The sequence below is a fragment of the Nesoenas mayeri genome, assembly GCF_963082525.1.
Source record: "Nesoenas mayeri genome assembly, chromosome: 5".
NCBI classification, from domain to species: Eukaryota; Metazoa; Chordata; class Aves; order Columbiformes; family Columbidae; genus Nesoenas; species Nesoenas mayeri.
Window position 1 is genome coordinate 34,183,671 of NC_137548.1, and position 261,564 is coordinate 34,445,234.

The window sequence follows — 261,564 nt, forward strand, 5'->3', positions numbered from 1 at the left end:
TTAAGCTTAAAAACCTTTTTATGCAAGAAATTAAGTCTTCATCAAGAAAATAACTGTTGAAATCTTAAAATCTTTCAATGACAGCCACATTTGAAGAGCAATTTTAGAGCATAATGATCCTTGTTGCATAATTTGGATAGGCTTTTGTTCTCATTTTAATTTCCTATACACAGCTTGCTTTACCATCTCTCCTTCCTGCACCAAATGAAAGGAAAAGATCAAAAGTCAAGAGAGAAAACATTGAGATTTGGGTCTGGAGTTAAACTTATAAAGATTTGAGAACAACTTCAAACATGCTGTGGCATAACTGACTAAAGCCTTGGGTGCCTCATGTGAGACTTGGGCAGCTGCATTCCACTCGAGATCCTGCTGTAAGCACAAGTCTGAAATCACAACTTTAAAACCTTCACTCAGCTTCCACCCAGGACTAGAAGTATCTAAACTTCCTGCTCTTTGATTTTTATATTCTCAAGGCATCTAAAATATGAACCTGCCCAGAAGATGTGCCAGAAGAGGCTTTTTATTTGCCTTCTACTTTACCTCAAATCAAAGGTTGTCTGAATCTAGAAATTAATTCCTTAGGCTAAACCTCTCTCCAGTAATGATGTGACAGGCTTCCTCAAAATAGTCCTATAGGACTGAGGAGACTATAAAATGGAGTTTCAGATTCTTGCTTTATTATCAGGGTAGCTGGAGGAGAGATTTATATCCACCTTTTATACAATTTCATAACAGTCATAGCATTTGCCAAGGAATGGAATTTTCATTTTTTTTGTGCCCAAGAGAGTCAAACACACCATTCTCCCACTGGAAAAAACGTCTAACCATCAGTTATTACCCTTGGTACATAAATTGCTGTATGGTGATATATAAGAGGTCAGACTAGACAATCTAAGCATCATTTCTGGCTTTAAACTCTATGATAATCTATGAAAATTAATGTGTTGCCACAAATAAATAAGGCATTTTGCTTCTGAGTCACTACTTTTATAACATGATAACAATTTGGATCGCAACAATGACAAACTAAAATTTTGTTCTTCTGGCATATTTCTGACAAGTTCTGTGACATAAGGCATGATGCTTCATGTCCCATGTAAGTTTTGCCTTGGCGTTTGCCCAAGTCAATGCCTTTATACTTTCAACTGACCGAGAATTTCAGCAGGTGAGCGGAGTCCTACGTATAATTTGTGAAGCACTTCTGATCTCAAGTATTCTATAAAAGTGTAGTAATATAAGAGCGATATGAATTTCCTTTCTGTGTACAGAATTATATCATTCTGAAGCTCTTATTTTCTCCAAAGGAAGTTTTATTAACCCTTAAATTCTAGAAACATGGGTCTTCAGAATGAATGCATAGTCTCAGAATTGCATTCTCAGCATTATTATTTCAGTGGATAAAAACCGTATCTCTTCAGAGAAGAAACCTGTTTGTGTGGCAAGGTTATCATAGTGGGGGGACTACACAGGCGGCTTCTGTAAGAAGATGCCAGAGGCTTCCTCTATATCCAACAGAGCAAATGCCAGTCAGCTCCAAGACAGTCCTACCACTGGCCAAGCCTGGCCCATCAGTGATGGTGGTAAAGCCTCTGGGATAACATAGATAAGAAGGGAAAATATTGATGCAGAAAAACAGCCAGAAGAGAGGAATGAGAATATGTGAGGGAAACAACCCTGCAGGCACCAAGGTCACTGAAGTAGGAGGGCAGGAGGTGCTCTAGGTGCCAGAGCAGAATTTCCCCTGCAGCCTGTGGTGTAAAACACGGTGAGGCTGGCTGTCCCCTGCAGCCCATGGATGTCCACAGTGAAGCAGAGGTCCACAGCGGAGCAGAGGTCCACTTGTAGCCCGTGGAGGACCCTACACTGGAGCAAGTGGATACCTGAAGGAGGCTATGTCCTCCTGGAGAGCCTGCACTGGAGCAGCCTCCTGTCAGGACCTGTGTTCCCATGGAGAGAGAAGCCCACACTGGAGCAGGTTGGCTGGCAGGACTTATGACCCCATGGGGGACCCAGGGTGGAGCAGTCTGTTTCCAAAGGACTACACCCTGTGGAAGGGACCCATATTGGAGCAGTTCATGAAGAACTGCAGCCTGTGGGAAGGACTCACATCGGAGAAGTTGATGGAAGACTGTATCCTGTGGGTGAGAGGTATGAGGAGGAAAGAGCAGCAGAGACAATGTGTGATGAAAAGACCACAACCTCCATTCCCTGTCCCCCTGCACTGCTTGGGGAGAGGAGACAGAGAAATTAGGAGTGAAGTTGAGCCTGGGACAAAGTTGAGTCTGTTTTGCCTATAAGAATAACTGCTGAGTGATCACAGAATCACAGAATGTTAGGGATTGGAAGGGACCTCAAAAGATCATCTAGTCCAATCCCTCTGCCGGAGCAGGAACACTTAGATGAGGCTACACAGGAATGTGTCCAGGTGGGTTTTGAATGTCTCCAGAGAAGGAGACTCCACAACTCCCCTGGGCAGCCTGCTCCAGTGTTACATTACCCTTACTGAGAAGAAGTTTCTTCTCAAATTTAAGTGGAACCTCTTGTGTCCCAGTTTGAACCCATTACCCTTGTCCTACTGTTGGTTGTCACCAAGAAGAGCCTGGCTCCATCCTCGTGATACTCACCCTTTACAAATTTGTAAACGTTAATAAGGTCACCCCTCAGTGTCCTCTTCTCCAAGCTAGAGAGACCCAGCTCCCTCAGCCTTTCCTCATAAGGAAGATGCTCCACTCCCTTAATCATCTTTGTGGCTCTGCACTGGACTCTCTCCAGCAGTTCCCTGTCCTTCTGGAACGGAGGGGTCCAGAACTGGACACAATATTCCAGATGTGGTCTCACCAGGGCAGAGTAGAGGGGAAGGAGAACCTCTCTCGACCTGCTAACCACCCCGCTTCTAATACACCCCAGGATGCCATTGGCCTTCTTGGCCACAAGGGCACAGTGCTGGCTCATGGTCATCCTGTTGTCCACCAGGACCCCCAGGTCCCTTTCCCCTACACTGCTCTCTAATAGGTCATTCCCCAACTTATACTGGAACCTGGGGTTGTTCCTGCCCAGATGCAATACTCTACACTTGTCCTTGTTATATTTCATTATATTTTTCCCCATCCAAATCTCCAGCCTGTCCAGGTGCCACTGGATGGCAGCACAGCCTTCTGGCATGTCAGCTGCTCCTCCCAGCTTGGTGTCATCAGCAAACTTGCTGATAGTATGCTTTATTACCTCATCCAAATCATTGATGAATATATTGAATAATACTGGCTCCAATACTGACCCTTGAGGGACTCCACTAGCTACAGGCCTGCAACTGGACTCCACCTCATTGACCACGACTCTTGCTTCTTCTCTTCAGCCAGTTCACAGTCCACCTCACTACCCGATCATCCAGACCGCACTCCCTCAGTTTAGCTGTGAGGATGCTGTGGGAGACTGTGTCAAATGCTTTACTGAAGTCAAGGTAGACCACATCCAGTGCTCTGCCATCATCTATCTACCTCGTTATGTCCTCATAAAAGGTAATGAGGTTGGTCGAGCACGACTTCCCCTTGGTGAAGCCATGCTGACTGCTCCTAATGACCTTCTTATCCTTCATATGCTTTGAGGTGACACCAAGGATAAGTTGTTCCATCACTTTCCCAGGGATGGAGGTGAGGCTGATGGGTCTATAGTTATCCAGGTCCTCCTTCTTGCCATTTTTGAAGACTGGAGTGACATTTGCTTTCCTCCAGTCCTCAGGCACCTCTCTCCTTTCTCACAACTTAGCAAAGATGATGGAGAGTGGTCTGGCAAGGATCCCAGCCAGCTCCCTCAGCACTTGTGGGTGCATCCCATCTGGACCCATTGATTTATGGATGTCCAGATTGCCTAATTGCTCCCTAACCCAATCCTCATCAACTGAGGCAAACTTCTCCATTGTCCTGACTTCCTCTGGGGCCTCAGGGGTACAGGGCTCCTCAGGACAGCCTCTGACAGAGTAGACAGAGACAAAGAAGGCATTCAGTAACTCTGCCTTCTCTGTATCTTCTGTCACCAGGGCACCCACCTTGTTCATTAGTGGGCCTACATTGCCTCTAGTGTTAGTTTTATCTGCCATGTATTTGAGGAAGCTCTTTCTGTTGTCCTTGACCCCTCTTGCCAGGTTTAATTCTAAGGAGACCTTAGCTTTCCTAGTTGCCTCCCTACACCCTCTGACAACAGCCTTATATTCTTCCCAAGTGGCCAGCTCCTCCTTCCATGATCTATAAACTCTCCTTTTCCACTTGAGCTTGCCCAGCAGTTCTCTGTTTAACCACACAGGTCTTCTGGCTCCCTTCCTTGACTTCTTGTCAAGGAAGTGTTGGGATGCTCTGATCTTGAGCCTGGTAGAAGCAGTTCCTGAACACTAACCAACTATATAGGGCCCCTTTACCTTCAAGCAGCCTTGCCCATGGGATTTCCCCTAGCAATTGTTTGAAAAGGCCAAAGTTTGCCCTGCTGAAGTCCAGGGTTGCAATTCTGCTTGCTGTTCTGTTCCTGCCACACAAGATCCTGAACTCCACCATTTCATGGCTGCTGCAACCAGGGCAGCCCTCAACCTTTACCATTTCAACCAGACCCTCCTTTTTAGTGAGGATGAGGTCCAGCAAATATTCTGCATTAAGAAACAGCAAGCTCAGGTGTAGAGTTAACACTTTTTATAACTGATACTAATGTTTTAAGATTGTAATATCTAATTTTCTGCAATAGTCTCTTCAAAACCCTGAAGTGACAAGATGATAAATTGAGACCAAATTTGTATTCCAAATGAAACGTGGGTTACACAGAATTATTCTATCCTCAAACCATGATTCAGAGTAAATTCATGTTGAATGTCAGTTTGGAAGACACACTTTCCAACCTTCTTTTCTTACTTCAAATACACTTTAAATCTTCTTCCTTACTGTTTTCTTCATTGGGAATTAATTTTCATTAAGCTAATCACAGAAGTAGGGGATATAGCTAACCTTAAATGTCAAAGGTATTCAGAGTATCCAGAATGTTTTGCTTCTGACATAATTCTGAATGGTTGCAAGTAGGGACACCATTGCATGAAACTGATACCTCCCAACACTTTCAGTCCCGGGTTGTTTACTGAAGACAACACAAAGCAGCGGAGGGAGTAGGAGGTGGAAAAGGGACATAACTAATGTAAATGCTGGCGGAACAGCACAAAGAGATGACAACGGGGAATTGGAGTAAATAATTCCTCATTAAGAGGGAAAGCCAGGAAGATACAAGAAAGAGATACAAGAACGTTTGGAATAAACTGTACTAGCAGTCAGACTCTGAGGACATAAATGCATAAATGTCCCTCATGCAGCTACTTTTCAGAGTTTCTCCTGGATGGCATGTTCTGGCTTTCTGCCCTCTTTCTTTTTTCGTGATCTGCCCTTATTATCTTTCTGTCCTCAGCATGTTTGGTTGAAGAAGTGAGGCAAAATTTTCCCTTGTGTTGCCAGAATGAGGGATACTTAAGCTCTTTCCCACCAGGTTCTGAGCTTGCTCAGGGAAGGGAACTTTGAAGTAAGGTCTGTTTTCCCTGCTCCTCATGATGTTACTCTGCTTGTTGAAGTGGTTTGTTCTGCTTCCTCTGGCTGAGTTTCTGGTTGGTTTGACCACTGACTGTTCTGAGTGGTTGCTGAAATGAGACTACAAGTAAACATTTGACTTCTTTTTTAAAGATCTGATTTCTGAAGTAACTTCCAAATTTCACAAAATGCCACACTAAATGTAGGTACTCATGGCCTTTTTTTCTCCCAAAATGTAAACATATAGTTATTTATGGATAGTGCAAAAGTGTATCTGTACAAATACCTTTATGTATTACATACTGCATATGAAAAGGCCTGTCCCTCCTGATGACAAAAGAGAATTATGCCATTTACTTAATTTAGGACAAGATTTCACCCATAGCTTCCGAAAATTAGAATTCTTTAAAATGCTAGAAGTGTGGCAGATTAATACTGAAACAATTTGGAGGGGGAGTGGGTGAGGGTGAAGGGAGGGAGGGAGCAAATGCCAGGGAAGTAGCCAAATAGCTGTTTACATTTTTCCTAACTCGAAACAGTGTTATAGATTTGAGTTGGGGTGCTACAACTGGCTCCAAAATTAGATGTCTAGTTCTTATTTGCAAAGTAATTTTTCTCCTCTGGTGTCTACCTGTAAATAAAGCAGAAATGTGTTAAAATATTCACCTAAAAGAAATTAAAATATTTGACAAAAGTTTTTTTTACGAAGTTACTAAATAATTGTGGCTTTAAATATCTTCTGCAAAATATAAAAATATTACCCCATCACTTTTTTGGGGGGAAAAAATATACAGCCTATACTACCATCATGTGTTCTTTGTTATGTGGATACTGATTGGGCAATACTTGACATGAGAAGATTTGAGATATTTATCAGATCACAGCTCCCCCTTGTGTAATTCATCATTACTACAGAAAACAGATTGCTTAAACTAAATTCTATAATACCTATTTATTTTATTCCTTTATTTTTACTTTTCTCATCAGTGACATTTTAGATTTTGAAATTTTGTACTTTCATGTACTTTCAATGTGAGGACAGATAATAATACTAACAGTAAAGTTGCACTAAACTACATTTAGAGGAATATTACTGTTGCTCAATGACATGATTTTGATGTCCACAATCAAAATCCTGGCATTTGACTTAAGAGAACCCATGTCTGATCTGCTATTTATTATTGCTGCTGGGACTTTTTTCTACATAACTTTCTAGGTTGTTTTGCCTTTTTTATTGTCGTTGTTGTTGTTGTTGTGTTTTTTGATTGTTTGTGTGTGTGTGTTGGTTTGGTTTGTTGGTTTGTTTTGTTTTTGTTGCTGTTTGTTCAGGTTTTGGTTGGTGGTTTGGTTTGGTTTGGCTTGTTTGTTCCCTGCTTATAGTTAGATAACTTTTGGAAAAACTCTAGCTATTCTTTAGTTTTTTTCTCAGGTTTTAGTGTCCATATACATTCAAAGCACCTTACTGTGGTTATTATTATTTTGCACCTATGCTTTGTGGTATTTTCTTTCTCTCAGTGAAGACTCCCTTTAGAAATAGTACCAGAATACTGGTACTGGAAAGCTTATTTTTTGCTACAGCACTTTATTTCTGACTCTACATTTCATTAATTTGACTGTTATAAACACTTGAAGAGTTAACTTTGGAATAAAAACTTATAAACAAAACAGAACAAAAACCAACTTCCTGTAATAACACAGTACAAAATGACCCTGTATAGATAGTAGTATAGGCTGTATATTTTGTATGACCCAAATGACCCTCCTGGAGAAAGTGTATGAGAAGATAGCATGGACTAGGTAAGCAAAGCCACATTTATAAAGTACAAACCCACCCGGTGTTAATGGTTTAACAGCCACTGAAATTGTATTGTGGTTTTGTCCACAAAGAATGATTAATCGTCTTATATGGATCTGCACCCACCAAAGCTAATGCAGTAGAAAGTAACACCACTGACTGAAGATCCTTCATCTTTATCCTACCTCAACCTACACCATCAAGGTTGCCATTAGGTATTTGTTCTGAAAAAATCAGTTTATTCACAAAACTGCGGTGATTTACTATTTTAATTGAAATTTATTTTCAAAGAAACATGCAAATATTTATTTTCAAGTAAACGACCAACTAAACCAGGGATGCCTTTAAAGGACCTTTGTAGGCAACCGCGAGGTTGACATGGCCCCCGGTGAAAATGCGTTTGACACCCCTGAAATAAACGAACCCCAAGCTTGGTAACGTTGGCCTGCAACTTGCTGGGGCTGCGGGAACGGACAAGTGGTGGGTTTGGTATTTGAGGAACCTCCCGCTGGCTGTGCCCGTTCCATCGTGGCTGCCGGCTCGATCCGTCTCCCCCTGCCCAGAGACCGGGCAGAGACCGGGCAGTCCCCCGGAGCTCCCGGCAGCTGCTGCCGCCGCTCCCTACCCCACGGCCACAGCCCCTCCACAACACCCGCCGGCGGCCCGTGAGGAGGACCTTTAGGTAGCCGTCGCAATCGCCTAAAGACAAGGCGCGGAGCTCTCAGAGGTAAGGGCGGATGAGAGGCGGCGCAGAAATCAGGCGCTGGAGGGGCAGCCTCGGGTGGCCGTTGGGCGACTGGGGCCTGATTTCGAATGGCAAGCGGCCCAATCAGAGGGTCAGGCGGGGCAGGGCGCTGTATTTGAGCTGGGCGGTAACCGGTGGTGCGGGAGGGGTTGATGGTGCTGAGCGGGGTCTGAGGGGTGGCAGTTGGGGGCGAGAGGTCGAGGGGGCGGCGGGCGCTGAGATGGCGGAGCAGAGGCGGAAGCTAGTACGGCTGGCGGTGCTGGAGGAGCTCCGGGCCTCATATGGGATTAAGGTGAAGAGCGGGAGCTGCCTGGAGGTGGCCAAGCAGCCGGGAGCGCTGGCTACAGAGGTGAGAGCGGCGGCGACGGGGCAGCGCTCTTGGGGGGACACGCGCTCCTTGGGCCGGGTAGCGGCGGCGCTACGGTGCGGCGGGGGAGCGGGACGGTTGCCGCTGTCAGAGAAAAGCGCACGCAGGTTCGGGAGCTCCTCCGTCCCCACGAGGCCGGGCGCCCGCCGGTTCTGGTATCGGTGAGTTTACCGTAACCCTGCTGGTCCGTGACAGCGCACCACCTCCGCTCGTGGGGGCACGTTTTAATCTCTGCGAGGGGGAAGTCGTTCTTTCCTCCTTTTCCTCAGCGTCCGCCAAGAGAGCCGTGTTGTGGGTGACTGAGACAATGGTTTAGTTATACCGAATTCCCCCGCCTCCCGCACGTTTAGGACCTGAATGTTGCAAGGCAGAACAGATGGTGGCCGAGATGTGTTCCTCGTTTTGTTAATGTGGTTGATACTCTCTCAAACACACGTGCATGTCTCTGATCTGTGCAAAAGCTTCTTATGCTTTACTGTACTCGATGTCACTCATTGTGGCGTTTAAATTTTAGTCATGGTATTATTTATTGGAATACAGGGCTGTTGTGTAGTTTTTAAACCTTTATGTCTTTTATTTTACTTCATTCCTTAGATCTTTGATTTGAAGGGCTTTCTTTCCATGGCTTCTTAGTGGAAGATGTGGGTATTTTGATACAGGCAGGTCTGGCCTTGATTTAGCTGTACTCTGAGGAATGAAACCTGGCCCATTATCTTAAATACCGACTTTGAATTCGTTGAAGGAAAAATTGTGTTTTCTGTCTCAGGACTCTTATTTAAAACTAAAGTATTGTAATGGATGCCAGTTTGTAAGTCACTGAAGTCCATTTCATCATGCTGGTCTTCTGGTAGACTTTAATTTATGAAGTATTGGCTGCTATTGAGTTCTAAACAAGACCCATGTACAACTGATATTGCACAGAACTGAGTATTCTCAGAATGATCTTTCTGTAAGGCTGAGAAGATATTACAAAATGCTGCAGTAACCCTTGGTCAATATAAGCCAAAGAGTTGCGAAAACACGTGCTTGAATTTCGTTGTTTGGAAAAGGAGAGAGCAAGAGTAAAGTTAGAATTAGTTTCTTCCCCTTTGTCAGTCTCAAGCACATGGTTCTAGGCTTTTTTTTTTTTTTTTCCCATTTGAAGGGAAGGTAATAAGAACTGTGAGTAATATGCATATATCATCATAAAAGATGTCTGTATAGTAGTCTGTAGTGCTTAAATTTTATACAAGAAATGTGTACTTAAATAAAAACTGAGCAAGGTAGGAAAAGGTAGAATATAGTGGTATATTTTGAATATTTGTTTTGCCAGGGGTATTCTGTTTCTATTGTAACGAAGCAGACATAACTTTAAGAACTTAAATCACAGCTTCTGATATTTCAAAGAAAGCCTAGTGAAGTGAGGATATTGGTTATGAATTTGGAATGTTGAGTTACAAGCCACTGTAATTCGCTGTTGCGTAGTCTTGTAAATACAGAAAATCATTATATCTTGGTGTTAATTTTCTTTTTGTATTTTTTGTAGTGACCTGGAATACAGTGACAAACATGTTGCTTCTCTGTCCTTACCCTGCTAGATGTGGTGTGTTTCTGTAGGACAGATAGGCCTAAGGTGGCTTAATGGGCTGGTTATTGATTAACTATTTTTCCCAACATAGTCAGCACTTTGCATTTCAGGTATAAAAGAGCAAGAATTTGCTTTATCTCTGATAACAAATCAGGCATGGTCCCAGTCCTCATCTGGTTGGAGGAGGGGTTGTCTTATGTATTTTGTAAATATAAGTAGAAAAGGGGTGTGTCAAAGAAATAAAAGTACAAGTTGTTACTTTGAAGTGTGGGCTTTCATAACTGAAACAATTGTGCAGTAACCTCAGATAAACATTTTTTTTAAAGTGCTGTAGGTGAGTATCAGTAGTAATGAACAATAAACTGCTTTTTTTCTAATATCTAGCAGATAGTCTGATGTCTTGCTTTAAGGCAATAGGGTTATAACAGTTTAAGTACAGATGTTGAATATGGGAGTTCAGAACAGTTTTCTAGACTGTTTGATTTTTCTAGACTAGATCAAGTTTAACCCTCCCGGAAATAACAATTTTGAGTAACTCAGATGAAGAAAAAATTACAAAAAAAAAGGTTTGTAATGTATTGTATTGATTTTTAAGAAAATTAGGATTAATTGATTTGAAAAAGGTGAGATTTCATTTAATTACCTTTACTGATTTGGGAGGCCTTGTAGGAAAACTGATTCCTTGTAAAATAAAAAGTGCAAGACATACTGCAGAAGACTTTTTTATTCTTTCACAATAATCTAGGGTGTTACTAGTAACTAGAATCAGCACAGGCTTAGATATCTAGAGACAATAGTACTTTTCCTGACAATACCTATTATGTCTTATCTAAAAGACTTTGTTTTTTGTCTTAACTGCACTCATGTTTGTACTTTGTGGAATACGTGCCTTTCTGTAGTATGTAGTTGGTAATCCTATTAACTTTTGAATAACCTTTAATTAAATTGTGTATTTTAGGGTAAGATCTTTGGAATACCTTTTCATGAGCTACCACAATCACTTGTGCCAGAATATGGTTATATTCCGAGGTAAGTTAACACTGTATATTTAGATTTGCATCTACGTTGCTCTCTTTATAGTGTTGAACTCTTGTCAGAAAGGGGAATGTAGTATTTATTCTAAGCCTACTAAAGCTTATGGGGAAATTGAGAATAGTTTCAATTGAGGAAGGAGAGATGTGAAAGTTAGATGGAGGATTCAGAGCTACAGTTATCATTCAGTTGTATTTCTTTGTGGTTTGTGTTACTGGGGAAAGCTATACTATACAGTAAGTTTTATCTTTTTATCATGGAATAATTTTTTTGGAGAAAAATCAATAAGCAAGCTTTATTCTGAGTGTCAGAAGGATGTTACTGTTCTTTCCTCAGCTTTCTTGTTGATACATGTGAATATTTGGAAGAACATATTCATACTGAGGGACTCTTCAGGAAGTCTGGATCTCTTGTTCGTTTAAAAGCTCTAAAGGTATCCTGTAAATCCTCTCTTTTAATAAGCTGCATTTCACTTGATTGTCTGCATGTTGTAGTTTTTGGACTCTTTTCAGTCCTATTTGACTTTTAATATTGGAAGTAGACTGGTAACATTGCCTGCTTTAGAAATGAAAAGAGATGTAGTCCAGAAGCGGTCAAAGTTCACCTTTTTTTTTTTTTTTTTCCCCTGGGGAATTTTCCAGCTTTACAGATAGTGAGAATATATTTGTGACTGAACAAACTTGCTAGCAGTCTTGCACACTAGATACTGTGAGAATGTTTGATCAATGTTATCACAGAAGGATGCATTCATAGGAAACTTGTAAATTAACACATGTGGTCTGACAACAATGTCTGTGTCTTTTTGTAGATACTGTAGTTAGGTAAATGACAAGGCTGAAACTAAAAATGGGGAAGATGTCTGTCTTTTATGATACAGGCTAGAGGACTGATGCCTAAATTTAGAAATCTGACAGTATGTTGAAGACTTCAAATCATGTTTCTTATGAACAATTTCAGAGTAAACTGGATCAAGGTGAAAACTGCCTCTCAGCTGCACTGCCATGTGATGTTGCAGGGCTCCTTAAACAGTTCTTCAGAGAGCTACCAGAACCCATTCTCCCACCTCACCTGCAGGAAGGCCTTTTCAAAGCACAGGAGCTAGGAAATGAGAAGAAAACTGCAACAGTGTTACTGTGCTGTTTGATGGCTGATGGAACAATTGAAGCGTTGAGATACTTTTTCAACTTTCTGAGAAGTGTGTCTCTAAGGTCAGTGTAGAGGACAGGGCTTATAAACAGCTCTCAATTCCTTTAATGACTTCTCTTTCCAGGCAACTGCTGTAGCTTTCTTATCTGTAGTCATTAGCTAGAATTCAGCCATGGTCTTTTCTTTCATAAATCAAAAGTGTTTTCTTTATGAAGCCTTATTTTGCTGGAGACTTGACTGTATTCCGTTCTGTCATATTAATAGCTGTGTTTCTCTTTCTTCTTTGGAAAGAGAAAGGAATGACTGATAAAATGAACATAATCTAATACCTTGCATTCTCCAAAACTGGGATCTATAACCTCTTGATTTCAATAAAATAGTCATGCAGTTACCAAGCCTGGGGGGTGTGTAAGTCTACACAATAATCTCAATATGTGAGCACTTGTGAATGACTATGTACTCTTTTTTTTCCAACTACATTTGTCTTATTTTGTCTTTTCTCTTTCCACTGCTTTGGAAAACTTTTCTTGTTAAGGTCCAATGAAAACAGAATGGATAGCAGTAATCTGGCAGTGATTTTTGCTCCCAACCTCTTGCACTTGAATGAAAATGAAAAGATGTCAGCCAGTACAGAGAAAAAAATTCGCTTGCAAGCTGCTGTTGTGCAAACACTTATTGACCATGCAGCAGAAATTGGTAAGATGAAAAATATTTATCAAAATGTGTATGTTGCACATACTTGTACACAGATTTTCTTTTCAAATTTTTAATTAACTTAAAAATCACAACTATTTCAGGACAAGTACCAGAATTTATCTTGGAAAAGCTTCCTGCAATGTTAGGTGTTGATGCCTTTCAATCTACTCCCTCACTGTGGGGGCATGAAGACAGTGAAACTGAATCTCCCAGTGAATGTAAGAAGAGAAGGCACCGAAGTGTTGGGGGTAGGTATGTTGTGTGAAAGCTTCAGCAACTAAAACAGAATTATTTTCAGATTTCAGATATACTGATCCTAAGCACTTGCCTATTCCATAAGCAGAATAGATGCCTGTGAGGTTTATTGGGTTTAATTTGCAAAATCTGCACTAGACTTCAGTAATCACATCACTTTATTATATATTTACTCTAAGTTTATTCTAATGTGTGTATTGTCTACCAGTTAAGCTATTTTGACTTTGTTCAGATTTATGAAGCCAGAATTATGTTGCGGCTTTTTGTTGAGTCAACTTCAGATCCAGTTGCAGAACACTGATAAAGATTTTTTTTTTTGCTAGCTTTGAAATTATACTTGAGGACTTGAAGGTCTTGTGTACTTTAAGTCAGGTCATGAGAAGGCAAGGATATAAATGGCATGTGTGTTTTGAATTAGAGCAACTAGTTTGTGTTTTGAAGTGTAACTCTGAATTGGGTTTTATTGGATACTTTATGCTCGGATATTGTGGATTTTTTGCAGTTTAGCTCTTCAGTGGGTGTGGGGGTTGCTACATATGGACAATCAAATGTTCTCTGTTCTTCTGCATTCTCTTTGAGGAAATACAATGAAATATGTATGCTTGGCTTGATTCAACTATCCGTTATAACACTGATCTTGTATGTATTGCTATAAAAATATGAATATGTATTCAGTTTATATCCCTGGAATATTAAGCCTGACAGCAACTTCAAATAAGGCTTTATTGTTGTGTATGTTTAGCCAAGGCTTTTTGGTTTCTTTGTGTAATATACTCTTCCACTCTGAAGAAGGGAGATCATTCTGGAGTTGCAAAGTGATAAATGTTTGTGAATGTTTAAAATTTTGAGGAGAAACAGTTAGAATTTAATTCTGTGAAATAGGTTCTGGTACTAGGCAGCTTCTATTTTCTCCAGATGTGGTAAAACATAATATTACTTACTACACTTTATCCATTTTCAAATGAGTTTTTTTAAAAAACTACCAGATATCTACTAGACACCACAAAAGATGTACTGCAGGCTTGTGGTTTGCTAAGCTTTGCTATGAACATGTGAAAATACCACTGTAGTTTGCAATAGCACTTAATAAAAATACTTTGTTACACTTTTAAAGCAGGAAAAACATTAAAACTTTATGCATTTACTCTGCTGGGTTTAATTCTGCCTTTAAAAAAATAAAAGAACCAAAACAACACACCCCAAAACAAAACCACATATTTTACAAAAACAGTTTTGTTACTTCTTTGCAAGACCAAAACGTCATACTTCTGTTTGGGCCTAATTTCAGAGCTGTAAGAGCTTTTAGTCTTCAAGACAACTGTCCAGTAAAGTCAGAAAGTCTGTGAGAGACTTCAACAGATACCTTCTAGGTTTGCCTACAAGAAAGCAGAAGAAATATAATTTTATAATGATCAGTAGGATTTTCTACAAGAAACTTCTGTTGTCTATGCATGATTTTTTTAAGTAGGTTTTTTCAGCTATTGTTTTCAGCTATAGTTTTCTTTACATAAAACAACTATTTAAACTGATTTGCTTTATTTCTCTCTGAAAGAATGCGAGTTAAACTTCAGTTGAAAACAGAGCAAGACAAACTTCATATTTAAATTTGATTGCTCAATGTGTCTTGCATTTCAGATATTGTTAGTGGAGCATTGAATAAATTTAAATCTAACAGAACACCCTCCACTACACCTCAACAAGACAGAAGCGGTAGGTATTGGTGTATTTGTACTAAATAAAGCCCATGCAGTGTCTTCAGGATTTGTGAGCTATATTCCACAAATATTTTTAACTGAAGAACTAGAACCTAGGATACTGCATTTACTGTAGTTCTTAGAGCAGCTACCATCACTGTGGCAGTGGGCTGTGCAGTTCTAGGATTACGCAACTGGACTTGTGCTTTTTATCTAATGCACACTAAGCTTTCAGTGCATCAGTGAAGCTTTTTATCATATTGGGAATGAAATTGCCAGGACTGTAATTCTTTGACTTCTACTCTTTTAAACTTAGATAATGTTACTATCTTTTTTTCCTCCTAATATGTATATTATTGTATTAATTTGTGGGTTTGGATATTCCTTTCCAGTACTCTAACTTGCAAAAATACCCCAACAAAATAGAAAAACTCTAAGCTATACTGGTTGCTTTGCCTGCTCAAAATGCATGTACTTTGGCTAAGCTTTTTCTTTCAGAGTTTTAAAAACAAAACATCTGTTTATATTTTACTATATTCTCAACCTTTCAAGCTGTTATTGCAAATTTTATTTTCTTAATTTCAGTCCTTTCATCAGTGACTCCAGTGGTTCTTACTCCAAGTACCAAACGTAAACTTCCACCTGATTGCTCTCAGGGCTTGTCCAGCAAGAAGAGACGATCTTTCAAGCACAGTTTTGCTTTTGAGTTGCTACCAAGTAGCATTTTTAACAGCAGCTCAACACCAGCATCAGGTACAGTGCCTTCATTTTTCCTTGCTGCTTGAAGTTGTCATTTATGGCTTTTAATTTAAATGTAGAGTTTTTTCTTGTTAAGTAGTCATTAGAATCTTCACTTAAGTGTTCCTTGTCCTGCTTTCCTGTCTTAATAAGTCTGTTCATGTTCATCAATGAATGTCATATTACATGTACTAAGCAAAAGCAAAATTGTTTTTCTGTTGCAATAATCTCTCAAATTTCCAATCTTTATCTTTTTCAGTCCCTCTGTATCACCTAGTTCAGATTCATGTTTCTGTTTTAGCATATAAATCCATGAAGACTGCCTGTGCTTCCAACTCTTTGAAAGCTGTAGCCTTCTTCTGTCTCCTAAGTACTTACATAGCTGGCCTTAGCTCTATGTGAAATTGCTATGATAAAGCTTCAAGAATCTAATCACCTCTTGTTTTCTCTAGATGCTAAATAATCTGAAAATTCTATAGAAAAGGTTTTAGTATTGCTTGACAATGCTTTATTATCACTTCATTCTACTAGAGTGCTTCTGTCAGGCTCTTTTGCCAGTCCTGTTTTATTCTTCAATGTGCTGCCAACTGAAGTTAGTCAGTCTAGAAGTTCCTTTTTATTCTGTTTGTTTTGCCTGAAGATTTTTTCCCTCAACTGAGAGATATAAACTTCTTGCCTCTGTTTATTAAATAATTTCATGCTACCATGAAGGCCTTGTTTCATGGATTAGCAAACAAAAACAATGATGTTTTCTGAAGACAGTGATAATGCATCATGAAATAGTAGGATAGCAACTCACATTTGTTGTTGTAACTGTTCTGGCTGGGTATGAAAAAAGCATGCTACAAATAATATTAAGAATGAATCTTATTTTTAGTATAAAGCTTTTAAATTTGAGGAACTGATCTGATGATAGCAGTGTGAAAACTTAATTGAGGTAGTGATATCAGTAGCATGCAATTAATTGCAATCCAGCCTCTTCTATGGATGCTACAAGCACCAGCTTCATTTAATATTAAATAAAAGCTGAAGTCAAAGTAATTTCAACCAGCACTCTACAAAATAAGCAAACAAATCTGTGCTGTTTAAAAACATGTTCTTTGTTGCATTAACTGAGAAATCTTTATCTGAAAAAATGTGCCTATTTTAAAGTCATGTAAATATTATTTTGTTTCTGTAGTTCAGTTTGAAGCAAGCCCTTCTGTGTCTCTTGAGTCATCACAAACCTCACTTTCTCCTTCAACTGCTGGTGAAAATCATCTGCCTAGTACAGGGAACAGAAGAAGTAAAAGACATGCAAGCAAAAAATTATACAGGTAATTTGCCTTAACTCTCAGAAACTAAAGATAATTTGGAAATATTGGTCTAGATTCCTTAACTAATGACATGTAAAATCTGAATCTGTCTTTAAAATTATCTTCTTTGGTGTTCAAAACATACAAAAGTTTTACAGTAATCTTAAAATCACAAGATCTTCCAATGTGGCACAATGGAGCTCAAAACAAAGATAGATCTGATATCTGATATAGCCTCCTGTGCCTATTAAAAAAAGCTTAGCAAGAAGGCACTAGAAGAAATAAAATTAGAGGGCATGACCATAAATAAGTGTCAGGATGTTTTCACTGCCATCCTAAAGAATTTCTTACTTGTTATGTCTTCCCCTCCATCCTCTCAGGGCTGAATCAGGAAAGACAGGTTGTTTTTCTCCAAAGATTAGCCGAAAAGAAATGGTTCGTAGGTCGTTACGCTTGAAGTTTGGCTTGGGGAAAAGCAACAGAGAAATGGTAAGGATTCTGCTTCTAACTCAGTCGTCTTGTTACTGTGTGAATTTTAATCTGAAATTTTGGGCACTGTTTTTCAGTAGCAGGAAGGACTTATTTGGTAATGGAGGGATCCTAGCGTAACTGGACCTGCTATCAAGTACAAGAAGCTCTAGGTTTGCTTTCATAGCAGTAATGGATCAGCTTGTACTGGGTTTGGCTGGGATGGGGCGAGAGGCTGGAGGAGGGGACAGCTGACCTGAATTGACCAAGGGATTATTCTATGCCATAGAATTACATGCTTGCCAATAAAACTGGGATGCAGGGAGTTTTTGGTAAAGTAACCATTCCTCAGGGGCTGGCTGGGCACTGGTCAACGTGTCCTGAGTGATGCTTTTGCATCACTTGTGGGTTTGGGGTATTTTTTGTGCTCTACTCCTTTTGCCTTTCCAATTCTTTCTCTTCCCCTGGGGTATGAGTAAGGGGCTGGATGGGAGCTTACCTGTTAGCTGGGGTCAACCCACCATGCTTGTGGTCAGTACATCTTACAGTTCCTAAAAAACTGACATTACAGAGCTTATGCACAGAATTGCTATGTTCAAAGTGGGCTGAGCGCACCTTACTGCGGGTGGGTTGTTACCTGTGTAGGTCTACAGAGAATCAACAGATGAAGTATGGCCAAGAAAAGGCTGCAATGGCTCATCTGCATAGCCTTTTCCTGGAGGTTCCTTTGTAAATGAGATTCTAAATTACAAGTTTACATAAAAGTAATCAACACCTTTTGTTTGTTCAAGAATATTGTATCAGGCTGTGCAGTTGGTAATAGATTGGAAAATATTGGACGACGTCTTGCAAGTCAACAAGGTTTGGAAAGCAGAATTGAATGTGGAAAAAGAGGTGTCCTCTTCAGCCCATGCATCAATGAAAAATTCCCTAAGAAAGGTAAGTATCTAACAGAATATATTAGATGGTGGGGAAACGTTTTGCTTTTGTAAAGCAAAAGTAACTTTATTGATAAAGGTATAAAAGGAGTTTGATTATAAGTGTTCCTGGCTCGTAGGATGAAAGTTACTTGAATATTAGTGTCTCCAAGGGAAGAATAATTGGTTTAGGACAGGCTTGTGTTTCTATTGTATTTTAATAGTTCTCTTTTGTTAAACAAGATGAGATGTGATTTCAATTCTTAATATTATAACCAGTTTTCATATCTATGATACTCAAGGAGTTATGGCATCTTTAAATCCAGTGTTGCTTTGATAATTAGTTTATCAAGAATTTTGCCTATAAATTGTTAGTCACAAGATATTATTCTTAAACACTGATGTTTATTTTAAGGTCCAAAGAATATGAGCAAGTCAGAAGAAAACTTGTTAACTCCAAAGTGTAGTGATAAAGCAGTTCACCGAATGTCATGGAATAGTGCTACTGTTACACATCCTCAAGCGATCAACAAGAATGAGGGAGTTCTACCAGGACACCCTGAAACAAGAGCTGTTTTTTCAGAATCTGTTTTGATGTTTGGAAAGCCAGCAGTTTTTCCAGATGAATTCAAATCCACAACTGTAAGCAAACAAGACAACAGCTTGGAACTTTTGCTTTGTGAAGCTGAAAGTGATTCAACTGCAGAAACATTACTGAAAGTTAAGCAAGCCTTCTCTGTGTCTGGAAGTAATTGTCATAATTTGACAGGTGATACAAAATCTTCCTTCTTGGATGTAGCAGGTGAAACTCTGTGTCTCACAGGACTCAGCCCAGAAAAAGAATTGTTAGCTGAAGAAATTTCTGAAAATCTAGCAAGTACAAAATCTGGAGAACTGCCGTACCAATTTAATCAATCTTATGCTATTGATAAACAGCAATCAAAAAAAGATGAAATGAAAGTTTTGGAGAAAAGAAACTTCAAAACTTCTATTGAAATTGAACTTCAGGTCCCAAAACCAGATATAAAAAATGTAACAGAACTTCCTGTGCTTCAAGTACTGGCCAGGGAAGACAAGCTGACTATTCAGAGCAGTTCATCAAAAGATGACTTAAACAAATTGGATTCCTCTGGAAGGAAAGAGGAAGCAGAATTAACATACTCACAAGCAGCTGAAAACTGTATGGTAGAGTGCTATAATTCAGCAGAGGACACTGCTAAACTTTGTGTGTCAGGACAGCTTCCTACTTCACAGTTACCTAGATCACAAAATGAAGTAGGCAACCAATATGTGCAGGCTGAAAATTCTGGTAAAACTTTAACTAAAACATCATCTGTTTCTGACCATGGAAAGGTTTCTGACCACATACAATGGTTCAACAAGCTTTCACTGAATGATCCAAGTTCTGCAAGCAAAACTAAACCACCTCTTAAGTTTCAACGTACTCCTGTTCGACAGTCTGTAAGAAGAATTAATTCCTTATTGGAGGCTAACAGACGATCTGTAAGCTCCCAGCAGTTTAAAACAGGTGATGTTGGTTCACCGCTTGTTAAATCTTCAAGCTATGATTCTGCGCTATCCTCCTGCACAGAAAAGCCCTCAAAGAATTCCATGGCTTGGCTGCTCAGGAGCGAAAGTATGTATGACCAAGTTTCCGTAGCTCATAAGCAGCTAGACTTAACATCCAGATCGTGTTGCAGGCCCTTAAATCCATCAGACAAGCCTGATGTTTCTGTCAGAACTACTGGAATCCATGAACAGAAAGCAACTGTTCATCCATCGAAGTCTGTTCTAGAAGACCTAACTAATCATGAAACAGTGAAATCCAGTTTAAAAGTTAATGCAAATGTAAGTATTCCAGGTGCTGCCCCAGAAAAATCTACAATCACAAGAAGTGCTTCAGGAAAAGAGAGAGTTCGCTATAGAGGCTCACCAAAGAATCCAATATCTCGTGTGAAACTGCTACCAACTGCAAAACCAGTGGACTTATAAGATCAAATATAATGACTAAATGGGCTTAATGTAACTTGGTTAACCTTTGGAAAAACTAAATTTGTATGTTTTGGGGATTTTTTTTTAGCTCTATTTTTGATTTTGATTTATTTTTTAATTGGATGAGTCATGGCCTTGTACAGATACCAATTTGTATTATGTTGAGGTTTTCTTCATTTACTGAAACTTTTGTAAATGCTAGTCAGTTCATCCAAATTAATTTGACTTCAAAAACAAACTTGTTTTTACAGATGTTTGTTAGATCTACTGGATTACCTTAGCTTTTAAAAACAGGCTACATCTCCTAAAACATTTTTGCAGTATTTAGAGTAAGTACCACCTTAAAAAAAAAAAAAATCTCAGACATTTAAAGCAAAACTAACAGACATGTGAAAGAAAATGTCTTGATGCCAAGCATTGGTAGCTATAGTTGCTACTTAGTTTCAAGTGTATCCTAGCACTACTTTGATATTTAAGTTGGACCTTACATGAGTGCTGCTTCTCAGACAATGGTTTCTATTGGAGTAAATTGGGAGCATTTTTTCATTTTGAGTAGGTAAATCAATTATATGTACACTGGAGAGTTATTAGAACATGTGGAAAGTAAATGTGCAGTTTTATCAAGAAGTGAAAAGTCTTAAAACTTCATCCAGCAACGTGTTCTGCAATAGGTACCAAGTATTTTCAGTTGTGATCAGTAAAGTGTTTTATTTTAATATGAAAGGATCATTTTAACTTATTTTTAAAGCAATAGAATAGTGTTAACTAGACAGTGCGAATGCATGTTTAGATGCTGGTAATGTTGCAAGAGACGAATGTGAGAAGCCATAGTGTGTTTTAAGTTGATTTGCACAAGCAAATGTTTACATCATTTGGAATTAAAACTTTGTCATCAGTTGTGAAATTATTTAAAATATTTGAAACTGTTCATTAGTTTTCTGTATGAAAATTGCTTCTAGGCAAAATGTAAGAGCTGAAAGCACTGGATACTTTTGGTTTTATTAAAACCATTGGTTTTGTCCCTTTTCTCAGACTGTTCTTCTGTAATGACTTAAAAATTAGGTTGTCATATGCAGACTGGATGTCAAAAATGAGTTAAGTGTGAAAATACTGAAGTCAAAAGTTATTCTTACTCCTTTTTGTTCATCTTAGATTCATGTTGGTGATTCTCAGAGCTAGCAAAAAGGCATGGTGTAATGTCATTTAGCGGGAGGAGACTTCTCAGCTTCTTAAATGAGATGTTAATGAAAGGACTAGTACTGCTTGCTTTATGCCTGTTCCATACCTGCTTCCCCACATATGCACTGATTTACTAACTGAACTGGGTAATCTACTCCCATCAGCCCAGCTGAGCTGCCTCATGCTCTTGCTATGTTGTTAAGATTTAACACCTGGGAAACAGCCAGGAGAGGAGCTTAACAGGATTTCTTGGTGGTATGGTGAAATACAGGAAGCTTTGGTTCTATGAAATAAGGGAGCCAATGTAGCGCTTCAGGATGCTACTTCTCCCCCCTTTCAGCTGTGTGCTCCTGCCCTCTGCCTCCACTGGTGTTGGCAGATCCCTCAGGGGACTGAACATGGAAACCAGAGCACCATGTTTTGCGCCATTTCACTGATGTAAATAAGGCTCAGCAGGGCCACTGCCAGCTGTCATAGCTGATGCAAGGAGGTAGGAGATGGAAATAGGACAGAAGATAAAGACGATGTAATGAGGAAGAAAATGAGATCTGGTTCCTTCTGTAATAGTGAGCTGTCACATCAATTTGTGTTCGAAAGAGCAAGACTTGATTTTTCCTGTTACTATTCCAAATATTTGGTACATATTAATGTAGCATTGAAAATGTGTTGTGGATGGAGCACTAAACTATTTTTGATCATCAATGTGAGCTGGTTGTGAACAGGTAGACTTAAATGCCAGAAAGGGAGATTTTGGTAGAGGCATGACAGAATGACAGACAAACCTGTGAACACCAGGAAAGATAGTAAAAGGAAGTAGCCTCTACTTTCAGAGGTTTTGCAGAACAGTTTAGGCATGCATCTATTTACATCGAGTTGATCGTGATTTGGAGATTAGAAACATCAGATGCCCAGTGAAGGTCCCTGCTGCTTAATCCTGTGAATTACAGATGTGCAACATATTAGAAAGCAGCAAAATGTGGGAGTAATCTCCATTTGAAAGTGTCTTTGTGGATCTGTTGCAGCTCATGGACTATAATCTCAGAATTGTTCTGTAGATTATTAACCTGAAGTGGAACATGTCACATTCACCTCAGTAGTAGTGGAGATGTATTACTGAAAGTAGCCTTTAGAAATTACCATTTTTGCCAAGTGCTATTAAACTAGGATCTTGCTAAATTAAGTTCATTTTCCAGTTGCTTTTGTTAACCTCTGCTGTGGATGGTGTGTATAGATTTGCTTAACCTGGAGACCTTTACCTGCAAGTGCTTAGAGATGGTTGCCATGTTGTTACCTTGTACACCTGCAGCAAGGTAATACTATCATTCTGTAAGCAAGCCTCTGATTGTGTTATTCCAGGGAGATAAATCACAGCAGGAAGATGGATGTGATCCTAGGAATACATAATACCTTATTTCTGTAACTATTAATCCATCCAAAACCTTCCGTTGATTTTTAGACTTGTTTAGCTGAAAAGGGAGATCTTGACTATTCATTCCCTCCAAGATTCGTGTCATGTTCTCAATTGCACAAATCCTTGCGGCAAGCACACGGGTGCTGCAGGTACCTACGAGCAGCTGGTGGATCCCGGCTGCGGGAGGAAGGGGGGCGAGGGGCCGCGGCTGCGCACGGAGGATGCGCGGCCGCGGAGCTGCCGCACTGTCAGAGCAGCTGCGGGAGTGGGAGGTGAGTGCGGCGAGGCCCAGTCTGGTGCAGGGGGCTCCGAGCCGCTGCCCCGGGCGCCGAGAGAAGGGCGGGGGGTCGCGGTCCATCTCTCCATGGGGCAACACGGAGGTGCGGGGCGGTGGCGGCAGCAGCAGCCGAGCGGCAGCGCTGCGTGTGTGCGCGTTAGCGGGGAATATTGTGCACAAAGCAGGTTTTTCCTCTCAGAAGAAGAAAGGCGCTCGCCGTATGTGCGGCTCTCTCCTGCAGAGGCGGGTGCAGCGATGGTGGATGTTGCGGGGGGCAGTGGAGCCGCGCACTGGCGTAGCAGGAAATATGTTCATCATGTGTTTTTTCAGCCATTTTTGCCTCCAAGACGTTTTCAGGTGCCTTATGTGGGGCGGTTGGAGCAGTGGAACATATTTAAACGTCTGGCGTGGAGAAAGCAGACAGCTGGGTGTGTTTTAAGGAAAGCAAGGAGGACCTGAGGTTTTTGTTGTTGTTTATTCAAGGGATTGGAAGTGTTGCATTTGAATTATTATTTGAGAGGGCCAAAAGAGCTTTAAGAAACAAGCCTTCTGATTAAAATTCAGCCTCTCGAAGAGGAAAGTAAGTGGTGTGCTTTTTTTTCTTTTCCTTTATATTTTTTCCTTTCTTTTCCCCCTCCCCTAATTCCTACACTGAGTAGCCATTTAGTGAAATGGATTCAGTGAAACAAATGAAGCCTATTTACTTCAGGTTGGGAAGATGATGCATATGAAGTAGGAAGCCTCTTGTCTTAAGGTAGTACTATAATATAATCCAGGTTGTTCAGTAGTTTCTGGTAACTCATTTTTCAGGCAGTGCAAGAATAGAGCTTAGAAAACACAGTTCCTGGCTGAAGAATTTTTTGCTTTTAGCCTAGAGCTTTATAAAACAACATAATAAACATAGAGGGGGTGGGGAAATGTTTTCTCATTAAATGGAATAGTGAGTCCATTTTGTTTGCAGTGACTGTTAATGAATGTTATGAGCAAATGCAATTCAGAAAATTGATTTCTGCAGTTTGCTACTTAACAATTTTTTTCAGAAGAGGAGAACATATCCACTACATTCCTTTTTCAACCCCTCAACCCAGTTTTCAACTGGCTAGATTTTAAGCTGCTCCTAGAAGCTGTAGTACTGAACTGTAGTGTGCAGTAGTAAGATCAGAAGTTATTTCTAGCATGCCCAATGGACTTTTTTCCCACTGTCATTTATAATCAAATTCCTTTCTTTTTCACAGGATAAAACTGACTACCAGAATGACAACTTCCTTGCTTTATAACATGATCTTTCTGCTGGCATTTGGATTGGCTTCAGCTTTCAGCCACAGCCCTAGGACCCCTGACAGGGTTTCCGAAGCAGATATTCAAAGGCTCCTCCATGGGGTTATGGAGCAATTGGGCATTGCTAGACCCCGGGTAGAATATCCAGCGCACCAGGCTATGAATCTGGTTGGTCCACAGAGCATTGAAGGTAGCTAATTTTGACTTTGAGCTATGATGAATTTATTAGTATCCTTTCAAAGTAATTAATGCTTTGCATATAGATGCAGAATATACTGAGCTTAAAATCACGGATTTCTTCACCAGGTTGTTGCCTGATCTTTGTTTTAAAATCATAATCCACCTTTTACTTAATGTAATGATTTTGGCAGAAGTAGTACTGGGGTTCTTTAATGTACAGGCTTTGTAGTAAAAGATCGTGTCTTAGATGTGTCTGGTCTCTAGTACCTCAAAACAACAGGTTTACTGAATTCTTTCCCAGTAGTGCATGTATCACATATACATTTCACATGAAACAGATGTGACCTATAGAACCCAAATCTCATGGATTTTTAAAAACAGTTGCAGACCAGAAGAGATCAAATGTTTGTGGTGTGAGAGGTAAACGGAAAAATCTTACATGAGGGGTTCTCCCTATGTGCTGCAGAACCCCATGGGACAGGGTCGATGCTGTGGCATGCAGGTAGGGAGGTGCCATGTCTCCAGCTGCAGGACTGGAAAGGATGGGGTGCCCCCCTCCCTGTCCCCCAAGTACCCCCTCAACACTAGTGCCGTGGTGAATACTCTTGACTCAGGTCCATTTTTTTGGCCGGTATGAGTAAATTTTCCTTGGAATCAGTCTTTTATAACTATGCAAACCATCTGAAATATCTGGCTCAAATGTTAGGGTGGTAGGATAATGTTGCAATTTATTGCTGTTTAAATTGTAATAAACTAGCTTTTATTTTGGGATTACAGCAAAATGTTGACAGTATGCAACTCCAAATATTGTAGTTCGTGTGTGAGCCCCAAACCAGAGAAGAAACACTCAAGCCTTCTTTGGGAATTAAACCAAATTGATGCAGTGTAGCAAGTCTTCACAGTTCCTAAGTCTGTGCTGTTCATTTGTCCCTATTCAGATCTCCAGCCTATGACAGGCACAGAGATACAGTTGCCATAATGGTGGCTGACGAGAGGATTAAAGCTGAAGAAGCATTTCTACCAGATAATTGAAGACCTAAATTTATATATTTTCTAAAGAATCTTTGATTGACATATGTTTTTCTGCAAACTTAAATGATTGAGATTAGACTAAAGGATCAAAATTTGGCCTGTGCCCTTTTTTCCTCTTCTGTGAGTGTTTGTATGTGTATCAATTGGGACAGACTGGTAGAAGAGAGTAATTTGATTCTTCACCTCCCTTTTGCCCAGACTTTTTCCTTCTTTTTAATCTTAGAAAAAATAAGCAAGTCTGGATCTCTGACAATAATTTCATCTCAGCTCTTTGCCGTTACTTTGTAATTACAAGGTTTGCAAAACTAGATTAATAATCTCTTCTTTTAAGTATTGAAACTTTTCTGGTGCTTGTGAGACTTGAGTGACACTAGTTTTCCAGTGATCTATACAGTCTTCTGCAAAAGCAGGTTGGTCTTTTTTTTTTTCTCTTTTTTTTTTTTTTCCCTAGTTTTAAATAAAATTACCTTTTATGTATATAACAGAGTAAAACCGAAAGGCGATAAATCCAGTTTATTTATAATATTTAACATTTCCATCTTGATCAGATGAGCCTGACTCATTTTTCAAGTCTAGCATGGATATTTAACAGCCTACTGAGAAATTTCTGCAAAAGCAAAAAAGCCTTGTGAGGTGAACAATATCAATCAGTGTAGAAAGAGACATGCAAACCAGACCTTCATATCAAATGTTGCTTTTCATAGTGTGTTTTGTGGTATGTTTTTCAGATAGTAATCACTCTTTTGCTTTCTTGTGGTAATATGTGTCTATAGATAGATATTTCTTTTAAGTGTCTGATTAGAAACTTAAGAAAGTGTTCTGAAAGCATTGGTTCCAGTTACAAGATTAACATGTTTTTTGTCATTCTACACAATATTTTCTCATACTGCCTTTTTTTTTTTTTTAAAGTACATATAATTCAGTAATTTTTCACAATGAGTTTATCTTTAAATACAGAACATGAATTACAGGATAACTAATCCAACAAAACTTGCATTTCATTCTGTACCAGTGACTTTTAACTATTATCTTGTAAAAGACTTCAGAATTTAATATACCAGTTACTAATCAGTTAACAGTGCTCTGTTTCATCCTCTTTGAATGTTTATTTTTCTGTAATTTGAGATAAAACCTGTGCAATGCATGTGACTTTCTGTTAGGTGCCTACTTCAGAAACAGAACTGCTAAAATGGCCTGATAGGGTATTTATTCAAAGCAGTCTAGTTCTGTGAGAGATTCCCATATATAATGCTTCCACATGCAGTATCTGCCTGAAAAACTGCAGTTTTAGCATTTTACCCACAGTCTGCCCACTACTGGGTTATTGCCAGGGGACTGACATTCCTGACATCCCAGTGGCTCCAGTCAGCCAATGTTTTCTGAACAAAACAGAACAGGAACTAGATTCAGGCAAGGACCTTGTCCTCTGTCAGGGAGTGAGGACAGGAAGCATTTGAACAAGGGCTCCATCAGGCATTGACCTGCTGTGGGCAGATGAAGTGTAATACTCAATATAGTAAAAAGATTGTGACCTTTCTGAACTGGGTTTTCTTCGGTTTGGTTGTGGGGCAGGCTGGATGTTACACATATATTTTGTGAAACTCCATCACATGATGTAGAAACAATTTCCTCAGAGGAGGAAGCTCCAGTTTCTGATCTGCTAAACAGACCTGCAGGACTTTTTCTGGAAAAAAATGTTTCTGATGTTGGTCATCTCTTACAGCTTGCTTGTGTCTCAGGTACTTCTTGACCAATGTGCAAGGAGGTAAACTGAGCAGTGCAAGGAACAGTGTCATGGGTTGTAATGCTTAAGCAAAGCCCCTGTGCCTGTAGTACAGGTGTCAGCTGATGAGCATAGAGGAGGATGGAGAGAGGACTTGTGACTGATGTTCCCAGTGGTATCTGTATAAACAATAAGTAATTTATGGTTGAGCTACAGAAAAAATAACTGCATGTGGTTTTAGAGTGTGTCAGTACGAGGTTTCAGATTTTGAAGGATTCACCTTTGAGTTTTCCGCAACATAGTTACTCTGTAGTCCCTGGCTAATAATTCTGTATGGAAATGCTTAAAAAAGCTACAATATAATAGAAGGGAAAACGAAGGAGGAAGGGAAGAAGGAGGTTTAACAATAGTTGGAATGTGTCACAACAAAATAGGGTTTTCATCCTAAATGCCATAATGGCAAAGTGGTAATTCACTAACTACTCTCTTTAGGTGCTGTCTTCAATGGGTAATTTTTGCCTTAAAGTAATGTAAGGTAGAATTAGGTATGAAACTCTTATTATTTATGAGAAATTCTGAGCTGCCAGGAGCATTGAGTTCCAGCCATTTTTCAGACTGTAGGTTGCAGTGACCAACATAAACATTTTAAAACCTGGTTCATCCCATCCCAGCATCCTCATCATCAACCTGCTGCTCTGGAGTGCATCTGTCTCTCATTTTGACCAGGTATTGCATCTCAGCATAAAAAACTTTTATCAATTGGAGCTTAATAAATTTAGTGTGTTCCTACATAAAATTGTTTTAGTTACCAGATATTTTTGTCAGAAATTACCCCAGCAGTGCAGACCTGCAGCAGTGTTGGCAGCTGAGGATGCTGTCAGCTTCAGTCGAACTGGGATTCCAGAAGTACCGCTAATTTTCAGAAGGCCAGGATTTTACGCTTTATATGTGTGCACTTGCAGACAAGGTGCTATCAGTAAAAATTAATTTCTGTGGCTTTGGAATTTGGAAACAAATTTAGGCTGTCATAATACCGATTGCTTTATACTAGCAACCTGATTGTTATGAAATGTTTGCAAATTTGAGTGATTAATAAAATAACCTTTTCCAGCTGAATAAGATCTTAGTAATTTTATATGTAACAAAAATACTATTACTGTTAGCTCATAAGCAGTTTTCCTAATTATGCCCACTTTCCATCTCAACTATCTACATTTTTTCCAGTATTAATCATCATATTTTGACTTTAAAATGCTAAAAAACCAGAGGGTGGATGTGTTGCAAGGAATTATACATGGTCTTCCCCCCAATCTAAAAAAAGCTTAGGACCACCTTGGCTGTAGTTAAGTCACAAACTTGCTTTGTACCAAAGATGACTAAAAGATGGGCACTTTCCAGAAAATACATTTAGCAGCATGTGTTTTCTTTCCTAAGTGACCAGATAGTTTTCTTGTTGATGGATAGGGGAAAAAAAAAAAAAAAAAAAAAAAGTACAGCTTGTTAATTGGAAGAAATTGCTGCCTTATGTTGAAATCCATAAATGCATGGGTTTAGTTGTTTGTTTTCTTCTCCTTCCCTTTGCATTTGCCAATTTACCTGTTCAATCAGGCCAAACTGCTAAAATAGGAGTAGAGTCTAGAAAATGCCTGACAAAGTTTCACCTACTAAGAAATAACTGTGCAGTTCAAGCTGTGTGTAAGCCAAGGAGAGCTTGGAGGTCCAGAGGCCAGTGATGCGGTGGTGCTTCTCTCTGGGACAGCATGAGCCAGCTGGGGAGGGTGGCTTCTCCCCACCAAGCCTCCAGGGAGGTGGGGAAGCAGCGTTAACTCCCCTCCTTTCCTAGTTAGCTCAGTGGAAGCAGTTCATAGGATAAATACGTCACAAAAATGGGAGTTTACTGGCTGATGCCCTGTGCTTGTGTACTGCAGATGGTGCATGTCGTGTCAGTGCGGCAGAAGCCAAGCAGGTCCCACGTGACGAGTATCAAGCAAAGATGTTTTTGACATCTGAGGTGGTATCTTAGAAGCAGCTGTTTTTTGGTGAGCAGATTTTCTTTCTGCTCCCACCCCTATTTCTAAGAGTAATAAAGCCATATTAGCTACTTTAATTTCTCTAATAATATTTGGTCTTCTTGCTAATTCATCTTCTCAGAAAGCTACCTTAGAGTCATTTAGCAGTCTATATAAAAAGAGAAAACACATAGAAAAGCAAAATAGGAATTTTTAATGAGTAGCTGTGTTTCTCTAGTTGCTGTTTATCACTAAAATACTGTACAATACCACTGGACTATATTCAGTTTTTCTATAGACAAGAAGGGGGCTGTATCTATGTTACTAAAGGATAAAGAATCAAATAAAGAAATGCCTTCAACATTTCAAAAACACAGAAGTAATTTTTTTCTGCCTGGAAGGGAGTTCATGAAGTAAGAGACCACATATGTTGGTTTTGTTTTTGTTTTCCTTGCATGCTTATAAGTTTGTGACAATATTTAAGGGTTTTTTTGAGGGAGGGGAAGGGAATATGTGTATAATGCAAATTTTAGGACTAATATACCATGCATAGGAGAACAGTAAAATCAGTTAAACACATGGGGGCACCAGTAGCTCAGCTCGGGCGGTTTATAGCACTTAACTTCTTAATGGGAAATGCAAAGTCCTATTTTCACTTGCATTTTCATTGCTTCCTGTACAATTCAATAGAACAGACAGCCTCATGGGTGGTTTGTTTGTGTTCGATTTGATTGGGGTTTTTTTATTTCTCAAAAACACTTAAAATGAGAAAAGGTGCTGGCACGACAGCCCAGAGATTCTGAAGTTTTCAATCAGTCTGCAAAAGAGGCATAATTCTGTCAGCCTCAGTGATAACATTAAATGATATCTCTTAAATCCTGACTGCTTGTAGGAATAAGAAAATATGATGCCTCTTTGAGAAGCTTTTTACTCTCCTGCAGAGACTGCTTGTAGCTACTGAGAAAAGGCTGGGGTTTATTTGATTAGTTTGAAAGAAAATAAATACCTGTTTCTTGTTTTAGATAGTAGTTACTGTTTGCCTGATTGAGATGATAAAACTCAAAAGAGTCTGGAACATTATGCCAATATTTCTACCAACAACTGGTAGTTAATGACTTGTCAGCACAGACTCTGTACAAATAGCACTTTGTATGAAATCTACTGTCTGCAAGATTATGCAGATTACTCATGCATGCTAGCAATATCTATTTTGTTTACATTTTCCTAATAAGAAAACTATGACAAACAGTGCTGGATTACATTGCTTTCTGGCCTGTAAAATACCTGCAAGACTGCTACTTGTTTCTGACAAATGTAGTAAAATCATCATATTATAAAGTTGGAAAAGTTGTTTTGCGTGTGAATGCACTCGGTGAAACCAACGCGGGAATCACCTTTGCGCTTGTGGGCTTTTGGGCTAGTGTGCTTATATCCAAATATATTTGGACTTTCTTGGGTGACTAGAAGCAATAACCATTGACACATGGGTGTGTGATGTCTGGGGGTCAGCAACCATGGCGATGTGTTGGCTTCATCCTCTTTGCTCTGGTTTGCGGCCTCTGTGCCAGCAGCCAGGGTCACTGTGCTGGAGGCCCTGGGCTGGCAGCAGGGCTGGGACAGAGCTCTGTAGTGTCAGTTCAGTGCAATGAGGCCACACAATCATTTGGGATGTGGATTATTTTATTTGTTCTATAGAGAAAGTCCTGCTGCAGTTAAGACAAAGTTACGCTCACATTGGGACTGCTTTTGCAGAAGCACACGTGAATTTAGTCGAATGCTTCATTATAGGCCTGACATTTAAAAAACAAAATCAAACCCCAGCATTACTCTACTAGTCTCTGCTTTCAGGTGTGGTTTTTTTTTTTTTTTTAAAATTTTGGTTTGGGTTTTGTTGTTTGTTGTGGTGTTTTTTTGTTTTGGTTTGGTTTTTTTTTGCAAGTTACTGAAATAACTCAGGAAATGTTATTTCAAAATTTAATATGGGCATCTCAAATTTGTAACATAAAATGAAAATGGTAAAACTACAATTTTTTATACATGAAGATAGTAAATATCTGGATTTGTATAGATCTGACTAAAAATACCTATTGTTTTCTTTGTACTTTCTCCGAATTGTGATGTCAAATGTAACCAGAATTTGAGTATCAGGCAGTGGTGCATGTCATAAGAGAGGCAATTTAGAATGCCAGTTCCTGAATTTAAATGCTAATGACAGTGCCAAATGACAGCTGTGGCTTACAATGGATTTTCTTTATCTGAGTAAATGATATGGTACAACTCTTTGAAGAAATTGCGTGTAGAATGATTACACCTGTAACTCCACAAACAGGAAAATAATGAGGTGATATGACTTTGTTTTTTATTAAAGACAAGTGTTTGAAAACTTGTCCCATAATATCCTTGCTTCCATATGAATTTATAAGCCATGACAAACAGTGAATAATAGGAAAGCAAAATTGGTGTTTGTATTGCTCTGTGGAGGTGGCATCTTGTTAGCTCAATGTGACAAGTTTCCTTCTTGATGGGCAAGGGAAGGCTGGGGCTGTTACCACTGTGGAATCTGCCACTTCTGAATTTGGGGAACTGCCCTTCCCAGATGCCCACCGGCTGCAGGAGGTGCAATGGCCCTTCTCTTGTCTCCCTGGTATGTCTGGGGAGAGGCAGGGAAAATTCTCAAAACTATGGTGCTCCTCAGAGAAGTCAGTCAATGGGGAACACAGGAAGAAAATTGTATTAATTGCTGCTTTTCTCCAGATCTTTTTCTGCGTGTGTGTCTGACTAAGGGACCTATTTATATTTTGAGGCTTTGAACCTTTTCTTGAAACAAAGTGTGCGCAGCTGTCCTCTTCCCATGGCTGCAGAGGGAAGTGCAGGTTTCACATCCCTCTTCTGAGGAACCCTAACCACTGTTACGTGGTATAGGCTACTGCTGCTCTTCATAAAGTCATCTTTAAAAGGTGCCGCTGAAGGAGAAAGCAGTTTTCTTCTGGGAAGAAAGGTGGTGGGTCTGTAGGGGTTTAGAATAAAGTAGATTCTCATGTACCTAAAGGTAATTAATCAATTAGAATGGGATTTGTAGCCACTTTTTTTTTTTACATGTTACTAGATTTCCTCTCCAATAAGAGAGGAAATAAACTTGAGGAGAAGGAATGTGATCACTTCTGTATTGTCTGATGCGTTATATTACTTCTGTTTTCTAGTGTTGGTAGATGGTATTTAGAAATTTAATATGAAACTGTGAAATTTTATCCAGCAATGGAAGTATTTAAAAATCTGCCAGTGAAGATTGGCCAAAGCTCTTGTTTTCAAATAATTTTTTCCATGCTTGTCTTTCACATGCATGAAATGAATCCTTAGTCACATCAGTTAGGATTTATACCTTTTTGTAGTTGTTCTCAAAATCATGCGTTTCCCTTGCTCCCATCTGAATTTTAAATTAACTTGCAGTAAGAAAAGCTTTTAAAATTTATTTGGTTCTGAACATAATGAAAAGGTGTTTTAGAAGTCTAGAAGAAGCAGCGATTCTTGCTTTTCTTCATGGTGGTGTCATGTGCAGGAGATAGATAGGATCTCTGGCACTCTCTGGAGGTTTCCAGAGTTTTCCTCTGTACTTCATGTCATGTGTGCTTTCAGCAGTGCTCTCACAGCTGCTGCAGGCATGAACGAAGAAGATGAACTTTCTCAGCCACTGAAAAGGAGAGGAAAATGCTGGTTTCTCCCTTTGGATGTACAACAGGTTAGCTGGCCCGAGTCCCTCTTGTAGCACCAAAGAGCAGCACTGGGCCAGATCTTACCTGGTAAGACTCTTCATCTCACTGCTCTCTTGCTCTTCATCATGTGCCAATACTTTTATTCAAGTGCAAAAGAAACCTCCTCTTGACTCAGGCCATGTTGGCAGAAGTTTTGAATAGAAATGAGTCTGCTTTTGGAGCTGTCAGGTTGTACCAGCTCACCAAACCAGAGACTTGGGAGCTCTGTAACCCCACACTGGTGTTCACTGTGAGGTTATTTGGGGGAGTTAGAAAACCTACCCTGGTGGCAGCTGTCACACAGGCATGTGAAGCTTTTAAACATTTCTGTTGAAGAACCAGCTGGGACCTTGAGCCATCTACATGAAAAATGAAATTGAATTAATATGGATGGGAAAATGAACGGGAAAACTGAAGTTCAGTGGAGCAGTAGACAAAAAACATGGTCCCATTCTGGGCAATTCTGGTGCCTCCATGCTTCACATTACAGGAGCAAAGGAAGTATCTTTCTATCAGTGTTGACACTGATGGAGCATCTGGGCTTCTTGTGCAACAGATGTAAATGCCAGTGAAAAAAAGTGCTCCGATCTTTCATTGGCACATTTACATTTATAGGATTGAAATAGCATCCTGTCCCTCATGGGATTAAGTAGGGCACCAGCTTCCTTTTGTTGCCCGATTTCACAGAGCCATGTGCTGTGCACATGGCTGTCAGCAAGGTGGTGGCATGGCAGGTACAGGTGCTGTTTGCTGGACTCACTGTCCCCTCGCTCTGCTGATCTGCGGTAGCTGGGAGCCAGCATGGCAGGGGGACTGTTGCTGCGTGCTGCAGGTTGCACCGTGTTTATACAAAGGGTGAGCTCATCCACACCATACAGCGCAAAAGCTTTCTGTTCAGACCAAAGGGCAAATTAATATAGTCCATTAGAGGACTGTTCAACCAAAGGAAGCATCAGAGATTGCTTTTGCACTCTGTCAGCAAGTCAGCTACTGGATTTTTTGTGTGTGTGTCCAATTTGAATAATGAATAATAACAGCATATAAGCTACTGTTATAAATTTATTGTGAGACGGGCATGAGGATTACTGTGGCCCTAACCATTTCACAATAAAAACATTTCATATCTTAAATGTTTATACTGTTTGTAATTAAAATACGAGCTAAAATGGAATTATTTCTTGAAGGCAGGGTCAGTAATTGTGTGATACGTGTACTCAGGCCTTTAGAAAACATATTGAAAGTAATCTGTCCCTCTGCAAAGAAAAATAAAATTAATCTTTATAGTTTTAAGAAACTTTGTGTCATTAAGGAGAAGACAAGCTGACTCTGGAATCTGGGATGCTTGAATATATGTAGTTGTAGTTTTCTTGGGTTTCCTGAGACAATGCTCTTCAATGGTTGAGGAATTCAGCTAGGTTTGCATTTTTCTGTTCTTGGTTTCTCCTTCTCTGTTCTTTTATTTAGCAGCTTCTGTGGAATAGAGAGAATGTGATAATTTATTTTTTATAATTTTTTTTCACTGCCTCTCATTTCCTGATCTCAATAAATCTCATCAACTAGATAAGACTCTCTAGGATGAAGCTAGCTGAAGGCACACAGAGGAAATGGCTTTGGGACTGTAAAGCTTTTAGTGATGTTAGAAACCGTAAGGAAAATGAAAATGCATTTTTTGCATTCAGAATTATTTTGAGCAGTTTGAATTAATCAGGTTACATCATGGGTAGTCTCGCAGATAATAAAGGGAAGGAAAAAGGAAGCTAGCAGATGGTGTCCAGGTTTAAGATACAAGAGCACCAGAAAGCATTCTCCCAAACTTGCCTTTGATTAGAGATGAGACATCGCTTTTGAATGTGGCAGTGACACAGCAAAGGTAGATACGGCAAGATGACTGGGGAGGGAAGTGCAGGGTAGTATGGAAAACCGTCACAGTGAAAGGAAAAAGAGCTACTTCTGTATCAGAGAGGACACACTGGAAAAAATTTTGAAGATATTTACTAGTGATAAGAACTAAAAGTCTAGATTAAGAGAAGCTTTTGCAATGTAGGAAAGATGTTACTGCATCTCTGATTAATATCTATTTACTCCTTCAGGAATCTTACACAAATGGGATAAGGTATACTGGGCTTCCCTTGCAGCTCATATTTGCTTGGAGGCTGTACAGGTCAAGATGGTAAGAGGTGCAGTTCTTACTCAGGGGGAGGAATCCTCTATGCATCTGGGAAGGGCTTGGATGTTTTAAGAATCTGCTTCATGATGTTTAAGAGCAAAATAATGAAACTAAGGCATCTAGCATGATTCTTTAAGTAGAGGGCTCTAGTTTGGGATCTGGGATTTATTTACAACAAATACTCATGATCCATCCTAATTTGTATCTCCTTGCTAAGATGGGCCAAACCACCTCTTCTCTGAATTTGGAACTGTGGTAACCCCATCTACACTGTGACACGGGAAACTGTTCCAATCAGACTGAAAGGCAGATTTGTCCCTTTATTTGCCTTTAAATGTTCTGCAATAATTTTGCACTTCTGAAAATGCATTCTCACTGATTTTCCTAAAATTTCTCTTCTGAGGGGCAGCACTGCCTGTTTGTATTTGATGTGGAGAATTTCTTCTGAGAGTAGATTGGTTTCAGTTGTGCTTTGCACTAGCAACAGATGGGTAGCAGTATCTAGAACTTGGGTGGACTAACAGCATTTCCATTGGATGTGTTTGATCAGGGGGAATATTGAGTACTCTCAGGAAACTACTTGTTCTTTGTATTTTCTTTTCCATTGTTGTTGTGTTATCCTCCCAACCATAGAGACAGTATTTGCTTACAAAGAAAACAACTAAAATGTGTGCTCTTGAAATTTTTAGTAATTCCAAGTATCTCTAATTTAGATTATACCAGCAGTTGGTGACATGATTAAAAGCTTTTCCAGAATTATAGGATAGGGGAGAGACACATTATTCCATTTTTGTTTTCTAACCTGCAACAGTCCAGGACCAGTACCAGAAGATGCATATCTTCATACATATATGCATATATTTTAAATGAAATCCAAAGCTTACTTATGACAATACTGGCCTCAATCCAAAAGACCTGAATTTCTAGTTTATCCTGTATGGATGTAAAATAACTACATGCTAACAGAGAAATCCTGCACATCAGAGGGAGACGATTATTTTGGTGTGATTTTTGCTAGTGTGTGGCACACAGAAGCCTGTTCATGCAAGAAGTAAGGAGAGATGGGAAAACCAGACTTATCTAGCCCATCTTTTCTCAGTACAAGGATGTTCTCTGTACTCTTCTGGATCTTTGCTAGCCCAGGTTCAAATAATTTAACAATGGTATCTCTCTTATGCTTCCCTTGGATAAGAAATTAAAAGTTCCTTCATATTGAGTAGTCTTTTCTTTCAGTCTCTGCCTCAAGATTCAAGAGATGCATCTTGCGCTATTTTTATAGTTGACTGTATATAGTTGTATCACAGTGTTTTGCCTTAGTAGCTGTAGTGTATTTAATTCTAATGTTTCTTCAAATCAGTAACATTAAAATACAAAAACTAATGCAGCTTGTGAATTACTCTACATAATACCTCCATTTGGTATATTCATAGCATTTCATCTTTATTATTGCAGTCTTTACTGAGTGCACTATTTGTCAGAATTTATAAGGAATGACCTTTGCTAATGCTATTAAATCACTCAAGTGTGCTAAATTATGGCACCAGAGCAGGTGCTATTGTCTCCAGCTCTTTTGGAAAGAAAGGAAAAACCTTTAAACGATCCTGGACACTTATACTTAAAGGAAACAATCCTTTACATTAATATAAAAAGATTGTTTTCTACTCAGTCAAGGGAATTCTTGGCAGTCGGTTTAAACTTACGTGTATATATAGCACACTGGAGCCTGCTAAGTACCTCTGTTTTCTTTATGGATGGAGCTTTGGTGCCAAGAGGTCTGCACCATATGCAAGCGTAGATGTGCTTCCATCTGATGGATTGTCCCATAGTGAACCAGTGTATACAGGATGTTCAAACACTTATTGATTATGTGGTTCTGTAGTTTACAGCAGAATCATAACCTGATGCTTTTAAGTACATATATGCAATCAATCTTCATGTGAAGGAGTTCAGTACAAAATATCTTATTATATACCTCAGACATTAGATTAAATGACATTAGATTAAATGTGTTACACATTTTTTAACCTCATTGCCATTGCATTATCATGAATCTATACAGATCTTAGAAGCCTCAGCTTTGTGTTGACTATGGACTGTAAATATATAATAAAGTTCATTGTGTGATAATGCTATTCTGGTTTTGGTACTGGGTCTCATGGTCAGCTACAAGGGAAAACCCTGTATAACAGAGATGAAGATTTTTAATAGAGCTACTTTTATGTTCGTTACATATCTATAAAACTTTCCTTCAACATTGCATTACAGATTAAGAAGCTTGTACTTGATGGGGTAAATTAGCATTTTGATTAGATTTTTAGTCCATCATGCAAATAAAATTGAAATATACGATTCTAGACTAATTTGCTTCTGGTGCTATAATACCAGCTTCCAACTACTTCTTGGCAAAATATAGAAAATTTGACTTGACTGCCACTTCTAAATGTAGAAATGAATACAAAATTTGTCAAGTCTGCCTTATGTTAGCAATTTTTGAAGTGTTGATATTAGCTTACGATGTCTAGCTGTATAAAAGATTATTTAGGCTGGTAGTATTTATTTGTAAGTTGGGACAGGAGTACTTGATTGATTCTTCTGGAGCAGCTTTCATGTTCAGAAGCTTTATTCCAATCTTTTGGATCTACGAAAATTATAGAAATTGAAAATAAGACCATTTGGTCATAATATGGGGATCACGTTATTTACCCAAAAAGTTGTGCCTGCATTCACTCTTTAACTCATATTTGCAATCATTCAAATTCCTTTTGCTCTCGTTCATTGTTAATGGAATTTATATGTTGACTGTATGTCGTTATCCCTCATTATATAGGGTTTTAAAAAATGTTGCTCTGCTGTCACACAACCATCCCAGTACTTAATAACAATATTTGCTATTGCTGCAGTGTGTGTGGTGGCTGTCTTATGGCAGCGAAAAAGAACATGCTTGAAACTAAATTTTTATTTGTGTGAAATTCATAAGAACACTGTACCATGGTATTTAGAAAACTCCGCAAGCGATTGGGCTTTAGCCCGTAGATGCATTTGGCCGGTAATGTGTGCAGAAAAGATCTGGAGCAGATAAATATTTGGAAAGAGGCAAATGGAGAGAATGGCCTGAGCTTGGTTCCCAAACCTTTAGTGGAAGACCCTACTTGGCAAAGGCAAGGCGCCCAAGCCAAGATGTGTGGAAGAAGGCTGTAGTGCATCATTTCTGGGTGTGTTTGCCCGCGAACAAGGAGCCTATCATAATTATAGAAGCTACTGCACCCTGCTGTTGTAACTCTGCAGTGATGCTGTTCTGAGTCCTGCAGGGCAATATGAAAGCCTGCATCTAGAACTGATCCATTAAATAAAGGTGCCAAAGTCACGGAATGTAATGTTTCATACCATATTGATGACTGTATAGGTGTACATGCACAAGAATTCCCATCAACAATATGGACTCTTAATCACTTTTCACCATTACTGCAGGAAACTCACATTTGCATTGAAGAAATGGTTTGATTTAAAAATAATTTTGCTAGCTGTATAGAAACAAGCTTGCTATAACATCTTGGGTCCCCTCATTTGACTTAATTTATTAACATATTTCTAGGCTGTGCAAATAGTCTTATTTCTTTCTACAGTGTTATCAACTTTGTCTTCTTGCCATGATGCTATCTTGCCATATCTTCAATTACTATTTGCCACAATGAACAGTATCAGTGACTGAAGATGATTGGGCAGTAAATGTATTAAGTTCTATTGCTGCCTTATGTTTCTTTTTACTTTCTTACCTTTAACCTACATAGTTAAGGAAAAAGCAACACTAAGATTAATAATAAGTGGCTGATTTTGTTTCCTAGTTTCATTTTTCATTACCTAAGTTATCCGATTTAGGACACAGGTTTATGTTTCTAAAAAAGATGTTTGAAATCTAAACTTGGATCTGTCTTCATAACAATTATATATGTATTTTAAATCTAAGTCTGCATTACTTGAGGCAACTAAAGAACTTACAGTTTTAATTGTGTGAAAAGACAGTATGTGTAAATCATCTTTGCTAGGTGGTGCGCATGAGGGTCTCCAGCACTTGGGTCCTTATGGCAATATCCCAAACATTGTGGCTGAGCTGACAGGAGATAACGTACCAAAGGATTTCAGTGAAGATCAAGGATATCCTGACCCTCCAAATCCCTGCCCTATTGGAAAAACAGGTAATGCTGCTGTAGCCTTCGCACCGCTGTCTTCACTGTACGTCTTTCAGGCAATATGACACATGATCAGCAGTGGCTGTTTTCTTTTGTTATCTACTGCAGGAGCAGAACTGTTGAGCGATCAGGTGTTTTACATGAGTTTGATTTATTTATTTATTTATTTATTTATTTTTTTTTTAATGTGAGTGCCTTCTGTATTGCTATGTGACTGCTAGAGAAGGTCAGGAGGAAGAAATCATCTTGACCTTGGAGTAGAAGATACTGAGATTTATGGTAGCGTCTTGTTCCTGAGGGAGTTCATTTTTAGGCTGGCCCCTGAAAAAAAGTTATCGTTCTGTACAGATGAGATTTACCCTTCTTTTAGAGACTTTCATTGTGCCAAGAAGAATGAAACTGTCTGCCCTGATCTCCAACTCAGACCATGAGTCAATATTTAAGATACCTTGGCTCCAGTCCATGTGGCTTTATAGCTCACTGAGGGTGCATCTGTGCCAAGAAATGGAGAAGTACATGGACATACCCCAACACGCTGCATGCAGGCTTGCTCTGCCAGAGGAGCCATGCAGCCTCGGGGTGCCAGAGCCGTAGGGTGCCTGAGACCCCCAGTACCCCCTTCAGCTTGTTGGCTGCACGTATACCAAACCATGCGGGTGGCTGGTGCTGGAGGATGGGTAAAGCAGTTCTGCGTGTGCATGATATAGACGTACTCTAAGGGAATCGATCTTTTCCCTCTTACTTGAGCCAAGGAATGACTTCCAGTATGGAAAGTAGTAGTAAAACACCCACTGGCTACCTTGAGAGCTGGAACTGGGAATGAGCACTCTATTTTTCTCTCATTTTTTATTTGTGAGCTAAGAGATTCTTTTAAAATCTTTTCTGTTTAGTCTTCTTTTATGTTATTTGGGTAATGCAAACCAGTTGTCTCTATTTCTTAATGAAATGGTCTATCTTAGAATTGATCAAAAAATAAATATTTGTCATGAAAATTTTGCAAAGTGTTTTTACATTTCATTCAAAAATATGACAACATTTTGAATAGTCCTCCCTTACTGTTTTCCATTTTAGCCTGCAGCTTTTCTGAAGTAATACCTAATCTTACGTTTTGTTCGATATAGCTGTTGCCTGACAGGTTGCAAATGATGGGTTTAAGGTTTTCTCACGCACAAAAGCACACACACAGACTGTCTATCTTCTATGCTTGCCTATTAGACTTCTGTTAGTGATTAGATAGATAAATGAATTAAAAACCTGGCATCCAGAGAAATGCCTTTGAGAAATCCCTTTAATTTTTCTTTCTTAGGCGAAATAAAATTTGTTAGCTAAGCTAATACAGTCAGATCTGAACACAGGGAGAAATTTTAGGGAAGTGTTGCCTGCTCAGACAAATGGCCCTGTCATAGGTACGCTGTTAGTGAAGATAGTATCTACTAGGATTAGAGTAAAATGTTTTTCAGAGCCTTAAATGGAAATTCAAGTGGTGACTGTATTATGCATACAAATTACTGGAGGCCTTCCTCAATCAGGTCTGTGGATTTACTTAATGGAAAACAATTTTTCCAGTCACTGTCTACATATGCACATTCCACAGAAGGAATACATAAGCCTGAAGTACTTGAGCTTGAAGACTTTTGGAATAGCAGTTGCAGAGGGCACACACATGTCCAGCTGCCCTTTGTGTTTTCTACCAAAAGACACAGGTGCTGCGAGAAGGTCTACCACATTTCTGTTGTCACCTGCTTCTCTCTTGAGATGAGTCTGTTCCTTGTGAGACTGAAGTAATTTTTAAGTGCTTGTAGTTAACTTCAATGCTTTCTGAGTTACTTAGCCAGTATGGTTAGTTTCCTTTGTTTCCTATTGGCCACTTCATTTTCTTTCCCCCATTCTAAGGAGGAAAGAGAGAAAGCATGATCTGTTGGACTAAGAATAACCTCCCCAGGTCATTGAATCAACTAATTTGTATGTCAAGTCTTTACTGTTTCTGACATCTAAGGGAAAAAGACAAATCTTTTTACCTGATGGTTGCACAAGGACAGAAGGCAAAGTCCACAGGTGTGTCCTCTGTGGTTCCTGTGTTCTTGCAGATGTAGCTGCTTGGATGCCCAGCATCGTGCCCTGGGTGATAGGATCTGCTTGGGTATGTCTGAGAAGAGCCTGGACTGCAAGCTTCCCCTGCTCTGACAAAGCAGAGGGAGCTCCAGGAGCAGATTATCCAAAGAGCTGCTCTGGCCTTAAGTTGCGGAGTCTTTGTTTAATCTAAAGATGATTTCTTTTGGTAAAAACTCCATGAGCTGTTTTTTAAAAGGGTATTATCCTTGATGTGACACTGTCTTCAAAACCATACATCGTGATTAAAGGAGGTTTCTGGGCCTATCAGATTAGTTACAAAGCTGCAGAAATGTCTTCAGCATCAGACTTCTACCACATTGCATTTTTATGAGATCTTATGATGCATAAATGATTTTCAGCCATTTTGAACAAAGTAGCAAACCAGAAATGGAGTTCTATGGGAAGCTGCTCAGTGAAGGAAATTCTGTCCTTCCTCACATCATCATTTTAATATAAGTCTCAAAAGTATTGCCGAAACAATTTCTACAACTTCCTTTGGGCATTTAAAAATGGAAAGAGGATCCCTTCTGAATCAGAATAACACACAGTTCTATGTAAAATCAAACTCAATCACTAAATGAAAAAACAAAAAAACCCACCGGATATTTTTCCAGCCACAATGTTCTTTAAATGTTTATTGTTGTTTTTTGATTGGATTTGAGAAGTTTGCCAGTTAACGTGGTACATATTGTGTGTTTCAAAGCTACTAAGCACTCAGTGCTTTCTAACATGCTTTTGCAGTTGATGATGGGTGTCTAGAAAACACCCCAGACACAGCAGAGTTCAGCAAGGAATACCAGCTGCACCAACACCTGTTTGATCCAGAGCATGACTATCCCAACATGGGCAAGTGGGTGAGTACATGCTTCTCACTTATTTTTGTTGCATGTGAAGCTGGGTATTGTCTGTTGTGAGGGATACTATGAAACCACAAGGAGAATAATATCCTTATTCACCTTAAGTGAAACTACTCAAGAAGGTGAACTTGCTCTTAAAAAATATTGAAATAATACCTGTGATTGATGAAAAGCTCATAAAAACAGAAAGTAGAAGTCCTCATCTTATTACCTGTCCCAAAGCATGACAGCTATGTATGTGCTTGATAAGTGCAACAAACCACATTTCAAAGTACAGTGAACATGTAACCAGAATTAGTGTAGATTTTAGCACAAGATTTCAAAAGAATAACAGGGCCCTAATTTGAAAGATTTCCCAGGTTCAGTGACTATTCAGTTTGGCTGCTTATATGTTAAAATATATGTATATATATAGAGAGAGAGAGAGTGCAGCAGTGCTGCAGTAGTGCCTTAACACCTTAAAAAAATAAATAATAATAATAAAAAAATCTAAGTCCAGACAACTTGCTCTAAGGAATCCTCTCTGGCTTAAGGATTTTAGAGGACTTGATGCTCCTTCTTCTATTCAGATTGTGCACTATATTATACTGGAAGCCTCTTTTACACATTGTATGTGATAAATACAGTGAGCTACACTAAGGACTATGTTGCTCTGAGCATACAAGGACTTTAATAACTCCAGCTAGACTATTTCTGCTGGCTAGAGTCTCCAAAGAGAGCTCTGCTTCTTAATCTTAGATTACATCAGTTAAATGTCCAATCCCAAATCCATCTTCAGGCGCCAGGAAAACAAAAACAATGATTGTAATTTATGCATCTAGAGCAAATAATGAAATCTCATTTTATATTGTTATGACACTTAACTTAAGATCACCCTAAACCAATGCTCTGTAAGCATGTATCGATAAATAGACATGTTTGGCAGCCTCTTCTCCTGCTGTAATTCTGAGACAATGATTCATCGTTCATAATCAGACCAGTGTAAGATTTATAGTCTTAATTACTTATGTGAGTGCTAAATTTCTAGAGAGAATCATGCCAAAAATCAAAATTTTGGAAACTCTTGTTGCATTCTAAGTAATTACCATCAAAGGTTTTTATTTTAAAAACACCAGATGGTGAACTTTCTTATTTATGCCAGATAATGCTGTTAGTTTTCTTATTATTCATAAGTAATTTACTTTCATAATACCATTTTGAAGACTACAAAAGCACTTCTGTAAATCTTTGGCCTCTAGCAATAACTCAGAATCAAGCATACATACTGAGCTGTCATCAGCAACATATATATTTAACAAATGGTAGGTAATCATTAGTGAATACGCTCCTTTTTTCATTTCTCCATCCATCACTACTAATTCAGGGGAAAAAACTGCTCATGCAGGATTAAACCAGACTGTTAGGTACTAAACAGGAATCATATCTAGCTGCAGCGTAGCCAACTCCAGATCGTTTTAATTAGAGATGAAACAGCTGGTAATGTGCATGAGCAAATGTTCTGTTGAGATCCAGAATTACCCCGATTGCCTCCTCATTGTATATTACCACACATTAAAAAGATAAATAACAGCAGTATCTGGTTTTATAGCTGGTTTTGTTATTTTTATCTCTCTGGAAAAATAAGAGCAGAAAGCACTCTAAAAATTAGCAGTTTGAGACTTCATGAAGGAGAGAGATAAAGTAGATGAGGTCTTCTAGGTCACTTACTGTCATCTGGATTAGGTCATAAATGACTGACAGAGCCGTCTGTGGGCTGCCCACCGGTTGTGTGTGTGTCCTCATCCTCCCGCTGCCCCCAGCCACCCGAATCCCCTCTGCCCGCCTGCAGCCCCTTCTTCCTCCTCCTGTGGAAGAGCCCAGGATCAAATGCCCCAAGGGCTGCAGCCGCTGTGTATTTACAGACTGCGTTTCCACCAGCTCCTGCGTGCTGGGAAGGCGCTGGGCTGTCACCACTGTCTGAAGCCCTCGGAGCCAGCATGTCTCCTGGAGCCAGGCGAGCTGGCCTGTGCTGGCGGCTCTCGGAGGAGCTTCTCCCTGGCCTCCTCCTGCCACGGAGGCAGCGTCACAGTTCCCACTGACTTGTCCTTTCAAGGAGCCAGCATGCATTCCTTAGTGTAACCACAGTAAAACCCAAATTGCATTAGCAGGTCAGGAAAAAAAAAAAAATGACCTGCTTGTTCATGAATAATGAGAAAGAAACAGGTTGGATGGTTTGTTTTGGTGACAGAGAGGCTCATGCTTGCAAAGCTATAGGGCCTCTGCAGCACCATGTGAATAGCACTTTTATATGGGGAAAACAAGCCTAGAAGCTATCTGCTACAACATAGTGTACGATTCCATGTAAGTGCTAAACATTATTTGTAAATACTGCTAATAAATATGAAGATACAAATATATAAATCATGATGAATGTATGCTGGGTTAGGAGAGGGAAAAAAGAGGAAGCATTTTCCTGTCTTTGGGACAACTCTCCATATATCACTATGCCAACCTGTGGGAAGTCTCAGGAACAAACTCTCTTTATAGGGTAAGATACACAGATTGTACTCTCTTCCCCAGCACTGGAGACTCTGTTTTTCTCCTCATGTGGAAAATGTAGAAGGAACAGTTGGAACAGGGACATAAGGTACTATTGGAGGTTTCCACCCTAATGTACAACTGCAGTTTCTAAGATTGCTGTGATTTCTGGTTGGTTTGTTTGTTTTCCCCCCTCGTTTCAGACTCTTCCTTGCAGGAGACAGGTACTTTCCATTTGAGCCTGCTTTTTCTGCATCTTGCAACTTGACTCTTCAGATGGTCTGAAGAAGTACTCTTGGCATCCAGAAATACTTGCACAAAGATAGTTTACAGTACACAATTTACAATACAAATCTAAAACCCACTTATATATAAGCTGTTATTTATTGAAACCCAAAGTGTTAACCACTATCACATGTAGGGATTAAAAAGAGAAGGGAAGTTCAGCTGTGTTTCCTGACACCAGTGTCAGTACAAATAGAAAATGAAAAGCAACTCTGTTTGTCAGCAGCAGCTCTTTTTACTGAAGCAATGAATAACATTTCACTTTAAGGGTAAAAATACTGCCAGTTTTGCTTATCAACTATAGTGTAGAGATCCAAGATAGTAGGAAAAAAGGAAAATGGGAAGCAAGAATAAAAATATTCAACAAACTTGAACTCCTTGTTAAAGAAGTTACCATCTCTGGCTTCTTAATTTTAATGGAAACTTGAAACTAGTCACTCAGATTTTATTTTATTCCAACTCCAATTATAGTGAGCAACTTTAAGTGCTTCTTTCTTTACCAACTGATGTTATTACATTAAATATCTGGGTGAAAATGGTGATTATTAGGATGAGTTATGGTAGGTCCGGTCTCTCTCTTCAATTTCAGATAGTACAGATAGTTTGATTTGGTGTAGTATGCTTGGTGTAATAGAAATTGTCATGCTCAGTATTCCTGGTAAGACTGTAAATTGACTGGAAAAAGAAGCCCTCCTGAAAGGATGCAACCTGGCTAATGAAATTTCCTTTTCAGTTTTGCTTAATAATTGTGCCAGTCCAGATTACAGAGCTGCTGATTATTACTGGCTTAAAGCAGTTTCAGTGAAGCCTGAAATATTTAAGGGTGAATCTCTCTGGCATTAGTTAGTTGATTGTAAGCATTTTAACTTCTAAGGTTTTCCTACCCAAATACCAACCTGTAGTAGACTAATCCAAGAAGCCAGGAGGGTGCGAAGGAAGCTCCAGGAGTAAGGGGAAAGTAACAATTCATGTGCAGCATGTCTCCATATGATGGCTATCTTTAACTAGAGAAACTCTGTGACTTCATTCCTAACAGCTCCTAGGTGAGGAATGAGAATGGTGAGTGCTTCACAGGCAAATCTAGGTGGCTGATGAGCTCAGGACCTTATGCAGCGGAACATATTTTCAGGATGGCTGTTACCATACAAGCACACTCTCAGCTCATGCTCTGTAACTTCACTGGCTTTGTACTCCACATAATGCTTTAGTAGTTATGGTCCTAAAACTTTCCCAAATAGACTAAACAAAAGGCAATCTTCCTGGGCAGGAACATTTCAATTGTATGGAATTCTCCTGAGTGACAAAAATGTTAGCCCCAGTAAATAAAATATTTATTATATTTTTTTATATTTTATATTAATAAAAATTCTTTGTATTTCAGAAACACTATTTTTCCTCTCATGAGAAGTATAAGGTCAAATAGTTTACAGAGAGAGATTTCAGCGGTGGTTTGTTTCCTAAAGAGAATAGTTTACACATCCGTGGGTTTCTTTAAAATGTGAAATTTAAGTTTTCCTGAAGTGAGTTTGCATAAATGACTAGCCAAGAATGTCTCCCTTGGCCAACTTCATCTCTGTTCCCTTTTGGCACAGCTCAGACAAAATAACTGAGGTTGGGCAAGAGATAGGCCTTGTGAATTTGGGGTTTAATGAACATGAGAAGTACAAAACAGACAATTTTGGCAGATTTCATTGTAACACTTGAAAATGTTTGTTTTTTCTCATATCAAGGCTGCAGAGAGGGTAGAAGTGTTTGGTGAATTTGTCTTGCACTAGAATTACACTTTCTATTTATATAATCAATGTTAGGTCAGTTGTTTATAGCAGAATTAATGGCCTTGTTTATACAGCGTTCTGCTTTTATACATGTGATTCTTCTCTCCTTCCATTTTCAGGTTAGGATTTGGTTTTGTTTTTCTTCATAATACACAATTGAAACAAAATGTGTTGAGCATGTGTGTGTTATTCCAGACTTTATTAGAATCCACTACTTGTATGAAATACAACAATATGTGGATGCACTTATGTAAACTATGGTTTTGTGTTGTGTTTTGGGTTTGCGCTTTTTCTTTTTCCCCCTTTTTTTTTCTTTATTTTTTCCTCATCATAACTTTCTCTTCTGCCAAGATGTTTTTGGCAGTTTTTAAAAGGTTCACCATTAAAAATGTTATAGACCAAATGGTTTTTAGAAACTTTATTGAGGACACTACTTAAACAAAGGAAGAGTTGGCGCTGAATTGCTTTCAGCAGAACTTTGCACTGGGAAGTGTTGATATCTGGAAGGGAATGAGCAAAGACAACAAAACAGTAGGAATGACGCCGATTGCAGTTTTAAAAAGGAATTAGAAAATGCCTTGTAAAGCAAATATTTTTTTTTTTTTTTTGCTCCTGTTCTTATGTCACCTAAAAATGTATAGAAAGATGTACCAGAGGCAGGATTCCTGCTTCATCTCCCTCCCACTCTTATTTTTCTTTCTTTTTTTATTTTTTATTTTTTTTTTTGGAATATATATGTACTTATATGATTTAACACATGAAGGGGAACATCCAGTTTATATCATTATACAAGCATGTACTTGAAGCACTTATTGCCTAAACATGGATGATAATATAATGCAACACAGTGGAAAATGACAGGCTTTTTAATTGTTGATAAGAATGCGACTGCTGCTGAAGAACAGTAAAATGTTAGCAGGAATATCCAAGTATTCATTTGTGGTTTATCTTTCCCATAAAACCACACACCCCTCTAAACTTGCTAATTTTTAACAGCAAAAGTAGTGTTTCAAAAGAAGAGTGTAATGAATTTGATGGCTGCATTTTTTTTCCCTCTTCCAGAGCAAGAATTTACTCTTTGAGAAGATTAATGGTGGTCCAAAAAGAAGAAAGAGGGTAACTATCAGAATACTTTATAGCATCTGTAAAACCTAGAGAGCTAATAAGAATCAAAATCATACTGGTGAAATGAAGAGTTAACCTAATGTATCAGTATTATACCTTAGAGAATGTGTAAAGTCAGGGAATCTCTGTGATAAACTACTACAGCAGGCTCCAGGGCTGTCCACTGAGTACAAGATGTATTTCTCTAAACAGACTGTTGCTTTCAGAAGATGCACTTCAATGCAGAGCATTAATTTAAAAACTTTGTATTATCTGTGTTTTAAAATATATTCTATTCGCATAAAAACATTTAGAAAAATTTATATGTCTTTAAAACTGAATTTAGAACTTTAGAACTGCTAAAAATATTGGTAAAATGAATTACCGCTATCGATGCACATTGATATGTTTTAGGGTGAAAATGACAGTAGATCTGGTTCTATAGCTGATGTAAATTGATCCACTTACCTGCTTAGATTTACCTCAGATTAAACTCCTGTCTCTGTGTCCGACTTGCTTGAAAGACAAAGATGAATGCCTTCTCATCTTTCTACCCTTGAAACAAGGAAGGCAATCCACATATCACAGAGAACCTCTGCGCAGTCCACCTCACTATCGTCTTTTTTTTTTTTTGTAGTGTCAGCCTTTCTTTTATCAAAAAAATCACTTGCAGACAGAGTCGAAGTCTTTAGCTGTGCTGCTAGGGTATATTTTTAAAAGAAGAAAAACTCTAGGTCTCTGCCAGAAAGTAGCTTTTCAAAATATGACAGCACAGTTTATATTGTAAATGAAGTAAATTGGGTTTAAAATAACTGAAGCGTAAGTGAAGATGACTTATTTATTTATTTGGGTCTCAAACCTAACATTTTTCCTACAAAGGGAGAAGATGAGTTGATTTCTTACCAATTCACACATCACTGGTAATATACACTGTTCAACAATAAGTTAATGATCTGTCTTGAGCTTAGTATCTGCCTCCCACCTACATTTGATTTTTGAGTTTGCTAGTGGAAAAGGATAAAGGTTAGACACCCAATTTTAACTCTAACGTAAGCAGAATGTACTCTGGAAATAGTTATGTGGAATATTTATTAAAAGCTAGAACATCATGTTAAAGTAGAATTAGTGCAATGTATACATGAGGAAAACCAAAACATTTTCTGCCTGTTTGCTGACATAATCAGATACAAAAGGAATAATGGCTGGAAAGACACAACAGCCACGTGGCCACGGGTAGCCCAGAATTTTGGAGGTGAAGATTCAGTTTCTTGCTTTGCAGTAGATTTATTTTCTTAGCACAGGCATCTCACTTAATGGTAAATTCATTATCATTTCAAATATTTTATTGTTTTGATAGTAATATTTGAATGAGTACTAACGAACAATTCAGGATTTTTATCAGCAGAAGGGTAACCTAGAGCTGTCAGCAACAGAGGTTATTTTCTCAGAAACCAAAAAGCCCACTGGGTTCCCGTCCTGCTTTCTGTGGTCCCTGCTGCTCCTCCATGCCCTTCTGCACAGACCGAGAGTTTGGGGAGAACACCTTCTGGAAACAGATTGGTCTTTTGGGTCAGAATGTCCCTATTTTAGGTTAAGGCAAGTCCTGTATAACTGTGCACATAGTAGCTGTGTTGTGTCTATATGATGCCATAGTGTACGTCACAGAGGCACTACTGGAGTCTATAAAGCTATGTATTCTATGTGCATGTATTCATATATTTGTAGGTATGCTTATAAACACACATACAAGCACACTACACATAATCAGTATATATAGCAAAAGTATATATTTACCATCTTCTACTGTGTTATTTTTCTGCAGCCTTTGCAGTGCAAGACAAAGAATTCTCCAGTGACCTCCAATTTAACTAGTGGTTCTCCCTTTTTCTAATTTCTATGCATGAGCATAGCCCAGTCCAGAATCGAATATCCCCAATGTGACAGGAGTGCTTCTGTAACCACCGAGTCACGTTGCCTTGGGCTCAGGGCTGTGCACAAAGGTACCCGGGAACCACATTACTTTGAATTCAGCACAGCTGTATAGGATTAAACATTTTCTAGTCAAATTGGCCCAACATTTTTGCATTATACTTTGTGTTTTCTTTTGTCAGTTGAGAAGGATTCAATATTTTATGTATTCTCATTCTCTTCTACTTTATTTCAAAAAGTAGCAAGCAAATACCATTCCAAAAAAAAGACCAATCCATCTTCCTAAGAATCTTCAAATAATTCCTAGAAGTTTATGTAACAGCCGAATTTCACTAAATTAACATTAAACAGAACTTCTTTAAACAAACACGAACAAATCATTTACATGTGTCTTATTTTTAACAATTTAAAGCATTAAATTAGTGTTAGTTTTATTTTCAAAGATTTTTCTACACTCATTTCTGGTTCTTAATATTTTTATGTTTTCACTTGTGGCAGACAAAGCACTTAAAGAAAAAAATAGAAGAAAGCAAAAGGGCTGCTCTTCATTATGATTAAGTATTAATGATAGCGTCTACAAATCTGGAGAAACCCAAGGTCTTACACTTGAAGACAGACAAACCCCGAATCTTTTCCGGAGATTTGACAAATATTTGGGATATTTGAAAACAGATATTTCATGCCCTATTTAAAAGTTTGTTTGGTTGGTTTTGGTTTTTGATAGTTTTGAATTTCTACATTTTGGTGAAAAAAGCGCAGAAATATCTCACAAAAGTAATTTATATGATACAGTCAGGCTGACAAGAACCAGAAGATACTGGAAAATTTGCATGCCTCCGAAGTTTGTCCTTAGGCAAACAATTTTTATTGGCATCAAAAAACAGCACACTAGAATTTTTGTCTATATCTGTGAAGGAAAAAGTATATACTTGAATTTTGTTTATGCTGACACTGTAACAGGGGGTGCAAGTGGGTGTTAACAATATTTAAGTGAATTCTGAAGCTCTTCTATACTGCTTGATAATTGCAAATACAGTAAATACATTTCATTCCATGGGTATAGATAAAAATCAAGCATAGGCTGCCTACATTACTGTGATCTCCAAACAGTTTTGAGATGGGATCTGTTCATCTTCAGTCTCACGTTGTGCTGCTTACATGGTGCAAAGTGAAGTTAAAGCATCTCTGGGGATCTTCTTTCCAGCATTCCCTTGTTCTGGCAGTGGTAGGAGAGCCCTTGCCTACGCCAAAACTTGCTTGGCTCTGCTGCTGTGCCAGCAGTTTTTTATCTTAGCATCACGAGAGGAAAAGAGGAGGGGTTTTCTGGAGAGGAGATGGGCTTGAAGAAGACTCTTTGGTCAAAACTGGTATTGCAGTACCGAACTTGTCTCCCAGCACAAGATCCATCAGAGGCTAGTGATTTAAGCTAAAGCTTACCTGTACTTCTCAAAAAAGTTCTGTCCTTCCTCCAAAATTAGGGAGTTAGATGTGCTGCTGCTTCTCTGCTGAGCTGAGGAAAGGAGGAGTGGAGCAAAAAGGCAGTGTTTAATTCAGCCTGTCCTATATTCTCAATAGTCTTCCTTCACCTTTTTTTTTTTTTTGAGTCTGCAAGTATTTGACAAATAGGAAATATATAAATATATACACTCATCCTAAATCCTACTTACCTTTTATGTTTCCCTCTTTCTAATAAGCATGAATAATTTTAAACTTTAATTTCAGAGTGTGAACCCGTATCTGCAAGGACAGCGACTGGATAATGTTGTAGCAAAGAAGTCTGTTCCACATTTTTCAGATGAAGAGAAGAGTCCTGAATAAGTACAATAAAAATGAATGATGAAAACTCATGCCATCCTCTGCTAGATCGTAATATTGCTTATATATAATCATCTATTAAAATCCTTGTGAATGGCAAAGTGAAATCCTACTTACCTTTTATGTTTCCCTCTTTCTAATAAGCATGAATAATTTTAAACTTTAATTTCAGAGTGTGAACCCGTATCTGCAAGGACAGCGACTGGATAATGTTGTAGCAAAGAAGTCTGTTCCACATTTTTCAGATGAAGAGAAGAGTCCTGAATAAGTACAATAAAAATGAATGATGAAAACTCATGCCATCCTCTGCTAGATCGTAATATTGCTTATATATAATCATCTATTAAAATCCTTGTGAATGGCAGCATGTTTATTATTTATGTAATTGTAGATGAAAAGCAGCTGTATTTGTAACAGTATGTTCTCCTAGATAACAAAAATATGGTTCTGCTTTTTGTTAAGTTATGGTAAAAGGACATTTCTGTTGTTTTTATTTTAGCCATGGAGCAAACTCTAAAAATGTTAGTCATTTTAATAGCTAACGTGAGGTAAATGGTCTTAATGAGCAGCTTGTAAATAGGAAGATGTAAAAAAATGCCCGGTCTGACTCCAACATTTAATCTTAAATGTTACTATGTTTGACACATGAAAATTATAGTTTTATGTTTTGTTCACAAATATTGTTACTTAGCAAAGACAAAGTATTTATTTTACCCAGAGAATTTTGGCTTTTGGTCCATTTTAATAAACATTTAAGCAATCTACAAGGTTTGCAAAGTGACATTTTCCAAAATATTTCAGAGGCTCGTTTGTCTCAGTTATAGCTGTGCAAATTTAAAAATTAAAGAACTGCTTTTTGACTCTATCCACTGGAATATTTTTCTGTTAGTTTTAATCATTCCATGTCCACAGCTTTTCTGATCACTTGCAGATCGTTCTTCCTTATCTATGGTATTGTTGTGTGGAAATTCATCTCCTCCGCTGTTCTTTCTCTTAGTAACAGCAGCATTGGTGTATTATAATGTCCTTAAATTATGTATCTCTGTGATATTATAAGTGAAGATGGAGACATTTCTCTGTGTTAATAATGTTGTGTCAACATCCTCTGAATCTAAATCCAGGATATAAAGGTCATTACAGTTTAAGATCTTCAGAACAAATATTATGCTGTCATAACACTGGTAGCTATCACTGCTTTTGAAGTTGCTCCGGGAAGCTTAAATTGCCTTTTTGCCTCTAGGAGATTGAAGAACTTTATATTGCAGCAAACTGAGCTGTCCCTTTCTGAAAGATGAGAATACAAAATTACCGAAAAATTTCAAGCCATGTGCATTGCCATCGGAATTATGGAAAACAGCATTAGCTTACACTTTTGAACTTCACATTTATGGAGAGGGGGAAAAAAAAAAAAAGGTAATTTCCTAATTTCCTTCCCTGTCCTACAGAAAGACAGTAAAATAATGACAACCCCTTAGAGGGGGGGAAATAAATAAATAAATAAGAAACTAACAGAAACTACAGGTCCTAACTACGTAGGATTAAAGTTAACAGGATGGCACAAATATGACTCTGTATGGTATTTGCTTTTTCCATCCCAGTACTTAGTAATCTGTAATAAATCGTGTGTGCAGAGTCAGTCCTCTCACGTCATTTATGGGTAGATTGCAAAACTCTCTAGTGTTCTAGGCCAAACTATCACATCTTTCATCATATTTCCTCTTTTAAAAAAAATCCCGGAAAAGCAAACTAAGTAGTGTAATGGCAGTGAAGTTTATACTCACATGTGTCACGAAATTGAAGAGTTTCTATGAATCACAGAGCTCCTTCAACTTCTAGTGCCTTGAATGGGATGGGAGTAACCCAGCTGCTCACGGGAGAACTTGTGTTCTCTGCTTCTTAAGATTAATCTTTTATTCTGCACTCCTGCTTAGTCTTCACACAGGTATTGGGAGTCTCAGAGTTCCAAAGGTTGTCTCCAAAACCAGAAAAAAACCTTATATATAGTGACTTGAATTTGAAATCAGAGCCCACTGATGCCCAGTGGCCCAGAGGATGTGAAATGATGATTCCTTCCACCACACCACCAGCCACAAGGTTTACAGTTGGTCAGAGGTTTGATTTCCCTGCGTAAGAAACTTCTGTTTCTTCAGATAGCCAGCTATCTTATAAATACTTCTGAAGTAATCTGAACTGCATTCTGTCCTCATTAGCTCAAATAAAATCCATTTTAATCACAAAACAAAGCAACCACGAAGGCTTTTTTTTTTTCATTTTTTAAGCTATTAGTAAGGACCAGCACCCAATAAAAGGCTGTGTGTGCAGTAAATGGGGGGCTTTAGAAGGGAGAAGCAAAGTATTGCTTGCTTAACACTATCAGGAGTCCCAGGTCTAATTTCTTGAAGCACTTTAGCTCACTGCACCCCCTGCATGGGTATGTGATAATCCAGCACCTCCAGTTGACCAGAGCTGACAGCCCTGGTGGCTGCCTGGGGCCTGCTGGGGCCTGAGGTGCTGCCCTTCTGCCTATGATTGATCTCCACAGAGCAGGCGAAGGAAAAATTACACTATTTAGAGATGTTTTTGTCTTTAAAGGCAAGCAAAAAAAACCCCAACTTTTACACTGCACAATGCAATGATGCATCTTACAGGAACTGTCTGCTGGTGGTGAGCAGCCATCTGCTGAGCCCATCAGCCAGCTTGAGTGTTTCACCGGGAAGACTCAACAGCACTATTGTGAAATTCTAATAAAATATAGCTATTACACTGTGATAATGAGATTACTTACTCTAATTTCAGTTTCATAGTAGAGCTGCATTTCTGTACTGGGATTGGTAATCCCATAATAATTAAAAAAAAAAAAAAAAGTTGTCTTTCCTACTACTCCAACAACAGTCCAAACGTATATACATAGTTTTTTAATAAAGAATCATCACTATTTTAACCTTTTAGAATCAATTAATAAAATTACTAAGTATCCTCCTCATTAGGAGCTCACTCCACCAAACCAGTATTTACGAGAATGTAAATAGCTGCTCAGCTCTTATAGGTGTAATCACCCTTTTACATTTATGACGCATGTAAATTAAGGAGCATGGATACTGCTATTGTTTAGAATTTTCATTAAATTAAAACCTTTTTAGATTATTTTAAAATCTGTGAGTGTTTTAATTACCTCTAACATATTTGAAACACAACGCGCTTGAAAGAAGCTATACAAAATAAAGTGTATTGCCATGCAACATTGCTTTTTTCTGGTAAAGAAATATTTATGACCTTAGCTTAAAAAAAGCATAGTGTAACTGAGTAAATTATAGTATTTGATCTGTGACACAAAACTTACTCTGGGGGTGCATATATATATATAGACACATATTCACACTATTTAAAAGATAATATAGTCATAATAAACTCAGTAGTAAAGAATATAAAACTATCAACTCAGAGAAGAAAGGAATATAAAAAGGCTTAGTGAATTATTTAGGAGGGGATATAGTGTTAGGCTTCTTTTTATTGGCACATTTGCATTCACCTAACAAAACCATGCCACTAAGCTGCTCAGCAACACATGAACAAATCAAAGAAACTTGGAAGGAATTCCTGGGAATATGGTATCAGAGTCTTGAGAATCAGTTACAGGTTTGTAATTAAAGCTGATCTGAAGCTTATTTTATAAAAAATATGATGAAGCATATCTTCATCAGTTGAACTAAGAACACAGGCAGAAAGATGACTACCAAGTTGATTAAGTTTTTGGCTTCGTTGCCTACAAAGTAAAATTCAAGATCTTTTGTTTCCAAGTGTCAGGAGTTGCGGAATAAGGAAAGGTGTTTTTTTTACAATGAAGAGGAGACTTGAGTCCATGCCCTCAAATCAGGCCTCTAACCAATAGCTGGGTGAAACTGTTGAAAAGACTTTGTTTTAATTTTCATGCTGTAAAAAACCTAGTTTTTGAAACATTTAAATTTATTGTGAGTAAGCCCATAAAAAACACCAAACCAAAACAAACTTGTAATCTTCCGGCCTTTTTGCTGGTGAATTCACCAAACCAACTCTTACCTCAATTGTAATGCTGCAACACTTGTCCTGTGAATTAATTTTTATGCAAGTACCACAGGCAAGTCTGGAATGTCTGCATCACTAAGACAAGGAGTTCAAAGATATAACTTTTCAGTTGAAGTCAAAGAGTCGGATTTATGGAAGGAGAAAGGGAAGGTAGGCAGATTCAGAAGATGCTACCATGACCACACAAAAAAATTAAAATGTACAAGGAAAGTACTGTTTCACATGACCCATAAGGCAGGTGAGTGTGTTCACCATTTTAATAGCTAAAGGCACTTTAAGGTACCTTTCCATCCAAGCCTGAAGCTATCAAGGCTGTGAGGAAATCCAAGAATAATACCTCCCAATTTTGAGACATCTGAATCGAAGGTTTCAAGCTAGTGGAGCTGACAATTAGATTGATTTATATTCCCACTAGTCCTGATACAAAAAGGATGGAAATCTCGTATGCCTTAAAGAAAAGATAACAGCAACAAAAAACAAACAGAACATATCGAATCCATTGCCACATGTATACATACGCACACAGTTAAAAATTCAGTTTTGTTTGAAGTCATGCAATTACCTTCAATGCTCATAAATAAGTATCATGTTCAGGAATTATCTCAGATAATATGTCTTTAAAATACAGAATTGCTATGTGCTTGAGGAATACTTGAGGAAAGATGACAAACTCAAAGTGCTCAGCCCCTGCTTACAAGGAATGGAGAAGACGAGGGTGCAATTAACATCATGAAGGGCACCATGAATCACAAATATGGCTGATTGGCACAGGACTGGGTCCAAAGCCAAGATTTCCAAATATGAGACAATTAAAAGGTTAAATGAATTATTTTGCAGGTACATACATGGTCCAGGTCTACCATACTGAAGCTTTTTACTCTTAGGTGAAGAATGGTGTCAAATTCCAGTTCATCATCCTAATTCACCATGAGAAGGAAATATGTAGTATCAGTTCATGTTTGCTTTATTTATGATGCTAACTGCTTTGCTGTGATTACATGGATCCTGATGGCTGGAAGAGCTGCTAGCCATGTGTTCAACACATGGGAGCATAACAAACTTTAAATGATGTGAGTGTCATGGCAGCAGCATTACTGATTGGAACTAAAAGAGCTTAAAAAAATCCTGTTTTACTAACAAGGTCTATTTTTATACATGGGGCAGAGGTGGGGAAGGAATCAGAGATAACAGGAATTGAGAATGGCTTCAGTCTTTAAAGTTTAGGTAGACCTGAGTCACCTCTTTTTATTTTTTCCTATAGTTCACGTTACCAAACACATGGAACCCAGCTCCTGTTGCACTGCATGGGTGTCTTTTACACTTAATTGCCATGTTTCTTCATCCTGCTCTGGTCTCCAAGAAAAACAGTGGTGGGAGTCAGTGGCTAAATTTCATTGTAAACTGAGTGAGACAAAGGAGAAAGCACAAAGAAAAATAATGTGTTATTTGCTACTATCCTCAAACTCTCCTATGTTCCCTAGCCAGTGTCATTCATTTACAGACCATTAAGCTCTGATTTTAAATGTATAAACACTGACTACTTTTCTTCCTGGTCTTTGTTCTGAACCTAACCACCATATGACAGTGTTACTTTCTGGGGAATCACCGAAGATCTCTGTTAGAGATGATACTGTTTTTATGTTTGGACATCTCCATATTTGTTATATTGCAGAAGGGGCATATGGCTTTGATGCTGAATTCAGTCTTAGCCTCTTTCAATTAATTCTTTACTCTGAGAAACAAACAAACAAAAAAATCCTTACAGTTCTTCAGCTCATTATCTATGTTCTAATGCCTCAAAGTCTTCTAAAAGTAGCTGAAATTAAAGTGGGATAGCCCTTGTGGGGAAATGTGGTCCTGGTTCCTCATCCTCACAGAACACCTTTCTATACTGGGAAATAAAATATCACATTGTGGCATTTTATATTTCCAAATGGACAAAACAGACTTATGAAAGAACAAGTCAGGTCATTCAGAGAATCACTCATAATTTGCCATTTGTTAAATTTTTCCCTTTTTTATTTTTTTTTAAACAATGCTGCAACCAGTGACTAAGTCAATTGCAAAACTTTAAGTGACTCCAATGAGTAGTGCAATGGCTATAAGATTTATGGGCTTTAAAGCTGTGTTACTGCAATTGAAGTAAGAAACCTACTTTTACTGCTTCATAAACCATTTATCAATTTAAAAAAAAATAGTCATAGCTGATTTAAGTAATTTCTTTAAGTCTTTCTTAAAGTAAGTTCTTTGAAAGTCATTGTCATAACATAAGCATTGCTATCCTAATTCGTGCATAGACCCTGGCTAGCCCTTAAATTCTTATACAACACTACAACTCACTTCCCAGGGTGGTTTGTACATTTGCAGGTATGCACACAGGTAAAAAAAAAACGCAAAACAAAACAGAAAAGTTCAGCCTGTTTCCTTATAGCTGCTTCTTGCTATCCCCACAGTGTCTCCAGTTTTGCTGCAGACTTTCTGTTTGTTATGGGTCTGACATTAGGCTGTCTTGGGAGACTTGTTTTCAGGGGATCTCATGAGTGCAAGTTATCCAGCATGCAAGCATGTGTGTCAGAATAACATGCATTTCTTTCAGTTTAAAATACATTAATCATTTTCTGCTTTAGTAGTCAAGGTTATCTTCTAATTTCTAACTATGCTGGCTATTTCCTACCGTGTTTTTAAGTTCTCAGCACCAACCTATAAGCCCTTAAAAGGACAAGAATTATCTGCAAACTTGAAGGTAAGACCTTCATAGACTGCCCCTAAAATATTGGTTGCTTGTTAAAAACACTTTGTGTCTATTTTTTTGTGTATCTGGAGGTTTACAAAACTGGAAATTATTGCCAATTAACAGATGGATGAACACTTGTAAAGAGGTTGAGAGCTGGCTCCACTAAAGGCTTAAGTGCCCACAGCTGGACTTGTGTGCAATACAAATACCAAAGTCTAAGCACATGATCCTCAAGCCCTGTCTCCCCTGCCTGATTCCTTAGACAGCTAAAGTCTATAGATAACTATGAGGGGGTTTTTTTAACCATGAAGTACCTCAGGCAGCTAAACTTCTGCTTCTGTGTATGCCTAGGACTATTTGAAACGGTGAAGTGTCTGGAAGAGATATGGCTGAAGAATCAAAGCTCTAGTGGTGGCAGAGAAGGGAATACTAGGAATGAACATAAATCTGTCATCTCTACTCATTCGTAGGGCAGGGTGAACATGAGGAAGGACAAGGTATCACCTGGGCTCTAGCTAATCCTCAAGGTGTGTTTGGGTAACCAGCCAGACGCTGGATAAAAATACGGAAGTAGTCTTAGAGCAGTCTTAAAACTACATTCGGCCCTTTGAACACAATCGCGAGGCTGATGTGGCCCTTGGTGAAAATGAGTTTGACAGCCCTGTCTTAGAGCACGGAGAAAACGAGCCAACCCCCTCTTCCCGGCCCTCCCCACTAGATGGCTTATTTTGGCTTCCTGTCTTTATTTAATTGTTTCCTGAATTGTCGAATGACCTCAGCGAGGGAGGTACAGATCCTCCTGTCTGAACAGGCTCTTGCCTCACAGCTACAAGGCTACACCTCTGAGGTGTAGAAGGTGCAGGTCTGAACCCTTCCTGTGAGGAGATAGAGGCCACAATCTTTTCTGATTTCTGAAACAATACTGCCCTTCTTTTCCTCATTTTTTTATGTACTATTTTTGCAGGAAATATAGATGTATTTAGCTGCTACTCAAATAATTGGAAGAATGTTAGATTTAGCAAGACAAATTAGCAAGTGTTCGTTTACCTGACTGTTCTAGTAACTTAAAAAATATCTTTAGATCACTTTGCATCTGTTGAAAATAAAGCGTTTTAAGCCCCACTTTCTTACTTTCAGCTAGAATTCTAGTGACAAATTTGATTTTGCAATCATTGTCATCCATCAGGTTTGTTGACCACGGGATCCAGTGACCCTAAGGGACCCTGTTAGTGTTTGTAACACGACATATCATCACAGCAAGACATGTCTTGTTATAAGCATTTTCATTGTTGAAGATAAGTCACAATCTTCTCCATACCAGCAGAAATCCCTTTCAAGGTGATTTCAGGTGGAATTTTCCTGTTAAAATATGCAGAGCCACGTACTGAAGGGGTTTTCAAAGCTTTTCCAGAAGCTGGTGGTATTACACTGAAACCAAGAGGGATCTGGATCCCAGATAAAGCAAACAATTTGATATGAAATACGAAAACATAAAAGTATTTGGTCTTTCAAAGCACTTCTCTAAATTAGAAATGAAAAAGTCCCATTTGGTTATGGTATTTTTTCTATGTTTAGGAAACTATTTTTGTTATGCTTGATTACAGTAGTTACCTCCCCACTAATGCGCAGGGGCTTTCTAAACAAATTGTCCCATCTTTGTTGGATAGAAAAGTGCTTTCTGCCTCCAGATAGCTTGTGTCCTCACCTGGATTTATCTCAACTAATTACATCAAGCTAAAAACAACTGTACCGTGCCTCTGGTACATTTTTACATGATGATAGCTGTCTCCGTGCAAAAACTTCAGCCTACAGAAAAGGCATAGCCAAAAGAAGCAATTAACTCTGAATCCAAGAATTTGCTTTATTAAAAAGGAGGATTTCTTCTCTGCCTCACAACACAGGAAAAAAAAAATATCCTGTTAATTTCTGTTTTCTCTTTGGTCAGATCAGAGGAACAAGGTTGGGGTTTTTTTTGGTGCATGTCTGACAGCTTTTGATGACGCCATCTCCCAAAGATTCTTTCCTCTAAATGTTCTATTACATTTTTCAAAAGGAAAAATACGTAACTTTTACTGTGAATTCATATGTTCATTTTGAAACCTTGACAGGAAATAATACCTCCTTCACAAGGACGCTAGTTCCATCTGGTTGAGAACCAAAGAGCCCAGCCACAGTCTGATCTCAGATGTAACTGATTTGGTCACTCATGATTTAACTTCTTTGCTTACGTCTTTACTGCATTAAAACTTCCTGGAGAGGGGAAAGAAAACTGTTTACATTTTTAAACTTTTAAAAAGTGCATCCAAAATCTCCAAGTGTTTGGTGCCTGATTAATTACAAATACCTAGAAGATTGCTTCCGAGCCTATTTTCAGAATCTCTCCTAACATCAAGCATTTTTACACAAGCAATTTTACACTTTTCCAGGCATTTTGAATTGCACCTTATTTATAGGGGAAAAAAAAAAAAAGAAAAAAAAAAGATTATTTAATTGAGCTGCAAAAGCAAACAACCAATGCAGAATAGCTGGGCACTGTGGTTAGTCCCAAACATAAGATGACAGCTCTTCTGTGGCTCTGAAGAGCTCCACAAACCAGGGAAGAATGATGTCTGTTGTAGCTATATTTGGAGAACAAAGTAAAATGACTTGAAAAACGTTAATTAGAATTCAAGATACTGTAAGAAAGGGAAAGATCAATGAATAAATATCCAACTACCCTTAGCCAAACATGCTAAACAGGATACTTTTGACAAGGAAACAGAAGAAGCAAAACAGAGCAGCTGGCAATATCAAGACAAGAGATTTGGCCCTAGGCTCGCCTGTGTAGTTTCCCAGAAGTGATTTTTTTTGGCAATTTTTGAAAGAGTAAATTTTTGGTAACCATACAGATAAAAAATAGATTATTTTTGTATGTTATTATTATTGATTGTACTTTTAATTCTTAAGTTCATAAAGTTCAGCATTCTAATATGCACATAAAATAGAATGCCCTTTAACAGAGGCAAGATGTATATATACATTATTTTTGGGTCTTTTAGAAAGGCCCATGTGACTCAAGCCTCTTGGATTGTTGTGTGCGCTTCATTTTATGTTTCAAATAGCCCCACTGAAAACAAAGTCAAACATCTGGCAAGTCCCTGAAGGATTCAGTTCCAAATCTAAGTTTAGTAAAAAAATGAAGTACGTGGACAAGTCCACCTTTCTTACCAAAGCACTTAACTGTTTGCATTTATGGATATAGTTAAAATCCTATCCAAATCAACAAAGACTGCTAAATTGGAGCCTTATCTTCAGGAGTTCTTTTAGATAACCACAACTGGTTAAACACTTCTTTGTCTGCCTTTAGATTTTTTTGTCCACCACAGTGAAAACTTGGCTTTTTCACTGGAAATATGTTTGGTTTTGTTTTGGTTTTGGTTTTTTTGTTTTGTTTTGGTTTGGTTTTTTTTTTAATCATGAAGAATTACAGAAGTTAAAAGGCCTTCTTCCCCGTTAAAAGCTTTTAGAAATTTCAAAATGGATGCATTTGAGCATGTAGACATAAAATAGGTGAAAGTTAAAAAAACTATGATTTATCTTGCCAGATTAAGTCAAACTCTCAACTCCTCTTATTAACTATTTATTTAACGGGAAGTTTGGTTCCAAACCAGCTTTAAGGATTTAGGCCAAAATTACTCTGGCTCCTTTGAAAACTCTGCTCCCTATTGCAGTTTTGTAGGTGGGGAAATGGTGTCAAGAGAAAATCAGAGTGTATGAAACAGTATAACGGATGAAGGGGGGCGCTGAGGTACACTTGTGCCTCTTACACCTCTTCTTCTTGACATAGACGCCATCTGTAATAAATAAAAAATGTCAGTGAGGAAGAGTTCTGTTTCTTCCCACCTGAGAAGTGGATGAACCCATCCTGGAGCAGTACAACTGTTCAACAGAGTTCTTTTCTTCCCATAACACAGCAGCCATTTGTGTGACACTGGATTTCAAACACAAAATGCAAAACTTCTACAAAATCTAAAGAAGTTGTTGTCTCAGCCAAAAAAGGGCTTCAGCTCTTTCTTTCCTGCAAAGCTACTTTTTTATCTAGTACTCCACTTTTACCCGGATATTGCCAGGAAAAACAAAAAGAACAGGTAAGATTTCAAATTTGAAAAGAGGGGGGGAAAGAAAGTGCCTTACAAATCTTCTTACGTAATAAGATAGGTTACCTTGCTCTCCTACTCTTTTTCTATTTCATTGCAGGCAGTAAGTGGCAAAGTCAGGAAAAAAGCCTAAACTTCTGAACTTCCAGCTGTCTACCTTACATACTAGGCTGACATCAGATGCTCTATAGGTGTTGCACAGAAGCCCCCACACTGCAAGGAGGAGAAAGCTCTCCTCTTCCAGGCTATATCCCGAGTTACAGGCAGTTACAAAACAACAAACTGTCTTTCATCATAACAAGAAAGGAGTAAAACTGACTGTTTTGCCAGAACTATGTATGAGATATCTATACCTGCCTTAAAAGTGTATGTAATCTGTCTAAGATGTCAGGACACAGTAAGGTGTGGGAAGGGAGTCTTTCAGTTTTGCAGCATCACTGGAAACTACATTTAATAGCTGTTGTATCCTTGGAGTGAAATATGTAAGCAAATAACACATCGAGCTCCTTAGATGCCTCATTTCCTAATTCCCGGTTACAGCTTCAGACTATAAGGGTTTCTTATGCTCACACAGACTTAGTTTGCTTAGCTGATTTGCTTCTTGTATCACATTGCTCCAGAGCTGCCCCGAAAGCGAAGCATGTCAGCAAACACCTCCTACAGCTTCATGAGACAGAAGAAAAAGAAAAGCAAATGCATGAGGGCAGAGGAATTTTTCATGGGTATTTTATGGCTTTCATTTTCTTGGCAAATTCCTCTATAGCCATCAAATATATAAGATGCATCAAAAAAAAAAATTGTGAAAAGAGTTATAAAAAGGTTAGCTTGACAAATGATATTTCCTCATTTGGCATGAAAGTTTATATTTGTCCAGCAGTCAAACGTCATCCTAATAAAATAAGCTTTTCTAAATCACTTTTGAAAACTAGTCACATATGGATTGTATTATATATGTAGGTGTTTTGAGGCCAGAAAACATATTTTTTGTTCTATGTCTGCAACACATAGCAGAGTGGAATGCTGGTGGGTGACCATGGCTCATAGGTGCAGAGATCATTACAAGCCCACAGCCTGACTCTGTATGTAATATATGCTAAAAAAGAAAGCTTTTCAGACATACCACGACACCATACTTTTCAGAGTGGGATTCCAGACTTTTAAAGTATTTAGATGCTTAAAGTTTTTGTTTTGAATCCACTTATTCTTTTGATTTCCTGTGTCCTCTTTCTGAACATTAGCAAATTATTGCTAGATGAAGTAATATTTAGAAATTAAAAAAAATAAAAATATTTCACTAAAGAAAAATCCAATCCCAAAATAAACCTATTCCCTTACTTAATTTTCTCTCGTTCAGCTGATGGAAACCTATACATTAAAATGTTTATGTTCTGTCCACTTAAATACTGCTTTTTCAATGAATACAACATTATCCAAATCTTTCTTGTCAGTCTGTGGGGTGGAAATTCTGCCACATGGACATTAATTCTCAAACTCAAATAAGAGAAAGATTAAAATTCTTTAATTAAACAGAATTTTACTGAAGTGAAACACAGTCTTAAGATTGATTTTTCTAGTTTATGAGAAAATTTAAAAGTTTATGAGAAATTTAACTCAGTTAAGACTAACTTCAGCCTTTTCTGGCTTGATGTGAAGTACAATGCTTTTTAAATGAGAGACTTTTCATACAATAATGTGCGATAGAATAAATAGTGGACAAGAACCATAGGACTGGTGTGTTAACAGAGTATCCTGAAACTTAAGCTCAAAACATCTCCTTCTCTCATCTTATGCCATTTATTACTGTCCACCTAGTTAGGTTTGAAATAAGTGAAAACTCATTTTCCTTCTTGGTTTATCATAAGGCTTTTTGTCCATTACTTTTGGATGTACCTAAACCCCACAGAGAACTGGATTCTTTGATTATCACTTCTTCTGTATGACAAAATATGTTTGGTTTTTTAGTGGTGGTGGTTTTTGTTTGTTTGTTTTCCTATGTAAAGAAAAGAAGATCTCACACCTGGGCAAGAATGTAACAGTGGACCATTTCCATCCACAGCCCATCCAACACACACTACCTATGACCTTGCTTATGCACCAAGTCATTAATTACTTCTGAGACACTGCTCGTCTTGCCCATCAAATCAGGAAGACCAGCAGCGTACACCAGTAGAAGCTCAAGAATCACCGTAACATGGAGATACCTCTGATATCTGAGAGCATGTCCTGCAAAATTTGCATCAGATAACAACTGTGCCAACCTTCATCACCTCATGCCTTTGCTGGTCAGCTTCAAATCCCCCCCCAGGATGGCAGCAGACCGCAGTGGAAGTCAGCGCTTGCTTATGGCCTTGTTACAAGTCCCATAAGTAAAGTTACAGTTGTGTCAGTGATACAGATTCTTCCTTAACACTTCACTCCCTTATTTTCACAAGTTTTTCATGAGCGCCATTGGAATTCTAAAGGGCAAAAAGCACAACAAAGCATCACAACATCTGTATTAACAAGGGGTTGAGACATGCTGGTAGTTAAGTATGTAGTTGCATAGGTTTGTCTTTTCTTCTTTAAAATACATTGAGTGGTTTGGCTTTACTCTTCTTGAATGTTACCAACAGAAAGTAAACATCTCATCGCTGCCATACAAAAAGCACTGAAAACATGAGAGATTTTGTCATCAGTCACTGGATTCTGTGTATCCTTTTAGTTCTTCCTCTGCAAATTAGTGCCAGATTCAGAGCCCTGTAAACCAAGCTCTTTTCTCTCCATAGCAGAACAGTTCAAAATATCAAGTAAAGCAGTTCAGATGTGCTGTGTCTTTCCCGAACGTCTTACCTTACTTCTGACCTGGAGGAACATGTCTAGGGGTGAGAGACATTGGATTTCTAGGTATATTAGGGCCAGATTCTCAGCTGGCATAAATCAGTTACATCTCCCTGAAGTTATTATAAGCTATTCTGATTTACTCAAGAGGAGGATCTGGCCCTTGTCAGTCTTTGGCTTCTCTGCAAAAGCTTTTAATAAGGCGCCAACTGTCCTGGCAACGAGGATATATTGAGTAGTGCTGTAAGTTAGCAGTAGCAGACAGGAGCTCAGTCCAGTAACGTTTTTCTCTGCAAGAATTAAGTACAGCACTTCTTTTAAGCTTAAAACAATTCTTACTGTTCCACTAAAACAAAGGACCACTCACACAGTGAATACCAGCAAGAAATGGGAGAGGAAATTTGAAATTAAAAAATAAAAAAAGATTAAAAAAAAATAGTCCAACAAAACAACAGCGAGTGGATAGTTGAATCCAGCCAGGTTCACAGTAAATGCTCTTACCACCCTGCAACATTGAAGCTCTTCGTCTCAAACGTACACCACAAAAATATACATATTCCTGTAGGCTTCTTTAATACTAAAGAATTATATAAAATTTCCCCAGCAGTATTCCAGCTTCAATTAGCAGCACTGGTGAGTACCAACATAATTTCAAGTGTGAATAAGGTGGGAGGAAGGGGAGATATTTTCTGTTAAGCAGTGGGGGCTTTTAAAGCCAGAACATACCAGAATGTCATCTTTGGTTGGGATCTGACCAGCACAGCTGAACCTCTGGAGTAAACTCAGGGAGTATTTTGTTAAAGAATCCAGCAATTAAAATAACACAAACTTCCACACTGGAAATTACCTGGATACCTGATGTTAAAAAAACAATGAGGAGAAAGACATCTTCCCCCCACCTCCCTCAACCACAAAGAAATAGACACAAATGTTTCTTGCTTTTTGACAAAACTTTTTTTTTTTTAAATATTGCTATTCTCCTTTAGTCCAAGGAAGCAGATACAGGTTTTGTTTGGTTGTGTTTTTGTTTTTGTATTTGTTTTGGTGTGTGTGTGTTGTTTGGGTTTGGTTTTTTTTTTTTTTTTTTTTCTGAATAAGCAGGCAAACTCTTGCATGAAAATTCTACTTTGCAATGATCAGAGAAGTCTGACAAATTGTCTTGCTGGATCTAGGACGGTAGTGCCTACTTGAAACTCTGTGGGTTAAACTGAGTGAAAGAAAACAGATGGGAAAATATGATGCAGAACATTCAGCCGCAAAAAATACAGAGAAGTCTTGAGGAGGGAACACACCTCCCAAACCTGGAGATGCACCCTAAAGGGTTTCTTAGCTTGCTTTAAGTCAGACTGAGGTCTACTCCAGATTAGTCACTCTGGCTAGGTGATCGAGTGCAGTGAGGTACTGAACGGAGATGACTGCTCTGCAAACCAGATGCCCAGAAGTACCTTATCTAGAAAGGCCAATGTCAGAGGGGCATCTAAACTAATCCCAGAAAAATACAGCAGAGAAGTAGCTTGCCTGCAGGCTTGCAGCAATGCCTGGAAGTGCAAGCACTGCCAGCGCCATTGCAGGGCACCAACAGGAGCTCAAAGCAACCACAGGAACACTTCCTCCAGCACCAAATGCCTGGACGGTGGCCCTGGGAAAGGGGCAGACTCCCAGCCCATCAACCTGGCTCCAGGGCAGGTAATCAGAGTGAGAGACAGACCACAGAAGGGAGGTCAACAGATCCCATCCCTACACATCAGTACAACTACTTAGCAGAAGAAAAAGGAGCATAAATTCTGTCAGCATTCTGCGAGGTGGGAATTGTGACTTTTTCTCCAGATCCACAAAGGAAGGACCCCAGTTAATTAAAAACATCTATTAATTTTAACCGCAGTTTTTTGAGTAAAATAACAAAAAATCCTAAAAATTCCCTAGGCCTCTCCTTCCATCCATCTAGATGTCATCTGCTGTGATTCTTTGCCAATAATCCTTCCCCCATTCATTGTATTTGAATTTCAGTGACCCCTGCACACCAACACATTTTCTCTCTCATGCTGCCACCTACTACTGCACTATGGTTGCTTGCCCTGTTGCTTCTGCAACATTTCTGCATGCTGTTGGTCAAGTAATTAAAGTGATTCATTTTCAACAAGTTATTACTAAATGTACGTGTAAGTTACAGCAACAAGCCTAATTCGCTACCTTGCTGAGCACTCACCCATGTAACTGGCCCTAAGTGGAGCCATGCTTTGGCCTTAGTGAAGAGCAAGCTGCTGCTAATTACAGTGAAAAATCAGAAACCTGGCATCACTAATGTAGCAGATCCTTTCATTTAAATGCAATTCATCTTCCCCACCTGCAAAACCAGGGACAACGAAAATCTCTATTTGTCAGGTGAGATACAGGCGTCTCTGAGGCTCCAGGTGAGTGCTGACTACCAGGGCTGGGTCACTAGAGGTGTAGGGCTGATTTGCTTTGCAGTCAGTAATTCGTGTCTGGCAGTCAGAACAAACCAGACGGTGTGTGCAGCACCGTCTGCACTGCCCAGGTCCGTTGCAGGGCACTTCTCTTTGCTTTGCCTTCTGCTGGGTGATGCCCACCACTGGAAGCGGCAGCTGACAAACATCTCAGTTTATTTATCAAACCCAAACCCCGTGTTTCAGAGGCTGCTCCTGCTCGTACTAACACCGTCGCTCGGTAGCGTTGCAAGCCTTCGTGCTAAAAAGTCCATACGACGCGAGCGCGAGTGCTGGAGCGCCTGGAGACCGGGTGGCACCGGGCGAGGTGCGGGCTGCCGCTGCGGGGCTGGCAGGCGCCCTCGCCCCCCAGGGCTCTGCCCCCCGGAGCTCCCAACTGGCTGCAGAGTCGGAGTAAGGTCTGGGCAGCCGCGGAGCGGCAACCATTGGTTACAGCTGCGAAGGGCTCAGATCACGAAGGCGCTCAGTCCCCGGCTCGTTTTTGCCCAACTCCGAGCGACTTCTGTGATTCCATGGGGGCTGGTCTGGGCATCGCGGCCGCCTTGCCTACGGAGTCCGGAGCAGCAACCTGCGAGCGGCCGGCGAGAGGCTCGGTAACTCCCCCGCGGCCGCCTCGACGGGCAGGCGGCTCCGGCCGCCTCCGCGCTTAGCCCAGGCGGGACGAACCGCTCCTTCCCCCTCTCTGCCCTTCGCGGGATGCCTGGGAAGCCCGCAGCCCTCTGGAAAACGCAGTGACGGGAGGGGGAAAAGCCACCCGAGGTGTCCCGCCTCTCGTTGGACAAAACCAAAACCAAATCAACAAAAAAACTCTCACTGATAAAGAGCTATGAGCGCGGCTGCGAATCGGGAGCCACGGTATAACACCCCCCCGGCACACACATACACACAGGGCTTTTTTGCCAAAGCTGCGTAATTCGCAGCATATTTGCAGAAGGCAAACCTCATCAATGTCCAATTTTAACAGGGAGGGCCGGAAAGGTGGCTGCCTCCCTCCAGGCCATGGTAAGGGGCTCCCCGCGGCGGCTCCGCTGTGGGACAGCTCGCCCGGGTGGCTTTTGGGCAGGGAAGTGCCCCAGCGGCCCAGCTCGCGGCCCTGGGCAGCGTGAACGGAAGGGCAGCGGCGGCGGGGGGCGGAGAGGAGGGATTTAACTCTTCTTAAATGTCATACTTTAATGGGGATGGTAAATGTGAATTTTCTGTGCATTCCAGGAACAATTCCTTGGGGTGGTGACCTTTAGCACCGATTCTCTTAAGAGAGGAAAGTAGTCGAATGTTTATCTGGATGACTGAAAGCTTTCCCTGGTGGAAGTTTATGGAAGTGTTAAAGGGGGCGGATAACACGGGCTTTGGAGGCGCTTGTCCAATGATCTGGAGGGGCTTGGAGAGCAGATCTCAGCTGGCAGACATTTAAATGGGAGACAGCTCGGCGCTGCTGCAATTTGTAGGCAGGCTCCGAGACTCGCTCTCTATGGACTCCCGGGCAACTCCGGGCTCCCACGCCACCCGCTCCGCAGAGTGACCCGCCGGGCAGAGCCCCGCAGAGCCCCAGCCTCGCCAGGAGCCACCGCCGCCGAGCCGGACCCCGCCGAGGAATAGCCGCCGCCGCGCAGGTGAGCCGGGACGCGGTGCGCGCACTCACAGCGGGGTCGCAAACGGGTCCGGCAACTGCGAAGTTCGGGCAGTCCCTGTGGGAGGCAAAATTTTAATCTCTCTATCTTACCTTCGGGAAGGGGGGAGGGGAGGAGCTAGCAAAACTCCAGGGCGCCTCGGTTTTGCAGAGGGTGACATCCGTCCCTCCCGTCAGCGTGAGTGAGGCGCACAGCGACATTTCCTCTGCAGTGTCGGGGATTAGGGCGCCGTTACATCTCTGTCCCCTGACAAGTACAGGGATTGCAAAAGCCCCGTTAGCTCTGCCTCTCATCTCCGCCTACAGCATCACTCCCGACAAATTGGATTCGGCGCCCACCCGACACACGGCAAAATCCCGGCCTGGCCTCTCCGCGGAGCGGGGCGGGGGCAGGTCCCCAGGTGCCGGCCCTGTCCCCTCCCGCCGAGCTGCCCTCTACGATACCGCTCAGCACCCGGCTCTGCCCCGGCCCACCTTTGCAAACCTCTGCTCCTCCGCGGACCGTGCGCCGGGGCTTCCAGGACTTCCCCAGGCTGGGGGTCGTACAGCCGGGGGGAGTCAGTTGGTGCCGGTGGGGTCAGGCGCCGCGGAGCGCACGGTCTGTACCGGTTGCGCGCCCGCGGGCAGCGCCGTGTGTCCTGCAACCGTGTGTCCTTGGGCGCCGTCGGGTGGGACGGACGGCGGCTCCGCCGCTGCGCTCGGCGCCCCTCCGCCTTCCCCTCCGCCGCCTCCCCGCCCAACCCTCCCACCTGACTCGGGGCCAAGGGCGTTTTGACGCCCCGGCGGCTCCGTGCATCCGTCGGATATCGCTCCTCTTCCCCGCGCTAACAGGCCCCAGGCTTGGCTCGGTCTGGCCGGAGCCCGGTCCGCAGCGCGCCAGCCCGGTGCGGCCCCGCGGCCTGGCCCAGCTCCTCTCGCCCCTGGCCCGCGGCGCGATCTAACGCTGGGTTTTTCACTCCGGGAGGACGCTTGTTTACTCGTCCTGATCGTTTTAATGAGATCTCCCGGGGATTCCGGAGTCACTTCTAGGGAGCTCGTCCTCCGTTGGGTAAGCCTAGAAGGCGGCTACTCCCCAGGGAGGAGACCCGGGCGATGTCGCCAGCCGCCGCGAAAACTATCCGCACCCACAGGGATCCGGGTGAGCCGCCCCCGGCCGAGCCGAGCCAAGCTAAGCTGGTCGCGTCTCCGCCCCGACGGCCGCCGGCGATCGCGGACCGCACCCAAGCTGCACTCAGGGACAGTCCCGTTTTACCTCGGCGGGTTGGGCGGTGCGGCGGAGCCACCTCGTCCCGGGCGAGGCCGCTCTGTCCGGTGCAGGGCCGGCGGGGCGGCGGTCTGGGAAGTTGCGTGACTCCCCCGCATCCCGGCAGGCTGGGGAGGTTCGCGGCCCCAGCATCCTGGCGGGTGCGCTGCCCGGCCCGCTCCTCTGAACCCTGACATCCCTCTCGCCTGCGGCCTCGCTCCTGGTTTCCCGCTCGTGTCTCCTCTCGATGAACATATCGCGAGTGAAGCCCGTTTCGCTCATCAGCGCTGAGATCCTGTGCCGGGGAAACATGCATGGAAAAGGGCTCTGAAATACCACCAGACGTTTGGCTCGAAACGACGCGGGGTTTAGTTGCCCATTTTGTGAGATGCGCACAGATCTTTTGGTCCAGTGCTAGTGACCCCCAAGGCACAGCTGCCTCTGCGCAATGCCCGGGGGTTCGTGAGCTGGCGAACCGCTGCTCTCCTGCCTCCGCTCCTCACTGCCCCGAAAAAGCCTGTGAGTAACCAACTAGCTTGCAGTGGAAACTGTGTATGGGTGATAAAAGACGCCAATCTTTCTGCTCCTCTTTAAGATTCAGTCCCAAGCTGTGCTAAGACGTTTCTTTTTCTCTCGGCGAGGTCACTGGGAAACGCGTAACTACTTCTGAAGCCTTTCTCCTTTTCAGTACGCATCGCTATGCGCAGGAGGAAAGCTATTTGGTGGTTTTAGGGCTCAGTGAGCAAATCTGTCTGAAGGGAGCTTCGCTCAGGGGAGCAGAGCTATCAGGCTACGTGGACGTCTTCAGGGCGAGTTTAACTGAGGTTTGGTACCAGCCATGCCCACCATGATGTTCAACTTCATGTAGTCCCGTAGAATGTTCTACAGAGCTATGCTTTCTAAAGGGGGGATTCTCAAAGCTTTTTTGTTTGTTTGTTTGTTTGTTGTTTTTTGTTTGTTTGCCACCTACATTCATTATGTCTCAAAAAAAAAAGGCCATCTTCATGACTCAAAAGAAGAAATTACCTGAAATGTAAATGTACCCTAATTGTACCGAACAGAGATGTTAGTTTTGCTATCTTGATCTCAGAAACAAAAAATACGGTTCTCTGGGAACTGCCATTGCTATGACTTTTTGTATATTTAAAAATACAGATCTATGAACTATGAAACCATTATGTAGGACTATTTCTGTAACTCATATATAATAAGCCAGGCATAAAATTATTCTGATCCTTTGGGACATAAACCACTTCCATTTTCTCAGTAGTCAAAGGGTTGTGTTTTGCCTCTTTTGCCCATCAAATACCATTAAATATTTTTTTAGGTCATTGTCAGATTACTTTTCATGTTTTCTGTGAAGCACATGAATCCATGGCTCATCATAATACTTTCCTAGTAAATATGGTTCACAGATGAAATTATGGGCCTGCTGAGGTCTGTGAGAATTTTGCTGTGTATTTCAACAGAACCAGGATTCCATCCGGTTGTTTTAAACAAGTTGCTTTGTGCTAAAAAAATTCAGTAATAACTTTCTAATTCTGCTTGGGAACTCACAGGGAAGTGCTGTTTATGAACTGACATGTGGAGATCCTTAATCTAGAGCAGAAAATGTATACATGAAAAAATTATGGCTTAATTGTATGAGGTAATAAACCTGAAAGCATTTACACTTCTGTACGAATGGTTGCTAGTATTAATCCACAAAATTCCTAATCTGTTTTAGATGATGAGATCCCAGGCTCTAGATGAACCACATATGAGATGATATGAATGTTAGGGCCCAATTCGGCTCCTGTTTGAAGTCAGCAATAAAACTTCTTTTGGCTTTAGGACTAAGAGCTCACAGATGATGAAAAGTAGAGCTCAGTTTAGCAGTGAAATATGGAAGGAATAGATTTCTGAAGGATTTTGTTACTTTTAAGAAATAAATATCAATGCTATCTGATCTCTCTGGATCTGAACGAAATAAATGGGAACTGACCATTTTGGTTATAGTCATCTGTTTGTTCAAAGGCTTCTCAAATGTATTCTCCAAATAATTTCTGGTTATGCCAGCATAACAGCCAACATCAAGTACTGAAAATTTTGCAGAAATTTGGAATATAAGATTTTACAGCCTGATTCCTCACAGATCCTACCCAACCTGCAGAGTTATGTCTGTGACAGGGAAATAAAAAAAAATACTTCAGGAGAGTATTGGTGTTTTTTTTTTTTTTTGTAAAACTTTGGGTATGATAACACTTGTACTCTTCCATGTTCTATTTTTTTTCAGTAGTTAAAAAATAAAAATATGTGAAGGAAACATTCACAAACTAACTCATAGATGGATGAACCACTCTAGTTCCTAACATAAGCAAATAAAGGTGTCGTTTTCTCTCATACGCAAATGCACTACCTTGGGACCAGAGGTGGTGCAGAATGCTGACGCCGTATTTTGGTTGCTTTTCTCATTTTCCTTTGTATTTTTCATTTTTAAAAAATCTTATTTGTTAATAAATATTTAACACATTTGTATTAAAAGAAGGTTCTGCTTGAGCTGCTGTGTGGGTCATGAAGTTCAGATAGTTTCTTCAGTGGGCCTATGTTTAAACTGAATTTAGCCCTATATATTTGGATTACTTTTGCTTTTAGACGTGTGTTTTGGAAGTGCCCATAACAAATATTTTTGCCAAGTTACTAATTTTCATTTGCATCACAATTTATCTTATGAGCATGTAATATAGCTTCTGCCTTTAAGGCTGTAAACCAACTAAGTGAAAAATATTACCTTTCTTCACCCAGTTTAGGACTATATTGAAACACATGCTTGTTTTTCCTTTGGTTAATAAAAATGCATGAATCTGGGACAGCCGCCTCACAATAGTGAACATTACCATTAAATTTTCCCCAGATTCTCATCCCAACGTACACCTCATTTTCACATGACTAGATCTTACTGTGTCATCAGTTGCACATTGATGAAAAAAAGAAAAAAGTGAAGCAATGTGCAAGTCGTCAGGTTTAGAAATAAAAGTAGTCCAGGAATATGCATGTTGATGGAACTTCAGCTCAGTTATTAGACACTAAACAAACACCTGAAGTTTCCTGGCACTGCTTATAAACTAGCAATTTATTTTCAATTGCATGCAATTATTTATGTATTTTTTTTCCCTTTTAAGGCTCTGGCACCATATTGAGTAAATAAACTGCATATTAAAATACTGTCTAAATACAGCATGGGCATACAGTTGCAGGAGAAATAGGAATAGTTTTGGAAGGAGTCATTCTGGTCTCTTGAGGAAATAATCAGTGGTTTGTAACTCTTTTAAGAAATATTTTAAAGAAAAATGTAAATTAAAGAAGAAACATGTTTAAATAACATTCAGATTGTAATAGAAATGGGAAAAAAAGGAAAATGTGAAGTCCAAGCCGACACTTGAAATTATGGTGTATTAGTATTCAGTAAGAATTCTCAGCTTTTTGGAGGGTTCTGTCAGAGCCTTAAGGTTATTAAAATTGCATGTTCTGTACTATACTTTGTTTAGATATTAAAAGCAGCCCTTCCAAGTTGTCTGCTGGAGTCAGCAATAATGTCATTCTTACATGCCTCACGTGAAGTCTGAAGCTTCCTCCAAACATAGAGCATATTGGTACATAAACATAAATGAATAAAACAAGTGTATATATCTATCATACATCTTATAAACTCTAGGTCATCTAACAATCTTTAGACAAACACTTAAAATATTAAATCCACAAACAAATCCCTGAATACAATGGAATCCCCCTTTGATACTTTTCCACTCCAGTAATTCCTTTCTCAGTCCATTTGGTGAGAAACACTCATTGAACAGTGTAATATAACATTTACTTTCTCCATGTGACTGGGAAGACCTAGTAACTGAGAAATTAACAGTCATCTTTTATAGCAAATGGCACTTACCCTGAGCCTCTACTGAGTCTCTAGGTGGCCCTCACAGCATTGGCATTTGGCTGCTTTCCTGCCTAGTTGTGTGGTCTCAGGCAGAGCGGATAAAGCTGTCCAGGACGGTGCCCTTGTTTTCCCACGTGTTTCTTGGGTAGTAATACCAGCAGGACTTTTCAGTTCAAGCACTAATTTGTACCTTGCTGATAAAACAGATCAAAGAAGGGATAAAGCTGCACCACTCCAAGCAGGTAGAAGACACCAACATCCTCAGGTTTTCTTCACAATTCTTCCCCCCCCCGCCTCCTTTTTTTTTTTAAATGGATGTACTACTTTGCAGTTCTCTCAGTTTATGGGGTTTTTTTTGCAAGCATTCTCTCCTTTCTGGTGGTTTCTTCCAAGCTCCCCACATAGAGGATCCTCAAAGACCCTCATTCTCTGATCTGCCTGTCTTGCTGCCACATCCCTTGTTTTCCAGGACAACATGGAGACCATGGTACTTCTGGAAGGGGGAAAAATGTGACAGCTGATGAGTTTCTTCCCAGCTGGTTGGTGTCTTGAGCTGACTGGACAGCCAAAAGATTTCAGAGCTTTGGGAAGCAGCAGAAATAGTGGAAGAAGGGAGGCAAGAAAGGCTGTTCTTATGCTATTACTTAGGTTTGCAGCAAGGGTGCAATTTTGAAGAACCTGATAGTCTCCACTTACTGCACTTCTTGAAGTATTTTGTGTGTGCACAAACTACATGATATTTAAAGTTGAATACGAAACCCTGCTGTCCTCATATGTCCTTTCAATGTCATGTTGAATATATAATGACTATATAATATATCTACTGAATACAATTCAGAGATCTGAAATTTTTTAACACTGTGACTGCATCTGTATATCTTCTGTGAAGGATTCAGAATAATGTGCGAGAAGGTGTAATTTGAAATTAGAGAAGCATCTCTTTTAACCTATCCCTAAATATTCTTTTATGTTAGTTGCCTGTCCTGTTGTACATCTCTTACTTTAAGCATCATTACACTCAGATACATTAGACCAATTCAGAGGGGCAATGTGACAGAGCTTGGGATGCTGTAATTCAGATAACAGGTGGATATAGTATGCACATTATATTCTGTATGTATATAGTGCAAGAAGCTCTACAAAGCTTCTGTGTCTGACTAAGGAACACATAGCTAGACTGCATCTCCTGAGTCAAAGAGTTTAGCCTCTGGTATTGTAGACAGCTATGCCATGTAAACCTTGTGTAGCATAAAATGTTCTTCCACTAGTGTAAATCAGGAGCAACCTTCCTAATATCAGTGAGCTACAAGAACAGAATGAGAACTCTTAACTGGGGTAATATTCATGGAGAAAAGGGCTGGGAAAAGATGCATGCCACACAAAATGAAATTCTGGTTATATTTAGCCTCTGACTTGTAATCACCGTACATTAAAGCTTTTATTACTTGGTAAAGGCTTGTAGCTGATAAAGTCTAAATGCTTATCTTTTATAAGTGCACACGCACACACACATTTATTTAATGGAACTGGATATTTACTGCATACCTGATCTGCTGATATCTGAAATCCACAACTGTGCTTTATTCCCTCAACTTCTTCCATATAGGATGGTCCGCACACTGTATGCCATTGGCGCTGTGTTTCTTCTGACGGGATTTCTGCTACTGGCAGCAGAAGGGAGAAAGAGGAATCGTGGATCTCAAGGTGCTATCCCTCCTCCTGACAAAGATCAGCCTAATGATTCAGAGCAAATGCAGACACAGCAGCAGTCGGGCTCTAGGCATCGAGAACGAGGAAAAGGCACCTCCATGCCTGCTGAAGAGGTGCTGGAGTCTAGTCAGGAGGCATTGCACATCACTGAGCGCAAATACCTAAAGCGGGATTGGTGTAAAACTCAACCTCTCAAACAAACTATCCATGAAGAAGGCTGCAACAGTCGTACCATTATCAACAGATTCTGCTATGGCCAGTGCAATTCCTTCTACATCCCCAGGCATGTCCGTAAAGAGGAAGGCTCTTTCCAATCTTGTTCCTTCTGCAAGCCCAAGAAATTCACCACCATGACTGTTACACTCAATTGCCCTGAGCTTCAGCCCCCAAGGAAGAAGAAAAGAATCACCCGAGTTAAGGAATGCCGGTGTATATCTATTGACTTGGACTAAACTGAGAAAAATGTTGTACCGATTGCACTCTGACTGTACGCAATCATTGCCAGCATGAGAGTGAGTGGCATGAAATAGCATACCTTTGGGGCTGGACAATATTGTGAATTACCTAAGACAAGCAAAACAAACAAATAACAACAAAACAAAACAAAAGTTTTAAGGGAAGGGCATGCATGTGTTCGTGTGTAAGAGAGAAAATGGATGTATACAAGAAAATATTTGAGTGTTCACTATGACAAAAAAATTTAACGGGAGTGTGAATTATTAAAAAAATCTATTTACCTGCAGTCATGAATTAGGTTTCCTAGTGTAGATTCACATTTTTGCCGCTTGCTGGGAAAGTGGAGCTGTGGCATTTGCTGATGTTCACCTGCCATGCTATTTCCTTTTACTGTATTAAGAGAAACATCAAAGTGAGAGGACAATATATTTGAAAGCATGAATCTATTCTGAAATACGAAGTAGGCAAAAAGCAGTTTAAAGTGTAGCAAAACCATCACTGAAAAATAGCAGCTCTATCAAGACTTTGTAACATGCTTCTTAAAAAAAATTACTGTAATCCAAAAGCCATGTCTGGAGAACAATGCGGTATGTGAGAGTGTTGAAAAGTCACTATAGGTGGATGGAAAACAGAGCTACAGCAAGTTCAAAAGCAAAAGGTCAAAGTAAGTAGACAAGGGGAGTACAAAAGGGAGTAGAAAAAGGAAAGATACATAAATAGGAAGACACAGAGAAAGAGATACTGTCTTCTGTTTATGTTTTGCTTTAATTTATATACTTAGTCATATATTACGTAAATTAAAAAGAAACTATATACAAGGCTATAAATATACTTCTGAATTCTAATGGCTCTCTAAATCAATCAAAACTCATTTTTTTGCCACAAGATCCATTTGATGTCTTTTATTTCTGATATCAGTTATTCTTCATATCTACATATATATGTATATGCAGTACCTTTTAGCCATGGGTATCTATACGTACATACAACGAGTATGCATACTCCATTGTGTGTATCCAAACTCTCTCCTTCTCTTTTTCACACACATACATAAAAACATACATAACCACAGCACAAAAATCTTGCTAACCAAGATCAAGTACAGTATGGCAGTAATTTAGTACATGAAGAGCAAAGCAAAAATTAAAACAAGCATCATGTGACTGCAAATGCAATAACCACACAAGAGACAAAAGACACGACATTCATGACTAGTAAACATTGCATTGTTATTGTTATTTTAGCTTTGCCACAGGCATGCAGTTTGTTGAAAAAGAGATGCAGAACTTTGCCAGCAATAATCCTCTTTTTACATCTTTTACCGCAGACTTGAATTTAAACTGGATTTGGATGAAGTAAAGAGAATTTCCTGAAAATTAAGGGCTAACTGCCCCTCTCATATGGGGAGGAACAAACATAAAAGGGGACACACTACTTCCAACAGCTCGATGAATCTCACCTGTTGAGGTTATCCTGCCTTTTCTTTCCTTCAGGATTAGGAGCTTAAACTTGACCAGGGCTGTGGGATTTGGCAAGAGCACATAAGGTCCTGGAAAAGATGTTTTAGCTAGGTGGATGTTGGGCCATTAGACCCAGGAGAGCCCCTTCCTTGCACATTGCCCTTGCTTTCCTGGGGGTCTGATGGGAAGCCTGGGGGTTGTCTCACTGGCTGCATCTCATACCACGTGGCATGCCAGTGAGCCACATTGTCCTGGGTGCTGCCTTTGCAGGGACACCTTCCAGCTGGGTCCTGACAGCTGGTCCTGTCTGGTGGGGGACCAAAGAAAAGGCGTATTCCTATGCCAGAGTTAGTACTAGTCCTGAAAGCAATCTGGACATCAGTGAGGCCAGTGACATGAGTTAGGTCCACGTGAATTGTGTGATGGGGCTTGGGTAGTCCAGGACTCAGCTTCCCTCTTCAGCAGCAATACTCTCTCGTATCCACTCTCAGGGTAACTGCTCTTTCTCACACCTCTCTCAGCTGCAAGGTGATTACGTTGATGACATTTCTGTCTATTGAGCACTGAGGAAGACAGTTCTGCTCTTACTAAACATGTCCAAATGGAAAAATATACAGTGAGTGGCATGCCACAGAGGCATCCAATGTGCCCCCATTATATTAGATGCCCCAGCTGTTACACAATACATCACGCAGTTATTGGCGATATCCTGCATCTCTGCAATTAATGTATTTTTACGGTAAAATCCACTGCTGTGAGGTCTGCATTTGTAAGATTAAGAGACTGCAACTCATTGATTGATGTTATTAAAATGCATTTCATCTGGAGTACTCTCACTCAGCAGGTTTGACACGTTTCTTCATGGATTTTAAAATCCGTTTTTAAAATCTGGAATTACAGAAGTTAGATTTCCACTGTGTGGAATGTGAATAGTTAAACAGAAAGATATGGATATTTAATGTTATTATTAATACAAATCCTCTTTCACTGAAAATAGGCAGGAGTTGTTTTCATTTAAAATACTTTTTGAGTTGGTTTGCAGGTAAAAGGGCCAATTTCATTCATTGCTGAAAGTTCTGTACTAGCTAGGGTTTCTGTTCAAGAAATGGGCACACCTTAAGAATGATTTTTTTCTTCATGTGAAGTTGACAGCAAAATTCCTATTGTCTTTTACAGTGACTGCTATGTCCCTAAACCCTTAGCCATTAAGCAAAACATCAGACATTACTGACTCTTTTATTTAAGATTCTGAAGGAAAATCGAGTAAAGTTTTACAAATCTTCATGTTCCAAAACAGCTTGTGCATAGATCATGACGGAGCTCCCCTTGAAACAGATTTCCCGCCTACCCCCCCACCCCCCCCAATATGTAAATTTTATACAAAGGACTTTTATGAATTGCTAGTTATTGCCTGAGAGTAAGAAAGTTCTGCTAACTTACAATTATATGAGATATTTAATATCAACCACAATATGTATTTAAATGTCTGCTTTATTCTAAAAACAATGGACTATATAACCTAAGGCTGCAGTGTTTTCAAGCTCGGTCTCACAAAGCAAAACTTGGTTTAAAATGAAGTTTTAATTATTTTGTAACTGAATAGAATTGGAGTTTTTTCTTCCCAGCATTTTGTACGTCATTTTAACTACTAGTAATAAATAAATAAAATATCTTCTCCAGCCCATGTCTATTGTGTTTTTTTTTTTATTCTTTTTTTTTTTTTTTTTTTTTCCCCCTGCTTTTTCTTTTATTTCTTCCTCAAGTTTCCAGCTCTTTCTGGATATGTTGTACTTTACTCTGACTTCTGTGGTTTCTTCTAATTATAAAAGAGCTTACATTATGACAATGAGACACAGAGACAAGCAATGGCACCATCATTCAACACGGCTACTTCAATAAGATTTTTAAATGAGATCTGTCACTTCCCCCTCACCCTTCCACAATTTATAGAAGGAAAATCTCAATCTTTCCTCACACTTTTCCCCTTATAAACCATGTAGTGACAGTTCAAAATATAAATCAGCCTTGAATTGTTGTAGAGTTGGAGTTGGCATGCCTGCCTTACACCTTATCTCAGTTTTATTTCTAGCTAGCAATTTACTCCCACTTTTAGAAAAAAAGAGTGAGAAACCACCTTTACAATAGAGCTCATTACAAGCTGTAAATAGAGACAGAGGAGATGAAAAATAATTATAAAAGAGAACAGAAATATCTCATTTCCTTTTACTTCCTCTGTCCCTGCTGGCGGTACTTGAGCAAGATCAGTGTTGAGGAGGGACCTGCAGCCACAGAGAAGAGGTTTAGTTGAACTTTCCACCCTGCCTGTGGGAGATGGGCAGTAGCGGTAGACATTTTACCTTTCCAACCTGCCACCCTGTCAGATGTGTGAGGGACCCGGCTGGTCATTGTAGACCCCTGAGCAACCCTGCTGTGTGCAGTAGCTGTGGCATTGCCTGCTCTCATGCAGAGAGCAGCTCTGACTGGCACCACCATCTCGCTGAACCAGACCAAGAACCGCCTTTGATTTCACATAACCCTCTGAGCAGTAACACAGACCTGTTTCAGACATACACCTTTCAATTCAAAGAACTGACATTGACAAATACATAGTCAGATATACAATCTTATGAAACAACAACAGGTAGTGTTTTCCTGTGGCATAACCAGAGAATAGGGTCAGATGCCCCATTTCAAGCTCTGAAAAGCTGGTAGGATCTGGTGTCTTCTTCTTTCATGCAATAATGGAGCTGAGCAGGTTGGAGTTTTTTAAAGGCTTTTTGGTTTAGTCTTCCTTCTCTTCTAGATTTTTGTGATTCTAATACTTACTGAAAGGCTAACAACATTAAAATTATTATTTTTAGAAGGCAGTTTACTTTTTCTGGTCTGAGATATGGGCACAATTCGACAGAATAAGTTTCCTTAAAAAGATGTGCATATGTATCTTTATTTGAGTATTAAAAAAAAATAGAGAAAAACCTCCTGGACTGACCTTTTTAATAGCTGGTAGCACCATAGCCTTAGTATTTATATGCTAACAAGCTCAGATATTCATTATAATTTGTATTTGGCCTACATACCAGCTTTGAATTGCAGATACCTCCACTGTGAAATCCTGTGTGCTTTATAGATAGTTCCTGATCAAAAGAATATAAGAATATAAGCAAAAGATATGAGAGAATTCACATACTTTAATCATCTTTCAGGGACACAGATAGAAATAAGACAATTTTTTTGTTTCTCCCCAGTGAGGTAGGCTAGATTTCTGTTTGGGATTTCTGTGTGTGCTCTGTTGTCCATGTGCTGCACAGTTGATTTGCACACACATTGTAGGACTGAGGCATCAAGAGCATGTCAGTTTTACCAAGCATGTGCAAGACATCTGAGTAACACATGTGCACAGTAGGTATGGTGTGTCCTGGACGGGTCAGTGGAAGAGAGAGTGTCGTGGCTCCATGCCAGCCGCCTGTCAGTGACAGTGCCTGGCTCGGAAGAGGGACATTGTGTTTGCAAAAGTGATGCAGTAATTTACCTTCTCTTCAGTGGGAAAAACAAAACCAAAACAAAAAACATATACAGAAAACCCAAACAAACAAACAAAAACCAAACCCAAACAACAACAACAGAAATCAAACAAACAAACAAAGAAGCACTGGAGAACCAGGGACTGACATTTCTTTGTGCTGTCCAGTGTGCAGGAATGACCCCAGAGTTCTCAGTTTCAAAAGGTTTCCTGAAGAAGCAGCATCAAGTACCTGGTAGAAGACCAAGATGAGAATACTGGTTTGCTTAATGCAATGATCCCCTTACACACTCTTCCTTCACTTTTAAAAAAAATGTTCATCTCATTCGTTCCATGTAACACAAACCTGCTTTATAAACCACTTCATTAATTACTGAAATACAGCAGTTAACATAGACAGAAGAAGGTCTAAACTTTTTTCTTAGTCTTTCTGGTTACCTAGATGACTGGACTAACTGAAGGCTTCTGAAGGGGAGAGATGCATCATTTAAAATTACAGGGAGTGAAAAAATTAATGTGCATTTGGATTTATTCAAAACACTGGAGGTATCATTGAAAGATGTTTTTAAATAACTATCAGATCTTGGCCTTAAGATATAAAAAAAAATAACCATAATAAGATTCAGACACCTTGCTTTATCTTTTTTTATCAGCTGAGACTGAAAACAGGCATACCCAGCAACACACAGGTATCACCGTGAATCCCAGCGTAGATTTTTGATGATGCCTTGTAATGTGGATTCATAAAAACATCAGAAGCCTGTCTGCACTGCCTGACTGGGAATGTAGGTGATGACTTTAAGGTGCCCTTTGACAATGTGTGGCTTCTGGCTGCCTGAATTCCTCCCCTTGCTTTTGTGGGTCTGGGGGGAAGAGCACGGAAATTTTAACTGTCACTTACTCCCTTTCCTATATTGTCTAAAAGTATTGCTAATAAAATTCATAATCTGCCATTTTTGAGTGATCAAGGAGCAAAATATGAGGACCAAATTATATCTGACATAAAAGAAGAATGTCCAGGATCGCATTAAGAAAATAAACTTTTGAGTTGCAATAAGCAATAACTCCTCCTTGCTCTGATACAGATGTAAATCACATAGCTTGGGGATGAATCAAATGGAGAAGTTATATTGACTCCAAATAAAAGTTCTGCAAATAAAATTTGAAATGGCCATTTTTGTATTTCTTTTTTAAAAGAAGGCCTTATGGAAACAACTGTATTCCAATTCATATTAAAAGAGATCAAAAGAACGAATGTTAAAATAATAACTCCATCTTGCTCTAGAATAATTGAGAAATATATGTTATCCTTCTGCCTAGTAATATCAATATGAATTCCAGCAAAAAAACAATTGGAAAGAATTAATGTATCAGCTACAGCTCATCTGGGACAGCAACACTCAAATTAATTAATCATAATTTCATAGTTACTGCATGGCATCACAACAGAGAACTGTTAATTTTGCTTGATTAATGACTAATTTGCAGACCTTAATATTGTTTTTCCTTTAAATTATAGTTTACTGAATTTCTATGTTTTATAATTAGTTTGTTGAAGTATAAAGGCACAGTCTTTTTTGTATTTAAGAGACATTCCCAATCTTAGCTTTGTATCAATGTATTCTTCTATTCAGATAATTAAAAAACTGTGCTATATAGATGTAACATACATATATTTATCTCTCTAAACAAAGGCATAAAAAGCCCAGAAATGCATTAGATATATTTACAAGTCTGAAAAATGGTCATTTGATAAATTTATAGATAAAAGTATGGGCCAGTGTGCCAAGCTTCTTAATGACATACTTTATGAGGGATTAGTATAAGTCAACAATGACAATAATTACAACAGTAGGCATGAAGAAATTTTTTTTTCAAGGAGGGGGACAGGGTTGTATGTACTCAGTAGAGTTTCTTTCTAGACAATTACACTTAATGGCAAAGATGAAGGCTAGCTGAACCTCTGTCCTTGGGATCTGAAGGACTTTGAATGTTCCTTAGGAAACAGATGTTCATGAGGAACATGTATTTCCATTTTTGTTGTTAATTTTCTTCCACTCCAAATGAATGAAGAGTCCAAAATGTGGGTGTTAAGCTACATCTAACAAATAAAAAGGAGAAAGAAAACTGTCTGTTCAATGGCATTAACTTACTGAATGGATCTAAATCCTATGGTAGGTAATTTGATCTAATTTTTGCAGAAAGGCAAATGCCAGATGTTTGCTCCACTTTGATCTTAATAACACTTTAGGCTGCAGACAATAAGATTGGTTTAAAATTTATTATCTCTTTGATTTCTCCATTCTAATGCTTTTTAAATTCTTTACACAAGACAGATCTATATATAGGCAACTGGGGTGGCATCAGAAGCATTGTATACTTAAGACATTCTTGAAAACCTCAGTGTGGAACAGTGTTTGCTGTTTTATGCATCAAAACAAAGCCAGATTTTATACAAGCAACATTCAATTTTCTTTTCATTATAATGTATCCTTTTATTTTGCATATGAAGCTCTGACTGTCGCATCTGTGGCACAGCTCCTTACATGCTTTTATCTTTCAATAACCTTATTAAAAGTCAAGACATATTAAATCAACATTAAGCAACAGGAGTTGAAAGAAAAATTAATCCATTCCATTGCATTGGGAGTGTAATCTATGTAGATCTTTAATTTCACTGTTAAGTTGGTTTTAGGATTCCTTTAGTACAGAATATCCTTTAAATGGAGAGCTGCCACTGAATAGACACCAGTGAAAGCCTCTGAGAAACCATGACATCCAAGAGGCATCCAACTTGCTGTCAGCTTGGACCCTCACATTCAAGGAGACTACTGTTCTGTGAACATGAATTGAACTCAGCTTATAGATGCTTATTAAGTTGCCTCGGGTTTCTAGCAGAGTATCTCGTATATTCACTGTTACTGAGAAGCAATGAAAAGTGAGACTGAGAACAAATGGTAGAGCAAGAACAATGATTAAAAAGAAACAAATAGAAATAACATCCTGGTTTTCGGCCTGAAAGTCTTATCATAATTCTCTGGCATAGTTCAGAGCCATCTGTCCCTTAGATCCATGCATGATGTCTCTAAACAACTGTTTTCACCCTGCTCAGCCCAGTAGTCTGAAAGTTCAAAAAGTCAGAGTCAGTTTTCCTCTGAAGGAAATTCTGAACTTTGTCTAATGGTGACAGTGCCATCGCTCAGCCAGCTGAGCGAACAGCTACCCTAGCAGGTCTTTTCAAACTGGCAGTGTCGAAGCAGTAGCAGAAATCAGCAGCCTCCCTACTTCCCTACCACCAAGTTTAGTTCTTGCAAAAAAACTTCTGTGTAAACCAAAAGAAAAATTCCTTTCTTCGGAAACGAGTGTATTTTAGTTTATTACCAAGAATGAAACATTGCACACAGAGACACGGTAATAAATATTCTTCTCTTCCTATCACAATAGCGATGACAAGTGTGTAGGTTTCCCCTTACCTCGCCCTAAGGGAGAAGCTGAGTAAAGCCAAAAACTCTTCCAATGAGAATTGCCTCAGGTTTCTTCCTTATTTTTGCTACATCTCAAAAGCTAAAAGATCTTCAATGTAATCTACTATCTTTATTTGTCACAATTACATTTAAATACTGTTTGCACTGTTCCAAGGCATGTTTTGTTGGTCCTCTCCTTGACATAATATACCACCTGTACCATTAGAGAAGAGGCTATTTGAAAAGACTGGACAACTACGTCAAAAAATATAGGGAATTTTAAACGGCATTTGATTTCAATTAAAAGGAGTGAAGAAGCACTGGTTTCCTAAAAAGGCATGATGTTATGAGACTCCAAAAATCTTTTGTGACACTAGCCTTTGTGCATTATAGTTAAAAGGTGTGTAAAATGGTACCCAATGAAATTTAATGGAAGCCACACAGGGAAAGATTGTAGCTTCAATATTTATCTTTACCAACACATAAAACCACCTTGTTTTGTTTTACTGTTGGTGAAAAAAGAAGGGAGTGTCTATTTCACAGGAGAGGGTAGGAAGTAACAGTCAGTGTGATGGATGGTGGAAAGAAACAGAGGGCAAGAGGGAAGAAATGTGGGCATCAGGTACTGATCGCAAAGATGAGGTCTAGTCTGCTGTCAGAATGTATATAAATAGCTTATTAATAACAGGAGAGATGCATTGACATTAGTGTGAAAGGAGGAGTGTACTCAGTTTTTATTGTGTTGTCAGAAATAGCCATTTGGGGAGAGTACAGTTTATATTTGTCAGATATGAACAGACTATGCAAGTACAAATCAAGGACAGATCAATTCCTGTGAAAATACTCACTCACCCAAAGGCATTTATTCAGTAGATGACACTGCAGTACCCTCTATCTCTATCAAATCTGTCACATTCACTCTACTGGGGGCATAGCTGCACTCTAGTGTACCATAGAAATCCCAAATAATTTTTAACCTTACAAACATGGCTACCAGCAACAATTTATTTACAAAAGACTGAGGTTTATTCTTTACTTAGCATCTTTCAATGGGTGAGGCAAACTCTGCTTTCTGTTCCAGCACACAGAAAAACAAGGCTTATCAGGGAAATTTTCCTTTGATCTTCTATAGCAATTACATAATGTTATTGCTGAGCACACCAATATTTAGGAATGATGTTCCATCCTCTCCCTCGTTCTCTTCCCACTTAACCTGGCTGTCGCAACAGCAGCTTGGCTGGCTTCTGTCTGGGGCTGACACATTGGGAAAAGGAAGACCAAAATCATTTGGTGAGGTGACACCGAGGAGAAGATTTTTATGCTGAGGGGTTTGGTGCTACTTCATCTTGTTCTTGTTGGCAATATCAGAAATATATCTGCAGGGCATCCTTGACGCAAGTCCAACAGCTTGCTGCTGGAATTTCTCTCTGACAGTGCCAGTACAGCCAACATCTCCTGAGAAGAAATCTTGTTTATTGCTCCATGCCCAGATTTCTTGTGATATTTAGGATATACTTAATTCAGTGTTGCAGGTCTTGCTTGATTTAGGCATCTAAGTTTCATCTCATCTTTGATCTATTATTTCCAGATAAAATTGTTATTGGACAACATGTTTTGGTTCTGGATTTTTCAGATTTCTGAGGCTTAATTAATTCAAGTTGCTGTTGAACAAGATACTGCCTGATAGCTATGGAAAGAGGTTCTCCAATCTGTGGATTGTGTCTGTTAGAATAAATTAAGCACAGTCTGTTCAAATGAAATGTTACAGGGGAACTACAGACTGTAGCCTTTTCTCAGGGCTCACTATTGGTACAACAATGTGAAACACACACACTCATATATATCATCTATATCTATATCTATATCTATATCTATATCTATATCTATATCTATATCTATATCTATATCATCTATATCTATATCTATATCATCTATATCTATATCTATATCTATATCTATACCTATACCTATACCTATATCTATATCTATCTATCTATCTATCTATATATACAGTTTTTCATCCAGGTCGAAACAGTCTAGAAGCTGTAATGGCAGCTCTAATTTTTCCAGCTTCAACCTTAGTCTGTTTGGCTTTAGATAAAAACCTAACCTTATAGAACAACATTGGCCAGGATTTCTTTTATGTGTACAGCGCAAGCTGCCAAAGCTTCTAGGTAGGGCTGTGTTTGGGGCAGGACTTCCATAACGTAAGGCCTGGAGTGCTGATTACCCTCTGAGCTGAAATCGGATGTCACTCCCTGAGGCACAGGTCAGCATGTCTGTCACGCATAGATGAGACCGTCTGCTCCTCTCGGTTGGAGAGGGATGTTATTTTCTTAAGGAGCAGGATGTTATTCCTAGAGGTCTGCCCCTTGGTAGGGTCAAGAGTAATATTTTATGGTTAATGTTTATGATTAATTTTGGCTGTGGCCTTTCCTTTCAGAATTTGTATGGTTTCAGTTCAAGTTGGTAAGGGGGAAGCTTGACAAGGTTAAGGCGTGAACCATATACTCACTTTTCCTTCCAAAGTAAATACTACAACAACAATGCACATGGGAACCGAGCAGCACATTCCTAAATCAAACCAGAAGATTCACACAGGGAACTAAAGCAGTAGGGTCCAAGAGGGTGGATTTTGCCATACTTTTTTTTTTTTTCCTTAGTATAAAGGATACATTTTCAGAAGGATGCCTTGGGAATTAGCTCAACACAATCCCAGGAGCAAAAAGGGCAGTTTGGCATCAGATTTCTTGTGCTGACATTACTTAAAAATTAATATCGCCTTTGCCCCTTTTCTTTCAAAATATATCTGCTAAAGTAAGGTGAATGATTCTCAGCTGTTCAATGCTGCTTAAAGGAAAGGACACGCTAGTATCAGAGTATAATGCAAGTATATGTTGAATCTTACCTTTGGAAAATACCCAGATTTTCTGCCTGGCTTGGAATAGGATTTTTAGTTTCATATGCAACTTGTTCTCTTTTTAATAAGCTTAACTCTTCTCAGCTTCTGGAAACTCTGATTTCCTTTCACATTTTTTATTAATGAAATAGCTTCACAGTAGGCTTGCAGATGGATTTGGTTTGATATTTTAGAAGACACTTAAGAACATAAGAGATGGGAAACTTCTTTTAAAATCTCAGTGTTCTTTTTGTTGTCAGGGCATGGTGTATGGTGCCATAACTTGCTTTCTGTGGCAGTATCACCAAACAGAGAGCAATGAGTAGGAAGAAGACGTATTCTTGTGATAGTGTGAAAACTTAAAAAAAATACTATTGTATGTAAGCAATAAAGATGACAACTCCAGAAGTGTGTGCTTGAAGCCTTCTCAGAAACCGATCTTGGATTTGCATCATCATTTTCAAGTTTTGGAATGCATTGACAAAGTGTGGTGTAGGGAGATCATTATATGAGAGTTTCTGATGTTGACTTTAAATCAGGAAAAAGGAGAGGGCAAAATTTAGGTGGTAAAAGTCTTCTTTCTCTCTCTCTCTCTCTTCCTTCCTTCCTTCCTTCCTCTCTCTCTCTCTCTTGTCTCTTCTTCTTCCTCTAGGAACTAATTTCTGTAGTCAGAGAAAACATGTCACATCATACTTTACTTTAAAATTCTGAGCTCTTTAAAAATCTTGCAAATCTTTAAGGTCACTGAACTTCAGACCCTAAAAGGAGCAATGTTTTGGGAATGCATACACCTCAAACATCTGAAAGCCTTTTGTGATCCAGAATTAAAAGCCTATTATGCCACATCATGAATGCACAGCTTCCTCAGAACATTTGCATGATACCATTGCATCTCTCAAAGACAGGGTTGTTACGGCTGTTTCAAATCACATATAAAACTAGCACTGCCAGTCTTCATCAATACTTCAACGGAAATCAAAGACACTCAGGGAAAACACAATGAGGCATGTCGCATTTCTGTTTGAGTCATAACAAATCAACAGTGCAAAATACTGCTATAGATGCTGCAAGTGAGACTGGCAAAGAAAACTTTCAAGCATCATCATACTGCTATTTTTTGAGGCTAATAAGAGAAGCAAAAGATAAAAAATATAGACATCAAAATTTAAAAATGTGTCCCTTAACTCACACACATGGTCCTTTGGAACTCATTTTATGTGGCCATTTCTGGGTCAAGCCTTTCATAACAAATTAATTTCAAATTTCAGTGCTCAGCTAATTACATAATTGTAAATTCTCAGTGGTCAATTGGCACTACTTGGATTAGTTATGAATTGTGTGGTAGGTTTTTGTGCCTGACTCTGTGACTAATAGAGTCTAAAATAAAAATTTGTAAGTATTAGTACAAATACGTAAAGTATGACCAGTAATCTGGCTGAGAAATTTGGAGATGAATTAATGGACCCATTTCAAATAGCTTAATCATTGCAGTCCTGGAATTCACAGTTTGAATAAATTTCATTATTAGCAATGAACAAATGTTGGAGCTGGATAAATGCACATGAAACTAGCAATGGTTTCTTAAACAGGGTGGAAGAATGAGGAAGATAGAAGAAATTACAAAGAGGAAACAATGCAAAAGAAAAAAAAAGAAAAGAAAGGAGAAGCCTTATAACATACTGTGATTGAAAAAAATAATTCCTCACTCACCCCTTACCTCCTTTTTAAGAAGCTGCAGAGGGTTTTCATGAAGGCCCAGCATGCCTAAACAAGTTTCACTTGGAAAGAATAAGTTGTAAAAGTTAAATCACCACTTATTTCTTTCGAGCCTGTCTTCAGCTGTGATCTGTGGAGCTTTAGTTTCTCTTGTATATAACACAGTAGTATGAGACCAAGCTTGAAAAACCTAACTCTTCTTAAGTGTGTGCGAATTAACTTTGTAAGAACAGTATTTCTTCAGCAGTAGCCAGTACAGTCGATAGCCTGTATGGAAACCAGAAACTTCTGAAGCTCATATACCTGTTCATCCACCATCTTACAGAAAAGATACAGCACATTTATGAATGTCACAGATAATATGCAAGATGCAAAAAACCTAGAGCAAATAGATGGAATGAAATGCAACGGTTATGCAGAAAGTAAAACTAAGACTTGCAAACTCGCAATGTTTTTTCATCCTTCCCAAAAACACAGCAGGGAGGGAAAGGCAGATATCCCGTTTGTCTGGCTTTGTGGTTTGTACTTTTTTTGCATCTGGAATCCCTTGGTTTGTTGACTCAGGTAGTGGCACTCCCAAGGCCAAGGACTGCTAGTGTATTTGACCTAGTGTATTCATCAATATTTGCATTGTTAATTTCATTATTTTGCAAAGCACCTTGGGATGTGTCTCATGAAAGAGGTTATACATAGAAATCTCCAGTCTGCTTTAATTAAAGTTTTCTGATAAACGCGTCTCAAACACTACTGTCATCAGCACATTTGCGTTTAAATTATTTCAATAACTAGAGTATTCCAGCTTTTAATATTGACTTTTGCTAACTATCCTTTCCTGAACTAATGGATGTATGAAAATTTCATCACGTATTTGTGAAATATAGATATTAAACCTATGACAGAATAAATTTATTTTGTCATATAAATAGCTTAGCTTCTATTAGAGATGTGTGTGTATATATACATAATAATATACACATGCATATATATATATGTATCTGCATATTTATAAACAAAATGACTTAGGAGTAATTGACTGGTTTTATCTCCAACTTTAACCCACGGATAAATAGTTGTAGTATTTACAGACATGTAACACTGCAGCTCTGAATTTATTTAATCATATTAATCTCATCTGCCTGTTAACTAGAAGCAGACATTTCGTCTTAAAGTACTTAACAGCAGTCTATCATAAATTCATTCTGTATTTATTAAATAGTACCTTTCAATAACTCTAGAACTGAAATACACTAACAATTATATAATGAAGATATCTACAGCATAAAAAATCAGGTTTATGTGTGATGAGAGCTTTGTATGTTCAGAAGAGTAGCATTTATTTTAGGATTGGTCTCACTATTTTGCATTTTGTTCAGTTTTGGTGTTAGTATGTAGGTTTATTCCTGGAAATAAATTCACTTGATCTGACGTATTTTCTTCCCTGCATGTGGTATTTATCCCTCAGAATAACTAACATAGCACTATGGCAAATACTGCTCTTTGGCTACGTCGTGTGAGTTGCTGAAAAAATCTTGCATTTCAAGAAGGCAAAAGACAGTTCAAGAACTTCAGGACTCCAACACTTCTCTTGGACCTGAGGGTCAAATTTAGGTTCCTAATGAACACTAAACCAGTTGTTCATGTTGAGAAAGAAAAACAAGCTGTCATCTGACACCTTGGCATATCCGTAAGATTCCAAGCAAAAAACCTTAAAACATCTGTCTTTTCAGCCAACAGCACACTATTTTACTGTCTTAAAGGATGAAGAAACTAGACAATAAATAATAAGAGAAGGAAAAGAGAGCAACTGTGTCTATGTTGGATTGCTTTGGCTTAGCTAATTTTAATTAGGATCATCTAACTCATTACATACGTGCTTAACTGTTTGGCATCTATCTCAATATTTCTACCACGCACATCATCGTGGTATTTAAGCACCTAGCATGTCTTCCCAAGATCTACATGTCTCCTTCTTCTCTACAGAAAACTGATTGCAAACAGTTCTTCACATTTGGTTAATGTCTACATCTTGATGATTATTTCAATCTGGCATCTTCAATTCATTGCATGGCTAAAATTCTTGCTCAGATCCTTGTCTTCTCCAGTCTCAATGCAGTAGTATTTTCTGTGATGAGAAATGAAACTTTTCAAATAAAAAACCATTGGTTTGATCATGTTGCTGTAGATTTGTTGAGTATTTACACTGACTCTTTTAACCTGAGTAGTTATGATTTTCAAGGTGCTTCACAGAATATCTTTGCTCTTATTCTCTGTTGACATGAGCACTCCAGCCTCTGATTTGCTACAGATAATGATTTCCAAACAAACACACTAACACCATTCTCAGAAACATCTAAAACCAAAGAACATTCCTTCTATTTTAGCTTTATGTGATGTGTGATGATTAAACCCCCTCAAAACTAGCTAAAATACACCAGTCTTTAGAGAGTGGTTGACCATTCTGGTGAAGATGCTTCCAGTTTCTGTACTCTCCTAATGGTCAGTTGCTGGATGAATTTACTCTGTAATTTTATACTTAAATGGTAATTGCTTTGTATGCTGACTGTAGAGAAGCTGAAAAACAAAATCTCTAATGATCTACAGTGTGGTTTCCTAGGCTATCAGTCTAGAGTAATAAAAGTAGCCGTAAAATATTGATAAAATTACAATGTAACATAGAATTTTTTTTTCCTCTTAGATAGTGAAACCTAGGTATTAGTGTCTGGAGACATGAATGATACTTACCTTTGAGATACTATTTTAGTATAATTTTGTGGGCAGTATGCTCTGAGTTACTGAAAAGCGTTGAAGAGCTTTTCAATATTATGTACTTGGAAATGTGACAAGTTGCCAGAAGTGGCATGAGAACTAAAAGAACATCCAGATCCCCAGACGTGTGTACAAATTGTTTCAGATGCAAACCCCTCCCAACATTTATTAAAATATCTTCATGAAATTTAAATCAGTAAACTACATATTTGAGTTCATTGCAGATCCCCAAAATATTGTGTATCTTTTTAACAAGCACACTGAACCTGGAATATTAACTGGATCAGTAAAGCAGTGTAAATATAAAACATTATTTAGACAGAATTATTTAAACAGAGAAACCCACAGTATCTCAAAGTAGATTTTGCATACAAAAATACAACTGATAAGATGAACAAAAATACTGAGGAGGAAAATATAGTCTTTTATTTACAGTCAATGGTTCCTTAAGAATTTAGTTTAAAAATAAATACTCCATACCACTACTGTAACTTTTACAAAGTTAATCATGTGCACATACTGTTTTTGAGAAAAGTAAACTTTCAGATGCATAGTAGAAACACACACACACACACACACACACACACACACACACACACACACATATAATTACAATGAGAAGGAGGGAAAAAAAACACCTGAATCTATTTAGCTTATTCTTTTTGGACAATTATAGCATATTTAGTCAAGAATTACCCAAAGGAGTTTGACTCCTGAAAACCAAAAAACCTAAACTATACTAATATTCCATTATTTTTGCCGTACATTCTGTGGCATGAAAAATGCAAAGTTGAGATTAATTCAAATGACAACAAATATATAGCTGCTGAGTACATGTGTGAACATTCAAGCAAAACAGATTTTTATTAAAGCAAATCCCATATGGACATGAGAGACTTAAACCCTGTTATGTCTGTGAAACTTGCTAGGTACATAGAGAATATAAATAGCAATGTGAGAGAATTTGCTGTTTTGCTACATCTTCAAAGAGAAGTTAACCAGCCAAAGAGGCCTGTATTTTGAGAGCTTTGGGTAATAGCGAGAGAGGGAAGAGAACCAACAACAATAATGTTCAACAGTGCAACTATTCAACTCAAAATTACTGGAAAGGAAAACAAAGAAAAAATTCAAAATAACTAAATGAAAGTTGAAAATCATACTATAATCCTACTTTCCAGAGGCCAACTCTGATTCCTCTCAAAATATTTTTCCATTTTTGCTTCCTATAACTTCTGAACATGGTGAAGCTTTAAGATTTGTCCTTCAGAGACTAAAGGGTCAGTACAATGAGAGGGGCAGCTTTTCTTCTTGAGGCTGATATACCCCCAAAAAATAAAGTGTCATTATAATAAATATAGATTTAAAAAAACCTATAAAACTAATTCTTTTGCTCCTGGGCAACAAAACCCAACACTTCAACAGGAACTTATGTGAGGATGCACATCTTCAAATGAAAATTGGCTAGAAACAAATAGTGAGATTTATATGGCTCCTATATATATATAAAAATATTTTTTTTTTTTAACCATCATTTTCGTTTTGGATACGTTACAGAGTGTCTGTACTCAGTCCCTGCATAATTGGTGGAAAATATGTATAAATGTAATGGCAAAATACTCAGATATGTGTATCACACATACTTCTGGTCTGGAATAGCACAGAGGCCGATCGTCCAACTAAATGCATAAGTTCTGCCCCCTACCCAGAGACAGGCTTTCCTGATGTAAAATGGTAAGTAACAGAAATCCATGAAAATGCTGTATCAATTGCCTAACCCCTTGAAACTGAGTTGTGTTCAACTTAGGTGAATTAAGAGGGTTGAACTCGTGCTCAGTAAAGCTGCGTAAGTCTTTATTATGGTTTGGAAGTTAATTGACTTCTCCTCACCCAATAGTTGAGTTGTTCTTGGATCTTTAGCAACCAGCTTGGCAAGGATGTGACTTTACTTTTAATAAAAGGAGGAGAGTGGGGAATTCTATGAATTGCTGAAGAAAAATGGTGATGAGGAGCAGTTTCCCCTGCCGGTTAGCTGAATTTGAACATTGCAGAGAATCCTGAAGGAATGAGATTCACAGCTGAACCTTCTAATTTCTTTACAGCCCTTCACCAGACTGTATCACAAAATGAATAACCATATGAAAAGGAATCAGAAAAAAAAGTGGTTTTTTATGTGGAATGAAAACAGTTTTGTTCCTTCACCTTCCTGTCAGATTTAAAGAAGTATAGAACAGAACTATGACTTTTTTTCTATTTTGATTCATTACAAAATGGTACCTTCCCCCTAAAATCTCAAAGATATATAACCACAACACAAAACTTCATTATAGTAAGAGAAAAAAAAAAAAAAGAACTATAAGAAGAACATGGCTTTTCTCCAGTTTATAGTGATTAATTGCTAATGGCAATACATTCCTTAAACTACTTTACAACTAAGAAATACACATCAGGTGTTATACAATATATAAGTTCATTTGCTGACTATTGATGCTCCAACAGTAGGGAATAGTGCTATATTATTTGACATCCACACAGTTTTCTGTAACATATTATCTGTGGATAGTTGCCCAGGATGAGCATTTGTCCAACTACAGTGGAATGCATTTAGAGCATGCCAAATGAGAAAGTAAAAATATGGAACTACAAGCTTGGTTTCTCTGGGGAAAGTCAGAGAAAATGTACCATTTCAATTTTTCTAATATGTAATTCAGATTGACAAATACAATCTTGTTCAGATTAAAAAAAAGATTAAAGAAATGCTATTGACCAGTGAACAGGCTTTACAGCTCCTCTTGAGGAGGAGCTTAAGCCACTTAAGTCACTTGAGCTTAACCTATAAGGATGCTGTGTGTCAGAGTCAACACAGTACATGAATCTCAGATAGTGCTCTTTAGGACTTTGAGCTTATCCTCCATCCTTCAAAAGCTCTCAGAGCTCTAAAACTTTTTGAAGCAGATCCTACCACAGAAAATAAATCCTTGTCTCATATTGGGATAGTTCAGGATAATTTTCATAACAGGATTCTAAAAGAGAATTTGGTTCCATAATGTCTTCTATGGATATTATTTACTCTGTGGGCCACAGGAAAACTTATATAAATAAAACTACTTGCATATATAAGCACTTACACTATCAACCTCTATAGAAAGGCTTCATGTTACCTCAATATTAGATTCTTGAAGATGACATTAAGGTGACAAAGTATGAAATGAAATTTAACAGAAATATATATATATATATATAATCGTTGCCTTTAATTTACTCTAAGATGACATCTGGCAGAAACCAGCCACAGGAAATACAATGCTGTTCTACACTATGGGAAACCTTGTGCTACTTGATAATGTCGTCCCAGGAAGGTGGTACAGTTATCAGCTATCTGTTTGACATTTTTATTTCATTGCTTCTTAAAACAAATGTTCTCTTATACTCAGTGCTTACATTTTACAAAGAGGCCCTAATGTAAAAGTCTGAATTCTATGAGGTATCAAATAAAAACTCTTCAAAGCCAGTTGAAGCTTGCCACATTTACTGAAAATATTACAGAGTTTAGGTGTATCGTATTTTAAACAAGTTGGAAAAAACCTATCATCCATCTTAACAGTAATGTTTCTAAGAGATTATTTAATTGAAAAAAAAATGAAAAAAACCAAAAAAACAAAAAACAAGAAGAAAAGTTCTTGCAGGCATTTTGATAAAAACTTGGAAAACCAAGTACTTTTGAAGAGTTCTACCAGTTTTGCTTGCACAACTTTTAAAATTTAGATCTCCAAAACAATTGCATAAAATTGGTATGGTTCAAACCCTATTGAGCAGTGGAAATGTTTGCTAATGATATTAACAGGTCAAATGTGATAATTCACTAAAAGGAGTAACCGTTACTTAAATTTTGCATCATGTTAGCTGCACACAAGGTAAACTCCCTTGCATATCCTCAAACCTTTGACAAATACTAAGGAACTAGTGCTTCCGTAATTCTGGGATTTCACATTGCACAATCCAAAATGCTGGTTTTCTCAGACCTAGCTTGGGAATCTCTAAAACAGTGTTGAATTCCTGAGGATATAAATTTGCTACTTTGTAAATACTACAAAATGCATCAGACAGATATTAATAAATTAACATTTGAAATATGAATGTTCGTAATTTGACAATGTTTTTCCTGCATTGTGTTGTTCTACACCACCCTATCTGTCATATTTTAAATATAAAATCACAACAAAGAACTCTTCTGGCTTGAATAAGAACTTTTCATTACAGCTGAGACAAAAATACTTTATTAGGTCTTTTGACATACTTATTCTTACATTTTTCTGTCTAAAGAAACTATTTGAACTGTTGAATCAATGGATATGGGATGCCACTTAAGTACATTTGAACTGAGTCCAATAAGTTGTATTAGACTACATAAACCTGTCAGAAAGATGTTCCATCCTGTTTTGAAAGCATCAGAAAATGGAGGAACCACAACTATCTTTACTAACTTCTTCCAGTGGTTACCTGGCCTCATTACTAATAGTTTGGAATTTATTTCTAAGTTTAATTTATCTCATTTTAAGTGGTTTTTTGTTTAGTTGGGTTTTTTTGTTTGCCTTTTGTTTGTTTGTTGTTTTTTGTTTGTTTGTTTTTAATATATTCTTCCTTGCTGGCTCAAGGAACCATTTAGTCCCTAGCATTTTCTCTCTTTGAAGAAACTTATTGACTATAGTCATTACCTCTTAACTTGCTTTTTATTTTTCTTTACATTTATGTACAAATACATAGGCTTATCTTCAGAAGAAGAATACCAAAGAGAACCCTCCAGACTGCAAATCCTGAAATTCACTAACTAACATTAATAAATTCTAAAGGTATTAAAAAAAAAAAAAAAAGAAAGGGTGGGGAGAGGTGGGAGGGACAAAGAAAGAGTGAGATCCATAACAATATTGAACAAAATCAAGACAAGGCCAAGAATGAGCATAAACTAGGTGGATATGATTTTCTGAAAATATGTTTACACAGGTGCCTAAACACAGATTAAGAAGGTGGATTTTCAAAAGCACATAAATGCTGTAATGAGGTGAATAGTTCTAACTTGCTTGGATGTTTCTGAAATTTCACACCCACACAAGATTAAGGCATCTATTTTTAAGATATTGACCTGAAACAGTGAAGAAATAGTATTATTAAATGAGTAAATGCAGAGTTTTCCACTGCCTCATATTCATCAGCTAGGAAAGATGTTTAGATCTAAGAAAGAAATTGCCAACAATTTACTGGAAAATCAGGGCAATAAGAACCCTGTACCTCATATGGAAAACAAAATATTTTATTCATTTTTCATGTAGAAAAAAAATTTGACTGCTCAGAGATACCCTGGCTGTTTATATCTTGTTGGAGCAGATATCCTCAGCAATTCAGAAAGGTTGAAATCCTATGTAAACTTTATCCTTCCTAGAATCTCTTGAGATGTTCAATTATTTTCCTCTCTGATTTTGAATATGCCATCCATTCTACTTTAATCTTCTGTATGTACAGAAATTATACCAAAGTATAATACTATTCAATCTAGACAGTTACAACCCTATAATAAACCACATGATTAAATATTTACATGGGTTAGTCATGGAATAACACCTGGGCAGTTTTCACAGATTAATAAGAACATAGTGAAAATATAACTTATATAGTCAAAATATCTCAGAGATGCTAAAAGGTCTTTAATTTTTAAATCAGTAAGTGATAATGTAAATAAGGTAAAGAGCACTTCACAAATTATTGATATTTACTCATTGAAACTGAATTCGTCCTAGTACTTCGATTTGTAAATCAGTAAAGTATATAGTTTTCCTGAGTAATATGCACCTACTGAGTAATATGGAGTTTAATAGTGCTTTGCTTTAGAGTCTTTGAGAAGCTTGGCAATAACAGATGAGTTGAAAACACAACAGAAAACAGGAAAACATTCTCTTAAGCCACATCTACTTTGTAGTCATAGAGTGACTTCTATGCAGTGTAGACATATTTTAAAATACATATCCCAGAAAATTCTAACTGTCTAGCTATTGCTGTTTGGCTTCATTTAGTCCACTCTTTACTTCTACTTCATTAACAGCAATGTAGACATGTACCAGAGACTTCCATTCCATCTTTTTATTTTCTTTCTTTTTTTCTTCTCTCCTTTTATTCCACCTAGACTAGAAAGCTCATGGTAAAGTCAGGTACCAAGCTAAATGCAAACTTAAACCAAAACTTTTGGTGCCACTTGGTGACCCAAGATGAATGCTGGTTGATGCTCGCTTGTTATATCTATAGTATCTACATAATTTATAATTACACAGCTTACACAGAAATATATTATCAGTTAATATCTCTTCTCTAATACAACATTTCAGTTAAGGTCAGCAGGTGTACCACTGTCACTTCGATCACTGTCTGAAGACATTTCTGGGTACCACTAGGGGTGTAAATGTGATATTTATCTGATGAATTCCATCAGAGAGTCTTAAAGTCTTGAGAGAATGAGTAAAAGAGTATGGGTGAATTATTTTCTTCACTTAAAAATAGTTCAACTAGCAGTAGAAGACTTAAGTCATGGGTGAAGCTGGAATCACAATGTCTATCTGGAAAGGAAAATCAGTAGATTTGAAGATGAGGAAGAAACAATGTCTCTGTGCTACATTTTTGAATCTTCTGAAAAAGTAGCCTAAATTCTCAACACTTTGGCAAAATTATAATCTGAAAAAGGAATTATAAATCTGATCAAGGAATGCTTTACATCAATAATTTTAATCCCTTTTTACATACACTTTTCAACATTTCAAAATGAAAAGTCAATTTGAACTCAAAAACAAAACTTCACATTTAAAAATTTTGAAACAAGATACTTCAATAATTTAAAAACTATTTCCATAATATATTTCTAATGAGAATTTCCAAAACCAATCTTTTTTTCACAAAGAGTTCTACTCTTGTTGATCAATATTTCAAGCAAAACGTTTCATCGAAAAATTCCCAATCAAGTCAAATGGCAATATACACTATCTTCATGATAGGTGGAAAGCCATATCAAACTCAACATTTGTTTGCTTAAACACTCATCAGAATTGCCTTGCTTGTTGTTGTTCTTTGGCTTCTATAAGCATGATTGCTCCTGTTATTATTATCACTAATAATATTGGAAACAAATGTACTTTACCTATTTGGTGGAAGAAGGAAAACTTAAATATTTAGAATTTATTTCTCTGCAATGGGAATAGTCAAACTACAAATCAAATTACTTTGGCTGATATATTGTTGTCTGCTTTCATAAGAATTATGCTTACAATCTTGAGTGTAAGGGATATCTGCAGCAGCTAGACACTCCAAAAGATACAAGGAATCTTGCTTCCCTTATTTTTATTTATGCAGGAATGAGAGAGGTACTCATTTAAGAAACCTGCAATATATGAAATCTTTAACTTAAGGACTAATACCTTCCCCCATAACCTTTTTGTACTTTTTGTTTTACCTACATTCTTAACCAACTTCAAACACCGTTAACATAAAGAAGGGGATGTCTCTCTTATGGACGGCAAGTAGAATCATGTTTTCTCTAGTTTGTTGTGCCTATGTACAGGCCATTACCTATTCGTATTGAAACATCACTTTTCTGTTTTACCTTAAATTAGCTACTGATTCAAGGTCTCTGTGTAAGAGTCCCAATCCCTAAAATACAGCAAGGATCCTCAAGTAACTGTGGATATTCTTTAGTTTTTTTTCAGGCTGTGCTACTTTATGTGCAAAGGTTATAATGTTACAAGAGGACAGTGAGACTCTTATTTCTTCCTCATTTTACTTTAAAAATTATATATAGAAGTGTGTGTGTGTGTGTGTATGTATGCTGGACACATTCTTCATACAAATATAGGGGGACAAAAGCAGACTGCATAATATATTTTGGAGGGAGATATTAACTGTTTAAAAGAAAGCTTTCAATAGAATGGAAAATGTGTAGCTTCATAGAGACATTGTATTTCAGTTCAATGAATAATGACTAATAAAACCATCATTTTATGGAACTGATATTTTCAATATATACTGTAATAAAAACATACATTTTTCTTTTGAAGCGCAAAATTTAGGAAATGTTAGGTTAAAACCATAAAAAATAATGAATCAGTCATGCCATCAATCATAAAACTAAATAATTTGAAGCTATTCCTTTTCATGTGCAAAATATTGCTTCCATTTTAAAGTATGGCATAAGCTTGAGCTTCTATAAAAATATTTATAGCAAAATACAGCATAAATCTATAGTTACTTTTAATCAGTTTTAGAAAGATGCATCCAATACTTAGACACTGTGAAATTATTTAGAATCAGTCAATTTTACCTCAGTTACTGCTGAAGTAACAAAAAGTATGATATAATAGTCTTTTGTGAGCTGAATGGCATATTTGCTTTCATCTACCTAAAGCCCTGTAAATAACCTACAGGTTGTTAGTCATTACTTAGCATCCACGATGCTCATTTTAGCTCTTCCACATTAATGCATTATTCACAGAGTACTTTAAATAAGCATTAACAACCAGATGCATTTTAAGCAATGTAAGGAAGAGTTACAGAAAATAATTTTTAGTTCCCATGTAAAAACCTTCTTAGAATTCCCTCCACTGAATATACAAACTCCTCTGAAGGAACTGAAAAGTCTTTAGTGGATTGTCTTGGAACAGATTAGAAAAGCACAATTCAGTATCTAATATAAGGTGCTCCCTGGGCCATGGATGTAGTAAAGCAACATGCAAGGTATGAAGTACACTATCATTTTTATCTTTCTTCTTTCAGTTGGCCGTCACGCTGGCTTCCTTTTGACGTAATCGTTCTTTCTGTGAATGAAAAAGAAAGAGTTTTACTATCATTCTTGTCTATAATTTCTACCTCCTCTCAAGTTGCCATGAGCATTTGATCTAGAAGACTGAGAAGTACTAAATGAGGCAAAGTACATTAGAGTTTTCTTTAATTAAAAAGAAATTACCAGGTCATTACTTACTGTAGAGAAACTGAGCTTTCTTTAGTTATACACTTGTCAAATACTGTGTACTGTTAAAAATATGCAGCTCCGTGAAGACCAGTGGAGCCACAGAAAACCAGATACATTTCCAATTCAGGTGAGTCTAATACGTCCTGTTGTCTGGAATGATTTCTGCTGACATAAAGGCTCTAATTTAACATTAGCTAGATTATGTTTTTAGTGACCCAAACAAGTGTAGTCCTTCATATCTCTGCTGCCTGCCCAGCAACTGATATGCTCTGCTGGGAATGGAGATATCTTGATTCCTTCATGCACATTTTCTTCCCTTAGTCTCTTGCTTCCTACAGTTTAAGAAATACTGATCTAACCTGTGTGCCTTGCACAGAGACAGAAAAGGTTTTATCTACAGTGTAAATTATTAGTCTTCTTTTTCTGTCATATAAAAAAACCTGGGAAACAGCAAGAAACAAAATGGGGATTTAATCCCTTCTACCATTATTCGATACAGCAAACAAGATTTCATAAGCTTTTGAAAAAAACAAGACACTTGGCGATTGGGCAAATGTATGCAGCCTACACAGCATGGAAGAAAATACAAGAACCTTCAGTGGAAGCGGAGAAGAAACCAGAAAAGCAGCTCTTACCATATTTTGCTGTATAAAATAGCACAGCCACACTTAGGCATACCTAAACTAAGTTTTAAACTTATCTGTTGGACTGCCATACGGCATAAGCTTAAAGGTTTCTCCTTGGGAAGAAAACCACTCTGCTATGCCCAAACTAAACATGTTACGTTACACTTCAGCAACAGCAGAAACACATCATCATTCTCAATGACAAGAACAGTGTCACAAAAATCCTTCTGAATGTCATACTGAGAAACACATCATACCAGGCTAGCTGTAGGATTTATTTTCTTCGTTTCAACTTTCTTCTCTGCAGTTAACTTGCTTACTGATTGTTGAGCCACTTTAATTCTGAAACAAAATACATAGAAAAGACATTATTAGATTCAAAGAAATTAAAGCTGTGCTGGCTCTGCTTGGTATATGCTCCATCTGTAAGAACCATCACCCCAACATTTTAGCCACATTAGTCTAATGGACTGCTATACTATTCAAAGGTACTTAAGAAAGTACCAAAGTAGATCAGAGCACATTTTAAAATAGAGAAAATCAAAAGCAAAAGGACAGTATGTCAGTATTGCTCACTGAAAATGTGACCAGGCAAACCATTTTGAATAGAGATGAATAGAGATTCTTGCAGGGTCTGGGCTTTATAGAGTATATTTCCTACCAAAAATACTGCAGTGTCAAGGCCAGAAGATAGTCCTCTGAAAAGAAAACAAAAGCTAGTTGGCTCAATCTCTTGTGTATATAGAATGTACTATTTTAGTAGGCCATTTGCCAGGCTACACATTGTATTTCCTCTGAAAACCTTGAAATGGAAGCATCTGCCAGTTTCTCCTTAATGTTTTCCCCATTGTTTTACATGGAATGGACTGATCAGCCTCACTGATGTGACAGGAAGAGAGGCAAATTAGAAAAGGTTTTTGTCTAGGGATAAAGCTGGCTTCTGTGCAACTCCAGACCAGTTTACTAAAAGCACTATTGAGATAAAGGGAAAGAAGAACATGGATCTGATTCCTCAGTTTCTTGCCTTTTGCTCTTACGGTCTTGTGTACAGAACCCTTGTTTCTGAGGGAATTTAACAAGAAGAACACATTCAGCAGTTTAATCAGGAGGAAGAGGAGAAACAGAGAATTTAACCAAAAAGGACTTGACTCTCCTATTACAAGCAGTGGAAAGGGCAGGAGAAATTACGTGCTAAACAGTGATAAAGGGGAAAGAAAATTCTTTGCACTCCTAAGACAGGATCTGCCCAGATATCAGTGACTTTAAAATGTTGATGCTATAAACACCTACTTCACAATTCTATATGCAAAATGCAGAGGGAAAGGAGTTGCGAGAGAATTTTTACAAGCAAGGAGAACTCAGCAAAACATTTTTCGCTAATGCACACCAAATCAGTCTATTACTATAAACACGACATTTCTTGGCACTCTTGAACTGAAAAATTCTACTTTCTTCTATTTATTTTTTCCCACTGGCAGAAATAATTGCTATGTCCAGTTAAAAAGTATTTAAAATACCATGTCCAGTTCAAACCGCTTTCGACACACTCAATTTTTGAGGAATTTTGGAAAAAAAGCAAAAAGGAAAGTGGATTATAGCTGTAATTACTGATGTGTTCTTCCTTGCTGTAATACTAGCAGCAAATTAGATTATTTTAAAAATATGGAACATATTCATAGGTTCATTGTTGTGTTTATCAATGCTCAGTGTTGTAAACTAGAAGTCTTTCTCCAAGCTATGCATTTTAGAAGCATCTACTGAGTGGTTATTGGTGTTCTCTATTTCCAGTGCTTTAGAACAAGAGGAAACAGTTAAACTACTTTTAAGTAAACCTGTTTTCAAAACTGCTTAGCTACACCATTGAGTCAAGCTGTAAGTACACCCTTAAATACACAAATATGGAATTATTGTTCTGTACATTTTAAAATTTGAATAATATTTGAAGTCTGTTAAAAACTTAATCAGTGTTCCCTTTTTCTACAGGCAAACAAGTAAGTGGCAACATATCATTTCATGTTTTTTACAATTTTCCATTAATCAGAGCAGTTTACTTCTTAATGATGGACGAGGGCAGCCAATGGACAGCGGCTATTCCTCACAGCTACAAAGTTTATGCAAAGATGATGACATTTCAACTGGGGGTATTCAGGTTCAGCAGAATCACAGTGAGGGATCAGCTTCTAAATATTTCCCTGTTTTGAGCACATTTTCAATCATACTCTCTTTCATCTTGGGATTGTTTTCCAAATAGTTATTTAAATGCTTAGAGCCCTGTTTTTATCTGAAGGGAGAATTCTAGGGTTTATAAACTTTTAGATTTAAAAAGGAAATTATGCCTGTCACTGATTTAGGCCTGGTTCTGTGTATCTGATCCCATATTTGCACAGTTTCCAGGAAACCTGGATTTTAAAAAAATTGAACACATAATTTGGAATACAAAATAAAAATAAAGCAGCTCACAAACATCATTTTAATCATGTGATATTTGGCTCATAAAAATGACAGATTAATTATATATTACACTTAAGTCACCTAGGGAAAAATACATCACTTTGTTAATATATGACTGACAAGATTAGCAGGTATTATCAGAAACATAAGTGCATAATTTAAAAGGAATGTGATTCTTTGGGACTTTTTAAAATCACATGGCACCAAGGTTGTACAGGTGCCTTATAAATTAAAAGAATTCTTTGTTAAACATGGACAGGACACTAAAACTGGCTAATGTGTATGGAAGCACTATCCTTGAAATGAGAAAAATGAAATGGCATGAAAACTATTACATTAAAGAAAAAAAAAGGCTAATAGCAGAAGTCTAATCTTCATATTTTTAGATTATTTTACTTCCATTAAAAACACCCTAGATATGAACACATGGTTTTAATTCTCCATTAAAGCTTTGACAGTTTTCTATCAAAACTTTCAACACCTCCTATATTCTTCATCTGCATTTAAAGTTGAATGTATGCACATTTGACTGAGTATGCACATTTTACTGATAAGTAAAACCAAATAGATCACTTACAGAAAGAAGATTAGCTAGTGACTAGACAAACTCTGTTAATTCAAAGGTATGCTTCTATTCTGTTCACTCTGTAATCTAACACCTCTCCTTAGCACAAACAGAAATAATTTCCCTTTTCAATAAATCATATAATAACTTTGTCTGAATAGTTTTCATTAAAATAGCAAAAATTAGAAGAATACTAAAATTAGAAGTAAAATTGGAGATAAGGTACAGAAAGAAAACTACAAATAAAGCATATTCAAAATGATAGAACTAAACTAGTAATTATCTTCTGATCTTTCCTTAGACCCATATATATTATTAACCAATCTGCAGATATACCACACAACGTACTATCCTTTTTAGTTAACTTAAAATAAACTATTACATCTGTTATAAAGTTAAGGCATTAATTGCAGTTTATGAGAATTTATATAGACGTAAATTGTTTAACTTCTCCTTATAAAAGTATAAACTTCCTCGACTATTTTTAATTGTTCATCAATTACTTGTTCAAAGTCTGTTTGAAGTAAAACAAAAACTAAGTAATAGAATGTCAAAGTGTAAGGTAAACAAATATTCTGTTAAATTTCCCTTCTTCCTTGTAACTGCAGTTATATTAGATGATAACGAAGGTGGCTAACTTTAACATTAATACTTTATAGAAATCAGGTGGAATAGAAAAGAATTTTAGACATCTAAATTGTAATTACTATACAGATGGAGAAACAGGCATTGTAATCTTATTTAATGACTTTGTTATTACTGTTGTTCCATTGTGAATGGGGATAATAGGTACAGGAAAAAACACTTCAGGATATGTGAAATCCACTTAAGACTTGTGTTCAGTGTAAGGGCCAACAAAACATCTAAAGAGGACTTCGAAAAACACTACTAAAACATTTGCTGTAGATTTACTAGACTAAGTAATATTGTAGCAATGCTACTTGAGGGGTGAGATTTATGAAATATAGGCTTAGAATGCTTACTCAGTCTTGCTACTTAAGCTCATTTGTTACCTGAGTGTTACATGGGCCACCAAGTAGAAGTTGGGAGACGATGCAGAATCTTAGATAGCAAAAGGGCTCCCTAGAGAGGCAGGGAAACCATTCAGAGAGTTCAATAACCTCAATAACCTTATCCTGGAGAAACAGTAGCAGAATCAAGACCTGAGACAAAGCTCCACAATTTAAAACCCACAGGTGTTGGCTGGACAACATGAACTAAGCATCCTACCAGGCACTCTAGACCCCTTTCTTCCAAGTTTTTGTAGCGTGAATTAATGTACAGGGAAGCAGCTCACATGAACTGGACACTTGCAGAGACATGACCATGAGGGGAAGTTTGGAGATGTGCAAAGAAGTGGACTTGATGAAATGTTTTTTGTCCTGTATCAGTACAAAATAGCATGGATGGACACACTGGTCTAGCCATATTTTAGAGATCTCATGGAAGAGAAATTGGAATTGAATCTAACAGATGTGAAATCAAGAAGGAAGAAAGTGGAACAGAAAAATCAACAAAAGTATATCTAAAACAGAAAAGCAAGAAGGGATAGAAGAGTGTAGTAAATCAGGCTAGAAAAATAGTGACAAGGACACTTTTGAACAGAGGACAGAGGACAAAGAGACCAGAAATTATGGTCAAATAACTGAATCACACCACAGATCTTGCCACACAATATGGAAAACAAAATTGAATGAAATTATCACAACAATGTATTTTTAAATAGGGGAACTGTGACTCCAATACCACATATGGATCTTTACTGTAAGCAATGGGAATATAATTGGATTTTTCCTGCCTCTACATGGCAGGTGTTGAGTTCCTCTTTAAATTGGATGCACAATCCAGGCCTCTTAAGTTAGAAGATATTAGTGAAAAATAAAGACATTTTTATTAAAAATTGTTATTTTTATTTTGTAACTAGGGACACAGAATCAAAATCTGAACATAAGCCCATATTAATTAAAAGTATCCTTCATAAGCTCATGAAAATACTTTTTCTCCTTACAGGAAAAGATATTATCAAGCTAGTGACTAACCAGATAAACTCATTATCGTTTTCACCCCTGATTCCCATTCAAGTCAGACAGAAGAAGGTGTGAGTTGGCACGCTCCATGCCCTAAAGTCCCTAGTTAGGAAAATCAGAATCCCTTCTAATCAAGCCAGTTGCTACTCATCTATGTTCATGCTCTGCTGGTCTGCAAACACAGAGACCAAATTTTCTGGTTCTCTCTCAGCCTCTTGATACTCTGGAATAATCCATTCTCTGCGCTTCTACAGCTCCTTCCATGCAGCTGGTGGGTTGTGGGTAGCTGTGGGTTATGAAATAGCTTGGAATGACAATTCTGTGCCACCTGAGTTTTCCATGACTTTAAGTTCAAACTTCTCCCATAAGACTGTGTTGGCATAGGAATTGTTGTGAAACCCGGATCTTCAGATATGGGTGGAGATGAACAAGCAAGGGAAGCTACAGTCAACATCAACTGTTCAAATTAAAGCCAAGCTGCATACCCTATCCAGATCCTTAACACAGCTGAACAGTGACTCCCCTTGACAGACTAAGATACATCCCCATAGCTCAAATTCCTTTCATGTGTTACATGCCTTACTGCTCTTAGTCATAATTTGGATTTGCAGCCCAAAATCTAATCCTTAAGTAACAGCACCATTTCCTGAAAACACAGTTAGCCCACATAATACAACAGGCTACATTTCAGTCTCAATGTTTCAGAAGACAGATGCCTGTGTATTACCTGACCTCGCAGATGATTTTATAGATTTATTTGTTACCTTCACAATTAGGAATCATATAACAGACTACTAAGTTTGAACATTCTCCACTTCTATACAATTGCCTGACCAAGCCTTCAGGTTTAAATCTTCTGGAAAGAACTTGGTCATTAGATATCAAGTCTTTAGATTACATTTAGAATAAATGTTCACTAACTAAATCTGTATAAATACAGTAAAACATATATTATCAGTGGAATTTGTCTCTGAATCTCAAATTGCTAATAAGCTTGATTTCACAGAATCACAGAATTTTTAGGGTTGTTTACGCTATTTTTCTGGATCTACTGGCAGTGTTTTGATATTTCTATAAAGTGTGTGAGAAGTTTTAGTTCTGTAGTCACAAGAAAAAAAATATATCTATTTTTGTGCCTTTAGAGAAGCTGGTGCATAAGAAAAGCCAATAGGTAGAAAAAGGCTACACCAACTCAGATACAAAATATGCTTCAGCCCATCTGAGCTGTCCACTGGCAGATACCTAGGAACACATAAGGACAACCAAAGTATACAGTGAAAATCCCCAGCATACTTTCACAGCTGAAAACTCTCTTCATATGTAACATTCACAGATTTTTCTAATATGAGTTTGTACTGTCACCATTCTGATATAACGCAAAATTTTGGCATCTGTGGCATCTTGTGGCAAAGTGTTCAACAGCTTAAGTATTCCGACTGTAAAGAGGCATCACTGCCTTGGGCTTGAACCAGCCACTTGCTAATCTCATATGATGTTCTTCAACTGTTGTTATAGATGTGGTATGTAAGGACTATTTGTCATTCACCCTTCATGTTTGTACAGATCCCTATAGTGTCCTTTTCAGTAGGGTCCTTTGAAGACAAAGATTTCCCCTTGATTTAAACCGTTCCTTATGAAGAAGCTATTCTGTACCTGAGTGCTCTTATGCTTACCTCTCCTAGTTCTACCACATCGTTTTGGAGAAGAACCATGGATAACCATGGATTCATTTAATGATTCAGTGATGTTTTCTGTTTTGTCATATGGTGCTTTCCTAATAACATCTAAAAAGAAACATTATTTTCTTTCCAAGAGCAAGGGCCTTGATATAGCACTTTGCCAAATCTGCTGTATGCTATATGGGAAATAGCCATCTCTGTTTCACAGCCCGAGACTGTAATTTCAAATTATTTCCTCAGTTTGCCCCATAGCTACACCTTAACCTCATAAATGTGTAAAAATCCTGCCTTTTTTTTTCTCTTTCTGCATTGCTTAACAATTTGGTACAACCCTTCATTAGTTTTCATGTATCAGATACCTTATCTTTCTGTTACAAAGGCTAAACTGGCCACCTCAAATGTACTCAAAATGCATGTGGAATGTGGACGTGTAGAATGTCACCTTCTCTTTCTTCACTCAATTACAATTAGCTTAAACTAATTCCAAAAGCTTTTCTGTAACAGTGAACGATTAGCCTGGTAATGCTGTAGGACTCATCGATCAAATTTTCTCAAAAATACATTGTCTTTTCGAATATTTCCTTAAAACTCCTTTGTGTTGTTGTGTCAGTTGGCCTTACTAGACCACAAGTTTAATATAAAATGAAATAAACAACATCTGTTACGCTCATCTTTTATAATACATGCAGATGTATGATACCTGGATGATACCCTATGTTGGAGTGCTTGACTAATGCTCAGACTATTCTATCATGGTATAAATCAATCAAAATGTCTGCAAATATACACTTTTACTGACTCCCATTGTCTGAGGTGACATATACACGACATACAATAGTTGAAAGAGAAACTCATTTTTTAAACCAAACTATAAAATAAACCTCATCTTCTAAGATAGATATAATCTCTTGAACCAAAGATTATTTCTCCTCCTTGCTCACTGTGATACTGAAAATGAAAGTATAATTCATTAGTTCCTCTGCAGCAAGTGCTACTGGCAAATTTCAGCCATTTGTTAAGTGCAAGGTAGTGCCATAATTAGCTTAATCAGTGGTTAAAAGTATTAAATATTGTATTGGGCAGCATTGCTAAGAGATTTTGCAATTTATATTCTATGTCTTATGACCAAACAAGGATTCCTCAGACTTACTCTTTTCCTGTGCAGAAATACAGATACAATGAATAAAATTTGTTCTATATTTAATAAATGGAAGAGTTGGACAGAAAGCTATAGCCAACTCCGATTTACTAATATAAACAAAAATTAACTGGACACTGTTCAGTGTTTTTTCTTTTGTTAGGACACTTTCATCTTTGTCATTAGCCACCCACACTGCTACAGTCAGAGCTTCTGCTTTTTGAACCTGTTATTGCCCTTGTGGCAAAAAAAAATAATCACAAGACTAAGCTAAAATCATCAACATGTTTTGTGCTAGAGATGAAATTCAAGAATAAAGACAGCATTTATGAAAAAGGACCTTTCATAAAAGGTCCTATTAGCCCTAGACTTTTTTCCTGTTGTTTTAAGATAAAGTATATAATTCTGTTCATTGAATAATGATCATGTCTTCTCCAGCTATTGAAACTTCAGTTCTCTTTTTCTTTTCCGAATTCTGACCTATAAGATTTCTATGTATTTTCAATCTGAAAAATATGGCCTAATTTAGTAATTATTGTAGCAATCCTTGCGGTGTAAGCAGTGGGTCAAATTAACAGCAATAAATCTCTTTATGTCTAATTATTTCATATTAAAAGGGTACAACCCATAAACACATAATGATAGTTCTTGTCACATTTCTGTTGTAAAACACACAGTTTGTGATGAAACTACTCACTGCAAACTTTTAGTATTTTTGCTGGTTTTATTCTGTTTTCCTATATTCAGAGTTGTCTAGGATAACCTCTTAAATTGTACTTTGACAGAGGGTAAATGCTTTATTAGCTTTATAGATAGACAATCATATGTATTTCAAGTATTTAAACTGTTATAAATTAATATTTGTTTTGATTCTGAATTCATAGACATGGCCACTGCAGATAAAATTAGTAGTCTAAGAAAAGGAAGTGAGATTGGAATTATATGTAAACTACCATGGTAAAAGTGCCTTGTTGCCAAAAAACCCCCAAACCTTTGTTTTAGTCTTCAATTCAGTTATCATCACAGTATTTTAAAAACAGAAGAGATCATAATATCAGTTGATGTACCTGGATGCACAGACACACTAGATTATAAAACTGTCAACAACAAAACTGAGTTTTGAGGCAAAACGAAACAAAAGTTTCCCATGTTTGGTGAATATTATGGTGCATTTACATTAAGCTGTTTGTCAGGGATGAAGAGGTGATTGTTGAAGCAAATTTTATCATACTGTAGTTGCATTCTTGTATTGAGGGAATACTACGTCTGAAAGAAAATTGTCATCATATTCCTACCAGGAATCTGATTTTGAAAATTCTCTGCATTTAATGTCTATAGTCATTCATTCATCATATCATATCATATCATATCATATCATATCATATCATATCATATCATATCAATAATATAATATAATATAATATAATATCAATAATATCATATCATATCATATCATATCAATAATATCGTAACATTTCATCATATCATGGTTAGTTATCTATCTGTAACTCTGTCTTGCTTTCCTAAATGGTGTGCAAATTTTGTCCAGGAAAGAGACAATGATTCAACTATATTTTGGAAGCAGCTAATTTATTTTCATGGTAGGTTAAACACAGGGCAGCTCAGTTAAAGTGTTTCCTTTACTTTAAGAAAAAGTCTCACAGAAATCTAACTAGATGTCTGCAATTGTGCTACAATTGGGAGCCAAGTAGGTTTTAGACAAAACAGGCTCTTGCAGCTGAGGCTGTCATTTACTTCTGAAATTCAGAGATTTTTAAAGTTGTTTGTTATACAATGCAAAGAAGTTAGTTTTGAGTATAACATTTTAATTTTGGAATCATAGGTCTTTTGACCTGTTTTTCTACTATTAATTTTAAGCTAATACATTTTAATGATACTTTTTCATAATGATAATTCTGCATATCATCATTAAAGTTTGAATTTTCTGAGCCATATTTCTTGAGACAAATTAAAATCCATTATTAACATTCCTATATAAATGCAAACAATGAAATCCATTTTGGGGTATCTTTGTGCCTAGCTAATTCAGACACATTTTATGCTGAATTTCTGCAGTTCTTCCTGAAGTCTGAAGGGTAATCCAATTGTAAACATGTTCACATAAAGATATCAATGCCTCGGTTTCAGAACCCAAGTTTGAAAATATTGACTTGTGCTTCCAATTCTTCCTCTTTAAAATTTCCTTCAAAACAAAAGAACTGGTTCATGATAAACAGTTTTTCTTAATTAAATTACAATCTTTAAAAATGCAAAACAAATAGTGCATCCAATTAATTAGCCAGTTAAGGAAGACAGCTGTCCATTCCTGACATACTAGGGGTTTTAGTTACTGATGTGCACAATGACTCTACTTGCTTTCAAACAAGTGCAGCAGCACGTCAACTGTTCGTCTCATATTTTGTAAAACAGAACCCTTAAATGGTTATGACTTTACAGGGCATTTTCAGGTGATTAAAATATCTTTTCCATCATTCGAATATACTGATTTTGTGATGTTCTTTTCAATAGCCTATTACAAAACAATTTAGGATGATGTATACAGTTCTTCTTTCATTCTAATTTACTTATTACACAAGGCTCCTTATCTTAGCAGCTCATTTCCTTGAAGAATTGCCCAAATTCTGAATGTAAAGCTTAGCAGCTCATTTCCTTGAAGAATTGCCCAAATTCTGAATGTAAAGGACAATGAATTGTCCTTTTGAGATTAATGAAACTTTGTAAAAAGCAAGTGTCAGTGCTTTGAAGTGTTATAGTAACTGGGTATCTTCATGCTACTTCTATTGCTTTGCATCTATGAATAGGAATAAATGTATTCATCAAAGGAGCTGATGATACATCTGTGCTGTATTTTCATTTGTAATTTTATCTATATATTTATTAAACCATGAGAAGTTCTCACCTCAGCCCAGTAGGAAAGCATATAGCAGTTTACGGACAAAGATTTCTTGAGTATTGTATTAAGAAAGTTTAAGAAGTTATGCACTGTTAAAACATTTACAAGGCATTTAAAATTAGTTTGTTAGAAGAAATCATTGTATGCCATCAGCAAGGTGTTAATTAAATAAAAAGGAATGGATGTATGGTCTAGGTATTTTTTTTCCTTGGGTAGTTAATTTCTATGCCTCCTAACTGCTTTGAGAACAAAAGTAAGTCATGATTCAGCAGAAAATATATCCCTGAGATGATCCTTATCATGATTATAGCAATCTGCTATTGACTTTTTATTTCAAAACAAATCTGTATATTGATTGAGATGTGAAAGAGTCTTTGTAAATGTTTGCAGCTGTCGGCTTCTACAATCAATCTAATCCTAGCACAGATGATAAAAAAGCTACCACTTTCAAGTGTTTAAAATCTGTAATATCTGTAAAATGATGTTGATAAAGTTGATAATATATAACTTCTACATCTTGTCCTTTAAAAATCTACTTCTACATGAATCTAAAAGACGCACTGATTTGGAGTAAAGTGGAAAATGTAAAAGGAGTATAATACTTTTGCTAACACTTTTAAAGGCATTTTTCTCTAAATCTGTGTCAATTTGTAATAAGCACCTGGATTTATATTTCATGCTGGAAATGATTAATCAATTTTTTTCCAAAGCATGACCACATTACCACTCTCTGGGTCTTTTAGAATGAATTGAGATATGGTAAGCATGATGCACTTGTAATGGAATTGCTTTTTCTTTTAAGCTTCTTTAAGAAAATTGAATAAATTGAAGGGTTTGGGTGTGATTTTTTTTTTTTTTCACTCTAGCTAATAAAATCAGGAGACTGTGGTGAGATTTAGCAGCAAGCAGTTTGATGTCCTCAGCAGGACACCAGAAGTCAGAAGTAGTGCTGTAAATTCAGTGTGGGGCTTCGACACTGTGCTAAGTGTGGCCTGAATCTCTGGGGCTTCCCTTTGATGCAAGTGCAGTATATTAACTGGAAAAGCATTCACTTTTATTTGTCTGTACTGTCTGCGACAGCAATATCGCCTCATTTAGGCTAGTTCAACATGAAAATGCACAGAGAAGCAATCTGTTACAAATTAGCACAGCTCCCCTTTCATTTTACTAGCTAGTAATTGGAAAGGGTTACAAAAGTGTAATTTATCAGATTATATGTGTTTATCTTTTTGTGGGACAGCATGCCTTTGGTGAATTTTCCTACACACCCTGAGGGAATAATCTTTCCTTGATGTCCATTAGTTCTGAAAGAAAACAATGACGCCTGTGAAATATAGGAGTATAATTTGTTGGGTTTGAGAAGGAACAGTTTCCCAGACATCTAAAATGGTATTAATGACTTTATTAGAACCTTACCGTTCCTTGGAAATGCTTTTGCTCTCTCGTTTCCAAATGGTCTTGAAGTCACTGCAGAATTCGTACCACACCGTGAAAACATAGTTTGGTGAGATCTCCTTCTCTCCAGGCTTTGGCTTTATCCCAAAGTATCCCACTGTTTCTTCAAAGCTACAAAGGAGGGGGGAAAAAACTGTCAACACATGAGCCCACTGGGGAAACAGTTTCTCTGAGGGTTGGTTCCTGATTCAGTAGTCAAGGCTGGTAATTATAATACCATAACTTCCCCTTAGCCTTGGAAATCATAGCAGCAATTCATGCTGAGTACAAGTAACCTTTCAACATGTACCCTGTTCCCAGGAGGACTTAGTGTCATGAGCCATCATAGGGAGATATCATACAGGCAAATCGTGGCCATTCAATCTTAATGAGAAAAACTTGACTTCTTGCATTTCAGGAAATGCTATATCTATTTCTTTAATTTTATTCTGCAATACTCCATGAAGATCTTATTCTCCCAATTGTCTTTATTGAAGGGCTATGGAGGTGTTACATGCCAAGTCAGGAAAAGGTCTCCAGGTTTGGTTAAAGATAACCTTCAAGTACTTAGGGACAACTGGGAGTAGTAACAAAAAAGCCAAACAGTGACAATAGTCAGTTTGCAAAGTTTTTACTGAAAGTAAATAATCTTCTTCCATGCATGTCAATTAGCAGATAATTAATTTTGTGAAAATACATTGCCAATATCTTAATTTTTTTTTTATTTTATAATGTGGCCACTGAATTGCTATACAGCTATACAGCTATACAGTATATTTTTTATTATAGACAATAATTCTGATAGCATTTTAACTGATTGTGCATTTTTAACCTTTATGACACTGCTTTGCATAGATAAAATGGAATGATTCACATGACTAAGTACATTAAGACTTATCTAAGCAAAACAAAAGTACGTTCACTTTTGTAAAAGTTGAATCACTTCTCTCTGTAAAATAGATGCAAAAGTCCTGAAATATTTGGTATTTGGTGCTACTTATGAAAAATAATACTGTAATTTAAAGAGAAAGGTAACAACATATTTCAAAACAACTGATTTTTCTTGAAATATTGATTTTATTTAAGCAAAACAGAGATATGTTTTTCTTTATAGTCAGCAATAGGTCCTAAAACTAGAAGAGAGGAGTAAATCTTGAAAATAAAATCAATAAGAGGTATTTTAAAGACTTGTAAGGAGTTCCCAACTATTCAACAGATGTTACTTGAGCAACAGATGTAGCTTCATCGAATATTCCTTTCTTAACTCATACTTGCATTTGCATAGTACACATTACATTTTTTGGTATGAAATTGTCAAGGTTAGGGTCAAGGTTTTTGCCTTAGGTTGAGATTCAAGCATTTCGCTAGGCTTTAAGAATATAAAGTAACCATTGAAAAATACAGTTACCCTCAAAGTAGAGAAGCTTGGATTTTAGCCACATGAGCCAGTATGCTCTGTTTTTTTGATACTTTAAAGATGGATACACCTTCTAGGACACGCTGAAGGATATCACACATTACTCAAGGTGAGCTAGTAATATAATAGCTTTTAAAATCCTCATATATGATAACCTTAACTTTTAAAATTTCTTACATAGGTTTTGCATGAAACGTGACTATATTTCAAGTTATTTGGTGATCCATGGTAAAGGAATCACAAGGAAATATGAATAAGCCCATAACATTCAGAGTCAAAGAGCCTTGTAGTGACACTACAAAGAGAAAATAAATAAATAAAGAAAAAACTAATACAGCTTTAAATATTTGTGTAAAACATTCTGGGATTTCAAACCCTAAAAATACTAAATTATCCTAGTCATAATCACATGGTTAAAACAGTTTATGTCTACTGGGCAATATAATTTCCATCACATTCACTGGGGCTTAATATTCTTCAGCTGCTCATAGCCCTTGACCAGGACAGCTGAGCCAGGAACTGCAAGACCAGAAACTCTCTTCTCAGGTTCGCTTCATGTAACAGCAGCCCCAGTAACATCGTGCTCTCTCCTTCTTAACAGAACCCTTCTCCATCCGAGCCTGCAGCTGATACAGTTGTCTCCGAATGCTCTGGGATCCTGAATTTCTGCACCCTCTCTCCCACTTTGCCTTCATCCTGACACTCCTGACCCCCTCTTCATGTTTCATCTTCATCCCTCCCCCAGTAGCACTGTTTTGCTTGCACCCAGCTTAATCCAGCTTCCCAGGCTGCTTTCTAACTTTCAAATGTTACACATCTTTTTAGCAGTAATTTAAATGGATGTTTAGTTAGCAACTGAAAAACCCAAAGTCCGTATCAAGTAGCTAATGCCCTAAGCCAACTACAAATTAAGTGTCCATCCACACCCTGGAGAGTCTACTCTGCTCCAGAAAGGCTACAAAGCAGGTAGAATATGAAAGAGACTGCACTACAAAAGGTAGGTTTGTAGCTAGGTAGAAAGCAAACAAGCCAGCCACCCTTGACAAATGAAATTAAGAGGTAAAGCCCCAGCTGATGTCAGCCACTGCTTCAGCCAATTCAGACATCTTCTGCAAGCAAAAGGAAACAGTTCACCTGAGACTTGAACTGCATTTGGGAGGTGGCCACCTCTCTTTTCTTGACTGCCTGGGAAGACTAACCTACGTGCCTCAGCTAGCTGGAGTGACTCTGGGCTCAGAAAAGTAACATAAAAACCCAGATTACCACAGATCTGGCTTTGGTGCCCATGAAGAATTTTGATTTATTGATTTATTGATTGATTTATAGCAGTTCCATAGGTAACATGAACAAGGTTAAAGACAGATCCTTCACTGTCACAAAACTATCATTCGGTAAACAAAGTTTATTAGAAATACTAACATAAAATATTATACTATCTATCTAAAAATATATTTCTGCCACTTCTTCCCCTGTTGTGCCTCCTTTGGCTTAAGTAAGGCAGAGATATTCAGGCAATAAAAACATTAGGATTTCATTAGTTCCTTAGTACACTGTGTTCAATAGCCTGAGTGCTGAAGATGTTCAGTGATGAAACACATTAAGTAGTTAATCAATTATTACAATATTCTGTAAAATACTGATTCAATTCAATGTTGACAGTAGTTAAAACCTCAAACACCGTACATCATTTGGCTAAAAATTCAACTCAAATGTTTCCTGGAAGACTACATAAGAATTTTTCAGAAAGCATATTACTTCTTTGAAGTACAGATCCTTTTTCCTATTTAGTGTAATTCCTAAGATCAGTAACATCTTTGACCAAAATAAACTGTTAGAAAACTCTAGCAAAAACCTTACCATTTTTGTGCATTTTCCAAACTGCTCTCTTCTTTTTTACGTTCTTCTTTAGCTGCCAATGAAAAACATTTCAAAGAGACAAATTATTGCCTTACTGTTTTAGAGCTTCCACAGATTAAACATCTTATACATTCAAAATTGGATAAGTTGTACACTAAAGATGCTAATTTTAGATTTTTATTTATTTCTTGAACCTAAATGAATGCTTCTGATGTACAATACAATTTATTAGATTTGAAAAGTCGTTTAAAATCCATACTATAAAATATAGTGGTAGACATTAATCGGAATAAAAAGTAAATAATTAAACTGTTGTATATGGTTCTTTATTGTTGCAGACCAGAACTTACAAATTTAAATCTGTTTTTGCAGTGCAAATAATTGGAAGTTCAATTGCAATTGAACAGGTACCAAACATAGTTAACACCAACTGTTCTACACCACTATCACATTTTGTTCAGGAAGCTGGAAAGTGAAAACACATGTACTAAGTTTTAAATGTATGGTATGTACATGATTTTTTTGAAAAAGCAGCCAAGAGTGTGAAATATGGCTAGTGAACCTGAGTCCCCCTGTTACAGAATGCTCACACAAACTACTTAAAGGATTTAATTTTCAAAGGATGGGCATTCTCTATTTTTGAAAATGTTTCCTAAGCTGGATACTCAAGCAAAAGCCCTAGTTTTTTTCACAAAATGTTCATCAATTCTTCTTAATACAGTGGAGCAACTTTAGCTGCAGAAGAATACCCTATATGTAAAACAAGACTAATGTGAAAATGTTATTCCTATTCCACCTTAGAATAATCCTATAAGTGCAAATGTTAATATAAACAGAATTCAGACACTTCTTTATACAAAGATCTGGATTTTCTGCTGCTCTGTCTATAGGAGTGTATTTTCTTGTTGAAATACAGTTACAAACTTGAGTTCACAGACAAGGTCACTGAGAAACTGATCCTGAATTATTCCATTTCATTATAAGGCTACTGAAACAGAGGTTTGTACAAAGACAGTTAAAATAATTTAAAAACTGGATTACTTCAGAACATTTTCTGTTAAGAAAACAAATTCATTTCAACTCATATGCTTACCTATATTGGGCAAGTCTGTTGGAAATTCTTATTCAGATTATTTCAGTTTGGCAAAAGCCAGAAACAATGTTGTGTGCCCTTTGAAGGGAAAACAATTAATTCTATACCATTAAATTCTCTGCCTCGAATCTCGGTGGCAAGATAGCTGCAATCAAAATAGACAGGGCAGCTCTGCTCTGTTGTATTCATCTCAGGCTCCTGAGAAATTCTGCTAAATTTAGCCTACTATACTAATTAATTATTTCCACAGCTCTTTCATATGATAGTATTAAGGTAGGGAACAGAGGTTGGAGTTCTGATGGTTCATCATGATACTAATTTAATTACATACAGAAAAGTAAAGATGGATAAAAGCTGAACTGTGTATAAAATTGTACACTTTATGATTACATTAATAATTTCTTTCTTGTTTTTTAAGGACACGAAAAAATGTTAAGCAAGATAGATTTCCCAACATAGCTATAACAGAAATTGAATATCCTCAAATCTCTGCACATGAACAAGAACACAATAACTAACAAGAACAACATGCTTCTATATTTATAGTTAGGTGCTAAGACCTGATTTACTGTTTTTTAATTTTGGAGGAACAGAATAAGGGAATATAGAGGAAAGAAATTCTAATTTGTAATAGAAAGTAGAAGAAAAGGTGTGATTTCTAGGAAGAAACATACAAAGTTTACACTTACATTAATATAACAGTGTGTGTGTTTATGTACCAATAGAAGGGAAAAGATGAAGGAAGAAAATAACTGTATATGACAAATGGTATTTTCCACATATTTAGGCAAAGCATGTCTAACAAGGAACTATTTAAAAGCATTTATTTGAAATTTCAATGTTGAAACATGTTAAGAAAACAAATGAACAACTCTGTGCAACAAATGGCAAAGTAAATAGGAGTTACAGATACTACATAATGTGTAAGAGAAGAAACCACGGCAATTCTCTAATCTTCCATGCAATTTCTAAGTAATTCTCCACTCAGAATTTGCAATATCCTGCTCTTTTTCTCCCTGTCTACAAGCCGCAATAGCTATCGACGATGTCATTAGAAGTTTCAATGAAACATTGTATTTTCCTCAACAAGGAAGGAAATTAGTGTTTTCTGACTCATGTCTTCCAACCAACCACAGTTAAGACAGAGTCTAGGATAAGACATGGACAAAAACAAACAAATGAAGAAAAAAACCCAACAAACAAAAACAAACAAACCCCCAACAAAACAGAACATGCAAAACCAAAACAAACCCCCTCATGAAATTTCTCTCTGAACTTCACAGAGCCTGGACAGAAGCTGTTAAAACAGTGACAAAAGGTTATTACCATATTTTCTAGGCTCACTAGAACCCACCTTCCTTATTAGTCAAGACTCAGACCTCTTAAGTAGTCATGCTGAAAGGCAGCCAAAAGATGAAACCCATCCTAGAAACATACCAGCCCCTTAGTCAATAGTTGAAGAAGAAAAGTATATCCCCAGAGAGGTTCAGTTGGGTTTTCTTTTTCCAATGTGCCAAATGGCACATTCTATGACATTACTGAGTAAGGAGAACAAGCATCAATAGATCATATTTTCTTAGTCTTTTTCAAGAATGAAGACATACCAGCATTTGATAACAAAGATCCAAATCTCTTAGAAACTATTCATTGCTGATACACTTGGGTAACAGAAGCTGAACTCAGAAGACTCTATGGCTAAAAGTATACTATATATAACCTCCACCCTCAAGCACAATTGGCCTACAAGGGAAACTTTTTAATAACTATGCAGACTATGCAGAATGGAAGAAAAAGCCCAAAATCTTCTAGGTGGGCAAAAAGACTAGAGAGGATCATAAAAAGCAATATAGATGTTCTCTGGTTTTGTAAAAAATTCTGGACATGCTTAAACTCCTAGACACTATAGTAGTACAAAGAACAGTAGGAACAATAGCAAGATGAATTTAGCCTTCTTTGGTTTGAGTTTCATTAGATCTGTTACAAGTGAAACTTTCCAAAATAGACTTAATTTTTAGGAAATAATTTACTCAAGACTTACTGGACTACAAGGAATAAGATGGAAAACAAATTTTTCATGCCAGTGTGCTTGCTAGCAAATGGCAGTTCTTTGAGCTGCAAAGAACTATCACAAACAATCTAATGAAAGTGTGCTTTACTGAGGATTGTTGTTTTAGTGTCATTGTGGGTTGACCCTGGACAGTGCTATGTACCACGCAACCACCCACTCATTTGTCGTACTTCACCCACAGTGGAATGGGAGAGAGAATAAGAAGTGCAAAAGTGAGAAAAACTTGCGGGTCAAGATAAAAACAGTTCAATAAGTGAAGCAAAGGGGAATAAAAAAAACAAGTAATGCAAGGGCAATCACTCACCACCTCCCACAAGCAGACTGATAACCAGCCATCACTGGAGCAATCACTACCTCCGCCAAACTCCTTTCACCTCCTTTTTTATTGCTGAACATGACATTACAAGCACGGAATACCCCTTTGGTCAGTTTGATTCAGCTACCCAGGTTGTGTTCCCTTCCAAATCTTGCCCACCCCTGGCCTACTTGCTGTGGGGACAGAATGAGAAAAAGAGAAACCTCTGACAATGTGCAAGTGCTGCTCAGCAATAGCCAAAACACTCCTCTGTTATCAATGCTGTTTTAGCCACATATCCAAAACACATCTCCATACCAGCTGCTATGAAGAATATTAACTCCATGCCAGCCAGATGCTGTACAACAGCACATAGCCATATAGAAAAATTATTTCAGATGAATCCTAAGATTCAGATCAATTGGATAATTTGGACAGTTTTTATGCATAAAAATCAAGTCTATAGTTATTTTTTTAACTATAGCTAAGGTGTCCAGCCACTTAATTTATCATGTTAAACAATCTGTAGTTTTCAATGTAGTATGAGGTTTTATCGTTTAGCTGATAGCAAAGCCAATTGCATGTGGCTAACAATTTATGCAAAGTGTTCAGACATATAATCTACATCCATTTAATATTATTAGTGTTATCTTACTGTCTGGAAAAAAAGATAAGGCCCTGCATAAGAAGCTCATAAATAGAATACATCGCAAATGCTATAAATGAACAATTTGTATACATAAAGGTTTAGTTTGTTACCTGACACTGCCAGAATCTGCTTTCTTGAAATGTGAATTTTAAAGGAATGGAAATCAAATTAAAATAATCCTTTAAACAAATTAATGAATGTCAAGCACAAATTAAAAAAGTATTCATAAAAATACATATAGGAATGCAAGAGAATGTAAAAAACAAAAAATTGATCATTTCAATTTTTCTTATCCTCTCCCCCCCATTATCAAACTGGAATATACTGTATTTTGAAAACATGGCTTGACTACCAAGAATAAGTATGGCATTGAATATGGAAATTGGGGGTTTGGAATTGTTAAAGACATGGAAATTTAAATTCTAATTTAGTATTATATGCTACTGGGATAAAGTTTTACATTTAATAAATATCAAATCCAATTTTAGAACTGTTTTATTTCCTGAAAACACATCCCATAATAAAGCACATCGCAACAGAAGGTATAAAAGTTTTCAGAAATTAGACACAGTAAAAATTAATTTCATCATTTCAGACATTTATGCTTTACATTCCAATTATTGAATAGACTTTCTCATTAGCCTTAAAGATTTTTAGCAAAGTATGAAGTTTCAGAGATTCTAGAGGAGGCTTGTACCCTGTTCTAGGAAGAAATATACTCAATAAAAAAAATCTATCTATCTAGAGCTATACATAAAACCTGAATTTTCTGCTGTTTCTACATTACTATATTGAGTTGCTTTTAACATAAATATCTTTTGAGAAATAGTATTACTTTTAAGTTAGACTATATAAAAGGATTCTTATTACTTAATAACTGACTTCAGATATAAACATAGTGAACAGGATGTAATACACGAGTGTGAAACATTTTCCTCCTTTTTTCATTGTATTGTATTCACCTTCAAATTTGAAAAATACATACTTAATATGACTGCAAATTATTTCATGTGGCTACCATCCACCATTCTCATGCAGGAGCTTTTTTGTCTTATTAAAATTTTATATTTCAGAAATTATAAGAAAAATCTTAAGTGTTCAACATACATATTCCTAAAAACTAATTTTTCTAGTCTGTATGACTTGATTAACTTTCTTCCACTAGTTACTAACTCCTAATTGGTAGGCCTTTCAAACTCATGGAATTCAACAGACAGCCTGGAAATGAAATGAAAATGTTTCATTGTGTGTCTAACATAGTTTTCCTATTCCAGTATATTAGAATGCAAAACCCCCCAAAACAAACAAACCTGCGCCCATCAAGACATGTTTCTTCTATGGTATCAGTTAAGCAAGAAGGCCTGTGAGCAATGGAATCAATGAAACTTGGCCTACTGTGGATCTGTATTTTCAAGTTAGTTCCCAGATGGATTCATTAATGTTTAATTAGGGTTGAGTTCATGATACAGTCTTTCTCTCCCTGGAAGGCTAATAGGGTCACTCTTGTCTATTTTGCCACATATTTTTATGGGATTTTAGGAGCTTAATATCTTAGGAGCTCTAACTCCGACACATTTGGTCAAAATTGGCCATGCATTAAAAATTATTTGCAGGGGAACAATCAATGGGCAGTGTGATCACATAAGCCTCACTTCCTTTACCTCCTCTTGAAATTAGAAAATGTCACATTTTTAACATGGGATTTGGCTATGCAATTTTTTAGATGGTTTAAATGCTGGTATAGACATTTTAAATCCTTTCAAAACAATCTTCAGAACACTTGCTGCCATGAGGTCTTAATCACGCTTCCCTGAAACAGTCCTTACAAGTTTATTTTCCTTTGCAGTGGTATAAAAATTATGTTTTAACTAAGAAACCTACATCCAGCAATGAAGATGTACCAATGTTTCTATTGTACAAAGAGTCTCTATGCAGTCTCTAAAACCTGTTTAAGAAACAAATTTCTCCACAAGTAATCAGGAATATTAGTTACCAATCTGTGTCTTAGGTACTGAGTAAGGATTAATTAATTTTTACCATACAGAAATTGTTAAATATTATAAAAAGATTCAGTGTTTTTAATATTACATAGCCGTAACACATTGTAGACATTTGTACACATACAGAGGCACACTACACTCAAGCAACACATTCAAGAAAGTGTTTATTATCATAGGTAATAAAAAACCTAGGAAATTATGTTTTCTTTTTAAAGTGATAATGCTGTCTATAAATGTGTCAGAAAAAGTGTTGGAGATCATTTTACCAGAACATTAGAACCAACTGTGAAGAAAAGAATTTTCATAATTATTTTCATAAAGTCCCATATTTCTGAAAACATATGTTTCTTTATACGATGCTTCTATTATGTTCTGTGGGACTAGATTGTTAAATTAAAGCTATTTTTTTCAGTTAGCTTCTACATAAGAAGGTAATAGTTTCATTAATATTAGGACTAACACTAGTCTTACTCTCCTGTGTTCTGGAGTTATTAATAACAAAGCACAAATTAGCATTATATTTTTCAATTTATTCCAATTAAATTATTTGAAACTGCATTCTGTTAAAATGCAACTGAGAATCATTAATCCCTCATTCTCCCACACTTATGGTTCCAAATAATAAATATTTTCTAAAGCCTACTGGGACTTAAACACTATAGAAATATATTCTAATTTCTTTTTCATAAACTCTTATAATGTTATGGTCTAATTCCAAGATTAATTTTTGAGATGATTAAATGTATCTAAACAGCTTATGGAACTGAAAAATTAGTTCTAATCCTTTCAAACAGAACAAGGGTAAATCCAATCTGTTCTGTGTTTGGGAAAACCAACTATCCAGATTATCTGTAACTACAATCTCCTGTTGTAAGCAGAAGTAAAAACTTGAAGGATCAGCCCATTTTTATACCAAGGACAACACTTTAAAACAGTTGAATGATTATTAAAAGCAATATTGAGCAGGAGGTCATCTCAAAAACATAAGAAGTATATAAAAACAAAAAGTGAACCAGCAGCTAACCTGGTGAGTAAAGAATGAATAATTAAAGAAATATAATGAAACCAATTTCAGAAAAGCTTGTGAAATTTGCGGCCTGAAAACTTTCAGGAAAGAAAAGCCGTAGCATTGCCTCCTCCTGTGGAATGATAACAATGATTTATGAAGCTAAAGTAATTTCTGCTGATTGAGCTCAGTCGAGATTGGTTTCACATGAACAGCTAAAGTACAGCAAGACATGAAGCGTAGTGGCCCCACATGTTTGAACACACTAGGACATGCTCTTCTAGGTGATCCAAAGCATGGGGGTGGGGGGTTCAAAGCTGCTGCTTTGTTTTCCATCCATTTTCCCCTCATTAGGATACACTTCTCCTGCAAAGTAAGCCACTTCTGGTGGTCGGGAGCAAAGTCTCGTTGTAAATGCACAGCAGGATAGTGGCAAAGCTGAGATTAGTTCTCCATAGATTTATATAGACCTTTCTCACTGTTGATTGCTTGTACTGTTTCAAAGGTGCGTATGTTACCTTTTTTATTGCTGGTTACTGACTTTATTCCAGCATATGGTGGTTGGCGCCATGACACAAAGTGAACATTTTATACTAGAATTAAAGTGGATATTTGACAGTTTCTGTCAGAAAGTTCAGAGCAAAGAATTTGTGAGACAAGATTTATTGCATATTTTATATGGGACACATCTGTTTCTTTCCTACGTTTTTGTTTAAATAAGAAAGCAATGAAGGTTCTTTAAAAAACAAAGACTGTCAATAAAAAGCATGAACAGAAAACCTACATTATTGAGAATGAATTAAACTATCCTGACCTTCTAAAAATGTGCTGCTTAGAAGTATGACAGTCACCTTCCCCTTTTTGTTCAGCCATATAGACTGGATGGGGGAGGAGAATTACAAGCGCAAACTGACTCTCACAGCTACCCATACTCAAGGGTAAATCAAATAAAAATGAAAAACCAATTAAATCTAATTGTTGATATCAGATATTCACATTTAAAAGTAAGATTTTGCATATTATTTTATTTTTTAGCATCCATAACTGCATTTTTGAGATGTGAAATGTGCCAAATGAACACTCCTTGTTTTGAAAATTTCTTATAGAACCACAGATCAGTATAACAAGGTATACAGCAAACTTCTCCAGATTTATCTAGTAACATCACTGAAACAGATATAGTTTGGTTTCTAAAGTTCAGTATTTATCATAACTGAATCAAAACTGAATTTGGAGAACTATCAGGATCTTGTTTATGAAAAAAAGTGTATGCCCTATACTAAAGAGAAACATTTCTTCAATAAAACTCTGAATTTTTAACCAACAACCTTCCTGTTTATAAAGATTCATATTTAGTATGGAACCTTAAGCTTGAGAAACATGAAATTTAAATAGGTGGAGTTAAACAAGACATAACAAGTATGAAATAAACAAATTATATTGCTCAAAAATCACATATGTCTTTATGAAAGAGCATATGTGTCTTATTTAACTTCTACTTTAAGAACACATCCATAGAAAAATCCCCTCTCTTGGACAACGTATATTCTACACAAATAGTTAGATTGTTAAAAATATATATATCACAATATAGGCTCAATAATTTCCCAAACAAAAATGTAGGAATTTCCTCTATAAAATCACAAATACTTGACAAATTATTTCATACTACCATTATATTTAATTATTGTTTTTAATTCAAAGTTCTACAACTTAGTTTTGTGCAGGAAAATGTATCTAGCTACTAGTTTGAAAGATCTGCAATTTGAAACAAAATGCAAAAGAGGCAAACTCGGATGTGCAATAGTTCTGCTTCTTCCCAGAAATACAGGATACTAACTTTAAGAAGTATTTTGTTTGGATTCTATTAATCAATGTTTTTACAAGAAACACCAAACTATAGTTAAGTAAAAGGCATACATTTTTTCTGAGTTTGCCTTCTCTGTAATAAACACACAGAAGAATATACTTTTTTTTAAATCTCAATTTCTAAATAAAGTACCTTCTATTCTCCTTATGGGAAAAGATGATGGGAAAAGTGAAGTGCATGTGACACGTTAGTCAGGCCATTTAATTCATTCCTAGAAAGCACCAGATACTGCCATGATGACAGAAATGAACGTGTATACAAAAAAAAAAAAAAATAATCCCATTTTATCTCAATCTAAGACTGGGAAAACAACAAGAATTATTACTGCATCTACCTGATCTATTTCTTTTTTTTTACACCTTGCTTATTTTCTGTTGAACTCTATGCTGGAAGTATCCAGATTTCCCTCTCCCGCCAGTGCATGTAAACATTTGGAAATGTTATTGAAAGTTTGGAAATATTTTTTTTAAATTTGAAGATAAATTTTAACTCTTGAGACAATTTAACTCATATCAAATGCAAACCAATATCAAATTACATTAAACTGAAAATGACTGGCTTTTAAAAGGTAGAAAAGTCAAAGTTCCCCTACCATTATTTCAAACAGAAATGTAGGATCAGCTCTCCTAATTAAGCTCGGGGATTCTCTGTCCTAGGAACTGCCCAATTACATGTAGGGAAATGTAAATATGCCTCTCTAACTCCCATTCAACTCTAAGTCAATGCTGGGTCAGACCCTTTATGCAAAACTCAAGGTAAGGAAATATATTATAAACATTTGCTGATAAACTGTACCGATAACTGTAAAGATAATAAAACCAAATACATTTTATACGGCAGTTTTTCCTTTAGCATCATATTATTTAATGTTTACAGTTTTCTGTTTGGCCACAGAAGCTACACTGTTGTGTCCAGTCGGATCCCTGCCAATCCTAGTGTACTAGACCCTCTCAGATACCAACACTTTGGCAACAGTTTGTGGAGGGAATTTTCAGATTGTAAGGCATCCTCAAGATGAAAGAATTTATACACATGCTTTGTACAAATAGTTGTATCCTAAAATATGCTGCACAGAAGTCCTTTAAGAAACAGTTTTTAGATGCTTTCAAAATAGCTGACTTGAGACAAAGTTTAGATAGATGAAAAATGCTGATGCTAAAAAGCTTGAATTGATTTACATGCCATGAAAGAAGTACTGTTCCAATGAACTCCATACATATATATCTTAAAATATACTGACAACTACTGATTTCTCCACCTCTGTCAGGGTGTTCACAAAGCAGCACTATGAGGGCTTTTCTCAGGACAAAGATGCAACTTTAAATATCTTGCCCTGGCATCTGACTATTTAGGCACAAAGATATCACAGAAGTTGTTGCAGGAGAGTTTGAATGATGACCTGAAATCAGGCTTTTCTTACATTTAGGAGAAGTCTGGGTTTTATCATAACTGTAATCTTATAACACTGTATCATCCATGTGTTTTTACTGTGTCGTTCTCCAATTTTGAGAACTTAGTAGCAACCTGGTGCTTTGCCTTTTAACTAGCTTCAAATTTCTAAGAATTGCCCTATGAACATTGTGATTACTTTTGTTCTCAAAACACATGGTTCTACTACAACCTCTTTAACAAATTTGTCTGTCAATTTTTTTCTTAGAAAGAAGCTTCCTTCTGATGACTATTTCCTGTCTAGCCTACAGTTTTGCCTGTTATCATTGCTTAAAAAATGAAAACACAGTTTATACCATAACAGAACCTAAGCCAGAGAGCTCCAATTTCCTGCTGAAATTTTCAGCATCTAGTATTTTTATCAATCATGCTTAAAAGCATTAAAACACGATATTCATGTGTTTGCACAGGTACAAATCACAATTGGGGAAAATTATCAACTTACCAAAATTACAAAAGTCTACATAGAAATTCTACATAAGTGCAGATCAGATTAAGCATGTTCTTGTCATAATAGATTTGTATTAAGGTAGCAGTGAAAGGTATTTTAAAGCTTAATCCAAAGACTATGGTGTGAAATTACAGAATACAGGGGACCAAACATAAGGTGAGAGTGACCAGTGTGACAGTAGGTATTAAAATATCTTCTGCGTTTAGGCTTTTCAGTATTTACTTAGCGCATTAATCTCTTCTATCTAATCTTTTTCCAGTTCTTGACTCTGCTCTTTCCTTGCAGTAGTAGCTTCCATATATGTAAGCACTTGCTCATTGGATGTATAATATATAAAGTAACTGATTGGTGAGCATCCTGATTTCTTGCCAAGGAAAGCTTTGAGAAATATTTAAATTCTATTAGTTTGCTGACCTTAAATATCAGCAGAAATAGAGCAAGACAAGGATGTAAACAGCAGAGCAAATTTGGATAAACTGCTTGCTAGTGGCATTGACCGCAGTACAGAGAATAGTGACATAAGAAGATAAGTAGATAAATAGGAAATCATACAGGAAATTCATAAGAATACAGTAAAGAAGAAGAAAGCAGCTGGTCTAAAATTATAGGCTAATAGGATCCCTGCGAAAAAACAACATATATAATCTATGGCTGTGTTTCCTTATAAACTTGTGATATAGGCACTGGAAGAAATTTAGTGGAATTGAACAGAAAATGAGGGTTTCAATGAGAATGTAAAGAGAATGTTAGACTCCAGACAGCTGATAGTGGTTATTCTAAAGGTATTCATAATTCTAGGTATAGGTTTTATAACTACAATATATATAATATTGTATATATATAATATATAATAATATATATAATATATATAATATATATATTATATATAATATATATTATATATAATATATATAATATATATTATATATATAATATATATAATATTTTTTTGTACTACATAAAGTGTATCAAACTGACATTCATTATGTCACACAGTAGCTATTAACAGGAAATATTTCTCATATAATGCTAGTCACTTTGCAGCAGCCACAGTAATTCAGTATAACACAATCAAATTGAAAAGAAGCTAGAAGGAACTGTTGTCTCTAAAAGATTCTTTCCTTGTCTTCCGAGAGAAGATGACACTGAATTTTTAATTACAAGTCCTTCTAAATTACTTTCATATTACATATTCTAAGGGAGTGTAACCCTCTAATTTGATAGTAAGCCATGATGTAGTGGAACTGATTTTTTAGCAGTTTTTAGCAGATTATAGCAATTTGATGTGTATCTGTTTTAAAAATAATCAATTTAAAGTTTCCTGAAAAGTCATAGTTTTAATTAACATCAATTTTCAGGACTTTGATGCTGGTAATTCTTCTGGTAGTGTAGGAGGAAACATTCATTTCAGAGCAAATTCTTGTTCTTTGAATCAGTTCACTGTCAATATTGCATCAGTTAGGGACATATGGATGCAATTACATTCCAGGACACCTTATTTGGTGTCTTACGGACTGACGCTATTGTCTAACTATACAGTCTCAGAGTACCAACCATAAGGTTCTGTGCTTTGCAGACTCATGCCAATTTATGTAAATCACTCTTTCATCTGTTTAAATACAACGATCTTTGAGTGATGAAAACAGTTATGACTGTCACAAACAGTTTGAAAGATTAAAGTAATTCTGCTGCTGGCATATAAAACAGCGTTCCACATCTAAACACAAACTTTGCCTGGTCTGTAATGTCATTGCTGGGAAGGATAAAAAGTTTTAAGCAAACATTATCACTGCAAGGAAGTATGACATATTTTTCATGTTTGACACTGGACGTAAATATCCTCCCACACTGTTTAATGTGAGAACTGCATATGTGTGGCAGAGATAATAAAACATCTCAGTGAAAAAAAATGAAGGGGAAAAAAAAAAACAGTTATGATAAATAGAACAGAAAATAAAGCTTTGAAGTTAAAAGTCTTCATATTTGTACAGTTTATTCACAAAAGTAAGAAACTATTTGATATACAGACTGGATAGCCACAGAATCTGCAAGAGAGTCTGACATCCCGTAGAACTGATTATCTTTATGGAGATATATTTTTGGCTGACAGAAGCAGCTTCATAATTGCAGGTAACAGAAAATCAGGGCAACTATAAGATCTTTGTAAGTGCTATTGCTCTTCTGCTGTTGTTTACAGACCATATTTTAAAAGGCAGCTGTTACTGATATTCGCTGCTCTTAAAAACTATTCTTTATTTTCTTGCTGCACTTACTCAGCATTAAAATGTTCAAGAGCTTGACAAATAAAATGGAACACAAGTACCATAATCTGATATGTAAACTAAGGTAGAGGAGTACAACACTAATGGAAATACAAGTATATGACTTAGTTTCAGATGCAGTTTTAGAATATTTTTCTTCCTTTCTGTTAGTGTTGTTCTTGGAGAGAAAAGCTATATTTTTACTGCAGAGAAGCAAGAATTTTAAATATTTCTTGGGGGTTTCTGATATTTTGGGAAGTCATTACAGGCAAGCTCTACCAAACTTCTATGAACAGGGACTTAAAACATAATCTTTATATCTGTTTTAAAAACAACAATATAATGGTGGCAGACTCTCAAAGGAAATAAGTACCAATGTAAATTTATTCCTAATCTTCAACTGCATTGAAATTTATAAAGGTATGTCCTGTTGACAGTAAGAGAGAAATAAGAAATATTATTGTATTGTGAAAACGGTACTTATAATAGTGGCTTGAGGTATTCTTGACTTCTGATTGACTACTACTAAATGGTGCCAGCATCCTGCTTTGTACTTCATAGACTGGTTTGATCAAAAAACAGTAGAGTTTTGAGTGGAAATACATGTTTTTTTGCTGTAATATAATAAATTATGCTATCATCCTCCTACACTTAAAATACATGCTTATAAACTAAGAAATGAAGGTTGCTTTCCCTGGGTTAATAAATCACCTAGTATGAGCATCTATAGTGCAACAAAATTTAAGATGAAATGTTTATATACCCAGGAACAAGTAGGAAATAATCAACAGAAAACTGGAAGTCTGCCAGCTGAAATATATTACAGTATAGTTAAAGTCAGTGGCATAAATTTCTTATATTAAAGTTATTATGAAATGGTATTTTGTGTATTGTTGAGGAAGAAAATGGAAGCAAGTAAAGTTGAGTGAAAATAAATCCAAGATGGTAACAAGTAATATGAAAACAAAATTATTTGAGTAAGGATATCAGGAATGAAAACCAACAAAAATAAAGTATCTTCCTGGACACTAGCTTGAAATTAAGATCTAAATCAGGGGTGTCAAACCCATTTTCCACCAGGGGCCACATCAGCCTTGCAGTTGCCTTCAAAGGGCCAAATATAATTTTAGGAGGAGTTATATGGGAGTAGTTATATTTATACAGTCCTAAAATTGCATTTGACCCTTTGAAGGCAACTGCAAGGCTGATGTGGCCCTTGGTGAAAATGAGTTTGACACACCTGATCTAAATGATTCAGGCTTTCAATGATTTGTTTAAAAGAAGTGAAATATACTTCAACAAGGTTTCATTTAAAACTCTGCCATCTAAAAACCAGTGATTCCCAATAAAGAATCACCATTTCAGCTTCTTACTTCTGAACACATTTGTAAGAAAATACAGAATTCAACGAGAATTTGTTATTTAAACAGAATAAATAATTTTTCTGGAAATAAAGTTAGGAAGATGGAACCGATAAAAAGGCATGAAGGCATGGAGACATGCATGAGAAAGGAAGGAACGATTATTTACGTAGTTGTAGTAACCTGGATCAAACAATTCATGTGAAATAGATTCATACGTTTCAGAAGGCCAGGAACAAGCTCTCTGCCTTTTTGGCAGTCAGGGATGTTACAGAATCACACAAGTCACCCTCTTTATCCTGTCTACTCTCATGCCTGAGACTGTAGCAGTTTTGATCAGAGTTTCTGGCCAGTACACTTGGTAACTGTTTTTTCATAACATTTCTTAATTTCTTGGTATAATCCCCCCAAGAATGATACAAACCAGAAAGTAGTTAACATACAAGTGAAGGGGGCTAGCTTACTAGAGTTTATTTTATATTTTCTGTCCCACTGGACTAACTCAGCAATCCTCTATGATGCATTCCAACAGGCAAATGAGGAAATGTGGATCAAAGCTCCTGTTCTGCACCAGAAATACATTAAAATGAACAATAGACTGGATGCATGCCCAGGTAGCTACTGCAGCTTGGCTAAAACTATCAAGAAGAAATTACTCAGCAGTCAGAATCAGATCTACTGACATTTTCCATGTGTTTGCTAACCTTCTCTGAAAAATGCACTACCTCCTGACACAATGCTGCAGTGAGCAGCTTGGTCTATGACTCTGTTTTTCTATTGTGCAGTCCCACGACTACACAGCGTTTATCTTTTAAGTTGTAGACAACATACAGCAGTTGTAGCAAAGCAATGAACTTCACCAATGCTTCCTAAGTGCCAGGCTAGAATTCTAAACACAGAATAATTCCTTTTACTATGAGATTAATCTCAAAAGATCTACTCTATTTGACAAATACCTCCCTCTCCATCTTGCTTCTTACTTTGGATGCTTCCGTGTATCACGTGCCTTTCCCAGACAGCTTTACTTTCCACTGTTAATGATTTTCAAAAACTAGGCTGTCTTGACATCAGACAACTTGCTTCCCAGACTCTGCTGTAAACTAAAGAATTCCTTTAATAGCAAAGTCTTCATTGTCAAGATGCCTCTTTATTCTTAGAAAAATAAAGAGAGGCAGCTATGCTCTTCCGATGTTAACTCTTATGAAGCAGAAAGACCTTTTGATTTGCGCATTCCAGTATATGAGGGAGGAAATTGAGCCTAGATTAAAGTTTTTACATACTTTCTGACCTGGAACCAATGAAGGGGAATTTGGGACCAGACCATCTTGCATGAATCTGTATTATGCATTTCTACATTTATTAAAATAGACAAACAATATGAAATACTCAAGCAGCAAAATAAGAAATAAATTTTATTAAGGCTAGTTGCCTACTCCTGTATGCAATTTTCTTTCTTGTTTGTATTATTCTTGAGAGAATGCACCAGGAGAATAAAAAATGTCACGAAAAACTAACATAAATGGCTACTGGCCAGCATGCTTTCTAGTGAGCTTCATAGCTGCAGTAACCAAAATTTGTCTTCTCCTTTTCAATATAGAGTATTTTGCATCTTTCTCATATTCATCCAACTATTCTGATTTTTTTGGTGTGAAATAGCTCCGTATCAAAAGAGGAGTTTTTTTTCTAAGCAATTCTGAGCAAGAATTTCATATGTTAAGGAGCAATCCAAGCCAACCATTAATTTCATAATTTCAAACTTCTTTTTGCATACCATGGCAAATTAAATGGAAAATATTATGAAGATATTTCTGAAAAAAAAATACAGTTATTCCATGAGAAATATAGTATGTGTGTATTAATTTACAGCAATTTTTAGGCCTCCGTGTCATAGTAAAACTAATATAATATGTTGCATATAATATAATTAAATCCACTAAAGATTATTTCCATCTTGAGAATAATCTAAGCCCTTTTCAAAAGGCACAGACATATCAAATACTGCTAATGAAGTATTAACACAGTTTACACATAATGTCTTTCATGTGGGAATCACAAAATACTTGATAAAGATTATCTTTCACTACAAAAAACTAACAAGAATAATTATTTAACATTTTGTGTACCAGAAAAGTGAAGTGCTCTCTGAAAAAAGGATTAACCAACTACTCTAGCATCACATGTCAAGCAGCTAAACTGGGAAGAGAACCTAAAGGTTCTGGCACCTAATTCCCTGTTGAAGGCGTTAGGCTACATTACATCCAGTTATACAAAACAGCACTGACATCAGCAGAAGTACAGTTTATCCCCTCTAGCATTTTAGAATGTCAGTCTCCATAACACTCTCTATGTTTTTTGTTACAACACAGCAAGTATTAGATTTAATTGCTATTAATTGTAATTAGGAAATGTAAACAGTTCAGTTTAAGCAAATCAATATGTTGTTTTTTTGGTGTGGGTTTTTTTTTTTTTCTTACAGTATTTCCAACTTAGCATTTACTAGAAATGATGGGAAATTGTATGTGTGAGAAAAACCTGAATATCTATGAGTTCCAGCCCTATCTTCAAGCCAGAAGTTTCAGAAAAGCATCTGAGCTTTGGATACTTGCTGTGAGCTGGCAGAAAGATGACAGACAATTTTTTCTTACATTTGCTTAAACAAGCCACAACTGTTTTTTAAACAAACAAAACTGAAAGCAGATGCTTAACGGATGCACAATATTATTGGTTAACTCCTGACTTCAGAGAAGCAGCTGAGTTTCCAGACACTTACCTAAACTGAACATCCGAGCTTGACATTTGTCTGATGCCTATTCTAGTACCATAAATCACGATGGGTTTCTGTGTTATTTTTAGCTATCTTCAGTGTAGAATTTTACAGGATTTCCATTCTAATGCCATAGAAAGTACCAGTCACCAATTACAAACATTCAAATCAATCAAGTGACTGAAGGAGAAATAGGGTCAATAATTCTGAAGGATTTCTGAAGAGTCAATAATTAGAGGATAAGACAAAAAAAGCCAAGTCATCTCAGAAAAAGTTAGATAAAATAGAAATGTCAAAAGATGAAAAATTAGACAAAATTAAATGTATATGATTAGACACCATAAAACATAATACTATAAATCAAAAGGAGAAAAAGAGAACATAAGAAATTGGACAAGTATGTAACCCCTGTGGTTTTGTTCTTTCTAGAACACAAAAAACCTGAAACACCAAAAAGGGTCAAATAGATTTCATTTCTATAAAGAACTCATTGTCCCAAAACACCATGCAGAAACATATCTGCTCTTTTTTTTTTCTTTTTTTTAATATATGTTATTCACACACGGATAAAATTATCTGCCACATTGACGATGATAAATATATCTCAGTTTCCACATCAATGGGCATAAACAGGGCAAATGTTGAAGGAATATGTTTTTCTATTTGAAATGATAATGCAAACTTGAATTATGATTTTGTCTAAAGCAGAACTACTCTTCTTTCAAGATTGGTTGGGCATTTTTATCATATTCCCTTCATCAGAAAGAAGGGTAGCTCATTTGTGCAGGAGGAACTAGAAGCTGTGTTGCCGTTATTTTTTGGGACTGTCACAATATGCTTTTGCTGTTCCTTCTGCTGATTTTAGCTGGGGTGGAGTTAACTTTCTTCATAGCAGCTTGAATGGTCCTGTGTATGGGGTTTGTGACCTAAACAGTGTTGATAACCCACCCACGTTTCAGCTATTGCTCAACAGTGCTTGCCCAACATCAAGGCCTTCTCCTTTTTTAATAGTGACCCCCAGAAAGTAGGCTGGGGGTGGCACAAGAGGTTGGGAGGGTCCACAGCTGGGACAGCTGGCCAAATTGACCAAAGGGATAACCCATACCATATGACTTCATGCTCAACAATAAATCTTGGGAAAGGAGTAAGAGGCGAAGTTCAGAGTTATGGTATTTGCCTTTCCAAGTAGTGGCTGCACATGATGGAGCCCAGTTTTCCTGGAGATGGCTGAACACCTGCCTGCCCATGGGAAGCAGGGAATGAATCCCTTGTTTTGCTTTGCTTCTGCATGCAGCTTTTGCTTTCCCCTATTGACTTGCCTTTATCTCAACCCATGAGTCTTCTCTCTTTTACCTTTCTGACCCTTGTTCCAACCCCCCCAAGGGGGTGTGAGTGAGCATCTGTGTGGTGCTTAGCTGCCTATTGGAATAACCGCAACACTCCTCAGGAGATCCAAGGTGTAATAAGAATTACAGAATCTGTGATATAATCATGGAAGACACCATTCAGTTACGGTCTTGGCAAGACCTGGGCAAAATTGAGTTATGACCCAGATCGATACACGAGTCTATCATTTTGACTACTCTGCTCTGGTGCTTTTCTGGCCAGTAGTGAGAAAACACACAGCCTGAGAAACAGGATGGAGCTGGACTGATCCATTCAACACCAGCAACCTGCGGCTACATTTTCTTGAACTGATGATTGAATTGTATCTTGGATCTCACCCTGGTTGTCTCCAGACTCTACAGTGGTAAATCACTTCCTTACGCCTCTTTCTGTCTCACACAAAACTAAATCTTTAAATCTGAAGTAGTCAGTTCATAAGCCCACACTTTTGATAAAAGAGGCTATTACTTCCTATATATATATATATATATAGACTTTCTCTAGAAAGGTATTTTTTATTCTTGTCTTTTATAAACTTGAAGCTTTATATTCCTTCTGACAAATTTGGTCTATGACGAGTATCTTTTTCATGTTGCCTACAAATAATGATCAAGAACAAAGCAGAAAATAACCAATAGGAAATGAGTAAGATCAAGGGAACAATTATCTTTGAAAAGTGATGTACAAGATCTGTATAACCATTATTCTTAACATACACTAGGCACATTAGGAACATAACCCATAACAGATAGAAGGAATTTTCAAATTTTCAGAGGCAACACATATTTAATGCAGCCTGCATTATATATAACTTTGTAAACCACTACGCTATTAGCCAAGGGTTTTTTGTTTGTTTGTTTTGGTTTGGTTTTAGTTTTGTTAAGTACAGTTACCTTTCTGGAAGAATTCCTCTAACTTCTCCTTGAAGGGCTGGAGATGCTCCTCAGAAGACTCTCTGCAAACTAACTTCATCTGCTTTTCAGAGGCTACAAAAAGAAGTTGAGAGACATTTGTGGCAGAATTCGTCTACGGGAAGTAGATATCAACTTTTTAGTTTAGAGGAAATAGGAATAAAGAAGCCCTAAGGAATCTAGCAATTACATTAAAATAAAAAATACCAATACCAGTCTAGCATAAGAAATAGAAAATTCTATACATGTTTAAAGAGTGGGATTTGTCTTCAGTAATGACTTTGTCCTGAAAATCCAGCTGCATGCTGAGACTCACTACTAACAGAGCGTACCTCACATACAAATTCTAGATGGTATTTAAAGCTCTAAGCTTTCTTTCTGTGGTGAGTGGAGGATGCATTACATCTGGACTGATTGTAATCAACCAGAGCCAGGCATCCTATACTCAACCATTTTTCCTAACAAAGATGCAGGAATTCAGCTTTACTTAAGCATTCACATTCCAGGCAATGATGTGAAATAGTAGAAGTCTTTAAAAAAATTAACTTACATCTAACTGCAATTTGTTTACTATTTAATGTATCTGTCATCTCAAGACCTGATGCCATGCCAGCTTCTAAAAACTCCAGATTATTTGCCAATGTATTTTAACATTCCTAGAAATTCTAATAAACTTTGTAGTGTTCCATATTAAGATGAAATGAGACTGCTAGAAATCCAAATGCAACTATCTTCCATTTAGCAAATGAATTTATGAACTATTATAAGACTTTTTCTTCCACAACTATTTGTTGTCAAGAAGCTAAATTTAGATGGAAATGTATTTTGGAGATAAATCCAAGAGTTACAGCTTGGCTGCAGGAAACATATTCACATAATATTGCTACCACCATTATATAATTCAACTTACTGCAGCTAAAATAATACAAAACTGTAGAAACAGAAGTTGAGAATATGAAATTAAAATGTCATATTAATGTAAGTTTGCAGTGCAGTGAAAAAAGTCAATGGAAGGTTGAAAACAGATGCATACGTTTCATTGTACAACTAGTAGTGTGCCTATAATACTCTTGGACCACCAGGACTTACTAAAAAAGACAGCTTGTTAATTGATTGAGAACAGAAATACATTTGGACAGTTGCTACAGAAAAAGCTGAAAATATAGCTGTTCCTACAGTATATTTTCATTTAGCATCCCTCCGCAATTAATGTACGTTGTTGACTATGACATTGTTGGGGAGCTCCAGAACTTATGTAAAATGGCCTGGGCTACAGCTTAAGTTTATTATTAATCTCTAGTCTTTCAACCTGTAGCATAAGGCAGACCTTTGAAACTGTTCAAAGTCAATGGATATTCATTTGTATGCGAGACAATAGGTGGGATGAAGCATTAATTTAAACATAACAGATTGGGACAGTCTTTTAGTATCTGAACAGTTATGTGTCTTTAATAAATGAAGCAAATCAAAGCAGAAATCAGAGAAATATTTATGACTTTTAAAGATTATTATATTACGATATGTTTCTTTTAATTAAAAATCTGAACTTTCCACAACTGTTCTCACACACTGCACAAAATTTATATATCCTTCACATTTATGTTTGTAGAATTAGGAGATCTCTACAGTTATTCAAACAAACTGAAACACTTTACTTTGGAAGAAGATGGACATATTAGAATTGTATAGGGGAAAAAGTCTAGCAAAATAAGTGAGACAGTATTGTTAACTTTCTGAGTGGAGGTTTCAACAAAGTAGCAGCTACAGGCTTGTGGGTTCTATTTGTGTTTAAAAAAAATCTACAGAAAATTATATAAGGCAATATTTAGAAATTAGTTTAGATAAATATAAAATGACAAGGATGTAAAAGTGCTAGTACACATATTCTGTCCAGGCATTTGGTACAAAATGACTACAGAATCCACATGATTATCACAATCAGGTAAGGTTGCACCAATTGTAATCCAATAATTATTTTATAATAATCAGTTTTGTATAAATCTATATAGAAGCAGATTTCTATCTAAACATACTCTAAGTCTAGAAAGGTGTTTTCCCAAACATATAGTGTTGTTGATGCATTGTCTGGTGTAATGAAAGCTTCCTACAAGGTTTAGCAACACAAGGTTTAGAAAGGCTACTCAGATATGTCCCATGTAAGCATTTAAATGACCATGACTAGCACATGTAAAACCTGTTTGTTTGTTTGATTGATTGATTTTATTTTGTTTTGGTTTTGTTTTTTGTTTTGTTTTAAATCAAGACAACTAACATTATCCTTAATCAGATGAGAAAAACTACAACAAAATATGGACAACAAGAAGTGCCAGCATACAGAGAAAAAGCTCATTTGGGTAATAAATTCTTAGGAAGAATCCTAACATCCTTAACAAGAAGATCAACAATTGTCATGAAGGGAGAGGAAGAGTAGGAAGGAAAGCACAGAGAAGAAAAGCAAATGAGGCAGATGACATAGAATAAGTGAAGCAGGGTGCTGCTTGAAACTTCAAGTTTGAGATGACCTGAAATAAGACACCAGTTTGCAAACTGACAAAAGAAGTCAAGTAAATGCTGGCAGATGCTAAGAATTTATGTTATTGGAAAGCCTTAAAAAGAGACCTTTGGATGATTCTCTCTGCTGATATTTATCTATATGATATCTATCTAAAACTAAAATCTATCAGTTTACTTCCAGAAGTTCTTTCGATAACTGCCAAAATAGACTGAAGGGCTCTGGGAAAGTTATAGCTTTGAGCTAAAGGAGTCAAGGCCAAGGGTGAAGAAGTGAAAATCACAAGAGTAATGTATTTGCCCTGTACTGCTTAATCCTCCTTTAATTGACTCTGAATTTAGGTCATACTTCACTCAATAACCTATACTTTTGGTCGACAAACAGGCAAAAAAGTATCTGGGCAATTGAAGGTTAACTAACTCTGTTTAAAGTCAACTGCACTGAAATATTTTAATAAATGGAATATTTGAATAAATTTGAAATTCTCAGAAATCTGAAGGAATTCTGAGGAATCTGACAGCTAGCACACCACACGTACACTTCTCTCCCCATTTCATTCCAAAATAATGATTTGAGAAAATAAACAACCTGTTTCAGCAATACTGAGTTCAAACAGATGCAAATTCTCCATTACTGTAATAAACTTTTGGTTCATTTTCTTGGTATGTATTGTATGTTAGTGAAATTAAATGTAATATGCTACTTTGAAAATTGTTTATTTCCAAATGAGCTATTACCAAAAAAAAAAAAAAAGAAAATGCAAGTGTGCAATAGTATTTTAAAGCCCTTACAAATTTTTGGATGTACATCAGACTTCACCCACTGGAAATCTTGGCCACAGAAATGGAAACCATTAGCAAAACATTAAAACAAGGCTGGAAACTGCTGATTATCAGTTTGCCACTGTCTTCAGATTTAATGCAGTACTTGGCTCAAGAAGTTCTTTAAAAATCCCCAATATAAGTGAAAATATTTACAAAATAGAATGTCTCTCACTTAATGCCTATTGGGCAATATTCCTTTAAAAGTCCACAGACACTTGTAAATCTGTCAGAAGAATCACTGCCCATAAACAAACTTCCACGTAAAGAGCATTTCAGTGTCAATCAGACAGGATTTGGAATTTTTTGAGCACTATTTTTAAAGTGAATGCAAAATCAGAAATAGTTTAGTGTTGATCACAGTAAATTACTAACTATTTAGTCGCCAGAACCCACCAGTAGCATTTACAGGAATCATCCTGACAGCGAAACCAAGTATCAGCACCATTAATTCCTATAAACCTGTCACTGACACTATCCCCTGTGAGTTATGCCACTGTGAAAGCTGCTAAAACCTACCCCCTCCTCTTGTCTGTTCAGAGCGTGGCAGGTTATACTGCCAAGATTGCTATTTTATCTTCTTGTTATAATGCAGACTTATCTTTGACAGGAGGGTTCGTATTTGATAATTCTTTTCTAGAACCCTTACCTTTTCTGTTTCAATGGGAATTTGAAATGATAACGCAAATGAATTCACTGTATGACTAAATAACCTCAAATTAACGTTTGAGAGGATCCGTGATTTTTTACGGTGCAGAAGGCTGTTACAGCATTTGGGCTCATATATCCAAGTAACAATCTGATAAACTTCAGATAAAATCCACAAATCGAAATTATTCAGCAAGTGCTATGTAAATCATGCTATTTCCGCATGATTTAGCTTGTTTCATTTTGCTTTGATACATTTTCTTACTTGCAAACAACTTCCCAAGTTAAACAAAAAGTTACAAGAGATGCACATTTGTAGGTTTGGCACTGTTGCAGGATTTGCTTATATTCTCTTGTTATTACATGCAGTTTACATACATATTTACTGCAGGTGTGCACGAGAGTATTAGCTTTATGACAATTCACTATATCTGTGTCATCTATACCTCTTGTACTTTTCTATAACCTTGCAAGGAAATGTTTCTTTTCAGATAGAATTTTAAATAAATGTGGAGAAGAAGGGAAGAGATTTATCTTGATTTCTTTGGAATATAGTGTAAGAATTTTGATTGTGTCTAACTGCAAGTGGTTATGCTGCTATGGACCCAGAAAAGTTTCAGATGCAGTATTTTATTTGCATTTTTGGACACACATTGATAATCTGTACATGTATCAATGACTGCAACACACGAAGGTTCGAGCACTAACACCTTAGCCAGAGCTGGGTTGACTAATACAGAAGCCTTTGAACCAAACAGAGACGGAAGTGCCATGAAGTGGGGTGTGAGGTTTTCTGAGACAAAAGTATCTGACAAAAATGTAGAACAGGATCAAATTACACTGGTACTCTATTCTCAAACTTGGTTTTTATTGTATTAAATACAGGTCATTCATTTAATGCAAAGCAGTGTTAGCACACATAAAACTAAATACACCGTTCTAACCTATTTCTTCACTCATTAATAATTCAGTTTTCTTAAAAAGCCATTTCAGAGGATAGAAGCTAATAAGTAAAGCGTTAAACAGCCCAATCTTTGTCTGTTTGAAATATGTTTTACCTCATGACACAAAGAAACAAGTATCTGTTTAGATGTTTAAGTTCACTCATATAAATAAGACGGAAAAACATTTCTGTGGTAAGTCCTAAGCTGTGGAAAAAGAAATAATTGAATTAGTGGAATACAAAACACCCTATAAAGGTCACCTGTTCTAAGGAAGTTTTAGTGGAAGCCGAGAGTCAGACATCTTGACAATTCTCACAAGTTTGATCAGACATTCTGACTTTTTCTTTTAAGATCTGTGAGGGGGTTTTGTTTGTTTCTTTTAAGTTTAACAGCATTTTGAACTTTTACAGTATGTGACGGCATGCAGAGGAACTGTCAGGCCTATATTAGTTTCAGCTAACACAAACCCAAAAATTTTTGCTCCTCATTTTGTCAAAGGGTATCAACATTCTATATAAATAATTTAAAAACCTTTCTGTTAAGATGGTTTCCTAACAATACATTTAACAAAATGAACAAAGATTCTAGTAAAACTAAATATTTTTCACACCATAGCAACATATCTGAGACTCTGGTTAATGTATTCTCTCTGAAATGGCAGTTTACATTCAGCGCACCCTTCAGCAGAGAAGCATACTGCAAGGGGCTGAACAGCACATATAAATGAACGTAACAACTAAACGCTCATAATTTTCCAGACCAATCTTTGTAAGACTCCTTAAATTATTCCAGCATACATTACTAGCAGAAAGCTTTGCTTTAGTGTCAAGATCCAAACAAACAGACCTCTGCACATCATTGAGATCTGTCAGGAGTGCAGAAATGTGCGCTAGCAGCACCCGCTGAGAAATCAGAACATTTCCCTTCTGTCCGAATAATACAAAAATTAGTATTTTGAAAGTGAAGAGTCTTGTTTGGCTAATTTAGAGGATGACAAAATTTTTAAGAAGCAATAATAATAATATTTCTATCATATGAGCTAAGGTTTTTACAGCGCTAGGAAAAAAAAAGACCTTTCAAACACACAAAGACATGAATACTTAGTGTACTGAACAAAGGATCAGACAGAATAGAATTGCTGGACAATGGCTGAAACAGTAGGTTTATGAGCTGAAATTGTAGATGCCAGAGAAGTGATCTCCTGTTTCCCTCTGTACAGCTGGATCTCTGATTTTCTGTGCAAGACAGATCATAAAGTTCCACCTAATTAATTCTTCTATGAAGTTTATGGCTTTGGTTCAGCTAGAGCATCCTTTTAGATTTAAAATGATGTAAATTCATATATTACCTGCAATATTAGGAGGAACACTTTGAGAAGTGCTAATTAGCCTCACTACTGCTAATTTGTATCCCACTGCCTGAATTAATGTACTTTCAATCTTTGATCATTGGCAGTAAATACGTAAGTGACCACCTCAATTATAACAGAAATCTGGCTTTTCTTTTACTGCATGCTCCATCAGAGAGGAAAAGCTGTTGAGATCCACAAATACGAAGTCATTGTTCCCCGCAATGCTGCTATTACACACTCTCCAAACTATTTCATTCGTGATCCATCATACACATGGATAGAGACAATATTCCTCCTGTTCCCAGATATAGACTACCTGCTCCCAGATGTATACTACATAGTTATGTAACTAATGTTTAACAAGCACACACATACATATATATATTTATTTATTTATAGAAAAGGGCACACAGAAAAGTGCACAGAAAATCGTAACTGTGGTATTTCCAAGATTCATTCCAGAATCTTAACATTTGCAAAATGATTTTAAACAATACATTTCCAAGAATTCTTTAGCCAAAAAACCCCACCAAACTCTACGAAAGAAAAAAAATGAACAGCATGCTATTGTTTAATCAACAGAAAGCTTTCTCCCTCACCTTTGTGCACACATGCAGACATCTGCTTCCAGGGAACAAACTTTTCTTAAACATCATTGCTTTGCATCTCTATTATATTTCTGAATCTTATTAAAACCATTCCATACTATTCTCCACTATCACAAACTAGAAAATCTAATGGAATTTTAAGAAATGATCCACTTAGGAAAATTTACACTTAATGTGTTCACATCTGTACATTACCAATGGAACATTGTCAAAATGTTAGTTTTCTTGTAAAATAGAATCCAGTGCACATACACAAACTGTGGTTTTTAATGCCTGTGTTGTATCTTTGCCAAATTAAACCAAACTGAAATATATCTCATCCTACTGAGACAAGGGACTATTCAAAAAGAGGTCAGAAAACTGTGAGGAGGAACAGTGTGTCATTTTGTCAACTCTTGAAAACAAAATAACTGTTTCTGTATGAAACTGTCTTCTACTCTTTTCCTTACACCATTCTGCATTGCTTCAAAATATATCACATAAATGTTGGACAGTGCAAAAATATAGCAATACTCACCAGGTACAAAACAATGTGCTCCATCTATGCTAATGTCTAAATAAATAACACAGTCATCTATTGGCCGCCTCTTGTTCCACCACTCTGTTCAAACTTCTATTTACCTGCACTTCCAAAATTTTAAGGTGAATTTTTAGATGTAAAAGCAAAATTAACATTAAGAAAATGAAAGTGACTAGTTCCTAGAAAGTACCATATAACTTTTCTGCTCCTGTTGGGAATATTTTTCTAGAATGTGTATGTGACTCAGATGTCTAAATGCCACTTTAAAATTGACTTAAAAAAATAATTTAAATTGCACTAAGGTTTCAATTGGTTGAAAATATTTTAGAAAAAGGCCTTTGGTGCTGTCTTGAATACTATCCTCCTGTAATGACTAAACAGTCACCTTTTAATGAGAAATGTCTATTGATCCAACAAATGAATCAGAAAGCTATCACTCAAACTGATAAAATATTCAGAATTTTCACAATATGATCCAGTAACTTTACTGTCTATAATGCAAATTGAACAATAGACAAAACCTCTCAACACTGTAATGGTTGCCCTATAGTTAACTGATTATTTTTTCTTTTTGCAGCTTCCCCTTTGTTTCTATTTATAGTGACAATGACTGCAAGAACCAAGAATTGGTGACCCTCTTCAACCTTCACCCATTTCTTATTTGTAAATTCTCTTCCATTCTTGTCTTTATTTTGTAACACATTTCCACTTTGCAGTATAGTGTGACACAAAACTCCCTGAAGAAGCACTGCATGAGGGCAACGTAGATGCAACAGTTTAGCCTGTTCTGTTCAGCCATGCTAAGAGGCAAGGCTAGTTAGATACAATGGTGATATCAGTACAGCAGCACCATGTCAGTCACATCCCATGCACTAGATATGTTTCTACAAAAAAGAAGATATGTATCTATATGAATATATATACACACATATTCATATCTGAAAAAGAAGATATGTATTGTCATGCAGGTGTTTGAGAATGAAAAGAAAAAGAAGCACTTGAAGAAGAGGCATAGGAAGCTAGGTATGGTCAGCCTGGTGAACAGAAAGTTAACTGGGGATCTAGCTTTTCACTTCAACTATCTGGAGAACAGCTATAGAGAAGATGGGGCCAGACTCTTCTCAGATATGCACAGCTAAATTAAATGGAGCAAGTAATAAGTTTCAGGACAGGAAATTTTCACAACGCATAAGGAAAACAGCAAATAATATCTCTACTGGTATTCATGAAAGAGGGTGAAAGCAAAAGGTATGTGGATTTTCAATGGGATCGGAATGTTAAAATCTCACAGGAAATTTATTTAATTATGAAAAATAAAGATGTGCTCTTGAAAGAGTTGACCTTGGTTTCCATTTTTAACCATTCTATAAATGTATTTGATTTTTCAGCTGTTAAGGTCAAGAATACTAAGAAGTTATAACGAACATTGCAGTAAATGATACAAGGAATCTAATATTGCTTTATCTTGTGTAATGGAGCAGCATTTTAAAATTTTATTAAATGTATTGCAAAGAAGAGCAATGAGTATGACAGATGGAAACCATCTACGGTGCAACTAATTTTGAATAATTAAGATTGTCCAACTTAGAAGAGAGATTAGTGAAAGGTTAATAGTAAAGTTTATACAAGTCTAGCATACTTTGGCTTGCTTTCTAAAAATCTTCTTACAATTATACATTTCAAATATTCTGTGCTTATTTCAGAAGAATACCAGTCAAGTGGCATTGTCTAGACTAGAAGGGAAATCATGTTTTGTCCTAGGGAAAGGAAATGGAAATCTTACAATATTAAAACATTGATGCAAAGCAAGAACTTCTTTCCATAAATAAAAAGATTAACTGGAAAGCTAATACCTGTTAAACGAATACATTTATCTGCTTATGCTACTATGTAATATTTGAAAATCCTGGAAGTACACTGACTATACAGACCTGAAGTGAAAACCTGAGCTTAGAGAAAATGTTCCTTTTTCCTGTGACTCTAAAGTGGAACCAGATTTAACTCTAAAAAATTCATCTCACTATTTAATATTGCATTCTTTTCCACTTCTTTCCCCTGAAAAACCTATATTAAATGCATACTTCTGTTTGTCATTCTTTCTAACCTAAAAATGCTCATGATTTGAAAGTTTTATCTGAAATACATGTTAAAAACCTGTTGGATTAAGGTTCACCAAAAATTTGTTTGAATTTTTGAGCCGCACATTAGTCTAATTCCTTTAGAGTGAAGTTAGTCTGTCCCTTTAAAGTCTAACCTGAAAGGCTTCAAAATAGCAAATTGTATGGAACTCAATCTGTTTATCTGAAAAGGATGAAAGGGTTTGTGCTCCATCTAGATTTGAACTTTTGGTTCCACAGTGTCTAGGTATTTCAAACTAGAGGTCTACCCCATTAAGACACGCCACTCATGATCCATGATAGAAAGATAAATGAATGCCTTGATAAACTAGTAAAAAATATTTTAAAATACTAGATGACAACTATCATGAAAAGTGTCTATCAAAATTGACATTTCAGGCACAAGAGGTGATATTTATCTTTTTTAAATCATTCTGTACAAGTCACTAACAGAAACATTAGCTCATTCCATAATGACACACAAGAAACCCCCTCTTTCATTTCTTACCTTTGTCTCATCCCACTCCCTAGGTAATCTGTTTAAGACTACCTTAGCCAACTAAGCTGTGAAATAAATCCAACGTACCCAATAACACAGGCAGCCCCAGTTAATATTGTTCAAATTATTTACATCTGAAGGGCCGTGCCTGTCTGGATAGCTGGGCCTGACGCTTCTCTGGACTTGGTTTCTTCTATTCACATCTGTTTCAGCTTTAGACTTTCACTGGTATTCTGCCAGCAGCCACAACTTTTTAATGACTACAATAAACTACAGAGACTCATCAAATCTTTGTTGTACGTGTTAAAATTATAACCTCTTCAATTAAAATTTTGATTTAAAAATAAACTCCAACATTATCTGAAGAAAAAAAATTTAAAAGGGAATGTTTGAAGGAGATCTATTTCAACAAAGAAACAATCACTCATATATATAAGAATGTTATCACAGGAATGCTTGTTAGAATTCTCCTCCATATTTCTGAGTGATAAAATACCAATATCTGAAAACATTTCCACAACTTTTTTGTTTCAAATCTTTGCTGTCATTAACTTTATATGTTGATTTGTTTGGCTGGGTTTCAAATACATATTTACAAAGACTATGAAAACAAGCTCAACACAACAATTTCTCTAGATTTTCTATAAATACCTAAGAAAATTTCCTTTAGAAAATAGAAACCAGTGATTACTAGAAAACGGTAGTTTTTATTTTAGGAGTCAGTTAAAGTTTGGCTTTTCCTACTTGCTGTCTGTGTCTTTGCAGTGTAGAATAAATATGATGTGAATGTCACAGCCTCAATGCAGATCCTGCAAGACTAAGATGCATGACAGCAGGACTACATGCTGAAAAAGTACAAGATCAAACACAGATCATGTTTCTGCACAAACTAGCTCAAAAGAGGGCAGGCCAAGGGGTTTACAGGGCCAAGCGATGAGAGGAGATAGAGCACTCACTAATGCCTGGGTCGAACAAACAACAACTGATACTTTCCTACCACTGTTAACCTTTGAAACTATCCTAAAGATGGTAGTGACCTAATCCTGTAAGGATAAATTATTTTGTAACAGTTTTCATTGCCTTACACTGAAAATGTAAATTAAAAACAATCATCCTGTTCAACACTGATTCCAGAGGACTCTTCCATTTTAACACAGAGATGTAAATGTAAATGGAGAAGTTTTTATAGGCTTTTTAGCAGATTCTTGCCCTAAGTTCCATTTTCTACACAAAACTGCTTCAGTAAAAGTAGGAACTTTTCCCTAACAAAAAAGCAGGCTTAAAATATTCAGTCATCAATTGCTGGATTTATTTTAGAAAGTCATATGAAGCACAAAATAAAATTGAAACTGCTTGGAACACTTAGAGAGCAACCCTTCCTACTTTATTTCCACTCAGTACCTTGATTGATAGATGAGTTGGGTTTCTGAGCCCCTCTTTATAATAAACATTTTAAAATGTTTATTTTATGTCCCAGGGTGAAAATATTTTGAACTGGAGCTTTCCATTTCCCTTTGCTGTGCCTTGGCAAGCTGTGTTTTATTTCTACATTAATAGTATTCAACTCTTTCTTGTAGCTGTTAAAATGTTGTTATACAAATACTGAGGAAAGTATTTATGTTATGGAACTAACAGATATCTACAGTTAAACATACAGTTCTGGAGAAGGCAAAGGAAAATTCACACATAACTCGAGAAAATTTCAGAAAGGTTTCTTTAGGGACCTCTTGATTATAAAAGGGATAATAACTTTTCAGGGTCTTTACTTTCATTTTATTGTCATGAGTTTGAATTTTCTTTTCTTTCTAATTTATGTAAGTAATTTGTGCCACAGTACAAAAACTCTAAACGAATCAACAGTATAAACCTAATTAGCAATAAGAAAACCTCATAAAGGTCACATTTTAAATGGCACTTTGTTGTTAGCAGAAAAAATGTGAAAGTTCCCAGTTACCTTCTAGATCTCTCTTCAGCTTCCTTAAATCTTTTATTAGGTCTTCAAACTTAACTTGTGAGGCCTGGAAAAAGTCCTGTGGTTCTGGTAAAGGAAAAATACTCTTGTCTGTGCCTGCTTCCTAAACAAACAAACAAACAGACAGACCACTATGAAAACTGAATGCATTTGTAATGAAATAAATTACTTTTTTTGAACATGATCTATGAAACTATTATAAAACTGCAAAAAAGTAATACATTTTAAATCATTCTTGCTAAAACAACATATGTATCATTCAAGATTAAACCCTGACCATCCTGAGTGTTGAAACTTCCTTTTAGATGTTGTAAAGCAAACTGTGCTCAATTTAAAGTATGAAACAGCATTGAGCTCACAACGTTTCAGTTCATTTTATATCAATAAAGGTTTAGATAAGGGATTAGAACTTTCTTAAAAACAGATAACATGAATGTCTATTTTAATGTAACAAGTGATCTTATGCCAAAAGATTGTGGTTTCGCTGTCTCTCAATTCATTAAATACACACACACTTTATAAGCATAAATTGAAAGCAACATTTATATACTGCCTGAAGTATTTTATAGAGATAAAAATATACACTTGAAGGTTTATGTGGCTAAATAAACCACATGGGTTAATGTCTGTATGGAACTCATAAGTGTATATCTTAATTTTAGCACAGTAAGAAAAAAATCAGAAGTGAAACAAAACAAAAAAAACCTTACAAGTTTCAGAGCAATATCCCCAGTGGAAATTTAACAGGTGAAGTATGTAAATGGTATTAATATGACATTGGTGTGTATAAGCATACACTATGGAGTTTAAAATACTACCTGTGCACAGATTACAGTCTGTAATAAAGGAAAACTCATAGGTTGGAGAACTAACTTTTTTTGTAAAAGGGGAAAAAAATAAAAGATATGAAAATTCAGGGGGAAAAAAAAAGTATGGATGACATTTACACTGTGTGCATTTCCTCTCAAGGAAGATAAACTGTTTTGTTCTACAAAATTCCCTGAAGTAAAATTATAGTATGGTTGAAAGTTTGTAGAAACATTGAATGTTTAAATAAATAAATTAAAAAGCATTAGCTTCAACATTATTACAGAGCAGAAAATAATACGTAAGTCAGTACCCTGAGAACTGAGAAATATTACAGGCTAGAAAAAGTTGCTTTTGTTATGAAGGTTTTTACAAGATGCGTTACTAAATGAAAGTAATGATGTTTTATTTCTCTGCCAAAGCAACAAAGAAAAAAAAAAAAAGAAAGAAAAAAAGGAAAGAAAACAAGTATGGATTTAGACATCTGCTATTTTTTTAGTCTTCTCTACAGCTCAGCTCCAGGAGCTGTTCCACAGGCTCGTGACATACAGACCCTCCAGCGTTAGAGATCATAGAATCATAAAATGGTTTGGGTTGGAAGGGGAGCTTTAAAGATCATCTAGTCCAAGCCTAGCAGCATGGGCAGGGAAATGTCTGTACTTACTTTAGTCCTCACTTACTTTAGCCTTACTCCTGGAAAAAATACTCATGACTACTAACTCATCAATTCAACATTCTTATGTAAGAATTAAGAAAAAAAAGAATATTTGTATTCAGACATGGGGCTGTGAAAAATTGCACTAGTCTTAGATTTGAAAATTAGGTATAGGCACCTTCTTAGTCTCAAAAACAAGCAATTATGTACATAAAATCAATTAATAGCGACATTTTCGTTTAAAAGACAATAGTTCAAATTTTCTACTAAAAACTTTGGGCACTGCTAATACATGTCAAAAAGCCTCATAAATTGAACTCACTCAAAGCAACTCCCACATCTCTTCCTTTCAACCTCTAACTTCTTTCCCATCAGCTGACTCCCCTATCTGAAAATACTAAACTGTCCTTGCATTCTGTCATGAGATAGAAATCAGTATTACCACATCAGAACAAGATTTACAATGTCACAGTTACCAGAAGGCAAGAAGGCAAAATTGGAGAAACCACCAGCCCGTCTGCAACAGTCACAGGCAGTTGCCTGCAGTGGTTAGGTCAACAGTTACTGTAAAATTTTCCAAAGCCTTATCATATAAACCTAGAGCAAATTTCAGACCTATTGAGGTCCATGACTGTTATAAGCAAAATAAATGGATTTAATTTTTCCATCAGAGCTACTGTGTTTAGATTTTTAAAAAGCTAATGCAAGCTCTTATAATCTCTTAAAGAAACCTACTTCTGGAGAGGCAGATAGAGCAAACAAATCTTTTACCTTATCACAATGGCGCAGGTAATATATGACGACATAATCCACCAGATTAATACCATTATCCTAGGAAAAAATAAATATATTATTTTAAATATGCGCAATTGACACTGTTTCAAGTGAGTGAAAATTTACTTTATTTCAAAATAAATATAATATTGGTTTATATTGTGAGAAATCGGACTCACAATATCTTCAGCCCTAGCATTACTGACCAAAAAATCCTTATAACATGGACTTGATCATACCTCCACAGGACCTAGTGCTTCTTTCAGTTCTAAATACCAGGTAAGAAAACATGCAGTGGAAGAAGCTGTCTCTGTATCATTTTTTAATGGCACATGGCATTACTGAAAAAATAATATTCCCTTGAATAGTAATATTAATTAATAAATTATTCTTGAATATAATATTAACTAAATATTACAGTCACCTCAGATCTATTAAGGTGAACTGAATTTCTTGATTCCTCTAGTCTCAATTCATCTATAACAAAGATTTGGAAGAGGCATAGATATTTTTCATATTTTACTCCAAATATAAAACCAGACAGCTTGTGCTTAACAAGTATATTTCATGCCCAGCTGACTTATAAATCTGGATATTAATACTCTCTTTGTGGAATCACCATTTCCATGTGCCTGCACACAACAACTGTACTCAACATCATTTTATGTTGTTACATGTCATTGGGTCAGCACAGGCCAGATGAAATAAAGGAAAAGTGTAAAACTGCAACTTATATGTTACAAGGTATGGTTCACCAACATAAAAGAATCAAGATATAGGGAATTATATCTGGAATGTGTTTGAAGTTTTTTTGGAAGTGTTTTCATATTGTATATTGACAGGTATCAGGACAAACATTCGTATGTGAACAATATCTGACTTCCTCTACTGAGCTGCCTTGCCCATATTAGAGCCTGCACCACATTATGTTTTATTAATATCATACACCAGTAAAATTCTTAACTAAACAAGTCATTTCTGACAAAATGCAGACAAAGCCACTATGCTTGTATAACAGTTTTTGAAGACATTGCTAGGAGGTCATATGACAAAAATGAACTGAGGTGACTCATGAACATTTGATTGTACTTTTATGGTAAAATACATTTGTTATTCCATTTTCTATATGCTAAACTATCAAACCTATTGCTTTGGTTTAAAGACTATTTGCAGAAGATAGAACACAGAGATTTTGAAGTGGTGAGCTACATTAAAAAAAAATCTCTATATCAAGTAACTTTCTAGGCTCCTGTGACAACAACTTTTATATGAAACAAGAGATAATTCACATTGACTCTTTGCCTTGAGTCCTGGAATTCAACTTACCTAGACATAATATTGTTCGCTGGCAATTCTCAAAAAAAGTATAATAAAGGGGCACAAGAAGGATACCTTAGTTTTCAAATATACGAGACACTGCAGTCTTCTTCCTCGTAAATGCTGTCTCCCAATTACCTCTGAGGTTTCATATCTGTCTGTACCAGCTGGCCCCATGGAGTTTTTGTGCATTTTGGAGACAAGTCTAAACTAATAATGTATTTATTTTGGCTACCAGAAAACTGTAAATACTGTAATTTTTTAGCTTGTCTTTTAGCTGTCTTATGCAATCATACTGTACATCTGTCCCTCCTTTTCATAACTCATAATTTTGGAACATGCTGGCTAAATTCAGACAAACTGGAAAGTCCCAGAGATAATTAAATTCTTACAAGTTTATGGTTAGATAGGAGAGCAAGACTAAAATTAGTACTTCTACTGAGAAAAGTCAGGCAAAGTTCAGTTGTTTAGCATTTTTCTTCATGGCAGCTGGTCAACCAACGAACACCTGAGTACTGGGAAACTTGCCCTGGTTTTAGATTAGCTGCAGCTTGTACTGTGTCTTGTCCATGGAACAGGACTGGAAGAAAAGTAGTCATAGGGAAGACCTGAACCATTGCAGTAGAAGACCTGAACCATTGCATTGAAGAGGAAAGTAAGAATTAGAATCATAGAATCATTTATGTTGGAAAAGACATTTAAGACTGAGTCAAACTGTAAATCTAATACTGCCAAGTCCACCACTAAACCACGTCCCTAAGCACCACATCTACATGTTTTTTAAAAACCTCCAGGGACTGGGAATCAACCCCTTCCCTGGGCAGGCTGTTCCGATGCTTGACATAATTTTCAGTGAAGAAGATTTTCCTAGAATCCAACCTAAACCTCTAGAGACTGTTTCCCATTGTCCTATCACTTGTTACTTGGGAGAAGATGCTGACACCCACCTCACTACAATCTCTTTTCAGGTAGTTGTAGAGAGCGATAAGGTCTCCTCTCAGCCTCCTTTTCTCAAAGCTAAACAGCCTCAGTTCCATCAGCTGCTCCTCATCAGACTTGTGCTCCAGACCCCCCCACCAACTTCATTGCTCTTCTTTAGACATGCTCCAGCATCTCAATGTCTTTAGGAGACAAGGGACTCAAATCCATTGGAAAAAATTTCATTAATACAGTTGCTCACTGAACAGTTCCTTAAATGTGTTTTTGCATTTTGTTAATGATGGTATTCACAAGTAAAAAGCTCCCCAGATATACTGCTTTCCTGACACTGACTGTTTCAAAAACACATTCCTTCATATATGAAGCATAACTGGGAACAAAAGCTTAAAATCTACCTTTCTTACAGTTCAAGACGGCACTTTATGTAGGAAAAGAGGAAGAACATGAAAGAACAGTGGTGTTTTTTTTTTTCTCACCCTCCAAATCTGTACCAGTATCAGCAGAAAATACCTCCTATTCTTTGTTGTTTCATATATCCATGTGGTGTCTAGGTATGCTTTGGCAAAGAACAACTTTGAGCAGTATTTCCATTGCCTACATTGTCTAGCACCTCTTCCTCCAAACCACTAAAGTAAGGAACAAAGTAATCTCATATCAAAAGGTGTTGAGAGTTTATTTGAGACTGACTTTGATCCTAGCATGACTAATCAAAAACGTGCTAGTGGTTCACAATTTTTGACACATAATTTACTGCCATGTATGAGAATTTTCTTGTGCATGCCATTCAGAATTCATGCTCTACATCCATTTAACTGCCAATTCAAAAAAATAGACTGAAAATATCTTGTTGGGTATGACACACCTCTTTGAAGAGGATTAAAATCCTTTACATTAAATTCCTTAGTGTATATGCCACATTCAACCTTTACTGATATTTTGGTTTTAAATCTGATTTTAAAAATATTTTTACTCACATAGAGCTACTTTCGGTTAAGAGCAAGAAAAAAGAATGGGGATATTTACTCAAGAAGACTTCAGCAGTCTGTGCTCTCTCACTTCTCTCTGACCTACTGTAATGAAGCCCCTACTAGTAAGAGAGACATAAAGAAGCTCTCACATAAGATGATTATCCTAATAATACTGAATAAGAGAAACTGGAGATTATGGAAATATGCACATGTGCAGGAGAAGGGGATGAAAAGTCGAGAGAAAAAAGTAAATTTCTGGTACAAAGTGCCATGTTCTTTCAAACAAGAAGTGTAAGAAATAAAAGATCAAATTTTGACAGATGATGGAACAAGAAAAGGTCAGTTGAGAAAAATTATCTTTAATTAAAAATGAGTACTTACTCTGCTTTTGACATCCTTTAGTTTGGGGAGTATTTCCAAACCAAATCCATCAGCTTGACCTCGGGTCCTATTCCCGCCATTCATATAATTTCCAAAAGCCAGAATCAAACCTAAAATTTCCTTTACACTTGTCATGTTCAGCAAAGCCTGGAAAATGGATACTAGTCTGTAACTTCCATTGGCACAAAAATTCTAATTGCTAATATAAAAAAGCTTTTTTAATTTTCTTTTTGTTAGAGGCTTTGTTTCTTGTTTGTTTTTACCCCTGTAGGCAAGGGAAGCTAAAACTGGTACAAGAATCAAGCATTTCAGGGAAGCATTTATTAGACTATCTGCCTAAGATAACTATGTTTAATTTAACCATATGAGGCAAACTGAATGGCATCATAGACTGTGTAGATGACAAAAAAGATTAGTGAAAGAAGATTATTAAACATTCTTAGTAGCCGTTAAAAATCTTACAGATGAAGCAGTTCATCATGAATTTGCAGAACGCACAGTCAAAGGAGATGTGCTATTTTTGTTGCCACTAGGTTAGACTTGGACTGTCATATTCAGTTTGATTTGTGTTAGTCCTGGTGCTCTGGTAATTCACATTTCCAGATCCATACTTAATGTAGATATACCAGGGCTAAGGACTGAATTATTATGCCTCAAAACACAGGCGAAATCTAGAAATACAGTGGAGAACTAATAAATTATTTTAATTTACATATAAAGACACCTATCTTGTCAATTGAGAATCTGAGGCCACAGGCCTAATTCTTAATGATGTATCCTTATATTGGATAAATCAATTGTAGTGTGAACTCCTCATAAGTAAACAGATGGCAATACCACTTTCCCTATCTTGTACAAAACTCGTACCTTTTTTACGTCTCCTTTGGAAAGCAAACACTAAGTAACTATTTTTACTGTTAGAATATGTCAATAAATCGAAAGGGGTAAAGCACGGGTATTCTGCAGCAACAAAGATAATCAAAAGCTAATCTTTAAATTTGGAAAACAAACAAACAAACACAACCTGGCTTGGACAGGACACTAGGTCACTATTTAGTTTCTCTTTTAATTTGTATCTCATTCTACTTTTCATGTTTTATTTTTTCCAATCTCAAAATCTTGTATTTAGTCATTCATAATATAGAAATCTTAGATAAAGATTTGTCAGGTATTAAAAAATTTGCTATGTCATGGCTAACAGAAAGCCATAGGTATCAGGGGAAAGTAATAAACTAATGAACATGATAGGCATCTATTGCTGATGGCATTGACAGTGATATGTAAAAAAAGAAAGTTAGTTTGCAATGCCCTGTCTGGGCATTGGTCTGGTCTGATATTTCATTTACAGTTTACGGAGTTTATCTATTACCCTACTTAATGTACAAATAAATAAAAATCTGCCATTCAAATAGAAATCAATTTTCCTATGTAGAACTTAAGGCATTACACATAGCTCACCTTCCCTCTTTCCTCCACCTTTTGATCTCATAAGCAGCTAAAAAAATTAATATAATTTTATTTTCCCAAAAAGTCAATAATCAGGCTTAAGCTTCATCACTTATGGCACAAAAATAAGCACAGAGTCTCTGAACTATAATTATGTTTTTAGTTAGCTTTCATGGGGGCTTACCTTGGAAACACGAGTTATGATATCAACCTTCCGGTGTACTGCTGTTATCCCTTCAGAGAAAACTGACTGGAAGATAATACACTGAGCTCGTTCTGTGAAGTTGGGGATCTGAGATAACTCATATAAAAATCTGTGGAAAAATAGTATTAATGAATAGTTACATTTCTCATCTGTGGGGTACAAAATGGATCAAAACTGTAGTATAGTAAAATACACATGCAATTCTTCCTACTTTGAATCAAATCTGACAATTTATAATTGTTATATTCTTTATGCTCAGTGTGTTGAAAAATCCTATTTATATAAAGAAAAAAGCAAGACATTAATCATTATCACATTAATCCATTAACCCACTATCACAACTGTATAGTAATTAAATAGAAAAATCATAAACCTAGATTTTAGGTTAAAAGAAAGAGAAGAGATAAGGGAGAGGGGAAGGAAAGGAACAAGAGGGAGAGGGAGAGGGAGAGGGAGAGGGAGAGGGAGAGGGAGAGGGAGAGGGAGAGGGAGAGGGAGAGGGAGAGGGAGAGGGAGAGGGAGAGGGAGAGGGAGAGGGAGAGGGAGAGGGAGAGGGAGAGGGAGAGGGAGAGGAGAGGAGAGGAGAGGAGAGGAAGAGGAAGAGGAAGAGGAAGAGGGAGAGGAAGAGGAAGAGGGAGAGGGAGAGGAAGAGGAAGAGGAAGAGGAAGAGGAAAGGAAAGGAAAGGAAAGGAAAGGAAAAAGGAAAGGGAAAAAGATAAATCCTTGTATTTAGTTCTAAAATACTTGCAGACTATATCTCTCTTCAGTCACTGTTATGCAAAGTACTAATTCTTTATCTGTCCTCATATATATACTTTGCTTATCACCCTATTCCAGTATTCTTCCTTTAACTCTTTGGTAAATAAAAATAAATAGAAGCACATTCAACAGCTCCAGTTCACATATCACAAAATGAAAGCATCTCAAAGGCATGAGTAATTCTTCCCTTTTCAATTTCAAATGTAAGAGCTTGGCTAAATAATACAAGAATATTCAGCATTACTTATAATAACAGGGTTTGCATAACTTGCTTTGTAGGTTTTGAGTCTAGAATTTCAGAGATACATGTGTTTTCCTGAAATCCAGAAACAAGCTGTCTTTTCCTCCAATATCAATTGAGAAACGTTATTCTAATCTCCTGTCTACAGCTATCCTTAGATGCCCCTTAAAGTGATGCCATGAAGATTTTTCTAGCTCACTGAATTACAGAAATCTTGTGAACCATTATTAACTTGAATTCCTGTTAAATTTATTTAATTGTTTAAGATAATACATATAATTTCTCCAAATTATTTATTTTTCATAATAAATAATATCACTATTTTCAAATATACTTTACAAATTCCTCATTTGTGCAATACTTTGCTGAATACATAGAGACTGTCTAAAAATCAGCAAAATCCACCTGTGCTTGGTGTGAAATACTAGGTTTTAATTGGAATATAATTTCTTTCCTTCTTTTTCTTTCTTGCTTGATGAAAAAAGTCTATTGTGAGAGAAGGACTGGGGAGGCCTGGCTTGGCTCTTACACTTAAGCAGTGGGAAAAAAAAGAAATGTCAAGCTGGTATTAATAAAAATGCTTCCTATTGGGAATGAATGGTATTGCCAGGAAAAAAAAAAAAAAAACAGAGGATACTTTGTACTTCGTGTGAGAGAAACAAAAGAAAGAAAAATCCAAACTGCTTCACTAAAGTTCTAACACACATATATTGTAAAAGCTTAAATCTAAGAAGTCAAATGACACATATTCTTGCCTTCCCTTGTAAAGGGAACCATCTCCTACACTGCTGGTCATCAGAATACAACATAATTCTGCTGAGAGTTAAAAGAGCATCAGCAAAGAAAGAAAATGTCTCCACATTTTGGAATTCCAAGTATTGAACCTAAATATGCAGACAGAACACTTATAATTGAAATCTGTCACAAAAAGAAATCTTAGTGACTACAAATATAGTTACTAACCACAAAGTCATGGCATGAATCTGCGGTTATCAGAGATAAACCACCAGTTCAGGTGGACAAAACTTCTGAAGAGAAAGGAATATTCTTAGTTCAGTCATTTTTGCATTTTTAGTCTGAGAAAAGTATGGTTCTGTCTTAAAGTAACAATGGTGTGACTGTGACATAACTTTTTGGGTGATTTCTCATTGATACACTTCTCATGGTCTAAATTAAGCAGACAATTTGCTGTTCATCTCTGTGAGGTCCATTTTGCTCCTCTCCTGCAGAAACTGTAAATAAAAATGCATTTACCTGAGAACTCATTTTTCCTGCCAGAATCTTCAGGACTTGAGAGTACTTTCAAGCCAGGCATATAGCCATGTAATTAGTGTAACAGAACATTCTTCCAGAAGATGATAGACAAGGCTGATTCTATCAAGGTAAACAATTTATCAACTCACATTTAACCACATTTGAAGAATATAAAATTTAGAAATATTTTTGTTTAAAAAAAGTTGTATCTAAACCTGTAAGCTTGTAAGTAAGCCAGCAGGATTTAAAAAGTCAAATAAAACTGGTCTTTAGAGCAAAACAAATGGCATTACTTGGACAGCAATTATCAATAGCTCACTACTTCCTGAATTCAAACTACATGAAAACCAGGAAAGCTCAGTATCACATTTTGCTACTATTTCCTTCATTGGTATGTCTTTCACAGTAGAGAGGACTTCACAGAGATTTCATTACAACTAAAAGGGTCTTGGAAACCAGCTAAAGCATCTGTATCCTGCTGGCAAATCCACAAATTGTGGCCAATGTGCTTATAAATTCTTATTATGTTAATGAATATTAGCATTTTAACAACTATTTTTGTGAAGCAAAATTTAAGGGAGTATTGTCATGTTGCTCTCATACCTACAGTTTGTGCCAACACCAGCAAATTTAACATGCCAGCGAAACAAATCAAAATCACACATGCAGGAGAGCATCAGTGATACCACTAAAGCTTTCTATTTGTCTGGTAATCCAAGCATTTAAAAATGGCAACTGTTTCCTTCAGACTTCAGTGCATTCATGTCAGTGGTTTCATTACATGAATGCCTATTGCTAGTATTTGCCACCATTTGATAAATGGTTTAATCTGCAGATCACAGAATCACAGAATGCTAGTGACTGGAAGGGACCTTGAAAGATCATCTAGTCAAATCCCCCTACCGGAGCTGGAACACGTACATGAGGTTACACAGGAAGGTGTCCAGGCGGGTTTTGAATGTCTCCAGAGAAGGAGACTCCACAACCTCACTGGGCAGCCTGTTCCAGTGCTCTGTCACCCTCACTGTGAAGAAATTTTTTTCTCATATTCATGAACCTCCTATATTCCTGTTTGTACCCATTGCCGCTTGTCCTATCATTGGTTGTCACCAAGAAGAGCCTGGCTCCATCCTTGTGACACTCACCCTTTACATATTTATAAGCATTAATAAGGTCACCCCTCAATCTCCTCCAAGCTAAAGAGACCCAGCTCCCTCAGCCTTTCCCCATAAGGAAGATGCTCCACTACCTTAATCATCTTCATGGCTCCTCATTAAAGATAATACATGAGGCTGATGCCTTGTAACAAATATTTTTAATCACACATACGAATTTAGCTCTTTTCTATCTTTAATCTTTTATGGAGTTAATATATATAGCACAGTCCCAAAAAATATGCAGTTCTTCATTTAGGTTGACTTAGTGGTTGACTGAGATGACAAAGCCAGCAGCACCTGATCTACTGCATTTTCAGACAGGGCATTCATTTGAAGGTCCAGTAAAATTTACATGAGTGCATCATCAGCAAGTTCCCCTTTGAGGCAGCATTTTAGAAAGCTAGTTTCCTTACCCTATGTAGTTTTATAATAGGATAAAAATGGGACAACTAAGACTTGCAGATCGAAACCAAAGAGTAATAATTGATAAAATGTACCTTTTGTCTTTGACACTACTATTTTACTCTGTAGGATTAACTGCTTAATTTACTACTTTTTACTGTTAATTATGGAACAACAATAGCATAAATCTGACTTTGTGTTTAATTAAGATCAACTGCTCTCCACTATAATTTACAAAACAGACAACCTTTACAAATCTTGTAGAGCTCTAGATTTGTAATTCTCCACAACACAAAATATATTAATATTTACTTCACTCGGACATACAGCAAACAGATTGCCCAAGACTCAAGTTCTGGAAAACATCAACTAGTGTACTCTTATGCCCCAAGCCAATGCAATAAAGCCATGGATATGGGATGCAAGAACAAGTATACACACTTTACAGATTTGTCTTCTTAAGTCTGACTCAAAAACAATAGCCACTCCTCTCCCAACAATAACCTAGTCCCTAGTGGACAGTCAGAAATTAGTTCTTAGCTGCCTTGTGTTAGGAAAAAGAGAAAAAAAATCTTCTCTGTACCACTAGCATTTTAATGGAAAAAAAGGTATGAAAATGTACTACTTCTGACATCAATCAAACATGTACTATCTCTGTGGTTTCAGTTCCTCCTCCCCCTACACTTTCTATGCCAAAGACAGCAGAAAATACAGAAACAGACAAGAGGGAAAAGGAAGCAAGATGGCAAAGAGGCCTCAGGGCAGGAAATTGCACTGTAATCAGAAGAGGATGGAAGTACAAAGGGAAAAGTAGCAAAGTAGCAGAAGATAAACACAACTGTAGGCCAAAATCTGAAATAAAGTGTATACACTAAAATAAAATTCAGGATTACCATTCTGTTCATGGATTCTTGTCATTTTCACATTGTTCTACAGTTTATTAGAATAGAAGGAGCAAGACTTTAGAAGTTTTTCACCCTAACACCTGTCCCTGTCCACAATAGTCGCAGGAAATGAACTCTGGAATCAGTCTTGTAGGTTTTCAATCAGCACGACCAGAATGTATATTGTGTCTTTGTCACAGGACTCACCAAAACCCTTTGTTTGTATAGCTCTTTCAAAGAATTAACAACCAAAATCAGTTTGGCGCTGCTTTATGTCACACAAATTTAGCTCTAAAAGCTTTAAGGGAAGAATAAGCCTATTATAAAGGTGAGAATGTGAACATAAATTTTTATTGATTGAAGGCTACATATTTTATCAGTTCTGGTGGTTCACGTTGATGTAGTAAAAGGCAAAGTTTACATCATGCCTTGAAATACACAAAAAAGTTAAAAAATTAGCTACCAAAAATTATGTATCAAGATCCCTTCTAACATATCAGCAAAGATTATACCATATAACCATAAAATACTACCAACAATTAAAAAAAAATCTTACTGTTCTGGTTTATCCAGAAGCTTCAGTTCCTCCTCTTTTGAAGTCTGATAATATTGCTTGATTTTCTCCAGTTCATCCTTTTGTGCTCTCTGAGTGAATTAATACAAAGTAATTAATAAAAATTAATTAATTACTAATTTACCTGTTTCTCTGCATGTCACAATCATATTTGTTATTGGGAAACATTTAGATTAAGCAAAAGAGTGAGGCATAAACATCCATGACCAAATCCTTTTGTGCCTTGCAGTGCCGTTTACTACAAAGCAGAGCATCCTTGTAGAGCACAGCACTGCAAATATTGCTGTAGGATCCTTCACACAGTTTAGGTCAGAGAAGTACCTTCAATATCTCTACAGTCAAGGGTAAATGTATTCATTCATGCAACTTCAGTGTCACACAGTTGGTGAATGCTATAGAATTAGTCTATAGAGCAACTTGGATAAGGATAGCAATGCACCAGCCAGATTTAACTGGTTTAGCCATATACATCTTGAATGAGAAAAAAATCAGCATGTTAGCATAAAATAGGCCTTAAGTAAGGACAGTATTTTTCAAAACAATTCAGGAGAGAACACTGCTAGGTGTTAAACCTTTTGAGAAATTTTTACCTGATTCCAAAGGCGCTCTACTGTTTCAAATTTCTGACATTTCAGAACTAAGCCAGAAAGGAAATAAGCATGTTGATAGGCTTTAAAAAATGTTACCTCCTTTATTATTGCTAAATTCCCTAGAGAATTTTTCTATATAAATTCTCTAGTCTAAAACGACAACATAAAGCTTTGCTTATTCTGTGTCTAAAATACTACCGTGATTAACCACAGCTTTACTCTGGATTACTTACATTTTCATATAGGGCTTCCAGTGTCTCCAGATCTACTACAGAGTCATCAACACACAGTATAGCTGTATAGAATACAATCACAAATTAGATGCTAGAAAACACACTTAAGAGTTCAATTCTGTTTCTTAAGAAATGTACTTAGGAGATCTGACCTAGCTAAAGAATGTATTTGTATCCAGTTAGTCTTTTATTATTTTCAGCATTTTATTTTTGTTCTGACTTCAAGTCACAGTACTCACACAAGAATGTACTATAAACTCTGTCTCAGGAGAATGGAGTTCTACTTTTCCTCTCCAGTATACTCAGCAGTCAAAGATATGACCTGTCAAGTACTCAGTTGATTGAGTAGCTGGCCAGGCATGAGAACATGAGAACAATTGATACCAGACAATGAACAGCACAGATGGCATGATAGCTTAGAAGGCTGGGTAGGAAGCAACTGAGAGTTAAAGTATTTATGTCTCCCTGTGTGCATGGGAGATCAGGGAGAAATGAGAACAGGGAGATCTGCTTGTCTTGAAACTAGCAATCTTGGGAAGTAGACAGATGATAGACAAATTTGCAAGAACCATAAGTTGGAAATTTGCATGCTACCGATTTGTAAGGTACCTTCATAGAGCAGCTCACATTTGAGTTAGCTTTATCCACTAGAAAACTACCAACATGACAATTTCCAGATAAATCCTTTTAAACACCACACAGAGACACTTAAAGTATACTCTTCAATGATAAATTATGCCTCATTACCAAAAATGAAGTCTCAAAACGTTTCTTGTCATAGTTCCAAATACTACTATGTATGGAATATATGGTATTAGGTGTTTCCAAGATTTGCAAATCCCATTACAAACTAAATAGGCTTAGTTCATGGTGCTTTCTAGTGCTTTCTAATGTTAAATTTCAGTAAGCTAAGACATGCACAATGGAATAGAAATAACTTTGGATGTCTAATTTTTCTGAAACCACCATTTCATTAAGATGTATAATGGGACTGGACACAATTTCTGAATTCCTGACTTATGTTTAAATGTTACTGGGAATATTAATCCCCCAAAAATCAAGCTTAAGGCGTCTACTAGTTTTCCACATAACCAGGGATTCATCATTAGCTAGTACCTGATAACTTTTCATTTCAACTGTATTATATTTCTTCAAAGGTAACCTGACTACTTGTGAATTTAGAATATTTTAAAAGCTCTTGCTGCATTTGCAATCCATGTTTAAAAGGCACACATCTTTAAATAATTATTTAAAAGTAATAAGCTTTTGCCTGCTCTTCCACCTACCCCATGATTTTACATTGTGAAATTAACCAGCAGGCTAGTAAATTTTCTCTGTGGCAGGCTAATTAATTTTATTAAAAGGTCCAATGACATTTAGAATGCTTTAAAATTTTGCCTGTCAATTATGATTCCATCTGTTGACATTACAACGTGGTTAGAAGCAAAGAGTTCTATGGAAGAAGACAATTATCAGTGAAAAAAGGTGATCTCTCCATTTTTGTCCTACTGGAAAGATTTTTTAAAAAGCTCAAGAGTGTAATCAAATATAAAGTCTAAACAGCCAAGTTTTGTTTAAAGAAAAATCATTAGGGATTGAATCTATGAGATCATCTGCTGGCTCTTGCAAGAGGGTTCCATGAGTTGCATTATCCTGTGTATTATCTAATGAAATTTCAAAAGAACCTAAGAGATTGGAAAATCTGTTGGAAAATTGGTTTCATGGTCCAATATATTTAATTGTTAGGATTTTAGAATACTCATATTTAGTTCAAAACTTGCCCTTGTGATTTCACTTTCATCCTATTTTAGAATATTTCAAAAACTGTTTACAAGGAGAATATTGTTTGTTAAGAGTTATCAATAAAAATGCAACTTATTGGAGGTAATTTGAACCCATAATAGAAATGAAAAACATGTAACTAATAGTTTATTTGTTAGGTACAGAACTATTAGAATGAGAGAAAGCAGTTTGAAAAAAAGGAGAACACTTTCATAAGAATATCAAGATTCGTACATCTAACTGGATTTTTCAGTAAGAAATTTGTCAGAAAAAAAGGCTCCAAAATCGCAAACTGGGTTTTAATGCTATATTTTTTTAATTTGTGTTTCTGTACTCAACACCAGTTCTAACAAATCAGCATTTTTTTGTAGTGACACGATAAAGCAAAAAATTTTTGAGATTAAACTAATAAAGTACAATCTGATAAATGAACACATTTTTAACAGAACTACTAATAATCAGCATTAAGAGACTTTAATATGAATTGCTTTCTCTTTTGGTCCCAAGGAAAAAGTACCAGGAAAATTTTTTTTATTTCCTTGCTATACAACCTGTCCTGCTTTTATTGACAATGGCCATGCAGATAGGCTGAAAAATCTAGCCATATTACCCAGTTCAATGATAGCTGGATACCTCAGGATATTAATGCATGCGGAGACGCACTCCACAATTCAGAAGCACTGACAAAACCCACACAGACATTTCATCTTTATGTATTTTAATATCTTCATCTTTGTCCCTATATCTTTTCTCATTCAAACTGATTGAACTTAATGCCATACACATTTGGAGCAGAAAACAAAAATGGAAACATGTAAAATTATGAAGATGGGCCAATTTTTTAAAAAGGAAGTATTGATTTTGAAAAGCTTAAAGAAATCCCTAGATTCACAGGGATTCACAGAAATCCCTAGATTATTCTTCATATTCTTCTTAAAATATGGTATGTAAAATACATTCGTAGTATGCTGTGTAACAACTCAAATTGGGGAAGCTGAAAAACCCCCATTACACTAGATCAAAGAAACTAATTATTCCACTCTTTATGTAGAGTTACAAGGAACAAAAGCTACTCATTTTTTTCTGTGAAAAATAAAACCCAGTTCTAATCATACGTATATTAACATTATTGAAGTGAATTAAAATCTCAGTAAGTTTTTGAAAATACTCTTCCCGAGACAGTGAATTTAACTGTGATACTTTACTGCACTAAATGTCATTATATCAAGACTCACATCAGTGTAAGTAATATAGGTGAAGTGTCATAAATCTACAAAAGAGGCTCCAAAACAATTAATAGCTATTACAATATCAATCATCATCGGTGGTTTTTACTTTTATCTTGCTTTCTAGTTAGCTGTCTTCCTTACACTGTCAGTTCAGTTAGAATATTTCACCTACACCTCACAATATGTCGAAAGGAAGTAGACTCATGCTGTGAAAAGCTGGTAATTTTATTGGGTTCCTCTACCTTTAAAAAATCTGTTACTTGGCCAAGTCTGGTTTCTGAGATCCTTTTTTGCAGGGAAATTGAGGCAAACATTTTTATGTGGCCTATGGTGTCTGCTCACAACAAGAAGAATTTATATACACAAGGATCATTAGTGCAGGGTTGCACCCATTAGGATATAATAACCGTCAGCTAGGACAAAAAACAGATCAGCATCATACATTCAAACTAACAGGCACACATAAAAATACTTGCCAACCACATTTCACATACTGAGAGCGTTGCTTCAAATATAAACTTGTACCAAACATTTTTAACAGACTTATTTTCTAAATACAAATCTAACTGTAAAAATCAGAGTCCCTACCATACAGATTTTTCACATACTGTTTTATCACTTCAAACATGTAAAATGAAGAAAAGCTGGGAATTTAAAGCATACTGTGTGCAGACTACATACAACTGTAGAACTTAGAGGTTAAATATGAAAAAGACACTTTTTTCCTCTTAACCAGCGAAAATACCAACAGCCTCAAGGCTGACTCTGATATACAGCCTCACTCCTACTAAACACGCTTTGGTTAAATCAGGATTTAAATCCTGCTGACAGAGCTTACATATACTCAGCAGTATCAAACTACCTTATGTGACAATTAAACTATGAAATATGAAGAAATCACCTTAACTGCTCCCTAAAGATAAAGCAGAAATATGTTATTTAAATAAAAAGAGCTTGCCAAAAGTACATTTATTTGACCTGGGAGTACTTCATTGTTTTATGTTGTACATTCTGCTGAGTAAGGCCTGATTTCATGGGAACATGAAGCCTGTCACTGGGAAATTTAAATTAAATTTGACTGATCTAGTCAATTAGAAAATGACAATGATTGTTAAATACAGATCCCTACTTGGCAAAACTGCCTAAAATATCCAAATTGTGCTGGTTTACTGCCAAAGAACTGATATGTTCTAAACTTATTTAAAGGTTTTCTCCAGTATTTAAATAAAAAATATACATTTCAAAGAAGCACCATGGGCACCATGTAGGTTCAGAAGACTAAGAAAGCTCAACTTCTGCAAGAAGTAATGATCAAAAGACTCTGGCATTCATGTTAACCTACACACATCAGGCTGGATGTCCCAGATAGATTCACAAAAACTTATGTGGTGAATTTTCCAGAACAAAGAAAATAACTTCTAAAGAAAATTGTTTCCCAACTTCTGAGATGAGTGTGCAGCTATTTCTGTACTTCATGACTAGTATACAGTATATACAGAATGCATACATGTAATATTATGTGTGGGTCAAAAAGTCATACAACTTTGGAACCATAGTTTTTAGACCTTTATAATCTATACTTCCACCTTGCAAAATATTTTAGTTGAAACCCCAGTAAAACTGGTTTGACACAGTGCAAGTGAGAAACATTGGAAAGGATTTCTTTTTATCCAGAAGTATTTCCAAAATATAACAGAGAAAGTAACTGTGAAAATATTTGTTCTGCATGATATGGTTAAAACACAAACTGGGATTCAGAAATTCTGAGCACACTAAGGTCTGCAGGTTAAAGTTGCTTTGGAATAGTTTGCTTTATACATATAAAACATAGTTTTTCAAATGCTAAGAAAAGTGCCTGGCTAACCATGATACTGGTCTCTAAAGTTTAGATGTGCCATAAACTATAAATTGCGCTAAGACAATGCAATCTATTTATATAACTTCTGTGGCCTCTCATTAGAGGAAGACCAAACAGAAATCCCAGGATGACTAGAAACATAATATAGAATTAGAATGATTATCGAACCGATCATCAGTCTGTGTGAATTAATCTGCTGTTTACACTCTTACAGTTATTTATTCCAATATGTTGACAATGGAGGGTAAATCACGAAGTTGGAGAAGATCAACACTTTTCAACTGGTTGACTGACATTGTAAAATAGTATCACAACTGTATTCTTTCTAGAAAGTTGGTCCCCTCCTACGATGCCAGACAAGAAATTTTGATGCAGAGTGGCACAATAGTTTTGCCATTGCTCACCAACAGAATATCATTACTGTGACACTATAATAAAAATATATTCCACATCTGAGGAGAAAAAACAAAACAAAACAAAAACAAAAACCACAAAAAACCCCCACAACCAACCAACAACAAACCAATAACGAAGGTGAACCTACAAAAGTAGATCACATGACCTAGGCTTTTAACAAATTCATTCTAATCTATGCCATCTAAGTGTGATCAAATACATTCCTCTAATATTTTCAAAGCTTAATGTGTGGCTCTCTGCATAGATAATTTACATTGCTGGTGAACACAGTAATGTTCCAAATGCACAATAAACATACCAGGTCTCCATACATGCCGTGACAGTTTGGCCAGTGCTACTCTGATTTAATAAATGGAGTCTCAGACATTATATTTAATTGCTTAAAATCTAGGAAAAACAAAACAAATCAAAAACAAAACAAAACCCCCACAATCACTAAATTAGCATTAGAAATAGTCTCAGTGCCAAGCATGAGCGTTAAATTCTGTCAGCGTTGCAGTGCTGCAGTGTTCAACCCTTGCCCTGGCAAACGTATCAGCAAACACTGCAGCTGTTCCATGTGGAGGAATATGGAACTTCACTGCTACAAAGAGTGCAACAACCTATAAAGCCTGCGTCCAGTGTGATCTACAGTATCTTACAGATTTGGTCCCAAGGAAAATATGTCAGCATGTGAGACCATCTAGTTAATCCTGATGGAAGTCAGGGGTATTAGTGAACTATTTCGAGCAATGTATTGAAGCAGAACTTCTGGTGTCCCACAACTTCAGTGGTAAAATGCAGGTCTTATGAAGGTAAGGAATGTTTTGAGAGAACCACTCTTTGGACATAGGCATTGACATTTTATCTATGTCCTATTTTCTGTAACTGAAACTTTTTCTCATCTGGACCATCCCACAATTTTTCCAGTTTACTCTTGAATAAAGATCTCAGTAGCTGATGGGAAGCCAGTACATATGATGTATGCCACAGGAAAGAGTATTATGTGTTTTCCAGTATACTGCTGTGTACTACTACTATATTGAGAACTGCCTGAGTGGCTGGAATATTGCTCTGTAAAAAGTTGGGACCAGTGCTCACAGAGGGTCTTTGCATACAGTTATAATCAGCATTTCCCATTAGGAACAGAACTGAAACACCTCACTGTGGAGTTGCAATATTTCAACAGCAAAGCCACAAAAGTAGTCTTGAGCCACAAGTTTGTCTCTCAAGTTGTAATACTTCAGCCAAACAATGATAGCAAAAGTATGACAGAAATGCATTGATATGAAATGGAGATTACTCCTCTAAGTGTGTAGTGCTGAAGCATGTTCCTTACCTAACAGCTGATCTTTGCTATTCCTCATTTCTTCTTTATAAAGGTTTTTTAAAAATGCAGAGAAGCAGCCTAGAAAATAATCTCAAACCTATGCACAATTTGATTATTGCTATCTGATTTTTAAATATGAATACAGGTTCTATACAGCATACTGAGATAGATTTTCTGTCTGCTTCTTCTGCTCAGAAAGTGAATATTAGTGATCTAATGAGAAACTATATTACCTTCTCCGGTACCAGATTCACCAACTAAAATTGTAAGTATTCTTAGAACACAACAGCACCTAGAACTTCTCCTCCTCTCCCACCTACCAAAAAGCTGAGTATTGGGACAGGTGCATTGTGACAATATTAACTTTCCCTCTGCATCACATAATACCAATAATAGCCAAAATAATAATTCAGTTTTACATTGTCTTCTCCCTAGACTGTAGGATACAGCAAGAATTTGGACTTCTCTGCAAAGGATGAACTTTGCTCTCGCAAAAAAACATGTGTGGGAGATTCCCTTTCTGAAGGATGGCAGCTGGCTCATTATCACATGCAAATTAATATCTGTGTGCCAGAGATGGTCACTCGCTTCTTTTGCATTGCTGAGCTATCTACAGATATGCTGTGAAACAGCTGAATTTGAGAGGGTAACCTTATAGATACAAAAACCTGACACTATTTTACAAAAGGATGTCATTTTTCTTGTGATTACTCTTGTCCTCTCTACAATTTTGCATGCACCTGTATGCATAGGGCAGTTCATCTGAGGACAGTTTTTCTATGTCTGTATTTCTGCAATGACTAATTAAGGTAGAGTAACCAGTACACTATACATAGACAATAAAATCATTTGTACGTGGCTTTTCAACAGACATGGTCAGAAAAACTTGAAATAAACCTAGACATTCTTTTTTTTGTTTTGTTTTTCCTTTCTTTTGCTTCAAATTTCTTCATTCTCTGTTGCACGTCCCGAAGGACTGTGAACATTTCTCTTCCCTATCTTTCACATACTGAATTATGCAATGGAAATGGCTTGAAAAAAAAGAATGACTGCTTAATTTTCATGTTTCTTAGAGGTAGATCCTTGTAGCTTCACTTTGTAAAAAAAAAAAAAAAAAGAAAAAAAAAAAGAACTTTTACATTTATCAGCCAATGATCATACACTTTTTTTGTTTAAGTGTTGTGAAGAGCTACTTAGCTTATTACGACCTTTTTTATCCCATACACTGACTATACTGGTCTTCAAAGCATCCTGTCTACAGAAAACATGTATTCCCTGAGTCTGATAAACTGGGTTTTGTGTGTGTTTTGTTGTTGTTGGTTTTGTTTGGTTGTTTTGTTTTGTTTTGTTTTTTTCTTAGATAGTCTTTGCACACAGTTATTGATTAGAGTTACTCATCCTGCTTTGTAATATATTTTTTTTTAAAAAGTTCCACTAACAGTATTTCCAAATCCCATTTGTATCTATCCCCTAGCTGTTTCCACAAGCAAATGGCAGCATATCCTATTGCTGGCTTGAGCAACACATGTGGTGACAGGCCAGTCATTTGCTACCTCAGAACAGAGATGGTGATGAGTTATAAACTTTCCTTCAGTGACAGCACTTGTTTTGGTGTGTCTCTTCTACTAACACTCTAATTTTCATTGAACTTGGACTACATTAGCTGTTTCTACAACTGCAAGTAGTCTAGTCTTTAGAAATGGATTTGTAGACAGCAACAGCTGGTACTGAGGATCTAGTGTTCATGCTATACACATTTCAGAGAGTTGTAATTATCTCTTTTCTGATCCCGTGAAATTTAAAGCCTGCTATAGGTGGACTGCTGGCGTGTTCATAGAGCACATCTCATTTAATTTAATGTTTATACACTCTGATACTGCTCTGCATTGCTCTGCAATGCAACCACAGCAAAGGGGACAACTGGTAGATTTGATTCAAAAGTGCACTGCTGATTCAAGCTAAAATGGTGGTGTACACATACCTAAACATTTGACTCGCTCTTTTCTCTTAAATTGGGTATATATTAGCCAGAGGACTTCAAAAGCCACAGAAGCATAGCAAATGACAGATAGACAGTGAGAGGGAGAGAGAGATAGACAGAGAGAAACGTTCTCTTTTAGTAGAAAATCATGGTACAGAAAAAAAACAGTCATGGAAACATCTCTGAAGATACTTAAGGATACTATACAGTTTTTATAATACAGCTGCTATCCTATCCCATGCTGCTGTAATTCCTCCCAGAAAATTACTCAGACCTTTAGTAATAGCAGGTTTTTCCATCTTGTTCTGATACCTTTCACACAATACTGGCAGGCACAAAGTTATTTCTTCTTTTTGTTGTTTCCCTCCATCCCCAGAGACATCTGTAAGCCCTTGTGCTTTTAAAGTGCTAGATGCTCAAAGGCTCTTCTGAAATTAATAATGATCAATGCCAGCAGCATCTCAACACCCTACCCAGTATTTGCATGTGATGGAGGGAAAACAATAGCAAAAAGGAGACATCAACTTGAATTCTTCTAGCAGTTGTTTTAAATTTCAAATATTTTCCTTTTTTTAATGTGAAAAAGAAATAAACAATATCCTTAAACAATATCTTTTTAAATCCAGAACATAAGCAGAATCTGAATTACTCCAGGGTTCTGAAAAATTTGTATTTCTCTACAGTTGTACTGGCAAACTCAGATAATTCCTACCAGTAACGGAATTTATAGACTGAGTAGCCCTACACTTTGAAAAATGCCATCTAGTAAGCAACTTTCTGGTTGTTGTATGGTAGCTGCATCAGTCTGGGATGTGTTTTTTATTCTGCTAATGAAACAAAATTTAAACATTCAACAAATACCGACTACATGTTTGAAGTCCAAAAGATTTATGTACAAGCCGTCCATTTAATTTTTGTCAGTGGAGGACTTGCTTAAGAAAAAGGAAGGAACTGTAGGGGAGGAATATTAAATGGTTTTGAGAAAACACTGGACTGAAAATGATATGTGAACTGAAACAGTACAGAAGGAGTTGTACCTAAATTCAATTCTGATTATTTAGGTGACATTTTTACATATACTAGAATATACTGGAAGAATGATTCTTCTGATTCTTAAAGAGGAATATCTTCAAAGCACATTCTGTAAGGTAAAATAAATTCTCTGAAGGGGGTTACAAGTAAATATCCATGCAAATATGATACTTTAAGTGTGAGAAACACTTACCTTGTTGAATATCCTTCATCTCCAGATGCAAACTGGATATTAAAATTCCTACAGTTTGAGACCGTTTTCCATCCAACAATTTGATAATCTAGAAAGATTATGCAAAATGATCTGAGATCAAATAAACACTCTACAAAGGATTAACTCTCATTAATGACAGAAGCTCATTTGTAAATTTAATTCAATGTCTCTCCAAAGATCAAAACTTTTTATTAAGTAAATGTGGCAGTAAGACCTTCAACTTATCTCTATGCTCTGCATCTTAACAAATGGCTGATAAATGTGAGCTTGAAATCTCACCAGGTCTAGTATAGAACATCACCTCTAACTTGTAGGATGCTGTTAAGAAGAAAAAAAAGGCACATCAAATATCTGTTTTGGAATATAGTTTTTTCTCCTTCTCCTTAATGTGATCAGTGCAGAACTATTTAGGACATCACAAGCTCCTTAGTCTGTCTGCTAGTTTATATTTCAGTGTGAACACATTTAAGTCTATCTTTTTGACAAAGGATAAATTCCTGACCAAAAAGAATTGGAGAAATGTCTGAATACTACTTCTGGAACACTAGGGGCTTCTTCCACAACCTTGACACTTTACAAGAATTTAAGGATTTTGTTCATATTTCATGTAACAGAGACTTGTCAATATAAAGTACTGACATTCAGATTGTAATCTTTTCAGGTGTTTGGTGCAGGGAGGAGAAGAAAAACAAAGGAGGTAAACCCTGAGGAAGGTAGTTTGGCTGGTTGAAATTAGTGATACTGGATGCTAATGAGCATCAGTCCATAAATAAAGAAAATGAAACCATCAGAATTTTGGAAGTGTAGCTCAAATGTTAGAAATGTCAAAGCTAAACTTCTCACAATGCTTCCACTCTTGGTATTTGTGATTTTGATTTATGTCATAAGGAAAATATGACAGTAACATATCACAAAATGCAATACGGACATAAGTTCTTCAAAATAAGAAATGTTCAGATCCAAGCAGTTGGCTTACTTCATAGTGTTGATGAATGAATACCACAAAAATATTAACCCATATGCAAAATTAAAATTAATAGCTAAGTTTCCTCTGAATTCATATTTCTAGTATCTGAACAATATTTAATCTATATATATCCAAATTTAATAGTTGAGTGACACTAATATTTGGCTATTTAGTAATATTAAAAAATTTAAGTAATTGTTATCCCTTATCCCTGTAGTATTCTTATAGTTGCTCACATTACAGACAGTTAACTGACAAAATTTACACTAACTTATACAAATATTTCTTACCTATGTTTTACGGGATTTAGGAATATTTAACTGCACAACTACTTAGTCATTCACCTATATGAAAGTCGATTTGCAGTTGAAAAATAAAGGAAAATGATAAATCATAGTGACATTTTCACCTGAAAATGCCAAGTTACTTCTTATTGATAGAGTCCTGAAATTGGACAATGCATGAACAGGTTGGAATACATGCTGCCTTCAACAAAGATCTTACAGATATTTTACGTTCCTGTTGCAGGAACTCAGCATTTAATGAAATTCTGTTAAAGTTGTGTATTTTCTGCCAAAATTGGAAAGAAAATCTGTCCTGAGAGGTTTATTCAGCTTATAAGTAGAACGTGAGTGCTGGATATTAAGAAAGCAATACTATTTAAATGGGTTTTTTTTTTAAATGGAAAGTCTCTTTATCTTCTGAGTACACAAGCAGACAAGATTATTTGGCTACAAGTTAGCATAAATGAATATGTTATAAGCATCACATCCTGTTGACTGATTCTTTAGGGCAAATATAAGTAACTGCTCAGTTTATCACGGTCATTTCTGAAGCTTTACATGAATTTGCTGAACTCTGCAGCACATTAGCTTCTTACAGGGATAATTACAGGCTTGAGTAGTATGCAATTTGTATAGCATTCACTGACCTCCACATTGACCTTGTTCAGGGGCAAATTCATAGATTGTCATAAACCCCATTAGACATGCCTAGTTTGAGGCAAAACCTTTCCAGACTATAGCCATTGCAGGCAATATGACATTTGAAATAATTCTATTAAAGTATTTTTAAGTGCTAATGTATTTTCCAGATAAGATCAAACTAGCTCACATTGCTAAGCAAGATTTCCTCCTTAAAAGATTGGTGAAAAAAAAAATTTAAAGAAGACCTTTTATAATTTTAAAAGCTAAAACAGTGATTCCTGTTTTAAAATGGCCAACTAACTGTACGTTCACATGCATTTTAGACAAAGGTACACATGGTCACAATTACCAGGCATCAGACTAAACTCAGACTACCTGAAATAGCTTCAACCAACTGAAATCTGTAACTGAAGGCTAATATTTTATTCATTAGAGAGCAAAAATGGAGCAATAAGACAACAGAATAGCTTAAATTTGGCATAAAACTACTCTAAAGCCACAGTTATAATGCTAAGAATTACTTAGGACTTTTGTCATAGATTTTTAGAACCAATGTGTAACTTGAAAGATTTTGCAACAAAAATATATAATCAGTAGTAAAACAGAACATATTTTCAGAGATAGTGTTTTTCTCCAAATTCTGGGGAGGTCAGTAATAGGGAATTAAATATTTGTGTGAATTCCAAATGGAAAGGAGACACAAAAAAATCAGCACTTTTCCAGGTCATAAAAACCATAAGGCAAATAAAATGTAAGTTTGTAAAGACTGCATTGAACTATTTAGTCTATGTTTTTAAAAGAGAAATCACTGATCACCTCTCAGCATATTGGGACTCTCTCGTAGCTGGCAGTGACAGGTAAGCAGCTAATATCCAGCTGACGCCAGTGGCTGCTGCACTGCCAGCTGGCAGGCTTCGCCAGCTGCCTGCTGCTCCTCCAGACTGTGAATGGAACGTGGTAATGGATGCAGCATCTTCTGGCTCGGTGACAAAACTGTGACTGCTGGTGCTAATTCATTTAATTCACTGATCCATAACACTATTTGCTCTATGTGGTTTTCCCCAACTACTTTTTAATGTTATTAAGTTAGCTGATTTGCTGTACACAAGTGTTCCTACTACATCTTCCAAATATTTATCATCTAATTTAAAAGTGGAGACATAATGAAGCTTGGATACATCCATAAATTATTATGTCATTCCCATTAAAAGGTGTTTCTCTAAGGCAGCCAGAAATGTATTTCATTAAATATTATAAGACAGACTTCACTGTTTTGTCTAACTGTACTGTCTACATTCTGTCCAGGACACTTACTGGTGCTGAAATCTGAACAGATTCAGTTTACTTTAGTGATTAAAAGCTAAATCCTCCCTCCTGCTGGTGCATGGATTCTTTCCATAATATTTAAATTTATTGAGAGAAACCATAAGCTAAAAAGCTGTCCTGCATATCACAGTGTTTCCCTCCATTCCCACTCATTAATTTTTATGGTGAAATCAACAGCCTGGACCCATACGTAGTCTGCTGAAACCCCGTTCGAACAGGGGAAGAATATCCTGGACAAGATGCAAGTAAGTACAGCCTTCCAGCCATTCTACATAAATACCCCAAGAATTACTGATCAAATTGCAGAAGCGTAAGACTAGACTTTATCTCTTCTATTCTTACTCAAAGGAGAGCCAAGTTTAACTGGTTTTTATTTAACATGGATGAACCGTAGCTTTTTATTTAAAAAAATATTTTAAAATATTTTAGGAGACATGTAATTCTATTTGTAATTCTACTGGATGAAAAAAGCCCCCTTTTTTAGCCTTTTGCCACAGGACAAGCAAATAGCAATTTCTCAGCATAAAACGGCAGGTAAGAAATGGGCTAGTAAGAAACTTATTTCAGTATCTTTATGCCTATCAAAACTGTAAAAACAGAACAAAGCCACAAAGTAGATATTTACCCATTATGGATACTTTCCCTATCCTACAAGACTGCTGAGCTTTGTGGCAAACAAAGAAATGCCACATGCACAAAAAATAAAAAGAAAGCGAGAGTGCCTCGGAAGATCATGCACTAGTATTTTACTACTACTCAAGTTTGAACACTGTTTATTATCTAATGCAGACAGCTGAAGACAGTCATTGTGTTTCAACACTGCAAAGCTTCCAACATTTTCTGCAATATCTGTCCTTTTTGCAGAAACACAAAATTCATTAATTGTAATTCCTCATTTTGTTAGATGGACAAAAAACTTGCTGACAGACATATCCCTTTCAGTTAAAAAAATGCAATTCACTCAAAATATTGACACTCTTCTTAAATGAGAACACATGTTAATAATTATGTGAAGTCTGTTAGAGATAATAGACAACAGAAAAGCCATTATCTTTAATGTCCTCCTGCGTCTTTGAAATGATAATCATTGCACTAAAGGGCCAAAAATGATTGATGGACTTTCATTTGGAGCATACACCTGACACAAATTACTTGACATTTACTCTTTTTTTTTTCCTGTAAGATGAAGACAGAGTGGCATCGCAAACATCCAACTATCCTGTTTCTTGAAAAAGTATAGAAAATACTTGAGTTTTTGAGGACAAGTTATTAACGAGTGCTCAAATATATTGGAAAAATCAGTGCAACTTTGAAATATGTTGAAAGTCCAGCAATGGAGCTACAGAATGCGTATGGAATAAATCACAGCAAAGGAATGTTGTTTTGTAAATTACCTCTTTTTCAGGCTTACAGGATATCATAGCTTAATACATAATGGATTGTGGTTTTTATTTCATTCCAAAATAAATGTCCTAATTCTGCTTTTCTTCTATTTGGTACTACAAGAACAGATTTTGGTTCTGCAAATTTAAGACGAAATGGAGAGCCTATGGCTTGAAAACAATTACATCTGCCTATCAGCTTAAAAATTTGCATGGATGTGTACAGCCAAGAAATGTTAAGAATGAACGAAAACAAAATTGTTTGCATGTAAAACTTCAGTCCTTCATCTGGCATGAAAACAGCTATAGAAGACTTGACTTTCAGAGTTTGGGAAAGATGTTAGATCCTTCAAATTATATTCAAATCTATTGCAAGATGAGTTCTTTCAAAACTACATGATGAGGTTGGGGTTGCTTTTTTTTGTTTGTTTTTGGTTTGCGTTGAGTTTTTTTAGTTGGGTTTAGGTTTGTTTTTCTGTTTATTGTTGTGGTTGATTTTTTTCTTCAGAAAAATAGGTTAGAGTTTTTATATGCTAATTATTTTCTGTTTTCATCAACAGCTATGGACCTTAATGGTACTGTACTGCATTTACTTACAGTTGAACACTTTTGTGACCTAAAACTTTCTAGTTAAGTCCATCTACAATTTCACAAATATAACTTCTTTTTTTTTTAAATAAACTATACATTCCCAGACAAATGCTTTAGTGTGAGTGTCGGTGGATAATACAACAGGTGCAGAAATCTTATGTTGAGAATGCTACAACTGATACCTTAAAAACAGAATTTTAAAATAGGAGTCACAAACAAAAGGTATTTAAACTCTAAATGTCCAATAGAATCAATATGGAAATTTAAGTTATGTACTAAGATATCCTGGTGGATACAGCCTTTTTTCTTCTTGATTTCCAGGACGCTGTAACTTCTAAGCAATTTTTAAAATGGGATGAACTATGCACATTTGAAAAAAGCCTAACTAAAAATCACAACACCTTACATGGCATAAATACTTTTAGATCTAATGCATGTTGCCAAGCTGCATCATATCAGTAACTCATGTATTTATATTAAGGCAACTGAACCAGCCAAAAACAGAGAGAAATTTGTGTGATTCATAGTCAGGCGCTAATGAACTTCTTAATTTTCCTCTCACAACTTTGCTTGCTGCAAATTCAACCACTTCAAAACTATCCTAGGAAATAAATCCCACTCCTCCTATACACTATTTATCTACCTCTGGGAAAGGCAGGATGCAAGCAATAGTCTCTTTTCAATTTCATAGATATCACATCCAAAACCTCACTGCATTGTATTACCTTGTATAAGATCATGATGCTTAGTCCTACACTTCAAAAGCATTCTTATGAGAAAATAATTACATTTATTAATTCTTAAATATATTGCACACTATTTTGGGGGCATAGCTAATATATTAATCTAGATAGTAAATTCTTGCCATTCAGAAAAGGCAAATTCTACTCCCAAGACATAATGCCTAAAATCCAAGAATATTTATTTTTATCATTTTTTATCACGATCTACTTTGCTTTACAAGATTTCACATATGCAGAGCAGATAAAGTGTTTCCTGAAATATTTGAGAGGATGTTGAGTTTGAAAAAAAAAAAGAAGAGGTTCTTCCAAAGAAGCTAAATTTTCCAAAGGAGTGCATGATCGAAGAAGCATGAGGAGCCACATACTTTTCAGAGCTTCTAAGCCCAAATAAGCATATATTCAAGAATATATGAGTACTAGAAAGGTACATCTGACTTTAATTTAAACTATATTATTTTTACATTGTATTACTATCAAGTAATACAAAATAATATCAAAATAAGTAATATCAAAATAAGTTAATAGATGCCTAAACATAAATGCAATCACCCCCTCTATACAGTCCTTTAAGAAGTTATATTACCATTGCTGAGGAAAGGTTCTTAACTTCCCTTCTTTTTTTTTCCCACATACTTGTTAGAATACACTATTTTTTAATAACCAGAGTTCAAGATGATAGCCTCTAGTAACTAGTGTAAGCCATTTTCTGGCAAGCACAAAAGCAAAGAGTTTGGAAATCATGAAAGCACTTCCACTCTGGAAAAAAAGGATAGCCAGCTGTTTCCATCCATAGTCCTACACACAATGGTCAGAAAGTGGACTTTATGCCTTTTTATTGAGTTACAGAATCATGATGTTGGAATGACACTCAAAATGTCATCCAAAACATTTCTGCACTAAAAGATCTTATCAACTATATGTGTATCATTCTAAACAAATTTTCTTAAAGATCTCCCAATACAGAAACACACTTTCCCCAGCCAAAATTGTTCTGCATTCCTTTGTTACCCTCACTTTTAGAAAGCTTTTCATAATTTTTCTTTGTAGCAGCTGCATGCTCTTGATGACACTTACTGTGTGTCCCAACCAACCTTCTCTTTTCTAGACTAAACAATCAAAATGATTCAATTATTTTCTCAGACATTATTTTTACACTTTTCATCATTGTCACTCCTCTTGAATCTTTACGGTTAGTAAATATTTTTAAGGAAGGGCTGTAACGCCTAAATCTAGATGCAGTTCTTCACTGAGATATGGCTGAGTTGATAGTCTTGCAAGCAATACTTCTATTGATCTATCAGTTTTGTTTTCCCGTTTTAGCAGTACCACCATTTGACAATTCATGTTCCTTCCATGAGACATTATAATCCTAAGATCCTTTCTGCTAAACTATTACCTAGTCAGTTAGCCAGTTGTACCACATCTTGGTTTTAGGTAGCCGAATATTCTTATCTGTATTAATGTTGTGGTTAACTGTATTAGCGTTGTGTTTATCCTTGTCTTTCAGACTGTATCCTTGATATGTGACAGCTTTCTAATGGGTTTACTCCAGTACATTTGAAGCCTTTTGCAACTAGGTGGTGGCTGCAGAGTTAATATTCCATTATCAAGGCCATAAGTGAAAATATCGAGGTAACTAGACCCAGCATAGATGCCCACAGAATCCTCAATGTATTCTCCTATTTTGACACTGACTATATGTATGAGTATATATATATATTCCATATAATAAATATTTATTTTATAAATTATATATTGTATTGTAAGTACATTTTGAGTAAAAATATATATATGAATATAAATCCATACTCCGAAGGTTCTCTTCTGAGCACAACCTGTCCAATGATACTGGAAAACAGACCATCTGTACCATTTATGTAAGACAAGATTTAGATATTTCTGGCTGAAAATGATAGATGTCTATCTGCTGTAAGCAACAAAAGCACAGCATACAGTGAGTACTTTAATGCGTGTTGCCATAAGGTGTCTACTTTGTGGACAGATGTGTAAGAATTTCTATAGGCTTGATGTGATGTCTTCCACAGAAGCATTCATTTCAGACTAGGCATGCAGATTGTTCTGACAGGTTTCACAAAAACAATAATTCTGAGAATAAATTTAATAATATTATTTTATTTGGAACTGCAAGTGAAATGTAAATAGATGGTAAAGAAGTCATAATTCCACAGACCACTGATTGTTAAAGTCTCCTTAATTTTATAAAGAAGAATAAGAAACTATTCCTCTCTAATCTTACTTCCAGTCTCAAAAAGAACATGACTTTGTGTCACTGATGTAATTCTCATTCAAGGAGAGAAGTATTAAGTAATCACATTTTAATAAGGAATCCTGCACCACCTATTAGTCTTCCATTTCTCTAAATACCAGGCAGGCCAAACTTAGTGTGTATAAGATGGTATGAAATAAGACAAAGTTTGTGCAGAGAAGAAGCAATTTAATGCAGTGAGTAAGTCAGCACTAACAGGTATTAATAAATAAAATAGCTTAGCTATTCCAAACATAAACTACTCCTCCAGATTCTATCATTGTACCTATATCTTGATCTGGAAGGCTTTTTTTATAGAACACGAGAAAGGAGTTTACAAAGGCATACAACATGACAGAGCATCAGCTAAGAATTATAATATATGGTGAACCTCATAAGATTCGTATGTCTCTCTTAATGTCTGTGGAAAGCACCTTTAACCAGATCATACCACTCCATACACTGTGACACTTGTAGCATTCTTAAGACTAGACAAGCACAAATTTCTGTATTGAAGAAAAAGATTGCTGTTACAACCCTAGTACATAGATAAAACCGTTAGAAAAAGGGCAAGAAAAGCTGAGCTGTAAAAAAGCACAAGAAAGCATAAATGAAGCCAGCTGAACTGACAGTTTTATATTAACCTACAGAAGCTTTCCGTTACTACCTACTAGTAAATAATAAACCTTTCTGTAACTAAATAAAATGCTTATGTACTACTGTATCACTTGCAGCCCATCAAGACTGATCCATTGGAGCGAGCCTGCAGACATCTGGGCTTTCAGAGAGACAAAGAAAAACACAGGACTATCTAAGGGGATCGACTGTCTGTAAAAATATTCAGCTCTCATTTCACAGAGGAAGGTGCAAAGACAGAATATAGAAAAATATAGAATAAGAAAATGCTTCTATCCTCAATTAAAATCAATTAATTCTAAAAGCTGACTTATTTTTAATTTTTAAATTGACCAAATGAGGGAAAGTTTAATACTGTTGATGATGAGTTCTTGAAATATTGACAGAAAGCCCTACAATTTCCAGGCTTTTTAACACCATGATCATAATCCCATGAGTTTTACCAAATCAAGGACATAGTAACAGATATAACACTTAAATTATCTCTTAGAGAATTTATTTCTGAATTTTCACACAGTACTTTAAAGGAAATTTTTTCATTTCATTAATTTCAGTAAATATATCCATCATCTTAAAACAATAAGTTCACGTTTGTTAACAAAACAGAATAACTCAAACAGTGACATAAATAAAGATGATATCTTTGTAAGAAAACACACTGGTTTCTGATAAGAAATAGTACTTATTACTATACCAGTATTTCCTATATTATATAGAGTGACTATTATCCAATATGATTTTGGATGAAGAGAGATGATTTTAAAAATGAGCTGCTATAGGAAATAAGTTAGTTTACAAAGCAGCACAGAAAAATAATAATAATGCAATTTCATCTTTCAGGATATAGGCCTAATTCTCTACCCACTTTGCTGTCATACAACTGGAGAAATAAATATATTCACTTAAGTGCCAAGAATTTGAAATACAAAGCTATTTGTGCACTTATTTTATCTATTAAAGTTACATAGGTTACATTCTGCTTCAAAGTTCTCTAGAAACCTGTGTTTCTTATTAAATAGCTGCTTCTGAAAGAGGTAAACTAATGTAATGCAAAAATAAATTTTACAAAGAGGGCATCAGAAATGTGAACTATCGGGATTTACAGATCCAGATCAGTACTACATGCTATATGCAGTTGAAGCATTTGTCAAGTAAAATATGTCAAAATATTTTTCACAGAGATGTTCATGTCCAACTTCAATCTAATTGTAACAATTAATAATTTATTTAGGGCATATTTACAAAAACCAGCATGCTCCCATCCTGGCCTAATTTTTCACTTTTTACATCACAGGAGTTTGAATTTCATAAATTCTATAACATTATTTACACTTCTGATTAACTATTGTGTTATGATATAATACAGGAAGTTTACGATCAAAGATGTTTTGAAAGATCTGATTGCACTGATATGTATAAATGTATGTGTATTTGCCATTATATGTATTATAAAATCAAAAAAGGTAGATCACGTAGCTCACATTCAAAGTGCCCTCTTGTGGTTCCAAGCAGGTAAATTCAAACAGATTTACGACATAGTATAGATTTAAATGGGTTTCTAATATATAACCACATTGTTTTAGCAAAATAGTATCAATTATTATTCAGCCTAGAATTTTTCCTGCAGCAAATACTACTAATGCTGTCTCATTTTTTCTCCTGTCCATGCATAGTAAGTGCCAAGTACAAGTTCTCTGTAATGGGTCATGTCTGAGGCAGACAACGTCCGCACTTTGGTAATGACACAGCTACTGCCTGAACCATGGCCATTAAAGACATGATTGTCCTTTCCCTTTCCTACACAGCTCATTAGCTACACCAGAAAAAAAGGGGTTTTGGCATTCCTTATTCGATATAACGGTCCTATTTTGCTTTATACATCATTTTTCCAATAATATTAATCTCCATGGAAGAGGGGTTTGCTAGAGTAGCATAACAGCAGACTTAAATTATAAATCAGTCCATGGACAGACATCACCTGAAATATTGGTACTTTTACATACATATTAGAACTTTCATTCAGTTTTCCTGTACAATAGTTTTTCTCCCTCACTGGGATGTGGAACTTTCATTTTCAAAGGCAAGAAATCTTACAAGGTAAATAATAACCTTGTACTCTCAAGCAAAGCTGAATCAGCAAACCACCTATTTTGCTCTTAAAATGAGACTTAGAAACCCATCTATTATTCAACGATGAGTAAAAAGGGAGTTTTCTTAAAATGTAAAACTCAAGAGTGACCCCAAAAAAGCAAACACAAAGAAACAATAAATACCTTTTTAGCCTTGTTTTTTTTTTCATAAGTCTCTGACAATGGTTTTCTTTTTTCCTGAGTGGTGTCTTTGGAGAATAAATATTCAAACTCAGTAGTATCAAGTATATCAGGTTCTTCTAGTGATTCCCATAACATTGGCATAGCAGTTTTTCTATAAAGGGAAAGGTAATAATAAAATTTCCAGTAAACATTTATGAAAAACCATAATAGATCTAACTATTACAGATGAAAATCCGTGATAAATGTCAAAGAAACATGTACTACTGCTATACATTTTTGGCACAACAGCCAAATATTACAAACTGTAGCTTGTTCAAATACATCTTTAGAGATTTCTGCCATTTCAACGAGCATTAGGAGCATTTCAACAGCAGCTTTTCTGTGAAATTCCCAGTAATCCATTTAGAGCTCTAAATATAAACAATATGAACAGATAGTGAACAGACTTTATTCAATCACATTTTAAGAGCATTTGTGGTCATTTGAACAGGACTGGATTGACTTCATGTTAGCTGCAGATGTCATATGCTCATATTTATCCTTGTTGTAGTTTTGAGGAACTAAGGTAATTATTTGGCCTGTATTTGGGGACACTAACCACTGTTCTGCTCCATTCAACCACCTATAAATTTGAAATGTGGATTATCCTTCCCTTTTTTTTTTTTTTTTTAATTTTGGTGTGTTTTTGTTTTTGTTGTTTGTAGGTTTGTTTTTTTGTTTTGTTCTGTGTTTTTTGTTGTTGTTTCCTTTGAAGACCAGATTAAGATTTGGAACACTTTGGAACTTATTTATCCAATCCTCTAGTTTTATCTGGATTTGGGGAAAACACTATGTAGTGCCGCAATCATGGCACTTGCATTTTGCATGAGATTTGTTTCAAAATTTCAGTGCTTCAGGAAAACGTGGGACAAAACTTCTGTGTGCTCCTCGTGTCTGTCAGTAGAAGGTGGGCTCATTCTTCCAGCAGGTGTCACTAAAAGGCAGTGAAATTATTTGCAATAAAAAAATGATGAAAGTCCCTATAAAACACAAATAGCTGAGGTCACTAAACATACTTTCATTAGATGTAATATATAACAAAATGCAATACCTACCAATTTAAGGGGAATAAGTTTTTTAAAAAAATTTAGTGGTTTTTCTACTTAATACTCAACTTTACATTTACTGTCATGAATGTTTAAGGAACTCTAATTCTTCCATGAGCATCTGCTGATGCAGCATATTCTGTTCTACAGGACATGCTTACAGCTCCACAGCATCCCTCTCTCTGATATTTGCTGTAGTGTCAACCACATTGAAGAATGAAGAATTCTTTCTGGCTCTGTAACAAGAACTTTGAAGTCTTGGATAGCTGCTGATCTGAGGAGCAGACCCTTGAAGAAGTTTCCAGTTCTAGTGCAGACTATGAAAATGCTGGACCATTACATCTGGTGACCAGCAGTTCACTAGAAAGCTATGACTTGGACATTGCATTGAGCAAAAGCTTGAAGAACCAGCAATGTTTCAGAACAAACATTTTTATTTCAGTGCATCAACAGGAAGAATTAAAGTAAGGTTTATTTATGGACCAACTATTTATTCAGTATGAAACAATTTTTCTCTAGTAATTTTGGGAAAGTAAACCCAAATGCTCAAATTGCCTGCTTCAAAATATTTCAATGCCTCTAATTCTGAATCATTGAAACAATACAACTAATATTTCATTAATTGTTTGTTCCTCTCAAATATTTTCTATAAAACATTAACACCTTACAAAGCTTTATTATAATAGAATGATGAGTCTGTCTCATCAAAATAAATTCAGACAAAAAGCTGTAAACTAAAACCTCATATTTAAATACATTTAAATTCAGATATTTAACTTAACAGTGTTTAAATATAATCCTAAAAATAACTGAAAATAAGAGATTAAGTACAACCATAAATAATTTGTCATACTTAAATAATTTATAGTTACTTATTATAAGAATTTAACAAGTAATCTACAACAAACTATCAAGTAATCTACAATAAATCACCTGTAATATAATAATTCATAATATAGAATAATATAGAATAACATATAATATAGTTACAGGATATTATAAGTCATATATGATAAAATAAGGTAATTTATTACAATGTTCAAAATAAGCTTAGCATCTTTGCAACTGCACTTATGCTAAAATAATTTTGAACACAGGTAATAATGATTTGAATTTTAAGACCTGAAGAATCATGTAATTTCATTACTAAAATGACACAGGACCTGAATCTTATTTCATAATTCTAGCAACTCCTTGTTAAGCTAGTCTGTGTCACTTAAGCATCCCCGGAAAAACACTTTTCGAGACAACCCTCTTAATGGAGCTCTATGTTACATTAAACACTACTTGAAGCAAAGCTAGAATCAGCCAAAATCCAATAGGGCAGCTGAGCAGCACTGAAACCACATACCAGTGTGGCAGTAAGGTATGCATGCTGGTCCAGACAGTGTAAATGGGAACACTTCTCCTGCCAGCTGAATACATGGATAGCATAAACAGAAGTTGTGGGATCATTTCAAAAAGAATGTCCAAAAATTGTTTATTTATGTCTGTTCAACAAAAGATCCCTTATAAACAAATCAATATACGTTTCACGGTAACTTTAGATTTGCTACAATGGTATATACTATCAGACTACTTTCATTGAATCACAGAATGGTTTGGGTCAGAAGGGACCTCTAAAGATAATCTACTTCTGCCTCCCACCACAGGCAAGGACATCTTACACTAGATCAGGTTGCTCAAAATCCCATCCAACCTGACCTTGAAGACCTCCAATGATGAGGCATCTACAACTTCTCTGTGCAACTGTTTCAGTGTCTCAAACTTGTAAAAAATTTCTTCCTTATATGCAGTCAAAATCTACCCTCTTTCAGTTTAAAATTATTGTCCCTTTTCCTGTCACTACAGATGTCAGTAAAAAGCCTGCCTCCATTTTTGTCATAAGCCCCTTTTATATATTGAAAGGTCACAATATGTTCCACCTCGAGCCTTATTTTCTCCAGGTTGAACAACATAACTCTTTCAGGCAATCCTCACAGAAGATGTGTAAGCCCTCTGATAATTTTCATGGGCTCCTCTGGTCCTGCTCCAACAGGTTCATGTCTTTCCTGTACTGAGGGCTCCAGTGCTGGATGCAGGACTCCACGTGGAGCCTCACCAGAGCGAAGTAGAGGGGCAGAATCACCTCCTTCAACCTGCTGGCCACACTTCTTTTGATGCAGCCCAGGACATGATTGGCTTTCTGGGTTTCAAGCTCACTTTGTCAGCTCGTGTCCAATTCTTCGTTCATCAGTTCTTCTCTGCAGGGCTGCTCTCAATCCACTCATCCCCTAGTCTGTATTGATATTGGGAATTGCGCCAGCTCAGGTACAGGACCTTATAGTTGGTCTTGTTGAACTACATGAGGTTTGCAGAAGTCCATTCCTCAAGCCTGTCAAGATCTGTCTGGATGGTATCCCTTCCCTGAAGCATATCTAGAGTTTTATCCTAGCACAAAATCAAAATAAGATTGGTCGTTTTTTTTTTACTTTTTATATGCATTTTTTAAACTACATAGAACTCTATCAGTATTGAGACTCCTCTATAATGGATGCCTCATGCTACAGGTTCTTCAACTGCATATATATATATACGCTTTATTTTTCCTGCTCTGACATAATTATACAGAGAGGTTGGTTTCCCATTTAACTGTTTCTAGGAATGGAATAATAGAGGATGACACAACATAGTGCTGTCAAGTGAGACTGAAGTGACTGGAAAGCAAAAAGAAACTCTAAGTGCTCATCTGACCAAATTTTAACATCCTAATGCAATTTTAATTAAGATTAAAAACCAAAACAAACAAAAAACCCCACATACACAAACCTCCAACTTTCTAATCTCTTAGCTACCTTTTTTCTTTGTAGTGCTAAGTCTAGGAACCTAGGATCTACCCTGTTACTAGAGTTTTCCATGGAGTACTTGGATTTTTGGGAAAAAAGTGACAAAATTTCTTTTTGCTAGAATGCACATAATTTTCATTTATAATGCACATAGTTTTAATTTATATTTAATATTTTAAAATAGTTTCTTATGATCTATTTTAGACTTCTAGAACTGATGCAATTTTTTTCTTAAAACATGTAAATTCCATTCCTCTACACTGATTTTGTTATACATTCCTAGACAGTTAACTTTTTGCTGGTAAGTCTTAAATAGTATACATACCCTTGTATCATGGCTTATAAATACCAGCTCTAAGTCCAAATAAATATAATAAATATATTTTACCTGCTGCCTTGTAGTTGTATCCGTGTCCAATACAAAGGCTTCATGGGACGGCTAGGTTCAATGGCAGGTTTTCGAGGACCTTGGTTTGAAGATAAAGTGCTATTAAAAAAGAACCCAGGCCCAGGAGGTGGAGGGGGTGGAGGTAACCCAGATCCAGGCAGTGGAGGAGGAACAGGAGGTCCCAGCCCTGGAAGCGGTGGTGGTGGTGGAGGTGGTGGTGGTGCTTGAAAATCCCTACAGCCTTCAGAAAGTGAAGATGGCAGTGGTGGACCAGATCCAAACTGAGAAGTCACTGAAGCTGGACCCATTGGCAAAGGAGGTGGTGGAGGAACTAAACCTTGTAGTGAAGAATCAGGAAGGGGAGGAGGAGGAGGTGGTGGTAGTGGTGGTGGTGGTGGTGGAGGAGGAGGAGGAGGCAGCATTTGTTTTGGTTGACAAGGTAAGACACTTTCTGAAGACTGTACATTGTAACTGTCCTTATTTTCACTTTGGGCAGAAATACTATGTGACAAAGAAGAAATATTGAGCTTTTTGGGTACTATTTGGTTATTTTTCACAGCTCTGTTTTCTTCTTCACTAGGCTTTATGAAAGTTTCTCTGTCAGTCTGTATACATACATTTCGGTATGTCTTTGGTGGGTTGTCATCTTCAGTAGAAACACCAATATCTTTTGCTTTTTCACTTCTTCTGTTTAATTTATTATCAAGTTCATTCTTCAGCTGTGCAATGTTTTCCTCAAGCTGAGCAGTTGATACAGCATGTTCTCCACGAATATGGAATACCCTGAGTTCAAACTGAGACTGTAGAACAACAACAAAAAAAACCCTTAGTGCAAAACAAAAAAGCCCTCAGGTTTAGTTTTTTTTCCTAAGGTGTTTATTTTCTAGTAATTAAAAATCTTCACTTTTAGAGTATGGTACTTTAAGCAAACCATGATGACAGAAATACTTCACTTTCTCAGTTCTAGATAGCTTTATTGCAAGCTACTACATAATTGGACAATTACTCATCTTTAAAGAAATGTAAGCAGTGTGTATTTCAACTAAACATATTTGATTAGTAAATATCCAGAACAGCAATTCAGCATATTCTAAGTTGTACCTTATCTTTAAGAAGACTTACAGTTTTTTAATTGCTGAATGCAATGATTCATTGTTCATTATGGGAAAAAAGTAACTTTTTTGAATGGCATTGTACTTAAAGACACAATTTTATTGACTATATCATTTAATAAATATGCCATATATATAGTTAATATGCTAGGAAGTAAAAAACAGATTAAACACAACAGAAGTTGAAATGCTGCCCTCAAAAAATATTAAAGAAACAAATTAAAACACTTTCTCAATCTATTAATAGTGTTATCATCAATTAAAATCACAGAGATTTAAATTTATCTTTACTATTATATTAAAACTTCATTCCTCCTAGATGTATTTTAATCTGTAGTTCAAGAAAATAAATCTTAGAACCAAGAGAATCAGGATGATTTCACTGAGATAGAAGGAAATAACAATCTTTCAAGAATATAAGTAAGGAAGAAAAACCCCTCACTTTCCTACCATATATCAGGAAAAGAGAAAAACATTTGACACAGACATGTGTCCTTTAAATAATCCAATCCAATCCAATCCAATCCAATCCAATCCAATCCAATCCAATCCTGCTACTCCAGATCGTTAAGTCCCTACAAGCTATTTTCTGTTACTCCAGGATACTATCAGGCAGCTGGTGTTATCTTGTTTCTTTGCAAGGCAATGACTCCTGAAAGAGCATTTTCCATGGTTCTTTCAGTACAAAGGGAAGCCAAGATTTCAACAAAAGCAGCTAATGAGCTGCGATTTTCCCAGATTCCTGGAGGAACAGCAACTTACACTTAAGTTCTCACACAGTGCTGGTAAGAAGTGGCAACATAGCACTCCCTACTTATCATTCCAACTTAAGCATCAGGTTAGAGTTAATAGTTTACAGCATTAACTAATACACATCCAAGTCATGCATGTGTAGCTCAGTATGGCAAATACAGTAGTGTAATATACTGTAATTTTATATCATGCAAAGAATCTTGAACAAATGCACAAACAATGTATGTTATTTCTTACAGCAGTATGATCATCTGGCATTCTAATCAATTTGTTAAGGTAGTGTCCAAAGTAAACAATCTGAAAATACTTTCTTGCAAAGATAATCAAACAGATTTGTGTTGGGAACAACCCATTTGCTATTAGTTTTACAGAAAAACTAGGACTGATATGTACAACACATTGAACATTTTTTGCTTGGCTTTTTTTTTCCTTCCCCACCCCCCCTTTTTTTCCTCTACTGTTGTTCTATCAAAGTTTGTTGTTGCTCAGCTTCATTATTAGTTCAGTTCAAGTACCACAAGACTGTCTACCATTTGAATTGTTCCAGAGCAATCACCTTTCTTTTTAAACTCAGCATACTGATCCATAAATGAGGTAATGAAGTAAGTTTGCCTTAGGGAATTTAGCTATTCTGTTTATCATAGTGCTTTGCCCCTATTGGACATAAAAATCTCCCTGATAGAACGATTTACTTTGAATGTTAAGGATTTTCCCAGCAGTAAATCTGAAGTCACCTCAAAAACACACTGTAAAACAAGCATGGTATTTTAAAAAAACTACTTATTACATTTAACTGGGCATGAAAGCAATTGTGTTAGCATTATATACCTTTTCAAGTACAGATCTTCAGTCTTTAATTTACAATATAAAATTGGTGGTTTAAACTCAAATTATATTTGAGGTGATATTTTTATGCTTTGTCTTGTTTTTCACTCTTTCGCATTTTCAAAATTATTTTCTGTTATTAAAAATAATAGAATTGCTAACATAAATAGGAATTAAAGCTAAAATTACTAAGCACAAAACAGAAAAGCAGGCTTAACAAAACTGGGATTTGTATTTGCTTAGAATTCTTCTTCTGATGTATTTTACATCAAATTTATAGTTAGTATTTTTATTACGAAGATATGCCACTATATTTTGTTATAGCAATTGATGATGCAGTACATATCCAAGCAAATATTTTCTTTCTTACAATTCATAAAGCACAGGACAGGAACAATGGAATCTTCTTATACTTTTCGTTATTATAAACAAACCTAACCTACTGAATATAATAGAACTATTTCCATCTCACAATTTCAAGTGGGAAATAAATCAATCAAAACTACTTTCATAGTAGGTGCTGTCATCAGAATCCTGAAATATTAAAAATATAATGTAAACACAGAGACATTTTATTGAATATAAATTAGTGTTAGAAGCGCTCATGTACAACCTTTCCGGTTAAAATACTGTTTTCATCTAAATGGGAACCAAAGTTTTTTACCTTAGTATACAACATGTCTACCAAAGCTTACAGTTTTATTTTCAGGTGTCTGTCAACAGTTCCTTAAAATGTTTATGATGGCTACATAATGATACATGTGGCTGCTGAACCAATTTTTAGCTAAATTCAGATCTACGAGGATTTGAATAGATACAGTTCAAATTATTCAACTGGATAGATACAGTTCAAATTATTCAGTATCTTTTTAGTGAATCCTGTCAGCAATTATTACTATCATGTTGGCAATGTACTGAGTCTGTTTCCATGGCACGTCATGCATCAGACTCCTGGAGTCTTTGGGAACTGCTGTTAAGATAAACAGTGACCAAAGGCTATCATCAGAGCATAATAGTTAGGTCACAGCTATTTTAAGCAGAATGAAATGGAAAAAAAAATTCAGTGGGAAACAAGATGTCTGAGAGAGGGAGAAAGGTGTGGGAAGAAGGCTGGTGGGACAGAAGATACAGGAGGAAGGCTGGACTTAGAAAGCCATCCTTTGCAGCATGAATGAACATGATTTATAACTGAAAAAGGGTAGAGGATTTGGAGAACTATCAGAGCAAAATGTCTGTCTAAATTTCTGTATATAATGACAGCAGGACATTAAGAAGAACGGTTTGGGAGATGTTCATCAGCATGGTTTATACATACAGGATAACAATTTATTTCCATTGGAAAATGCATTTGCCACGCTGCTGACTTGTTTAGAAGCCTGCTGCCTGCTTCTCAACAACGTTCACATAAGAAACTGGGATTGTATATGTAGTGCAAGAAACACATTTTTCTGCTTCCTTGACCATTTCACTTTCTTGCAGCACCAATCCGCTGTTTCACAGCTTATATCAAATTAAGACCTCAGGCCTTGGCAGGTAGAGGATCTCTGGTTTCTCATTGTGTCCGTGACTATTGCCAGCCACCTGGTGATATTGTCTAGTTTTTGTTACATTTTTCTCCCTCTCCTGTACACACACATAAAATTGACACTTACAGTTGCCTAAATTTCCGTTACAATAGAGATACATTTCTTCCAGATTACTGTTACCAATACCAGACTAGAGGCAGGTACATTTCAATAAAACCTTATTACTAGTTCCTCTTCATGTTGACAGTTTGACAGAAAATGTAAGTATATAAATAAATGTACTGTAAAAGCCTCAATATGCTGAAATCATATTTCAATCACGAATTTGAAGGTACCCCCTAAGTATCTTAAGCCTAATTCACACAACAATATGCTGCTTTCCTTTGTATGATCTTTCTTGTTCATTGTCAATATTAAATATGCAAATAATGCTATGCTAGTATGTTGAAGAACACTGATAGAAATCAGAATTCATAATAATCTTATCAGACAAGGAAGCAGTCTGTAAACATATGCTACACTTCAAAAAAGAGAGCTGCAGTGTACACAGCCACTGAAGGGACGGATCAGTAGTTGGGCAGCTCTAGGGGAAAATGATCTGTGAAGGACAGCGTATCACAAATTCATCCTGAGTCAACAACTCCATATTAGCATGTATAAATGGAAATGTCATATGCAAAAAAGTAATCCTTGTGCTCTATTCAGCTACTAAAAGCTGTATGTATGTTCAGTTTGAGGAAAATGATGTCCCTGTGTTCGCGATCACTGCTATGGAAATCTAGGGCAGCTCATTCAGTATTAATTTTCTAGGTTCAATCTACATTGCCTTTTGCCTCCACCTCACCCTTAGTGGATAACAGTCTCCTTGTCTCCTAGGTTTCTTTCTCTTTCTGTTGCTGAAAAATACTTCCACTATACCCTTAAATTAACTTTGCAAGAGGTAATTCAGCTTGAGTGCTGTCAGCTGTCCTTTCAATCCTATGCTTTTCTGAGCTCTGAAACTAACCTTCCTGACAGATGTACCCCTTTTTCCATTCTTCCCTAGGCTTTCTGCTTCAACTCAATATCCAGTTTGAAGAGGTTGAATAAATAATAACAGTTCTGTCTGTCCCTTTCCCTGCTAAGTCTTATTTTGCTTCCAAATTTGCCCTTGCTTGGAACACAAGTTTCAGAGCTTCTGCACCTCTGATTCTCACTAAATAAGGTCCGTGCATATTTGCTATTCAAGCCTCACCAGTACAGCTGTACTTACAAATTAGTTTCTCTAATCTCTCAAGGTTTGCCTAATATCTGCCATTGGAATGGACATGATCCATTTCCCTTGAGTAAAATCACCTCACTAGAGCAAATAATTGCAGCTGACTCTCAGTTCCCTAAAACACAGACAGTTATATATAAGCTTAAAATAACTCTTTCTAAAAATATAGTGCTGTTAATGGGTAAAATATAAGCCATCCTTAAAAAAAAAAATAATAAAAAAAATACCCCTTTAAAAAGTTACATGATATTGACATGATACATGATGATTATGCAAATATTCAAAATATTGACACACTGTAGCCTGGAAAATAAGAAGAGTTTTTGCAATGTCTTCCTGATGTCTTCCTGTCTTTTCCCCTTACACTCAGCCCTCTGTCCTGTGATTCCTGTGACTTTATTTCTGCACCTGCTAAGTGTCTTGACAACACAGAGAAAAAAGGCAATTTATATTTTCTGAAAAAAAGTCAACAGCTCAGCCTTGGACCCGTAAGACTCAGGAACATATGAAGCATATGTTCAAAGGAAGAAAAACTACCAAAATCAAATGCAATTAATCACAAAAGAAAAAGACTAAATCCTCTCATTCAGAATGTAACCTAGGGGTTGTCTAAATGTTTTTGAAATGGTAACATGGATTGACAGAAACAAATCATAATGCCAATGTGGCAGCTTTTCTCCATGCTCTGATAGATGACAGAAAGATTACAGTCTCATTTAATACAGTTAATACAGTCAATTAGAGTCTATATAGTCAATTAAATGCAATCAACTCATGTATATTTGTTGTGTTACTGTTTTATATAATGTGATTTTATGTGGACAAAACCGTTCTAACCATGACTTAGAATTGCTCTGATATGAAAAGTTTTAGAACAATTTGTATATATGAATATGAGAAAACTGTAAATCTCTACAGTAATCTACATTCAAAAATCAGTTGCTGGCTTGTTATTAGTCAACACTTACTTGCAGCATGAATGTTGTAAAAAATCCTGAGAAATGTACTAGTAAGATACATAAAAACGTTCTCTAAAGTGCTGTTTAGAGTAAGCAACATGTAGAGCTTTTGCTTTGAAACTAGCACATTAATGTTTCATTGTTAATGAAAAATATTTTTTCACTAGTGTTTACAGTGCAATTGTACTTTGAAAAGTGACTGTGTAAAAATGGCACGTCTTTAATGAACAAAGCACTTCTATGTATATCAGAGACAGACCTCTTCTTTAACTGAGAAACACACACTTTTACTAGTTTTTACTCTAATTAGCCTGCAAAAAACCAACATACTAGGGAGAAAGTGAGCTCGATTTTATTCCCTTCTCTGACTTTATACACTGATCATTAGAACTAATTAGTTACTTATGCCCAGCCATGAAAATGAAATAAATAGGAACAAAGAAGACACGAAGTATATAAGGATATGTTTTCTAGAAGTAGAAATGCTGGGCAGGATGGGGGGGGTGGGATGGGGGAGGGAAGGCGGATTTGAAAAAAAAATTGAAAAAAAAATTTATGGACTTCACAGCTTTTTAATTTTTTTTTCTTAATGGTGTTTTAGCCATCAAAGTATTGTGCATAGAAAAGAGAGGAAAAACACATTTCTCACAGAAGACAGCCTCTGATTTTTTGTTTTTGTTCATTCTAAGTAATTTCATCTTCAGTTTTTGGAAGAGCTCACACTTTTTATTCTTGTATTGTGTTGACAAACAAAAAAAAAGTCCTTTATTGTTAAATCTCTGCCCTTGAAAAAACATACATTTGTTTTAAATTTTAACAACAATTAGAGATTTAGCAAAGGATTTCTCAATGAAAAAAAATTAAACCTATTCCAATTTACATAAAAATCAAAATTCCTCTCTAACAAGGATAATCATTTACGTATGGTATATCACCATTTTGAAGGGTAAACAGTATGGATTATTCTTGCACCTCACAGTAAGAAAATGAAGCTAAATGACTGACATTCTCAAACATTTCCAGAACCTTAAGTATTTGTATAGGCTATGTATACAGACACCAATTATCTTTCTAATTCAAAGATATTAAATACATAGTTTTATAGAGGAAATGTAGCAAAACTAGTTGGGAGGAAAACTCACCATAGTGGGTGTACTGAGCATTGTTTTTATATATATTTTTAAATATTTAGTTATTTAACAATTATTGACATTTGGATAGTGAGAAAGAAATACAGCCTTATAGCCAGTAATTCTGGAGTACAGAATTATTGGTATAGCACATCATTAATATATACCCAGTTACACTATAAAATACATTTTGTTAATAATATCACATGCAAGATTACTCATATATAGGACTACAGATGGCTTAAAATTCACATCACATTTTAAGCACTAATTCACTTTCACTTTTGATACTTTAAATATTTACTGTGAAAATATACATCATGTTTGATGTGTTATAAAATGCAACTTCTGATTTAACAACACCTGCAATTATTTGTGATTGATTTGTGATTCTTTTAACAATTATAATTTCTACAAAGATATATTATGAAGAGGTCCTCAAGCTCAGGTTACTACACTTAAGCAAACCTATAAATAGATACCAAGCATATAGCCATTTGATTAAACATTAAAAATATTAAGATATTATTCTTCCAACAACTAAGTTACACAGTTATTCAACATCATAAGTAAATGGCATTTTGACATGCCCAATATAATTAAATATCCAAAAACCTAGCAGATCTTTAATAGTATAACTATTTAAAATAGAATAGTAAAAATGTCTGTTTATGGAAAGGAAACCTAGATGATCGACTTGTATATAATGTATTAAGAATTGTAATAATTAAGTATTTGAGTATATCAGTTACAGATTTAGAATGACTCAGAATACATCCTCCACAATAACTTCCTTCCTTACTTAATATTTTATAGCCGTACTTAGCAGATGGATTACTACATTTAAACAACGCATATTCATATAAGGAGTGAAGTTGTTAAAAACTCTGTTTCATTATAAAATTAATATTTCTGTGAGGTTATGGAAGTTGTTACAGAAAGCGTAACAGAAAACAGAAAGCTTGAAGCAGGCAATATGTCCAGCCTTTATGAGACTTGTATTTATACTATCTGAAAATCTAACTAATATAAAAAAGGACTGTCAGTATAACTGCACAAGTCATGTGAATTATCTACCAGAAAGAACAAAGTAATGCCATCAACCTGGAATTTTGAATTCACTCATGAATTTCTCCTTCCCATGACACCAATCCAGAGGGATACAAATGAAAATAAAACATTGTATTTCTAAACTGTTATAAAGGGAAGGAGATGGTAACGAAGTTTTATTACCTCTTCCCTGTCTCACCTTTTTGATTATTCTGAAATAACTGGTATGATACACTTTCTTTCATCTTTTTCCTTGTCCTTTCTGAAAGAAACACCATCTAACCAAGATCATCTTCAAAAAACCAAACAGGTAAATGAACAACTGAATTAATGTATGAGAAAGTACTAAGTTCAATAAAAGAAACTGTTTAAAGATAACCTCAGCAAAAATGATTTTTGAGAAATGAACTATGTTTCATACTCTGGTGTTATTTCTGTTATATCCTTATTCTTTGTTAGAAAAACTTCAAAACCAGCAAACAGCATTTCTCAGAATACAGAAAACCCCTGAGAAACTGAAGGTATTAACATAATAATAACTCGTCTGCACTGAAAAACATTCAAATCAAACGTGGCATTTTTATAATGAGTATTTAAATTAACATATTCTTACATTTTCTTGCATGTTTATATGTTTCTAATATTCTTCCAATTCATTGTTCCAGTTTCAGTCAAAACTATTCTTCATGTAGCCAGTAACATGCTCTTCATGCCACTTCAGAATTAGTTTTCAGTTATAACACATTTTGAATACTTATTTTCTACAGACTCAATTCTGCATACAAAATTAAGAAACATATAGTAACATCTTCAGCTACTCTTCACTCTCCTCCCTCTTTAGAGTTGACAGTTGTATTACCCTTTTGCTTTGCTTCTTGAATTCATTTCCTAGCGATCCCCAGTGCTTGTTTTCTCTTCTTCTTTCCTATTTCATCTCCTATGCACATTCAACCCTATACTACACAGTAAATGTGTCACTGTAATTACTATATTAATTTCTAGGCTTGTTATCATCCTTCACTTTATTACTATAAAATTATTCTCCTAAATTAAATCCCATTTTTTAGCAATTTGATTATTTGATGTTTTCTGTCTTGTCCTCCTCCTCACCATTTTCCAGGACCCAGATTCAATAACAGCCAAACTACCATCCTTCCAATTGCAAAACCTGTCTGCTTGTCTCCCAACAAGGAGTGCCTGGCAATAGATTTGCAAGTGTTTGGCCAGTGCATTTACACCTATTGAGTCTAGTGGATCTATAAAGACAATAAATAAGAAATGGCTGGGTTTTGTCTGTTTGTTTTCTTTTTTGTTTTTGTTCGTTTGTTTGTTTTGTTGTGGTTTTTGTTTGGTTTTGTTTGTGCTTTTGTTTGTTTGGTTTCATTTTTTTTGTTTTGTTTTAAAATATATGTAACATAAGGTTTTTGTTGGTTTGTTGTAGTGTTTTGTTTTGCGTTGTTTTGCTTTTAAATCAGCTCATTCTTTCACACTCGTGCTAAGCTTTCAGTGACCATGCAAGTACAAAGGTAACAAACATACCCCCATTTTTGTCACTGCAGGACAAGTATGAAGAGTCATGCAAAACAGATCTATGATACAAGGACTCCGCAGCTGTTTTCTGATCAGGACCATGTATTTCAAAGGACTATTCTGTACAAGATACAAATCACCCCTTGCATGGTAGACTGCACATAGTGCTGTATTCTTCTAAGCTTCTGTATTTCCTCTTCCAGCTGTTTGTGGACCCTTGATTCTCTCTTAATGTTCTGTCCTCTTTTCCATGCTCCTAACAGGGTGATTTCCTGGTTGCCTCAACATTTGCTTTCCTTATCCTGATGCCCTGTGATTGCTCTGTAAATCTTTCTGTATAATTACATTTATCTAGGTTTGGTTTCCTGCACATATGCATGTCCTCCCCTCAGTCCCTGTTAACAACTACCACCCAACCATCTTATATTACACAAATTAACTCACTTGGAGAATTTTGTTATGCAATAAATAGCTCACAATGGCTCATCTCTAGTGCTTGCTTATCTAGAGCTGTCCTATTTACATGTAACTTTACTCAGATGAACCCTCTTGTTAAAAGTAAACCCCTTCCCCTCTCTTTAACTTCTAGTCAAACACCCAGATCAAACCCTTGATGTATCCTTGTAATTTCTTGGTAATCTATCAAAATTTTGCAAACATTATGAATTCCAATATATGGAAAAATATCTCTAATAATGTTCATTGTACTCCACAGCATACTACACATTTATGGATCTGATTACATCAATATCAGTGCCTGGTAAGTGACGTGGCATCTCTGTGCCCACAATGAAATCTCATTGGAATTTAAATCCTTTTTGAATCTGATGTATACATCAAGCAGAAAATTATTAATGCCTTGGATTCACTAACTTCTTGCTACAGGCACATTTGCTAAGCAATGTCATCCTTTGCAATAAATGATAGCACCTTTAAAAACCTAGGCTAAATATTACTTAATAAAGCCAACAGTTAACAATATGTGCTTAAAGGGCTAAATTTCAGGTTATTAATAAAAAAATATATATATAAACAGTACATAGTTCAGCATTTTACATAGATTTTATATGTTTGGTAGGTAACTTATAAAATTCTCACTAATACTAAAGTTTCTGTTAATTGGAATGAAAGATTTTAAGAGTAATAAAAGCATAAAAATATTCAACTGACAAAAAATTATATAAGCCTGCATGTATCTCCGGTAGCAGTGAGAAGGGAATACACTCCCTACCAGAATTTTGCAAGTAAGTAGTGTGCAGCAGCTACAAGAGACCGTGTAACATCCAATGCATGTCATGCCGTGCAGAAAGGGAGCAATCCTGGCAGAAAGTGACCACATGTTGAGCCTTCCTAAATGTAAGCTAGCTCACACTAGGAAAAATAAACCAATAAATCTGACACAGTTTATAAAAAGAGGGTAGCCAGCTAAATTGAGACATACCTGTAAATTTCAACGAAAACAGATACTTTCATGGACAATTTCTTTGTTAAAATCTCTACATATTGTTAAATTGTGTTCAGCATTTAAATTCTGCAGACTGGAATGAGGCAATTCTGCATGCAACACATCAATAAATGTAAATGATATATTGCATACAACTTATCTGAGGCCAAGCTAATTAAAGAATGAAACCACACCATATGTTAAAAATTAATTTCAAACTTTTGTTGAACTAGGACTATGAACAATTGACATGCAGTATCCAAACATAATAACAACAGCCTTTCCTATCACAAACGGCGTTACTTCCCTATTCTGTTTCTCACTTAGAGCTGCTACCTTAGTCTTAGGACAGCCTAGGCTATAATTTCTGTATAGATACAACAAAACTAACACCTATACTTCGTGGTAGTGTTCAAAAGATTATACCCAAGAAGAAAAAAAAAAAGTAAATTATTGCTATTCAAATATTTTAAAATACAATATATAAAAATATAGACCGGTATTTAAAATTTGATTTAAATTAATCACTTTTTTTGATAACAATTTACTTAAAAGAACTTACAGTATTTCTTGTTTTCTAGGGAAATTATATGAATCATTACTTTTACTGATATATATAATGATTTGGCATGTAAAATGTGAAAACAATGCAAAAAATGGCTGAAAACAAGTTGAAGATGAAGTTTCAGTGACAAAAACTACAGAGGCAGTATGGATCCAATAAGAAAACTGATTGTAGTAGAGAGCAAGTTGTCTCTGATCTTGGGAGAATGTTTTTGGACACCTAACAGCTTTTTTATTACTGTGGCTGATTAAAATGAAAAGCCTTACTACTAAAATGTTCTTTTTGATGAGTTTTTTTTGCCATGAACTATAGACCTTGCAGTCCACTGGGATACAAATCCTTTGATCCTGTGCAGTCACATAAATTCAAAGTCGTAAAACAACATTGAATTTGATTTTATTAGTGTGGCTGATGTTGCCAGAATTGTAATGCAACCTTGTTTTTCTTCTCTTTTCTTCCTTTTCTTTTTGGGAGGGGGTGAAGAGGAAAGGAGAGTTTACTGTCAACATTGCTTCACAATATAAAGAACTAATTTCTTTGGCAACCAGTCTCCAGATTAAGCCATTACAACAAAGCTTCGTAACAACATAGGAAAGTAACGATATATATCACATTCTCCTAAATTTCAACCAATGACTTGGTTGAGCAAAAGTCAAAGCAAAAAGTAGTGTAAGTACAGCACACAGAGAACAGTAAGCAAAGTTATATATCTGTAGAATGATAATGGGGAACGAGGAATACTACATTTCAGCAGGAATGTTTTGTCTAAAAAGTCTAAGAATACCTACACTGAGGAGATGACTAGCCTTGCCACAAATATGTGGAGCTGACATGCGCAGTGAAAACAGCTAGAAGATTTTGAGGTGTAGCATGCTGTTCACTTCCTAGCTATGGACGGAAATTAATTTTCAGGGGTCTTTTTGACAATGGTTATCAAAATAACAAGAGAGGTTCAGCTTTACTCTAAGGAACATAGTCATCTAAAAGAGTGCTTACAATTATCACATTCCTCACATGTTACAGAGAGGGACCTCAACACGACAAAAGAAATGGATTGTTTGGTGAAACAGTCCTTCCTCTGACATAAAATATGTTAAACTACAAAAAATACTACTCCTTTTTCTATAGCAAAGGAAATGAAGGCAGAGGCTAATTTCACATCAGCTTCACATTCAGAAAACAACAGTTTTCATTAAGTTACACACTTTCTATGGAAGAACAACAAAAAAATCTATTCCTTTCTTCACAACTTCATTATATATATATTTTTTTTTTCATATTGACAATATAATACTCGCCTCAGTTAAAAAGAAAATTCAAACTGCAGATACCATGCCAAAGCAGAGCATATAAAGAGATCTTACACACACAAGGTTATCTTTCATGACTTCTATCTTAATTTAACTAAGAAGCTTCCAATTCTGCAAATAAACTTTAGTGTTAAAACCAGAAGACAGTCTTTAAATATTCACCAATCAGGTAATATTTAGAAGAAAACCCAATACTGTGTTTATAACTAGCGCTAGCCTTCTTTTTAACACTGTAGATTTGTTTAAGCTCCACGTTGCAGATAAAGATACTAGTATCTCAGATATAGCTCATGAACTTCCAAGATTCCATCTGGATAAACAGAAGTATAACATCAATTATGGAAATGACTCTGTAATTGTGTAAAAGACATGCCTACTTTAAACTAATGTATACTACATGCTAATTGTGCAACATCACATTATTCTAGGAAACCAAAAATATTGCACATATAAAAATGTGTTAAAACCCCTAACTTGGTCAATTACTCCAAAGGGAAAAGTGTGGCTGCCAGGGTAACCTTAATTTTCTCTGTCTCCATCAATGTTTCCATGTAGAACAGCTACACAGAAACTTTATCTTCAACAGAACTGGTATCTCATTCAGACAACGTGATGGGAATTATTCCAGACAAAAATCCAAAACTGTATTATGAAAAAGCTGCAAGCTTTTAAGACTTCTGCATTATGTGTGCTGAGTTGAAAAGTATATAATGAACAAAGCATGGGACCTCAGTAAGAGACATATAACAGTAAAGACATGATAATGCTGATCTGGAAAAGCAGATTCTATACTTGCTTAAGTTGTAAAGTTCCTACAAGATGAGTCACAAGTCATTTTAGTCAGTGTTTCTCGAGTGGTAACCAATGATACACTTATTTTCTAAGCAGCTATCTTGAGATCCTGGGATCCAATCTATAGTTGTAAGGTAAGTTGAAATGAACTATGATGCGAATGTATATGTAAACACAAGCATACCAATGAATTTGTTATACCTTAGGTCTTTGGTAGACCTTAGGTGCATATAACATGAATTATAATACGTGCCATATCTGAACATATATGACAAAATCCAGTTTATACATACGAAACATCCTAACAAATTAAAACTTGGGACACTGGAAATTCCATAATGAAAGCATCTATATTCAGATCACATTTTGATTAATAAACAAGGGAGATTATTAGTCAGTGACCAACAAAGATAAAATCAAATACTGATAGACTATCTTCATTCTATGATACATATTCTGGGGGAAATTGTCCATTCCTAAGTAGAATGTTTATTGTGATGCCCAGATCCAAGTCTCTGCAATCTATCTCCTACAGTTTTGTCTTAACATCCAGATTACTTTCCCCTTCCAGCTAGCCAGTCTCATTGTAGTATCTCTACTCACCATTTTCTACCTAAAGCTCCACCTCTCATATCTCCATACATCTTTCCAGCTCTTGTGGCCTGCTTCAGATTCCAGTGGCTTTTCTTTGACATTGCCTTATAATCCAAAAGGGGTCAGGAGACAGGCTCCTAGCTTTTAGTTTCAAAGCATCCTTGGAAGGGTGATCCCCACCTAAGCAAGAGTAACTTGTGTCACCCATTCATCAGTGGAATTTAGTTTTGCCCCAGAGTTATTTTTATAACAACTTTGGTGGCTTCAGTATCCTTGGAGGCTTTGTGGAAATGGCACATTAAAAATTTGGTCAGCACCATAAGGTGCAAAAGGTACAATGAGCACTGGATTTACAAAGCCAGAAGATGTTAAAATCTGAAGTCTTTACTTAATATGAGAAGGAATAGATTTGTTTCAAGATATTTAACTTCCAATTTCAGATAGATTTTCCCTCTACCAGCAAAAAACTTCACCCTTGCCAAATTTGTCCCAGTTCTAAAAACAGGAATATTAAAGCAAGAATTTTTAAACTACACAAAATTATGTATTTCATTCAGAGAAACAGCTTACAATTATTAGATTCAAACAAACATCTGCTGTCATAAATTTCAAAAAGCAGATGATTTTGGCAAGGAAGCATGTGGTACATGTTTTTAAAATCAAACTGATAAGATAACATTGATACTATTTAATTTTTAGTGTCTTTTATACTCTCATGATGACATTTCACTCCTTTTCTCTTGTAGACAATTGTTTCCTGTGTTACAGAGGTCTTCCAAATCTGTCAGAATAAAATGTCATCATGTTCACAGTATGTGTTCTACTTTATTCTCCTGAGTGCACAGCATATTTACTCAAGGTGATGGGATAAATTAACTTTCACAAACTATGATAAATGCAGGGATTTATAATTAATTTTTTCAGAAGAGTTTCTTTCTAGCCCTAATTAAGCAAAGTGTTTTGTAATGTGTCTAAATTTGAACAGAAGCTCAGTCTTGCTGACGTTTTATCACTATAAATTGTCTTGTTGATCTGTACACACATTTCAGCTATATATTAATAATACTATGTCCACATACTGAAGCAGACTTAAAGAGATATTAACTGTATACAATACATATAATATGATCTGTGGTAACTTCTCAAATAAACAAGAGAATCCTTGGATCAAAATGTGGAATTAAGAGCATTCTGCAGCTGAAATGAAGTCTAAACAATCCAAGTTCTTACAGTGAATTTGTATTGATGAAATAATAGAGCAAGTAGCAGTGAAAAAAGAAAGAGGAAGAGGGGAAAACAAAAGACCACCAAACCCATCAAACAACAACAACACAATGAAAGAAAAGAGCCTTCCTGGATATTCAAGCTATCTGATAGAAAATAATCACAATCTAAATGCATGATTAAAGGAAAATAAGGATGAAAGGCACCCCTTGCATCAAAAATATGGAAAAGAGAAGTCAGTGGAAGAGGAGAAGAGGGTGAGAATTTTGCTTAATGGAAGTATCAGAGCACAGCAGAGATACTTAAAACTTCATCAAGAATTTGAGTACAGAGTATGACACAAATATAGGCATTATAATGTGCAAGTTTTTAAAATGTAATTAGCACTGAACTGGGAAATCATTCCCTAGTCTGCTACTCCATCTTCTCTAGCACTGGCCAAGCAAATATTTCATTACAGCATAATTTTTCTCCTGCTAGGATTTTTCTGTTTCAGGAAACACATACCTTAAAGATAATCTTACTCCCATTGTCTGGGAGCCCTAGGAGTACTGAAATTGACATTTTAATATAATTTCAGAGGATTTCAGTCTCTACTTTCTCATATTTTTTAAGCTTTTCTCAGCTTTTATATTTTCACTGTCTTGCACTGCAGAGAGGTTCTGCACTGAACCGGGGGACCTCCTTCAGGAGGACCAAGTAGCTAAGAAGATTCATAAGACACACAGTAAACATGCACTGGTAAACCATACATTTAACAGCTAACCACAAAAGTCTGAAACATTTCAAGTTAGGCAAGAGTAGTATCAATAATTAACCACAAGCTGGGAGACCTTCATCAGTAACAACACATGGAAATGCTGAAAAGCCCCAACAGCTCATTAGGAAAGACTGACTAATAAACCCTTGTGACCTTGGCTGCTCCTTTGAGCTGCAACCCCACTCCACGAGCCAGAAGCATACACGATACATATTCTCTTCTATTTGTTCATGCTGGGACATGAAAATCCGTTAGAAGAACACACAAAGCAGATAGCAACCTTATGGATGCATTTCATCTTGTAAAGATACAAGAATAACAATCTCAGTATTCCAAAGCAAAATATTATTACCAAAAGTCAGCATATTATCCACTTCTTAAATGTTGTTTTGTTAAATACTGTAGCATACCAAATCTTTCAACACTCTTCGTCATTGGCCCCCATATTTTAACAATAGATTTCAAAACATAGTGGCTTCTGACAGATCGTGAAACCCCTATACTATACAAGAATTCATGTATGCACATAGTAAACCAAGAGGAGATGAAAAATTCTTTTTTTTTTCCAGAAAGGAATCATAAAGATCTCTACTAAGAGCATCCATGTCAGAAAATTTTCAATTGAATCCACTTTGTTGTAACAGACTATCTACAACAGAGAAGATTAAGACAAATTCAAATATTGTTAAATGTTTGATTTGGTGTTAAAGTATTTAATTTCTGATGTCCTTTCTGAAGGTGAAATGAAATTTCATGTTTACGTACAAGTAAAAGACATTTTAAATTGTCAAAATAAAAGTGAAATCACCCACTTATATAAGAGGTTTTTTGATAAGCATTGTGGCATACAACAGTTTCAACACTGTTCACCACTACCACCCACAGTCAAATTACAAATGTCAAAATGTAGCAAAGAGAAGCAGCACCTTTTGTTACACTCATAATGAAGGAGCAATGGAAGCATTCACAAATGGAAGCACACTGACCTGAGGCAAAACAAATGGGAAAGTGGAAAGACAAAGGGCCAGGGAGAGACTTGTGAAGCATGAGATAGGTTAAAACAGATTTGAAAAGAATGAACAGGTTGTCACACAGGTAAAGCTTTATTTCTTCTCTCAATAACTGAGAAAATGCTTTGATGTCTTTGTGGTCTCAGTACAAAATAAAAACGAATCATTCTGCATTATCAGACATTTCTGACTGGTACTATGACTTTCTCATTCACATTATTTTTTCTTCCACAACTTTCAACCTTTTTCTATGGCACTTTGAGGCGTTGGTCATTAATCTCAATTTATGATACAAAATTGTTTTCAAAGTTAAGCAAGTTCACTTCTACATTTCAGCTCTTGAAGCCTTTGCAAAAAATGCAAACATTACTAAGGAGACCACAAAGGCCACTATGAACACCCCATGATACGTTATTCTCTAAATGAGGCCAGCCTGTTCTTTCATAATGTCATGAGCAGTCATACACCAACTGTAATTACTGTTAACTATTTCTTAAGTTTCAATAATATGTTCATAACTATGTTAGATGCATCTATAGGTATTTCCTTCTAAAATTTGCAATAAGATCTGTCAGTCATGTAGAAACATTACTATGTATGTTATGTATAACATATGTTAGATATAATACATAATATGTATAATTTACAAGCAATCTCTAGTTTATATTCTATTGTTATCAAATATTTGTTATTATCATTTATAGAATATATTATATAATGTGCATCATATAATATATAGTAATATTATTATAAAAACCTGTGATTAATGGCTAAAGACACTATTATTCTCAGTTTGGGAACATGTAAAAGATGCAGTGAGTTGGTGGAAGCCTAATGACTTGTATTAGAGAGAAAGATCCATCCTATCCCATGTTATAGGACACTTTAGGACTGTAATTCCATCTATTCTATTCCAAAAGCAGTATCAAACTTCCATGTAACTGAAGGTGAAGGGATATTTGGTACCATTGTGCTAATGGGAAGAAGGAGAAAATAGGGGAAAAGCTTAACTTTCAAACTCATTTTATCAAATGAACTTACAGAAAAAAATACGCTACATCCTTGTGCAGCTATGTTAACTATTAAATACTGCAATCAGCATATTGCCTTAAAGTCAGTTTCTTCCTTTCAGAAGTCAGTAGTCCATTTACAATATTTTGATTTAATGTTAAGATGCTGCCATCTACTTAGCTGGTTATTAGATACTCTAGACTTGGTTCTGTAGGGAAAAATACTATCAAGATGATGACAACTACTACTTATCTATCAAGCAACTTTGATTCTAGCTCCATGAAGTGCAAGCTAATTTCTGACCTAAAACTAAGACTGTGCCAGATCCACCAATAGTGGGCAGGATGATACCACCACACCTACTCTCACCATTTAGAAGGAGGTATGGAATTCGCACACATCCAGAGAAGCTGTGATGTGCTTTGGAAACTTCTTCTGGAAGACCGAGCTGACATCTAGTGGCAGAAGCAGGGAAAGTAAAAAATTCAACAAATAGCTTAATGTCTTAAAAATACATAATTCATTTTTTTTTTGCAAATAACAGGTGAAAAATTCAAGAAACGTTTTGAACACAGCAACTAGTAAACGTAGTTAAAGGTAACTGGGTAAAAAGAAAGTATTTGTCTCTACTGTATTACCCTTTCTAAAGATCATCTTCATGTAGATGATTCAGTTGAATTCTGTACACTAATGAACCCATTAAGAGATATTATTATTATTATTGGAACATCTTTCTTTTGAGGAAAGACAGACAGCTGGGTCTGTTCAGCCTGGAGAAGAGAAGGCTGAGAGGGGATCTCATCAATGTTTATAAATATCTCAAGGGTGCGTGTCAAGAGAATGGGACCAGACTCCTTTCAGTGGTGCCAACCAATACGATAAGGGACAACAGGCACAGGCTGAAGCATAAGAGGTTCCATCTGAACATGAGGAGAAACTTCTTTACCTTGAGGGTGCCAGAACACTGGAACAGGCTGCCCAGAGAAGTTGTGGAGTCTCCTTCCCTGGAGACATTCAAAACTCACCTGAACACAATCATGTGTGATCTACTCTAGGTGAACCTGCTTTAGCAGGTGGGTTGGACTAGATGATCTCCAGAGGTCCCTTCCAACCCCAACCATTCTGTGATTCTGTGATTCACTGTAACTTCAGCTGTCTACAGTATCAGCACCCACCCATGGGTAAAGCTCTGTTTGTACTCTGAATATTCCATAAGAAGTTTATAAGAAATGAATATTGCAAAAATAAATCTTAAAAAATAAAAATCCACTAGGATTTTCATTCACAATGAAAAAAAAAAACTTCAAAAATAAACAGTACAGAAGTGTAGGACACTTTCTATTGCTAAAGAGTAAACAGATCTCTCACAAGCCACTATATACAGGTTTCAAAGGACGGATTCTGGATAACTTTGCTTGCTTTCACCTTCAGAGGACAGTTTAATAATTTCTGGGAACTTTCCCCTACACTTATCTTCCAGGGCTCCTTAAAATTTTTCTAGGCATTTCAGGAATAACAAAGACTAAAGGTCTCACTCCTCATCTTTTACAGAGATGATGATCAACATTTTTCTTAAATACAAGATATGGGATTTGGATCAGTTTGCAAAAGAGCTGGTTCAGATAAATGTCTGTCTGTAGGTTCCTTCAGTGCATAGTACAAAACCACATTTAACCCAAGTATTTCCAATAGCTGGATATCTATCACCACATTTTTCTGTTATACCCTCAAAGAATAAAATGCAACAAGTTATTACATTAAATCACAAAATGATTTTGCTTCCCTACACATTCCCATATGGAATTTTATAATGTAAAGTTCAATAAGTACAGCAGCATGTAGTAATTCCTATTTTTTTGTCTTCAAATACATCTTTACCTTCCTTCAAATAATGAAAAGCCAGAGGAAAGGGAGTATACAGACAATGTCTGGTTTTCTCTTATGCATTCCATTTTTACCAGTGTAAATGCTAATAACATAAAGAATGAAAAACAATCATGTCCTTTTGCTGTTATATTTAAACATTACAGACTGAAGCAATTTCAAGGAAAAGTAATAATTTTTAAATTAATCATGAAACCCAGGAAAAATTATTTGAAATTAGAGACAAAATAATAAAGGTTAACAACATACATGCAAAGAAAAAAAAAAAGTTATTTAAAATGTTGGAACATCCGGGACACAGGAGAAAGAACCTCTTAAAGCAGATGGACTATAAAAAAGGGGAAAAAAATTACACCCTTTCATTCAGTAAACTACTAAAATTTAGAAGCAGAACTAACAATTTATGATTTATTAAAACAGCAGGACTGTGTAGCAGCATCTGACTCTCCGATTTCATCCAGTATAAAAAATAACATGCTGCAGTAAGATTTGACATTCTCTTCACAAAATGAATAACTTAGTGTTGACCTTTATTGGACACAGGACATATTAAGAATATAGGAATTCAATATTTTCAGCCTAAATGTTTTTTAGATTATTCATCTGGCACTATATAGAAATTTTCACATGACATTCTACATGTTCCAGAGAAATAAACAGTTCCAAACCAACTGTAGAAACAAAAAGGATGCATCCATGATGGGTCACATTCTAGTATAATGAATTCATTGTCAAGGAGATACAGGGAAAGAACAGGAACACTACTCAGATGGCATAGCATTCCAAAGTCATGAAAGCATGTGATATTATAATTTATTCATCAGCACTATAGACCAAAACCTATGTGCAGACTCTGTTTCAGGAAACTCTTGAAACACTAATAGCTGGAAATGGCATACTAGGGCAACATTTCTCAGTAATTTAATCACTATGCATCTTTTATGAACTTGATGCCTTACACCAGTCTGGGCTGAGGCAAAAAAATCAAGCAGCACACTGTTAAGGAAGGGGTATGGAGACAATGGTAGAAGAAGCAAAATGCAAGAGACAATGAAGACACTTAGACTTGCCAAAAAACCCAAATCATACAGGACCTCCATCATACAGGAAGAAAGCATTTCTCATATGTGTTTTCTAAGCACCCACTACTGGTCACTGCTGGAGACAGGATACTTGCTTCAGCTGCGCTTTGGTATAGGAAGTTTTTACATTCATCAATATTGTAAAATATCTCAGGAATCATCAGTCTTGCAAACTTGCAAACTTGCAAACAGAACTCTGTGCAAGGTCTCCAGTAACTTATGAGTAACTCCAAAACGGAACTCCAAAACTCTTGTTTGAATTATGTCTTGCATACAATAATCTAAATCAATTCTAAATCTAATCAATTCTAATCAATTCTAAATCTGAATCAATTTTTTTTTTTTTTTTTGAGCATCATGAGGTTAGACCTTTCACTTCAGTGCCATTACCTAAAAGGCCTACAAATCATATCACCTTTTCTGGTTTGCCTTTGGAACTACAGAGTGTGAGATAAAACAGTACCAAACATGTCACCAAATACATGCAATGTAAGAGAATGTGATCTGTAGGACATTGTTGCTAAGAATGCGTAAGTCTTCTACTAATCACAGACAGCAAATATTCGCATTTTAGCTCACTTCTAATTATAACTACATACATATATAAAACGGTGAGATTTTATGGTGCTGAAAGTTACATCACAATTTCATTTTTCTGGAAACAACCCACTCACAATTTCCTTACTACTAAACAAGATAACAAATAAACACAATCATTAAGACATGATGATATTTGAGGAAAAGCCAAATAATCCAGACAAAAAATAATAAACTGATTTAAAAGAGAATGTTTATATCATTCAAAGTTATGAGCAGCAAATAAATTAATCTACTTCTGCTCCAGTGTCTTTCAAATGTACTCTTGTGGGAAATAACATATGCAAGACAAACATTAACATTCTTTCAATGAAAGATGAAATTGGAGAGATGTGTGGTTTTTCATTATGCTTGTCAGTACCTGTCCCCTCTGCCTCTAGTGTTTCCAGGGTTGCTGGAGATGCACAAACACATTTTTCTCTCTCACTGAAACTACGTATTCTCTGAAATGCCCTCTCAAAATGAACAAATCCTCCTCAAATGCACCTGCTGTTCTTGTGTGAGAGAGTTATGTTATTCTTTATAAAAGTTAATAAAATTAATAGCATTTATTGTATATTACTGTTGTATTTACTTTAGTGCTAGCTTGCATTTCCCTGTGCTGAATTTTAAGAGACCAGAGACTCTTTGCCTGTCCTGTCCACTCCACAAGCCGCTATCATCATTCCACCCCTCTCTACTCAAAGACCTCACTGAGCTTTCCACACTTCATAGGTTTTACATTAATTGTTGCCTCAGCCTTCATGCAGACACAAAGACATAGATACTCTGCGTCATACAAATACTGTACTTGTACTAGTCTGATGATTGCTATACGTGATCTGCCTAATGACATGGCCAATGTTATCAATATCCTGGATTATCAGACTCCCGGTGTTAGGAAATTAGTGTTTTTTCCATTCTCTTCACCTTAATGAAGACAAAGAATATACAGAATGCAGAATGTTTTGTACTTGATTACTTGTAAAATAAGGATTTAGCATATGGACCTGTATTAGAACACAATGCAGCTATGCTTAAGAATATATTGCAACTGGAGAGAAAAGAAAGATGCTGTTAATTTTTCTTTAAACTAGGACTGCTCAATAAATTCACTGCAAGTTATACTGCCATTTGAGTTCCTGCTTTTAGATAAAACCACTTCCTTGTTACATTTCACTTTACTTGGCAGATTCACTTCTTAACATTTGATGGAAATATATGTTTATCCTACTTAAATCTGTAAAATGCACTAGAGTCAGGGAAAGAAAAAATCATTACAAAAGTATACCTTTAATGTTTCAATTTCTTCTTTGTGTTCTCTCTTCAAATGCAAAATTGCAGCTTGGTACTCTGTAAAAGTAAAAAAAGTACACTCTATTAGAGTTAGGAAACAATTTGCCATCTTCAGCATAGTATATTTCATACACGACCACTGGGTTCAGAATGCAAATGTAGGCTCTCCGACAGAAGACCTTTCACAAAGGTCATGGAAATCTGAATATAGTAATTAGCAATCTTTTCTAAGATCACATGACCAGATTTTACATGGTGCTTCTGAGACCAGAGGATAAAGCAAAGAGGTCTTCAATGATGAGAGGGGAAAATGGGTGGGAAGATACATCCGACTGAAATAGCAAGAGGTAACTTAAGTTTTGCTTAGCTTTGCAGATAAATGTGAAGCTGATAGGATATTATGACACATGCTTCCACACCAATATCTGAATTCTAACTAATGAATTGTAAACATACAATCACTATACACAGGCAAATTGGATAAAAGAACAATCACAAATACAAATGAAGACCTGGAAAATTACACAACAGCAAGAGATACAAATAATTCTTTGTCTTAATTATATCAGATGAAGATTAACTACAAGGCTTAAGTACCTCCACAGGGTAATAAATAGCTCTTTCATTTAGTAGGAATATAACAAAATACAAAGGCATAACAAAAATTGAAAGTGTGAAACTTAAAGCCAGAGAAAATTGAATCACCAGTGCAAAAACTAGGAAGCTGGGCATTGATTACACAGGTATAGTGATGGCTGTAAGTATAAATTTACCAAATGGACCTCTAGAACCTGGGTCTCATACTATGTTTTTTCTCCGTCCATACCACGGCTACAGTTGGCCAGATGAAGAAAGAGAAGACCTTTCATTACAGCTGTGTAATGATTTAAGAGAGGCCTGTCTTCTATAAGACATTGACCCAGAAGCTACAGCCCTCCTAAACAAACAACTGCAGTTCATTCTCAGAGCATCAAAGCCCCACTTCTATCTGCTTCCAAATCAAAATGCATCCAAAAGTGTATTTCTAGTTCCCTGGCTTGGCTTCTGCTTTCTTGACTTAAAAAGGAATCAAATCCTAATTTAAGCAAGGATTGAAAACAGTCCAACAACTTTACATTTTGCTGCCAATGTTATCTAATACTAAAAGGGTTTGTATCGTCCCTGGAACAGTAGAACAAATAAAATAGCATTAGAACATCAAAGCATGCAACAAAGCACTAGATCAGTAAAATATCCCAGTGCTTAGGTGCTTTTATCTTTTTTATTATTATTATTATTATTTTTATTATTTTTAATTTTTTCCTTTTTCTCTTGAAAGTATGTGGATGAAAGAGAAAAGGAAAGGTAACCTGGTCATTTCCCTGAAATCTGTATGGTGTGCAAGCTTTCAATGCAAACCTATATTTTTCAAACACAGGTGAGGCTATATGCAAGCAGCTGAATTGATAAACAAAATCAAAAGAAAAAGTAAAAACTTGGGTGATTCCAACTAGTAAGAGTATCTAGCTAAAATCCTCCTTCCTCTCTAAGGGCCTCTACTTCGAGCTTTCCAACATAGGAAATTTGCCTGCCTGCTCTGCTGGAGTCACAACCAGTTAGGTCGATGGACTTATAGATCTGTTGTTAATCCCTTTGACTGGTTGGTATTCCCTCTGGACACAGACTCTGCTTATCCATCCACATAAACAGGATTTAAGAAAACAGCTGCCTCAGGTCTCCAGAAATAGTTGTGACCCTTCTGGTACCTCAGCTGGTTAAGCACAGACTGAGTTTGCAGGGCATGAAACTTCCCAGCATCCTGACTTGAAGTTTAAATCTTTATGGCCACATGGTGACTAAAGCAAACAACAGGCTTTGACAACGCTGCTAACTATCAGTTCTTAGTCTGGCTAACAGGACACAGATCTACAGATCTACCTTAGCAAAAGATCTATTTTCTATGTGGGATTGCTCAATGCTTAACATTCTTTGGGATTTGAGTAAGAGAGTCATAGTTCACATATGCTGACATAGACCTGCACTGGCACCAAAAGCAGATTTTTTAGCATTTCTACACATTCCCAACCCTCTGTTGTTTATTTTCTTATCTTGGCACAAATGTTTGTGCAGCTAGAGAATGACTGGAGAACTCTGATGGATGAAACCTATTCTCCCTTTTAGACAGTGTAAAAAGTTAAAGAATTTTTAAAAAATTAAGCATACACCATTTTTTGTGGCAGACATTTTGCAAAATACCATTATTTTAAGTTATTTAAGTTGGCATGTGTTTTTTGTTACTTCTAGCTAAATAGAGATTGCTTTGTTGAATCTTTGTTCTAAAGCAGAAGATAGAAATCAGCAATTATTTTATGTTTTACTTATTCCCTAAAAATATGCTTAGAAAGTACTAGATCATAATAATTAATAAACCCAGTTCATTACTTTAAACAATGCTACTGCATAAAAGCAAGTGTTTAATTAATTTATATACTGTAACATACTTAATAGATTGACTACTATGCAATAAACTGACATTCTACAGCATAAGTTTCTTTCATTTCTTTCTACCATTATATTTCTCCTTTACGTAGAAGAAACTATCTATTGGCTAGAAGCTGACACCTGGCAAAGTACCTTTCAATTCTTCTAAAGCAAACACTTATTTTTGTGTGTAAGATATTAAAGTGAAAAAGGAATCACATCACAATTATAGTTTTGTATAATACGAAGTAACTCATGTCTATTCATTTCATATTTTTGTGAAGTTGACCTAATTTCTATATCCGTTCTACATAGATTAACATCCCAAGATGTTAACTTAACATCCCAAGAAAATATCCTGCACATAGAGATGGAAATCTGAATCATTAAAACACTGAAGAATTTGACTAGAAAGAATATTCCAAAAATCAGTTTCTGAAGATACTCCCAACAGAACAATTAAGTTTAATTATGCAATGGTGTTGGGATGATGCTTAGAATGGTAAAATCACAATAGCAAACTAAACAGTAACGACATGATAATAGAAGTAACTCCACTGCAAACAAAATATAGGCAGGGCTTTATAAACTGCGTTCTTAAATTCCATTTGACTCACAGAGTCATCTAGGCTACAGAAACAATCCAGAAGTACTATAAACTCTAAATTATCAGTGAATGCTTCGTCTAGTTACAAATTAACTATGACAGAGTTTAAGAAATTCCATACAGCTCTGTGTGTAGCCAGCCTGATTCTCATATAATCACTGTAACTAATCCAGCTTTAGGAGTTAAGACACATGAAGATATGTGGAGAGTTCTTAGAGCCAGCTGAGATAGAAGGTTGCAACTGGACTTTATGACCTCCCACTTCCTGGTACTACAGTATCTTAAGGACCTTTAAGACCAACATGGAAATAAAGCTTCTAATCACGGAGTCACAGAATGGCTGATATTGGAAGTGACCTCTGGAGGACATCTGGCCCAATCCCACTCTGAGACCTGCTTGCCCAGGGCTATGGCCAGATAGCTTTTGAATCCTTCCATGGATCTTCATCCTCCTCATCCTCTCTGGGCAATCTATGCCAGTGCCCAGTCACCTGCACAGTAAGAAAGGGTTTCCTGATGTATAGTTGGACCTTCCTGTGTTTCAGTGTCTGCTCACACTGGTTCTGTCACTGGGCACCACTGGAAAGAGCCTAGCTCCCCCTTCTTTACACCCTGCCTTATAGATCCAAACTGATCTTCCATCACAAGGTGACTCTTTATTGTATCCCATGGCAGCACGCCACCAAGTTTGTGTAATGTCAGAGGGGTTGTATTTTCTGAGGTTTTAAAGTTGTTCATTCACAACAGAAGCTGATTGTACAAACATCCTGTTGTACTCACCTGGTCTCCATGCAGCCTGCCAGGTTAGTGAAAAGTGTTTCAGTAAAATGCTTTTTTTAAAGTAGCAGCTTTCAAGTTGGCAAATTACATGGGAAGCTGGACAGAGGTCTTGGTGAAAACTAAAGATATTCAGATATTCCCTTTTCTACCTTGTTATTGGAAAAATAAAATAGTTAGTAATTGAGATAAAATTAATAATTAAAAGATTTTTCTTACTGTGAAACTTACATTTCCATCTACTCCCATGTTTTGCTGCAGTTGGTAGATAAGACAGACATCTAATGCAAGCCTTCTAATCATGTGGAGTTATCAGATAGATCAAACCTCTACTTGGACCTCATCCTCAGGAGAACAATAATGATGAGAAAATGACCCTTCCCTCCACCACCACTACCACTTTACTGCATTTTGATCCTGTACATTTGTACATTCTGCCTCTAGGACTTGCCATATGTATTTTGCATCCAGTGTGTAACATACACCAACATTAAACCACGAAGGTCCCCTGTTCACATAGAAACAGGACAAAGAGATGTCTGTGGTCCAGATCAAATCACTTTTCCAAGTTTGGACTTCTATCCAGATCACTTTCAGAGGCACAGTTATCACTCAGTGAAGGTACTTGGGGGTTATCCAAGTCAATCAGACTTTACAGAAAAGCTGCACTAAGGCATAACAGGAGAAAAAAATTGCTACAAAAGTAGGTGAAAATACCTAGGTTGGAAAGATAATCTCATTATAAACCGTTAAAGCAGCAGAAAAAGGAGCTGTATTTCTTTACAGAAACTGAGACAGTTTCTAGAAGACACTCGAAAGTGAAGTGAATTAAGTAAAACCACCTTGCTTTGCATTACCCATGTCACATATTCCTAATTTACAGAGTTTTGGGGGCACTTTTGTTCCTATTATTACAGACCTCTGTAAAGGTAAACTGAGAACTGCCACAGTCCAGAGTGGTGCAACTGCAAAATAAAAATCATTCCATTTCATAGCAAACAAATGTATATCTCTATTGAGACAAGCCAAAAGGCTATTTTGTCTAGTATCCTGCCTCAGTAGCTAAAAAGCAGATGACATGTAAAAAATTAAAAACCAGCAAAAAGGTGGTAGCACTTTTCCGGTACTACTGGAAGTGCAGCAACCTGATTTGCAATTCAGGAACTTTCTAAACCAGAGAAGTTGTTTTCATATTTAACAGTTTGCAAGTGGATTCCTCTTCCTAGAATGTGCATTGCTGACCTTAAAACTCCTGCAAGCAGACAGTCCTGCAGCAAAGAGTTCATTGCACATTAGGTAAAGATCCTTTTGTTATTTTGAATCTGCACCTGTTTGGTTCATTTGATGTCTCCAATTCCTGTGCTAGAAGAAAGAGTGAGCAATTGTTCACCATTTACCCATTTACTTTTCTTCATGATTTTAGAGATCTCCATCATATGCCCCCTTGACTGATTCTTCTCCAGTCGAAATAATAGTAGTCTACATAGGCTTTCTTCGTAAGGAAAACGTTCCATATCGTTGATCAAAGTTGCCATCCTTCCCTGAATGTTTTACAGCTCTACTGTACCCTCTCTGAGTTGACAAAAGTACATTTCCCAACAAAATTCAAAATGTGGATATTTATACAAAGGCATTATGATGATCTAGAAGATTTTATCTTCTATTTATTTCTTACTATTTCCTATAACTTCAGTTGCTTCTATCAGCAATAACTACATAGAACTGACCTGACACTTGCCAATATCTATTTCAACTGCAAAGCTTTGCTTTTAAAGACCAATTGTCAGATCAGACTTCATTATTATATATATATTTAGGATTTTTTTCCTCAAGTGTACATCTTAATACTTCTTTATTTTGGATTTCCTTTGCCATTTTATCACATAGTCCCTCAATCCTAGAGTTTATTTTATTTTATTTACCTTTTAATTTTTTCTTAATTTTCAATCCTTATGAAAAAAAGTTTGCATCCTGATGAGAGAATGGTAAGTTTGTGTTCAGGTTTTATTTTCATCACTCTTACTAACTTCACATGAGTTGCAAGCTTCCCAATTCACAAGTCTCATTTTTGCAGTTCATTCATGAGTACGTGCAGTATATGCAGAATGTTCCAGAGCATTTGCACCCTCAGCAAGTTTGCTGACAGTACAAATCTGGGAGAAGAGGCTCATAATCTGGAGGGTCTTGCTGCGATCCAGAGAGACCTCAACAGGCTGGATAAATGGCCTGACAGGAACCTCATGATGTTCAATGAGGGGAAGTGCAAAGTCTTGCACCTGGGGAGATACAACCCCACGCACGAGGATGTACTGGGGGCCAATCGGCTGGAAAGCAGCTTTGCAGAAAAGGACCTGGGGGACACTGAGTTGAATGTAAGCCAGCGGTGTGTCCTTGAGACAAAGAAGGCCACAGTGTCCCAGGTTGCATTAAGAGGAGTCTTGCCAGCAGGTCGAGGAAGGTGATGTAAAATTAGCGACTTCCACTGGGTGGCAGTTTTGTTCTCCATTAATAACCTTTTTCTTCTTTTTCTTTTTTTTTTCTTTATTCTTTTCTTTTTTTTTTTTTTTTCCTTCCTGAACTCAAACTATAATTCACCAATTCATAGCTATATATACTGTTTTTTTATTCTGAATATGAATGTGTTATCTCATTAGTTTTTCATCTAGATTTTTATTTTAATACAGTTTTGTGTTTTAGCTTTTCCTAATGATTGTTAGATTGTATTTGATAGTAACATATATATCTGAAATTTCCTTGTTCTGCTGTATGTTTTTATAAGGTGTTTGGGAAAAAAAAATAAACACAACTTACAAAATTATCAACTAGACTAATGTCATGATCCTGTTCTGCCACTCACAGATACAGTTAATATTAGAAAGTATTATAACTTTAATTTCAGTCATATCATATTTGGCTCTGCCTACACGCAGCTGCAGGAAAAATCAATTATAATTAGTATGTTATCTGATTTTACACAAATATTTTAGCATTGAACATTGCAGAATCAGTGCAACTTTGATAACATTCTTCCTTGGCTAACTTCCAGTTTTGGTATCAGTCTGTTTCCTTATTTTAAAGTAGGCTGGCAATATGATCATGTAAAGATAATATTGACTAAAAAGATATCAGTATATCAGGAAAAGAAATCTGGATCTAAAAGCAATGATTTTTTTAAATAATATTTTCTTTATCACAAGGTACTACAATATTTTAAATACACCAATTAAAGCAAGAAATTAGCATCAGATCCAAAGTAATGGGTTGCAAGAAGGAAATTGGGTTGTGTTTTAACTAAACACCCCTGCAAGCAGGAAGCAACTCCGTGTCCTGTAATTGCATTGAATATAGCATGTGAACAGATATGATAATGATTGTGGAAGCACAATGGAAAAGCTGAAGAAGCAAAACAAAACAATTAAAAATAAGTTAATAATTGAGATGGACAAGAGATGAACAAAGGGCTTAAAGAAGGCAGAAATGGAATTCATTATAGAATCACAGACATCAGCTGTGTGAAAACAAGAGTATCACACATTGTGAACCAGTGGGCAAATGCCTACAAGCATTCATAAATCACATCTTCTAGAGCAGAGTGTACAAATACTCTAAAGAACATTAAGGGTGTACAGATACAACAGCAGGAGGTTTCATTCACATTCTCTTGAACAGCAATTTAAGAACAAAAGTGCCTGGAACCCCAAAAATTGATACCAGATACCAAAACGTACATACAAGGAAAAGGAAACTCAACAGAGAAAGCTTTCTCATCTGGATGTAAGTTATACAAAAAGCACATAGTTTTTAATAATTATTGTATTTTATAACTGTGAGTTTTAAAGCTTAACACAGAATAATCTGAAACAAAGGAAGATGTATTCAATATATTAGACTAATTTTTACATCACTGTGTTTTCTAAAATTTTGACCCTCAAAGTTAATCTTATAAATAAAATATATAACAGACAACTGCTAATATCAACTATTAATAATCATAAACCCCAAGTATCTAAAATAGCAGCATATTCTAGTATTATTAGGCCCTTCATATTTGAACATGAATAAATTCATTGGTATTTACTGTGCCACCTGTTCAGCTTTAGTATTTATTTTAACTTTCCAGGATAAATATGATCTCCAGGCAATACACCTGTAACTTCTTCGGGCCTGTTGGGGTCTATGGTGTCTACAGAGAAAGTCGAGCTAGGATATTGAGGTGTTAAGGATGTTGAATGGAGGGTTTTGTTTGAGCTGACTTCTTTAACACACACAGAATTCCCAAATAACTACACCTCTGATAATTTTAGTTACAAATTCAGAAGACCTCCAAAATCTGAAACGTCTATCTGTATGATCAGTAAATATTGTTTAGTGTGTTCAAGAAGTCACATAGGCCAGAATTCCTTGATCTCAGAACCCCAGCTTTTTAGGGCAGAGATGAGTGGTAGGATTTTCTTTTACTGTTCCACGAACAATTCTAAGATGTTGTTTACTTATTTGTTCTCCTGGAAAGGAGGGAAAAAAATAAAAGATTTATGGGATGGGAAAACCTAATAGCTCGCCCATTTGCCCAGTCTCCAAGCAGGCAATAAATCACCTGAGTGGCCTGTAAATCTAAATATCTAAGTGTTTCTAGGTCCTCCACACCATCACCATAGTCCTGTAAGATGGGGCCTTCTTGAAGTGAAGGAAATGGGAGGTGCTAGCAATTGAGTTGTCAGGGAGAGATGAGTCTGTCAGACCAGACTCTTCAGAAGTCCACTTAACGGCAGTTTATACTGACAATCTAACTTTCCCGCTCCCAGATCATTGATGGTATGTCCAGGGAAATTCTAACAAATTCCTATGTAAGTCGCTTTAATTAATGCAAAAATGTCTAAACACCATATTATTTCTTAAGAAGTATTCAAAAGCTGTAATAAACATGAGTGGACTCTCATTCTGAAACTTCAAAGGAACAGCACAGGGCTTCAAAGTCCTTCGGATTTATTTCTTCTAATACGATGTCCACTTGCATCATCATCTAAATGGTGTTCCATGGTTCCAAGGACTAACTTGTTCTTCAGTGATATAATGCATCAAGAGTTTATCCTGATCATAAGGTTCATTTATAAGCCTTGTAAAATAATCACATTGAATATTCATGAACAATATCTAGCGTTCCTAACTCAACTACAAAAAAGGATCAAAAGAAGAAAACAAGTCTTAATGCTTAGAAAGTTTTAACTCAGCAGATTGCTTATACTGTAATTGTTTGAAAAGCGTGGGAACAGGAAACAGCTAAATGAATAAACAAATAATGATCATCCATACACAGTATAATGACAGGTTCTCAGCTTACAGAAATAAAGGAGAAGACAGGCCAGAGATACTGAAGCAATATATTACACTAGAAGGACTAAGAAAGAATTTCTTGTTCTCCAGAAAAGCTGTTTTAATCACTAGGGAGTCAGTATTCCATCATTTGAGAATGTCTTTAAGAAGCCTTTATTCAAATATTTATTTTTTCAAAAAAGGCAGACCGAAATTTCAGAGTAATTAATGTACATTACAGATTATATAAACTCAATGTCAAAAAAGGTTGTATACTTATAAAATGTACACAGGTTCACCACCTCCATGATAATAGAATGAAATTAGTCAGTCTTCACCTAAAATACCACAGCTGCTGTCTCAGCTGTCACAGAAGAACCCTTCAGAATATCTCACCTTCTCTCATTTCCGCATACATGGAACAACATAAATGCTTTGGAACATGCCTTATTCAGATATGTCAGTTAATTCAGCAACCAATTGCAGAAGTAACAAGTCATTGTAGAAAAAAGAGGAATACTATCAGAAAGTCCTCTTTTAAAATAAACTGAGTTCCAACTCAGCTTCAGTTAGTTATCACATATTCTATAATAATTAAATAATTCCAAAGACCTGCTTAAAAGGAGTTTCCAGGTCGTGAAGGTTTGTACAGAATAAGTTCTTTAAGCTTCATTTGAAATCCAGCAATGGCTGGGCCGATGTGGGTCCTGCTCTTGGTTGGACACAAAACTGAGCAAGGAAACACAGAAAAACACAGCAGGTGCTGTATCTGAAATAAACTTCCATAAATCAGGTTAATATAATTCATTCCCTTTCTTAAAGCACAATTAAATCTTCTTTCCCTTCAAAATACATCCCTACTGATTCATTGCTAATGACATTGTCAGGTACTAACTTATTAGCTATCACACAGTTTTCAATGGGATTTTATTGTATCATTTTGGCCATGTTAAATGTGCTCTTGTTTTGAATACGGACCAGTGTGTGTCCAAATACATCAATGTCACAGAAAAGTAAAAAGCTACCATCCCTTTAATCCTTCCAAAGAGACTGGTAAACAGGGTAAACTCAGTTCATGTACAAAAAGCTTTAGTTTCCATTTTTTTAATACACAATATTTATTCAAATCAGTAGAAGTATGCTGCTACAATGTTTCTCATCATTTATTAATTCATTTCACCTTATCATTTTGCTTAAATTCAGTTGTTACCTCAGTTTTATGTAAGATACACTTCACAATAGAGGACCATAGCCCACCAACTCACAAAGAAGTTTTCCAGCTCAATTTTCACTACACCTGAATCCTTTCTGCCAAGATTTTTAGAATAAGCACTGACAGATGATAACAAGCTCAATTATTAGCCATATTAGATTATTTCTTAAAAAAAAAGAAAAAAAGAGAGAGAGAGAAAGTAATACACCAGTTCTCTGTTGTGATGTTCATCCAATCAGACTTTGAATCTCAACTGTGTAAAATTTCGCACTCAGCAACAACCTAAGTTCCACTCACTTTAGTGGGATGTCGGCCACTGAAGCTGAAGTAACACAAGCTAGAATTCCGAAAACAGTTCCTCATCTATATTGCAGAGCTTGTGTAGTCTTTATTAAATTTTAAGTCCTAAAGAATGGTAGGTACTGCAGACTGTGCCTTTAACATTTTTATTCCATCAAGGAAAGGTAAATATTGCCTTTACAGTAACAAAAGGGACCAAAGACTAGACACAGACAGACAACATTACACTGTTCCACCCACCTGGTGGTCCCTCCTTGTAAAGCTTTAGGTAAGCTAGAGATAAAAGCATAAGTAAGATTGTATTTAAGCTTCACACAGGAAATGTATAATTTTACACTCATTAAATATGAATCCTAGCGGGGAGCCTAGCAGCCTCCCTGCTTTTTATTCATTACTACAAACATACACCTACTTCAGTCAGTATTTTCAGCTCCCATTTACATAATTTTTCTTGCAAAAAATTATCAGTTGTTTATGAACTGCTTCATTTCTTAAGTATTCCTAGGTATTAGCACTGTCCATCAAACCAAATCAAAAGCAAATAGCAAGTATTTAAATGCATTTCTATAATGTAAAAAATCCCATGGATATTCCTTAGTTAACCATAAGCCACATGTAGTAACACTATGGAAACAAACTGGCAAATATCTCTATAAAGCTCTCGGCTTGATACACACAAAGAATTGCATATTGCACAATGTAGAATGATTAAATAATTGATTTTATTCTTTCCTCAAGGTTTTCAGTTGGAAATAACAATGGCGCTCCCTCATTATTGTCTTCTCATGTTGCTTGGTAAGGCAATGAGAGCAACGCAGATCAGAAAGCTCAGCCTCTCTTGACAGATTAACTCTGTACAATCTCATTAGAAGACACAAGTTTAGGGTAGGAACACTTTCAAGAATTCCTTGGTGTTTTTTAAGTTGTTTCTAAAATACGTACCTTTTAAAAAAGGCTAGACTGTGCAATAACAGTGGCCAACATACGACATATGCCACCGGGTGATAAAAATAAAGCATATAAAATATTGCTAATGATTAATAAAGTAGGAGGCATGCCTCACTGTTTTGCAAAGAAAATATACACTATAGCATGCATGTTTTTCCATAATGCATAGAAACACAAACATAAAATAAAATCTGGATGTTCTGGACAACCTATGCAAATGACATACCTTCAGTTGTATAATCACACAGAAATTATCTTAATACAGAGCAGCAATAATGTGTACAAATACACACAATACATGCTCATGTAAATCTTTGTCACGATACTGAGCAAGTTTCAATGTTCATCACCATTTCTAAGAGAAAAGGTACAAATGCTCACCATAAATCTGGTGACCTGAAAATTTAACCTACAACTTTGGTAATAGTGGTTACAATGAGTCACAATGTTTCAAGTGGCAATTTTCATTCTCGAAACTGTTGCCAAAAGCAAGCATGCACATTCCAATATTACTCAGTGTTATTCCATTTGTGTTCAAAACCGTGTTGTGCAAAAACTATCTTTCTCCTTTGACAATAAAATAACTTACCTACTTGAATAATTATAAATAAAATCTTATATTAAAATCTTTCCCACAGAAATCTCCATAACTCACATTTCCAAAAGATGAGTTACTCCTCAAACTTTACATAAGCAATTTAGGAACCTTCTCCGCTGTGATCTCAAAACTTCAAGTAGAAAGTAGAAGCTTTGAAGATAAGTGACCCATATAGCCACTTCTGGTCAGTACATCTATTTTTGTAAAAATCTTACATACTAAACTCAGTATGTGGAAACATGCAAAAAAAATGTTAACAGTATGTAAAAGTAATTAGAGAACAAAAGCTAGAAAACTTGAGCGCAATCTACCTCTCTTGAGATGTACCACACCCTCTAGCTTAAAGGAAATCATCGACTTTTAATTAAACTGATGAATTACATTTCAGAATTGCGAGGGCTTCTTAATCTTTTCTCCCTCCTTGGTAACCATTGGTCCCATCATTTCCAACATTCTTTTTTACTATAGTCTTTATTTCTTCCTGCATTACTTCACTATGTAGTTTTCCCCTTTAACCACCAGGTGTCAGAGGGGAATCTACTCACCACAGCTGCACCTTTGTTATTATTTATATCTTTATTTTTATAGGCACATTGATGCAACTTTCCAGGCTTTTTCAGGCTGCAGTCCTAATAAGAAGCGAATTTTCAGGCTTTTCTTCCAATAAACATAGTCATGAGCAACTTTCAAAATATGTTATTTGTTCAGTCTTGGAATGGTGTTCATAAAGCATAATTTTCCCACAGAAGTAACACTTGGAGTAATATAGACATTTATTTGAAATGCTACATTAATGTAATATTTTAAGTAGAAAAATTGTGGCTTACACATTTTTTTCAAAAATGACTGGTTAGTGAAAGCCCAGAGCTTAGGTTTACAAAAAGTTGTTAGACTGTCATCTTAAACTTTCTGAACATCAATTTGAACAAGTTTTGCATTTAAGCAACCTTTTAGAACTAGGAAATTAAAACTGATTTATGCTTAAAGATATTCTTAGAATTGCCTAATTTTTAGGGCTTGGTTAAAATAATACTGAATGTAGTTTTGCCACATTATCCTAACACTTCTTCCCTAACCCCATTGCAACTACTCCTTCCTGTTGTCCTTTCTTTACTTCCCATTGAACCTGGACCCTTTTACAGCCCCATAATTCAATACATATAAGGATGTCAATTCCCCCTTCTGGGAAACAAGCAGACACCCTTTATTTCAACTTAATTATTTTTTTAGACTATTAAGTGAAGAAAGAACCCTTCAATCCTAAAATTTAATGATTTTCTGCACCTTGGAGACTCCAGTACAGTGAAAATATGGAAGATGTGAGAAAGACAGATGGACAGGGACATGTGGAGAAGAAACAGCCCTAAACAAACCAATAGTCCATTATCTAAATATTGTCTGGATACTGAAATAATACAAATGATATAAGAGTTAACTCACTACGGAAGATAAAGTAACTTGACAACACTCATTGAATTCCCCGAGAACAACAGAACCATACCCACAGAAAAGCATCCTTCTGAAGGAAAAAACAGTAACCCCTTGATTCTCTGTTATGGAAATGAAGAAAATAATTCTTACTCTTTCTGACTGCAAAGCAGTATAAAGCACTATTCAGAAGCAGTCACCTGAGTAACCTATCTACTTAACTATTCCTCTCCTGTCAAAGGTGAGGTTACAGCTACAGTTCATTCACCTGAGAGAAGAAAGTAATAGTTTTGCTTGTCATTGTCACTCTCCCAGCAACGCACCATCAGAGGTACTGCTGCTGCAGCAATCCAACATGATTTCTTTCTCAATAAATGTCCTACTTCACATTTACAAACCCAGTCTATTACTGGATCACATTCACCAATGCACTATGGTAAACATATAACATACAACACCTTATCAACAAACATGAAGAAGAAATTAATTACAGAATTTCTTTGATGACTTATAGACTCTATCTACTTCATCTAGCACAAATTTAAAATACAAAGCACTTATTCCAGATCTTTAACACCTTCACAATCATTGCATGATATATATAGTAAGCATACAATGACATCATATGTATTCTATGCATGCAGTACATGTATATGTATTCAAATGTAGGTGGGTATGTGGGTGACCATAGGCGCACTACATATCTTCACACACAGGTGCACTGCTTCCCCAATATGTTTAGAACTGCTGACAGACTTAAAACATGGATATATAGAAAAAAATAAGGAAGGTACAATAAATAGGGTTGGGTTTTTAACAGATAAGAGTATGTGTCTGTGCCATAGCAGAGGGGACAAAGTTGGCAGGGATAATACCGAATTTAACTGAAAAGAATCCCCAAAACAAGTTTTAAATCCAAATGCAAATTTTCAGAAAACACTACAGTGCTCAGATTCAGGGTTTCATTTTGACTAGTATGTGAATCTCTCATGTTCAAATGCTGGGCCAAACAGAACACCTGATCATGTGAACAGTCAGACTGGAGAACAGGAAAGTGAATTCAATAAAACTCAGAGGCATTTTTGTTATACAAAAAGCCTCGTATATTCTGAAATAGAACCATGGAAATAAAATATAAAGTCATTCTTCTTGTGCTGTACACAATTGCTCTTTCACTGTGTTTCAATTATATAACAAGAATCATCTCGTAAACCCCTGTGACTGTTTCAGGCCTTTGCAATGTCACATTGGTAGGACCTATAGCAATGCCAACATTTAAAAATAAAAACTACAGTAAAAGAAATTATTCATAGAACTTGTCTCCACTATATTCAGATAATGGATTAATTTTCTCACTAGGAAAATGTAGTTTGAAAATCAAGTTTCTACTTTGACTGGATGAAAGCTGTTCTGTATGTGTATTCTTAGGCACACTGGTATCTATGGCTGCACAGATGTGTGCATCCAGATATGGATTGTATACTGTAAAAAGTGTCCTTGGCAGGCATCTGCTGCAGTAGATGCATCCAGACTCAAAAACAATAGGTCTCTTAAATATACTACGTTTCTATAGATGATATGCATAATGGAAATAAAGCAGGGTTTTTAATTGAAAAAGCAAAGCATAACTCTTCTGCACCCTCACCTTGTAATAACGTAATCCTCAGTGTATAGGAAGGCATGAATATTTTACTACACAGCCTTAGGCACAATTACCATACTGTGTTATTTTTTTTCAGATTTAAGTTTAGGAAGTCAGTATTCTTTTCCATTCTGCATCTCTGTCGAACTGTAATAGCCTATAAACAGAAAATAAACTGAATTTGACTTGAAAAATGGGTCAGGATTCTTATCCCAATTTTATGGATGAAGCTTAGAAAGGTCTCACAGCTTGCTTGAAGTCATTCCAAAAGGTAGCAAAAGGGCTAGAAATGGAAGATGAGCATCTTAACAACAAATATTCAGCATTAACAGGTGCCTACCTTTTATTTCGTCCCTATCTCAAGAGGCAGAGTATGAATGACAGTATCAGCTGAGGTGAGGAAAAGCAAAGGAAGTTTCTGTTTCTTGCTTCTTTTTGAGTTTGTTTGGTTGTGTTTTAATATTTTCAAAGTAAGTCTTAGCAGGCTGGGCTGCAAGATAACTGGAAAAGTGGCTGCTGCATTGATCAGCACATGCACAACCTATTTATCTGAAATTGTAGAGATTTCCAAGCAGCTCTAAGCCAAATACCTTCCAAATACATAAAATTATAGCTTTAGTTGGCATAAGTAAGGGGAGAAAATGTCATTGTTAGTCTAGAGGAATATAATATGGCTACAAAAAACTGACTTGTAATAAAAACTCAGCTTCTCAATAACAAGCTAGAACATGAATATGAAACAGAATATGAAACACTGACATAACATGGACAAACACACCTGTCATGCTGCACAATAAATTCAGTAAAATGTAGGAAAATAATTTACAAAGCCTTTATGCAGCCCACCTGCACTCTAAGGCCACATCAAGTTGATCAGTGGCCATTAAATCATGAAACCACTATCTTCAGCCAATGCATAGTATCCCGCTTGCTGTAGTCCTGCTTTATCTAATTCATTACAATAAAATTTGTAACAGAATCCCAGAACTAAACCCCAAATACCATAGTGAAATCAAACAAAATGAAACTTAAAAAAAAGTATTTTTTTTTTAATTCTGAGATGAAACTAGCTGTTAGCAGGCACTGTTACAACAATTTCCTTCAGGACAATAACAACATATTGATAGAATCATAGAATGGTTTGGGTTGGAAGGCACCTTAAAGATCATCGAGCTCCAACCCCCCTGCCATGGGCAGGGACACCTTCCACTAGACCAGGTTGCTCAAAGCCCCTTCCAACCTGGTCTGGAACACTTCCACGGATGGGGCATCCACAGCCTCTCTGGGCAGTTTGTTCCAGTGTCTCAGCACCCTCATGGTGAAGAATTTCTTCCTTATATCTAATGTAAATCTACCCTCTTCCACTTTAAAGCCATTACCCCTTGTCCTATCATGACATGCCCTTGGAAAAAAGTCCCTCTCCAGCTTTCTTGTACGTCCCCTTTAGGTACTAGAAGGCTGCTATAAGATGTCCTTGGAGCCTTCTCTTCCCCAAGCTGAACAAACCCAACTCTCTCAGCCTGTCTTCATAGGAGAGGTGTTTCAGCCCTCTGACCATCTTCATGGTCAAGCATTATGATTCTTTTAGAGACGACCATAAATTGTTCAAGGCCACAAAGAAAATTAATGTTAAAGAAAGAAAATAAATCATGTTCTTATCTCTCATCTATTTGTTCAGACCATTATGACTCTCTTTTTCTTACATAAGCTGGTTATTCTCTACATTTACATCATGACCATAATGTAATATTTTTGCTGGGAGCCCAGAGCATAGGGGGCCAAGGTTGTAATAGATTTAAGACTTGGCAATAAACCTCTGCCATTATTTTTTTTATTTCATTCACCATTTATTTAGACACTTTTTGTTTAAGAAGAGCTTTCTCAGTCACCTCTCTATTTCCTTATTTACCCTGCAAGTTGTGCTTTATAGCATCACAGACTGTTGTTGTTGGAATTGTGGCACCATAGAGACAGCATTACCTCACTTCAGATCTAAGGATGATGAATAGATAGACTGTGAAAGAACAGGGTGTTTTAATGTTAAATACAGATATTTGAATTAACAAGAAAACATGTAATGAAAAAAGCACTGAATGGATTAATGTTTTGACTTTATTTTTTTAAACATTTTCTCCAGCAAAAATGTCAAGTACTTCTCTCTTATTGTTTTTTAGATTTCTGTTTTGCTTAGGCAAAGGACTAGACTCTCTCTGATTAATAGAAGAGAACTATTTTGCTCCTAATGGCTAACAATGCATTTTTAATAGGAATCACAGGATCTGTATACTACCTTAATGTGGAGATGGTTCTTCAAACATAAGTAGATTTATGAGCAGCAGAACTCTTGTCTAAATTCCTCTTCTTGGACATGAGCAGCTGCAAATGCTGATCTAGTCTTCAGCAGCAGCTGGGACATTGATTATATGTGGATTCTATGTGAAATATTATCACAGATGAGTTTGCTCAATATAGACAAGAATTTGTCTCCTCTACCTGGCTAGATGTTTTCATGAGACATAACAGATGACACATCTACCTTTCTATCAGATTTAATGCTTAACAACTGGGAGAAGTCTCTCTAAGAATTATGGAGAAAAAAGAAAAATCAACTTTTAATGAAAACAGAAAAACAGAACTTTATGGCTAAAGAAATATGCACAGAAATGTCTTTGATTATTTGGGAAAGATTTACATGGAATAAACCTATAACTATAAATTTAAAAACCCTTTTTCTAGTCTTCCAGGATATAAATGATGTAATGTACTACAGACTTTCTGGACAACTATTTCAGACTGACACACTTCAAAGAAGCTCCAGTTTCTCTAGAGAACCACATAAGCAGCTTGTGCTAATTACAGAGTGGCAGTTGACAACACAGTCACTTGCTCTATGGAAACAGAAGAATTAAAGATTCAGAAAACATAAGATATGCCAAAATATTGTAATGTCATCTTTTTAATTGAAAATCTACAACCTGGGATTCGGCTGTTGGACGGTGACAACACTATGACTACACGAGATATTATCAAAGGCACAAAAAAAACTCCACGCTACTGCAGCATTAAATTTGTTCAGTAACTTCTTTCACTTCTAATATTCCTAACAGGCCTACTCAGCCCAGTACACGTGTTCCTTGTTATGTCCATTTGCTTTTCAGTTGGTTTCCCACACATCAAGCCAGACTACGAACCTCAGGAGGGAGTTAGCTGCTCCTTCAAGCTGCTATGAGTCACTGTGTTGTCTGCTGCATAGGCCAAAGTAAGCCTGAATTTCTTGCTTCCACTAGGCAGCAAGAACAATGAGGAAAAGCATGGCAAGGAAGTGAGAAAAGATCAAAAAGCCAGGAATCCTCTTCCTCATCCATATCTTCCTGTCATTGCTGCCAGAGTGCATGGACATGAAAGAACTAAATCAAAGACTTAGTGCAGAACTGTGAGAAAAATTACAGTACTCCAATTTTCAAATTTTCAGTGTTACTTTAAATACTAATTTCTCATGAGAAATGAAAAAAATCTGTGCTGCTTCATAAAATAAGCACATAGTCTTGTACCCTGTTACAAGCACAAAGACTTACGTCCACAGATTTATGCTTGCATATGATCCCACTTGTGACAGAAGTATTTTGTTTAAACCTAAAGTAAAGCTGTGCTAAATGAATACTTACCTAATAATTCAGCCTATTATTATTGTTTGTATATAGACTCTTACTGTTTATGTAGACTAAACTTTTAATCACAGAAATTAAAACATTAACATAAATAATTGATTGAAAGTCAAAACAAGTCACTTCAGCATTTTTTACAATACAGATAATCATCTATTCAGGAACATCAGTGGAGGAAGCCTGGAATCACAAACATCCCTGCCACACACAATTTTTGAAGCCTGTTCTGAAATCAATAGTTTTTCATTTGATCTTAGCTGTCAGGACAAGACACTGGGGTAAGAAATACGGTTTCAGGTTGAGACCAGTCAGTTTAATGATGATGATTAAGCTACTTCCTATCGTACTTTTAAGAAGCCCACATAGTGCACAAGAAGTTCCTAAGGTACTGGTGGCTGGGAGAGAATTTTGGATGGGAAGCGGGAGAGGGATGAGGGGAAATGCCAACATACTCATGCACTTCAAAGGTACCAGACACTGTCAGAGTGAAGATACTGAATTTAGAAGTAATTCTGTATTGCCACTTTCATATTCATTTAAAAAACCCACAAACTCTGCCCCCCCCAGCAATGAGACAACATTGAATACAAACTCTTTTTTAAAATTATATCAGCACTACTCATGTACAGTACCTTTCTTCACTTGCAGGAGACTGATTAAATTCATTCCTGCACATAATGCTTTAAAACAGTGACCCTAGTACTCAGAAAAGCAAATGTAACTGATCCATCACAGGCAACTTACAACTGCTTGCTGTGTCCCTGCTACCACAACCACCTTCTGGGTATCCATGAACAGCTGAAAGAAACACAAGCCTGCTCATCACTGAGGCACACCTACAACTCTGTTGCACTCCTAGCACACATTGCAAATACGGCCTTTGCCTATGGCCTTTGCAAGCACCGCCTCTGTCTCATCCTCGCTGAATCACCAGCAGTTTGTTTTCATTCAAACCCTTCTCTCTGCCAGACACTGCAGTGACTAATGAACTGTAGAATCTGGTCTGTATAAAATTTGACTTAGCAAACTAACCATCAGCATGTTGATGACACTGCCACCCAAAATATCACAGTAACAAAAGAGTAACAATTTACATGGGCTCTAAGCCAGTCTGCCCTTCCTATTCAGATTTCAGGAAAGCATGACCTCATTTCTCTACAAGTAGTAGAATCTGGAGCTTTTGTTAATTCAGTCTTCTTTCCTTTATTTCAGCATTTGTTTATGCCACAGATGATTACAGTCATTAGGAGAAAAAATATTTATTTGGGTAAAATTAAATACAGCAAGAATACAGCCTATAATAAGAATCTAAGAGTAACAGAAAAAGCCTGTAGCATTCCTCATCAACAGTTGAATACCTGTCCTGGTCATCTAGTGATAGACTCCCACACCTCAGACCAATCAGATGCACTGTAAATTCAATTCTGTCTATATTTGAAACATGTAATTCCTGTCAAAAGCAAGGTTTCTGAATCTTCCAGCGTCTTCCATGCCCACTTTACAAACAAGGAAGATGAAGACAGAGAAAACTGAGGAAAGAGGGAGAAAGAAGTAATACACGAAACAACACAGAGCAATAGATCTACTACTTCTATTTATTCTTCCTCATATACAAGGCCAGATGGACATCCACTGGAACTGGAAAGAACCATATAGCATTACCCTCTACAATTTGTCACAGCAAGGTAGCATTTAACCTTGTTTTTTAATTCCACTTAATCCTTTCTAAGTGGTATTTTCTAAAATCTCCAGGTACTTGAAGAATAGATGGTCTATTGCCTTTCATTTCAATATTTCAGACAGCTCCACAGTTTATGACTAATTTCTGAGTAACAAGGACTTCCTGTTTCATATTTAAGTATGCAAATTTGAAACAGAGTTGTGGCTACAATAATCGCTTGTAAATATGTAAGTATTTATCTAAATAACACCAAATTAAGAATTCCACAGAATTTTCTGTGGAAATCTTACCTGATCAGCATTGCACTTAGACATACCCTCTCATACATTTGTATAGACAGCATACATGGCTAGTGATAAAACTGATCCAAGTGGACATGAGTATTCCCCTGTTTATACACAAGTTGCAATAATGGTATTTGTTACTTTTATTCGAGGCACTACCTGGAGAAAATCTGCAGCCAGACTACAGCTGGGCAGGTCACTGTCCCCTGTACTCTAAGGCAATGGCAAAAGCAGTCAGGTTTACATTTGTTTACTATTCTGTTGCTCAGCCATTAGAAATGGATAACCTAACTTCTCAAAAAAATCCACTTCTTTCCTCATGAATTTGTGCAGTCAAGTGTTTAGATTTCAACACAGATTTAGCCATTTACATTTAAAATCAAATGTTTAACAAGTAGCAGTAAACAACACATCCAAGACACAAGGTCTGTTTTTACTGATAAGAAAGTACTGTGACTTATCACCAGCTCTGTATTAAACAAGATCAAAAATTTCAGAAACTAATTTCTGCAAATGCTTCACCTCTTTGTTTTACCTGCTTCTGTGTACTTCAATCCTACTTTTACTTCTTCGTGCGTTGCTTTTGGTGGCGGCCAGACAGTCTGGAGTCTCCCTGGAGTCTTGTCATCTTGCTCTGAGGGACTCAGGTCAGGCTGTAAAAATTACACAAGAAAAAATTAAAGTCTGCAGTATCAATAGATTCCAAAACAGCAACCACCATCGTCAGTTCTACATGTGTACTCCTGAATGGTTATTTGCCTCATTCGACCGATCGAAACTGTGCTCAGTTGGTTAGAAGGGACACAAAGAAATCTATGTAATTATTAGGAGGAAAGTAACATAATGCATGTGACATACAATAATTTGTTGAAACTGTTCACATCAGTGTGGAAAGCTCCTTTGGTGAACCATAGAGGTGGTCAAGAACACTAGTTTTTTTTTCCCATATCTTTTTTTCAGAGTGAAGAAACCCACCTATGCTTTTCTTACAAGTAAACATTAGTTGGATTCACCTAAGACATCATTTGACAACATAATTTTCAGGAAGCATAGCTAGTTTATTAAATTCCTGCCCCACCCCCAGCAGCTTGCTTAGTCCACATACCACAGAATACTGACACATCAAAGTGCTGCTGCAGCTGTTAATGGGACTGCATTGTCAACTGGAATGCTAAAATAACCCTTTAAAGGTGTGGGGGGGAGGGGGCGCAAAAAAACAAACTAAAACAAAAAAAACGATTAAACAAGCATTCTTTCAGAGCTTTACATTTTGTTGTGGGGTTTTTTGGTTTTTGTTTGTTCTTTTTTTTTTTTAACATCTCTAAAATTTCTGCAATCCAATTTACAATATGCTCCTACTACAAGTAATTGCATAGGCACAACTGTAGCAACAGCAAAACCCTGCATGAAAGTCACCCATAAATGGCCCACATGAGCAAGGAACGAGGAAAAGCAAGACCCTCTCACTCTCGCTTTGCCCTGAGAAAATGTACATTTGTACTAGATCAGACATTAAGCAGACACTTACAAAAGCCACCCCTGCTGACTCCTGTGCTCCCTCCCTGAGCGTGTGAGGCCACAGCTTCCCTGGCAGGTTTGCTGGGAGCCACCCAGGCGCTTGTGCCAGTGCAGCCCAGGGCTGGTGTCAGCGGGAAGAAGCCAGGAATGGGAAGGGCACACACAGGCTACAACTGCTGCACAAGCCACGGCCAGTGAGTACCTCTTTGCTCCTCCCCACAGGTAATTTACTACAAACTGGTATTATCAGTCTACCCAGGTGTCAGTCAAGACTTTTTTGAAGTTTTTAATTTTATGTAAGAATAAAAATTTACAGAGTACAATCAACACAGAAAATTAACTTAAGTAGCTTCAGGTTCAGGGTTCAATCCTGCAAATTTAATCATCCGATAATTCCCCCTTTAGCCAAAACAGAAGAGTCTTTTAGACTGATTATATCTGCCAAAGATGTAACCATAAGAATTTGGGGTTGGAGAAACCCCAACCCAAGGGTTACTCATTGAATTAATGAGTTCAGATCACACTCAAATTCATTTATCATCATGGTTCTATGGAAACTTATCATAGATTTTTTTCATTTTTTAAAGATATAGTAACTAAATCTCCATATGCCTAAGAATATTAAGCTTGCAAACACTTAATATTAATCCTTGAGTTGTCTTAAGTTGTCATTAAGTTATACTTGTATAACGTTAAATGCCTATCAATATTTGCAAAGATAGATATATGCATGTACATAAGAAAAAAATTACTTTAAATTCTATGTCTTGGACAAACTAAGTTGAAAATCATCCATAAATTCTCTTATCAGGTCCCATAACAGAATTATTCCTAAAGGTAAAATGAAATTTACTTTCAAAAATAAAAAACTCAATGAAAGAAAACAGTGTGATTGAGAAAAAAATAAATAATACTACAGTAAATATTTGTAGCACCAAACTGATTTAAAACTACACTTAACATATGGGCAACTGTATTGTAATGATCTTTTAAAATCAGAAACTGATTAAGTTCTCAGTACTGATTGAAAGCCTGTGACTATCACCAGTACTTACTGAATTCTGCTACAACTGCAAATGCTCAAGAATTCTGACAAATTAGCCCCAAGATTTCTTCAGTTGGGAATCCAAAATTTGAGATTGCCAAAAGAAGAGGACGATTCTGACATTTTGACCTTAAGTCCCCACCAATAATTTTAAACAATAAATACTCTTTTATCAATCTGCTTCCAGGTCTTAGGAAGAAAAAATAATTCAACCTACAGATTTGTCTGATGGTCCATCCCCAGGTTTTGATTTTGACCTTTCAAATACAGCTTTCAAGGACTCTTTTTCATTTCTCATTTTGCGTTTTATGGCTTCCAGTTCCGAAGTATCTGCAGTTGTTTCTTTTTTGGGAGGCCGTGAGAATAAAGCTTTAAAGACGTCCAGTGCAGATTCAGCAGGGCTTGATTTTATTTCCTCAGAGGGAAGTTGTGGTTCTGTTTTGCTAGAGGCTTTGTACTCTTGAGCTTCATCACTGTTCTCGATTTCCCCAGATCCCTCAGCAAAGTCCTCGGTTCTATCTTCATTCTTGGAGACCTCTATGTTCAACAAGTGCGAGAGTTGTTCCAGGAATGTAGGACTTGCTTTAGGTTCAGCCGTTTTTTTTTTAGTGGTCAAACCTGATGTAATACTGGATTTCTTAACAGGCTGTCGTAACTTAAGCAGAGCTAAATCATTCTCCCTTGGTTTAATTTCTGTAAGAGTTTCCCCATCCTCCGTGGTTAGTCCCTTTTTCCTCACACGTAGTCCACTGAAGAAAGCAGGCAGCTGGAAAGTCTTTTCAGCCAGTGCTGTTTTTTGGAGCGATGTATTGTCAGCTGAAGGTCTTTGTTCTTCTTCTGGAAGTTCTTGAGGGCAATCCCCTGCAGCAAGCAAGCAACTAAACTGCTCATCCATTAAAATTTTGTCTTTTCCACTGGAGTCATACTCCAGAACGCCATCCAGCTCTTCAGAGAGTTGCTTAGAAACTGGTGGGTGCAACTGAATGTCATCTGTATCCACAGTGTCATCACTGTTGCTGTGCCCTTCTGAATCTGACTCTTCCTTATTTTGATTGTTATAATCCAAAGCCTCAGCAGACAAAGCAGCATTATTTAGCCCAGAGTTGCTTGTATCGTTTTCATTGGTGTCTGGGTCCTTACTCTCTGTGTCCGATTCTGTATCGCTTGTTGTACAAACCAAAGTACCTTGTACAAGAATAGCATCCTTGTCATCATTGTCAGATTGAGACAAAGAAGTCTGTACAAACCTCAAATGGTGAAAAAGTAATTCATGTTGTTCAGCTAAATCCAGTTCCAGGTCAGTTTGCCTGCCAGACATGGGGTCAGCTTGGCCACTGGTACTATTCATGCCGGGCTGATTTTCTGAGTCTTCGTTACAATCATTATCATTCCTCTCATGCCAGGTGTCAGCATGAGTATTTATATCGGTGTGCAAGGGTTGAAATGCTTTAAGTACTGTTTCTTCTTTGGAAGCTGTAGGTTCAAATTTAGTTGTAAATCCAAAAAGTGTTTTCACAGAAAAAGTAGTGAAAATATCAGGTTTGCCTTCTGCTGTATTCTCCAGGTCTGGAAGCTCACCGGAATCGGGCAATGCATTTTCTTCTTCCTCCATGTTGTGTAAAGCAGAGGATAGATTTGCTTCTAGCAGTGCTACTAACTGCTAAACAAGTATTTAATACATGCCTTCAGACAGCAGACTGAACTCACTGCAGGCACTGCAGGAGGCAGCGCTCCCCGGCCCTGCGAGGGCAGCCAGCCTCCCCCAGGCCACCCTGCCCTCCTGCCGCCGGCAGCCAAAGTATCCCTCAGGTATCCAAACTGTATTCCAGGAGCAGCAAAAAGACCCACCGTAAAAAAAGTTCTCAGCAGCGTCGGTAACTTGTTCCTGTACACAAAGGACTTTTTGTCACAGCAAATATGCCAGCGCACTAATCTTGGTTGAAAATTCGACCAATGGTTCCTGCTGGGACGCTGCGATCCTACTGGCTGCACTCAACTTCCTACGTGCTAAAAAGTGCCGAGCAGCTTTATAAACAAGGCTCCCAAACAGAACTGGATGCATTTGTAGTTTGCTACTTCCTTATCCCAGTACACAAGCTGTGAGTGGTTTTCAGCAGAAAATTCCTGATGGATTTTTTTGCACAGTATTTCCACTTTGATAAAGAACTTCTTCTGTAAATCCATAATCACAGAAAAATGTCAAATGGAAACCTGAAGTGACGAATCTGAAGCTTCCAGTGCCACTGCTCGGTGCCTGTGACGAGTCCTCAGTTCCCGGCCAGCCAAAGTGAACTCGAGTGAGCGCCCTTGAAGCCGAAGAAAGAAGGAAAAAAGAAAAAGAAAAAAAAAAAAAAAAAAGGAGGCTCTCTTCCGATTTGCTGCAGGTTTCATCTGGAATGCAGATTTCAGCCTCCAGGGCCACGAACAAAACCCCACAGGACTGGTTTCATATTACCACTGTCCCAACTCTGCACAGCTACTTCTGTGAACTGTGCACAGGTACTTATCACAGGCTGTCGCCACACCCAGGAACCAGGAGCGGTTGGGGTGGGCAGGGTAAACAGCCAGCACGGCGCAGCAACGCCAAGTTAACTGTTTAGCAATCAGGTAGGCTCTCCATCTGCACTGCACCCGAGCTCGGATTACTTCAGATGACAACGATCTCTGCTGACAGATTTCTTTTGTAACTTTCATCTCTACATTTTGCCATGGTAATGCTCTATGTGTGAGATTTGTTTTAGTTAATACTGCCAAAAACACTTGGAGGAACTCTTCAAGACTGTATAACTCAATATTAACAGATGCTGTCAGGGATGGGACGTATTTTTTTCAAAACACACACATAAAGAAACTACAAAGTACTCTAAGCACCTTTGATATTCAAAAAATCAGTAACATTTAGGCCAGGTTCCAGTCAAAAGTTTTCACTTTTGTTCCTTTTCTTATTTTTAGAAGTACAGAGACTGTGAATCTGCAGGAATTTATATTATCTTATTCCCTGGCCTTTAAGAATTTTGTTTAGTCTACTTTCCGCATTGGTACCTTAGAAATTCAAAGATACTATTATCTTTTTTTTTGCACAAAGTTACAGGGTCATTCTACAATCAGCCATTTAGCTGTGCTGAGTAATCTTAAACAAGCAAGGTGGGGAAAGCCGTCCTTCACAGGGAAATCAGCCGCGGATCACACCACTGTGTCAAATTACTGAAAAACAGTTACTGAAAAGCTGTATATTACAGACAGTAAGCAAAAACAAAGTATCCCAACACACTTAACTTTTGTTTTGATGAGGCTGTACAAAAAGCATGTATCTACCTTTTCAATATAATATAAAAGACAATAAAATCAATGGCAAAAGTCATTGGTGTCTACTGCAGGAAGCAAGTTTCCCGAAAGTCAGATTGTAATACTAAGAGCTTAGATGAAATTTACAGCCAGCTTTTCAATGAGAGGGTTGCATGCATTCTTACAAAGGGCACCAGAATCATCTTTATCTGTGATTTAACATTGAACAATGTCTTCTGCCTCACTGCTGGACTCGCTCCTCAGCTATGCTTAATCATCAGGTGCCAAGGACAGAAACGACAGACAGGCCATAGCTCCCCTGGTTTTCTAGGCTTATTACAAAAGGAAGTTCTACATAAGGAAAGAGTCATAGAGTCTTTATCACTCCTTATGCCAACCTATTCTTATAATCTCAGGGCTAGTAAGATGTGTGGGATACAGCTGCTTCTGCACTGGTGATTTCCCCTAAGACAGGACTTCTTGAAGGCATATCTACATCATTTCTAAATTTTATTTTATGACAAAATAACTGGGCCAAAGTGACCCTACTGAACCAAAATTGTCTACTCTTAAATTTACATATGTTTTTATGTTCAGCCACAGGACTAATCATTCATTGTCCTGATAATTCCTAATACCTTATTTATTTATTTATGTACCTATTTATTTGGGGTTTGGTTAACTTATGATGGGTAAACATTGAATCATATCTTTCAATAACATTTTTTTTGGTCTCTACCAAAAAATATACCTATATTAACAACTTCATGGTGCCATTTAAACTAAACATACTTATTCAGGTTATGCAAAAAATTTTATTTATCTGTTTATATTAACTACAACCCACACTTAGAATAAAACTTCTTTATAATAATCTAGAGTCATCAAACTGTAACAGTCCTATGAATATTGTACATGGGCAGGTTATTGAAAATAGCCACTATCTAAATATTTAAGATTTATTAGTTTAGTTTAGTTTACAAGGAAAACTGTACTTTGCATCTAAACAACATCCCAATAAAATTTACGAGATGATCAAATTAGTAGTGAAAAGGATGGTACTTTGAGTGTCAGGCCAAAGTTATGCAATGTATTGAGATGCTAGAAAACCCAGAGTTGAACACTGAATACTTAAAACTCCAGAAATAGCAATATATTTTATAAACCCAAAGATATTCTCACAAGCCTGCAGAAAATGACACTGCTTTATATATACTTCTTCTCTTGGTAGTGCACTTTAAGAAGTGAGAAGAAACTTTGAAGCTTTTTGAGCGTTATTATGGGCAAAGGAACTCGTCTCTTTATTTACCCTTGGAGAAATAATCAAAAGCCAGACAGTCTCTCAAATTCACCATGCAGTCCGTAAAACCCTGGCCTCAAATCAGGCTTTTGTAAGGACTTCTTTCTCTCAGACTGATGATCATCCCAGTGGACAGTAGCCTGTGGAGGGACTGGATAACTGATAATGAAATACACATTGGTACATAACCAACAAAGTGTTTCTGGGTAAAATACATACATTGATATTTACCCTTAATATTTTTACACAAGAAGGAGACCATCATTTTGTGATGTGCAAATGAGACAGAGTCAGTTTGTTGGCAGAAGCATTTTAATGCTGGGCGGATCTATCTCATAAGGAAAGCCTCTTTCAACAGGCTGTAATACTGCGGCTGAAGGAAGAATCAACTTCAAAATCTCTAGAAAAAATCAGCTATGATAATGTCTGTTTACTTAATAAAACTGGCAACTCTCTGGTGCCTCAGAAAAGCCCTTAAAACTTGCCATAGCAACTTTCAGGGCAGCCAGTGAATTAATTATACAAAAGGACAATAATTCCTTATAGTTTAAAGCACATTTAATAATCCACACCCTTTCTGACCTACATTTCCTCACAGACAGAAGTCAGACCTGCAACTCACTCCAGTTCTGTTCTTGAGGTGTCTAAGAGCTCTCTCGAAGTAGATTTTAAAACTAGTTTTTAAGAAAACACACAATAAGCCAGAATAAACTAATTTCTATCGCTATCACACAGCAGGGCTCAAGGCTTCCTGACTCTGTATCTATTCAGATTGCCTTTCCAGATCACTGTAATAGCAACCTAGCAAAACATGAAAAGGGCATGAAAAACAGTCAAGTGGCTAAACTGCAGAGAAAACAAATTTTCTGTAGTTTTTCTACATAAAGAGCCTTAAACCAAGAAAACTTTGCATAATTTCTTTAAGATAATCATAGAATAAAACATGTATGAATTGTGTCAGGCAGGGGGCTGTTGTGGCTCAGGCAGCTTGAACTGATCTGAAGCTCAGCTAACACCCTCCTGCCCTCTGCCCTGAGCCAGTGCTTACTATGCTGACTGATAAAGATCTTAACATTCTCCTGCTCTCCTGTCTGTCTCTCTTATTTCATTTTATACTTACTATTTTAACTCTTTAAGTGCTCTAAAATAGAAAAGACAGAGAAGATGGGAGAAAACAGGTAGGTCCTGGATTTTCACCTTTATTCTCAGCCTCGTTACCTCACTATTGATCATTATATGAGCAAGTTTCCTGAGGTTTGAGGATCTGGGTATCAACAACACAATCATTTTAAATGTACATAATTAAGTTTAGGCATAGCAACAAAAATAGAGATATGATAATTGTTATCAAAATTCAGCATTATATGACAGTAACAGAATGAGCGGACATCAGACACATTTGGTGTAGGGGCCTGTAGAAATGCCATGTGTTTTTTAACATCTTCATCAAAATTATGCTCAACATTGAGCTATAGGCTACTATAGAGAATTTGAAAAAAGATCATAATAGTTATACGGTTATAAAACCAGAAAACACACTAAGAAAGACAGTTTATTATTTTGAAGGAATGCATCTTTTATCAATAAATGTATGGAACAGTTAGTCTGTAAAACTCATGACATGAAAAAACAACGGTAGTTCTGAGGCAGAACTAGTAGAAGAGATGTATTAGCTGATCTCCTGGTTAAAATGAGTAGACATACAAGTAACAAAGACAGGGAACAGATTACCACTGTAAACTGTGTAAGGAAACTGAGGATGATCTTTGTGCATTAAGGCACGAAGGCCGGCACTTAGTGTAACAAAGAATGAAGATTAATTTTTCATCTTTTCCCTTTGTGTTTTCCTTTTCTAGCTTGTTTTCTTTTCACGTTCTTTTCATTTCAACAGGCCTTTTGCTTCCTATCTACAGTGTGATAAAGATTAAATACAAAACTTTAAAAAATAAAGTCCACATAGTACATCAAATAATCTACCAGAATTTCTTAAGTAATTCTTAGCTATTAATAGTTATTTTAGCTGCATTTTCACATCTCATTTTTGTGTTTTTTTGTCTGACATGAAATGCTGTACAAAGAATAGGGTGGAGTTGCATTTCTGTTTTGTTTCATTATCTTCTGTATCTCTGTATCTTCTCTATGCTGGACTTGGAATGAGAACACAGCATGCTTAAGAGAAGATTTAAAATCTAATTCAGGATTTTTTCTTCAAGCTTCTGATAAAGATTGTGCCTCTGAAATTTCTGTCAGAGCAGAATTCATTCGCTCTCTCCCTCATCTACTTTATCTGCCTCCTTCCAACTAATAGAAACATAAGAACATCTTTTCAATAACATAAGCAAACACTAGTAGATCACAGAATCACAGAATGTTAGGGATTGGAAGGGACAACGAAAGATCATCTAGTCCAATCCCCACGCCGGAGCAGGAACACTCAGATGAGGCTACACAGGAATGTGTCCAGGCAGGTTTTGAATGTCTCCAGAGAAGGAGATTCCACAACCTCCCTGGGCAGCCTGTTCCAGTGCTCTGTCACCCTCACTGAGAAGAAGTTTTTTCTCATATTTAAGTGGAACCTCTTGTGTTCCTGTTGTACCCATTCCCACTTGTCTTATCATTGGTTGTCACTGAGAAGAGCCTGGCTCCATCCTCGTGACACTCACCCTTTACATATTTATAAACCTTAATGTGATCACCCCTCAGTCTTCTCTTCTCCAAGCCAAAGAGACCCAGCTCCCTCAGCCTTTCCTCATAAGGGAGATGCTCCACTCCCTTAATCATCTTTGTTGCCCTGCACTGGACCCTCTCCAGCAGTTCCCTGTCCTTCTGGAACTGAGGGGCCCAGAACTGGACACAATATTCCAGGTGTGGTCTCACCAGGGCAGAGTAGAGGGAGAGGAAAACCTCTCTCGACCTACTAACCACCCCGCTCCTAATACACCCCAGGATGCCATTGGCCTTCCTGGCCATCAGGGCACAGTGCTGGCTCATGGTCATCCTGCTGCCCACCAGGACCCCCATGTCCCTTTCCCTTGCACTGCTCTCTAACAGGTTGTTCCCCAACTTATACTGGAACCTGGGGTTGTTCCTGCCCAGACGCAAGGCTCTACACTTGCCCTTGTTATATTTCATTAAATTTTTCCCCACCCAACTCTCCAGCCTGTCCAGGTCTCGTTGGATGGCAGCACAGCCTTCTGGCATCTCAGCCACTCTTCCCAGCTTGGCGTCATTAGCAAACTTGCTGATAGTACACTCTATTCCCTCATACAAATCATTGATGAATATATTGAACAGTACTGGTCCCAGTACCGACCCTTGAGGGACTCCACTAGATACAGGACTTCAACTAGACTCTGTCCCATTGACCACAACTCTCTGGCTTCTTTCCTTCAGCCAATTCACAGTCCACCTCACTACCCGATCGTCCAGACCGCACTTCCTCAGTTTAGCTGTGAGGATGCTGTGGGAGACTGTGTCAAATGCTTTACTGAAGTCAAGATAGACCACATCCACTCGTTTGCCATCATCTATCCACCTGGTTATGTCCTCATAAAATGCTATGAGGTTGGTTAAGCATGACTTCCGCTTGGCAAAGACATGTTGACTGCTTCTAATGACCCTCTTATCCTTCATAAGCCTTGACATTGACATAAATTGTTCCATCACCTTTCCAGGGATGAAGGTGATGTTGACCGGTCTATAGTTACCCAGGTCCCCTTTCTTGCCCTTTTTGAAGACTGGAGTGACATTTGCTTTCCTCCTGTCCTCAGGCACCTCTCCCCTTTCCCTAGACTTAGCAAAGATGATGGAGAGTGGTCTAGCAATGACCTCAGCCAGCTCTCTCAGCACTCGCAGGTGCATCCCATCTGGACCCATTGATTTATGGATGTCCAGATTGCCTAATTGCTCCCTAATCCAGTCCTCATCAACCGAGGCAAACTCCTCCATTGTTCTGACTTCTTCTGGTGCCTCAGGTGTACGGGGATCCTCAGGACAGCCTATATATGCACATATACAAATATTTTATACGTTTATTTAAGGATGCTCCTAATCCACAGAAAGCAGAGCTATTCAGTAAGAAGCTTTGTTTCTCATATTGTCACTGTTATGAATATAACTGCATTTTAAAACAGTAGTGCCTAACTTTTCGATCAATCAGGCTAAACTTTTTCTTCCAACAGCAGGAAAGGGTCATAGACCACGTGACTGCATGTATTATAGTACAACTGCGAGTAAACAAACTGTTTCATGTCAGTTGCTGTTTCCTGGAAACATCATCTTTGTTTCAGAGTCACACTTCAGATACAGGCACATTTTTTGACCACAGTTGTCTTGTTGTCCAGTCTGAGGAGCACACAGGGAAGATAATATCTGGGAACAGATTGCTGTCACCAGAGCAACTCATACACACTATTTTGGGCTATTATCTCTCTCGTAGGCTACTTATAGCATTTGTTGCAGTGCAAATGGATTCTGATGGCAGCCTTCTCACTTCTGTTCTTTGGCACCTCCTCCTCCAATCCCTTGTTACACAACTGGACATGGACTCATCTTGAAGCAGAAAAATGATCTTTGAGATACAAGGGCTCTGCAAGTAATTCAGCCCAGACTTCTGTTCTGAAAGATTTTCAAGAAAGAAAATCACAGGGAGTGAGCTGCAGGACAAAGTGTCCTGGTGGATCACTAATAGCTCATCAGCCCATGCTGAGCACCCCTTTTTCACAGAAATCAAGGCTTTTCTTCTAATCTCTTAGAAATAATGGAATAAATATTCTTCCTTGTTACCTGCAAGAAACTGAAATAATTCCCCTTTTCATAACACAGTTAATTAAAAAATGCTGCTTAAAAAAAGAAAAATGGAAACAAACTGTTTACTCAACTTGTTTACTCAAATCATTGCTCTTAAATGGCTTTTAATTTGAAGCTCCTCCTACTCTATACAATGACTTTGTAAATGCAGACAAAGTATCCTCATGGACTGGATTCTTCCTGTTGTAACACATACTTGTAGCAGTGATTAGAACTATGTCACAGTTCTTTTCAGTCCAGTTATTTGTTTTCATCTCAACATTTTACTACAAGGATAAACCTATGCCTTCACAGTACTACAACAATATTCTAATGAATTATTTTAGGAAAATAAGGTTAGGAGAAGAAAGCAATTTTATAACAACCTCACGAGAATAGCAACAGTGAGTATACACATCATTAAAAGCATTTCAAATGTACCTCCAAGCCAATTCTGGTATTTCTACCAATAGATGTCACTGTTACACAGTTTTGTGTTAGTGTTTCTTTGCACAAACTGTATTATGTAGTCTAGTCTTAAAAGCATTTTCTTTCAACCTTTCCATCCTTTCCATGTTTCTTTTCTCTTCTACTACATTCTGTTTCGTTCTCCCTCCAATTTGAAAACTACTGTCAAAACACATCTTTCTATAGGGTGGTTACTGTTCATGTCGGGAGCATTTCAGTATTTCCAGCTAGATTAGGCTGGGCCACGTTGAACAAGTGTCTCACATTGCAATTAACTCAGGTCGCTATCTGAAGATTTAGTGTCTTATATCACAGGAAGTTTAGAAACTTTTCCTGTCAAATTCACCCACGCACACTGCTTGATAACTTGAACTTTACTGGTACTTCTTCTTGTCATCTCCTAGTTGCTAGCTCCTGCAGTCTGTTTCCAGGAAGACAACTGATTTAAACTAACCACCAGCCATGATTTTAGAAATGACACATCATGTATCTTAATCTATTTATATAATTTTAAAATTTTTCATTATGTATTACTCTCAGGCTTAGGTGCACATGGGCATACAGACTGACAAACCATCTAGAAAACTGTACCCATCCAGAACTTCACAGTTTGTCAGATATTTTGGAATATGGTTTTAGACAGGCCAGAATTAAATGCATACCAGAAATGTAATTGTATATAATAAATGCTTGTTGAAACCAAATATGGCATGATTAGAGTTCTACTCACATTCAGTTCCAGGCTCAAATGCAAGACATTTCTGTTGATCTTCTCTTTCTCACTGGGATGAGCAAATAGGTTTGAGTGCCCCATTCTGCAATCCAATACCCATGTATCTTCATCTCTGTTTGCCACATCTAAATTAGTCTGTCGTTCAGTGAAGTCATCCTTTAAAGCAGATTCTGCTGGAATGCCAAAGGGACATGAAATGAAATGAAATACAATAATTCCATGCATCTGCAGACAAGCCCTGCATATAGAAAGCTCTATAACTTTTTGAAATTCTGGTACACACTACCAACACATGCACTTACAGTTCTCCTGCTTGTTTAAAACAAGACAGAATTACATAAATAGTGTTCATACTTAGTTTCTGCCCAGAAAAAATAGTTTTGTACTTAAATTTGTGGGACAGATATAGCAAAAAAGTGGGCTGTTTGTCTTTCCCCCATACACAGACACACACTATGTGTAAGGAGCTTCAGTTTTCACCTCCTCTGCAGAAGCACTCCACTTGCCCTCCTGAATGTGCTTATTACATACACATGTTTTTCAGAGGTGGCTGTGAAGTATAAAACTAAGCTAAGGAAGCTCAACAGACTGCTTAGACAAACTTTTTGACGTTGGCTAAACACAGCCTTAGTGGGGACTGTGCCAATCCACATTAGATTGTTGCACCTAATACATAAAAAGCAGTCTCTTTCAATCAGAAGTGATAATTTAACACTTTATCTTGCTCCAGTAGCCTTAAATGTAGTATTAACCTAGTTTTGGAATGGTTTAGTTACAAACAAACAGACCTGAATTTAGTGGGAGAGGTAAGAGCAAAACCTGACAGCCAGGAGTACGCACCTCTATGTCAGGCAATACAACCACCTAGCGCTCTCCCTCCCATTCGCAGCATCACTGGTTTGATAGTCCCTTAAAACAGTAGTAAGTCTTTTTCTGCATGATAGCCTCTAACTTGGCACATCCATCTTGGAATATTCTAGTGGAAAATTCAGACACTCACACAGTTTCTGGGTGATACATATGATAGCTTAGAATTATACAAGCAACTGCACTTACAATTCTGTAATTTATTTTTTTGCATTTTCCCTAACTTTAAAAGACCAGGTTAAAAAGGAGGCACTAGGATCAGAATCTGTAAGCTTGTTTGCTTAAATATAAGTGGATTTTTAAACTTTCTGAAAGCTTATAGCTCAAAATAATTTGAGTGCCACACTGTATCAATAAGCATGGTAAAGTAACTTGGTAAAACTGCCAACAATCCAAAGTACAAATCAGTCATTACTGTGTGAATAAACTCATAATTCTTCTTATTCACACAAAATCTCAAAATGAGATCCTACTAAAAGACAGCATTTCTATAAAAGGAGTATTACACATCCCTTAAACTCTTCGAAATCATGCACTGTGAAATTGTGTCAAGATATTCAACATGAAATTGTGTCAAGATATTCAAACACCAGATAGCATATTTTATGACATACTCAAAGGCCAGATGTGCCATCTTTAAGGTCAGGTATCTTAAGAGAGACTTGCTATCCGACTTTCTGAATAATTGCTTTTCTGTTTATTTTTACACATTTGCTAAACTGTTTCCCTTGTTGTCCCTTATGTCATTATAAAAGTCATTCTGATATACAAAAAACTTTAAATTCAGAAATACAATTATGCTTTGTACTAGAAACAGACAAATAAAATGTATCCATTGAATTTTGATCTCATCTTTTTTGCTCCATGCAATTAGCCCAATTACCTCTGGTTACTCTACTTTACATGATTATAACATGTGGAAAATATAAGGAAAGCTCCAGGTGACTGCAGAGGAAAAGGTAAAAATAATTTTTTTAATTATTGGACACTATTTGCATCATGCTAGCAACCTACCATGCCAGCTTTCATGCTTTCTCCTGATTTCTGTCACATACCAATGCTGCAGTTTTTTTGTGGGTATCTACTAACTTTACACTGAAAAAAAATTGGAATCTTGTAATATAATCTATTGAAACCATAGATGCTTCCATAGAACTATGCAGCATTAAAATGGCATTAAAATACAAATACATACAGTAAAACCCAGGAAATACTACCATTTTTAATTCAATGCTCTTTGGGAATTCATTTTGGTTTTCTAATTATCTATTCATTGGTTTCCCAGCCCACTCAGCATTATCTTCAGTCCTTTGAAGCTTGACTATAGTTGCCTTCTGCAGCCAGTTTGAACCAATCTTTTCTTATCTATGGCCTCTCTGTTCCAAGACATCTATTCTAGGTCAGTTAATGCTAAAGAGAAAATTATTATGTCACAGTGAATTTTATGCAAAATGTGGTTACTCCAGTAACCACATCTAGATAGTTTTCATTGATTCATAAGTGCTACAGAGCTGTAGCAAGAGGCCAAATTCAGAATTCCTTCTTGCAGCAGCTGGTATTTCACATAATTAACCATGGCACAGATAAGAATGGTCAGCTTTGCCAAATGCTTTCTGGGCTATTAGAAAAATGAGTACTATCCTTGGCTGCAGAGTTTCAGTTTTTGTCCAAATTTAATTTTATGTATCATCATATTAAATTATGGATTTTTTGCTGTTGGCAGACTGCTCCCAAGTATGTTACCGAGCCTCTATTCTCTACCCTCTATTCCAATTAATACTTAATGTTCTGTTGTCTATGGGTTTACCCTGCTAGCTGATGACCCCATTTTTCCCAGAAGCAGTTCTCACCTGTACACAGGCACCCTTAGCCTACAACCACTTCTATGCTTAGGGACCCATCCGCCTTGGCAGACAGTGCAATACGACAGCAGAACTTTAACCATGTCTCTAACTATTATATTTTAGGCAAATTCTTAAGTACTTGGCCTGATTTTTCCCTTAAGTTCACCATTTTGTCAGCTCCAACAGATGGATTTTACTGCTACTTACACTTATCCAGGAAACAATTATTTTTTAAATTGGCAACCCATTGCAATCCACCAAGAGGAGATTTATTTTCTATAATTTCTATAATTTTCTATAATTTCAGAGACTGTGTTTGAATTAGGTTTATTTGCTACATAAATTTATAATGAATGTTTAAAAATGTCTCTGTGTTTAAAAAAAAGGTCATACATGTTATATGCATATATCTACAAACATATGTATATATCCATTAAAGCATAGGCTACATTTAGGAAGTTTAAAAATATATATGCTTATCCTTTGGCCAACTTAACTGATTTGAAAACACACTTTATTTTATTTTTTTTTTTCCTTTTTCCCTCAGAAGACGAGGCTTCCAGGAGAGCCCAGTTGCTACTCAAACTGTCTTCCAGGTTTTGCATTTATCCCAATTAGGTAGTGCCTCTTATGATGACTGCACATAGAAAGAAAACTGTCCAAATATAGATTTGCTGCCGTCTATTGTCCCAAGGGAGTGGTAAACAGAGTAAAGTAAATGCAAGAAAACTGAGTACTTCATGATTCTTTGACAATTTTTACCATACAGCAACTCTTTTATCTTGTCAAGCTTACGGGTAAGACAAACGAGGCACTGAAACCTCGGGGATACAGACATGGTCATATCATCAGACTGTAATAATAGCAGGTCCAGAATCTCCTAAACCCTTTATCTCATGCTGAACCTACATAATCATAAGGTAATTACACCTTTTTTTGTACAAATGACACACTCTTGTCATATCAAGTCTTTTAAAGACAATCTCTTACATTAGCAAACAGGTCCATTGGATAACATGTAATGCATTTCTATTAGGTTACCATTGTGGAACCCACAGTTCTACAGTTTCTACAAGACAATATGTTTTCTCTGGGCAGTCTCTCTCTATGGAAAGCCTGTTTGTACTCTCTCAGCTGTCCTGGAAAAATAACTTGGAGGAAAAAAAAAAATCAGCTTCTCAAACAAAGTCTTTTTATTAGTCAAACAAATTAGGATGAGTCATAATATCCATTCCCTATGGGAACATGGTTTGCTTAACCACAACACACTTAACTCTGAGACCAATGTTTACACTGTGCCTTTTTAGCTTTTTTTTTTTTCCTGATCATTCATCATTCTATACATTAATCTTTTGATTGGACTTCATTCTTTCTAGATTGCTTTGTTATATCACACATGGTAAAAATATAATAATTACTATTTTTGTATGGTGATTCCTATGTAATGTACAATTCTGTTGGCTATTTGATTAAATGTTATAAACACTCTTATATGTGAAGCATGAATAAAGAAAACCTTATGTTAATTAGATAACTGTGTTCACTGCTAGCCTCTTGGAAGGAGTTAAAAAAAAAGATAAGTAAAATAAAACTTAAGTCTTTGTGCACCATTTGAGAACAAGTCTCAGAATGCCAAGATTTGTAAACATTAAATATTAGCAACAAACAAATAAAATAAATAACCAAGTAGATTTATTCAGCAAGTGGATCACGAAACTGAAATGGCAGAGTTGCTTATTTAAAGGCAGCAGTTTGACAGCAGAACTGAACACTCTGAAGATCAGAATCACACTTACTAACTGAAGACAATGATATTACTGTAGGGCTTTAGCTGTTACAGGATCTTACATCAGCAAGTCACAGCATACTAAACAATTTTGGTATACTTCCTTGCCCAAACAGATTAAGTTTGACCTATGTTACTGAAAGCATTGCTGGCATGTCTGGGTAACCTCAGTTGAAAAGTCAATGCATTTTTTAAAAATATGGAAAAACAAAATATGCAGATTCTACCAAAACTATTTTTTGCTGTGTGCACCTCAAATTTTATGATACATCCCTCCTTCCTGACCTGTTTTTCTAAATCAAGAACCAAGCAGTAAATGCTTCCTGATTTTTCCTGTTTAATATGTCTTTTACTTTTGTTACTACAAACACATATTTAATAAGTCTCAATTTAAAAATAACATTGGGAGTGGTCTCAGCAGTTTCATATCCTGTAGGTAGATGATATTGCACAGTTCCATGCATGCACCATCTGTGGTATCGCAGATCTGTTAGTAAAGATATTGATTCTTTATAAAAAAAACAATTCTGCACCCAATATTCCTGTGTATGTAGCTGTCACAGAGCACAATAAGATTTGCTTTTCTGGAGTTCAACTCTGTTTAGAAGTTGAAAAATTAATAAGTGGGGAGAAAAATATGAAAAGCTGAAATGGAATTAACAAATCTAGATGGAGACCTCCTCCTTCACTTTAATTTTCATGATTTCCTTTATGGGAAGGAAGCAAAGAGAAAGATCCTGCTTGCTCTGCTAGAGACTCAAGGGAAGACTGGAAAGAAATCTTAGTATCAATTCAGTACTTTCTATTATATAGGATAGAATGTAAAAGCAGTATGTAGCTTCCTAAACAGAAATGTCAACACTGCACTAGGTAGACTAATAAACCCTCTTAACATTGAGAAAATCCACAGTTAAGTGCAAGACTGGAGACACTGGAGAAAGACACTAAATGCTGTCTTTGGGAATGAAGACGTGTGACTTTTTGCCATCTTTCTCCTTATTCATCATAGAATCATAGAATGGTTTGGGTTGGAAGGCACATTACAGATCATCTAGTTCTAACCCCCTGCCATGGGCAGGGACACCTTCCACTAGACCAGGCTGCTCAAAGCCCCATCCAACTTGGCCTCGAACACTTCCAGGGATGGGGTATCCACAACCTCTTTGGGCAGCCTGTTCCAGTGTCTCAGCACCCTCATGGTGAAGAATTACTTCCTTATACCTGATCTAAATCTGCCCTCTTTCAGTTTAAAGCCACTACCTCTTGTCCTATCACTACATGCCCTTATAAAAAGTCCTTCTCCAGCTTTCTTGCACATCCCCTTTAGGTATTGGAAGGCTGCTATAAGGTGTTCTTGGAGCCTTCTCTTCCCCAGGCTGAACAACCCCAACTCTCTTAGTCTGTCTTCATAGGAGAGGTGCTCCAGTCCTCTGATCATCTTTATAGCCCTCCTCTGAACTTGCTCCAACAGGTTCATGTCCTTATGTTGTGGGCCCCAGAGCTGGACACACTACTCCAGGTGGAGTCTCACACGAGTGGAGTAGAAGGGGAGAATCACCTCCCTCAAGCTGCTGGTCAGGCTTCTTTTGGTGAAGCCCAGGATACAGTTGGCTTTCTATGCTGCAAGCGAACATTATTGGCTCATGTTGAGCTCATCAACCAACACCTCCAAGTCCTCTTCGGGGTGCTTTTGATCCATCCTCCTCCCAGGCCGTATTTGTTCTTGGGATTACCCTGACCCATGTGCAGGACCTTACACTTGGTCTGGCTGAACTTCATGATGTTCACACTGGCCCACCTCTCAAGCCTATCAAGGTCCCTCTAGATGGCATCCCTTCCCTCCAGTGGGTCCACCTCACCACACAGCTTGGTGTTGTCAGCAAACTTGCTGAGGGTGCAGCCAATCCCACAGTCTGGCCCCTGGGGAGCATCACTTATCACTGGTCTCTATTCGGACATTGAGCCATTGACTGCAACTCTTTGAGTGAGGACATCCAGTAATTTCCTCACCCATCCTGGTCCATCCGTCAAATCTGTGTCTCTCCAATTTAGAGACAAGGATGCTTTGCGGCACAGTGTAAAAAGCTTTGCGTAATTCCAGGTAGATGACATCAGTTGATCTTCCCTTATCCACCAACATTATATCCCTGTCACAGAAGGCCACCAAATTTGCCAGGTAGAAATTGCCCTTAGTGAACCCATTTTGGCTGTCACCAATGAGCTCCTGATTTTCCAGGTGCCTTAGCGTTGTTTCTAGGATTATCTGCTCCATGACCTTGTGAGGTACAGAGGTGAGATTGACTGGCCTGTAGTTTTCCTATATTTCTCTTTAATCTGCATTTAATCTGCATTGGAGCATCAGGTGATACGTACTAGAAGGATTTTAGAAAAATCCTTGCTGAAGATTGCCTGTGTTTCCACAGTACATTTAAAGATTTTATTTTTTTTTTTTGTATGATGACAAATTGTGGATTTTAAAATGCAAATGTTGGGCCTGCTACTTACTGTACTGTTCTAACAAAGAAGCCTGAACAGCACAGTACTGAGCACAATTTTAAAATCAAATGCCTGAAAGCGCCAGTGTAGAAACCAAGCCCTGGCGCAGCAACGCCATCCAGTGGCAATTGAGGACTGGAGTCCCTGCAATGCCCAGAGAGCTAGGAGCTACAGGAATATCAATACCAAAACCACTCAAAAATATATTGTCTTTCGGCTGTGTCCTATTTCTCCCAGCAAACAGTAAATACAATTTAGTACTGATAATAATGGAGAAAAATGTTTAAGTGGCTTCAAATCCATCGAATTATTAACAGAGACATTGATTACCAAGTAAAATTAAGACCTCTGTCTCCAGCTAGCAAATAAAGATGTGTCTTATTCTGAAGCACAAACTCGAAGTAGAAAGTCTTGCCACAGAAGGAGACAAATTGTGCATTGCCTTGACATGAACCTTTAACATTAAAGAAAAATGGCAACAAAAAACAGTGAAGATAAAGCTCTCTGGCCTAAAAAATTTGAGTGCCTCACCACTAAACATTGAAAAGTGGAGGAAATCCAAAATACTAAAAATCTTGTGGAAAACATTTATGCAACTGATCAGTGGAGAATGTATCAACTGCAAGAGCATCTGGTACAACTCAAAGGTTTTTAAAAAATACTTCAGAATGGTCACAAACTTAAGAAAGTTTAGCAACCTCTATAAAATCCTATAAACTACTTGTATAAATTTAATGCTTTTGTATTAAAATAACTTTCCATTTATACTGTTGATATTAAATTAGTTGGGGTTTTTTTAATTATTTAAGGGTTTACATTTACAGTAATTTATACGTTTTATATTACTTTTTTCCTCCACCTCAATCAATTTATTCTGGACAAGAAAAGCCCAACCCCTAATAGAATAAACCCTAATAGCAAAAAATAGAATAGTTATCACTAGTGCAGTGTAAATGAACTAGTACAATTTGGATTAGGAAGGAGGAGAAGGAGAAAGGAGAAGGAGAAGGAGAAGGAGAAGGAGAAGGAGAAGGAGAAGGAGAAGGAGAAGGAGAAGGAGGAGGAGAAGGAGGAGGAGAAGGAGGAGGAGAAGGAGGAGGAGGAGGAGGAGGAGAAGGAGAAGGAGAAGGAGAAGGAGAAGGAGAAGGAGAAGGAGAAGGAGAAGGAGAAGGAGAAGGAGAAGGAGAAGGAGAAGGAGAAGGAGAAGGAGAAGGGGGAGGAGAAGGAAGAGAAGGAGGAGGAGGAGAAGGAAGAGAAGGAGGAGGAGGAGAAGGAAGAGAGGAGGAGGAAGAGGAAAAGAAGGAGGAGGAAGAGAAGGAGGAGTAAAAGCAAGTTGATGAGCAGAAATATGAGAACACTATATTCAAGTTTCAGTGCTGTGCAACCATCCAACAAATGCTTGAGAAACCTGAGGAACAGGAACTCTAGTGACAAACACAGAACGTATTTGCTGAATTAGGATACAGTCCTGGAAGGTACTGCATAGTTTGACTCCATTCAGTACAGTGCTTTAGCACCTACTCAAATCAACAAGTTTAGTTACACTGAGCAAATAACAAGCAGGACCTGCCACTTCCCAGCCAAATCTTACTTTCAGATGCAAGCAGGGTGCTCTCCAAGTATTCACAATTGGCATTATAGGCAAAGAAACTAAGATACGAAAAACCACAAGAGGACATAACACAGGAAGCCATTGGCACTTTGGTGCAAATTCTCAATCTCTTATTGTTCCCAAAGGAGTTTAATGTGTCCACAGTTAAATCCCACAACCAATGATCAGGCCAATGTTCTGTGCACCAGTGCCAGGATCTTTTAGCAAAAGGCTCATTTTTAATGCCAAAGAACTTCAGTGCTCACAGAAACTTCCAGATTGGGATAATACCCAAAGTAATCTAGTTAAATATCCAACCAGCATATATTAATTATACAACATTTCCCAATTTAGTAATTTGCTTGCATACAAAAATTACATACTACACAAGGCTTTGAAATATCTGACAGTTCACATAAGCTTTTGGAACTAAGCATATGTTAAATATCTTGTAGGGTTCTAAAATAAATAAAGATCATTTTCTGAAATCAGTTTGCAACTGTTTCTTTCATTACTTGAAGTCATTTCTATAAAATCATAGTACATACCCTATCTGTTATAGATTACACTCAAAGCAACTACCAAGAACTGAAGCATTTCTAACACCACAATTGCTGTCTGCTACTTGGGGAGTGCTTCACTGTGTCTTTTTATAACCAGTTTTCTGATCTGTGGCCTCAGCAAGTGAGCAAAAAGAATGTGGAGAAGGAGACTGATGTTCAAATACTTTATTTCTTATTTTGCTTAGCAAGACTTGAGCTTGCAAGTAGTATTCTTTGAACCTATTAGAAGCCTGTGGCTAGTGCAATAAGGAGAACAAATATATAGAAAATCCAGACAAAAAGCTACACAGCTGAAAGCTAACATCTTTTACGCAGCAAACTAGGTGTGGAGGCTACAAGAGTCCTTTGACCACAATGTCAGCAGGTTAAGCAAATTTAATAAGCTATTTAATGACTTGAAGTGTTTACATTACTCTTCTTATGTGCTTTTTAGAATATTTCCCTCTACTTACTACCTCTCACTCTTCTGTTGACTATCAGAAAGACAAAGTCACCACAAACAAGATTTTGTTTGGGCATCAGGTAAGTGAAAAAGCATGACATACATAATAAGATCATTTTTAAATAGTCTAAATCTTTTACAATACACTTTAAAATGGTGAAAACTGCTAAAATAAGTGCCAACATTGATTAATCTCCTTGCAGAGGTCACGTAGGTAATTTCTACACTGCACAAATGTTATTATATAAAGATTTTTTGTAGAAATATTAAGATTGGAATTAATGGAGGAAGGATAGGAAAGTGCAAAAGCACCAGAAGCAACACTTAAAATAACAGCCTATGTAGATAACCAGGGCCACTACTGACAGCAACAAAACTAATTAACACTGAGCATGTTATTTATATCTAGACCATGGTGCATATGATTCATCAGTGGAAAACTGCACACTGATAATAGGAGCCCAGCAAGAAGGTTACACCACATGGCCCATGCTGTTCTTCCTCTTGCTCATGGAATAACACCACATTGCATGTGACATTCTTTTGCCTTTAGTCCAACAGAAGACACACGATAACCCAAAAAATACTGAAAATCAGGAAGCAAAGACAATGGGCAGCAAACTTGCTTAACACCCAAGACAATATTTTGTGGCAAAAGGATCACATCATGCTAACTGTTGATTTTTAGGGAAAACAAACAAACAAACAAAAAACCCTCAACACCTTAGGGGATAAAACCACTGTCTTGTCATCAGTCTAGAAGAACCCAAGAGATGTAGTGTGGATTTGACAGCTGGTCTTCCCTATAACCCCATTAGCAACACTGGCCAGACTGCTTTAACATATGTATTATCTTGAGTGAGGGTGACAATGTGCTGTGAATGGACAGAATCAACTTAGAGAAATATATAGATCTGTGAGACAATTTTCCTCTGTAAAGTCCCACAAAAAGTTTTGTTACACTAGTTTTCTACATCCAACTGGAAGGATGTCTGACATGGCAGCATCAAAACTACTAATCTAATAGCTAATAGTATTAATAAATAGTACTACTAGTACAGCTATTCAGTGCAGCCCTGCATTCTGTTTAACAAGCTCTTTGTAGCTGTACATAGCTATAGCATATATTAATAGTTATACTTGTTTCAGACATTAATCAGTATCTCTTCTGATTCTGGACTATGTCATGCAGATGCACCAGTGGAAGTCTACATTAGTTGGCTAGTTCTGCACCATTACATGGTATCAGTCTGTCCTCTGGGAGTAATTGTCAAGCTGTTAATTCAAGAAGGAGCTTGAGCACTGGCTCCTTTTCTTGGTTTCCTTACTTCTACTCCAGCTCTTGTCTTTCATTTAAAGATAGGTCACAGCTTCTTGTACACTGCCTGGGCTGTAGTGGTGGGAAGAAACAGCACAGGTTGGATGCAACATGGTCCCTACAGAAGTACTGTTATGCAAAAAATGCCAAGAATAAAACTCAATGACACATGCAAGTGACTTTTCTTTAAAAGTCCCATTATTTAGCCACATTTGACAGAAAGATAAAAATATATTCTTAACAAAAATTAACTTCCAGAAAACCTTAATAGCTTCCTTCAAATGTTTTTTAACATAACAATTTTTTTTACTATTTTTTTTTTTTTTTGTAAAATAACATTTTCTCCAGCCTGTTTCTCACAAGCAGGTGAACAATTTCAGCTGACAGTTTAAAAAACTCAATTTAAGATAAGCACACAAGGCATATATTTTATTAGACATTATTAAAGTTTGATGAATTCATAAGAACTGAAGGCTTGACAGACATCAGTAACAGTTCCAACTGTAGTCTACAACAATACTTAACACATTAAATAACAAGATATCATCTTAGATGCCTTCATCCCAGTATGTAACCTGTGCTATCCCTCCTACAGACAGTCCCCAGTTCACATCTGCAGGAATGCTATCTATTAAGTCACAGATATGGTCCTCAGTATATACTCCCATAAGCAATGATTAATACACAATAATCTAGAAAACATGAAAAGGTACTAATTGTAGTGCATTTTAGCTTCATGTTTTCCTGGAAAGTGATAACAAATACTGTCCAATGAAGAAAGATATAGAAATAATTATAATAACATAATGCTTCTCTTCAGTATTAATTATTTTAAAATAAAATAAATATTGTCATAGGGACCGCCAAATTAAAGAGAAAGGTTAGCAAATTTTTTTTGCAGGATTTAAGCATTATAGGTGGGGGGTTTTGTCTGTTTTTTTGCTTGTTCTTGTTTGTTTTGTGGGGGGTTTTTTGTTTGTTTTGTTTTGTTTGGGTTTTTTTGTTTGCTTTTTGTGGTTTGTTTTGGTTTTGAGATATATACTTATATGTCCTAATCTTGCAACTTAGTATATACAGCTGTGCCAGAATTTTATGGGTGGAAGGATTTAATCTACAGAATCAACTAAAATTTTGTGCCTAGCAGTGTTCTTAGTGCTAACCAAACAAAATCACAGTACAGAAGAACTTAAGAGTTTTAAAAAAGAAAGTAGCAACATATTTCAAGCACCATAATGCAGGTCAGGCTCATCTACTGACTGAAAGGCCCAGAGAAAAAGAATCTATTTTTAATGGCAAGGTCCTACATTATTTGTCTCCAAGCAAACAGTGAAACTTCTCAAAATATCTGAGGTACAAGGAGTGAGGGATGCAGAAAGAAATGGGACAGTGACAGTGTTTGAGCCAGTCAAGATGCCAAACAGAGAGACAAAACAGAGGAAGAAATAAATGAAGGAGTTGGCTGAAAGCTGCCCAGGGTCAAGGATTAAGCTGAGAGGAAGAGGGAGAGCTACAAGACAAGACAGTGAGAGGCAAAGGTGATGGAGGCTTAGAAGAAGAAACAGACGGTGAAAGGATTCCAATTAAGAAGATTTTAGTGTACTGTAAGTACCACAAGTACCACTCAGAAATACTTTCTTGGCAAAGTATATAATCAAACTGCTTAAACAGCCGTACTTATCTGGCAGGGCAGGTTCCTTAGGATATAAGCAATTAAAAAAATTAAGAATTTGTCCATAAACACATTTAACCCTGTGAGTGCTGAATGTGTGCAGGTGGAAGGACAACAAGCCTGTCACCTATCAGTCAATATAAGTCAAAATGTAATAAATTAAATCAAAAAATATGTTAAAGACTGGTAAAAATGCATTTATGTAACTGTAGGATCACACAGTTCAGAGTCATTAAAGATTCTCCATTCTCTTCCGCAAAAGCAGCTACATTAATATTTACAACTAATTATAAAAGAAGCAAACAAGCCAGTCTGACACCTAAAATTATTTGATAATTTGCCCCCCAAAGATCTACAGCTACACTATTTCACATGTCCTGTGACAACTGGTACCTACTTTTTCTGCTTAATCGGGGCAGTGAAAGAAAGCAATCATTGAAGACCTCTCTGCAATGGTCAGATACTCAGTAGTGACATCTCAGCATGAGGGCAGTAGCTAATAGAAAGAGATCACTTTGGTTCGTACTTGTATTAGTCTGGCATCAGTAACCCCCCTCCCCCCGCCATGTCACTGCTGACTGAGCCATGAAGAACTCCAGCTATTCTGCATCACACAAACTTTCAAAAGATTCAGGTGACTCTTTTAATGCAGGTTTTTAGTACATCATGAGCCTACAGAAAACTCAAAGCCACCATAGCTGTTGAATATTCTCTGCTTTCACAGATTTCACAAGAAGCTAGAGGGGAACAGTACTTCCAAAAATAAATTATGCCACCTTTTAGATACCTTCCCTTGTGAAAACATGGGGGTGTGGAAGTGATAATGAATTGCTTAAAATATTTTAGCTTTCTTTGAATAAATTAAGGTTCAAAGTATTTCCTTTGCATTTAAGCTTTTCCTGGCATCTTGGGGATTTTTTTGTAAGCATGTAATTAGAGGTAGTCTACCTGAACAACATCTGTGAACTCAAGATTAATTTATAGGGGTATCCATGAGTGGATTCTCTTCAACTGTTAAAAATGGTTGTTAAAATGGTTGTTAAAAATGGTCTGCATTCAGACAAGATCCTGTACAGTTACCATATTCATTCTACTGTCAAGACGTTGGTACATATGAGTGACCTATCAGGTTAATATTGAGTGCCAAGATATAGTAATCTCATATATTCACCCAAAGTAAACATATGTTTTATCACAACCGTTCAAGAGCTTCAATCACAGCTCAATATATGCCTTGGCAGCCCTGTCCTTCACAATTTCCTGTTATAACTGGAGCAGTGGAGATGCTCTACATTTAATATACAGAAATACTATTAATCATATTTGCCTCCTGCAAGCTAGATAATGTTTGTATGGAACTCAGGAATTAGTTGAATGTAATACAATGTCACATATCATAGCTTAATAACTGAAACAAAAATTAACAAAACCATGTAAAATAAGGTTATTCCAGACCAAAGCACAACGTAGGAAAGCCAATGGTTCCTTCTTTATTTCTACCTGTCCTAGGATCTGCCACAGGATTGCAATTCTTACCTGCATACATGCTTGCATTGTAATATCAGAGCTTTTCTAGACTCAAATCTCAAGTCCATTGTATTTGAAACATGAACAGTTAACCAGGCATTAAAAAGAGAGATCATCTTTTCATGAATATGAAGAAAAATTTAGAAAACAGCTATAAAATACTTCTGATCTATGTGATAGGAAAGGTATATAATTCCTTAAAAATAAGACTTGCTTCTCAGCAAGGGAAAGTTTTCAAATCTATATATTGACTGACATTAGAACAGTCTACTATAAAACAACTTAAAGTGAGTAAAATGTTCAGCAGGGTAAATTACACTGCCTCAGTTTTTCCCTTTCCTTTCTCCCCAGGATCAGACATAAAACTATAAAATGAAATAACTACATGGAATTAAATATTTCCCAAAATTAATTTGTCTAGCAATATTTATTTTATCCCTAATAACATTTCTGGGAAGTGATTGCCTTTCTGAGTGACAGAATTCTTTTCAGATTAAGGACACACTGCAAAACATTTCTAAACAATGGTAGGTCACTGCAACAAGACAGTAGATAAGATGGGTGTAAGCAGTGTTATTGAAAAGGGATACATTTATTTTACAGTATCAGAGAAAAAAAAAAAAAAAGAACATGAGTGAAATGTCTGACTAGCTCAGTATCCCACATCTAACAGAGCCCTATGCCTAAGGAAGTGTGTAAGAACATGCAAGCACATATGATACTTCCTCCACATACTCCTCTGTCCTCCTACCATGTACAACTGGGACACCTGTTTTTGTGCCAGCTGTTCAGTAATTAATCTTCAGCAGACATCTACTCCTAGTGTCCCCTATGCTGATGTAAATGTTGGGTTCTGCAGTATCCTTTGGAAAAAGTGTTCCATAGCTCACGTACATGCTGCATGAAGGACTATGTCCTTTTGTTTCTTCTGAACCTGGCTCCCACAAATATCCTTTGGTGCACTTCAGCTGGTGCACTGGAGAGACAGTGAAAAGTCCAGCCCTGTTAAACCTATCCAGCCACTCACAGTTTTACAATCTCTACCATGAGTCTTGTCAGTTATATATTTTTTTTCTAGGCTGAAGAAAGTATTTTGTTATTCCTCACATGAGATCTATTTTTGTCCTTTAAAACATCCTGTTGTTCTTCTCTGAACACCACCTGGTTTTGCCACGCAGTTTCTGAGAGAAAGAAATCAGAACTGCAAAACATTTGAAGCTTGAGAGCACTAGATCTTGTAAAATGGCATAATGTTTATTGTTTTGATTTATTTTCTAAAAATTCTTAGCACTTGATGGGAACAGCAATCTCATGTCTTTACAAAATGGAGTGCAAGAGACTTACAGGTTTAACCAATCAGTTAACAGGGAATGTTGGGGCGGGGCCGGCGGGGGGGGGACATACAAGGGATG

General features: G+C 36.6%; 4 protein-coding genes across 4 annotated transcripts; 3 read left to right on the forward strand and 1 right to left on the reverse strand.

The window, feature by feature from the left end:
* Positions 1–8,306: 8,306 nt before the first annotated feature.
* On the forward strand, positions 8,307–20,253 carry ARHGAP11A (Rho GTPase activating protein 11A; the record flags this gene model as incomplete). The annotated part of the gene is made up of 11 exons (XM_080345671.1): positions 8,307–8,435; positions 10,979–11,049; positions 11,389–11,485; positions 12,010–12,266; positions 12,734–12,894; positions 12,996–13,142; positions 15,429–15,596; positions 16,762–16,897; positions 17,257–17,365; positions 18,136–18,283; positions 18,677–20,253. 11 exons carry the CDS (start codon positions 8,307–8,309, stop codon positions 20,251–20,253), a joined length of 3,000 nt encoding a protein of 999 aa, XP_080201797.1.
* A 4,121-nt stretch (positions 20,254–24,374) lies between these two features.
* Positions 24,375–51,874, forward strand: LOC308041161 (neuroendocrine protein 7B2; the record flags this gene model as incomplete). Its single annotated transcript, XM_080345672.1, has 5 exons — positions 24,375–24,588; positions 39,302–39,451; positions 42,299–42,411; positions 48,054–48,107; positions 51,747–51,874. The coding sequence occupies 5 exons, from the start codon at positions 24,375–24,377 to the stop codon at positions 51,840–51,842; spliced, it is 627 nt and encodes a 208-aa protein (XP_080201798.1). The 3' UTR covers positions 51,843–51,874.
* Positions 51,875–76,446: 24,572 nt separating this feature from the next.
* Positions 76,447–77,001, forward strand: GREM1 (gremlin 1, DAN family BMP antagonist; the record flags this gene model as incomplete). Its single annotated transcript, XM_080345098.1, has 1 exon — positions 76,447–77,001. One exon carries the CDS (start codon positions 76,447–76,449, stop codon positions 76,999–77,001), a length of 555 nt encoding a protein of 184 aa, XP_080201224.1.
* Positions 77,002–101,628: 24,627 nt separating this feature from the next.
* Positions 101,629–237,087, reverse strand: FMN1 (formin 1; the record flags this gene model as incomplete). Its single annotated transcript, XM_080345247.1, has 17 exons — positions 101,629–101,673; positions 102,712–102,796; positions 114,645–114,794; positions 117,937–117,988; positions 137,483–137,575; positions 149,475–149,595; positions 151,726–151,785; positions 155,334–155,480; positions 156,964–157,093; positions 162,238–162,326; positions 163,079–163,140; positions 172,880–172,967; positions 184,011–184,161; positions 188,309–189,108; positions 211,995–212,056; positions 233,448–233,565; positions 235,693–237,087. 17 exons carry the CDS (start codon positions 237,085–237,087, stop codon positions 101,629–101,631), a joined length of 3,648 nt encoding a protein of 1,215 aa, XP_080201373.1.
* Positions 237,088–261,564: the final 24,477 nt, after the last annotated feature.